Source organism: Agelaius tricolor, unplaced genomic scaffold, assembly GCF_023055355.1.
Source record: "Agelaius tricolor isolate 1412-34295 unplaced genomic scaffold, bAgeTri1.0.p SCAF_34, whole genome shotgun sequence".
Lineage (NCBI taxonomy): Eukaryota > Metazoa > Chordata > Aves > Passeriformes > Icteridae > Agelaius > Agelaius tricolor.
The window spans coordinates 4,516,270-4,804,627 of record NW_027269294.1 but is presented as its reverse complement, the minus strand read 5'-3'; the positions used below and the strand labels follow the sequence as shown (position 1 = coordinate 4,804,627).

Here is a 288,358-nt window from a genome sequence, read left to right as displayed (position 1 = left end):
CTTGCTGCTGAACTTGTGTCTCTCAAATTTCCTGTCCTAACAATATAGGACAGCCCCAGAGACTCAGTGTGCGTTGCAAGGGGTGCTGGCACAAACTGACTGAAACCAAAAGAAATTCAAATTCAAGGCTGAATCGCTTTCCTTACCTCATCCCATTGTACTTAGTTATTTCAGCACATAATTGCTAACATCCTTCATTGATCTGAAATTCCTGCGGATACAATAAGGCCAGCCACGGATGGATGCTAGCCTTCACTCTGAGTATACAGGCCTTTGTCACAGCCCCTGGGCTCAAAAAGCATAAAGCTTTCAGAGTGTCAGTGACCTAAATACATCTGTGACAGCCCCGAGTGCATCTGTGGGCGCCCCTCATGATGCATTCAGCCCATTTCCTGCCACCACGCCAAAAGCCTGAGGCTCCCTGCACACGGCAGCTCCTCTTCCCAGCCCTGTTGACTTGGCCTTTTTTCCACTTACAGTCATAAAATCATTTCCTCTTCCTCCTGGGCTCTGCATTAGCTACGATTAACTGCCACAGGGCATCCTACTTTTAAATTCCCTGTGCAGCCCCATCTGAGGAGTTTGGTGTTGGTGGTTTGGAGAGGAAAATTCATTGGTGCATAAAGGTTTTATTATTCTGAGAGTGGGGACAGATGTGCAGGTGATTGTTTTTCTCTCCCAATGTGAAAGGGAGAGATTAATGTAACGCACAAGAGCATAACATAAAAATATTGTAATGCAGGAGGAGCAAATTGGGAGATGTGTGTGAAATTTATATACATTGATAACAACATCAATTTCACATATAGCTATGAATACTTTCAATTACTAAAGGGAAACATCACATAATAGATATTTCTCACACCTAAAAAATTATGAGCATCATTCTTTTAAAAAACTATTGAAATTATTTGAAAATCATTTGAACCCATGTACAAAATACACTCCAAGAAAGCCTTTAAGATAATTTCTCATGGTTCAGTAGAAATAAATGCTCTGTTGAGCCCGTGCTTGAAAATATTCAGTCCCAATACATATATAAGATACATAGCACCCTTGAGGTGAGAAATCTATTTTAGGGTTTTCCTGTCACTTTCCAAAAACATCTTAGAAGACAGTGGTAAAATCAGCGCAAAAGTGACCATATGGGGTTTGTCTGAATGAGCAATAAGATGTAAAAGAGAAAGAGAACAAAATACGTGGAAACAAGAGGTCCACCTTCCTGTATACAGCAAACCTCCAGCAAATCTAAAACCAAGAAAAGGTAATGTTAAAACAGGGGAAACCTCTGATTTTCACAGACACTGCAAGAGGCTCATTTTAAACAGCTGTTCATCCCCTCATTCCAGTAGGATCAGTCTTGGATATTTTTTAAATGTCCCTCTAAAATTAGATTTACCTAAACTGTGATGGTCCCTACAGTGAGGAAAAAATACTGGGGAAGTACATGTTGATTCCGGAACCAGATTTTGATTTTACTGTAACTTTTTAACACCCATCTTAGCCTCCCTTTGGTTTTCAAATATTACTGACCAGGACACGAGATTCCCCTGCTAAAACTCTTATTTTCTCTTCACACATCACCACTTTTTTGGGGGCAGGGCCACAGCTCGAAGCCCCCCGGGGCTGCCTGAAGGCTGAGCGCGCTTGGCAGCAGCTGGAAAAGTGGGTCACTGGCTGGCAGCTGTGAGTGACCCCGTTCCAGGCGGGATTGCAGGATGTGTCCCAACCTTTGGGGAACGGCAGGGTTTGTTTGCTGTCGGGGAGGTGCGGGTTATCAGCTCGGCGGGGAGCGGAAACAACCCAGCGCGGCAACTTTTCTGAGGATAAGCAAAGCTCCAGCCGCCCTGGGGCGGCCTCTCCCCTTTCCAAGGGCGGCTGTCTCGGCGCAGGTATAAAACCTTATTATAAAACCTGCGGCAAAACAGTGACCAAGCCTTCTGGCCTATCTGGAAATAAATTAATGAAGTCTGGGGCGCCATCCTCCCCACAGGGACAACCGGGGGACGCTCCGTACATCACCTCAGCCCTGAGCACGGCTGGGCACCTTGACCCCGAAATGGCACGGCAGACAAAGCAGCAACAGGGCTTTTCACGCCTCACAGTGTGGTCCAGGAGAAGAAGGCTGCTGGAAAACACCCAATTCCAGCCATTTCAGCACCGCCAGGCCCTCCGCGGGTCGCCTCAGGCTGCTCGGGGCCGTGAGGGAGCCGTGTCGGGACCGCCGCCGCCTCCTCCTGCCGCCCCTCAGAGCCCCGGGGCGGGCGGGCGCCGTGAGGGCGCCCCTGAGGCAGCGCCCCTGAGGCAGCGCCCACCGTGATGGAGACGGCGCCAAGGCCCGGCACCATCGCCCTCCGCGCCCCTCAGCGCCTGCACGGAACACCTCCACTCCCGTGCCCTGAGAGGGGAGGCGTGAGGGAGAAAAGCGCTGTGTCACCTCTGTGTCCCCTCGTCACCTCTGCGGTGAGGTGGGCTCAGCCCTTCAGACAGAAAGCGGGCAAAGAATCCGCCGAGCGCGGCCGCTGACTTCGATTTCCATTATTTCAATACCCACTTTGTTCGCTATGGGCATCGCTTTCTAAAACCGGGACAAAAACATCTCTCCAAGAGGTTGGCGGGTGCTTTTGGCACATCTAGGCAGTGCCAGGGCTCCATTCCAGCCTCTGTACTTCACAGACTTCAGTGCACTTAAAATCGCCTCAGACCACTTAACTTCACACAGATAAAATCTCCTCGCCACAGTGGCACTATGTGCCGCATTAGACCTTACTGCCACGAAAGGGAACTTTAACATGAAAACAAGACCCTTCAAGTTATCCTTAAAAAAAAAAAACATTAAAATCTTAAAAGAGCTGAAAGCGCAATTCAAGCATCCAGAGATCACCGCTTAATGGTCGCACATGTGCCGCAGCCTGTGACGCTGGGTTGTGTCCTCAGTGACTCGCAGCATCATTTCAAACCCATCCGCATGCCAGGAGCTGCTTTAGGGGAGATGCCAACGATTTTCACCATCGTTCTTTCCTCTTTTCCCTTCCCCACCCTGCCCCAAAGAGCCAGCTTTCACACAAACCCCATTTTTCTTCAGGTCATTCTGAAGAAGACGCTGTTTTGACAGCATCGTGCATTTTCCCTCTTGTGAGTCCATGGAAGCCCTGCCAAAGAAAGTGATATACGGCCAGAAAGAGACCCTCAACCTCACCCTAATTAGAAGCCTTCACTATTCAGCAGGGTTTCAAGAGGACAGAAGCCTGAGGCAGCTGGATGGGAATACGAACCATACCATGCTCCAGCAGCTTTCTCATATTCATCCAGTGACCGAGATCCATCTGTTTATCATCAGCTGCAATACAGTCGGAGACAAAGTGCATTGTTAATAGGGTGTGTTTGAGAGAAAAGTCTCAAGGAAGTGCCCTAAACTAAGTGCTTTCTGAAAGTAATGGCTACGGAGCACATACCACACAGTAGCACTGTGCTAATGGATATTTTTCTTCAGTCACGGCCATTAACTGTGTGGTTTTTGCCAGAAAGATCCAAAAATAAAATAGAAGGTGTGAATATCTTATCTAGATAAGATATTTTAGTTTCTAGCTAGTTCTAACTTTGATTCCTTTTTCTTGTAAGGATTTGCCATACATTATCAGCACAACAGCTCCTTTTGGCCACAAGCTTGTCCCTGACAGTAACCCTGGACAATGCTTCAGAGCATGCTGAATGTTCTCCAAGTAACATGATTACATTAACCAACTCCAAAGCATTAATTAGCTCGCTTCATCACCCTCACTCAAGCTCCTGTCTCTAAAATAACAAGTCATATATTATCACATATGACTGTTATATGAGCAACTATTATCACACATTGCATGCTGTTGAGAAGCTGAAGATTTTACTTTTAAGGCCATAATCCTTAAAAGTTCTGTTCAGCACTGTATGGAAAGGAGAAGCAACCAGGAGACACCACCACATGTTCACAAAGGCAGTGTGAAAATGCAGCTGACCTGATGCCAGGGACTGAGGGACATCCCACTCAGGGTTGGATATTGGATCAGTGGAGAGCAACAGATTCTCTGCTGCTGAAAAAGCACTCAATGGCCACCAAAAGTAAGTAATTTATTTTTTTTTTTAATTAATGACAATGTAAGGGGATGCCAGAACTCTTCCTAGTCCAGGCCTTAATAGAGCTACTTGAACTTTAATTGCTTAAGTGTGGACACTATGGAGCAAACAAAACGCAATCAGATCAGCAGAAGCTTTGAAGCCTCTAAAATTCAGAAATAGAGACACCTTGCAAGCAACACACCCAGGGTTATTTTAAAATCAAAGGTTATAGGGTGGATCTCTTTCTTTTTTTCCTGTTGCCCTTGCTTCAGCCTTCAGAAATTTAACGACGTTCCACACTATCAAAGCATTCATTCATCATCTTGATTTCTTGCCCCTCCCATTGTAAACTTTATTCTACCACCTTTTGCTCGCTCCCATGCAGTCACTGCTCTTAGCAGGCTCACAGGGAAGATTGTCTGGAGGCACACAGGCACACTGGGGTAACTCGAGCAGATTAGTTCATCTGGTACCAGAGGTTTTTATAAGGATGCTTGTTTTATGAATGTTTGTGTGCTTATTTCATAAGAGGTAACTATAGTAAAAATCAGCAGTTTCCTAATAGAGAAAAAATAAAGATGGTTTTGTTTGCAAATAGAAGTTTGAGTGTCTGAGTTTGAAGTCAAGGTAGAAGTAAAAGCTTGAGCTGGACCTTTTCTAACAGGACCTAAAACTTCAAGAACTACAGGAGCCTCATGATCCAGCCAGGAGTTATGTAACACTTGCCAGTGCCATGTGGAGTTGTTTCTAAGGATGGTTTTTGCTCTTGGCCCTGCCCTGTGAGGTGATTTTCACAGCAGGTTCAGGCTGCCATCTACTACTGGAATGGACTGCACTCACAATCCTGTACAAGAGGTCATTTAATCATGGTTGTCTCTCTGCTCATCCCAGCAGCTCATGTTTGGTTTAAGCACCGCTTCCAAGCAGGGCTGCAGCCCTGACCTGAATAAATCAGGAGCTGGGGAATTTATCACTTTTCTCAGTGGTTTATTATAGTGGTTATTAAACATCCCTGCTAAAGATACATGCCTGTGCTCTGAGTTTTCTGGTTTCAAGTTCAGTCTTGTGACTTAGCCAGCTAAATTGCAGAGCCCTTTAGTACATATTTCCTCTCTACAAAGGTGTTTAAAAGTGCTGTAATCAACTTACTCCTCAGCCTTTCTTTGTGATAAGCTAAATACATGGAATTCTTGATCTCTTTCTCACCATGCAAAACACAAGCCTTTAAACCAGCTCACAAGCTTTCTGCAATCTCCCATCTTTCAGCATCCTCTTAAAAGCACAGGCAGCTAGAGGGAATGCTGTACTCCAGTGCAATAAGTGTACTTGGGTCCCCTCTGAGCTCCAAATCCATTCCCAGATGTTTTATGGGGTCCCCTTTAGGGGCATGAATCTGGCTCCAGACTATCCACCCCTTCAATTTGTGTCTTGCTTTCTAACAACCAAGGAGTCTCCTCCACATCCCTTCCAACAGTACAGCACTGCACATGTGTGGCATGGCCCAAAAAGGACCTTTGAGCTCTCTCCCATTGTGACAGTCTTGACACTTTTCCCTTCAGCTTCCACCGGAATTGCCACCAAAACCACCATGTAATGGCAACGCACTTGAGATTAAAGGAAATAATCTCCGATTTAGTTTGTGTTGCAGATGACTTGGGGAGGTAAAGCCCATTCTGACAGCTGCTTCCATTTCATTGTGCTTTTTTGTTTTTGAAAGAGAGAAGACCATTTGTTTTCAATTTGTCTATAAATAATAGAGGAAAACACAGCTGAGGGGCCCAGTGTGATTTTTATAGAACATTCATTTTTAGAAATCCGATAAGCTTAACCACATATGTTTGAAATCACAGTCATATAAAATAGGGAAATCTAAAAAAAACCATCGTACTTGTCATGCAATCTATTATTTATTTTATCTAGTACTTAGCAGCATTTGTGAAATATTTGTGTGTTGGGGGCAACTTTGGACCTAAATTCTGAACACATGGAGAAGTATCTAGCGGACGGAATTAACAGATTAGGACTTAAACCTTTATGAGGTCAAAACTGGGGAGTTTTTCTCTAGATTGAGAGTGACCTCACAAGCCAGCATGACAATTAATGAGCTCCTGTTTATCCAAGTGAGCCAGGAAGGCAATAGACTACACCTGAATTCCACTCACACTGTGTTGGTGCTGGTCAGATCTCAGAGATTCCATTGGTGATATCTGTTCCTCAGCCAGGGCACAACAACAAACTCCTTATTTCTAGTCCCCTTATTTCCTCAGAAAGACCATATTTAAAAATAAATAAATAAATAAAGGAGGTAAATTATGCCACTCGTGTACCAAGAGAAATGCTGATCTGTGGTACAGCAATCTCAGGAGACCGGAGTAAAGGGGAGGGGGACATATCCGTAGCTCAAATGTAATATTACGCCGTAGAATGTAAAATTCTCTCTTCCCACTCCCAGCACTATAAAAATTGTTTATGACCCTATTTGTCTTCTGCTTTCCTGAAGTACAATCACGTCATGTCACACCCATGCCATTTAACTGATATATCATGAAGTGTTTGTTACTAATGAGGCATTAAAGAATATTTCTGATCTGACTTGAATTTTTCATGGCAGTGGGTGAAGCCACTGGAAATGGGGTTGTTGGAGAAGGGCCGTTTTCTGCTGGATCGTAGCGTGTGAAAGCTGCAGGAAACCAATAATAAGCAGAAGGGTTTTATTACAGAGGCTCTGGCCACTACCTTGTAAGGTCTCCACAGCATCAGAATCCCAGCCTGTTTGTATCAGCACAGTGCCTGGAAGAGACACAGCAGCCTGGAGAGGCTCCTAAATCTTCACAGGAGGTTGCACTTCTAAGTGCAACTTCCTATTTAAGGAAGCAGGCTCTGTGTTAAAGGAAAAAGCGAGGCTTACAGGAAGATTTGAGGACATGAGAACACTTCCCATGAGACCAGTTGGCTGGGGCCATCTGTCCAACGTGGGGAATACTCATAAGAGCACATAGGAATGACCAGGCAGTAAACAGAAGGTTGCCAAGGGGCTCAGGGCACTACAGCAATCATCCCTGTCCTTTCATCCATGTCAGATCCCTCCTGAAGGAGCAGTGTGGGGTACCAGAGGTGGTTATGTGGGAGTCCGAGGGGAAGAGAAGGGGACTGCATCCATTCCCACTGCTGGCTGTGAAGGGTAAGCTCAGCTTTCCAGCCTTTAAGAATTCCTTTCTCCTCTTCCACAGAAAGGCCTAAAAAAACTAACAGTGATATACAAAGATTCCTGCTTTTAAAAAAATGTATTTCCTATAGTTTTAATGAGCTGGTGTTTGCCCAGTGCGCTCAGCTATGGTGTGTGCTGGCCTGTCTAGCTGATGGCACAAACTGCAGATATAGCACATCCAGACTTTCAGAGAGACAGAATGGGAATTGCTGTGTCCACAGCCTTCTCAGACTTCCCTCCAGGTGCTGTGCTGGCAGCAGGCCCTGCTGCTCCCTGGAGAGGCAAGCAGCGCTCTTGACTCAGAAACTGTTAGCAGACAATAACTAGTCATTTCAAGAATATGCTCTGTTTTCAGATAAACAGACACACAGAACATGATGAAACAAGACTTTTTTTGCAAAGGAAGCTGCCCTGCTCTCACTGGACTCAGTCCTGACTGTGCTTGCTTAGACATCCAGCCATTACTGGAACCTATGGGGAGTGTTTAGCCAAGTGCATTAGGGCTGGAGGTCGCTTAAAGACCTTGGCTTTAGCCCCCAGTGATTTCGGAGCACTGAGTTTAAAACCACCCACCATGATGTCCCTGTTTGTAATATATTGATTCACATTGCCCACGTACACACCCTGGGAGGACATGACAGATTTGTTCCTGTCATCTTTTACCACTCCTTAAGGAAAATATGTAACCAGCATCCCACCTGTCACATACTGAGTCACCTCCCGGTTAAATACATTTCTTACTTTGTATTTTTTTCTATTCAGCAGATAAACATGCTTCATGTGTCAGTACAGTCACTTCCTCAGGAAAAGCACTGAAGGTTATGCTGTATCAGAATGCAGATCACCCACCAAAACACTTGCTGTAAGACAAATGCTCAGACTTGGGGAACAATAAGGGTGCTGGGACCGATTTCAATCAGGTGCTGCAGGAAGGGGATCCTCTCAGGCTGGAAAAGGAATAGCTGAGTTGGCATGGTGGCCAGTTTGGTCACCCAGAGTGACCATCCTGCTGTCACACAGAGATTGAGGTGTGGTGGTTTTACAGTGCAGTGTAAATCGTGCATGGAAAGCTGTCCGTGAGTCATGGGAACAGGTAGGCTCCCTGTGGACCTCAGCAGCTCTCAGCATCCCACCCAGGTCCACACCCAGGCCAGGAGGTCCAAACCAGGAGCATGAGCGGGCTGCACGAGTTCCCAACAGCATCACACAAGCTACTGGTGAATTTTATTTGCAAAGTTAATTTTTTTTCCCCTAAGAATCTCTGTTCACCGAGCCTCTTTCATAAATTATGGGGAATTATTGTCAATTTATAGAGGGGCATAAAGTTTAGGGATTATAAATGGTTTGTTTGCTACAGCTCATGGGGCAGTCTGGCAGCAGAATTGGGAGCAAGTTTGGCATTCTCACTATCTTGGCTTTGTGCCTTAATCAAACTTTATATAAGATGCGGGAAGCCCAGGAACTCGCCATACTATCTCTAATGTCAGGAACTGATTACAAAGGCACCAGTGCTTCTTGTTTTGCCAGTACAGCTGCAGTCTGATAGAAAATTATTTGACTGAGGGCTGGTTCAGAAAGGAGCCATAAACAGATAATACCCACATGACTACAGGAACCAAGAACTTAATCTCTGATGGTTGTTTCCCAAAGTAAATATTTAAATAAACTAACATCTAAGAAATAATAAAATGTAATTGGAGATAAGCAAGGTTATAAAAGTTATTTTCCTGTAGGCTGCAGGAAATTTTACTTCCAATTCCCTCAGCATACAATGGGATTAAAAATTCACTGCGATAGAAATAGACATTATAACCCAAGAGCAGATTTCCTCTGAATATCAAAAAGCACTTCCTGTAATGGGAAATTGTCAACAGACCCACGTAGTGGCAAAGCAAGGGTTAGTTTATTACATGTGGATATCCTGCCAATATATTTGCACCTGCTTACAGCCTCTAGATTGATTTACAACCACAAGGGAAGGCTTCAACTCCCTCAGCATGAAAGGTGCATCTCTTATCTATTATGAACCTCCATACATCTTTAGTCTTGCCTTTTTTTCTCCTAATGTGAAAAAAAGTCTTATTTTTCTGCCCTAAAATTTCCAAATCACCGTTCCTGTATTTCAAAAGTCACCATTAATCTGTCTGCCGCGTCTTTCCTTTATGTTCTTTAAACCCTTCAAAAACAACATGCCGACAAAGGGAAAAAAAAAAAAAACCAGAAAAGAACAAAATAAAGAAATTCGTAGCAAGGGATTTTATCCCCATAAGTGGGAAGCAGAGATCGCCGTGAAGTGCAGCCAGGCCGAGCATCAGCCGGGCTCTGCGGGCTGCCAGCCCCGTCATCCGAGCTCGGGGAGGAAGAGGAGGAGCCGAGGCTGCGGCAGGTGCTGTGCTTGAATTCACAAGCGCAGTGACCCTCCCTAGGAGCATGGCAGGAATTTCAAATGGGATTAGCCACCCGGACAAGGGAAAGGTCATACTTGACATTTCCACTGGAAATTCTAATGCAAATAGACCTCTGATACTCATGACATTTTTTCACACACGGTCTAACAGCCATACATATGTAAAAGGAAAATGATAAAATGTGATGACTAATTTATGTAAATCTCATAAAGGCAATAAGACCGAGGGCCAGCACATAGAAACATTAGTCAGGCGAAGGAGCACATGATTGTATTCCCCTTTTATTTGCTACCATTTTAAATGGGTTTGTTTTGATAGGGTTATTATTTGTTTAGCCTTCAAAAAGCGTTCAGTGCCTGTGCAAGGAGTACAGGACATAGAGCCCTTGCTCATAGTAAGGAGCACAGTGATCCCTTGGCTTTATTTGGAATGGTTTTGGTTATTGCCGTGAGGATGGGAGCTGAGCAAGGCAGAGAGGCTCTCTAGGAAGCCAGGGATTTTTACAGCCTACCTCAGGCTTGAGTATTTACACACTGAGAAATCCTGGCTAAACACCCAAGGAAAACATGATTTTTTGGAATTAGATTGCAATGCAATTCAAGTAGGATACTTACAACAAAAAGATTACATGGAAAATAGTTCTACAGCGAAGCTTTTCTCACCTCAAGGAGCCTTAACAAGAGCATTGCAACATATTCTCACACTTACAGCTATTTCCACCGTACATCTTGATAAGCAAATTTCCTTATCTGTTGTGTTCTGAGGTCAGCAAATTAGACAAAAATAGAGTGCTTTGGTTAATCTACTCAAAGAAGAAAATTAAAGCTGTCAGGCTGAACGACAGCAGAGTGGCTGGAAATTTTGGTTGTCGAGCTTTTGTTGTTGCTTTACACAGCAGACTACAGGCTCAGCAGAGCTCTGAGGTACCTGCGGGTCTCCCAGTACGGGCAGGAAAATAAGTCAAAGCTAAGTATAAACTAAGTAGAGAAAAACCAATTCTCTCAGCATCTTATTCAAAGTTTTGCTTGCAACACAACCAGGAACAGTTTTACCCTACTTCCCATCGTCGCCCATTTTATTTCAGTGTGTCTATTTCTGCACTTCTGTATTATTCCAAAGGACAGTGCCTCATTTTCTTCAGTTGGGGGATTGAGGAAAACATTTATTAAACTCCTTAGAGCTTGTTTATTTTTCTTAAGCCTAATTACCTGCCCGCAATGACTTAATTTTGTTTATTACAGGTTTTAAAATGACAAGTTCATCTGCCACCGGAAAGCAGCGCTGCTTTAGCGACAATGAAAGGCCGCAGTCCTGCGAGCACTTATGCATATGCTTCACGTTTTGCATGTAAATAGTCCCATTGACTAAATCCCCGTTCTTTGAAAGGGAAGAAAAGGCTGAAAGGCAATCATTGTTTTCCCAGGCAAACAGTGCTGGAGAAGAAAGGAACAAGTTAGGAATATAGAAAATTAACTCATTTCCCATCGCCCACCACATGCATGCATATCCTGAAACTCCTGAATTTACTTCAAGTATCTAAAAGTCTCTTCTGTGTGCAGCCCGGTTTTTCAGTGTCTTAATGCTTTGTTAGTTTTCCAAGGCAATTTCTTTAGGCAAATCTAACACAAAAAAACTTTTAAAAAATAATTCAAGAGAAAACATTATGAGCAAGCAAAGACCAGCTCTGATATTCAACCTCCTCTCTAAGTATTTAAAAAAAAAAAAAAAAAAAAAAAAAGAGGGGGGAATTCAAACAACAGTCTAGGAAGGAAAAATGTATTCAGGCACTGTAGAAATTAAATAATTAAATGCACTCTTCCCCTGAGCTTCCCAGTTAGCTCCATCCCCCTTTCATCCTAGCTGGATAATAGCAGGTGTATTGCTTCAAGTTAAAGTCACCCTAGGCTAGGCATGGCAGGACTGATCATAGAATCACAGAATGGCTTGGTTTGGAAAGAATCGTGTAATTCCAACCCTCTGCCATGGGCAGGGACGCCTTCCACTATCTCAGGTTGCTCAGAGCCCCATCCAACCCTGCCTTGAACACTTCCAGGGCTGGGGCATCCACAGCTTCTCTGGGCACCCTGTTCCAGGGCCTCACCACCCTCACAGGGTAGAATTTCTTCCTTGTGTCCCATCTAAACCCATCCTTCCCAGCTTGGAACCATTCCCTCTTGTCCTATCATGTGCTGGGAGTGGTCTCAGACCTGGTAGCATCTTAGAGGGTAAGAAATCTCCTGGGTTCCCTCTCTGACCAAGCAGGACGAGCAGCTCACAACCCTGACCTGAAGCCCCCACAGACAAAAAAGAATGGAAAAGATCAAGCATTTGTTTTTTCCTGTCTCTGCCCTACAGCAGTGCTGAGGTGCATTGGAGACCCTGACGCTCGGGCCCAGCCTGAGAGCCCCGTGGTGCAGCCCAGCACAGCATCCCACCAGGGGCAGTCTGCGGGCAAAGAGGTGTGGGAATCTGAAATCAACATTTCTGAGGGCCGTGGGCGGCTCATTAACAGCAGCACTGACATCAGCAAGTGGAAATAGTCCCCTGTTACAAACACACACACAGACACACGTGGGTTCCTACGCCAAAAACCAGATCTGCTGCTTGGCCTCAGACTGGCTCATGTTTTTTCCACTTGATAAAGAATCAAGTTACTCATGAGTTACTCTGAAGTTTCTTCTATCACAGACTTCTTTCAAACCTGACTGAGTAGCTATCATACCACCATCACTGAACCCACATGAGAGATTGGGCAAGTGGAAAGAATTAAAATAAATTTGCTACTATGAATTTTCCTATAGCTGTTCTTCATCAATTCTCATTCAAAAGAAAAAAAAAAAGTATTCTTCACTTGCACAAATTAAAACCTATATAAAAACAAATTAGGCTGGAACTACTGCTTTGAGGTTCCTTCCAACCTAAAGTATTCTAAGATGTAAATTCCTTATCACAGCAATAACTTTGGCACAGGGAAGAAGACAGAGCAGCAGTTATTGCTGTGATTACAACCAACAGATATGGGGACAGATATGGGTTCAATTAACACAACCTGTGTTAATTGAAGAGTTCTTGTAGCCTGGAGAGCTACAGCTGATACAACCTGTGCCTCTCAGGTGCCCTCAAGTTACCACCTGACAAATGTTCCAAGCAGTGCAACTGAATCTGTACAAATATTTCAGTGTTTCTTACTGCCCAAAGATAACACTTCTTCACTGGCTAAAATAGGGGCATGAGGGAAAAAAAGCATGGAATTAATTAGGAATCATAAGCAAACTCTTCCTCACAGAGAAGTCCTGTGACATCTCACAGTGGTGAAACCAACAGGCTTGTGGAACAGATTACTCTGAGAGCCAGGAGAACCCAGGTGAAGGTACCTGCTGTGGTGGTGGCCACTTGGCTGGACACCATTCCTCACTGGGCCCAGGATTCCAGCAGCTGGAGCCCAGGCAGGCAGGGAACAGAGCTCCCCAGCTGCCTTCATGACACAGAACGTGTTCCATCCACACCACAGACATTCGTGCCATTCGCCAGATGAAGGGGTGGCCTTGACAGAACTAAAAGCTGCTGATGAATCCGTGAGGCCAAGAGAGCTGATACATTTTTTTTTTTAAAGGTTACTATTCAAAGAAGCAGTGTAGTGCACAACAGTAACAAAAGGATTATGGCAACCAGCAAATTATTCCCTGGAGAAAATTCCTCCAAAATTGGGTAGTGACAGAATCCAATCAGGGTAAAAAAAAAAAAAAACAGACAAAAAAACCCACCAGACCTAAACACAAAGAATAAAATCCATGCAGAACAAGGATCTTTCTCCTTTCCTGGACTGGAAACCAGATGTACTTAATTTTAAAAATTTATTAATTTTTTTTATTTTGCCAGACTGCCTAAGACTAAGGAGTCTTGAACACTGAAAACCTGACTCCAAAAAAAAGCCAAAAAACAGCTTTCTTGATTTTAGCTTACAGATTATTGAATAACCCACAGGCCACCAGCTTCTCTCCTGCTATTTCTAAGTCAGTCCAGATCAAGCTGGATGGGGAGGGGAAAGGCAGGTTTGGGCTTTGTTTGATTTGGTTTTAGGCTAAAGCTCAAGGTCCGTTTATTTAGGAAAGAGATTGCCACCCCCTAATGCAGTGTATTTTATGTTCAATAGAAAATAATAATAGAAAATAATATAAGAGCATATTGTCCCTATGCCAAGTATAATGCACACTCAGTTCTAGGTTTTGGTGTTAAAATTTCGCAAGAGAGAATTTTCTTTTCCTGTTTTACTACACTTTACAGAATTTCCTTTACTTTCCATAAATACCAACTTTTTTGTCTACAGGTAACTCTTTGTCTAAAGAAAGGGGAATCTTCCTTTCTAAAGAGGAATCTTAGTTACCTGTAGACAAAGCCTGAAACTTTTAGTTACCTGTAGAGCTGCTTTTTGGAGAAGGATCAGTTATTGTCCTTCAGGGCCTGAGAGCCTCTCCCTGAAATAACTTCTCCATCCACCCCATGAGTAAAACACTGAGTTCGACGCCAGCTGGAAGCTTTGGGGGCAGGTTTCAGCTCACCTGCCTGAGCAGCCAGGCACAAAAACCCCGCAGGAGAGGGACAAGGAGCAGTTTCGCCCCTTTGCCTCCGCTGGGGATCCAAGGGCTTGGAAAGGAGCGCACGGCGGTTCGCATCAGTGCGCGAGCTGAATATAAAACCCAAAGCAAAACACGATTTGTTTTTCAGTTTATTAAAGGAAATGTTTTCATATAATTAATCATGGTCCGCGAGGCCGCTTTATCCAACGCCGTCCCTCCCTACCCCCGCCATCCCACATGGAGCCTTAGCCGGACTAAAATTTTGCAAAGCCTTGCATTGTTCTCCCTGACACCGGATCAGCGGACACAAAAAAGCAACTGCCAGCTCAAAAGCAATCCGGCGATAGAGCCTGGTGCTATCTAATCAAGGGCAAAAGGTCACTTCCGAACAACTGGGCAATAAAAGATTATTTCCAGCCGCAGAACAGAAAGGCCCAGTGGTGGATGCTTGAAAGAGGGGGGTGGAAGGAGGGCAAAAGGGCTCCCGTCTGTGGGAGGAAGTGCATTGAATAAAGCCAGCAGACGGGAACCATCTGGCTTTGTGCGTGGTCTGTTCTTCAGAGGACAGAGAAAGCCCCCTCAGCGGGGCCAGTGACTCCATGCAATGATTCAAACTTTTCTTCTTCTTTTTTTCCCCCCCCCCCTCTTTCTCTCCCCCATCAATTTTAAAGCAGCTTTCCCAGGCACCAAAAAATTGGAAACGGAAACTTTCCTAACGGGCGGATGGATGCATCTTATCAAGGGCGAGCTGCAAGATGGAGCCCATGTTTTAATTTGGCCATGAGAGATGGCTCTTATCAGGGAGCAAGGTCTGTGGATGACCAGACAGGGCTTTTTTTGCTTGTTTTGTTTTTAAGGATGGCTTAAAGAAGAAGCCTGCCAGGGACCTAGTGGACTCAAATTCCCAACCCATCCAGTACGCTGGGTTTCGGTTGCATTTTTAAGCAGCAAATGGCATTTCCAGCAGCATCACCTTTATTATGTATACTTCATGCATTTCCCCCTTTCCTCTCTCTCCCCACTTGTTATATGGCCTCACTTGAATGAAAGCAAGAAAATAAAAGGGCCAGATTACATTCAGTCCAGTTGCCATGGCCTGTGGGAGGGCAGAATTGCAAACACTTCAGTACAAATGGTACAATCCCTCCTCCCTCCCCTCAGCCCTGCAGTTGTCCTCCATGTCCTCACTTTCCCTCGCTCCGCGGTTCGCACCGGAGGCCTTTGGCACTCGGCGGCGAGGAGCTGAATCTATTCAAGCGCCCAGACACCTCCGCCGTTCACCAGTGAATTAACTTTAAGCATGCAAATCACACTAATCCAGAATTCACAGGAGAGGAAGTCAGGAGGGTTCCCAGTGGTCTGGGAAATATTTTTCCTTTCGGGAAGGGAAGGGGAGGGGGGGGTCATTGCACTCTTCTTTAGAGCTCGCTGCAGGTCACTCTGGCTCATCTCAAAGAAAGTTTAGTTCAGAGGCTCAGCTTGACATTCATTGGTTTCTAAATCGGAACCTCTTGAGCGATTGTCCCAGCAATCCCAGGGATTGGGGCCTGAGCAAATAGCCCCCGACTAATTCTGCTGTAGTAGGGGGGAAACGAAGCAGTTAAATGTCCAGTTTATCAACAGAAAACAACAACTGAGCCTTTGTCCTGACAGGGTGCAGGAGAAACCGTTTTGCAGGGCTCATCTGCATGAGAAACCCGGGCAGCTGGGAAACACCGACATACGGCCTGGGGGCAGATCCACGCACACACTGGAGGAGAAAAATATTCCATACCTCGGCTTTCTGTACTGCTACCTTCGAAAAGGAAGCAAAATTCGGGAATTCTGAGTAAGTCAGACACAGCTTGACAATTGAGGGGCTTTGTTTTAAATGGGGGGGAAAAAAAAACAACAGCAAAAAACACCCCACAAAGCAAAAGTTCAAATTGAGAGCCTACACAGCAGGTCCTCTGCCACAGCCTATTTGTTAGAGAATGAAAAAAAAACCCACTACCAACAGCAAGGTGACCAAATGGCCAAGGCAACAGCTCTGGTATTTATTCTCTACAGCTCTGCAAGCTGGGGCAGTGCAAAGATACCAGTGTTTCTGCTATAGCCTCACCAAACAGACACAGAAATGCAGGATGCAGTTTGGGAATGCAAAGCCAAAAAGTAAAACCACAGAGTTGAAATGGACCTACTATAAAGTGTGTTAAAAAACCCCAATGTCACTCCTCCTGCTCCTCACTTTTTTTTTTTTTTTTTTTTTTTTGCCACTCAGTACTGATCTATTCTCTGTTTTTGTAGCTAAGGGTTTCTTGGCAGTCACAGGCATTTTTCTCTAAGGATTTTTAGACACCCAGAAGTGGTTGGAAAAGCACAAGCAAAGGACTTGCCCACCACATTCCCTGTCTCTCTGAGAGCTGAGCAAAAAGCCTTGCCCTATTACTGCCCAGGGTGAGGTCTAGAACCCAAAGAGCAAACATGGAAACTGCATTCCACTTGCTCATCAAACCCAGTGGGAAAACAGCTTGAAGGTGTAGGGGAAAAAATCCCAAATGTAAAGCAGGTGAGCCCCAGGTTAAGGCAGCTGCTGCTTTAACAGCCACTTTCAACACTTCAGAAAGTGAAACCACTTAGTGGAACAACAAAGCTGTGTGCAAGGAGGAGGGGATGGCTGAGAAAATGTGTCCCTGGAACAGACCCTTTAGGGACAGGCCAAGGCAAGATGATGAGGTTATCCCCTGGAAGATCACAGCCCCAAACTGCAAGGTCACAACCTGCAGGAACTTAGACAAACCTTTTAAAGAGAAGCAAATCCAGCCTTTCCTGGAGTGCCCCAAAAGAGAAACCCACCCAAAGGGACACTTGCATGGCCCAGCAGTACAATATTCACATTGCAGCCACAATGGAGCCAAATAGATTCACTGCAGTGGGGGCAGCTCCTACTGCCACGTAGCATGATTAAAAACCTGGAGACTCACAGTTGTTTCAGAGCTCCACTGGCATTCTTTGAGGCCAGAGCATGCCCTATGCTGAGCAGCCACTCTGCTTTCCACTCCACTTAGCATTAATTACAAGTCTCTTTCTTGGATAGCTTGGCAGCTTTGTGGTTCAAGGGGGAAAGGGGGAAAAAAAAAATAAATCTCATCCTATTAAATGTAGCCCAGCGACCAAAAGACTCTGAAAGATAGGAAACCCTTCTCAGCGTGAACAAGCAGCAGAACTGCACTTTAAAATACAGGTTTTAATTGCATGTGGCATTTCCAAGCTACCCTGCTCCTGGGGCCACCTCAATGAGGGCCAGGAGTGCTACCAGACAGTTAATACCCTCAAACAAACAGCTTCCCACTCCCAGCCACAAACAGGGCTTTAAACATACCCCATTTGTATCACAAAAGGCAGCCAAAGCTGCTGTCCTTGCAGGAGGCTTAGCTCTAGTTAGGCACCCAACAAAGACTAAGTTGGTAAGAACCTCCATTTGGTCTCCCTGGCTGACTCAAACCCAGCATTTTGCTGGGAGCAGATTCTGTAATTCTCATATCAAGCCCTTGTAGCTTGATCACAGGCCAATTTTAGCTGAAATCCTTAGCACAAACTCACCAAATCCACTGGAGCTCCAGAAGGGATGCAGGAGAACAGCACAGCTCTCCTGTCACAAACCCTTGGGTTTAAGGCTGCAGATCTTGAGGCAAGCCTGAAGGAGATCAAGACCAGACTGTGACCTGCCTCAAGAAGAGCAGGCTTGCTTAATACCCCTCTATATAACCAAAGGCTCTTGGCCTGGGTGTCCCTTCAGCTGTGGGGAGTTTGGGCTTTCCAAGTCTGTGGAGCATCCCAGGTGCTCTCAAGGGGCAGAAAGGAGTTTGCCACCAGCTGAGTAGCTCAGACCTTTCCAGGCAGTTTTTTCCATTTAACCCTGAATTTACAAACCCTGGAGCATTGGTCTGCCATGTTCTCAGCATCCTAACTGGCTTAGCCAACAACACACACTTCCAGTGTCTTGCTGACGGGATCCTTTAGGCTTGTAACCTAAGGGAAATAGATGCCAGCAATCTACTGTGCAGATGAGGCAAGCAATCACTATTCCTTACATCCAGTTGTAAATCAAAGGGTTTCCTGCCTAAATCTAGATAAGAATATAACCCCCAGGCTATGGACCACCTGAATCCTTTTGTTAGGAAAATAATTGCAGATGACTCAGTACTTTCTCCTGCTCTCCTTTGCCAGGTAGCATCTCCTCTGGATGGCTGGACTGAGCTGAGGCTTCAGCAGAAACTTGAAGCTGAGACTCCTTAGACAAGAAATTTCTTCTGGGGTCTGGCTTTACAGGCCATCCCTGCATTTCCAGCACAGGAGGGCAACAGAGACAGAGCCACCTCCACCACATCCTGCTGAGATCTGGTTCCTTCACTTGGAAAAATGCTTAACTCCAGGCTTTGCTGAGCCTGACAGCCTTTAGCCTCCAGCCCTTGCCATGACCCATCCTGTTGTGCTTGAACAACTTGACTACTTTGAACGCAAGCTGATGGCAAAAGAAGGATGTAGGGAATTTTAAAAAGCATTTTCCATTCTGACTCTGGTGCATTACTGTACAACCTTGTCCAACTCCTCCATTGCTTTGTGGCTGTTGTCACTCAGACTTTTCCTGTCTCACTGCTGCCCTTTCTGCCCAGCCAGTGGGCTCGCTCCGTGGGATGCTTCCCACCAGTGCTGCAGGCACAAAACCCAGAACTCTGATGTCACGTCTCGTAAGCCATCAAAAAGAGCCTTGTTTGAAACAGGGAGATGAGATGAGGTCATCAGGAGCTGTAACCATTCTCTTTCTTTGGCACACCACCTCCTTATCTGGGAGGCATTGCAGGGAGGGCATTGTAAAGGTTACATAAAATCAAAACAGAATTGTCAGGCGTTCCTCTCCCCGACATTTGTTTTGGCAAATTTACATCCTCTGAAAATCATGAGGGAGGCATCGTTTTCCCCAGCAGAACATCACGTAGGAGCAGGGCTGACACAAAGAACATTCTGCCCAAGGGTGCTGGGGAGGCCTTTGAGGCAGGAGGGGGAAACCTTTGGTGTACACTGAGTGTATGTGCAAATACCCCCACGTGTCCCTCTGCCCACAGAATGCAGGAGGAGGAAAAGATTATCCATCATACAGCTCCTGTCATGGGAGACATTTCCATTATTGTTTTACTAGCTTGTATAACTGCATTGTCCATAAGCACAGGAGAGCCAGAAAAACTTTGTGTTGGCATCTCATGGAAGCACTGCTGCAGACTCCCAGGTGGGAAGGATAATGGGCACATACCTTGTTCATTCAGATCTCCTCCATCTTCCTAAATTATCTGCAAGGAACTGGAGAAAGGGGGAAATAATCACAAGCTCCTAACAAACCTACCAGTGAGGCGGTTTTACAGCTTGGCTCCAAGCCTCTGCTCAGAATCTCTTCCTCCTCTTTTTCAAAGCTCAGTAAAGACGAGCAACAGAGGGCATGGGCATCCTTCCATCTGCTCCTGCTCTGGAGCAGAGATACATCCAGAATGTTGCAACTCTGCAATCTTTCTCTCCTTCTGGGATGGTTTCAATGGTAAGATTTACAGCCTAAAAGATATCACTGAAGTCATGGCAGTAAGAGGGGCAGCTACAACAGGAAGGAGGAGGAACAGAAGTATTTTACTGAGTCCAGGCCTTGCAGATGGTAAAAACAAGAAGCAAAAGCCATGCTCACAGTTAAAGCTAATGAAATTCTGGAATCCCCATGGGAAACTCAGAAACAGGTATGAAATGCAGAACTGCTTCTCGTGTTCATTTGTTTTTTAGTACTTTGGTTACATGTTCAAATGCAATACATGGATGGAGTGCAGGGACTGAACTCCTCAGTGCTGCTGAATACATCCCATTTTTGGTCCATAGCCCTGCACCCACATCCGCAGTTCCAGTAGCCACCTACAGCGATGTGTCTTCAGGCAGGGAGGTAAGGAAGGAGAGCACCTCCAACACAGAGAGGCACAAGCATCCCAATTCAGACAGTGTCCATCCACCCTAAACCATTTTTTGATAACTTTTAATAACATTGCAAGAGCATCTGTTTGTATCTTCTTGGTAGGCATCCACAGCCCTCCATTAGCAAGATAAGATTAAACAACAGCCACTTCTATCTTTATGTGGTAAAACAAGCTTCTGTATTTAAGATAAACTTTACAGGACAGGTGGTTTCCTAGAGTGGAATATCCCCAAGAAAACATTTAACTATCCTACATAAACGTCAACAAGGTATGAGTAGAGCGCACCTAATAAAGGAGATAGAGGCTACAATAAAAAGGGGCCCTAAATCAAAGGGCGGGTTCACACCAGCCAACACTCACACACACCGGGCCGACTGGCACGGGGCCCTCAGCACTGCTGGCAGCCCAGCAGCTCTTCTGGTGTGGCTTCCCCGCGTTTGCTTAGAGGTTTGACCCTCATCATCACCTTGATGGGTTTGTGGCCGGGACTACATCCACAAAACTGCCCCTGCGGGTTCTATATTGGGAGCTCTCTGCGGACTTCTACCTTTATCAGCTCTAAAAAAAAAAAAAAAAGGAAAAAAAAAGGGGGGGAACAGGGGGACGCAGAGCAAACATTATCTATTGTTAATTACCTGTAAAGTAGGGCTTTTGCCACTTCCCCAGTTTCTAAGAGCTCTGAAGTGAAACCTGAAAGAAGCCACCCATTGTTTCCAATTGTGCAAGAGCCAGGAGCAAATAGGGCTCAAATTGCAGCTCTGAAAGGCAGCAGGAAATTGGCAGCCCGGTAATCTGCTCCCCACCATTCAGGGGAACAAAAGCGACATTCCTCCTCAAGTAGTCACCATTAGAAACCCAAGGCTGATCTATTTAGTAAGGCCCACAGAATAAATCTGTGGAAATAAAGAGTTTTAATTAGAAGGCCATAGGATATGGCTCTAGTTTCCAGCCCCTCAAGTAACATGTATTATTTAGGCCCTTACCTCGTTTCCCACATAACCAAACGCTGACAACCAGACACCAGCACCGCTGCCACGAAAAAAACACCCCAAAAACTAATAAAGGTGGATACTGTTCATTACAGGTGGATCATACCATACAGTGTGCCGTCCCAAGCACATTTCAAATTGGTCCCTAGTTTGGGATTGCATTTTTTCCCCCCAGAGTATTAACAATCCTTCTAAGCCACCACACCCCCCCATCCATGGCATGTTTTAAATGTTCTCCAGAAAGTGCTACAGTTTCCAGCAGGATGGGTTTTTTCCCCCTCTCTCCCATCCATCCATCTGCACAGAATGACTCAGTAATTAAACACTGCTGGTCAAAGGCTCCTGGCTGTGCCAGCGCCTCACAGCGTGGCTCCACACAGCCCTCAAGCCCCAGTTTTCCCAGCAGCCAAAGAACAGTTTCCTTCAGAGCTGTTTTATCAGGCACAGTTAATTTGAAAGAATTTAAGTCCAAGTGCAAAATGCTCTGAGCTACTTTGCAATTTTTGCCACCTGAACAGATAGAGTTGTCCCAACCCCAGTGTGTGTGTTAGAAGTGTCAGGAGGGAGAGCAGATGAGGTTAAATTCTCTAGGGATGTTATCTGCACCTGGCAGCAGTGATGGATGACTCAGGAACTACCATGGCAAGTGCTCCTGCTCCAGTACAGGGCAAGGGATGGAAAGTGGGGATGCAAGAGCACAGGCCCTAGAACTCAGGTTTGAAAGCCCATACAAAAATCTCTGTGGAGACTCCAGAATGGTACTTTCTATCTCTACCACTTGCTCCAGAGAGACCTTTGGCTATTTAACACAGCAGAACTGGTGCATTTTCAACTCTAACAATATTTCTTCACATACTCTTGGCAGACCAGTAAATTCAAGCCCAGGTACAGCCAAAGTTCGGCAAAGTTCATACCTGGAGCTGAATTTCAGAACAAAAATTCATGACATCCAACTATCCTGTATTTCCCACCCTGACTAACCAGGTTTATCCTCACTTTGAATTGGATGAGATACAGGACGTGTAAAAATGTATGAAATCAAAAAGTGCCTCAGTGACAGCACAGGTGCTCCTGTAGTTATAGCACATTCCACGCAGAATAACTTTGCATGCCATGTAGAAAAATGAACAAGTGGGCAATTATTCCCTAAAAAGAAGGGGTCAGGCAAACGAGACTGGATTTAGATAAGACTTGGGTATAAAAAGAAGGTTCTGTGCAATCTCCCAATATCTGGGTTAGAGGAAAGCTCCAGCACTTCCCCCTTCCTTTCAGGCAACTAGTTTATTCATTTTCATCTGGAAGTGTGCTACTTATAAAGTGCACAAGTCCAAAAACATCTGATCAGACATCACAGAAGAAATTAAGCTTTGGAAAGAACCTTCATCAGGCCAGGTAAATTCATCCCTTCCTCCTGATGGGAGTGTGGAAGAGGCATCCTCCTCCAAGAACCCTCAGGTGGTTTGGAAATTGAAGCATGTGCCAGAAAACAGGAGGTTTCATTTAAAATAGCCATTAAGTAGTTAACCAGTTATGTAATTTCAGCCTATTTAGGGAGCTCCGGCTACTTCTCACAGTCACTTCATCCCACAAACGGAGAACATCCTAACATTTATGAGCACTGGGCATTCCTAAGGCAGTGCAGGCACTGTCGCCCGGCCAGCTCATTCACTGGTGTAAATCCATCAGCTCCATTGAGAAGAAATATTCCATGGAATAAACCCGCTCATACTCTGGCAGCGACCCTGCGGGGTCAGGCAGGATGTCCCATTGTGCTCCTTCTTGCACAAACACAATGGGGTTCAGCCCCTGGGGGCAGAGCCTCTGTCAGGCTGTTTGTGCCTCCTGACATCGTGTTCTGCAGGATGTTTGTTTTCAGGTCGGGGCACCCAACCAACGTGTAGACAAAGGTTCACAAAACAGGGCGTGCTTACAAGGCCAGAGCCATGGCTACGAGGCACACCTTTCTCCAAGGACTGACCAAATGGATGCTTCTCTGCTCCAAAATAAAGAGCTACCACACTTACAAACTAATTTTGGAATATGTACTTCTCCTGGAAGCACACTGTTTCTCTTATAATACTGCCCCATGCATATACCAAGAATATTGAAAAATCCAGGTGAATTTCTGGTTCTTGTTTGGTTATTCATTAAGACTAGTGTCTCACACATACACACTTGAACTAAAAAGCCAAGCCATGTGTGGCTTGCAGGAAAACTTTCCCAAATTTGTATTTATTGGTAAGTAAATGAGGCAGTATCTCAAGACAGCTTCACCAGGAGGAGCAGGACTGGCAGCTCCTGGGAAAACCAACTGCACTGCATCCATTTATCACAAATATGTAACTATCACTCTGCAGATATCACGCTGTAAATATCACTCTGGAGGTCACAAGGTTTTTGAGCAGATCCTTCCAGTGATCATTTTGAGCAGCTCCTTAGCAGAGGCTCCTCGTGGCTGGGGAAGTAATGCCAAGGGAAGAAGCCATGCCTTGGCTCCTCCCACCAACCAGAGCAAGGTGAAAGACAACCACAGGGAAGAACCACAAATGATAAGAGCTGCCCCAAAAGCAAACTGCCCTGCACATGAAGGGTCATCAGAAAAAGACCTGTGCAGCCCCATGTACTGTGTAAGGCTGCTCAATCCAGCTATGTGACAGCAGAACAGAATTTCATTCCAGGGTTTTTTTTTGAAGCACCACCATGACTGACACAAATGCTGAAGCTGGAAGAAGGCCAACAATTAATCAGGATTCCTTAGAATTTGGAGGTAATTTTAGCAGAACAAGAAATGCAGAAGTATCAGTGAGACCTGAACATTCCTCCAGGACAAAAATCTATTACTTCATATAAGTCCATTAAAACACTTCATCTAGCCCCTTTAATCCGTCTTAACAGATTTGCTTTATCACAGACAGAGGAGCTAATCCTCTCCCACCTGTCTTTATGATATGGAACCATAAATAAGAGCAAGTACTTCTCATTTGTTAGGCATTATCCCACCTTGGATAACACCCTCACCCACACCCCAGCATTGGTGTACTAGAGCAGAATTTATAGGAACACCCCAACTCTGAGGGCAAATTCCCACCCCAGCCATAGATTCCTCCAGCATGGAACATGGAAACTTTATCTATGCATTGTTTTTATTGCTAAATTGCTGTTTCCTAAATTCATCTCTCTTATGGTGAGTTTTGAGACACTAAGCAAAGCAAGAACTCCAGCTTGCTGGACTTCTCTTCTCCTTCAACCCAGACCTTACACGTCCGAGGCCTTCACTGTTGGAAGCAGATGGCAGCCTCAGCCAAATGCATCACCCATGCAACTGGGTCAGTAGGTCAGCTGAACTTACTGCCTAATTACACCATCATTTTACACAGAATTCTCTTGGCTTCTCAAAACAGGATCTCAGAAATATCAGGGAAAAAAAGTAATTGTTATGAGCTACACTGCAATAGGCTCTGACACTCTGCAAACATGGAGGAGTAACCTCAAACAGCCTGCTGATAAATTTGGAGTTGAAGGACTGAAATGTGCACTTCAGTGCCCTAATTGCTGGAAACCCCCTCAGCAACCCCCCCTTCCAACAGAACACAGCATCCTTGGATGGCCATTCCACTGTGGAAAGTAGAACAGACACAGTGGCTGACCACTTGGGGCATATCTAAAGTAACCTGTGCTGCTTCCGGCTGTGGAGGCTTCACAGCTTCACTTCCTCCAGCCATCAGCTTGCTCCCTTCTCTTTCAGCTGGAAAGACATTCACGTGCTCTTACCCAACCCTGCATGGTTCTACACCACAAAACCCAACGGCCTGAACGAATCCCCAGTCACTTCCATGGCACAGTGGCCATGACCTTACATTCCAGAGGAGCCAGGAGCAAGCTCAGATAGATTTGTGTCACAGCTGAGACAGCCACACACACAGGGTACCACCATACAATTCCAGAAGGCTTTAAGTATTCACCCATCCACAGTAACACCTTACCTCATCAGAAGGCTTCTGATGTCTGCCCATACACAGTAAGACCCTGTCTCTTCAGAAGACTGCAAGGATGTGCTCATTTTGCCCTTCAGCCCAGCCTTTTATCCCCTCCTGTTGATGCCCTGCACCTGTGTGCCCTCTGTTCCCGTTGGTGATTGGTCAGTGCCCCTGGGCACTCCTTACCTTCAATACCAGTCACCTGTCCTGCACAGCTGTAGCCAGTTAGGGGTGAGGCCTCAGCTGCAGCCCCACTCCCAATTACCACAAACTCTGTGCCCACATATTTATATGTTAAATGCAGAGCATACAGCATCTAACCAAGAGAAAAACACATTATTCTCATTTTTCTTACACTGTCTGCTCTACCTGGCAATGAGTAAACCATCCAAGATCTGCAAGGAACTGTTTTCTTCTCTTTGCTGTGTAGGTCCCAGTCAATTTTTTCTCCAGAGGTACTGCAACCTCAAGTTATTCCCAAAATCTGGTTAGTAAAGGCAGCATTAGCATGACTAACTAGAGCATAGCTGTTGTCTTAAAAAAGAGATCTGAAACAGTGTCACGACCTAGCTCCTGATGGAAGACATATTATTAAAGTAGGGAGAACACATGCATTCTTTGGGATTTCTTCTCTTCTGCTAGGAACCAACCCAAAACCCCCAGAGAAATCAGCCACCTGGCTGAAATAAAAGAGACAGAGGTACAGAGGGCCATGTTTTCCTTGAGGAGGCACGAGCAGCACCCTTGGAGCACCGGCCCAGGGCGGGGAGCTGGCAGTGGTGCGGCAGAGGAGGCAGCTGGCTCCGTGTTCCCGGGTGTCAGCGCACGGTTACCCGTGGCCATCTCCGGCCAGCGCCGCACAAGGCCCCCATTGTGTCCCTGGGGCCGTCTGCAGCTGTCGCTCTTGGAGAGGCGCGGGGACAGCGAAGGAGCGGAGTCCCTGCTCCTCAGGAACATGCCTGCCTTTGCTTCCTCCCGGGAAATCTTGGAAAGCAGCATCCGTGTGCAGCCAGTGCTGCCCCCCAGGCTGACACTTCTGTCACACAGAGGAGCAGCACCACGGGCACCTTGCAAAGCATTCCTAGATGTACTCAGGTGATGATTTCTCTTTGTACCTCTCAGGGGTCAGCTGTGCTGCTTAATAAAAAATCAGCTTCTCAGTCACCTCTGTGCCATCAGCTGGGATGGAAGTAACTACAAAAAGCCGAGCTTATTCAAATCATCACCGTGCTGGGAGTCAGAGCAGCTTGAATATGGTAATTCAAAGCAGCAGGACTTCAAAAAAGAGCAAGATATGACACATTTGTCAAGTCACTGCTCTGTTCTGAAGTGGAGTTTCTCTAGAACCACTTACTCTGAACGCCATGTGAAATTGCATCCATTTAAAACTTTTAAAGTTCAGGAGAATTGTGATGTAACCTTGACCCACATGAGGAAAAGAATGAGGTCTCCCCATTCACACTTAATGAAAAGCTTTTTCTGTTGAATGTGTGTTAAATGGCCACAAGTAGCTGTGACACTTAGGTCACCCTTAAGAGCCTTTAATTTAAAGACAGAAGACTCAGTTGACATTGGAAAATGTATGGGAAAAGAACCAAATAAGTCATAGACATAGGCCCAAACACACACACATTCCCAGATTTCAAAGCTACCAAACTACAGCAACACAATCACTATTTTTCATCCTGGCTCCAAGCTTTTTATTTAGAATCGAGATGGGGAAGATTAATTTCTTCAGCTGCTGCACAATTTAACCAGCCAGGAAGTTCTATATAGGAAAATTTTAAATGGCTTTGCATGTTGATGTGGTATTCCTTAAAAAAAAAACAACAAAACAAACCAAACACCAAAAAAGAAACCAACTTGGAAGTTGTGGTTTCCTCCTCCACAAATGTATTTCCAAATGCTTTGGTAAATAAATAGAGCCTCCATTTCTTGGCACTGTTAAGCACAACACAGATTCAATTGTATTAAACATCCCTTATTTGATATATAGTTGGCTTAAACTTAAAATTAGGTAAACTAAACTAGAGCAAAGACTAGTGGCTTTGAAGTATCAATAGGAGGTTATTTGCCACCTGACAGACCTGCAGGAGGAGGAAGAGCCCAGCAATACACACAGGTAGCTCACAACCTGTCATTGTAACAAAAGAACTCCAGAGGCATTTTCATTAATTAATATATTTTCTGCATTATAGTTAACATATGTACTTTCTTTGTGTCATCCTTATTTCGTTAAGTATTGATATTTTGTTATATTCAGACATGAGTACATTTTCGAAGTCTTTTGCAATAAATATCATAAAATAATAGAGATTCACATAATAAATATTCTTTACAATAAAAAAAGTTTTAACAGACTTTTGTCTTAAAAATAGTTGGGATTCAACTTTGTGTTTTATACATAAAATATACAAAAAAGGACCACAATTTGTGGCTAAGGCAATAAAACAGGGACAGAATAAAATTATAAAGTACAGAGCAGAGCTAAACTCACTAAGCCAAAGAATCACAAGAGACTTGAAGGATTCAAGAACATTTAGGTGACTCAATGACACCTGAAGGCTGTTTGGATATATGAACACCACCAACTTTAATATGAACTGATACTGACAGACTATAAAAACTGGATTAGGAGGGTGGAGTAGGCAATATCCTTCAAAGACTGGACAGCAGAAGAAACAAATGAGTATGTTGCAGCCACAATGTCTCCAATGTGAAGATCTACATAGTGTAGCAAAAACTGAAGTTACACTGAAAATGTAAAAAAAAAAAAAAAAAAAAAAAAAAAAGCTGGGCAATTCTCAGGTCTGAGAATGTTCCAAAAGTTAAGAGAAAAAGAGAGAGGGGAAAAAAAAAAGATGCAAAAAGAAGCAGGCTGCTTATAGAAGAGTCAGGCCTTTGATTTGGTGAAGCCTTTATTTTACATCCCTCTCCAGAAAGAACACACACAAAAAGTTATTTCACAATCCAGCTCACTCAGGAAAGTTATTCTTCCTTGGCACCCAGGAGGTTAAGGAGAAAAAAACCATAACTTGCTGAGAACAAAAAAAAAAAAACCATCTTTGGGAAGATATTCACAGAGCAAGAAGCTTCAAGAGCCCAGTGAGCCCTCACTGTCTCTTTCAGGAGTGGTTCAGTTACAAACTCAAAGACCCTGCCCGAAGGAGTGGCAGGTGCAGATCCCAGGTCCACACTTACCAAAGAGCAGCAGTGACTGCGTGAAATGCTCCACACTCAGCCAAGTCAGCAGGAGGAGGAGAGCAAAGATGCAAGGGGAAGAGCTCATGTGTCTGGAGTTGGGCAGACAGAAAGGAAAGGAAAGCAACAGTCCTCCCAAAATGGGAGAGCAGGGGGGAAGAAGAAAAGATGGGGAGAGGGGAAAAAAAAAATCAGCTACAACCTGAAAAACTGAAGTTGGAGGAAGTAAACCTCCCTCCCAAAATCATGAGGGCTTGCCCTGACCCCGGGAGGGGCAGCTCTCCAGTTTACAATAGACCGTGTTGGAGTTCTTGCACCGGCAGCCCGGACGATTGACGCGGTCATAGCACCCCCGGCAGAGTTTTAGGCATCCTTTGGCCGGAGGGTAGCAGAGCAAGCAAGGCAGGAACAAGGACATGGCTCCCATGCACAGGTACCTAGAACAGCAGTGTGCCTGGGAGCAGGAGCAGGGATTATCCGCGTACGAGTCCCCTTCATCGTCGTTGGAACAGTGGTAGAAGATGCCTTTGACCAGGCACATGCAGGTGCCGTACTCCACCATGCTCTCGGCCGAGCACAGGCACTGCCGGTTGCAGGCCAGGCAGGAGGGCAGGGCCCGCGGCGCCGTGCACTCCCCGCACTTGCACTTCCCGCACCGCTCGCAGATGAACTTGTGCTGCGTCAAGTCCTCTTTCAGAGGCCCCTTCAGATCGTCCACGATCAGCGCCGACTGCTTGGGCTGCGCCCGGATCGTCCGCTCGGATCTGTGGCCGGAGCCCGGCCGGGAGGGCGGCGAGCGCCCCAGCAGCCCTTGCTCCGAGGAGGCGCTGCTGTTGCTGCCGGAGCTGGCCGCGCTGCCCGTGCTGGTGGAGCGGCTCAGCACGGGAGCCCTGGCGCTCTGCTGATGGGCCGCGTGCCCCGCCTGGCCGGGCCTGTGCTCGTAGTTGTTATTCACATTAATCGGTATAATCTCGTGAGTCCTCTCATGCTTCTCCTGCCTCGGCGCCGTCCGTGGAGCCGGCTTCTTCACCACCGACGGCCCCTCGGTGTATTCGTTACTGCCCCTGATGGCCTTGATCTGGTCCAGTGACAAGATGGTGGCGGGCTGGCCGTCCCTGTCATAGTCCAAGCGCTGCCGGCTGTCCAGGGAGGGCTGCTGAATCACCACCAGGGAGCCGCCGCTGCCGTGCTGACTTTGGGGCTCCATCTGTAGTGATCTCTGCTGCTGGCATTCAGCGGGAACCTGGCATGCATCTGAGATCCTGAAATAAAGAAGGAGACAGAAGGTGTAAATAAACACTGCGTGTGTACATATACACACGTGAGATCAAGGGCAGCGGAGGGATAAAGCACCGGATACTTTCTGAAAACAGAAATGATCTGGCAAAGCCCAAACTGCCCCAGCCACCTGGTACTGATCACTTTCAGCAGGGAATTACAGCAGTGCTGAGGATCTGGCCAAAGTCCAGTAATGGGGAGAGTGGGTATGGCATCATGGATCAGGAATGCAAAGGAGACCCCATACCATTCAAAAAAAAATTTAAAAAATAAAAATCCAGTATTAACTTGTATGCTTTCTTGGCAAGCCATGGGAAGTGCCTCTCCCTTGCTACTGAACTCAACATCTGTCTCTAGCAACAGCCATTCCGAATGCCCCTGACACTGAGCTGGAAACAGCCAAGAACACCACTACGGTCATGTTCCCTATGGCAGAGTGAGGAACGAGCCCAGTTCTCACTCTTCTCCCTGAATGTGCAGCATCAGAAAGCTCCACAGATTTGCTTCCTAGTGCATTTGGAAAGTCTCCCTCTTAAAGTGACGTATGTGCATTACAGAGTCCTGAACTAAGTGCTGTCAAGTGGCCAAGACATTTTCTGTGAGAAAGTAACTCAGCCTACACATCTAATATGCTCCTTTATAAAATTAAAGCAAGGGTGCAAACAACCTGTTTTCAAATATTCCTGACCACAGGCCGGAGTGTGAAAGAAAAATGGGGTAGAAAAGGCTTAGATGAACTAGGTGTCAAACAAAAAGTACCTGAGCATTCATGGGAACGTTAAGAGCAGATAAAAACCCCTCAACAAGAACCTCAAAACACAAAGAACAAATCCATTTTCAAAAGAGAGATTGAAAGCTTCTCAAATAAACAGAACATCTGCTCGTCTATCTTTTAAATAGCAGGAGAATAGTAGAGATGTTACACGTTTCCATCCCTTTCCATCCTGCCTAGCGAGAGACATGAAGGTTGCAACACTGAGGAAACTGCAGTGACAGTTCTGCACCTACACAAAAATGTAGCTGAGTATTTAAGTGCCACATTTATGCAGGGAGCCAAGACAACAAACTGCTTTTCTTTACTGTCAGCCAGAGGAGAAGTCCCTTTTCACACTCCCCCCGGGATGTATTTACCTGAAAGCAGAGAAAGGTGAGTGCTATCACGCATTTCAAAACCTCATCCAATAATGCTATGAGAGTGTCTTGCGTACCCAGACCACAGCCAGCATGGAGCTGTTCCCCACTCCAGAGAGCAAAAGGCACCGTGGTGTGGAAGCACAGGAAGAACAAGAAGAGGAAATGTTTCTTCTAGCAGGCAGTCACCATGGGCAGAAAGTGACAGCGTCCGCCGTGACACAACATCTTTGTCCTCATGCAGTAGTCAAAGATTTCATTTTACATCTAACATCACCTGTGTGGGCTTTGTGGTCACCAGATTAAACAGAAAACCAAACACTCTCGCTTCTAATTCACAGAACAGAATCACAGGATGGCTTGGTTGGAAGGGACCTAAAAGACTCTGCAGAGTCCCAAAGCCCCTGGCCGCGGGCAGGGACACTTTCCACTAGACCAGGTGGCTCAGAGCTCCATCCGACCTGGCCTTGGGCACTTCCAGGGACGGGGCATTCACAGTTTTTTCCTGGGCCAGTGCCTCACCACCCTCCAGCAAAGAATTTCCTCCTACCCCACACAAGAAGCAGCCTTCCTCACGAGCACTGAATACAAATCCACAACAGACCAAGGGTGAATGAATGCGAAAAGGGAAAGATTTACAGCTGTACCAGCCAGGAGCTGGGCTCCCTAGGGGATGAAAAACAATATCCCAAGAAAATGCGAAAGACATCCAGTGCCATCTTTGGGGGGAAAGTGCAACATCAACGCGGCGCAGACTGACAAGCCCAGCTGCAGACCGGGGCGAGAGTTGAACCAGCCACCTCCACCCCCGCGCAGATCGCTCGTAAACTGCTTCCCCCCCGGACAATGAAATAAAAACGAGTAAAACAAAATAATAAAATAACGTACGGCGCAGGCGGCGAGAGCCCTCACGGTTCTGCACCCGGGGCTGCGCTCCCTCCCCGCACCTCGGGGGTGGGATCCCGCTTCCCTCCCCTTCTCCACACCCGCTCGGACACGCCGCCAGCCCCCCCCGTCCCGCCCTGCTCCGCCCCGCTCCCCGCAGCCCCGGGCGGGCGGCGGCGGCGCGGCGCCCTCTGCGCCCCGAGCGGAGCGGATCACGGCGCTGACGGAGAGGAAGGAAGAGGAGGGGAAAAGGGGAAGAAAAAAAAAGTTATGAATGAAAACACAGGCTTTTTTTTTTTTTTTCCCTTTCCTTTCCCTCCTTCTCTCTGTCTTCCTCAGGGGAAGGCAGATCTTAGCCCGTCCCTGCCTCGGGAGGGCAGATTACCTGGCGCTTAAAGCGGCAGCCGAGCGGCCGCTCAGCCCCGGGGTTTCCCCGCGCTGCGGCTCGGCACCCCCGCCTCAGCCCCTCCGGCCCCCACCTGCGAGGAGGGCTTGGGGGTGTTTTTGACGTTCTGCTCGTTCGCAGCCGGACACAGTCCCTAGCGAGCCTTCCCGCAGCAGCCCGGTGCCTCCATTCCGGGAGGGGGACGCTGCGAAGGTGGTCGGGGCCGCCCCTCACCGGGCGGGCGCCGCAGCGCCCCGCGGCACCTGCTGGCTGCGGCAGCGCCGGCCCCGCTGTGAGCGCACGGCGGGTCCCAACTTACTGATGTGCAGGGAGCCACCGGGAACGGCAAATCCAGCGGGCGGGGGGCGGCGGGGCCTCGGCTCCTCGCTCTCCCGGCCCCCGGGGCGGGGAACGCCGGCGGGCTGCGCTCCTCGTCCCCGCACAGCCCTCGCTCGCCGATCTCCAGGTCCTACTGGGCCAGCGGAGAAAAGCCCCGCTCTCCTGCCCACCGCAGCTCCCCTCTCCCGGGGGTCAGCATGCAGCGGCCCCGGCCGCCCGTGGAAGCGGCGCTCTCCTTCGGCCGCAGCTCTCTCGGTCCGGAGGAGACGGGGAGCAAATCCAGCCCTTCCTGCAAAGCGGAGTGTTTGGATCGAGCCTCAGGCGGCTGCAGGCTGCGGCAGGCAGCGGGGCTTGTTGCGATGCAGGTCTCCGGGAAGAGGCGGCGGGTGCGCGGCTCCTGCTCCGGCTGTTTGTTATTTCCCTTTGCGATCGCAGAGTGCAGCGCTGCGGTCCCGCTCCGGCGCTCGGCTTCACCGCATGGTCCTTGCCGCAAGTCCCGTCTGGCAAAGTGCAACCACAACCTCTGGTGCGAAAGACTAGGTTGGGTTTTTTCTTTTTTGTTTTGATTTTTAATTTGCTTTTTAAAGCGATCAAGAAGCGGCTCTGGCTCTCCAGGCAGAGCTCAGCGAACTGCGAACGAAGCCAAAGGCAGCGCAATGCAATGGCCCTGCGAGCTCCCCGCACAGAGCCATGTGCTGGCTGTCGCTGCCGGGGGCCGAATGACAGGCTCGGGGCAGGGGCAGGACGCGGCGGGGAGAGGCGACCCCGCACGCCGCAGTCTGGCACCGAGGTCTCCGCAGGCTCGAGAGGGTCGCGCAAAGCTCCGACGCGCCGGAGACCCCGCGCCGGGCGGGACGGGGAGCACCGAGCCGGAGCTTCTCTGCGAGCAGCGAATCGCGCCCGGCTCAGCGCTGCCGGCCCGGGGAGCCGAGCCCCGGCTCTCCCGCCCGGTGCCCCGCGGAGCAGCGAGCGCGGCTCGCCCGCACCTCCCGCACGCCTCGCAGCGCGGCCGCCCCCAGCGCGGCGCGGGGAGCCCCGGCCGCCCGCCCGCACCTGACCCGGCGGGAGGTGGGTGCGCGGCACGGCGAGCGCCGCCCGGGCTTACCTAGGGCCGGGGTGAGCGCCCGCCTCCCGCGGCACATTGGCGGCGCGGATCCAGCCCAGGCAGTGCCGGCAGCCGCTCCGCGCTGCCCCGCCGCCGTTCCGGAGTGACTCGGGCCGCGCCTCGCCGCCTTTCAGCGCGCAGCCCCCGCCCGCCGCCGGCCGCGCCCCCCTGATGTCAGTGTGCCTCCGAAATCCCGGCGTGGATTCCCCGCCCTCCCGCCGGGAGCCGCTCCCGCGCGGGCACCGCCGCTCCCGCGGGCCGCCGGGGAAGGAAGGAAGGAGGGAGGGAGGGAATGAAGGAGGGAAGGAGGGAGGACCTGCCCCTCTCCGGCCCCGGCCCCGGCCCCGCGCTGTCCTGCAGCCGCGGCTCCTCCCGGCCCCGAGGCCCCGCCGGCAGAGGGAGCGCCCCGGGGGCTCGGCCCGGCGCAGCTCGGAGCTGCCCGGTCCGCACACGCTGCCCCCGCCTGCGCTCATGGAGCTGCCGCGGCACCGCCGGGCACTGGGCTCTGCTGAAGGGCTGAAGTTCTGCTCCTCTGACAGCGTTACAGAGAGATTCCTGACTGTGTTTTACCGTCAGCGCCCTTCAAGCCAGGTGGAACAGCCCTTCGTTCATATTCACAAGCTATTTTCTGCTTCTTTCAGACTATTGCAGAGGTAGCTGAGGACCCGAGAAGATCATTCCCTCTTGTCATCCTGCCATAAGATAGGAAGCGGCTCTTCCCATCGTTTTACAGCTGACACTGCAGCACCAGAGACGATACGGGTTATCGACCCGGCTGTCTCTCTCCCGCCTTTCCAGCCCTGCCTCGGCAAGGTCCCATGCAAAGCTCCCCACTGCATCTCTGCCATGGTGCCAAAGAGATACAGGGATGCTTTTAAAGCCAGTAGTTTTATGGCCAGATATTACCTTTTACATATGATTTTTGGGGGTTTGGTTTGGTTTTTCTCATTGAGTGAAGTATTTAAACAGGCCACCAAAAGAACATGGGAAAGTGATGTAAAGCACATCCAAATTCTGAGAATTATTTCATAGCAACATGTAAAGTATTGGAATAGTTGAGACTTCCAGTACTTGGCTAAACACCACTCAGCCTTAAGTTTATCTGAAACACACTAGCAATCTCTTTCAGAAAAAATACCATTCTCCCATCTTTTGCCCCAAATAAAAGAAGTATGTGCTAAGGATATGTGGAGCTGCTTAGCAGGAACATACATCCAAAAGCAAACAATCCCTACAAACAGGATTGTACCACAAAGGGGGAACTCGGTGACAGTCTGTGCACCCAGCTCACACTCGTGGATATAGCACAGTTGTTTTCCATTAAACTTCCTTAAGTTTGGAAAGAAATCACCTGAACTGCATTTTTGAAATTTCCATTATTATGCACAACCTTTACCTGAATCACCTATCTTTCTATGAAATTAAATTTGCATGCATTAGAGGTTCTATACTGAATATAGTACTAGTGGTAGTATGACTCCTAATACTTCTGAGTTTGTAATTAACAGATTGCTGATACAGACAAACCATAAATACCATTCTCCAATGACAGAGGCTCAAAGGACAAACAATGGCATAAAAATCCTTGGTGTGGAATGAAAGTACACCAAATCAGTATTAATATTGCTGTGGGATTTAGAAAGCGTGGTTGTTCACCAAAAGCATTCTCAGGCACACGTTGAGCACAAAAGTACAAAATCATTTTCAGTGAAATCCACCTGAAAACTTTGGAACCTATAAAGAGTTACAAAAACCTATGAAGAGAAAAAAATATCCAACTGAAGAACCAAAGTGACTAAGAAAATTTAAAAAAACCCACTACTCCTGCAGAGTAGTCTTAGTGGTGTGAGTTCATCTTGGAGCCTTTGGAAGTGGCAGGGCTCTGTTCTCACAAAAGTTCATATACATTTTTCCTAGGATACAACCCTAAAAATACCTCAACACCTCTCCTTTCACATCTCTAAAGCCAGGACCACCTTAAAAAAAATCTATGCCAAGTGTAAGAGCTTGATTTTAGAAACATAATACCAGGCTTAAATGGGTCAGTCAAATAACTAAGAGTACTGGCAGGTGTTCACTATCACCTGGCACCTGAATTAATACTTCACTGAAAGAAGGAAAAACCCTCCAGCGATATCCAAAGGCTCTCCACAGGCTCAAGCAAACATTCCTGCGCCTCACAGAAGTCCATCTCACTAGATTATTCCTGGAAATTATAGCAGTGAGAAGTTCTGATTAGAAAAAGGAGAGCTACATTCTGGAGAATGAACTGGCACCTCTGGCTGCATCCTAGCACGGCCTTAATTTGAGGATTGATGCTCAGGCAGGAATCTGATGCAACCAAGTTATTTTCTATCCCCAAACCATCATCTAGAAGTGGCTCAGCTGACACCACGTCAATAGAGACCAGCCCTCTATGCCCAAAGGAAATCCTTCAGGAAAACCTGCCAGAATGGGGTTCAAGAGACTGAATGATGGCCAAGAGCAGTGATCCAACCCCTGTTTCCACCTTCACTTTGAGCATCAGGTACTGGAGATAATCCCCACCCTCTGCAGTCAGATGCTACTTCTCCCTCATGGCAGCCCAAGTGCCAGAAGATGCAATGGACAGAACAAAACCACAATCCATGCTTAGCTTTATGTTTGGTTTTCTTCCTAATCGACACCTAGAAGCAACTTTTATCTTTAGGCGACTTAAGTGACCTTTGTAAAGATGCACTGGATAAACTGTGATCCTCCCACCATCAGTAACAGCTATTTCCATGGATCCCACCTGGAAATATTATTCTATTTCTCCCTAAGCAGCATCTCTTAGCCTTGCTAAGGCACAAATCCCAGTCCAGAAGGAAGACACACACACTCAGCCCCAGTCACAAAGCCAACACGGCTTTGAGGAGACTCGGCAGGGGAAGTGCTTCCCTTTATGCACGTTACTTGTCACTTCATAACCAGTCTTCACAGCTGCAACAACATTTCTAAGGTTACAGAGAAATTCAAAGGCAACTAAACACCCCCCTCCATTAGCATTTATAACAAAATTATGAACCAAATTGTTGTGCCAGTCTTACCTGTAGCATGTGTAGCTCAGGTCCTTCCCTCACCAGTGATGATCTTGCAGAGGTGGCATCAGGAGAACCGACTGGAACCTGCAGCTCCCCAAAGCTTTGTGTGTCAGCAACTTTGAGTTTGTGTCAGGTGGAACTTTGTAGTTGTCAGTGCTTGAACAGTCTCAGAAACTCTGAATGCTTGTTGGGACAAGACCAGCATAACTAATTTTTTAACACACCACTAGGCCTATATATACAAGGCAAGAGGAAATGGCCTCAAGTTGCACCAGTGGAGATTTAGATTGGGGAGCAGGAAAAAATTCTTCACTGAAGGCACTGGAACAGGCTGCTCAGGGAGCTGGCTGAGTCACCAGCCCTGGAGGGATTTAAAAGTTGTGTAGATGTGGCACTTAGGGACTGGTCTACTGGTGACACTGAGTTGATGGCTGGACTCAATGACCTTAAAGATTTTTTTCCAACCTAAATGATTCCATGATTTAAAAACTCTCCAACAAACCAACAACAGGCTATGGAACACTGCTGTAATAACAAGTGCTGTGGGCAGTTTCTCAGCAGCTCTCATGAAATCTTGCTGGCCCTGGCTTAAGCTGGTGCATGAGATAAACAGAGCTGCTCCCAAGAGCCAAACAGCATGAGTGCTGTGGTGAAGGCATACCCTGACACGTACAGTGAATCACTTCAGCATAAGGAAGAGAAAGCGAAGGCTGATGTGGCAGCGTTTCCCATCACACTTTCTACCAGACAGGTTGACCTTTATCTGAGATCAAAGGCACGGGTGGCTGGGGATTTCTTCAGCTCCTGTGTAGGGGCTGTTCTCAAAGCTCTCTGAAGACGCGCAGCCCGTGCGCCGCTGCCTCTTGCTGTCACTGCTCGGGCTGGGGAAAGGCACACAGGAAATCCTCAGTTACAAATAGAACCTGTAGTTTTCACTTCAGGAGATAACATCAGTTTTTCTTAGAGGCAGAGGAGACAGTGAAAGGCAGCAGCCAGGCAAACCTCCAAGAACAAAGGGACGAACCTCGACGTGAACCTGCCTCACGAACATTTGAATGTGGAATCAAAGCACCGGGGAAATGCTGCAGAGAGAGGGGTTTAGTGTGTGCCCAAATTAAACAGGAGGAAAATGCCAAAGTCTGTAAAATAGGCTGAGAGTCTGAGAACACACTTGCCCTTCCCCATGTCCTGCACTGTATCAAAGAAACCAGTAATTTTCCTTGGGTAACCACAGGCAAAACTTCACTCTCCTAAGGGTAGGCCACAGCAAGTCTCTTCATTTTCCACCACTCCTTTGACATAAAGGCAACTTGGTACCTCTACACCTCTTCTTCAGGTACCCATGGTTACTGCTGTCTGATCAAGTTTAATCTTCCTTGGAGAACTGCCTCTCTAGCCTTCATGTGTAGCTGCTACATGGGTAGCATGTGCACAAGATATTCTAAGCTACTGACCATATCTTCCTTACTTTGTATTAATTGTTAACTATTTTAGCTACTATGACTTCATCTGTACAAACAGCTTTGTGAAAAAGTAAAATTGCCATTATTACTGAATACCAATAATAACTTACTCTCATCTACCATAAATTACCTGCAAATTCTTGCCTCCTGTCCTAGTGCTGAGCAAACTGCCTTTTCCATTGCACACAGACACCGACCTTTCCCATTTCTGCTGAAGTGGTGTCTTCCCAGGAGTGGGCTGCTTCACTGGGGGAAGAGGAGAAGCTCTCTGCTGATTTAAATACATGGCTCTGTGCATGTTTTTATTATCTAAGCACTTGTGGCGACTGGGGTGTTAGCACAGCTCCAGGAATGCCTCCTGTTTATCAGGTTGTGCAATCTGTCACTGTCAGCTGAAGGAGGTCTCGGGAGCAGCGTTTCTAATTTGATTTGAAAATATACATGGAAACCTGAGCCTGCTTTTAGCAAGAGTGATGGGGTTGGCCTAATGAACACAATCTCTCTTGTCGCTCTCGAGAACAGCGTGTCGACAACCAAAGTTTAGGTTCCCTCTGTGGCTGCAGCAGCTTCTGTGGGGAAGCAGTAGCCTCACGTCTGTGTCGTGTTCTTGGTTCTGCTTTACCACTGAAAAGCATTTCAGAGAGATTTTAACAGGCAAATGCAAGCAGGGAAGAAGTTCTTCCATAGATCTCTTGAAGGGAAGTTTGCAACAGGCAATTTTTTTTTCATGGCAACTTCTTCCTCTGAGCCTTCATACACTTGTGTGGTACCAAATGGTGCTAAAGTGTGTTTCTAGAGAGCCAGTTCTCAGATAGCTCAGAAGCTGTCACTGCTTTCCCACCAGAAACCAGCTACAAGAAAAGGAACATGTCACAGGAGCCACACAGGATTCTGGCCACAGCATCATTCACTTCAATATTTACAGATTTTAACTTCTCGGGGAAAAAACCAAATAAACAGACCCCCACCTTTCTTTTACTCTTCTATTCCTGAAATCTCTTGCCACAAATCTACAAGACTACAGTGATGTCACTTTCCCACATTCCAATGAGAGAGTGATAAAATATAATTTGCTATTCAACTCTGTCTTTTTATCATTTTCCCATTTTCTGGATCTTACTTCTCTGACACATTCTGCACTTGGCAATTCAAGTATAAAGTGCCAAGACACCCCCTGCATGTTTGATGGGGTTTGTTGCACTCTAGAAGAGCTTGCCAGGCACATCTTGGAATTTTGCTCCATAGTAACAACGACCTGCCAAGGAATATTCAGTGTCAAGGGCTGGATTCTGTTCCTGGGGAAATCAAAATTAACCTTGGTTCCCTTTGAGATTGAGGAAGTCAGGAGACTCTGGTATTTTGGAGACAGTGTAAAAAATAATATCCATCAAGAGCCTATGGGTTGAAAAGGTCAGATTTCTCCCACCAAAAAAGACTGGGAAAACCCTTGACAGTGAAGAACAGAAAACACACATGCCCCTGCACATACTGCCACGTTGCTCATGAAAACCCCCCTCATTTCCATCAGGGTGGGAGACAGGCTGCTCTAGTTTCACACAAGCCATGGAGAAAGCTTGCACTGTCTCTCCTGCTGGCTCCCACCCAGGAGGACATGTACAGGCACACAACACAGGGAGGTTGTGACACCAGAAACTCTGTGTTTGTATGTGCTGGGGGGTGGTCCCTCTTTTAGATTCCCTCCATAACTCTCTACTTTGAAGCCACTCCTGTGATTCTTGTTTCTTTCCCTGATCAATTAAATACGCTGTCTTTGAGAAGCCAGAGAATTTCCATGGACAAAGACACATCTATTACTGACACATACCCTGTTTAAACAATCTCAAAGCCTAGCCAGGATTTGTCTCTATTGTCTCCCAAGTTCAGTAGTTTTGAAATTTATGCAGAAAATAGCATTTCCTCCTAGATCAGCCTACCCAATAGCCTTCCAAAACACTGCAGTGATGCTGCTGCAAGGTGACATTTCTTGGAGCAGCACTGTAATACCACAGCATTCCCAAGGGAGGGATTGCACTGTTGCCCACAGCAATCTTGCCATACATTTTCAGCAGTATAATCTAACCTAAAAGAAGCATCTGAATAAAGATAAGAATGACAAGTGTGTCCAGTTGAAAAACAGAAAACACACATTTTATATTAGCTTAGAACTGTGGACATCATTGCCTGGCTGAACTCAGTGTTTGAAGCAATTCCCTGATTATTAAAACAAAAGAAAAAAAAATCCCTGACAATTCCCTAGTGGGTTCTAGTCCTTTCTACATGGAAGGCCAGACAGAGACCTCAGAGTATTCAAGAAAGGTCATCTTCAGCACCAGCAGATATTGAGGTCAACTGCTCAGCTATTATTTATGTCCATACCTCTCAGAGCAGTAAAATAGCTGTCACCACCTGGCTGGATTGCAGCTCTGCAGAGGGCAGTTATCAAAACCTAAACATCAATCTGTTAGAACTTACACACCACTCTGTTCTCATAGCAAACAAACATGACTTTTCTAATTCTCCTCCAAATGTCCCACTTCCGGAAAATTTAAACCTTTATGCACCTAGGATCAGCATTCAATATATTTTACCATATTCTTTGAGTCTTTGCTGCAGGTCTTGTACAGGGGAGAAAACAAACAAACCAACACCACACCTTTCTTTTACTCTTTTATGGTTGAAAAGACATGGAAAAGATCTCTCACCACAAGCCTACAAGAGCACAGCAGCTCAGCAGTAGCACTACTCGTATTTCATCACACACCAACAGTGTGAAACATGGGAAGCAAATGGAAAACAACATTTTTGGAGCTGGACTGATGTCAAGAATTACCTTTCAAAACCATCTGCTGGTTTTTTTAAAACTTGCCACATGAAAAAACAACAACTTTGAGTCAATTACAAACACTCCTGTAGGTTCATTAGCTCCTGCAGACTTAAATTTTCCAGGGTGCCAATTGCTATAAAGTAAAAGCGCTCAGCACTTCTTAGGAAGACACAGAAAGAATAATTTGCTCAAGAGTTCTTTGTAAAGCAGGAAGGGACAATTCCTACTGTCAGACCTCTCTGGGCAAAGAAAAGAGGTTGAAAGGAGGCATCATGTCAGGAAAACCAAGCTGAGATGCTGAGAGCTTCCACGGCATGCATTTTCTATATCACATCCCTCTTTCCACACGCTGTTAGGTATTAGGATACCCATATATATCCTAGTTTGTGTTTATAAAGACTCAAAGTTAATGTGAGAGAAGTAGTAAATGTGGAATTATTCCCTGTCTGCTTCTTGAGGAACAGCTAAACCAGCCCTACTGTTCCTGTTAAAGGTAGCTTAGACGGGAGACAGAGACAGTTGGTCCATCAGCTCTGTTTTAAACTTAAGATTTCAGACTAAAATTTGAAAAGCCTGAAAAAAATATTTTCTCAGTGTATTTCATGACAGGATAGCTCAGCCAAAGCCCATGAATGTAACTGCATTACTTGTTTGTTTGAGGAAGCTTGCCATGTTCCAAATCACCTCCACATCATCAATATTTTCAGTGCCAGCGGCTGCTCTGCTGAATTGTGTAGAGGAAAACAATCCTTCCTGGCAGGGAATGGGAATGAAACAGCACAACAACACCTCTGTTAAGAGAGATGACTTGCAAAAGTGTCCCAAGAAGAGCTGACTAGGACAGCAGTTCCAGGGAAGGAGGAAGGTGGAAAGGACAGAAGCTGACGAGAGCTCAGTAGATCGATACAGTCAGACTGATGTTTTGTCAGAAGAGTGTAAAAAGCTTCTTTCACATTTCACAAGGGGATTTATCACTGTAATTCCTCTGTTTTCAGCAGCTTTCCCCCTGTGTCCAAACACCCTGCCTGAATGCACTTTGTTCCAAGTTACTCTCTGCTGGGAGCTAAGTGAGCACCATCTATGCTGAGACAGGCAGTGCCCGAGCTCCTGGAAAACAAACAGCCCCGTGGCATAGCCCCTATGTTATTCTGTCCATTACTTATTAGCAGTGATTACATTAATTGCTGTATCTGTAAGCATCTAAGAGAGGCTGACAGCACCTGTGCTGAGGGGGTGGCTTGGTGGGAAAGGCCCAGGAAGGAGCAAACCCCCCTGTGTCCCTGCTCTGACTGCACCATTGCAGAAAGGCTTTGGCCAGGCTACATTCTGTTCTTACTTTGTGTTTCCCTGTTTCCCCACCCAACTTCACACAAATTCTTACAAAGGTTATGTACAGACTTGTACAAAATGGAGACTGACACTGGCTCTTGGAGGGTTTCCCAGAGCAAGTTTAACAGAGATTATATAATACATTACATCTGTGTTGGTTGGTTGGGGTTTTTTTATTTTTAATATAGATGTTATTACGCTACCAGTTTGTCCTTCCTAGCTTAACCCTCCAACCACCCTTTCAAAGCAGTTCATGATGATCTGCAGAGATTAAAACCCTGAGGTTATGATGTGAGTTTTGTTTCCAGCTCTCACTTAAGACAGGACAAGTGTATTACAACTGGAGGGGCTCAGCAAGTCACAACCACCATTATTTTCCTTCCACACCCACACTCTACTATCAAAGTCATGGAGGGGGGGGGGTTAATTGATGGAACAGTGGAATTTTAGAGCTAACACACAACTTTACTTCTATATCCTACTTTTAAATCAGAAGACTCAAGGTAGTCTGCACAGCTTGGCCTCAACTTCTGTGGCTGTGACCCTTCCTCCCAAGACAATCCAGCAGGATAAATCCAGCTTAAAATCATAGGGCACTTATTAAGGATATTGAGTATTCTCAAAAAATAGAGATTCAGGATAAGCCACATCCTAATAGAACTGACTGCAAGATATAAAGCCCACCTTTGTGCAAAGCTGTCTCCAAGATGCTCTTCCTGTTATTGCTGCTGTGGGTTTTCCTTTTTCTCCATCTCTTTGTTTTTCTTGTGGAGTTTAGAAATCCCCACTTCTCCTCAAATTTTTATTCCCCCAACTTTTCCTCTTCGCATTGAGAAAAGGGGCAGAATTCCCCTCCTTTCTCTTGATACCATTACTGGACCGTAAATTTCTGAAAAAATCACAAGAGGAAGATCTGTGTCTTACCTTTTTTGGTTCTGAAGCAACCTCTGCCCCTTTCTATGTACCTCAAGTGTCTGAAAGAGTCAAGCTCCAGAAACACACCTGCTACTCCAGTGCTGATGGGGTTAATGAGATCAAAGCCAGACTCCACTTTGTGCTTAGCAGTGAGACACTTCCTACCACAGGCTAGGGTGACTGCAGCCCTCCTTCAGCTCACCTAAATCAGCATCAAAATAACACAAATCAGCCCCTTCTCTGATTAGAATCAGTATTCCCACTTTCTGTCTCCTTCCAACTCCATCAACCCCCACACATTTCCACAAAAATCAGTCAGTGATGAATTCCAGGGTAACTTTTCTAATTCACATGTTTATTTTCAAGCATTTTCCCCATCTATCTCCTCTCCCACCCTCCCCTTGCTGTCCTTAATCAGTAAGGGCTTCATCTGCTCCAAAGCCAGCTCTTACCTCCTCACCCAGCAGACAAAATGATCCCAAAATTCAGCTCCCCAACAGCCCAGTAGGTAAAGAACAGCTCTCCCAACATCTTCTCTTAAAGTCTCCCAGCCAGCCAGTGCAGGAAGGGGCCTAACAAAGCTGTATGCAGCCAATTGTGTTATCAGGGCACTTGGCACTACCAGCTGATCCTTGATTACTATTCATCCCTCGGGAAAATAAAACACCCCTTTGTAGTAAAAGTGTAACCGGTTACTATGAGGCATTACACATTAACAAAAGCAGCTTTTTACCAAAATCACAGATGATGAAAGCCTGGAAGTGGAATCAGACCAAGGTAACTGGTTGTTTCTGAATGTTTCAGATAGAAAGCTGACAGTTTAACCAAGATTTTCACAGTGCTAAGAAGAAAGCGGTGGGCGAGTTGTGTCACGTATTTGTACATAGAGTCGTAGTGGGTTGTGTAAAACAAATTTTAAGGATAAAATTGTAGCAACCTCTGTGGTGCAGCATCCTACATATGCTACTGCCTGCACTGCAGCAACCTCAGTTTTCACAGGGTCTTGAATATTTTTAACAGCTCTTTTTATCGTTTTTGTGCTTTTCCTGAAATCCACACAGACACTTTTGATACGCTTTCAGATTTTCCTTTTTTTTTTTTTTAACTGAAGAGTACAAATCATTAAAGAGCACAGCTATCTGAAAGGCAGAAGGCTTGGTGGAATAATCCCTACTTAGGTGGTGAGGAAGCATTCCAGAATATTAAAGGATTTGTTTGTTTGCTAATCTACTTAAGCACCCACAGGCTTTAACACCCACAACTTGTGTGCTTTAGGGATCTCTCATGTCCATGGCCACTCTCACTGCCACAGCTCTGCATTAAAGCTGCAGATTCAGACTGCAAGCTGCTCATGGGACACCTGGAAACAGCTGCATGGCTTTGGTCCACCCACCCCCAAATCCTGCTCCACATTCCTGTATTTTAGGTGCAGTAGCCATGCACAGGTCACTCTGCTTCTCACGTCCTGTGCTCCTGCATCCCAGCCACCCAACTCTGGGACAGGACAGCAATCCAAGCACCAGGAGCCCCCTCACAGGCCCTGCAAAGGAGGCTGTGTGAGCAAGTTGCACACCCTCAGCTCGGGGAGAACTCGCTGACAGGGAGGCAGGGTAGCTTTAAAGGCATTAAGTAGAGCAGGCTTGGTGTAAGCAGCTGCCCCTGTGTGAAATCCGAAGCTCTTGCCAGCGGTGTGGAGGAAAGACATGACCTCATTATTCCACAGCCCAGATAATCCATTCCTGGATAAAGTGAGAGCTGACAAGTGTTTCACCTTGAATGTTATCAAAGCCCTTTCCACACTTGGCTGATGGCAGAGCCATTTTACCAAACAGGGCTGTGAAAACTCCTCAGTGTTAGCAAAAGAGATTAAAAAAATCCCTGGGGTGCATGGTTAATGCCACACACACACACAGGTGTGAGAGGAAGAGACCAGCAGCATTTCCATAACCATTTAGGCAAACAGGATATATTTGCACAAGTTGATAAAATATTTTTCTCAATATATCAAGGAATTGCTGCTCTCAATTTCTTCCATCTACCTCAAGGTAAGTGTTCTCTAGGTAAGTGTTGAGGGCCTCTTCTGACATCAGCTGCCTCATCAGCACCTCCAGAAAGGTAGTTCACTTCTCAGCTGGGATAAATCACTGTCTGGATTACCTTCTTGTATCTTCCCAGTGGTTGCCAAGTGTGATTCCACCCCCCTAATCTTTTAGTCAGAGGAACCCAAGCTTTAATGTCATGGATTTTACACAGGCACATGCAGACAACACTTTTGTTGGAAGGGTATCACAGAATCATTTAGGTTGGAAATGAACCATTGAGATCATCCAGTCCAACTGCTGGACCCACAATCAGTTTGAGCAATGGCTAGTCCAAGGGGAAGGAATGTCATCTGGTTGCCATTGCCTTCTCTCCCAACACCTGTGCTCTCGCTGGAGTCCTGCCACGCAAACACAGAGAGGGGCTCTCCCCCCTCATCCCTCCTGTCCTTGGCAGGCCAGTTAACAGAGAAAACACACATCTCCTTCTCTGTCAGAGCTCTGGAGCTGTTGGATTTAAGTCTGTGTGGAAGAATGACCCCATTTAAAATGTTTAACACAGAATGCATAAAGCCCTGGTGAAAATGCTCCATGAAGTTTCCAGCAGAGGAGGTTAATAAATGAACAGGTAGCACTTGCAGAAGGAGCAGACACAAACCCCAAGATCAGGAGGAGGTTTCAGCTGAAATATTTGTCTTCCTGATGCTGGCCTGCCAAATGGGCAAAACATGCCCAGCCACAGCAGCAATTCTGCCTCTTGCACCTACTACATTGGAAAAGCTCCCTATCGAACTGCACACATTAATGTCACCTTTGGTATTGTCTTCCACGTCAAGGGAAAAAAAAACATCAGCAAAAGATTTTGGGGTTCCTAGGAGATAAAAATTATTGCAATTCATTGCAACTGTAGCAACAATATTAAATACAAATACAAAGGGGTCCCAGTGTAAAACTGATTTTCCAAATGTAACTCTGCCCCCAGTGCAAACCACTTGCCATGCCCCAGACTGCATCAGCACAGGAGTAATCCCAAGGCTCAGGAGTGTGAATGGAAGCACAGCTGGTTTCATCCCAACTCTGGGATCACAGGAAGCAAGGCAAGTTCTTTGTGCCTGCTTTTTACTAATTATTTCAGGGCCTTTTACCAAGGTTATACCTTCTAGTGGGTGACGCTTCATCTTTGAGGTCCAATTCCTCCCAAATTCTAGCACTACATACTAGGATACCACAATCCCTGGACACCAGCATTTCTAGTGCTGGCAATTCTGTTTCACCCATACATCAGCTGCTTTCTCTGGCAGAGCCAGAAAGAACCAAAGCCCTTCAGGGTCAGGCTCCTCACAGCCCTGACTGCAATAAGCAGAGACAGTTCTCCTGCCCACCAACCTGTGTCCATCACTGAACTTCATCTTCCTGGGCACTACAGGACAAAACACCAGATCTGACTTCCACTCTTCCCCTCTCCACACTCTTATCAGCAGAATCAGACTACTGCTTCACTAGGAGACATCACTCCCAGCCTTCCATGGATACTCAGTTCCTGGAGCGTTGTTTGGCATGTGTCCAGCTTCCAGAGGGGAGTCACCACACTTTGACATTCAAAATGAGTAAAGCTGAAAGGAAAGAGCCAGGATACAGAATCCACAAAAATCTGCTTTAAGGACATAATATTTGAAAGGGCTGATTTCAAATCTAAAGTCTAAATTCAATGATCTTTTGGAATAACCACCTTTGAAATAAATGATCTTTATTTTGTCTCTGATGTTGGCCCTTGCACCTGAGCTTGCTAAAAGTTATATTCTACTCTCATCTAGAGGCTGCAGGAAAATTATCCACAATAAACCTAATTCCTTCTTCTAGGATTAAGAATTGTATATCATGCTTGCAGTGAAAATCTGTTTTATGCATTAGGTAGAACACAGGACTGAAGTTTTTTTCAAGTTAAGTGAAGACAATTTTGCATTTTGATCATAAATATTCTCCTGGTCATTTCTGGCAAAACTGTCAAAAGACATTTTATACCATTTTGCAAGAGATTGTTATTGGAAGAAAAAAGGTAATTTAGATTTTGTATTTAAACAAAGCGTGCCTGAAACGTTGAGAAGTTGATTTAATGTTAACAATTCTGCGACTCAAGCAGTATTTGGGCCAAAATCCAGCTCCAAAAGATAACAGCAGGCAGGAAAAAGACTGTGTTTTTCAAAAATTCAAAGAAGTAAGTAAGCCTAGGAATCTAAGCAGTTAACGAGAGGATGGGATAGACATATTCTTCTCAGATGCCTTCTCTGTTGAAATTCACTGAGCCTCAATCCTTTAATTAAAATTAAATCTCATGGAAACACAACAACAAAACCCAGCAGAAGAGAGAGTGCCTCTATCTTTGAGCTGCTCTGCAGCACAGAGGTGTTCAGGCTTTTATGGGCTCATACTGCAAGAGAACTGAGAGGGTGCCAAGGCACGAGGTGTTCAGCAAAACACATTGTGAGGAGTCAGCTCTGAATCAAAACTTGCTCCTGTAAATGACAGGAGATGCTCCTGGAGTGCTCTGTCCTACAGTGCCCTCATCAGTAAGTTCCAACGAGAGGCTCAGGGTGCAAGAGCTCTCAGCAAGCTGCATTATGAAAGGGCTACACTGCCCGTGTTTCCATCAAAACCAAATTTTCCAGAATTCTGATACCCATGTTTCAATTTGCTCATCCACAGTAGCAGTGATCTTTCTTTAGGAAAGAGACAGGGGGTCATCATACTGGCAAAGTTTTCCAAACAGAATTTTCTGGAAGCAACAGACACCTCATGGTGACTTCACAAATTTGTCATTGTTTATTTTTTTTAAGAATATCTTACTTTTTTAAAAAATCAAATGCCACAAACCCAAGGATAAAAAGGGGAGCTTCCTACACTTAAAATCACTTCTGGCATATGGGTGTGTACCCAGAGATTTGGTGCCCTGTGGATAAATGTGGCACCATACAGGTACAAGGATAAATGTTTGCAGGGATGGGATGCTTCCCAAGGCACAAATAGCAGACATAGGCCAGCATTCTCTCCTAGTGTCCTGAAATTCCATTTGCAAAATTTCCCTCTGATGGCAGCAGGGTTCCACAAAGGGACAGGGCAGCCAGCTCCCACCTGCCTCTCTTGTAGTTTCTCAGTTCACATTCACTCCTTGGTGCATGTTGCCAATAAACTGAGCACTTTTCAAGGAATGGCCATCTAGTTTTAACACTCATCTGGAGCAGCATGTAGTGTTATTTTTAGGCTACAAAATCACAAACAGAATTCATTACTGGCAGTGAAAACTGCAGTCTCTCTTTCCTCCCTTCAGGAGCACACACTGGGGTGAAGTGCCAGGGGATAAAGGTATGGCATTTAATTTCTGGAAACCTCAAAAATTTAATGGTTATGATGAATGGTTCACATCCTGAGCTCTGAGCTGGAGTATGTTGAATTTAGAAAAGAAGGATAAAGTAGTTTCAGATGCAGTCTTGATCCCCAAGGCAACTCTTCCAGTTTATAATTTTCTTAATTCCCTTTGTCCGCTGGAATACTAAAGAGTCAAACAATGAAAAAAAAGAAAAAACCTCATACACATCAGCTGAACTAAGTAAAGGACCCCCTTCTCCTCATCCTCTAAACCTTTACAGCAATAATAAAATTAAATGCAAATTACAGCAACAATAGGTTAGAATGAGAGTAATAAAAAAAGCTGTTGTTTTAAAATAGTAGATTTCTGTTTAAAAGCTACAAAATGTGTATAGTTTGGAACTAAGTAAAGAGAGAAAAACCATAATCAAGGTGAAGAAATTACCTTTCTGTTGATGTTTGTGTTGGTTTTGGTTTATCTTTCCCTCAACTGCTTATGTCTGGACTAGAAAAGCTCAGCCTTTCTGTTGTGGGGAAAAAAACTGAATATTAGTTTGCTTAAGTGCATTTCATCCTGAGTGCAAGAGCAGAGAGCCCACAAGGACCTGTCATCGTTTCAACAGACGATATAACAAAGAAACAACCTGAGGAGATTTTATCTGTCCCTGAAGTATTTTGTGGTCATTTATAACAGTTTTTGCAAGGAGGTTTTCTCATCCATTAATTAGGGTTCATTATGGATTTTAAGCAGCCAGCTTTAAATAATCTACTTTATCAACATTCCTATTTATTTTGATGGAAACAAACATGAACAACAAGAATCTTTTGCTGACACCTGGCAGTGAGTTCAGGTCAGTGAAGGGCTGGACAGTTTTTCAAGGTGCCTACCTGCCAGCATGTCTAAAAAGGAGCTAGTGAAGACTAAAGATAAATGTTTGGCTGTAATCAATCGGGATGCCTTTATCTCAGAAAGCCTCTTTGGCAGCTTTGCTGGAGATCATAAGTCAAAAAATTCACAATAATTTGTAATGAGGCTGCTCACTGGGATCAATCTGTGGTTGAGGCAGGAACAAATCAAGGCAATAATAGCATTTGTTGCTTCTCTCTTTAGGGCCACAAATCCACCAAATTTCAGAATTTTGGGGCTTTTTGATACATGGATAAACTGACTTAAACCAGAAATCTGACTACCCCTAAAAGGCAGGTTATATCACTAAAATGGTAAAATCTAAAGTTTAGGACAATGCCCATGACACGCAAAACTTCCACAGGAACTTTTATTACAGCAATTCCACATTCAGTTAACTCCAGACACTCCACTCGCTCACAGTACAAAACTCCTTGGCTTCTGACAGCTTCACAAAGGAAATGTGCCATTCACACAGTGAATGGGGAACGTATTAATTTGCCTTTCAGAGCGCGTGCAGTCCACTTTGCTGCTGGTAATCTGCATAAAACTGGATTAACGAGTCGGGAATCCTCGGGCTCACGACTGTCAGCGCGCTCCGGAAGTGCCGGCCCGCGATAGATTTGGCATGGATGTCTTCCTGAAGAGCTAGGAGGGCTGCTTCCCTGCACACTGCTGTTATCTGCAAAGAAACAACAAAAAAACAACCACACAGCATTATTATTATTGTTGTTGTTGTTATTATTATTGTTATTAACCCTACTTGAAGAAAGAGAACCCAAGAACATCAAATCACTCCAAATGCCAAATAATCACAAGTAGAGTTTTCCCAACTTTTTAATTTTTTTAAAATAAATGAGGTTGTGGGCAATTAGGACATTCAAAAAACAGGATGTAGCTTGAACTTTAAACCACAGTACATTAAATTTCACATTACAGCATGCTGCAAATTAACTTGCTAATCATATTACCTTGTGTTAAACTCCCCACAACACCTGATAAATTCAAATCCCAACCACTGGCGATACAATTTCCATCCCTAAAGTGCAAGAGCAGATATTCCCAGGCTCTGTGGGCACTTTTCTTTCCCAGCCTTGCACTGGGAAAGAAATAAAAACAATTAATTCCAAAAGGAGGCTCGGAGGAGAGGGGTGTGTGGAAGGGGAGGAAGGTTAAGGTCTCATACCCTGCAATGTGTTTTTAAGCTCTCTGGACTTCAGACAGCGGAAATAGACTGATGCCAGTGTCACTCTAAAGACACATTACTGTGGTGAAAGGAGCTTGTGGAATGAAAAGAGATATTGTGATTTCCAGTGCAACAGGGAAAACAGTGATTGATATTGACTGCTCCCTTATATCTGTAAATGAAAGAGCCAACTGAAACACATTTGTCCGGCTATTCAGCATATTTTCTCTGTTTGTTCACTTACTGAAAGGAGTTCCCTCGCTTATGCTCTGCTAATGGTTGCCAAAGCCGTTTAGTAGCTTTTTAGGGGATTTAGCAGCATGTTTAGGAAGCTTTCACAAGAAAACATGCATGGATTTAGATGGCTTTGTCAAGTTACAACAATATTACTATTAGTTCTGTGCTGCTCTAATGAGCACCAAAGCTAAACACTGCTGTTCCGCATTTTAATGCTTTTCAGGACTTCAGAGACAGCTGAACGTGGAAGTGCAGCTGAGATTTAGTGCACCAGCTTCTTGTGGAGATCAGTAATTCATCACCCAGAAAGTTAACAGAGAGGCCCTGGTCTTTTTCTGTGCAAGTTTTTCTCTAAGCAGACATTGTGACTGCGTCCCCATCTCGAACAGGAATATTAAGCTACTTAAAGAAAAAAACTTGCACCAGATCAAACACCCCCTTGCACTCCCTGCCTACCACTGACCCCAGAATTCTTCCACAAGGGAAAGACTGGTGATGGAAAAACAGATCCCAAGCATTCTGGACTCAGAGCCTGTGTTGGCCTTTGAAAGAGGGGTCCATTTCCCCTTGATAAATACTCCAGTAAGGCCACAAAATGAAGAGACTCTCTGGAAATTTTCACAGGCATTATTAAAAAATCCCCAAATGCAGCCCAGCAGGATTTGACTGCCCTATTCTTCTCACAGAGACCATCATCTATCCACAGCATGAAATGCTGAAGCAGGCTGTCACTGACAAGGTGTTCACTTGTCAGCAGCTGGTTAAGTGAAGGAGAAGCTGAAGGAGACACTGTCAAGCTGTCACATCCAAAACTGAAGGAACACCACTGCCAATCCTATTTCTTCCCGTTTCATTTGTACATGGATACACTCAGGAGGAATTCACCCATAGGCTGATAGCTCTGATGAGGCTTTCACCTGTTCTCTAAGCTCTGCCAACACTATCCTCCTTTGGAGGTGAGTGATGACAACTCACCTCCAAAGGATTTCTTTTGTTTTAATTTTATTCTTAAATACTGAACCATAAGTTCTGTGATAGCTGAAAATCACTAGACATAAGGAAGCACCAGAAAACTCATAATTTTTGGCTTCTTAAAAGCATTTCAGCTGCTTTTAAGGGACAAGGGAAGGCATACATTTAAGGCATAAATTATTGTTCTCCCTTTTCCTGGCTGCACTCAGAATTTTTGTGGATTAAATCTTTTCTATATTACTGAGTAATAAACAGCAGGCGTTACAGCACAGTGTTGAAAATGCAGGCCCTTGTGTCTGGTCACAGAGTCACAGGGACTTGTTTCCATTCCTTGGCTAACCCAGGGGATCAGGTTTCTGAGGTAAGAGATTCAACAAGGCAAGTTTGATTATTTTGCTTTGTTCAGTATGCAAACTTAAAAAAAAAAAAAAGCCCTCACAAGCATTCTCACTAGCTGATAAAGCTAAATCACTCATGGAAAGCAAACACAAGTAGTGGTGTAACCACAGTGAGAGGAGGGTGAATTCATCTGCTGAATTCAGACCTTATTGGCCTAAGGTCACTGGTCTGTCATGGAGACTGCTTGTCACAGCCACATTAGGACATTTCTTACCAGATGGAGCAACAGAAGGCATTTCTGTGGATTGAGGAAAAAAGGGAAGGCCACAGAAGAGGCTGTAACTGACAGCAGAGGAAGGAGACCCTTTGCAGCAAGACATGGATTTTTTCCAGGCTTAGCAGCACTCCAAACCTAGAAGCTGCATCCACACCACCAGCTTTGAAACCCTGCAACAGGTCTATTCCCAATGAACTTCTCCTGTGACTTTCTTAAAACACTTCTTCTTTTGGCCTCTACAAGATCACCCTGTATCAAGTGCCACAGTCCAATCATCCTTATATAATAAAGCACTTTTGTTTTTATTAAACCTGGCAATTTCAGCAAGTCCTCCTATTCCCTGTGTTATGAGAATGGTGATTCATCTGCTCTTCCCTGCACACCTTGCCTGTACCATCGATGATTTTACAGAGCTTCATCTCCTTCCCTCCCAGTCAATTCTTTGCAAGCCAAAGAGTCCTCAATGACTCAGACCTTGCTCCTGCCCAACCTGCCCATTCTTCCTCCCACCTGCCATTGCTGCCTTGGCCAGTTCTGCCCTGAGCTCTCACTGCTGAGTGCCTGAAGCTGTGCAGGGCACAGAGGGGGCTGTACCAGGCCACAGCTCTGTCCCTGGGCTGCTTGCAGTTCCTTTCTTATCACTGTATTTGTGCTGAGAGGATTTTTCTCAGAACATTACTCATGCTGCCTCCAGCATCTCTTCCCAAGTGACAGTACCTAATTTAGGCCAAATTATTTGTGAATTTGAAGCTTGGGTGATATTATTTTTTCTCCATTGCATTTAGTAGGATGAACAGCATCTGCCTACCTCGATAAATGAATGCTAAGAACCAGCATTACTTACGTGCAAGGCAATTCTTAATGAGTTTCAATAAAAATACTTAAGGGATCATAATTTTTACCTTTTCAGTACACAAAAGAAGGACAAATAAAAGTGCAGTCTTTTGGATCTCTGTGTGTTATGAGGAACAGGAATAACATCCTAGTCCTGTTCCAAAGGCAAAAATACATCTCACTGTGTGGAGGGACAAAATAGATATTTTGTGACTGCATCTGAATCCAGAGCGGCTTTCAGCACCCACTCTAGGGCAGTAATGAAGGCATGAAGTGATTGTCAGAGACAGCAGTGATTAAACAGCAACACACCAGGCAATCAAGCTGTACCTACTGTAACTACATGGGTTACTACTGCTACTGCAGCAGTAAAGAGGCAGCCAGGTGGGATAAAAAGCTGTTGAATCTAAGAGTACCAGCATATCCCCTAGTTTGGCTATTATTAGTATCATTATCAAAGGAAGTTTACCAAACAGAATTCTCATTTCAAATGGAGTCAGAGCAATTTACTGACCAATGCATTCATCTGCTGTCTACAGTCATCTCTTACCATGGGAATACTTTTGAATTCATGCATAAAAACCCAGTGCAGTGCTTTCCTGAAGGATGGATTTATTATCTCAATGATATTTAAAAATGATCTTTAAGATCAGAAAATAAACAATTAATTTAAAATTCTGCTTCAAAGTGCAAAAGGCACCAGAATCAAGCTTTCCTGGGAGGAAAGGAGAATTAAAATCTGCTGACTGAGCCACACACACAGAGGTCAGTAAGAAACAAAGCCACACACCAGCCCAGAGCTATGCTACAAACAACGAAGAGCCCCCCAGCAGGAAAGGATTTACACCTAGTCGTTCTCTCCTGCCCCATTCCACTCCCAGCAACAATAAAATGCCCGGTGCCAGTTACTGTTCCCTGCATGACCAGCACTGAGCCCGACCCATCTTTCCCCAGAAACCAACAGTTACACCACTGGCTGCTTCAGCTGGGCCAATTCTCCCCCATTCTGGCATTAAGCACCAACTCTGTCCAGCCGACTCGAAGTCCTTTTCAGCTTCTTTGTATTTAAAGTGCTCTAAATAGCTTTAAAGAACCTTAAAAAAAAAAAAAAAAAAGCTCTTCTGTGTTAAAGCCTTAGGTATTTTCAAGAAAGTGGTTTTGTTAGGGCCGAGTGTGCTGGGAACACCTGTGAATGTCGGGTTTAATTGGGCTGCAGCTGGTGTCGATTGTGTGCGCTGTAACTGGCAGCCACTGCCGGGCCCTACATTGTGTTTCATTTTCCTTTTTCCTTCCTTTTTAACTCGCTCCTCCACCCCGCCAGTTAAAGTTGTAAGGGATTGTGTGTGAGAGAGGGATTAGGAGCCTGGAAACAAGAATAGTGCCCTGCGGGTTGTGAATAGCACAAATTGGGGCTCTTCCTGGCGGAGCAGTACCTGCGAGGCTGAGCGCCCGCCGGGCACCTCAAAGGGAGCCGGGACCAGGTCTGGGGACTCGCCTTTCCCGCTCAGCCAGGGAGGGATAAAAGCTTCACACACAGCATTTGAAAAGGACATGAATAACCCCCGGGTCTCGACAGCTGTGTCTCACTCGGGCGAATTCCTGCCCTACCCCTGTGCCAGGAGCTGCCCTGTGAGAGCAAAAGACTTATCTCCACTAAACAGGGATAGCTGGAAAGCTCTCAGGACCCACCTGAGACTAAGGGAAAAGGTGGGCATGGATGCCTTTCCAAAGCGAGAATCTGCTCCGTAGACAGAGAGGAGATGGGAGAAGTTGCTGACTGTACTCTTAAAATCCACATAAATAATTCAACGTGGCTCCAGCAGCGCACAACTTCCCACAAGGGATTTGTAGGGGGCTCAAAGCAGTGCTGGGCAGAGATGTAAAAATACCTCGAGGTTTGTGCCACCCCCAGCAGGTCACTCCTGCTCAGTGTGGGACGCCACGGCCCCGCTTTCCCCCCTCTCCTTTGTGCAGGCACCACCCGCTGCCGGCTGCGGGCTCCCGCCCGGCTCTTGTGCTGGCTCCGGTGCTAAGATGGCCCTTTCATTCACCGATTCAATGCAGCAGACCATCAGAAAACTAATCCAGAAATAAAATAAAAAGAGCCTTAGCTTGCTGCTGAGGTATTGAGATGGGCTCAGGGGGGATTCGACAAGTCGGCATGGGAGGAGTGGGGAGCACAGCAAGTGGGATGAGTTATGCTCCAGGAGCTGCTGGGGAGACCTGCCCTAGATGAAAATGCTATTTTAAGATGTCACAAATACAATTTTTTCTTTAAAATGGGACAAACTGAGAGGGTCTTAGCTGCTTTTGATGTGTTTCAGAAAGGCTTAAATGTAGTACTTCTCTTGTGTTTCACCTTCCCCTGTTTTATGTATAAACCAAGGAAAGACAAGAAAACAGCTTTTTTCTCTTGTCTGCTCAGAGAAATTGTTACAGATTGCTAAAAATCTTGTTCTGTATAGAGGAAAAAGTTTCCAATACTATGGAACTATTGAACACCTTGTGGTAAATTTTGACCAGTGTTTGAAAGACAAAGAATCACCCTGTATGTGCATCTCCTCATTCTGCTCAGTTCTATGATCTGTGTAGATTTAAATGGGATGGATCACAGAATCCAAGGTTTGGGTTGGAAGGGACCTTTAAAGATTACCTAGTTCTAACCCCTCTGCCATGGGCAGGGAACTTTCCACTAACTCAGGCTGCTCAGAACTTGGCTTTGAGCACTTCCATGGATGGGGTATCCACAAAATGATACAATTATACATTTGGGCATTTTGCAAAGGGTGAATAATCTGTTTTAACCAGAAAATGATGATGTGTATTAGCATCATGCTTTTCAGACAGTATCCATTCACTCCTCAGACTCATGTACTGAACTATGGGACCTATGCAGTGGATGTGCTTAGGATATTACTGTTGCTCCCTAAAATTTTCCCAGCTCAAGTGTCCCAGCAAGGCCCTCACAGGCTGCACAAGGGCCTCAGTGAGACAGAGGCGTCCTTGATCTCTAAGCATCAATGTTGTAAACTGTCATTAGTTTTCCTCAAGTTAAAGCACTTACATCTCTACAGGTCTGTATTTAGGAACACTGCCTTGGAGCGGGTGAGTTCCTACCCTTGGCAATGACAGTCTACAATTAGATATTACTTTTCATAAAAATATAGACTTCTTTCTCCCTTGTTTATTAAAGAGACATTCATTATGAGCAGACATTGGACTGCCTACTTTAAAGCAGGTCTGTACTGATGAGGCAGCATCTTTGCAATTTTTAAATGTAAAGGACAGCTATTACTTTTTGAGCAACCTGGTCTAGTAGAAAGTGTCCCTGGCCATGGCAAGGGGGTGGAATGAGATTATCTTTAAAGTCCATTCCATCCCAAACCATAAACCCAGGATTATGTGTATCCTGTGTCTCTGAGAGCAAATGATCTCTGCTATTACCAATTCCTTTAATGAGAAATTGTTAAGCACATGTAATTGAATAAAACCAGCTGCTTTAATGATGTCTGTAAGTGAGCTTAGTTCAGAGCAGTCTGCACAACTTAATGTACCATTTGCTTATTTGTGTAATTTTGTGGCTTAATGTACAGGTGACCACGTGTGTGGGTGTCCACAGCTTACCTGAGGTTGCTGCACAGGGACACAAAGCTGTCCTGCTGCCTGAGTACATCTGATTTGACCAGGATGGGGGTTCCCCATGAAAGGTTCACCCTTTCCATGGTGGCCACAGCAAAGACCAAGTCCTCCTGCTCTCTCATCATCTCAGCCAAGCTTCAGAATCAGCTGAAGGTGAACCAAGAGCTGAGCCAGACAACTGGCCAGCTGCACATCTGGGACAATCATAGCAACAATTAATGAGGCAGAGTGACCCCAAAATGCTGCCTTTAATTGCTCTTCCAGTACCAGAAACTGCGCAGGGGCTGTTCCCGGGCAGCAGACAGCATCACATGTATCAGTAGCTCCTGCTATTCTATAAAGCTCACACACGCCCAGGGAAGGGAAAGATGAGGTATGTAGCCAAAATTAGGTGTATGTATCATAACTCCAGCACATGATGACAGCTAAGGGGAATAAAGCAGAGCTCTCAGTGGTACATGCTAAGTGTCATCACACATACCTCTGCTCATCCCGACATGTTCTAACAGAGCAAAGCCTCGGCTCCATCTGCAAGCTTTCTTTTTTTCTTCCTTCCACTCTCTTAAAAAATATTACTAGATGTGGTATCCTTCCAAGCAATGTATAAAACATGTAAATTCCGATTTCAATTTTGTAACTACAAGCCCAAAAGGCAGCTATTTTCCAAGAGGCGCTCCGCCGATATGGCTCCCATCACTTTGGCAGAGACATGGCATAGCTACACCTCTCACAAAGGAATTCCGTAACAAAACGAGTTTTTACATGCTGGGACTAAATATTTTTAAACAGCACTCTCTGCCAACTTCAAGTTTCAGCTATATTTGTGCAACTAAAAAAATAAAAAAAAAAAAAAAACCCACCACCCCCCCCCCCCCCCCCCCCCAAAAAAAAATCACATGCGTGTTTCTATACAAGATTAAGCTGCATTTCTGGTTAACCTCAGAATTATTTCATTTTTATATAAACATTTAATGGGAAAGTTTAACTTCTTCCCTTCAATGAGGAAAAGGAAGCCAAGCCACTAGAAAAACAGAGTCTTTCTATGTGTGTGTGTGTGCACGCACTCATTTTAATTAAAAGTAATTAAGAGAATCCTGTGTTCTCACTCACAGTCTGCTGGTGCTGCAGAGGGCCTGGACACAGAGCCAAGGGTATTCTGCCGAACGCCGCCAGCAAGAGAGATTGGATTATGCAACTAAAAATTTTAAACTAGAAGACTTCATCATTAGCTGTGGCTGTCATGAGTTTCTCCCTAGGAAAAAAAAAAAAACTGTATAAAACAGATTTGGCAGCTCCCACCTTATGAAACCTATCAGGGTGGAGGTGTTAAGCAGTTGCTGCATTTGCTTGCTTGCTTTTCAGATTTCGAGGCACTTACAAGGCTGGGTAATATATTCAGCATATTTCCTATTTCTTGCACTAGAAGGTAATTCTTGCCTTTCCTTTCTCAAGTTTAGACTGAGCAGAAGCCTCAGACTCCTATCAAAACAAAGCAAATAAAAGCAACTTTGCAAAAAGAACTGGGAGAAGTGCTCTCCCTTCCCTAAAAATATTATTTTTTGGTCAATAGAACACAGCCAGTCTAGAACTGTCTTTCATCTCTTTTCAGCTCCAGCCACATTTCTATGACATTATATCACCATTTAAAGGTAGCTACGACCCCAAACTTTTGAATCCAACTAGCAAAGAAGGAAAGCAAAAAAAAAAAACCCCTTTTTTTATGGGTTCATTTAAACTCTGCCTTTCATCCTGTCTTTGGAGCCATGGCAAATATTGTCCTGATTGGACCTTACACAGCAGGTTAAAAATAGCAACCGTAGCTACCTACATATGAGCTATCCTAATACAATACAGTAAAAGCAAACTCACTCAGTTAACAATAATGACAAATCTCCTAGAAACTTAGTTTTTCTGTCAATTTTGACAGAAAGCACACAAATGCTACAATAGTAAGAGTTACACTTTCTTGGTGACACGTGCATTCACATCCTAGGTTGAGGTGAGAAAAGACGTTTGGGGAGAACACACATAATTCCCCTAATGGAAGCTCTCTAGCCTTTATTTATTGGGTTCTCAGTTCCTGGAAGGTGTGAGATGTCTCCTGTGGAGTATCTATTTCCCCAGCAGAAAGCTAAAGGAATTTCAAGCTGTTTCTAAGTTTACCTCTTGGAGCTTCCCATGGCACCAGCTGCTCGTGTTTCCCAGGAAAATCAAGGAGGAGGACTACTGCATGCCTGTATTCCAGGGAGGCAGAGTGTGGCTGGGAGGACAGGCAGACCTAGAAAGCAATGCCATTAAGCCCCAGCAAAATGCCTTTGTGTATGGTTATTACTCCTAAAGGAGGAAGCAAAAAATGCTGGAAAAGAACTTATTCAAGTTTTATTGCAGGGTTTGCTTGTGCAAGAAAAGAAATGAAGTAATTGCAGCAAGAAAAGAAACCATGAATGATGCAAATATATGGAACAAGAAAAGTAGGGTACCAACAATTAGCTTGAGTTAAGGATTGATGAAGGGTTATATCTTAATGGAACAGAAAGTCAATTAAGGTGTCTGCTTTTGCATTGTTAACATTACAGCTTGAAATCTGGGTTCCCTCCTCCAGTTGAGGAAACTGAATCCATGTAATGTCTGAAAGTCATCCAGATCTGCTTACTCCATGGATAACAGATCTAATTTAACAAATTCTTCTCTTTCATAATTGTAAACTCCTTCTACACTTGTGCCATGTTATTGCAAAAACCTCCTTTGGTTTCTTGGGTTTTTTTCCCCCTCCTTCCTTATCTAGGTAAGACAACGTAATGCAAATTTCCAACACTATGAAGATTTAGAAAACAGGTCACTTGAGTTTCTCTTCACAAAGATGCTTCACATTCAAAATTTACCCTCAGCATCTCTGCAAATATGCACGGGGGAAGCAGAGGAGTGTCCCTTCCCCTTCCTCCATGTTGTATGCAGCTTTGCTTTTCAATATTAACAGCATTTTTACTTCTTAGAAGTTGCAGTCTAGCATGATACTCAAACAATTTAAGGCCAGAAAAGTAGGAAATTTATGCTTAGTAGTGTTCAAGGAAGGAGAGGATGAAGTCCAAAGGAGGATGCCGCAAGACTGAGCTCAGAAACTGTAACACAACTAAGGACTACAACTGAAAGATCATAAAAAGCCTCTAAGAAACATGCAACCCAGTGGCAGGACAGTCCTGAAATGTTCCTGAGGCACACTTTGAGGGACACTCACAAATTGAAGTCACCATCAGGTTTTCTGCCTCCTGCTGTAGGGCTGCTTTGCTTACCAGAGCCCGAGTGAATACACAGGAAAAGAGCATCTGCTCCTCTTACCTGCAGTGTTGTGGGTGCACTCCCCTTGCTAGCTAGAGCCTGCAGCACACACATGCCTTCTCCTGGACTTCCATAAATATTTTACAGTGCTGAATTGTGTGGCCAAGTGATACAATGACACAATAAAGCACAACTGCTCTCCCTGAAGCCATTCCAGCCTATCTAACAGGCTCAGGAATCACCCAGCAGCCCACTTTGCATGGCACAGAGGACTCTATGGATGACAGCATCCAACAGCTTGTGCCAAGTAGACATGAGTCTGTGAGGTGGAAAAAAAAGGACACCTTAATTGTATCATTGACTTTGTCCTTAGCAGATGCTGCTCTTTCTGCCTTGTGTGGGTATCTACAACTGGTATTGTTTCCAGATCCTTGTCAAGAGGTGAGTTCTGATTTGCTCAGGAATTGCCTGTGTGCATGAGAAAGTGTAAACTTTCCACTTCCCTGTGTATTGTATTTACTCATTTCACATTAGATGTACAGATAGTAGGACAGACAGAAAGTCTTAATGCCTCTGCAAAAACAATAAAAGGTGACCAAAAGAATGAGGACACCACATCCAGGATGCTGCCACAGAAGCACAGTTTTCCATACTGAACCAAAAACCAGATGCTATTTTCTCTCAGCTTTGTAATTATTCAGTACTGCAATGAGCAGATGTTAACATTTCCCACTTGGTATCATATTTAATACTTTTCATGCTATCTGGAAGATTCTTTGATATCAATCATTTGTTTTTTATGGGGTGAGCAAGTTTTAAATGCATGAAATGTCACGGGGAAACTGGACTTTATTCCTTCCATTTATTTTGCATGACACCACACAACTAGTACTTCTCAGCAGCCCAGAGTGGTGAAGGTGCTTGTTTTAGCTCAAAGGGCTGTGATTGAGAAAGCCTCTCTTGTGCTTCAATGTGCCCCTCCCATTTATCAAGTGACTTCCAGATCAAATGGATGACTCTGAGACTTGGAAGGGCACAGCACCACAGCAGCACTGAAGCCCTTTCTCCCCCTACATAACCATGTTGGGAACAGCAGCCGTAGCACCAGGGAGCCTGAAACAATGTGGGACTCTCACTCTGCTTCATTAAATGCTATTTTGCTAAATTAAAGGCCACAAGTAAGTCATATTGTATCCATAAGCACATGCATGCCACAGGCCTTTCCCCTTCCATATTTTCCTCAGCTGTGGATCATGCAAAATCCCATGGAAGACATATTTCAACTTTTCAGTTGTTTTTGGTTTTTTTTTTGGGTGAGAGCAGGACTTTCTACCCCTCAGTGGACACAGCACTCAAACCACACTGCCAAATATTATATGATGTCCTTTCCAGAGTTAATTTTTAATTTCCTGACTCCACTGCATGAGAAATTTTCAAATTGTCTTGGCGGTCACTTAGAGGCATGTGCAGACCTAATTGCAGGAGTGAATGCAGTGTCAGCCCAAATGCAAACCTCTGGACTCAGTGAGGAATTTCTGCAGAATTAGTTGCTTGGTTGAATTAAGTTCCAGAGAGACCCACACTCCAAGGATCGACTGCAAATGTATCGCAAAGGGTGAGAGCCTTTCTTGCCCCAGCCTGCAGCCAGGGGAGGCAGGTGTTTTCAATGTGTCACTCAAAAACCTGGTGATTTTCTGTTTTTATTTTTTAATACCCCAATTCATAACCCACAGATGTTGTGCATGGCTATAAATCTTGGCACCCTCTTCTCTGCGAAGGAGTTTCTCCTGGTATTCAATTTTCTTTGCTTTACCTTAAGTCACCCTAATCATGCTGACATCTACTATCGATGATTATATTAGCCCTAAAAGATCCTTAAACAAATGAAAAGGACTGACTTCCACTCCTAAAGTTCTGCTTCCAATTTTCTAAAGGAAATTAAATAATGTATAAATCAAATGCTGGGCGCAGGCCCAGGCAGCTGAACATCGCTTTGTCCTTTCAAAGTGAAGACGAAGTGTCTGCTATGGAAGGGACAAGCCAAGAGAAATAAAGCTTAACCTCAGCTCCATGTGAAAGTGATTTGGGATAATCGGGGGAATCTGCAAAGAGGTTAAAAAGGGGACCACATACTAACAGGGGAACTTCACACAACGATCAAAAATATATCAAGAGCTGACCTTCACCTGGAGGAGCTGCACAGCCCCGACAGCTTTGTTACACGGAGCAGAGTGCGAAGGGCAGGAGAAAGAAGAGATGAGCAGGAAGTCAAAAATCTATTTATGGCTGCCATTTGTCATGTTTTGGTAATCTTATCAGGGTGAGTTTTTTTCAGTTTTGCAAGATTTATAACTAAGTACTGCCTGACAACCTTGCAGTGAGTGTGCACACTACTTTCCAGTTCTCCTTTAGCTAGTACACACTACTTAGATTATTAAATCAACCACCAAGGGACTTCTGAATTTATGTACTATTGATGGACTGCTGATCCTTCTCTTTAACACAGTGTATGTATCTAGGAAGGGAAAAAACCAGTAAAATGTGCTAGATTTCTTGCTGGTATTATTTACTGAGCAAGCAATTGCTTTAATTGCCACAAGGCATTTCTTAGAACTATTGGGGAAGATGTACTTTGTAATATGATTTCTCGATTAAAAGGAGATCCTAATCAAGTCTATACTGCTTCAACATGAGTTCACACTGACATTTTTGCACACAGCAGGGTGTGTTTGAAATCTCTGATCAGCACTAGAGTTCATGGTTAGGGTCAGCTTAACCCTATTCACATAAATCAAACTTTGGTGGGGAGAAAAAGATGTGACATGCAGCTGTCAGTGCCCCAACTGTGTACACTCATAGTTCCAAAATATTCCTGTCCTCGTCTTTACAAAGTCTAGAATATTTCAGATGTGATGCACATGGCCCTTAAGCTCAGATGGTGGAGAAGTCTCATCTTTACACTTTCTTGAGAAACCTGCAAAATTGTTTTCAGCACTGTCACTTAGCAGTTGTTTGGTCTGTCACCACATGAAGTGAGCAGCTGGCAAAGCAGGGACAGCCACGTAACACTTACATGTGAATGTGAATTCAACACACATCTTGCTTAGCTGCTGCAAACCTGTCAGGGAATGCCTCACTGTTTAAAAAAACCCCAAAACATAAACCCACAAACAAAATCCCTATACATTTATTTCCCTTTTAAAAAGATGAGTTCATACACACATTCTTTTATTGTAGAGTTGAAGAACATGATGAGTGCAACTGCCATTTACTGGGATACAAATTCATCTGAACATCAAGCACCCTTGATTCAGAAGAACCAACAGGTTTACTGGGTTCACAGCCCTGTAATTCAGTGACAAGTATCCATGCCTTTCACAAAAGCTATAAAATATTAGAACAAGCTTCAGGAATGTTATTACCTTAAAAGAGGCAATTCAACCAACCTGTGAGCTGGGAGATTCTCCCATACATCTCCCTGTCTTCTGACAGACCCCCTGCAAATGAAGCCCAGCTCTGGCTGTGTTTGAAAAAGCAAAGCAAGCAGTGGAACTGAGGGGGATTTCATGGCACCACGGGGCTTCACACAAACACTGCCAGAATAAATTCCTCTGTCAGACCTCCAAGTTTCACATCACTTTGTCTCCACAGGTTCCCAAATATCAATAGCAAGAAGAAAAAAAACAAACCATAAAGAAGGATGGGAAGAAGTAGGAAGTTTTCACAGAGTGTGGTTGTTTGCCATCCTTGGATTTAAACAAAACCAGGCGCACAGTGTGTTACTCACACATGAAAAGAGGAGAGCCAAGAAGGGAAGGAGATGCTTCTCTCTTTTCCTCTCCCCTTGTTTCAAGAAAGCATCCCTGAAAGCACACAGGCATCTGGTTTGGGTTCCTCTGACGTCAGCAAACGCCACTGAAGTAAAGCACATGCTTAAATATGTTCCAAACCCCTTATCTGCTTTTAATAATTGGAAGCTAAATGGAAGCTATAAGTCATTGAGCAGGACAAGTACCAGGAACAAACAAGACCTTTTTTGCCTTTAAGGTGATGGTACTTAGTGGCTCTGCAAAACTTTGGACTCAGTAACATCCGCTATCAGAAGTGGAGACAGATTTTAATGCAGGATTCAATCAAATTACAAATGCTAAAATTGATGCTCTGGTCAGAGAAAGAAGTTGAGATTAATGACAGCGTGTCACATTCCTTTGGTGCTTTATATTTCTACCTATTTTTTCTATATATTGGTGTCTCCAGTAAAAGGAAAATAGGAAGAAACTCTGGTACAAGGCTACTCATCCCTGCCAGGTAATTTTGCTGTGGTCAGCTGCTCAGGCAGTGTGTGGCTGGTGCTCTTGGAGAGTTTGGGAAGGGATGAGAAATGTGGGAGAAGTCTTTTCCACCAGACTATATGAAACATGACCTGCTAAGGTAGAGTTAGGGAAAAGTCACTCCTAACAGGAGTCAGCCATCTGACAATCCCTGAGAGGGACTGAATGTAGGATCACAGTCTTGGCTCTGTCTTGAATTTCCTTTGTCACCACCTAGCAAGCTCTGCTGATAACCTGGGATAAGCTGCCTTCCTCAGGTCAGTGCTCATTTATGTCCCAAACCTCATGGACCATCAGCAGTGGAGGAGTTACAGCAGCCACTGAAGCCTGGCATGGCAGGGACTGATTCCAGGGACTGCCATGGGAGTTACTGCAATGGGATCTAATTCCTCAGTAACAGGCAGGATCAAGTCCTAAATTAGTGATTCCCAGATTTCATTAAGTTTATTCATCCTTAGGCCAATTTACCTGCTGGCACAACTCCCCTGGGGATTGTGCCAGCAAAGACTTTGGCCTAGTAATTTCAGATTAATTTCTGTATCATCATCTTCATGTGGCTTTGGGAAGACTATTTGTATATCCTGCTATAGACCTTGTGGAAGCAAACACTAATTATGAAGGAAAATGTTTAAAATTTTGACTACACAACTACTCTTCCAAAATTTAAAAAAAAAAAAAAAAGTAGTCTAGACCATGACAGGAATTCCAGATGGAAATATGTTTAACAAATATGGAAAGGTAATACTTTCCTGTATATTGCTTTGTGAGTTATTAGCACCTAAATGGTCTCCATGGTCAAAAGTCTATTAATGAGCTGGAAGACAAAGTGATGTAATCAGGAGAGATCAGCAGTAATTTCTCCTGCAGAAGATTTACATGCAGCAGCCATGTGTGTTTGTTTATGATCTCTACATCTGGTAACGAGCTCTCAACGCGATGGAAAGCTGCGGTGGAATAATGCACCCCGTTCCTCTCACGCACTAATTAATGCTCTATTTAGTCTGGGAAAAGGCACTTCAAAAATAAACACTCATTTCCAGCAGACCATAAAGGATAGGTAACAACTGAAACACACCACACAGGCCTAAAAACTGGTGTGTAGCAACCTCTGAAGCATTAAAAAAGCTGAGTTTTAACTCCCAGAGTACCACAGGAAGAGTGTGTGCACACACCAATCTCTCCAGCACTACAAACACACACTAAGAGACCCTAGATACCCACAGAGACAATCAAAGCCAGAGTGATCATCTGTAGGAATGACAAAAACCAGTAAGAGAAGGCAGAGATAAAATATTCCCCTTGACAGCAAGTGTTAAACTATGTTTTGTGCTCACAAGGCACCTATAGTAACACTGCTGGCCATCACCTCATCCACCTCATTCTGGCAGTTGATAACATGAGCAATAAATCTGATTTCCACAATGACAGGAAAAGCAGCCATTGCAAAGATGGTTAGATCTTGTATTCCTACTGGAAAAAAAAAGGCCTGGGAGATGGTGTCCAGCCCATCCTCTGCCTGCAGGGCTGGCTGCTGAAGGGGGAATGCAGTGGAGGCTCAGCATCCTCAGCTGCCACTGGAGTCACTCCACTGCTTTTAGTCACTTCACCAAGGCCTTGTCTGCACAGGATGTGAGGCTGGAACAGCTACTGCATTTACATTCACAGCCTATCTCATTCCAGGATAACTTCCTCACACTGACATGCCCTCAGAAGTACAAGAGCATTCGTCTGTGGCTGCATTTAGCCCTAGGCTGGAGTCTCACAAGGTAACAGAGAATAGAGATTTGGCTTTATCTTACAAACTGTGCTAATATATCTCACCACCCTTTGGATTGGAGCCAACTTCTTCTCTCTAATCTCCCAATCATTTCCCACTGAAAACTTGTACTTTCTTTAGTCTGTGAAAGAAGACAAAAATCAGGAAAATCACAGGGATTGCAGGGCATGGAAAGCCTGTGTGAGCTGTACCCAAGAGAAAATTTCCCAGCATGAGATACCAGAGCTATGAAACGGCCTCTTTCAGTGACAGAGGAATTGCCATGGTGGCTAAGAGAAAGCCTGCTTAGGCTACAAGAATGGAGGAATAACAATTCAGAGACTTGGGATGGTTTTAAAGGTAAATCAGATAAAAACAGAGCAAATATATGAGTAGAGGTTGAAACTTTTCATGTATATTGAAATGGCAGTGTGAAAACAGTTTTTCTCCTGCCAGGCACAACTCTTACCCTCCCACTCACACATCCAGGGTACAGAGTTTGCAACTCCGGACTTCTTGTGTGCTCTTCAGCTGCAATAAAAAAAAGGCATTTTTGCAGTGCTTACAGCTCAGACCCTCATCCACACTCACTGAGACCATCTGACACATCCCTGCCTCCCCTGTTTGGATTTCCCAAAGCAAGCAGAGAGGACCAAGGGGGAATGACATGTCTGACAGGGACAGTCTGACATGAATGGTGAGTTGTCAAAATGGAACCAGCAATCCCCTAAAACTAGTGTTTGGTTTCAGGCAAAGAATTTGCAGTCTGCAGATGCATGCCAGGCTCTGCCACAGCAGTAAGTGTAGGTGGGCAAATAGCAACTCATTTCTAGAGGTGGCCAGTCGACTTTGCACTTCCACCAAGGCTTTTCTGATAAAAAAATTATGGTTTTTTTATCAGTGCCTGAATCTCCATGGGTTCCTAGATCTGCAGAGCATCTTTGTTCTGTTTAGACTTGCCTTTTTTTTTTTTTTGTTCAGAGACAAAACAAGCTAGGGCTTCAAACCATGCAGGGTTTTAATGCTGCAGAATCCCCACGTACCCACTTCCTCTCTTTCCTCAGCTCTTCTCTATCTGATTTACTGTTTACTTACAGACCATATGGGAAACATGTCGGGAAAGCACGCATCCGGGTTCACATTCACAGTAAATACTTTTTATGACTATTCCCATGACCTGCAGCAACAGACTAGATTAGTCGCCCACAACTATGTATAATCACACAATCATTTAAATACATTTTCCAAACAGAATATGTTCTGAGATACAGATCAACTAAATATTCCTCTTTCTGAAACCTATTTCCTACAACTTTACCATTTCCACCTGAGACAGAAAGTCTTATCTTTCAACTGTGGAGTCAATATAAACAGAAGAACATGAACACCTGGGTCCATGTAAAAGTGCAGCCAGCAAATTATCAGTCCAGGCTGTTCAGTTTTCTTAGCAAAAGAACTATAAATTTGTTTTCAGCAAAAGAGCTGAAAATAGATGTTGATGCTGAAGTATATCTATCAAAATGTGAAAAAACACTCTTTTTTTATTCTCTGTTTCATAAAACCAACTCCCTCTAATTTTAAGTTCATCCAAAAGCAGCATTGCAGAAGCATTCTATTCTGCTGAATAGAGTGTAGAGTATTTCCCAAGCAGAATACATTATTTAATCCAAAGCCAAATAAACAAAGGGTCAAATTCAACCTCACCCATTCCATTTAGCAACAAAATTGAAAGGAAATCTTGAAAAAGTCATTTTGAATTGAAATTTTTAAAATCTTTCCAAGGTGAAACATTCCGAATTCTGTTTCTAATGTAAGAAGTTAAGTCAATGATACAGAACTAAAGAAATAATTGAATTTCGTGTTTCTGAATAATTTTTTATCAGAAGGAAGTCTGAAGCAAAATTTATAAAAGTAAAATTAACATCTACATTTTTCCCATGTAAGTAATGAGACCATTTAATCTTATTCAGGATTACCACTTAATCCACTTAATCTTATTCAGGATTTGAATTTTTTTTTCATTTCCAATCAACCTGTGGGTTGAAGAAAAATTTGCTGTGTCCCTGTTGCTTTGGGAAATGGTTCTGATAGTCTTTTAACTCGCAACTGGCAGGAGTGAAGAATGCTTGTAGCTCTCCCCCACCTCCTCTGCCTGCGGAAGCTGGCAAGCTCATCTGCTGCAGGATACTTGGAGAGCATCTCCTCAGCCAAACTGACTTACTGCGTCATGTTCCAACACTTAACTAGAACACATGGAAATATTCCTTTTGTTAAATGCATAAAGATTAAAAAAATAGAGATTTCACAAGGTAACTTGGCTTTTTAAAGCTCTATGATTTTACAAAATGGAGGTTGGGTGTTGTTTCTACAGGCAGATGTTGGGATACTGTTCTGAGCCTCTAAAAATGAAAAGGGGGTGTGTTTCCCTGCTTTTTAAGGAATGCTTTACAGGTTTTTGAGATGAAGTGCAGAGCACTGTAAAGTGTTGGCATTCAGCAAGGCACTGAGCAAGGGCTCAGCTGGAAGCACCTGAGTGAGCCTCTGCTGCCAGAGCAGGGTCCTGCAGGAGGAGGGCCCTGCTGAAGCACCTGGGGAGCAGCTTTCCCAGGAAAGCCGAGCGCTCCCTGTCAGGCGCACGCCAGCCCCGGGCCTGACCCTGCTCTGCAGTCAGGCTGCTCCTGGAACAGCCAGCGATCCATCTCTGCCGGCCTCCTCCGCCAGCTCCGCTCCAGTTCGGAAAACATCGGATCTGGAAAATGGTTTAAAACTGCACATTTCCGTTCAAAGGGCCCTCTTGTTGTTCTGCTTGTTTGGGGGCAGGAGCAGGAAGGGTCATTACATGGTGGAAAAGCAAAAAAACACATTTTCATGGGCAATTGCTATATTAATATGTATCACTTTACATACACAGTACATCTACATATGGAACCTATTATTACTGAGGAAATGTTTTTTTAATGAGGAAGACTTAACAATACTTAAGAGAGAAAATGTTCAAACCAATGTTAATTTGCAGCAGAAGTAACAAAATATTTTAATAAAAAACAGTAACAAGAACTGGCCTTCCTATCCAGGATCAGCCTGCTCCTATGTTCACACCTTGAGAATAGAATTCTACTTCCAGAGCTTTTCCAGCCATTGCAAACCTCCTAAAATTGAAGTCTAACCTCTGACTCAAGGACTTTCAAGAGCAAGACCTGTTCAGCTCTACACAGAGACAGAGATAGCTCATTATATTTCTCTTTTCTGGAACCCTGGAAGCATTTCTTCCCCCTCCACCTCTTTTACCAAGCCTGTGCCTGCCTTCCCTTCCTAGCCCCAAAACTCATCCAAAAATAAAGAAAAAGGGATTTTTAGGTAATACAATCACTTCTGTATAAACGTAGCTAAATATATTCTCAATTGCTGAGCACTGTTTCCTTTCCCTCTCCCTGCATGCTGGGATTAATTAAGCTTTCCTTAAATGTTGCATATGAATTAAGAAGAAACAAACAGCAAAAAGCCCCTCACTATTTTCAAAGGAAAAAAATCTGGTGCTAAAAAGTCCTGGCAGGCTAAATATTAGTACAATAAAACTGCTGGATTTCAATTGGTAAAAATAAAGTGACTAAAAGCTCTCTGTTTGAAAAATGAGAGACATACAAGAAAAGACTGTTCCTGTAGGAAACAGACACTTTCTTTCAAGAATGATCTCAAAGCCAAGGATGAATTATTAGTACCAACTATAAACCTCAAAATAGACTCTTCCTGTTATCACAATGCAAATATTAATGCGTATTTGCTATTCCTGCTAAATGTTATCAGCGTTGTTCCAACTCACAGGGAACAACCTGTTCTGTGCAGATCCTGACTGGGCTAGGACTGGACTTGGTTTATCATTTTAACACCAGGATCATTGTTTTGTTCACCTTGGGAAACCACAGCAGGAGCAATGATCACAAGGGAATCCTGCACGGGTCTCTGCACTGGCTCTGCTGGGAAAGGCTGGAGAGCTCTGGGGACGTCAGATGAGCAGAGCAGCTCCTGGGGTGCAGGGAGTGGTCACTGGTCATGGCTCCCACCACCACATCAATTTTATTTACTTTATTTACTTAGCTTTAAGCCTTTTTTTAATAGGCTGCATGACTTCTGCTGTACAGTACAGGTTTGGAATGGCACTGAAACCAGCACCAGCCATTCCAAGGGGCCTGATGCAAGCTCCTGGGAACAGCCCTCAGGAAACAGGTCCCAGAACAAATGGGAAACACACCGTCTGTAATAAAGCCCTACAGGTATTTTGAGTGGAGCTGCTCATTTTGAATCTGCGCAGGGCAAAAGCAGTCCTACTTTGTATATGGCAAGCAATAAGGTGAATTGTCATTTGTTCTGCCCCTCAGGTTGCACACAGACACCACTGAACACAACACTCAATGTCAAGTCTTATGTAACAACAGATTTCAAATCATCAATGTCACCCAGGCATCATTTCAGGCTTTGAAATACAGTTTACTTATTACCAAATATGATGTGTCAAGTGATTTATCAAATCCATAAGAAAGAAGAAACCAAGGAGACAATCCAACAATCCATCCTATCTCCCAGCAAGTCCAGGACTGTCTCCAATCAAATGTATACTGGAGGAAGAGAGATTTATTACCACGGTTTCTCAATGACATGTTTTATATTGAGCAAGTGTTGCTATCATGCTCCACATGGTACTTTCACCCTGCCCCACAAGCCCACCTGGATTTCCACACCTGCCCAATTCAGTGGGTCACTCATTGCCTGCACATATTTGATGCTGTGTGTCTGTGGCAAACTTCTAGAGATGAAGCTGCTATTGAAAAAATTTTGACAATAATCTCTTTTCCTGCTCCAAAGACACATAAGATTGGCAGAGTTGTTCTTAAAGGTGAGGCTGTTCTTTCACATGCTGACATTGGCATGGAAGATACACTGAGTTTTTCCAAGTGCTGATTAAAAGCAGAGGGATTCCTCTGGCCAGTGCTCCTCACACATGCCTCTCATCAGCAATCTGTAAAAAGCAACACTAAAAAGACCTGGAAATATTTGGAATGGCTTAGTTTGGGACTAAGTGACACTGAAAACACACCTTCACTTTGACACCATTAAAAGGCAAGGGGTTTTCATGGTCATGAAAAATCATTTATACTTTAAAAAAAAATAAATTCTGGAATGGTTTGAGTTGGAAGAGATCTTAAAGCTCAGAGCCCAGTCCATTCTTGCCTTGAACACTTCCAGGGATGGGGCATCCACAACTTCTCCGGGCAAGCTGTGCCAGGGCCTCACCACCCTCTTCTTCTATATGCCTATTCTAAACCCTACAAGTTATTTATGAAATCCTTTGCACATGCAGAACTGAAGGAAGCTGACTGCTTTAATTAATATCTAGTACCCAGGTAATGAAAATACTTTTGTTTGAAACGCCTACAAAAAGTGGTACATCTCCAGGATGAATTTCTGAAAATACTTAATATTTGAGAAATATTAAATGTATGATGATGTATGATAAAAGCTCCTCCCTGCCTGCATAAGTAAGAAAGGAGACACACACATTATATATATTACACACACATTTACACATTTGTAAAGAAAGGCTAAAACAAGTAGGACACAAATCTCAGATGAGCAGCACCTGAGTGATAATACTACCAATAATTTCTAAGAAGTCTCTAACAAAAGTTGAAATCTTTTTCCATCACATGAGAGAGATGTTTTGGCCGTATTTATACATCATCCTGAGTGAACTGGCTGAACTGCAAAACCAGAACACTATGTAAGAATAATGAAAGGAATGAAAAATACTTCTGCCCGGGCGCGACATTTATCAATATAAAATAGCCCCTTCTGCCATTGTTTGAAGTAAGGGAAGCAATTAAAGTGCACAAATGCATTTTGATACCAGCACCCTATTTCCTGCACATGCTGGTAACCCAGGGCCTCCCCCTCCCTCCTTTGGTGCTGTTCATTAACTCTCCACAATAAACACCATCCTCCCATACCACACGTTTGAGAGCACTCCGAAACTGGGAGATTGGGCAACAGCACTGCTCTATGCAAAACCAGCCAAGTCCAGTCAGGAAACAGATTAATTTGAAAGCCTTAATTAATGACTGAACGTTTATACAGCCAAGATTTATGAGTTACAAGGAAGTAAGTCCAAAACATAACACTCCCTCCCGCATGCAAGCTCTCTCTTTAATGGTAAACAACTAGCCTAGGGTAAGATACTGTCTCAGTGCTCCAGTTCCCTTTCTTATTCCAACTTCCAAGCACTGACAGAAGACAAATTAATTTCAAACTTCTTTTTTCCTGCTTCTCTATAAATATTGTTACTAATAAACATGGTTTAATGATGACAAACTATAGATTATTTTAATAAATAAACCATTTTTTTTTTAGCTCAGGAGTGCAAGGATAGTACATAACAAAGAAGAGAAAAAACCAGAATCCATTTTGTATGGGTAAATTCATGATATTTATGAACATTTTCTTGTCAAGAAAATCATAAACAAGAGAAAGGTCTTTATACAGATAACTATATGCATAAAAATCTCCTAAAATCCCCCAAAACCCCAGGTTTGTCAGCTTACTTCACAAATACTTTTGTAAATTTACAAGTGACAAATGTTAGAAATGAAGAGCAAGTTGTCAGTTTTTAACATTTTGACTCTATTCCATATTCCACTTCTGAGAGCTGACATCTCATTAGGATGAGCTCTTGCTATTTGAATATTAAAACAAGACTGCCAGCAACACTTCTTTGGAAGTCCTCAGGCCTTAAACTAGAAAAGGCAAAATCAAGAAAAGTGTTGTTCTCTCTTTTTTACAGAACACTACTGCGCTCATTTTCTTGCCTTGCAAATTCTGTTACGCTAACAAAGGAGCGCAGTTTGGTTCCGTGGTTTATACAATACAGAAATACCCAGAAATGACCACAGAAATGGCAAGATCCCGTGAAATGAGGAGCCTGTGATGAGCCCTCCAGCCATACTTTGCCCTCCCTGGCAAGAGGACCCCCCAAGCCCCTCTGCCCAGGTACACAGCCACGACCAGCACTTGGCACAGGTAACCAGAAATACAAGTGGCACATGGCTTTTGGGTTTGGGGTGGGTGTTTTCTGCTTGCCCGTGGCAGTGATGAACACTCAAGCCCCTGTCCTTGCCTGTCATGGGAAAAATGCCCAACAACCCATCCTGCTGGCTCCTGCTCTTTGGTCCCTCATCCCCAGCTGAACAACAAAACCCAGCTGCTGAAGAGACTGAGCAGAAAAAGTTCTCCTTATACAGACTCACAAATACAAACACACAGAGTCTGAGCTATGAGCTGGGTAAAATTTTTTTTACCCCCTCTTCATTGGTTTATCATTGAATGAGAGCTCACTGGGAGCAGTTCTGGAAAAAGACAAAGTTGGTTTATCCCAGTGAAAAGCGGGCGAGAGGACAAAACAGAGGACAAATTGCTGCTCTCCCCCTCCTTTGCCTCCAACAGTGTGTGTCACTATGCAATGTTAATGTAATAGTAATTTTCTAGTTTTATCACAAATTCACTTTGTTTGCTAGGAAATGAAGTAACAAACGCTATGTCTATAAGATGCCAATTACTTTGAGAAAATAACTCCCATCCCCAACTTCCCAAAATAAGAAAATAAACCATCAAACAAAACCCAAAGCAGCTCTTTGAAACTGGACAAAACGCTCTTGGTTCTCCTTTCCTGACAATGGGGATGTCAAGACCAATTAGCACTTGCAGTCATCTTGGGGTTTGCTCTGTTTTCTCCCACTGCAAGTGGTCAGGCCAGATCCGATGGCTCCCTTCTATACATGCAATGCCATGGACAAATTACAGAAGACTGGACCTGAAAGGCTTTTTTCCTACCCAGCTATCCTTGACATTTTCATTACTCAAAGACAGGAAACAAAAAGCCTAAGCTGAGAACTAGGTGATAGTCTGAAAAAAGTTTAATTAAAAAGTAAAACAGACCATGGAATTGCTTCTACCATAGCTAATAATTTGCTGCAGAGTTGTTACTGTGCTGCTTCCATCTGCCAATAACCTTTTAAACCTTTTGCCAAAGGCAATCCAAAGCTTTTCCATATGTATGTAAGGGTAACCATAAAAGATAACTTGGAAATAACAACTTTCAACTTCTGCTATGCAAAAATCTGAGCTACAGCAGTGCTTGTGCCCATCAGCTTCCAGCAGGGCTCTGGAAAACAGAAGTTAGATGGCAAGAATGAAAACTGCCCTGTTTGACAATGGAGGTTTGGCTGCAAGACTCCCTGTTCCCACATTCAGCATCAGTGACTATCTTAATTACCAACAACTTCTCAAATGGTTTCAGAGTTACCACTGAGAAGCTTAATCTCACCAAAAAGCCACCAGCTCCAACAATGCCATTGCTAAAGTTTGTGGATAAAAAAAGCAAGTGGAACAAAAGCAGACATTTCAACTATTCTACCCCCCAAAAATCTCACTTCTATAAAAAAAAATTACACATAATCAAAACCTCTTTGAAAGGAATATACCAGAGTGCATTTTTGAACTCAAATAACTTCATGGGATGACAACTGCATAAGCCTATGCCTTACACACATTGTTAGGGACAGGAAGTATCAAAGCGAATCACTTAAGTCAAAAACTTAAGGACGAAACCAAAAAACTCTCCCACTCCAAATGTTTTATCAATAATGATCACCCCTCAGAAAACAAACTCAAAACTCACTTCACACAAGTGAAATATCATTTCTATCATGGGAGGAAGCACTGGAAGCTGAATAGTTGGTGCATGTACTACACAATGGTAGTTTGACTAGTGAGAGCATTTAAGCTTGAAATTAGGTACATTTATTGTTCAAGAAATTCACAGCCTATTGTGATTTGATTTTATTAGTTATTATTATTCATTATTAGGTTCCAAATTTTTGCAACAGAAACAATGACTTTTTGCAGATGACTGCCAAAAGCAAACATCCTATTTTCCCTGCACACAAAGATACCAATATATGTTCAAACATTTTCATTCACACACACAGCCCCAGCTCGCCAATCTTTGCAGTTCAGTGAAGTGTAAACAGTCAGTGTTGCCATTAAAATAACATGTTCTTCATTCACAGCAACAATAGCCAGGTAGATTAACAGCCTTTTACACCTGGGCCCTATTATTTCTCTGCCATTCATTAACATTTCTTCTACCATGACAGCAATTGAACTGGCACAGTCCCAGAAACACAAGTAGGTCAGCACAAGGTGTTCCTCTGGATGCTTTCATCTGGTATAAACATCCTGAATTAGCCTTCAGGTACTACATCTAAATATCCTAGTGCTAATTAAGATCACAATCAGAACCATTTCAGATCTCACTGACCAAGTACAGTGGTTTTGGAGGGCTGATTCTATTAAGGATGGAAAGTAATTTCACTGCACAAGTGGGGAACTTTCTGCAGCTCTCCTGGCCAAGCAGATGCTGGACATCATGCCTTGAAATGTGCTACCTCCTTGAAATCACAGAATCACCTAACAGCCTGGGCTGGAAGAGATCCTAAAGATGACCTCTTTGCAACCCCCCTGCCATGGACAGGGACACCTTCCACTACCCCAGGCTGCTCAGAGCTCCACCAGGGATGGGGCAGCCACAGCTTCCCTGGGCAAAGCTGTGCCAGGGCCTCACCACCCTCAGAGGGAACAATTTCTTCATAATAATCTAACCCATTTTCTTTCAGTTTGAAGCCATTCCCCCTTGTCCTGTCACTACAAGCCCTGCAAACACTCCTCCTCCCTTCTTGCATGGTCCCTTCAAGTACTGGAAGGCCACAATTAAGTAACCCCAAAGCTTTCTCTCCTCCAGGCTGAACAATCCCAATTCCCTCAGCTTTTCCTCACAGGAGAGGTGCTCCATCCCTCTGATCAACTTGGCCCTCCTCTTAATGCAGCATATCCAGGGGAAAAATGAATATACATGTAAAGGAAGAGAAATTGAACAATGAGGATGGACAGTCAGACATTGAATACTACTAAAATTAATCATAACAGACACTTAAGCAAGTCAGACACTCGCTAATCTTGAGCATGAGAAATAGCAATGAATATTTACTTTCCCCACCCACCCTAGTTTAAGAAAAAAGTGGATACGAATCAATGAAACAAGGAAACTTCAGACATACCTTTTGCTACTATACTAAATACTCAGTATTTACAACAACTTGTGTATGTTGAGAGAATGTGGCCCTGAAGTTGTCATATAAGAGTAGAGGACCCAGGAATAAGTTTTCTCTGAACTGCAATAACTTTTTGGTGACTCTCCAATTTGTACACCTTGTCTTATGCTTTAGGACTAGAATTGAGACAAACTCCAAGCAGCAAGTTCACTTCTAACCACATACTCCGTGACACATCATAACTTATGAGATCAAGTGCCAGCACTACAGGTTTAAATCAGAAAAACAGGTCAGTGTGAGGAAAAACACACTTTTTATATTTTATTTTCCTTTTTTTTTTAACATAAAAGCCAATTCTTCAACTCTGAGCTGATATAAGCATTTGTATTACACCAATGAAAGTACTTCAAAAGGCAGGAATAAGCCAACACTTTCAATTCCTTCCTGATCACTGCAAATGCAATTTTCACTCTGAACTTTCCATACCCCCACTTGTGATCACTGCTATACTAAGAGCGTGTGCTTTAAGACATTGAAGAATAATCCCCACTGTCTGATTAAAAAAAAATTAAATTAAAAGTTGCTAGAAATAACTCACAGGCAAAAAATAAAACTCAAAGAAAACAATAGCAGTAGGCTAAAGAGACATATTTTTTCCTTCAGTAATGAATTCCCATCTGCTTTTAAAGAGCAACATGTTTTTCCATTGCTGGGAATTGCAGCCAAGCCCAGGACAATAAAGCAGCAAAGCCAGAGGCAAGAGCAGAGGGCAAGTAAAGCTGGCTGACAGAAGCTGGGCCTAGGTCCCTCTTTTATAAGCCTGTGTGACAGTGGCAGCTCAGCAGTGCCCTGCTGTGCTGGCAGCACGCAGCCCTCTGCCACCCTCAGCAACTGGGAGCTCCTGGTTACTCTGCCATGGGTGAGGTTGTGGGAAAATGGGAAGGAGAAGACAGGGAAAGGAGGCAAACAGCACAGTTGGTGCTGCTGGCAAAGCCAGGCATCTCCCCTGGTTTGGTGAAAGTACAGCTGGTTTGTGCAAGCTCAAGGGAAGGGAGCTTGCTCCTGACACAGGTGATGCTCCTACTCATGTTCTTTGTCCAGACACTGGACACAACACAAAACAACCCTGTAAAAGCAAACACAAGAGTGCTCACTTACAGAACCTGGGTGGACAATACCATTAAAGTAGTTAATGAAGAAAAACATGTTGAAATCAGCTGTAAAGTTCCTGCATCTGAACTGTTTTGGCATTTAAAGAATCAAATATCAGCTTTTTGGAGGAAAAAAAGAAGTCAGGTGTGAGGAGCAAGCAAAATTTCATACCTCAGCATTGGCTGGTGCTCATTCAAATTCCCCCCGGCTTTTTTCCCCAAGTTCCTCTGAGGATCACTGTTCTTTGAGTTCCTTAGGAAGCAGTTTTGACTGCGTCCTCCTGAGCTGTTAATGTGTCTGACCTTTTCGGAAACACTCATGTCCCTTCAGCCAGATGCATTAAATCTCCCCTGCTTGATTAAACTATTAGCAAATCATTATCTCACTGAAGGAGAAAATGTTCTTTCCCAGATGAGCTCGCCACGCATAAATTTCTGTGCCAATACTCCCCTCTACACCAAACCTTATGTTTGGGCATAAATGTGCTGATTGCCAGCCATGCTCTACACCCTCACTAAGTCAGAGCACACAGCACTTTATCAGGCCTCAGCTGAGACACAACATGATGAAAATCCACCCACTCTGGGCAACACCTCTGACAAAGGGGCAACAGGAAGCAGATCTTTCTGAGGCGACTGAAAAGAGCAGGGAGAGGCAGAGTAATGCCAAGTCCTGCTTTCAGCACTGCCACGCCAATGCCATTCCCAGGCATCCCCAGGTGCTCACAGTGCCCTCACTCCCAGTGTGCCCGAGCACATTCCGCACGTAGGAGCCTCCTGCGAGACCAGCAGCAGGCAAAATCCCATGGGAAGTCCTGGGTACTTAGTGATTTCCTTTCCGGTGATTCATCTCGTTTATCCCAAACACTAACATTTGGAAAACATTCTCAAAGCCAGGTATTTCCTCACCTTCCAGACACCTGTGCCAAACACATCCTTAGCACTGATAAATGTGTGTAGGAAAGAGGTGATCCCATGCTACCCATATTGGATAAAGGCTGAGACTTTTCCTCATCCACCCACACAAAAATGTTCACTTTTCAATGAGTGACATAAATTAACAGATCCTCTGCACCAGTCCAAGAGAAACATCAGAGGTTCATCTGAGGCCTTAATCTTGCTACATTTCAATTTGATGGCATTCCTCACCTTGAAAAATCACATTTCACTGTAATACTTCAGGCTAATACATAGGATTGAATCCATTGCCCTTTCATAGTGTTAAGCACAAGGCCTTTTCCTTAAGCCTGGAAGATCTTTTCCTTAATGTACAGCTAGATGTAAAGAAGGTAACACATCCTTATCTTTTGAATGTCCAGTTTTTCCCTATATCTAAACCCTCTCTCTCCCTTACTGTAGCTGTTCTTGACTAAACAGACAAATCTTCCCCAGTCTCTTACAAGGGTCTTTACCCTCCTGTGAACCTATGGTGGAACACATCCTCATTCCTTTTGTACTTACTATCTTCCTCTGCATGAAACAGAGGATTTTGGAGAGGTCTGGTTGTTTGGGGGTGTTTTTAATTAAAGTTACTAGTTTAAATATGTCAATAGCTGGTAAACAAGAACAAGCATGTTTTGGAATACATATTTTAAGAGTCAAAGACTTGAGTTGATTTCAGCTAGTTTGCTGCTGCACAAATCTTTTTGGCATCACATCTGCTCTTATTTGAACCAGAGCAAACCTTCATCAGCTTGCTTTTCTTCCCTTTCATTTTCTGGGCTCCCATTGAGAGTTATTGCAAAGTGAGAAAGATATTTTTTACATTAACTGCTCCACTTCGATTCAGAACCAGTGAAAGATTTACAGGTTCCAAGATTCCTGCTCTACTCTTGTGTCCTGTAAGCATGGAAACTGATAATACTATAGAAACCATGCCAGCCTTGGCTTTCACCATGACCTGCTTTCCACCAATTTAAAAGCAGTCAGTCCCCATTATCTTACTTTTATAAGCACACTCATCTGAGGAATATTGTTATCATACCCAGATTATTTAATTTTTTATTACTTCCAACCAACTTTAAACTCAAACAACTCAACACTCGATTTCAGTTTCTGCCTAAAACCTCCCTCTCTGCCTTTTAAATTGCAACAAAAACTTAATCTGACTGCAGCTTAGACAATAAAAGAACATCTCTCACTCTGCTGGGTTTATTTTCCTTTTTATCACCTACTTTCTGGAACAAAGTATTTCTCCAGTGGGGAAACACTCTCCTTATCCCTTGCTTGTCTAACCCCAAACTGAAAAATAGAGCACCTAAGTTGGTGGAAAGCCCATCTTTCCTAAGGATAGCTGGCTGTGGCAGCACCATAAAAACAAGCAAATGAAACCCAAAAAACTCACACTGCTCGTACTTTAAAACATTGCTTTTAAATACTTCTGCGGTCAGATCTCTAATTATCCCTACTTCAGTGGGAAATGAAACAGATAAAACTTCTCAGCATGAAGTACAACAGTGAAAATGCTCTAGGAAAACTGTGATCAAACTGTGAACAAGCTCAGAGCACAGACATTCTAATTATGTAAAACCATTAAAAAATTATCAGTTTTGTAAAAGTTGGACCTCCTGCAATTTGGCCCAAAATTATATGCAGTATCCCTGAAGAGCAGCCCAAGTACTGCTGCTAAGCACTACTTCACAAAGGTCTGGAAATGAAGATTGCACTCAAATTCAAATATTTCCAGAAAGCTGGGGATTTCTTCGACCTAAAAGTTAACTGTACAGACATTGCTCATCTAATGTCTTTAATAAGAAAAAACTTCACTGACACACAAGAGAAGGAAACTGTAATTCACCCTCATAAATTATCTTCCACCTTCCCTCACATGAAACAGTGGGAAGTAATCACCCCATTTTGCTATCTTGATGTATCTTTAAAGGTAGTCATTAAGAGGAACGTACATCCAGCAGGTGAACAGAGATAACTGGTCATAAGCGATGACAGGCAAAAACACACAAGTATCTGATCTGAAAAGGGGCCAAGTTGGAAGCCAGATGCACACTGAACTATCCACTTTCCTGGCTGTTTATTCAGCTCATGTCAGGATGATTCAACGCATCTTTACACGCAGCTCCCTATTCATACAGCATCTTCCAGTCACAAAACCAGGCATTTTCCATTTCTTTCTCTGAACAAAGGCTAGAACAGTGCAATGGGAACTTGCCATTCAGCAGCGGAAACTATTTGTAAAGCTGGGAAGCTGGAGACACTGGGAAGAAAAGGCTTTAATGAAACTGGCCACTGTGTGTGCCAACTATCAAGACTTTATATATTCTTCCAAGGAACCCTGACTGAGGCTTTTTCTGTATTTACTCTTTACATCCCAGTTATTATAATACTTTGCATGATGCAAAAGAACAAAATTCGTGAGAAATGCCATATTAGAAACAGGCAGCTTTTTTTTTTCCCTGAAACCAGTCTGTAGCTGCACTCAATGACCCATTAACTTATTTCTGATTCTGCACAAAGCCAGCACCAAGACATTTGTGACTCATTATCAACCAGGCACTGGAATTCACCACTAGCTTTCCAGTGGATCCAGATCCAAAGGAAATCCCCATATGCTTGGAATTCCTAAACTACAAGCACTGCAGTTGTTGACTGGTAAGGCGACAGTTGCCATATGCAACAGAGGAGATGTTTATATTTATGTTTATGGAGGTTGTACCGCAGCCAGAGGCAGATAAATTTCCCCAAGTTGTGTCACTGTCCCCCAAATATAAACATAACACTGTTACTTCCAAAATGTGGAAGCAGTAGAGCTGTGACAGTCTTCCAGACCAACATTTAAGCATGAAATCCTTTTCATTGTTGCCTTTTTTTTTTCATTATGAGAGCCCACATTCTGGGCAGAGAGAAGTGCTACACAAACCAGCTCTGCTCACTACACAGCTTCCAATCATTCATTCATCCCCAGAGCACAGTCTGCCCTGTGCTGTGGAGGAGGAAATCTCTCATGGGTTTGGCTTTGGTGTCTGCTGTGACACAGCTTCCCAAAATGACCCCACAGCACACACAGCAGTGCCCACACCAGCCAGAAGTTATGAGTAGGCAGCACAGCGATTTCCAGCCCACCAGTATGTAAGTGACAGTTAAATGAGGGGAAGCCTGGCCTGGGAGCACCACCAGTCCTCTGAGAAGGGCCTTCAAGCAATCACACAAATCCTCCACAATCACCCGAGACAAAAGTTTACCTAATTTCCCTGCCCTTGTAAACAGCACACAGAGACATGGGGAGCCAAGGCAAGCACAGCACATTTTCCACTCTGCTATGGAAAAAGCAGAAGGTGGCTATGTAATTAGATGGCGTGATAATGCAGACACTAGGGCTGGCTACAGCAAGGTGGAAATTCTGGTATTTCATACCTTTCAAGAGCTCAACTTGGCAACCTTATTAGCATTCTTTGAATTTTTGAATTAATATAATTACTCTCAATTAATTAAAATGAGGAAAGAACGAAATATCCTTTCATGAGACACTGACATGAATAACATTCAGGGAGCAGAATGATGACCACTAATATACTGATACTTACTATAACTGCCAGGCAGCAGCATCTGAAAAAGTTTCTCCTTCTGCCCAGGACAGGAAATAATTGTCTGACATTCACTGTCAGAAGCTAAATAATAGCAATGAGCTATAACAATAAGTGCTGCTGTGAAGTTTTTATTATATTGAATAGGAAAATACAAGTTTCAAAGCAACTCCTTTGCAATTCCCTTGCATTGTTTCTTACCTCCATCTCTCCTCTCTCCTCCTGAGGCTCTCAGTCACAATCCTGCACTCAAAAGATTCCTGGAGATGTGAGGGAACTGTTGGGGAAGTCTGGGAGAGCTTGCCTCCACCTCCCTGGCAGTACATCCTTAATGAGGCTGCCTGCAACTGTATGAAGGCTCACCCTGAAACAGACCCTTCCCCTGGCACCACTCTTCTGATAGGGACCTTGAAGTAAAAAAGGCCCAGATTGCAAAAACACAGCAATATCTGAAATATTCCCTTTCATAATTCCCACCAGCACTCTGAGAAAGCTCAAGGGACATTTGAGTTGAACTTTAAACACCCTTTGTGCACCCACTCCGTGAAGTTTTACCTCGGCTCCCGAGTATTTCTGCGTGCGCTCCACGAGCTCGGCCAAGCAGACGTCGTTGCTGACCGGCATGGACTGGAAACGGAGCCTGAAGATTTCCCTGCGAGTGGCTGCATCTGGCAGTGGCACGTGGATAATTCTGTCTATCCGCCCCGGCCTCAGCAGGGCCTGCAATCAAAGTGTCACAGCAAAAGTTACAGCACATCAAGGAAGCAAAAAGAAACCCCACAGCTCAAAAACAACACCACCACCAAATAATCAACAGTTTAAACAAAAGCATGAACCTGCACAAGAAAAGACAGTAAGGCTACTCAGCTTGTGAAATACCAGTTTATGGAAAAAAGGAATCATAGAGGAACCACAGTCATTTTCCTAAAACAATACTTCTAGACTTGTTGCAAGGTGTGCTGGAATGTTAGGACTTGGCAGAAGGACAGGTGGCAATGGACACATCCCAAGTTCAGATCTTCCAAGGAGACAACAATGAGAGAAAAGAAGGGTTTTTGTTGGAGTGAAATCTTACATTGTGGATCCACGTTGCTTTATCCCACGTTATTAGAGCTGTACATGCTTACAGACAAGCAGATCATTGTGGTGAGGTTTTTTATGCAAAATAAGGTAATAATTGAGAGAGGCCAGTGATGCACAGCTTCATGCACATGTGTTTGGCCCTGCACTTTGGGTGTTCAGTTTATACTGGGGGTGGGAGGGTGGCAGAGCAAACAGAGGCAGAAAATGTAAGATGGGACAATGCCCACAATGGGCAGCATGGAGGGTTCAGACTGGATGGGAGGAAAATATTTCTAGAAGAGAAGCACAGCCTCAGGGCAGGTTACTGGGGAGGCTGTGGAAATTCTGCCTTTGGGGGTTTTATGGCTCAGCAGAGGAAGTCAAGCTCTCTCTGATCTGGTCTGGTGAAAGTCCTGAGCAGGAGGGGGAACCACAGGGCCTCTGGAAGCTCCCTTCAAACATCTTTCTGGACAGGGTCAAAAAGTAAACTTTATCTATATATAAAGCAATTATATCCAATATAGAGGAGAAGCCAAACTTAAATTTATAGGAAGGGAGGAAGCTCATTTCCCTATGTTTATAAAAAAACCTCCAAGGTTTTTGAAAACCATGTACAGTAAAAAAAGTAAAAACCCTCCAGCCTTACTTAACATTTGGAAAAAAGAAAAGCAAAATACAATAATCCCATGCACAGCAAATACACATAAATAGTATTTAAACTATTTTTTAGAAACTGAACAATGTTTATAAGATTCAGTGTGTAACCTAAATTGTTTTTATGTTATGGTTCTCCCTTGGGTAGACTAGTTTGAGTTCCAGATGACTAGAGATATTGCATGGCTGTCCTGGGCTGTCAGCCAGTAAGTCTTTTCCCAGCCTGATCATGTCAGTGAAAGTCATGCTGAAAAAATAGTAGGAAAGAGCTTTCCTTCCTGCACAGCATTGATCAAGTTAACACCCTTCCTAGAGTTTCTTTAAAAAGACTGTTGTGGTGCTTCAGAGTGGAAAAATGTATCCTGAATGTTAAGAGACATCTTGTTATTTTTAAAACAACACATGAAAATGCTCAGCAGAAAGTGCACGGTCCTGTGGTGCTGCATGGAGCTGTGCAAGGACAGAGCAAGGCTGGGAAGCCCACAAGTCAATACCCAGCCCAGCACCCCGTGTCTGCAGTGGCCAATGCTGGATCCCTATAGAAGAGAGCAAGAAACAAGCTGTCCACTGATATCTGCTCAGCAGACCGTGCTGTTTTCCACTCCTGATGAACCCACCCAAGAGCTCAGCTCACTGACAATGTCCCGACCAGTGTACAATTCAGTGTCTAAATTGTGTGTGTTCGTCAGGATGTTGCCATTTTTTGCCAACACACTTGAAAGAGAAATTTGCATGTTTCAAGACTAGGCTTGGAAGGAGTGGTATTAAACTGCAATTGTGTTCTGCATGCTCTTAAGGAAATGCCCATAGCTAATTCTATTATTTAGAAGAAACAAGAAATGTTCACAAGAATACGGCGGTGCCTCTTTCAAACCAAGGCAGGTTTCATCAGGACACCCAGATAATTAGAATATCTTCTAAAGCCAGCTTAACTTCCCACTGATGAATGACCAGGGCTGTGGTGCAGGTGGGACAGGGAAAACACTCAGTGCCAATCAGCTGGGAGCAAGTGCTCCATTGCCTGGCTCCCAGTTCCAAGACACAAAAAGCACAACTGCAGATCTAACACAGTGAACACACTTTTTTCTGGTCAGTGACTAAAACCTGTGTTTCCTCCAGTTTGTCCCCAGTGCTTTGTGTTTTACATATGTTGGTAGTTGAAGGCCCAAGTTTTAAGCATGCTATCATCACTTTTTTGCTACAATCAGGCCCAGGGACCTTATCCAAGGTGACCAGATGTGCTGGGAACTGCACAAAAAAAAGCACAAGTCAGTTGCAGCAGTGCACGCTGGCTATATCAACACAGACAACAAGACACAGACTCTATAACCTCAGCGTGAGACAAGAGTCAGGCTCCCTCCAGCCCCTGCAGACAAAAGCAGATGGAACTGAGAGCTGGTCTCCACCAGCCCTCCTGATGTGGTGACCCTGGGAGACCCTGGGCACAGCCTGACTGCTCCCAGCTCTGCTGGCACCACCTTGGCAAGCCACCAGGCTCCCCCTCACCATGTTCCTGAGGAGCTAAAATCAGCAGGAGAAGGTGAGGAAGGGGCCTGCTTTGACCTATCTGGTGCTCCTGGAGGAAAAAGGCCTGCTGGGGGGCTTGGGGTGGGCTGCAGAGCTACTCTGCTGCTGGATGCTCAGAACACAACAGCAAGCCAAGGCCTCTCTCGTTTGCAGGACATCACGCTGCCCTCCCAGGCTTTTCAACTCTGCACACTTCTCACAGAGATGCTTTTCCTTTCTGGCCAAAATAACTCAGAATTCAGAACCAAGCTGCATGCAGAGGCTGGCAGTAAGGGAACAAGACAGCCCTCATGATGTCTCTGCTCGCTGGAGAGAAGTGAACTCTTCTGGGTTGCTTAGGGAAGCCTGCTGTGGCACATGATGTGGGCACCTGCAGCACTTCGAGCCCAAGGCCCAGGCCATGCTAACCAGCAGGGCTGATTTGGATGGGTGCTGGTACCACCTTTCTTCTCAACACCATTTTTTGCACAGACCTAGAAGCTTCTGCTTTTCTCAGTGGGATGTCGTGTGATCCAGCCTTCACCACAGGTAGGGATTTGGTGATGGCTGCTCCAAGCACGCCATGACTTTCACAGGCCATTCCAGAAGATGGAGCTTCAATCTTGCAACGTGCACTTTGAAAATGGGGAAGAGAGCGATAAGGACAGCCAGGTCACCTCTGGGCCAGCCCCACTGCCCTGGGCTGGGTGCAATGGGATTAGGTGGTGACCACCTGGCAGGCACGAGGACGGAGCAGGAGGAGGAGGGATTCAGCAGGAGCAGGCAGTGGCTCAGCTGAGCAGGAGCAGAGGCAGGACGGGGAGGGTGAAGAGTTGAAGCAGGGCTGCAGGCCCGGGCAGGTGCAGCTGCCGGGAGCGCGAGATGAACTGCTGGCGACTGGGAGATGCAAACCCGATTCGGGGCGAGCAGCACGCAGGAGGTGGGAAGCTGATGGGGCCAAAATTAATTGATGTGTGCACAAAGCTACATAACTCACTGATGTCGAGATGTGAGGGCTGCATAATTTACTTCAACCAGGAAGGGCACAAAATAACTAATTGGGGCTTTGTTAGAAACCAGAATAGCTCGAACCCAGAATATTTTGTACCACTGAGCAATTCTTCTGCAGGTTTATGTGATTTTTGCACAACAGTTATGCAAGTGGCCATGCATTGACAGGTTATGAGTGGTACACAGATACAATGCTCCTATGGGGAAGACTAGCAAAGTGACATAATGCTCTCGTAATATAGAGTATCATCGACAGCAAAACCACAGTTTTCTAAGAAGAAACTGCTGCCCTTTCAAAAAGAAACATTTCGTTTTCTTGTAATTAAAATAGAGTATTTCCTCAAAATATATCATTGGAAAAGATAGCTAGGTCAAAAACATGTATTTTGTGTGCAATTATGAAGATAATTATTTCAGGAAAGAAAACATTAATAGGTAAAGCCTGAAAAATATTTGTGGTTCCTGTTAAGAACAGACCAGATTTAACCTTAGGGCTTTGCTAATTTTCCTCCTCCTCTTTCCCCTTTTTTTTTTTTGAGCATCTACCTTTAGTTAGCTTTGTCAAAGGTTACTTGGCCATTTTAAAAATCACATTGTTACAGAATGCAGAACTACAACAATGGCAGAAGCATAACTAGCTGAGCTCTCTATGGGACAGGAAAAAAAATTATTTTCCTACTGATAGGAATCCAGCAGCCACGCTTCATTCATCAAAAGCATTCTTAATCCCATAACAAAAGCTCACACATGAACTGTGTGTGAAGGTAACCTAACTTTAGCAAAAACAGATACAACTTAAAAACTCCTGAGAAGTAAGTGGATATTGAGGTGAGGAAGAGAAAGCAAATCAGTTCAGGAGGTAGAGAAGCTCATCTGGAGAATCAGTGTTACTGCATATTCTCTGCTGCAATTAATCTCCACATGCAGGAACAAATTTTTATACTAAATTTGTTTCCTTTCAAACAAATACATTGCTTTTAATGTGAAACCTAAAAAATGCAACTAAAAGTTTAATTTTGCCTCTGGAGTCTGTTGGGATTAGATCACTGATGAAAATGAGAGGACTGGGAATAGTTCCTTTGTAACTCAATCCTTCCAATTTAGATTAACAATTGCTATTTATGAACTGTGGTCAGGGCTCCTACTTACAAGGACTCCTCAATACAAGAGATACTCTATATCTTGTAACCTCATTGGGAAATGCAATTTTTTTTTTTTAACTTGCACCATTAGAGTATTTGAACATTTCTAAGTCATTTTAAAGAAACAGAATCATAGAATCAGAGAACGGCCTGGTTGGAAGGAACCTTAAAGATCATCCAGTTCTGCCATAGGCAGCGACACCTTCCACTAGACCAGGTAGCTCCAAGTCCCATCCAGCCTGGCTTGGAACACATCCAGGCATGGGGAATCCAGAGCTTCTCTAGGAAGCCTGTGCCAGGGCCTCACCACCCTATCCCAGCCTTCTGCAGCCTGTGCAAGCAGTAGCTGTTTGTGAGATGTTTTCCATGGTTTTGCCCACATGTCAGGACAGATGCATTGCAAGTGTGGGAAGTGTTAAGGCCTTCTTGTGCCATCATTTACCTCTGGCAGGAGCGAAGGCAGCTGCCATCAAGGTGCTTCCCCTACGCTTTTGAGGCTCACCTCAGTGCCTGATGTTTTCGTTCCCACTCTGTGCCAGAGCAGGTCATGCTCCCAGCCCAACAGATCAGGAAGCGCCAGGCATTTTAGGATCTTTGAAAGTTTCAAGTACAGGAAGCTCATCCATCCTGTCTGAGAGATTACTGGAGGCTTTTTTGCAACCATGGCTTAATTGCCAAAATTAACAGGAGGTGCTGAGAGGAAAAGACACATGGAAGTATTACCATTAAAGACTTAAAAACCATAGTCCAGTGGAGACTAAATTTTATTCTCCCATAAGGCTTTTACTCCCGCTCCATCTGGCAGGAGCTGCTTCAGGAGGCAACCCCAAATTCCTCTGTTCCAGGTGACACACTTATTCACTGTGTCACAAGGCTGGAGTCTTGTAATTACAGGCTCCCGAGTCAAGCGAAACTGCTTTGTTCCTGCCAAGAGCCCCTTTCCTCACACTCTTCCACTTCCCCACCTTCTTCCTTCTGTGCCAATGTCTGTCACCGCCCTCAGCACATGCCAACATCTCTAACCAGTTCCCCTCTTTGATGACTTTTTTTGCTGGTCACCACCCTTGTACATCTCCCAAGATCTGTGCAGATTACTCGCTGCTGTCATTACACAACATCTACTACTCCTCTCAGGGTGGAGCACTTTGGTTCCCTAACCTACGGTGCATCCACCACTCCATAACATGCATTTGCTAACAGAATTTTATCAAACATTATAAAAAACCAGCTCCCAGAAAATGCTGTAGTTACCCATGTGAAGGCTTTGCTTTCCACACAGATTTATAAAAGCCAGGCTGCGCAGCCTTTCCGTGGTGTCAGTCTTGCTCAAGACCTGGAGCGTTGTGCAAGTTGACAAGAAAGGACATGATAGTTTGACAGCAGGTGTTCAGCAGGAACATGCTACCGAGTGGCAGCAACCCTCTGCTCAGGCATTCAGCAGGAGCACGAGTTAAAGGCAGGGAGCAAATGTGTGCTCTGATACCCCTGGCAAACAGCAAACCAACTCCAGCTGGGAGACAGCTGAGGTGATCCCAGTCCAAAGCAAGATGACGAGATACAGAGAGTGAACCATCTCCAAAATAAGAACATGGTCTGTCTCTCAGATGCCCTTGCCTGTGTAGCAGCTACTCCCCCTGCTTATCCTCCAGGTACACATGTCCAGTTCATCTTTTCCCTTCGACCACTAATTCATACCTGTTTCCAGTTTGTCACATCAACAGAGGGAAACTTCTCCGTGTAATTCCATGTGCTCTCTTTGCTGGCTACCCACACGAACTAACACTTTCAGCGAGCACTATAGATCAGTCTCTTAGCTATCCCAGCAAAAGTTTACATTACAGTGTGCAGGAAAACAGCAAAATCATCCTTCCTTACAAAATGAAACCTGGGGAAAGAACTGCCTTGAATCAATTGAAACCGCTGTCATCACCTGCTGGAACAACATGCATGTTTCACAGCACCCAGTCATTTCCACTAAGGGTGGTGATTTAAAACAGGTAAGAATGTGACTTCAATAACTACAAATAGGCAGTGCTTTAAGTAAGCAAAAATTTCCAGAGTTGATATGGAAGTATATCAAGCCTCAAAAACCTCTAAGGAAGGCCAGGTTTGGCTTTCCAAATCTGCACAAAGCTGGATGCCACAAAACACTCTCACCTTTTTAATCAGACTAACAGCAGTGCCCTGACCACTGCACATCACCATCCTGCCACTGGCAGAATTTGATTGATACAGCCAATTTACAGGGAGTCGTGGAGAAAGGAGACTTGAGGAGACTTGTTCTGCTGCAATGCGACCGTGCAAACACAACTGTGAGGAACAAAGTGCTCCTTGGCCCATGCAGACAATACCAGGGCACGTGTTTTTGTAGTTTTCTTCAGATAGGATTAAAATATCTCAAGAAACAGAGTTTCAACCATTTCTCTTGGCAGAAACATCTGCAGGCAGATACTCTGCAGCTGCAGAACCAGTATCTCCGAGCTTTTTTCCTCCATCTGATATTGCAAACAGTTAAATTGGCCAGTTGGCACAAATCACTGCAATGCTCATTGGGAGCCAAGCTTTGCCCAGGCCTCCATCCTTAAAAGTCTAAACCCGTCAGAAACACGGCCCGTTTTCAATGCAGTAAAAGCAGTGCAAACCCAAGCAACCATGCTGATACAAATCCAGTTTGGCACCACAGAAATTCAGCTCCAAATGACGTGTGTTCAAACCCACTGAGGCACTGCCAGGCAATCAGGCTCTCAATCCCCACTACTTTGTCAGTATGGCCTCAGAAAAGCAATTTATTCTTCATCATCTGCCCGTACCTTCAGCACACTCAACCACACGTTTTAAAGCCACAAACTTCCTTTGCAAAGCAGGTGTCAGACACAAGGTTTTGTCCTCTCCCCATGTCCAGTCTGAGCAGTTTTACCACAATGGCACAGAGGATGTCCCAGTTTCCAGCTGTTTTCCTGCAATTTTAGCAAGGAGCAGGAGTGATCAAGTCCTTTGCCATTTTCTGGGTCTCACAGTGAGGTGGAGAAGACACTGGAAGATGCCCATTCCATGCAGCCTTTTCTCCCCCATTTCTAATAAATGATTTTTAGTAAAGTTAAAATTAAGCGAAGGGGAAAAAAAAAAATCTATCATCAGCTAATAAACAACATAACACACCCTCTTCAGTGTATGTTTACATAAGAGAGTCCTCCATGCTCCTGTCTAAGAGGTGCAAAACCTCAGGAATGTCAGCTCTCTTCTTCCTTTCCCTTTTTTTTTTTTTTTTGGTGGGGGCGGGTGAGTGGGGGTTTAATGAAAGAACCCCTTTAGAAAAAGATAACAATTACATGTAATGGAACCTGGAACCAGACTCTTTTGGCAATTAATCACCCAGGAGCCGTTGCAATCCTGCAGGCTGTTTCTGACAGATTTTGAGAGCTTTACAGGAATCACTGGGCTAAGATGTGCCCGGGCTGGCTTCTGACAGGGACCAATCATGTACAAAGTGTATTGTTGGTTTTGAGTTTTGTGCTTTTTTTTCATTTGTATATTCATACACACACACAAATATATACATATATCTATCCAGACACATACACACACATGTGTGCACCCATATCTACATTTCCATAGGAATCTTTCTTTACATACATGGAACAACTGCAGAACTCATTTGTTGGCCCAGAGGCAAAAAAAGAAAGAAAAAAAAAAAAAAGAAAGAAAAAAAGCCTTTTCTTCCTCTCAGCAAAGTAGAGCTATCCATCACTTAACAGAGATACTTCCTGTTTTCAAGCAGTTGGGAAGGCATGACTTCCAACCCAAATACTTGGCTTGGCAAACCATTCCTGTGTTGACAGATGCTTTTATAACCACTTCATTCCACCTGAAGTTTCAGTATAAAAGGAGGTGGTTTTCATTGCTGGGTTTTTTTACCTTTTCTTTAATTTTTTTTTCTGATGGGGGGAAAAAGGGAAAGCAGAAAGGAGAGGAAAGAGAAGGAAAAGGAAGGAAAATACCACAATTATAACAGCTGGATGACAGAGGTTAGCATAGCTCTGACAGATGTTACCATGTAACCTCAAAATGACATGTTAGAGAAAAAACAAACCACCAAACCTGCTCCTTGTAGGAAAGAGAATTTTGAACTCCTGCCAAAATAGCACAATTCTCCTCAGAAGCTTTCAAACACTGCAACAATGATCTACCACATAATACATTAATTTCCATACATAAGCTTTACCTTTATATTGCCAGTCCTCTGATTAAATTACCAGCATGGGATGAGATGTTTTTCTGAGAGACAACTTAGCCTCAAATGACAAAAATCGACAGCAGGTCAGCTCCATCAGGACCAGCCTTGTAACAGCTTTTCATCTCTTACTTTTTCTTTTCCTAGGATTCATCCACAGGACATGCTCTGAACACTTCTTGAAGCAACATACTTCAGTGTATGACAAGGAGAAGTTAAACTGTGCTGCAGACAAGAAGATGTATTTCTAAAAGCTGCATGACCCATTTTATATAACCTTTTGTCATACCAGTTTCTGTATTCCTTACACCTGGTTCCTTCAGTGACTACCCTACCACAAAATTCTTCATGACTTTTCCTGGCTTGTGACCAAACTTTACAGACCTGTCTGACAAACTACAGATAGACACACTACAGATAAACAAAGTGCAAAAGAAATATTCCCAGAACAAACCAGATATGTGAAAGCAGCTGCTTCTAAAGAAAGAAATCAGCAGAGAGGTAGGCAACATCAAGGAAACAATTCAGAAACAGTTTCAAAAGGAAATCAATGACTTTCCGTCATTACTGCCAGCGCTGTGGCTGAAAAAAAATAAATTTCTGGTTTTCATTATTTGAAAGATCTTATTTTACTACTGTGGTTCTGGAAGACCATTTAAAGCAATAAAGTAGATACCAGTCACAATAACTGTAAGCTAAAGGAAAAGTCATTCAACTCAGAGAGAGAGAATAAAGCCACTATACAAAAAATATCACCCATCTGTACTTGAACAACAAGGTGATTATGCCTTGTACAAACCCATCTTGAGGCCCATATTCCAAACAAACAGGGAGTGAAAAAAAACACATCCTGGTTTAAACCCCTCTCTTTGGGAGACACAGACCTCCTGCTCTTTCACAGGTCACACATACTGGGTACAATGCAGGTGCCAAACCCATTTGAGACTAAGGCAAACTTGGGAACAGCTGGCAGCCCTGGGGAGAGATCCAAGAGTTCTTTGTCCCTGCCAAGGGCATAGCTGGTGGTGGCCAGGCAGGAGCCCGCTGAGCAGAACAAACAGCACAGGATGCCTCTGTCCATAGGATGTCAACAATGCTTTTGATAAAGGAACAACCAGAAGACACACTATGGGTTTTAACTCAGTACCTGGTAGTGGAAGAACTGCAGAATGGTTGGGTCAGAAAGGACCTTAAAGATCATCTGTTTCAACTCCTCTGCTATGGATACATGCCTGAACACCAATGAAGCCCTTTCCTTCTTTCAAAAGGTGCATTCTTAACCCATGTTTAAGTCATAAATTGAGGAGAAAAAGAGAAACAGGTGGCTAAGAAGCCTCTAACCAGCACCTGCAAAGTGATGCTCACACAGTGAAGCACTATTTGACACAGAACATCTAGCAGCAGACATGCGGTGTGAGTCTTCAAGCAGTTAAAGAACTTTCCCAGGTCCAGATGAGCAAAAAGACTTTGGGAACAGCCAGATGAGGTCACTGAGGTTGCTGTTGGTGGCACAGAGCAGGTGACATGGTTCCAGTGACACAGAAAGAGTGGGTAACACTGAAGAACTGCACGGCTGATTCTAGAATCACAGATAGCTGCATGCCAGGATATTAATGCAGTCAAGACACGGCTAATTAAGAACAGCAGTGCACTGGCTGGGTCAGAAGCCAAGACACTGCCTGGAGAAAAGGCCCCACAGACATGCCTCCTCTTATTAGTGCAAGCAGACAATCACTGACTTCCTCCACCCGGATGCAGGAAGACAACCTGGTGGTTTTCTCCCTCATACCGGCAGAAACCACTTTGTGTGTTGATCTTGGAGTCTTGTGGGTGGTGCAGGGTTTACATAAATTACAGAGCTCAATGCAGCTGCCAGTTGCAAGTAACAGAGAGAGCTGCAACTCTGGGGTTAAAATACATCCTTTCAGCTCATCAGGACTGCAGTGGTGCTGATAAAAGTCCTGAAATCATTCTGCAGGTCTGCCAAGTGTTTATAGCCCCTAGCAGACAAGAAATATTAGAGGAAAGCATTTGGTGCCACTGAACTCACATTTTTTCCCCTACGCTGCCAAGAGTTCCATCAAAAAAATGCAGGACCCTGCTGATTGTTGTCCATCTGGCTTTCTCCTTGACTTGTCCCCCACTTTGTGAAGCCACCTGTGATGTTTCTGGCTCTAAGCACTTTGCAATACAGGAATTATTTTGGTCAGTCCCTTTTACATGTTCTACAGTCAGCCTGAAGGCATTCCTGCCATGGCAGACAGTCTGGCATCAGATCTGGCTTCATTCTTACCACATATCCTAGATATTTCCATCTTCATTTCTGGATAATTTAGGAGATTAAGTCTTGTTCAACTCCCCGACGAATCTCAGTATTTGTTATAAATTCATTCCATTTAATACCTACTATTTATTTCCCCAAGGCATTTCATTTCAAAAGCTTTTAGACGTCTGTCTGTACCTTTGGTGGATTTCCAGCTTTCACATCCAACTGTTAAGGTGGAAACAGAATTTCGGTGCAAGACTCCTACATTGGTTTTAAATTGTGGATTATCAACACCTACATCTCCTTCATGCTGGTCAGATACAGCTGCTGCCTCATTGATGTACTGCACTATTTCCTTCTGGGCATCCTGTCCATCCCCATCTTACTGCCATGCAAAGTGAAGATGCCTGGTTTGTATCTTGCTTATTTTTGCACTGCATTATCAGGGCTGAAAATTACTGTGATTCTCATTAAGTCTATTTGATTTTTAACTCACTTTCTCTTTTTTGTTTTCTTTCTCTCCTTTTCTCTTGCCTGTGTCTGCTGGAAAACAACCCAGCTGTGGTTTTTGTTAAGTAACATAATGTACTACCTGAGTTACCTTTTTTATCTCCCACTTTTCCCACTTAAATCAACAGTGGCTCCAAACAGCAGGGGTGAAAGATTGCACCTCTACTTGTCTGCATGAATAAGTATTCATCCAGTCAAACTGTACCTCAATCAACAAAGCTGCACCTTGACCTAAAGCCTCAATGAACTTCTCTTAACAAACCCTGTCATTTCAAGATGCTACAGTACCAGTCCTGATGGACAGATTCAAATACCTCTAAAGCTGAGATGAGTACAATCTAGATTTTAAAACACCAGGGGAGGTGTTTCAAATAAAGGTTTAGTTGGGCTATGCTCATGCTTCAATTTGGTCAGCATATGACTTTCTGTTCTACTGAACTTCAACTCATTCCTTTATCCTGCCTGAAACACCACAGAAGACTTTTCCAGCAACAACAACAACAACAAAAAAAATGGACAGAATCATATTAATTACTACAGCAGTTCAGGCCATCTTCAATTTCTGCTCTTCTTTTTTGTTGTTTTTTTTTTTCTTTTTTTTCTCTCCTTAATTACACTTTTCTAACAACTAAAAATTCAGTTACCTTGACCTTCTTTTTTTTGTCATTTTCTGGGTCCATATTCATTTACAGCTCTCCCTTTGTGTTGCTTTTCCCACTCTGCTGTGAGCTTTATGATGGTCTACTTACAGCCTATTTCTTTGCCAAGATTTAGAGATCATTGCTCTACTCAGCTGTTTAATATTATCATTGCTTATTTCCTTCTCTTCTTGTCGAAAATATTTAGTTTATTTCCTGAGGAAGTCTCCTGAGGTGTAAGCTATGCTGGTAAAGTGCTTTCCTATCACCTTTTAAACACTTGTTCATGCTCCTTTGGTACAGTCAGCAACGTATCTCATTTCAGACTGCATTTACTTGTAGTATAACTCACAGAAATTGGGTTTTCCCCCTGAAAGGGTCTATTTGAGCAGTTAATTTGCATAATTTCAACAACTTTTACATATATATAAGCTGACTATGATTTATTAGTTCTTGGCTGTCTGGAAAGCTGCATTCATGTGCCAGCTATGAAATCGTCAGGCAGAAAGGCCCAAAAGAAGCCACGCTGGGCTCCTGAGGTGAATTTTTTCCTTCAGCTAAGCTTTCTTGTGAAGTGTTGAGGGAGGTTTAGTCCCCTTCAGTTCACAGGTGTCCAACTAGGTGTGAGCTTCTTAAGTGAACAAGACTCTTCTCCTTACAGAATGCAGATTTTGGAAACCATAAGCCATTTCAAAGCACAAAGAAGTGCTTGCCATAACCCGAGCTGTACATTTTGTCAGCTAATAGAGTAAACAGCTTGTTACATTCCCATTCTGTTGCCAGTGCCACAGAATCCCCCTCCTCAGCACCTGGGAACTGCAATGTATTAGATAAAAGACTCGATTGCCCCATTATTTGAAAGAAACGTTGTGTTTTTCCTACCGAATTCCAGTGGAAACAGGAAATATCTTCAGTGTTCCTGCTAAGGTCTTCCCGGAATTTAGCAGTGTTTGATCCTGAAAGCTTAAGTGACTTGCCAGGGAGTCACTTTGAACCACCAGCTTTATCTTGGGCTCTAATCACTGTTCAGAGGAAGATTCAAACGTAGTCAATTTAACATAACTATCTGATTACTCCTCCCGACGTACCATTTAAAACAGACAATAGCCCGGTTCAGGATGCAGCTCGGGAATGGCGTGCCCAGAGCCCGATGTTGCCCAAGGGCGATGTGGCTGGTAAAGGAGACACCTACCTCGATTTCCTATTGATCTGGAACTTCCCAAAGCATTTGCAAATTGCGGGAACCGCACTGAGACATTTAAAATTTAAATTACCCGAACTTACTTCACAGGGCCATCAGTATTCAAAGCCTCCCTCTAACCAAGAGGAAATACAAATTGCCCTTTGAATAGGGAGAACTCTTGGGCTCTAGGGTTAGGATTTATCAAAGGAATTTAAGGAAAAAAAATCCTACTTCACAAAGCTACATTTCTAACACAAGAGCTTCACAACTACCGACATTTCCTCCCACATATTATTTAGCTTTCAAAATTGTATTCATTCCTCATTCAGAAGTTTCTGAATTCATAAAGCCATGCTTTGGCTGAAGGCCAGAATATGCAGGAGGAAACGGAGAATCTCATTTTGCTCAAGATGCTCTGATAGAAAAATCAAGAGTTTTAGGTTCTTTCTGGGGATGCAAAGATATAATCTTTTTGTACCAATAGCACATGCATGAAAAATTATTCTATGGGAAATCTGTGCCAGGAAACTCAGCTTCTCTCACGAAGAGCACTATCAAAATGGTCACAAACGGTGCTGACAATGAATCAAACCCCATTTTAAACACAAAAATGAAGACAATTAAAATGTAAGGGGAAATAACTTGCTCCCTGGACAGAGCTGGGGATTATGACTGTCAGATTTTGACAAAACTACAGCTTTTCCTCTGCTTAAGGCAAGTTAAAATTCAGTTAATGCACAATTCAAATCCCCCCTTTGCAAACACACTTAACATCTCTTTTTCACAGGCAGCTATTTCAAAGCAGCACTTGTATAACAGAGAACACAGTTTAAAAGCTCAGAAACCTTCCATTCTTAAACTGTAACTTCAGAATTGCCAGCATTCCAAGCTAAGTGAATAAAAAAAAAAAAAAAGGCAGACCACAATAATCTACACAGATGGGTGATGGGATCTGTGCTGGAGACCCCCTCAGCAGCACTGACAGTCTCCAATAGCAGCACTCAGAATCTCTGCAGGTTTTCCCCTCACTTCTGGTATACCTGCATACAGCCCAACATGAGTGTTCCATAACTCACAGGGTTTCAAAACTCCTGGAAGATTTATTGGTTAATGTGACTGTTTTTAGCCCCTCTGAGAATGCAAATATCCACAGACAAAAACTTCAGGGGGGCTGGGAGGGTGGAAATGAACCTCCCACAGTTAACATTGCTTTTTCATCCCACTCTGCTCATAGGAAAAATCCTCCCAGTCCTTGCCTATAATGCAGAGTTGCACAGTCCTTGATATTTTACTTCCTTACACCAATGCAGTCCTGGGATGGACAAAAGCCTGCTTGGCCACAGCTGTGCAGAACTGCAGGGCTCTGCCAGGCAAGCATCCCTGGTCCTCTGCCTGCCAAAGATGCCAGCCATTGACAAGGAAACATTCTATCTGCAGAAACCCAGGGAGCTCTGAGAGTTCTCTCCACAAATTGCTGGGATTTCATCACATAATGTCCATTTCCCTCCTCTCAGTTCTGTATCCACAAACCAGCTCAGCCAGGCTGACAGAAACAAGCCACGTCCCTGCCTTCCCTGTCTGCAACTGGAGGAGAGAAAAGATAAAAGAAAAAAAATTCCCATCACCTTTACTGCAAAACTGTACTGAATTTATCAAAAGGAAGGATGATTTCTCCCTCATTTTTTAATTACAACTTGGCAAACCTGGAATAAAATAAAAATGCCTTCTAAATTTCAATTCATTACTGTATGCTAATGGATGCTAAATTATCATAATGCAGCTGATGTTACTATTCATATTGCTGAAACGAACATGGACACATCCAAGTTGTATCAGAGACAGTTCCTTTAACTTCCTACTTGTATTTTCTTTTAAATTAGGTCAGACTTTTTTCAATTGTGTATTTCCTGCTGGTTTTTTTTTCTCCAGGTTTTCTTTCTTATTAATTTCAGTGAAGCAGCTGTAAGAGGTAACAATTACTGCAAAAATGTTTAATTACCCAACTAGCTTTTAAACAGTACCTGTGGGCATATACACTCCTTACGAGAAGTTACTTAAAAGTAAACCCACAAGAATTATTGTTAAATAATGGCATGATTATCAAAGAAAATTATTCTCTGTGAGTCATTTTACATTAATTACAATGTATTATTTGCAGGGCAATGTACATGCAGTTCCTTCTGCAGTGTTCCCAGGGGAGTTTAATGAGGAGCTGGTCCTATCAGGAACCAGAGTGACAAGGCCCTTGCACAGAATCTCTGCCTGCAAATCACCAGCACCAGAGTCTGCAGCACACTCGGCAGGAATGGACTGGAGCAATAAAACTAATGAAAATCAGTTAGAAGAGGCTACAAGCAGCTGTAAAAGATTTAGAGAAAACCATGGAATTGAAGACCAGATCAGATTTCCAAACCCTGTTTTCTAACGCTCTTAAAATACCCACTCTGCTTTTGAAAAATCTCTGCAAACGAGTCTGAATTAACAGTGTGCTGTAAAAATCTGACAATTCATTCAGAAAAAAGCTATTCTAATATGACTTATAACTGATGAGAGAATATAATTCAGGTGGTATTTTAAACTGTATGTAGTAGAAAAGTAGCTGTTAATCGCTACAATTTTCATTCTTCTAACAGGAAACTGCATCATGTGTGGTTTTTTTTTTTTTCTTTTTTGGAAGACAAAATCTCTTCTACAGCAGCAGTCATTTTAATGAGATTTAATAAATGTGTTTTTATGCATCAAGCTCAGCTGGAGTGCTCACACTCAGCTCTATGATACACTAGAAATATGTTTTTTGAGACCTTGGATTATTATTCACAGTACCCTTCCATCACCTTTCCAAATTCTTCACTGATGAGTCCAGCAAAGGGAGAATCACTGTAACAATGCACACTTACAATTATTACATTTACAATCACAGTAACAATGCACAGTTATTTATTAAGACATTAGAGCCCCAGCCTGCTGCAGTAAACTACTGCAGCTCCTCTCTCCTGGCACTCTGTTAATATTTACAGCAGCAGAGGCTGATCCCAGAAATTAAACAGTGGCCAGTGGCTTTCTCATCATATGAATCAGCAAATTTATATAACCTCAAAATCCTAAAACTTGGGTGGTCAAATCTTACTCATTATCCCATCACTGAATCCTCCTGGCCAACAGGGAATTCCAGGCTTTGGAAATTATCTCTAACTCACTGTGATCAACACCCAAGGATTACAGACGGCTCCACCCTGCTCCAGGGAATTAAAGCCCAGGTTAAAGAGTTTCCTTACCAAGGAATTGTAGCTATAAACTAAACCAGCATTAATTGTTTCTAGCACAGAGGAAAGGCACCTGGAGCTGGAGCCAGACCACAGAGGAAGGGATGAGAGCAAAGTGGGAGAAACATAGGAGGAAGAAGATAATAGAAGAAGTCAGAAAGAAGAAAGAGAGAGTATTTTCCATTAAGGTAAGTCAAGAGAGTCCAAGATGTCAACAGGATTCACACACAGAAGCAGCTCTTGGAAGGATCTGCCCCAGTCAGCATTGCAGCCTGACAGTGAATTGGAATGACACCGGCAGCTAGAGCTGCACAGGTTTTGCAGTCCTTCATTTTCTGGGAAAAAATTTAGGCTAAAAACTTTTGGGTCAGAAAAGCAAGTTAAAGACTCAGAAAAGGTCATATAGTATCTCCCTGGGGCTCTGCCTGCATGCCATAAACTTTGGTGGAAACGTTCTGCAAGCACAAGAAGAGCATTTCCAAACCAAAGTATATCCTCCCATGACCAGATGTCTCTTGTAAAAACCCCAACTGGCTACCAAAGAAAACACTAATTTCTGTTAAAAGAAACCAATCTGAAACATTGATTATTCATAGAAAAAGCTGATTTTTTTAAACTACAGCAGCACCTTCAAAAAGGTATCTTTTTCTATCCAGGTTAGCCATGGTCAAACAATTTTGGAAATGATCCTTGCATAATTTTTTGGAGCATGAAAACTACTTGCTAATATTTTGCTGAAAATTAATCTGAAGGATTGAACACTCACTAAGAGTGCCTATTCTTTAAATTCCACTGATAAGCACATCCTAGAGCTCCTCCAAGGAATATGCCCAGCCTTCCCTACTGCCTGAACGTGTCACCCAGGAGTCTCTGCTATCATGCACACCCAGCATCCAGGGACGGCTTATCCTTGTATGGTTTGACAGAACAGTAGAAGCAGGACGTGGGAGGGCAGCCAAATACCTGAGGCTAAATTCCTGGCACATTAAAAGCCTATTTACTATTGCCCATAATGCTATTTCACATATAAAAATACAAAAGGAGATCCATGTGGAATTAACTATATTGTTCATTTCTGTGGTTTTCCCTTTGCTTTTTTTTTTCACATGAAAGAACTAGGTCAATATTTTCCAGAATTACCCAACTTATTTTATACTATGAGAAAGGAAAACCATTTGTAGTATGAATATTGTTTGGGGGAAAACAACATTATTTATGGCAATTTTTCCCATGTGACATTTTAGAAAAGGAAGCATAGTAGAAAACCCCTTTCACCATATGGAATATTACAGTTTTTTATGTGAAATATCAGTACAGACATCTACCACTGGAACTAATAAAGCAGTAGCAGTCTGTTAGGTGGGCCGCTCAGCAGAAGAAAATGAAGATTATACCCTGTCTTTGGGTTTCACAGCTCTGTTTTGATTTCATAAGAGTGCAGAGTAATCTAGATTCTCTGTGACATTTAAAGTGCCCCTTACAAGATCCATCTGCTTGATTTTCCCAGTTTTGACTTCTACATCAGTTGTCTCCAATTTGTTCAGCCACCTGATACCCAGGCTACAGGGATGCTGTCACTCTCCACGCTTCCCCTGCACCCCACTCTCAACTTTCAGCCCTCTGAGTGATGGGGGTGACAAAACCAAAGTGTCAGCCACGCCAGAATGGATCACACCCAATGACAACTGTTTAATTTAGCTGCCAGACTCTGTCATGTGTAGAAAAGAAAGTTTACTAGAAATAAAATCCACCCAAATCTGGATAGAACTTTCCAAAAAGGTAAGAAAAGCCACACACATAAGAAAAGTTTGAAGTCTCTCCTCTACTGTGCAAAGGATGAGAGACTTTCTAAACCAAACCACAGTAAAAAAAAAACAACAATATTGGTATGGGCAAAACCAACAACTGTGGTAAGAGAATCTCCTGTCAGTTTTTCTTGAGAAAAACAAAAGTGGTTTTTGTTGACTTGCAGAAAGGTGGAAGCAGACAATGGTCCCAATGATCCAAGAATCATCATTATAAAGATTCCTATGACCAATCCATTTGATGAAGAGTTGGACAACTTTAAGTACAGACAGCACTATTTAGATCACCTAGAATAATTCTAAAAAGCATCTAGGACTTGAGCTTCACTGAGGCAGGCTGCATGGTGTGCCATTCTACCTTGCCAGCAAAGACAATTCTTTCAGAATTTCAAAAATTTAAGGTATATTTTATTTCTTTTCCCAGAAAATTGACATTGCAGCTTATAGCTCCAGAAGCATGCTCACATTCTACTATCTCTACTTAAAATATTTAGGAGGGGAAAGGTACAGATACAGATAAGTGTGGTGAGTCACATCCTCATCCCAAGGAGAAGTGTTGCTCACCTTTGATGAGGGAGGTAAATAATTAGCTATACTTGGGGCACTTCTCTTCCAGTCTCAGAACAACATTACCCAGGCAAAAGCTTCTGAAAGCTTTAAAAAGGGCAACACTCAAAATTCATAATCTCCCAGTGAAGGCAAAGTGTTGTCCCTGCCAAACAGCTACATAGGCTTGATCTTGAAATATTAAACTGATTAATGATGGTAATGATTTACCTTCATAGATTGACTCAGAAATAAAATGAATAATTTTGCTACACCCAAAAAATACTTCTCAGGAATGTACTCACTTGGATGAAAGATTTCTACAAAACATTTAGGGTCTTTGTCTCTCTGTTGGTGAGAAGCAACGGCATAATCATGTGAGCCCAGGGCCTAAGGAAACTTCTCTTTAGAATATTCCAGTGTTTGCTTTTCTTTCTTGTTTAAGAGGAAAGTAAGTCAGGCTTGTGTCATGACCATGAATATTTTAAGTGTCTGACAGTGAACCTCACTGGACTGGGGTTCCACACAGATGGATGTCTTGAAGTCAATCACTGCACACACCACTGATAGTCAGGGCAGGTCAAGCTCCAATTCTTTTTTTCATTAAAAGAGATACCTAAATGAAATTACTTTTGCCTTTAAAGTTCCAATTGACTATAAAATCACAGAAGACTATAAAGGAAATCACAGAATTGCAGTTTGAGTTGGAAGGGACCTAAAAGACCATGTAGTTCCAACCCCCCTGCCACGGGCAGAGACATTTCCCTCGGACCAGGTTGCTCCAAGCCCCATCCAGCCTGGCCCTGAGCACTTCCAGGGATGGAACATCCACCAGTTTTCTGGCCAGCCTGTTCCAACCTCACAGTAAATAAAAAACCTCACAGTTTGGTTAGCTTAGATGAATCCTTTTTTATGTTCTTTACTGTTGGAATTTATTTCTACCCTCATCAACACCATTACAAACCCAAGGTAAATATGTAAGAAAACCCAGAAGCATTTAGCATGATGTGCTTTTACACCAATAAAATTATCATCTTATTTGTGTATCCCTTAACACTTAGCCTACAAAATTATTGTGGCCTCTGGATATTGAATTATAATATATAATCAACGGCATAACTAAGAACAAACACTATTTAAAAGATCTGACTAGTGGTAAAATGCTAATGTAACAACAGATATTAAACAGGTGCAATGTTTTAAATTATTTTGTATGTTCTATATGAAAATACAGATTACCATACTCCAGAAGTACAATTAATATAATTTTGTGTAGTCATAAGATAAATGTATATAATTAAGCTGTCATAGGGTTTTTTTCTAATTTTACTCAAGTTATGACTGTTCAATCCTCTGGAATGACCATTCTTCTCTGCTTAAAGGTCATTCTCTATAGTGGCTTATTTAGAGAAATTCTACTGAACACAAATACTCCATACAAGGCTACAGAAAGTCTAAAACTCTATGAAAACAAAGCATGCTCCAAGGATGGGGGGAAATTTGCATCAAGAAATACTGAAAGATTCAGAATAAACCCAAGTTACTCAACACAGATATTTGCTGGTAGGGCTTTACAAACCCTACCTGTGCCACCTGTTAACCTTTTGCCTTGGGTGGCTCCTGGCTCTCTAGGAGATACTGAAAGAACTTTTCAGCTCCTATCGACATTTGGTTGCAAGTGCAGACCCTAAAGCTGCTAAAGAATTTGTTCTATTCATACTTGCTCTGTCTGTTAGTGACTGAGTTTTTCTATAAAACCCTGGCTTTTACACAGCCTTCTAATCCTCAAGTAGCATCTCACCAGTCTGCAATATTTTGGTGCAGGCAAAGAAAACAATTTTATTTATACTCTAATACTCATCATTAAATGACTAAAAAAACCCAAACCCACCCCAGCAAACTAATTAACATCAGAGCCTGATTTAAGACCAAGGGAGAAACATCAAAAGACATTACAGCATTGTTTGATGCTCCTCTCTTGGCAATAATTTCACAAACAGCAGGAAAACAAATGTTTCCAGTTACACGTAGGCTCTCACACTCGTGCCTAAGTGAGGCCACAGCTCTCTCTGCTAACTATGTTGGGGTGCCTTAGGTGCCAACTGGCTCCAAATATTTCTCAGAAATCTCAGAAGTTCCTCCTGCAGCAGGGCCTGGATAATGAGGGACAATTATGAGATGAAAACACACTGACTTCCAAAGGAGAATAATTACCATACAATACAGTATGAAGGATTTTATTGCCAAGAAGGCAATCATATAGCATAAAATTAAGGTATTACATAAAATTAAGGGATAGTTGAAGATCCAAGCTTCATTCAGAGGAAGGAAAATTAAAAATTGCCTCCCATCATTCATATAAGGGAAAACTACCAATGCAAGACAGAATTGTCCCACTTGTTGCTGAGAGACAATAACAACTGAGAGAAGAGAAATGGCCTTAAAAGAGAAAAGAAATGGCCAAGGTGGGGAAGGGTGCAGCTGGCTACTCTTACCTGGAGGGGTTTTCTCTCTGGAAGAGCAAAGACACCACGAGGTTTTGGCCAGGTGGTGAGGGCTCAGCTCCTCTCCCTCTCTCATTATCCGATGGGAGATAGGCCGCGATCGCTGAGGGGAAAATGCGCCACCACCGTGGGGTTCTGTCTCCTGCTGTCCTCTCCTACCTTGAGGGGAGCTTTGCTCATTAGAGCAGCTGCTGAACCTTATTAACACCCAATCTGACTGGAAAGGCCCCTCACCATCCATTGGGGTGCCTCAGGGGAAAACCCAGGATGCCGACCCCTTTCCCGAGGAGCATGGCTCCCGGCTGGGGGCAGCAGCTGCTGCAGAGGAGCTGGCTGCCACTGCCTTGGGCTGTGTGTCTACCTGGCCTCCATGGCTCCTGCTAAGGCTGCAGACCTTTCTGTTACATTTTGTTTCTCACCACAGGGAGGTGCCTGCCTTTCCCATGCCAGCCCTGGCTCCGAGATTCCCACTGCAGCCGCTCCACGGCCACCATGACCGCATAAGGGAGACGCGGCTGCGCCACGGCGCCCCCTGGAGGCGCAGGGGAGTCCTGAGAGCTGCCCTGCCCGGCCGGGAGCCACCAGCACCCCCGCTGGCTGCGCCCGGAACTGCACCGCAACAACACCTCCTCACAAAACAAAATAAAACTAAACAAAACAAAAGATGAAGAAAAAGACATTTCAGAGAAGGCAAGGCTGCAGTAGGCAATGTCAGAAGAAAAAGGCTCTCCACTGCATCTGAACCAGAGGTGGAGCCATTTGTTTCAATGGGGATGTTTTGCCGCTAATCAAAGTACCGGTTAATTATTGATAACTTCAGAGCATTAATCAGTCGCTTGAAAAAAATGTTCTCCAATCCAAACCAAGTGCAATTGATTCTAGATCTTTCCGTGCCCTTGCACAGAGAAAGGAGAAAAAGTATCAGTAGCTTTTTAAGGACCCTGTAGATGCTGGTGCCTTCATTTGCTTTCTGATTTTAAAAAATTCTGTTGACATATTAAAATAACAACTTGTAAATCATTTAAATTAAAAGGAATATTGGATGTGACATGCAGGAAATGTTCTACATAGCCTTGTCAAAGAAAATCAACTTCTCACCTGAAAGGAGGCAAAGGCAGGGGGGAAAATATGACAACCAATAGTATTTTCTGCTATTTTATATCTGTTTTCTCTAAAACATTCCACCAAAAAGCCAGCAGGGATCTTTGGAATAATGACCATAGTTTGCTTAACTAGAATAAATCATAAAACACGAATACTTAAGTCAGCTAGGGAATGTGTATTTGAATTTCATATTGCATTGCAAGATTTTTCAAGGTGCTTTAGAAGTGTGAGTCCCAAATATGTGATTCTTTCGCATTTCCAGTGACAAGTCAGGCCCTCCACTCTGAAAAAAGACTCAGCAAAGTACTTTTGAGAGTTTCACATAGAGTGAGGTCACATCACACTGAATTAATGATATAGTATTATATAAAATATCTTTATTACCTAGAGAAATTACTACAGCTCAGGCAATTTTCTGAGACACCTTCACCACAGTTGCTAATAACATTTCTTCAGCTGGAGGGCAAGGGGGAAGAAACAAAAAGAAGAGTCCTTTCAGGAAAAGCAATTTTCAAAAAATTGTTTTGGGAATAACTCCCTCTTGAGTGCCTGCAATCCAGGATGTGCCACACATGATCTTGTGCTCAAACTGCAATTGAACACCAAAAAGGAGATGGACACAGGCTGGAGAGATTTATGTGGCTACAGACTTGCTGATTTTACTGTTGGGTGGTGTGCAACTCTGATTTAAGATGTGCTGAGCGGGCCTTTATAAAAAAATAATAAATTAGTGATACACATGTAGATTTGTGTGTCATGAGTCCAAAGTGCAGAATGCACTCTTAATGAGTTTTAGAAATCTGTATAAATAAATATAACGGAAATCACACCATGGATGTCCCTGTCTTGTGTCTCTCAATAGGATCTAAATTAGATACAGGCTGTTTTCAACATGTATATAAATATGCTCACAGAAACACACTAATTATCAGCCTGCAAAATCAGCTTGGGTTTTGAGAGCCAATTAAGATCCCTGTGGGTTCATTTTTTGTCAGGAAAGTCAGCAGAGACAACTCAAAACATACACAGGAAGTCTATCTGCTGCCTAAGATGAGATTTGTACAATTGCTTTTCTGATCGTAACTACGCTTACTTCATTTCTTTTTGCTAACTTTACATTTCCCATCTATGATTCATGGTGTTATGCCAAGGTCACCCAGGTCCCTGGTATTAAAAGGTTACACAAACACATCCCTGGAGGAACTAAAATGAATCAGATACGCAGCGGACAGACTGCAGGCCTGGACTTGGAGAGAGAGGGAGTGTGAAAGCCAGACCCCTGACAAAAAAAAAAACCAAAACAACTTCACCTTCATTTGCAACTTCACACAAAACACACAGAAATACATCATTACTGGGAAGGAAAATCAGCAGAAAATGTTTCCTCTGGGGGAGGAACAGGAAGGCAAAAAGGTAAAACCCCCAACATCTGCGCTTCTAGAAACCACCTGAGGACCTCTCAGTGCTCTGCTTTCTCATGCTGTCCCCAAACCCAGCACCCACACAGATCCATGCACTCAACTTAGCACTGACAAGGACTCAAAGCTACAGCCTTTCTCAACCTGCAGATTTGCAGCTGATATTCACAGAATCAGAGAAAGCCTCAGGTAAAAGATCACCTGGTTCCAACCCTGCCATTGGAAGGGATGACATTCACTAGACCAGGTTGCTCCAAGCTCTAGCCTGGCCTTGGACACTTCCAGGGATGGGGCATCCACAGCTTCTCTGATTTTCTGTCAGGCAAGCAGTATCACACATTAAGGCTAATAATTTATCACTCCCCATCTTCAAAATACTGTAATAGTAACAGCAACAGCTTATATTTGTTACATTTCTGTGAAACAAACATCAGAGTTTCACAGGTGTGGAAATTTGGGAGAACAGATTTGGAGTGGTTTGTCAGAAGCTTCATGGCAATTTTGTGTTCAAATTAGAACTAGCATATTGTTTTTTACTTCTAGTCTTACATTTGTGCAGCTTTTTAACCCTCATAGGTCTCAAGCAATTCCCGAGTTCTTAGAATCTCATATGTCCCTGCCACAGAGCAATCTATGATAAAGGCAGGAAGACTGGACTTCACCAGTAGACTGGGTCAAAGAAATCCCAACAACAATTCTCCTGATTTTGTTGGTTTATGCAATGGTAAGGTTCTGAGTACAACTCCTTGAACTCTATTAACCATCATTTCTTCTTGCCCCAGTACAGTCCTGCTGAAAATTCGAAAAATCTCTCTCCCTCAATCCTGCTTCACTTCGAATGCCTGTTCTTTCTATTACTCATCAAGTAAGATTTAAAACATAAATGGAACAAGGTGGCAGAAACTTGCTTCCAGCTCTAAATTCCTGACAGTACAACCCAGAGTCTGTAATTTATAGTTGAAAAAAGAAACAATAAGGCAATGACTTCTTGTTATTGTTACCTTTACTTGAGAGGTTACAGCCAAAAACTGTCCAAATTCCAGACAGTGCAGGAACAGTCACACCTTCTCCTGCCAACTCACAGCATGTTAGGACAGGAATAACTTTTGTAAGAGGACAACATGGTTGAGGCTTTTTCAGAGAAACAATTTTCTAAACAGTGACTTAAGAAACACTACCTATATTCACTGATACACTGATAACCAAACACCTGGCATGAGACCTGCAGGTTCCCAATAAACCAACACCCGTTTCCTCTGCTCCTGTTCTTGTGCCATGGATTATCTGGGCTGGAAGGCTCAAGGTCTGGCTGATGGCCTCCATTGCACTGTTAGTTTTGCCACAATCCTAGCTCAGTCAGCTCTGTTTCTCCCACTTCAGTAAAAGGAACTTACAAAATCCTAAGTCTGTTTTTCCAACTTTTCATCCGCTGCTTCTCCTTGCCTCTACTTCCTTCGCACCTATAACCTGGAAATTTTCTTCCCATAGAAAATATACAAATGTAATACTTTCAGCTTTCCATTTTCCATCAACATTTATATCGGCAAGTCTTTTCTCTTGTATTTCTGTCCCAGCTGCAGTTTCCCTTTGCTCATCCAGCCTCTTCCTTCTACTTTCAGTCTTCTTTTCATCCTTCTGAACTCATCCAACTCATCTACTCATGTCCTTCAAATCCTCATCCATCTTTCCTTCTATTCTGTTCTCTGACTTCTTATTCCATGAAACACATCCCTGGTTTCTACCATCCTAAAAATCTCACTCTTCACTCCCTCCAGCCCAATCCCAACCCTCTTCCCATATCTGCGTGACCCCTTGATCTCCCTGTCCTCATTGACATTTTCCACCAGTCTCTTTAACACAAATCATCTGAAATTATGTTCCTCACCAATACTCAAAGAAATTTTCCCCCATTTTCCAATGATGTTATCCAACATCCATATCAGTATGCATATTCGTCTTCCCAAAACATAGATGGAGATTCTTTACCAACTAATACTGGTAAAACAAATTTTATTCTAAAATTGAGTTATTGAGAATAAAATCCTTAGTACTGAGAATATTCTCAACAAAGTTAGAGAGAAATAAACTTTTGGTTTTAAGGGCAGGCTTATCACTAAGAATTCAACATCACAGGCATGCTTGTGCTTTTCCATCTCCCAGAAAAAAAATGGACCTTGAGGAAATAACTGTACAGGACCCAAAAAAAGTACAATGAAGTCTCAGGACTCCTAAAGCACAAGGTACTGCATCAGTGCATGCAGCACTAAATCCCAGTCACCTCCAGGGTGGAACCTATGTTGACACCATCTTTTGCACAGACAATATAAATTAATGCTTTCCAGTGAAAGAAGTCACCTCCAGTGACTCACCAGTCCAGGTGAGTCTGGGGTTCACATCACTGGACTTCACACACCTTTAGGCACAGACCTGTCTCTCAAACCATCTCAGGAGAGGAGATCAACTTCTGCCAGGGACCCACTGGGCACCTTCCAGTGCCCTCCCCTGATCTGTGCTGTGCCTTAAAGAAAAGCCTGGATGGAAGTCTGTCCCTTCCAAGGCACACAGAGCCTGGCGTGCACAAAGCCAGCCAGCCCCAGCCGCAGGCATTGCTGTGGAAGAGCCTCCAGCTGCCTCCTGACAGTGCCATCAGGTGAAGCCCTGAATAAACACAGCGGGATGAAGGAGGGAATTCCTGACATTTCCGGGTCTGAGGGGAGATCTCCGGAGCCTCGGCTCCTTTCCAGGTCAGACTGGCTGCCGCCACCAGCACTGATGGCGAGAGGCTGTGCTGCTGTCCTTAGGGTGAGTGAGGGCTCTGTGGAGACAGACAGGAAAAAGGGAAAAATCTTTCCAACACCTCACAGTCTTCTGGATTAGAGAAACCTGTCAGCCCAGCCTCCCCTTTCCTTTTCCTTTTTTTTTTGGTTGTTATTTTATTGACAGGATTAAGATTGTTATCTCAGTAAGTTATTTTCTTAAAGCTGAAAAATCAAGAAATGGACTGCAAAGCTCATAGTTGTTTGCATGCCCAGGATACCAGTCCAGGGATGCTCTGGTGAGGTGGGGAATCTCCTCTGCAGGCAATTATCAGCTTGGATCAAGTAATTCAGAAAAACTAATGAATGAATATAAGATCCTATTCTAGCCAAATCCAATTGCTATACCCAAAAAATGTAGGTTTTACAGGGCAGACAGACGGAAATGGAAGAAAATGAAACAGTTCGGGGTTGTCAGGAAACCCCCTCCAACTTATCACATAACTTATTTTAATAGGACTTGCAGATGAAGACCATGGTATCCAAAGGTTTTTCAGTGTTCCTGGGAACCTTGAAGCTGTACTGCCCCCACTTCTCTGCCTCCGAGCCTTAGCATGAAGTTGGAGAAGAATAATCCCTGGAAAATATTAGCACTTCTCATATGCAGAGATACATCCCCCTAGTCACTCCAGCTGGAGTCCTCGACTTCCAGTACAACTTACTCAGGAAATGCAAAGTTGCATCAAGCTATAGAGGATTAAAGGAGATAATTTCACCTTTCCAAAGTGCCCTTTTTCCTCCCTGATTCATCTGTGATGTCTCTCAGACTGCTCCTTACCCTGGGGACCTGAGCACAAACTGTGCTTGGGATGCTGGGCACATCATGCCTTGGGCTCTCTCCCTGCTCATAAAAAATCATTTAGCAGGAATTTTTGGCCAACTTAAGGTCCTTAAGAACCAATTATAACCTCTCATCTTCCAGAGAGAGGTTGCCAAACTCAAAATGCACAAAGCATCATGAAACACATTCAATATATGGAACTATTGAGGTGTTCAGATGTCATTAAAGACAGCCTGCTAATTAATAAACAAGTAAGAAAGAGGCAGCTGTCAGACTCTGCAGAGCTTGTCACAGGCAACAAGGCTGTCCCTGTGCTTAATTAACTCCTTGAACTGCAGTTTCAGCTGAGTACTTCCCTTACATTCAGATTCTGTTTACATCACCCTAATTGTTACAGCTTTAACTAATGGTCAGGATAGAAACTATGTGCACATCTTTTCATAATAATGACTCTTTTTTCTGGTCACATTACAGGGCTAGAACCAATTCTTTTGTCTGGTTTTGTGCTGTTTTTAACATACCATCACTCATCTATGGTTTTCCCCTCAGAGCTGTCTTGACTTGACAGCAAAAGTAACACTGCAACTTTTTTCAACAACAACAAAAAAATCCAATCTCCCATACTCTTTCTCTGACCCAGTGAACCTCTTCTGTAACTTTACACCAGAGAACAGCCCTGCTCTGTGTTTCCATCTTATTAAATGCTTTTAAGATTTTAATCATTCATTCATTGGCTGCTAAGTGAATATTATATCCCTTTCCTGTAGGCAATCAGATACCATAATGCTTTAATGTTAAAACTTGTTGCTGCTGCAAACAAAAAGGTAACAAATAGTTTCTTATTCAGTGCTGAATCAGTACCCAGAACGTCACCTCACTAGCTGCAAATACCCTGAGGGCACCTTTATTAATAGAGCTGATCCAACAATATTTGCAAACAAAATAGCCAAAGACAATGTTTATAATGAAAAATCAGTCAGAGTTGTAAAACAATAACTCAGGGTTGTGACTTAGCATTTTTATGGGCAAAGCTAAAACTGTATCACTGCTGTCCAATGATCTTTTTCAGCCTTAGTGGAAAGCTTCCTTTGGGTCTTATTTTGTTTGTTTTGCAGTTCTCTCAGTCAAGAAACCATTGGTTGTGTGTATTTTGTCAATTACTCTAATAGACAGGAGAGAAAAAGTAGCAGTATTCCTGATAAATGTTCTGGTGCTCTGTGCCTGGAGGAGCAGCAAATTGGGAATTTAGGTCATTCTGTGCTCTTTCTTAGGCATCTATTTTTTGGCAACTGCTAGAGACTGGAAATTGGACTAGATGAATCCTTAGTCTGGCTACTCTGCCACTCCTGAGATTACTTTAAAACAACCTGATAAATTGGTAGAGCATCTGTGCTTGACACAAAGTTTTTCACATCATGGCTATCAAGCAAGGCTTCCTTTTATGAAAAATGTCTAAATTATTTCTCTTTAGTCAGGACTAAAATGCTTGCCCTGATCTAACTTATAGTTTCACACAGCAATCAAATGACAAATTCTTTTTCAAGCCTCTGGTTTTTTTCTCCTTTCCTGGATTTTTTTTTTCCAAACTCCAAGGATCTGACCTCAAGCATAATAAAGGCAACAAAAATCCTTCCAATACCTTCATCAGATTCTGGGTCATGACCAAAGCTGATTTCCTCCCTTTCCCTGTTCCTTCCATAACAGTTACAGGCCAAACAGACAGAATAACAACCTGTTGACAGGTAACACTAATTTACAGTCATGTGAGAGGCAGAAGCATCACACACAGCTCTCCTGTAAACTGAGCTCAGTGCTGTTTGCAACTTATATAACTTCATGGCTCAGGTTTCTCCACAATCATAACAGCAACTTTTTTCTTTAAAGGCCAAGTATTCCTCCAAATTGATATGTCCTTTACATCACTGGATATCTCCTAGTCTGTCATCAAATAATAAAAACCACAACAGTTGTATGAGAAGTCAGAAATGGATCCTTTAATGGGTTTTTACCGAGATGTTCTGTCAGTTTACCAGCTCAGATTGCTCACTAAAAGTTATGAGGCAGGCGACAATTTTCTAATTACAATATCTTTAAAATAAATGTTTGAAAAACTGTCTTGCTACAAAGTCACCTGAATTTAGAAAACATGGAGGCTGGGGAACAGCGAACAATTCTTGCCCAACCAGCAATTCTAGTGAAGGTTTTTCTTTCAACACTTCCCCAAGCCTCTTAATTCCTGCACCATTCAATATTCCATGAAAACAATCAAAATAATGCAGTAGGTGATTGTAAAGTCTCATGTATTTCTTGGCTATACTGCATATCCCCAACTACCATTCCTAACCTTCAGCATGCACTACCAAATTACAAAGGAGCTACTGCTATTTACCATTCTATACTCAAAGATAATGCCTTCACATTAGATGTGCCTTTTTTTTTTCTTCTGGTAGTGGAGCCCCTTTACCCTTCAACAAGCTGTTAAATTATTACAACCAGAAAGGCAGCCATAACTTCTGGGGGGGATCACAGTTTCACTTACAAATACAAGCAGACACCATCAGGCTTCCCCCCTTACACCATTATATTGTTTGATTTTTTTTTGTGTGTGCTTATGATACAGAGTTCTGCTACTTGGGAGAGCTGTACATACATGGAAATCAGGCTTTATGGCCACCAAGATCAGTCTGCTTAACAGGAAAAATCAACAGGGAGGCTAAGGAAAAACCTGTAAATTCAAATGTAAACAACTTCCTATCACAGAGCCACAAGGCTTTTCTTTTAGATCAGAATATTGCATCAATGCATTCATTTGCATTAATGATCAGAGAACTTTGAACAGGTTCATGAGCAATATAATGAAATAAGCTATTGGAACTACATGCTGAAAAACCCAAAGTCAAAAAGCCAGCAACATGGAACTAAATCTCACCACTCAAGAAAAACAGGAAAAGAAGACACCTTTTCAAGGCCTCTAACCATAAAAAAAAATTTCTCATTTGCTCTCACTGAGAAAGTTTGAATAAACATTCTCAGCATAGTGTTTGCCTTTCTGACATCACTGACTGTAATATTTTGAACTTAAACATCCAAATATACAAAAATGTTTCAGTTAATTTGGAACCATATAAAATCAAAATGAAAATAAATTTGGTGAGATAATAAGATGGAAGCTCTCACCAACAATTACACCTAGCCCACAAGATATACCTGTGCAGAGTTCCAGACAGATTTATTATTTGTAACTGAAACTCACCCTGAAACAATGCAAGGGAAAGATGCAAACCTAACCTGAAAAACAGATTTTTACTGAAGCACACACTCCCCACCTCTTCTTTTAGGCAAGCTGCTTTTGCAGGATATCCTTCTGTAAAAACTACACCAAACAATTGCAGCAAAAGGAGGCTCAGGAGAACGTTGTGGCTTAATTTTTCTACCTGTAATTGTCATACTGCCAAAGCAATGGGAAAGGTATGAGCAATTCCCGAAACAGTTGTGTTTTAATTCTGATGCCAAGTCTTTGGGTTATGAAGAATTTTTTCTGAGTTGAAAGTCTATCACAAGTACACAGAAAGTCCTAGGGCAAGAACAAAGGTGCAGGGCAGAAGCTAGTTTATTCAGGCTTGTCAAGTTAAATCTTGTAAAATATGTACACATTTAATTGTTTTCATCATTTATATATGTTTCATGCATGGAGGGGGCCTCCTGAATCTTTTATGTAGAAGGCAAGCACCAATTCTGGAAATCCTGTTTGATCAGGGAAGAAGTCACTCATTTCTGAAGCTTTAAAAGATTGGGTTGGTTTGGGTTTTTTTGGTCACACTAAACACAGACAATTTGGAACCATTTCACTTATTTCAAGCAAAAACATCTCAAGAGCAGCCTGACCTTTGCAAGCAACCCTAGAGCAGTGGGTTAGACACATTATAAAGGATTAAACAAAGCAATAAAGTAATGAGGAAGAAAATGAGGGGCAATGAGTGTGTTGGAGACCCTGTAATTGAGAAAGCATTATAAAATGAGGTACCACTTGCAGTAAAACACTTAATGAAAGCACAGCACAAGCCTGGCTTCTCTCTCTTCTTGTCACTTAGTTCTCTGAATCACTGGATGTGCTGCCTCTTCTTAAAAAAAAAAAAAAGTGAAACATTACAAAAGAGACACCTGGAAAAACACGGATGTGGTCCTTTTAGCTCCAGCCTGCCTTCCTGACCCCCCCCAACACACACACACACACACACTCTCACCACTGGCCAGGCTCCTCCCCAGCTCCATTCTTTCCTCAAAAGCAGCTCTCCTCAGCTGCAGGAATGCCAAGCCATTCTTTCAGGTAGCTCAGCCCCACTACTTCTCCTTTCACGTGTCAGGATGTGCCATTCAACAGAGCTTTGTAGGTACGTGTTGGGAGGGGTTTTTTCAGGATCACTACCTGGAGTGCATACAAATGATTTCAGGACAAAACAGGGAGATCTCTTCACCAGTTTACCAGGTCCCCTCAGACCACCTTATCACTTTTACAAGTGTGGACTGATTTTAACCCTAAAAAGTAGGTGGAAAAAAATTGCACAACACATCCAATATGTCCCTTCTACCTGTCCTCCTACCAATCTTTTCCCATACTGACTGTTTGTTACATAAGCCAAAATTCTGCAGCACTCTCACTTACAAAAGTGCATTTTAGGAGTGACTTATTCTATTAGGGATAAAAACAGTGGCCTGACTGAGAATAATTCTGGGACAAGAGAAACTTCTGTACAACCTTCTGCTCTAACAAAAGAAAACCCAGATGTTTTGGGGAGGTCTGTTTTAGTGATGATTGTGAAACAGCAATTAGGAAAGCATCAAAACTTTTCAGACTATTCTCAGAGTACACTGGAAATCACAACAGCTCACTAAAGATGGTTCTGGGACAGGTGGCTGAAACAAATTGTTCAAAACAATTCTGGCTTTTTTAAAGAATTCCAAGGAGAACTGAAGGTCTTTGAGTCTTTTCCCAAAAACACACATAGGATTATTAGCATGCCATGTTACCCAATAATAAATACCACATGGCAAGCACCAACAGCAGCAGCACTCTCCTGTTAATTGCTCACCTTGCAAAGAAAAAGATGGCTCTGTTTTCTTTTCCAATTTTAACCAAAGAGTACTGAAAGAGGATCCTTTTATCATGTCCCTGTTACAAAATTCAAAACAATTGCCAAAAATAAAATCTGCATATTGTTAGTGGGGAAAAAGCTTCCTGGGGGAGAAAGGTAGTGGGGATGGAGTTCCCACTATCTACCACATGGAATATTTAGGAAACAAACATTCTTTTCCCTGTAATGGCAAAACAAGTTAGGTGAGCAAAAGATGAAATGATCCGCAAGCTTGGGCTTTATTCCAAACCCCCTGTATATGAAACCCAACCATCAGTTGGATCATCCTGCCTGCTTTCTGAAGAATATAATAGATGGAAATCTGCTCCTTAAACTGTTTTTCATACAACAGGAAACCGACAAAACAGCACTGCAACAGCAGCACTCGCAGATGCTGCAGAAATACCTGAGCCGGGGATCAGAGCCCTTTCTTGGTCAATCTTTTTCCCTTGAACAAACATTGGAAGTATCTATAAATTAAAGAGGAAAAACTTTTCATCACAACCTGCTACACAAGGCTTTTAAACTGGTCTAAAGACACAGAGACAATGTATACACAGGCACCTACGTGCAGGAGCCCAGACACACACAGAAGGCTTAAAGTTTTAGGACGTTCTAAAATATGTTTTTAAGAAAAGTAGTTGCTGCCATTTATGATGGAGAAATAGAAATCATTCCTCTATGTTCCCCCATTTTCTCCATTATTTAAAACTAATTTAAGAACAGTTAGCACTTTGATATGTAACATTAAAAGTAAAAATAGTTCTCCTCAGAATTTCATTATAATGCAATCAGGTGATGAAAATATGCCTGTCACTGAAAAACACAGATCCACTTGCCCTGAAATAAAAACTGTGCAGCGAACAAAGATCAATGAAGCTATCAAACACAATCTGCTAACTTCTTAGCCTCAACATTTAAGCTACCAACACTATTACCCTCTTGAACAAACACAGCTTTTGGAAAGGTTAAACCTGTGAGGTCCTCATCGGAAAGTCCCTGAGTAAATTATAACATGTGATGATGACATTCCTGTGTCTTTTGGAAGCAGCAAGGGGAAGTAAGGGTAGGTCATTATAAGCCACTTGCCTTTACAACCGGCTGTAAAAGACAATGAGGACAGGAAGCTTCCCACCGAGATCAAGGTGCACAATCCCCAGCTAAAAATAAACAAGCCCCGAGAGTCACATCTGCTGGAAAATATCATTGGAGCCTGAATTCCCAGGTGCCGAAGCAACGGGAAGAGAATGCCTTGGTACAGCAGGCTCCCAAAGGATCACAAAATAATAATTACAGGGATTGGCAACGATTACTGTTCGTGCTAAAGCTGTAGATAAAAATATCAGAGTGTGCTAACTTATTAAACCATGGGAAAAAAGGAAATTAAAATAAAAATCAGATTTAAATAATTTAAATTTACTTTAAATTTATCCTTGCCATCCTTTAGCTTCCAGACACAAGGTCTGCGGTTATTTTATCACCAAACTTTCCTATCAAAAACAAGTGAAGCAGTAGAAAAAAAAAATTTAAAAATCCACCCCTTCTCACCAGGCCTCACCCATTAGACATCACCACCTCCTGCACATGTTCCCCACTCCCAAAGACTCCTAGGCCAATCCCAATTGCTCTGGGGATCAACAGCCACGCCTGTGCCAAGGAACATGTACTCCCTGCAGAGGGAATTAGGTTGCTGGTGCTGCTGAGATCTCTTCCCAATAAACCAGCCACAGGCAAGTACCCAGGATGGGTGGGCAGTTCTAGCACAGCTGATCAGCAGTGGGGAAAAAAAATGTACAACCTCATTCCTTGGGGACAGAGAAGCTCTCTGTGCCGGCACAGCCATGTTTTGGTTGAGGGATGGAGGAGAGTTTTCTGCCTTGAATATTTATTTTTTTTCTCCCACAGGCAGGCTCCCGTGAACAATGCGACGACAACTTGAGGCATGTAATTCTTTCCTATTCTGATTTTTTGGCAGCTCCGTGTGCACAGAAATGCCTGATGAGAGACCACAGTCTGGAGACTGCAGTGGGAATTACAGAAACCCAGAAAGCTCCAAAACCTAATGCTGATACCATTAATGAGTAAATTTATTGGACCTGAGGCAGTTTCATTTAATTCATAAATAGCCTAGAAAACTTTTAAAAACCGTGGATTGGAACCTGTTTCTGGCTGTCAGTACTAGGAAAAACTATGCACAGGAACATACCCTGCAACCTGACATAAAGATTACCTACACAAAAACAGGGCCTGGGACTAAAGCACAAAATAAAAAAATATTCCAGTTGTGGGAAGGCAGGAGGAAAGTCTTGTTTTGGGCCTTTATAATGCTTCAACTCCTTATATTTCTTAATGTATGAAGCCTCCTGCTCTAAAGAACTTGTCACACTCCCAGTGCTTCTTCCCTGTATGCTTGGTGGCTTCACCATTTTTTTAGTTCTTGAAACAGCTTTTAAAACCACTCTGTTTTTCAATGCCACCCAAGGACAGGTACACCTGGTATGGAATAACTACATTAGTGACTGGTGGTAAGCACATAGTCACTACATAATAATTGAATTGCATAATTATACAGATAACCTCTTCTTTAAAACAGAGTACCCACATTCAAGAATCAGCAGGAAAGGCTGAAAAATAGAACTGGTGAAGAAAAATAATTGGTCTTTTTTTTTTTTTACTCTTTCCAGTCAGTAACTATTTCTGCAGGACTCATTTCTGTAAAGTGTTAATGGGTAATACATGTACCTCTCCTGCAGACTCTGCTGCACTCTGTAACCCGAGAGCTATCACACACTCATTCTCTTGGACACATTTTCCACATTATTTGAGTATATCCTTCCCTTAAAACTACTTTGGCATGACATTAAGGAAGTTGTGGCTCAGGTGGTAAATCCAGGACCATCTTGAAAGGCAAGCTGGTGAATTGAGCTATATTCAAATTAAACGGGAAACCACGGGTTGTTAAGATTTTATAAAAATACCCCTAAGAACAAAAGGCATTTAAAATTTTTGTTGACTGCCTAATAGAAGAAGTTAAATTCTGGCTCCAAAGCATTCCTATTACAATAGAAGCTGCCCTCACATACTCCCATCTGAGATACAGTTCAAGCTGGCGCAGCTCTAAAGCCCAAACCACCTCAATCCAGTTCACTAAAAAGGAAGCATTCCAGGTATTGACCCAAAATGAAGTTCACTAGCTGGATCCTTCCACGGGTTTGCTTTTCCCACTAGAAACTTAACTTTTGCAGGATTCAAATCTGCTGCATATAAAATGCACAGAGCTTCCAGCCCAGCACAGATCATCATAGCCTGAACCACAGGTGAGGGGAAAAAGAGGGGCAGCTTCATGGCCTCCACAAACCACGATTATCAACCAAAAAAGAAAAAGTCTGTTGTGTGAAAATGCAAATATGGAAAAATAGGTGAAGTTTTTTTTCTGACACTTTTGATTTTTGCAGCAAAAATCTCTGCTGAATAATTTTATGCATGAAAACTCCCATCCCAGAGGTTTTACAGAAAACCCATCAGAATTTATTACAACAGTAATTCATTCCAGTATTTTCATGCAAATCAGCTTGGTTGCCTTCACAGCCCAGTTATCTTCTCAGCTGCTCTCCCCCCTTCTTTTTTAACCCCTAATTTTAAAACAGATTAATATTAATACATATTAATTAATATTAATGCAGATTAACACAAAGCATGGACCAGATGCAGGAAGAAACTTTCCTAAACCAGAATGATTTGGGGACAGGCCCTTGAGTCACATTGCTGCAGTGATGGAGATCAGACATACAGCTTTGGGGGAAACATCTAATTTCACATTTTAAACACCTGCAAGAAAAAAAATCTCACGGTGATCAGAGTAATCAGGGGACTGGGATTTATGACTAAGACTGTCAAGATTGTAAGAAACAGAATACTGTGTTTCCAGCTCCCTTGCCAAATATGTATTATGAGTTCAGTTCATTTTACATAGATTCAAGCAAGCAACAAAAAAAGAAAAAAAAAAAGAGAGAAATTAAAAAAAAAAGCTCTTTCAGTCTACAGAAACATCAGGGATTAAATGTCAATAGCAAATCTCTCAGTACTTCCTGCCACCACGCCAAATAAAGCCTGCTTCCAAGCCAAACATCTGCTTTGTCTGTCCCAAACAGGAACTCATGAGAAGGAAATGTAGCACCCTGTACGCTGTGGTCAAAAGACAACATTTTAAAAATTCTACTCTATTCAAAGATTTACCTGTAAAACCTCTGAAAGAGTAAGTATTAAAAAAAAAAAAAAAAAAAAATCTGCTATTTGCACTCTGTTCCTCAAGGGCTTCATGACCAAGGCATCATTCATCAATCACACAAATGTGGCACTGGCAAGAAAATTCACCGTGCTAATGCCTTTTACAGAAGTTCCAGTCCCACAAACATTAATTCTGAAGGAATAAACCAGACTGACATTTATTATGTGCACATGTATAGAGCACCCTCTCTCTTCATTTGCTCTCCAAAATAGGAGATTATACAAAAATCAGGTGTTTCAATGATATTAACACTACTTTGGGAGTACAGTTTTCTCTGTATGCAATGCTACCAAACCTCCACAAAAGCTACAGAGGTTTTACAGAGCAGTCATATTTTCCTGGTCTTGGCTCCAGCTAACAAATAATATTATTGGAAACTGGAGTATCTATTGAAAATTGAGGTGGAAAACCCAAATATACAAATATTTTTCTAAGCCAGGATTTCCAGCTGACAGCATCTGAGCCTTTGGATGTCTCAGGTGGTGGAGGCCCCTTGGGAACTGCATTCAAAACTCCCTGCTGAAGGCTCATGACACATTTTGCTGATACAGGATAAGGCATCAATCTCTATTGTTACAATTCCAGGTAAAAAAATTCACTCCTACCTTTCAGAAACAAAATCCTACTTGGATTGGATGCCAAAACAGGCGCAGGCAGATTTTAAAGTCTGGTGTGTATTTTGAACAATGAGATACAAGAGAAATTGTTCCTCTGCATTTTACAGGGCTAAAAACGTTTCAGATCTATTTCCATCAGACAATTACATATTTCTTCAAGTTTCTGTTTAGCTCAGCTGAACTGTACCAGCTGAAACCCTTGGTGAAACATTCCCCGGCACCCATGCAACAATTTGTGTCTGCAGTTAATTAATCCTCACCCCAGCCCTGTGAGAGAGTCAGGTCAGCTCTCTCCTTTCACAGGCAGCCTGAACTAGAGAGCCAGGAAGGGGCAAAACCCAGATTAGCACTTCTTGTTCCTTAATCCTGGGATGGGTCTTACAGATCACAGTGCACTTAAGAGCCTCAGAGAGGAAGGACACAGGCTCTCTACCACTGCTCAGAAGATAATTAACATTCAGAACAGTTATTTGGCTAGGAGCTTTAAACAGAATTCCAAATGGCACTGAAAACACTGCCATGGCATGAACATTAATATAAGGGGGGGGGGGAACGACACAAAATTGAGATAATCCACAGGTGCACACAACCATACACATAAACCTCTCTACAATAAATAAATCCAGATAAACACTGGATAAATAATCCGGTATTATCAGCAAGTGAACAAAAAAGTTCAGTACATTTGGCATCTGTTATGACTGTGAGATCTCTTTTAAAAGCAGATAGTGAGTTCTCAACCATGGAGGCAAGGGAGCAGAAGCTGACACCACCTTATTAGATATGGATGTGTCTGCAATTCAGTTTCTTTCAGTATGGATAAATCAGCAATGAAAAAAGAAATGCTGAATTTTTAAAAGAGAGATAAAACTCAGATTTTTTTTTTTTTTTAAATCTCCTAGAAAATAGTACTGGCATTGTTATTCAGACCCTAGAGAAGTAAACAGCAAAATAGACTCTAATAGGGAAAGGGTTTCCAATAAACAATAATATTTACTTAGTGTGCATTACCTAAAGAGAGTATTTTGTTAGGACTTGCTAGAGTTTTCAGGGTTTTTATCTTGTAAATCTCTTGTATCAGTTTCAAGCCAAAGTCATGTTTCCACATGAAATCCTGATACTCTCATTTTACACTAGTGGGCATAGTGCATTTCAACAAGCTACAACTTGCTGTCACATGGAGCTCACATTGTGGGGAAATGTTACATTTTTAGGTCAGCATTTGAAAGAAAAACAGCTGCTGAGCATCTCTGTGCAAAGCAGGACCAGCAGATGGTCACCCTCCCTTAAAACATAGCCCCATACTTATTCATCTTTACACAGATGGAGAATTCAAGGAATACTGGGGGATACTCCTTCTTACTAAAGAACAACTCTCTGTCAATCTGTAGGCTGTTGGTGGAAGTTCTTTGCTCTTTAAGTAGATAATAAAGAAACAGGTAGGAAATAGAAGCTGAGATTTGTACAGGAGCTGTTAAACCATGAAACACAAAGAAAAAAAAATTAAATCCTTCAAGCTGTCAGTCCTGTTTCCTCAAATTTGCTGCTGCCATGGACATTGGGGGACTTAGCTCCAAGTCAGACCACCTGGAAGGCTGCTGAAAAGCCAGGAAAGCCTGGGAACTTTTGTATCTCAGTGAAATGAAAGCCCTTTTCCCATCCAGCCACCCTTAATTGCTCCGTGTATTTCCTGGTGATCGCAAAGGAAATGAGTTGTTGCTCAATTCACTAGAGCCCTGTTCTATAGCTGACTTGAAAAAAAAATATCAACAGGGAGGGGGAAAAAACCATAAAAGAGTAGTTAAGCAAAATTGGTTACTGGACTTGAAGAAACTTGGATGCAATTCTTAGCTCACTCTGAGTTTCCTATACAGTGTAACCTGCGCTGCCAGAGCTGCTCACTGTTTCACCTGTTCCTTAGATGTACAAACACCAGCCATGACTGTATGAATGTGAGCTCCTGAGCTACTTTTAGCTATCACTCACAGGCTTTCCACTAATAGTTTGTATCTTTTCAAATAAAATTTATTTTTTCACAAAGGTGTGTTCCAGAATACAGCCCCACAGTTAAGACTGCACGTATAACAAAAACCACCTGCAGTCTTTTTAAAACCTGCAGGAGAAGTGCACAACACCTACTTGGCATGTACTGGAATTAAATCGGGGTGTATTTTGTTTTAGAACCCCAATAAAGTTTCCAAGGCTCAAGGGAACAGAAGACCTCAAGAAAAATCAAGCAGTTAATAACTGACTTTCTGATGTGAGACCAATTTTTATCAACTCACCTTGCCACCAACCAGTTCCCATCTTTTATGGGACCTGTTTTATCACAGCTCATTTTTAACCTGGTCTTTGGAATATTTCCCAAGAGTGGTCCCTTGTAATTGAAAGAAAAAAAAAAGGATTTAAAAAAAAAGCACCATAAACAAACTTTGACCAAATTGGAAATTAATGAGACACATTTATCAGTTCATTGCAAATGAGAACTAAATTTGCAAATGTGAATAATTAGGAAATTTGTCCATCTAAAATGAAATTAATTTCTGTGCACCTTTTCACATGGCATCTATTTAAAGACTTCTTTTTAGATACGCTCAAGTCATGGAGAACTCCACTACTGCAAACCAAATGAAGAATTTTAAATGATACTTGGCTATTCCTCTGGACTACCTTCACACGATGGCAGGTAGGAAGAGTCTACTATGTTCTAATAAATGTAATTATAAGCTAATTTACTGAAACTTCCAAGGAGCAAATCTTTCAATAGGCCCATGGCACCATTCACTTGATAATTTTCAAGTATTTGAGTAAAGTATCAACCACAAAACTGTTAAATCAAAATCTGGCCTGTTGGTCAGGGGAGTAATGAGAGGAAGAGGGAGACAATGGAAGAACATTAGGGAATGAGGAGGAGACATACTGGTAACTTAGAAAACATATTAGATTAAAATATTTATAAAAGGAGAAAAAAAAAAAAGAAAATGTGGATGTGTTTAGTTAAAGCTAACATGAACTTAAACCATGTCACCAATCACATCCCATCCTTTTCAGGAACAACAGTGATTCTGATGTTCACTTTTGAAGGAAAGGCTTTCCCCAACTGAACACATGATCCTTTTGCAGCTGGAATATCAAGAATGCCATCCACAAGGAATCTGCCATGGCAGAGCATGGGTGACACTGAAGTGCCATAAATAGTTAAACATTAGGGTTAGATTCCTCCCTCCCCTGGTGAGTGGACTATTTCACACTCTCAGTTAACCACCCAGGGCTGAGGGAAAGGGCAGCTTCACATCCTGCACTGTTGTTTAATGACAAGTAATATACGTGCAACCCAAGATCCTGCAGAGAAGAACAGACACCCTTGTGTGGCTGTCTAGAAGTTCTGGATCTGTCTCATTGTCTAAAGGAGAAAGGAAATCGTTTTCCTTTATTTGCATCTGTTATTTTTCAGTTAACTGATCGATGAAATCTAAATTAGACACTTGAACAATGTCTTCTAATTGGTTGGAAAGATTTCCAGCAGAAAACTGATCTCTTTTGGGCTGCCTCTACGGTCTGTGTAATACTGTCAGGACCAAAAAAAGAGATTTTCAAGCCTCTATACAGCTAAGAACAGACCTGTCCTGTGTGATCCTCTAGCTATAGTAATTTCTGAAATACGAAAGACCTAATTCCAGCAAAACATTAACAGCAGCTTCCCTGCATCCTCTTCTCACACAGAGCTAGGATTACATCAATTAGTTCAAGTATTTTTAGCACCCACAGAATATTTCATATTTATTTTAGTCATCCAATACTGTCTATCATCTAAAGATAGCACTAAAGATTCAACCCCTGAGCCAGTTTGCCTATATCATAAATTAAAAGTCCCAACAGAAGGGATGGGCACATGAAGTTATCCACTCTCTCCAACTCCCCTGCTCATATACAGGAATTCACAGGACAACCAGGAAAAAAGTCAACCCAACTGTGACTAAGGCATGTGGAGTAGAGAAGGAGGAATAGTTATCATACACTTCAACAACCTTCTAGTCTTCAGTTTTTACAGATAAGCCCACCATGGCTGTGGGCTTCCCTCCCTTAGAACCCCAGCAAAGCTTCCCTCCCTTAGAACCACCAAGTGTATGCTTCTACACTTGGCTACCTGCAATATTACCATAAGGGTAGTCCAAGCTTATCCCACCCATTTATCAGTATTAATTTTGTCATGCCAAAACAGGGATAGCTGTTTTCTTGGGGCGAGAAGCTTGCCTAAGCTTGTGCTGATAAGAATCTAGCTTAGTTCTAGGCTTTAACAAAACAGAGAAAAAATACAGTGACAACACAAAAATACATATTGAAAACTTCAATTCCATTAGTTTACGAGGGCTGAAGAGTGTTTCATATTTTTTTTTCTTATGGTACCAGACAGACAATAACAAGAAAAAGACATATTTGTAAAGATTTCGTTAGTATTTCAGAATAATTAAGATTAATGGAAAACTTCCAACGTAGCTCACTAATGTATCATGCACAGCCTATTAAGCTTGACACAGCAAGCTTTTTCTCATGGCCCCAACTGCAGTGACTATTTAATGTGTACTGTCCCCTAGGACCACAAAATGGACTTTATAAACTGTTAGGACAAACACTGACGTGCATCCAAACTTTGTTTATCGCTGAAGCCAGGCCAAACACTGCTAATTGGAGTTCTTCTGCTAAACAATGTTTACGTGCTAATTAGTCCACTTCCTAAACTGAATGTTCCAAGAAAAACTAAGAGGATATTGGCCAGCCGCCACTGGGCTGCAGTCTCATCAAAAAGTTACTTCACAAACAAGGACAGGTAATGGTAAATTGGAAAGGTAAATTCAAAGGGATGAACCAACACCTGTGGCTAAACATCATAAAAAAAGGACTCCACTGTCTGAGAGGGAGAGCTGTTCTATGGCTTTTTAATTCAGATGGAAGCAAAACATTCAAATGTGAAGGAAAATACAATGTTGTACACAACGAGACAGAATGACAGCAGTGAGAGTGGCTCCAAGAAAATAACATGCTGGACTTTTGACTGTAAACACATCTTACTAGTATTACTTATAATTTGGCCTGCTAGCAAAAACCTGAAGAGGATATGTCAGCCACATGATTCAGAAAGCTGTGTCACTCAGACCTTTGAAGCCAGTAAACTGAATCATTCAAGAGACAGCCAAAATCTCGTGGGGTTTTACACACCAACAGCAAGTCCATTTTGCAGGGGAATGGGGAAAAGAGCCTAAAAAAAAGGCTTGAAACTCCAATAAGGACAAATGCTCATGTCCCTGAGGTAGCTCCTGGGCATGGAGAGGACAGGAGGTGAAGAAGAGAGGCCACTGAGAGGGAGACAAGTCTAGAAAAGCACAGTCAAGAGGGAGAAGGAGAACGGTCTCAAAAGGGAACATCCCCCTTTCCTTTCCAGGATGGCTTTGGTTATGAGACAGGGGGCCCTGGAACATCCAGGATTTTGTTCACCCTGCATATGATCATGGATATTTTTATTAGGTATAATACAGTAATTTTAAAAGAGTAAAACCATGGAGATAACATAGTTTTCAATACTTTTTTGCTTTAAAATATGCCAGTTTTCTTGCACAAAACACCAGGGAATATTGTTTTCATGCACCAGTCTCAACCTCAAGAAAGATCTTCAGAGCACAGGCAGCAGTGCAAGGCCAAGTACAAAAGGATCTGGATCTTTAGAATACTCCATTATCAGTATCCCTGGTAATCAGAAATGCCTTTTGCTGTGTTTAATAAAAGGAGGAAAAACTTTTGACCTGGAATTCCAAGCTAACTTAGCAATTTTTGTCTTGTGACCCCATAGTCTCTGACCCGCGTTTCATTTGACTCCGATGCCGGAGGACTTCCGCGCGCGGCTGCAGCCCAGTGCCAGACATCCAGTCTGATTTGGGCCGGATCTTTGGAAGCCTTATCTCCAGCCAGCAACTTCCCCTGCAACTACAAAGGGACCTGGGCCATGGCTGACTCCCTGCTGGACCTCCAGAAGGGGCTGCAAGGAGCAAAACCCATGAGCATGCCTAACCTGTGCCAGATGGCTCAGGAGCGCTGCAGCTTCCTCCACCTGCGGGGTGGCCTCTTGCCCACATACCTGGGGCTAAAAGGAGCTCCATTCTGCCACCTGTGACTTCAGAGCCTGAGGCCATGCCCAGGAAACACACACCAGATTCCCAAGATGGTCCTTGCTCCTTCCAACTCACAACTTCAAAGGGTTTCCCCTTCTACTGCCAGGTAACTGCGTGAATTTCTGGTAAGAGCAGCTGGCTCTGAACTGTGCCTCTCCAGAAAGAGGGAGATACAGGGAAGAGGAAAAGGAAAAGGCACATCTCCCCAAGGAGCCATGAGAGAGAAGCACCCATGTAACACCACCACGCAATGAGATAAAACTCCCGTCAGGCTGTGAAAATATTTTGATATGAAAAAACACAGGGTGGCAAAGGATAAAGCACAGTAGACAGGAGTGAGACAGAAATAAGGTCCATGAGCCAACACCTGATTGTTTCTAAGATGCATCTGGGAGCCATGTTTGGTTTCCCTATTTTAATTTTCATGTGGCTGTATGCCTAACTTGGAAGGAGAATTGGGGTGGCATCACTGCTTTTTTACTGAAGAAAGACCTCTTCGCTAAGGAGGCTCACAGACATGGCTGCAAAATATCCCTCCTGTGGTGAATCTTTTTTTGCCACTCTAGAAATTGGGTGGTTTCTCCTCCTACAGCTTGATCTTTTCTAAACCACAGGATCTTCACATGATCTTTCCTAAATCACACATTCCCACTCCTGGAGCTGCCTACTTTTTTACTTCAGTGGTTTCTCAGTTATGAAAAAGTAAGGGCACAGTATTCTTTAGAGGTTATAACCATAAAAAAAAAAAAACAAAACCCAATCACTCCCAACAACTCAGCACTGTCAAAAGAAAGCCAACACCTCATCAGCTATTAAAACTGAAAAGACCAGTAATTTAACTTATTTATTAACTGGTTTTTGTATCAACCCACACTTTCCCTTTAATTCAATCCTTAATCTCCGGTCTCATTAAAGGAATAAATTGCCTTTCCAACAATGGGGAAACCCAAGTAGAACCCAAGGCTACTTGGTTAATTCACAAACACATCATGCTGCTGGGAGAGGAAAACACAGTGTCTGCAGCTTTGTTTATGCTCCTGGGTGCCAGAGGATAGGCTCAAAAGGTACATGCAATCAACAACCTGCAGAGTGTAATAAAGAATAAAGGACAGTGCTCCACACATGGAGTATGGATTACAAACGGAATCAGCTTCAGAAGACTCCTTAAAACAGGAAAACCTGGGAAAAAAATTCACGCCCTCAATATTACTGAATTTGTCACACAGGTTTTCAGAATGCTCCCATGAGTGGCAATTGAGGTCTACTCTGCCAATTCTTTATAAAGCAGGGATATTGTCTTGCCTGTGAGTTTGGAAAAATGATTTACATTCAAGCTGTTCCTGTTAAAAATCCAGTATTCCCAAAAAACTAGTACTTGTGCACAAATTAGAATGTCAACTATGAAGCTGAGTGGGGACTACTCCAGAATAATAAATGCTCAAAAAGCGAACAGTAAATTCTCCATTAGCATAATTTTAGGAGGGGAAAAAAAATAAGTAAGGAAGATTACCCAATAAAATACAGCACCTTGTTAACACTCAGGGTATGATTTTCAGAACTCCACTGAATTCCACAGAACTGCTTCTGGAAAAGCCACACTGCTTGCAGAGAATAACAGCAATTAAAAACCAGCAGAAAAGCTGTCAGCAGCTTCCTTCTGATTCAGGCCCCTGTGATTTTTGTCCTTAAGAACACGTCTGCACTGATGAGCAAAACAAAAAATGCAAGTTGGGAATGACTGTACATGCTAAATAACCCCAAGCTCTGGAAGTGAGGCAGCACACATCTCGTCTTACCCCACCTGAAGCAAACACTCCCTTCTAAGCAGGGTCTGTGACTGGGACAGGTGAACAGCCTGCTGCAGATTTGGGGTGTGAAACCTCTTGGTGATACCCAAGGGGCAACGGCAGGTACAGAAAAACACTCACAATGAAGCATCCCTCAACTCTGAACTTAGCCTCAGGCATGGCAGGCAGTGTTTTGAACTTTAAAAAGAAAATTAAGAGAATACAGACTGTTTTAACTCTCTATATCCTCTCAGGCTTGTCTACAGGGACATTAATGGCTAAGCTAATCCTGCTGGGACACTTGTATTTCAGGATTAATGCTCCCTACCCTCTTCTGCTTGTATTTTGTACACAGAAAAAAGGGGAATTTTCATCCTGGAATACAAGTGTCCTCGTAAAGAGTTACACTGGGATAGCCACCACAGGATCAAAGAACTTCCTTGGAGGATAAAGCTTTTATCTCCACACATTTGTTCTTTTCCTGTTAACTTGAAATGAAAAGGAAAGCCAAGACCAGCAGTTCTCCTGTCTGCTACTTTGGGAACCACTGGAGAGCTCAGGGACTATTCCATCTATCATGAAAATTTTCTTTCTCATAAGATAATACAACTTTTTATGATCAAGTCATGTAGTTTTTGGGCCAAATTCACCCAGTTTTCAGTGTAGACCCAGTAAATCCAAAACATCTGGGTGCATAAAACAAAGGCTTGGAATGAACCTTCTGAGTCTGAGAAATATGTTTATCTCCTCATGCTTATGGACCCAAACACTTTATATAAAATTTTGCAACAACCACAACTCATTTTACAAATGCAGATTGTTGTGGGAAATAGTTGATTTTTTCCCATTAAATTAAAAAAAAAAATTACAAAAAACCCCTATCCAATAAAACCAACCAAAAATGCATCTCTAATTTGCAGTGGGAAACAGCTACTGTTTTATTCCACTAAAAGAGATGTTTGATTCTACCATAAACTGACAAGATAGAGATTATTTCTCACCATTGCAGCTTTAATGCTGTAAATGTCATACCCATCAGATTCCTGCAGCAGCATCTGTCAGGAACCAAGACATTTACTAACAGAGAACACGATTTGCTTAGCTGGGCCTTAAGCTAATAGAAGTACTGAATTGTAAACAGGCAGTGCTTTAGGACAAAACATGTCAAAAGAGCAGATTTTAAACAATGACATGTAAGGAAAAATGAAAAACCAATCACTTGCAATTAGACTCAAAACGTGTTTAGTCCCCACTGCCCCCCACCATCAGCTACAATAAACATGAAGCCTAAAACCAATTGTAAAAAGCCACATTTAATAGAAGGGGAAGCCTCACTTGATGCAATGGGTACAAGCAAAGTAAAGGACAAAAATGTTCCATGACCTAAATAACAGGTTATTTTCTCAACTGCCAATGGAATTTAAAAGGGTTTAACCATAAATTATTTCCATAGGAAACGTGCTCATGGTTTCAAGCTGCCTGTGATTTCAAAGGAGCTCAGAGACTTGTTTATGTAGTTGTGGTTGCAGGTTTACATGAAAACACTTATGTTGGTGTTCCCTGATACTCAGTGGTGCAGGCTAAGTAACAATTAATAAGCTTTGTTTAAACTCACATTTTCTTCAAGCATTCAGCTCAAGTTTTAATTTTTTTATTTCTATGAGCAGCAGTAGCAGTCAGCTGGGATCCAACTTGCTTTGTTGGTTTTTTTTTTTAATTAAGTACAGCAAATGCTGCACAACCAAGCAGAAAAATATCAGGGCTTTAAATAAAGTAATATTTAAATATTTAATACTTAAATAAATATTTAACACTCTGACTTGCAAGCACCGAAGTAAAAACAAAGAAGTATTCACAAACTGAAAATGCCCCTTCCATTCACATTACTTTCTGAGTAGATTAGATTAGAAAAATCAATGCTTCCTTTAATGTTATTATGCTATGACAATATCCAGAAATGCTTCCTCTGCTAGCAAAAATAAGGAGTGTAAATAAAAGCAATACAGCTCAATATCTGTAGAAGAAATAATTGCCATGAAGAAAAGAAAAATTGCATTCTGAGAGGATGCACCTTCAAGTACATCTGCAAACAGCATCAAATGTCCACATCAACAAAAAAACATATTTCAGAAGTCACCCTAACAAATTAATAGCCATCATCTCTGCCATGGAATACATCCATAATATTCCTACCAGGTTTTTAAATAGCTGAATATCTCAAGTATGAGAAATTCTGCAAAAGTTACTGTAGCAGGAAATAAGAAGTAATGCAGTAGGCAAGAAATGGGATGCTTTATGAAGTGATTTTTATGCAGTAGTTTATTTTTGAAGCAAGGAATTAGCTGTCATTTTATTCTTCTCTAAGTATACATATCCTACAAACCAGGAGAGAATCCATATAACTACTAATATAGTTTTCCTGATATTTACTTTTTCTTCTATCTTTCTTCTCCTTGCAGTGAGAGTTTGAGCTTACCCTCTGGAGAGGGGTAGCTGTATTTTCCTCTCCTGACAAATACATTAGTTCCATTAACACTGGCAGAGCAAGCACAACAGTCTTCTGTGTACCTTTATAATAGGCATTGTCCCTAAGCACTTGTGGAATTAAACAGTGAACTTTACCCTCGGGGCTGTCTCCGATTGGAAGGCAGCCACTGGATACAGAATGTTTTTGCAAACAGGTCAATCAGGAAGGTTAAGAGAGCGGACAAAAAAGCCCCAGATAGCTGAGAATAACCCTGCAGCCCTGCTGCCAACTTGCAGGAAACCCACCCCATATTTTAATGGATGTCATTACTTAAATCTCTTGATGCTCTCATGCCAAAACGGGCAACTTCATTGCTATGGCAACCAAAGCAACACTGCTGCCCACTTGTGCCATCACAAGTCCTTTTGCTTGTCTCCCTTTGTTGCAACTTTAATTCACTGGCTATTGCAGGGAGGGGGAAGGAGAGTTGGGGTGGCATCGCTGCTTTTGTTACTGAAGAAACCACTTGTCCATTTCAGAAAAGGATCTGAATGGTCAAAAGACAGTGATAATGTGAATTCAAACCACGATGGCTTTGTTTTAGTTAGCACTAGGGAGAAACAAGAAGAGTAGAAATTATAATATAAGGAAAAAAACTCACCAGAAGAGTTTCAGAAAAAACCAGAAAGGTTTGCTATATGTAACATAGCAACCATCAGCTCAAAGCAAGAAATACCAGGAAAGGGAAGTCTGGGAAAGGAGGTGAGGTCTGCAGAGGTGAGGAATGGACAAGAGTCAGTAAAGAAAGAAATGCAACTGAAGAAAATGCTGGAAGTGTGTAAAAGGAATCAGGGGAAAATAAAGCTTAGAAAAATACCTGAAAGCTTTTACACTTGGAACAAGATATTAAAAAACAAAACCAAACCAAACAACTACAACAACAAACAAATGCAAACCCAACATATATCAGTCCTCAAATTTCTGAATTTTGTTTTGCCAGATCTGAGACCAGACACATTTTGGTCTGTTTTCACCAGAAAATCAGGTCTGTGCCAGCACACTGTGTCCAAGGCTAACAGAGCCAATACCATCCCCATGTGGATTATCCAGTGTCCACACTGGCAGTAACTCCAGTTAAGGTTTTAGCTCTTGCTTGCTGGGCATACAATGTCTTTCCTGCAGTAGGTTCTTTGGTATTTAATACACCAGAAATTCAGCTGCAGCCCTCCTAAAATTCAGCAGAAGGCAGTCACCAAGCAGAAGTACAAATTTATCAGAAGTTTCATTAGTTTTGCAGCTTTGTGGAAGCTCCTGTTTTAGCTCTGGGAGGAAGGGATGTCAATGTGAAAAAGCTGATTCTCTTCTGACTCAGTACATCTCTTTTCACTAATCAATTTGTAAAACCTGAGGTAGTAAATGACTACTGGAAATGGGACAGAATCAGGAAAACCATTTCCAAAGCAAAGAATTGAAAAGGAAAATACAATATAATTGGGGATTTCCTTACCAAGGTGATTGATTTTGCCACAAGTGACAAAATGAGAGGTAGCTGACATGAACAGGAAGGGTGGGACACACTAAGATGGAGAAATACAGTGCCAGGGAAAAGACAAGAGAAGAAGAACAAAAAGAGAGGGAGGAAAAGCAGGCAAAATTTGAAAGCATGAAGTCAACAAAATGAGGAAAGGTCAAGCTGGGAGCAATGAGAAATTCAGCCTTGAATAGGCCAGTGTTCACAAAAGGAGCAAGTCAGAAAAAAAAGCATCATTAGTGGTGGAAAAGGGCAAGTTGTGGTTCAGAGAAAAACAATTGAGAAAGATTTGGAGGCGGAGGGGGGCAAACCCACACAGAGTTTGGTAAAGACTGACTCAAGTGAATGAACTGAATGAGTGAACAGCAGACGCCATCCAGGGAATAGCAAGATGGCTCCAAAAGGAAAAAAAAGGCACTTTCCAGAGTCACTGGAATCTAGCTGGTTTTGACCTTGGAAATGGAGAATTTGTTTGGCATATTTGAGAAGAGTCTCAGATAACTTTAGGCATTAGAGTACAACTTGACCTCATTTAATGGGACGTAATGACATAGTCCAATTTCTTTTTTTTTTTTTCAAACTTACAAAAAGACAAAGTGTGGAGAGAGACTGTGAAATTCGTTTTGAAATAAATAAAAATACTTATGACCTTTGTATCATCACCATTATTGTTGGCACCTCTCAGGTTTCTAAAAGAATTCTGCCACGTCACTACTTTTAGCTTTGCAAGCAAACATAATGATACAGACCATAAACAGAAAAACAAACAAACTTTTAGTAGGTGGGGAAAAGGTGAGCACAAGACAATTATACAATGTAACAACATTTATACATACAAAAAAATGTAGTCTCTGAATTTCAGCATTCTGAGAAATGAAAGAACATGCCCTTCCACCAGTGCACTGAGCGTCTGATGGTTCTGAAAGGAAAACGCAATACCAACACCAATTCTTCACTACCTCACACTGCTACAGTCATCCAAAATGCAGTTTGTAACTCTCTCTCCAACAGGACACAGGAAAAGCACTATCTTTTATGAATCAGCTGACAAAGGAAAAAAAAAAAAGGCAGGTTCCTGGCAAACACACCACTCTCCAGATCATGGTAACCCGTGCCTGAAACTTCTTCCATTTCTTTAATGTATTTCTCTACAAGCCTGGCCTCTCTTACAGAGCCAGACCACAATGACCATAACAACATGATTACAGCACAGGACACAACAGTAATTAATCTGCTCCCATAAATTGCCCCAGTCTTCTATTCTGCATTTGGTACTAGAATAATTCTGTGGATTATCACTGGAAACTGCTATCTTCTGGAAGAAAACAAAATAATAAGACTAGTTCATAGCAGTCCCTAAACCATGAGCAATATTTTAGGAAGTGAAACTGCTCTTAAGCACTACTAAGTCTTGTGAGTGTGTCACCTTACCCCTATTTCACAGAAACCTGATGAACTACCTAAACAGGCTCTGGAGACAGACAGGAAGACTGAGAAAACGTGTTATTTCCCAGAACAAAATGCTTAGTTAGCTGTAAAAGAGGCAATTGTAAAATTCTAACCCAATTGGTTCAAATATGTCTTTTACTCTGCTTCTGAAGCAAAAGCAATAAATATTGATGTCCATTGAATACACATATTTAAGATAACCAAACAGAAAAACAGCAGATAGCAAAATAACAGATGAGTAAAAGGTGGAGTAGTTGAGGAGATTCTTAAGAGCTGCAGCAAGAAGTTTGCAGCTAAGATCTAATTAATAATTCTACCTTTCTTTTCGCTTGTGAATTCAACATGGCACCAAAGTGTGTTTGAATTACAACCTGCTGCCATTGAGGTGGGCTTTCATCCCAGTGAGCTGCACTGCAGACACAAAGCCCCTGTGAGGATTTCACTTCACTATGAATTAGTGTCTAACACTGAGAAGGCCTTTCATCATCGGCTTGTATTGCCTTCAGGTGCCTATAAATTCCTCTCAGTCTTTATGTAGCACTTGTCTATCAGACCATGTCATCAATTTTACTGCAGGCAAGAGGCAGACACACCTCTTCCTGAGACACAGACAACACAACAATTACCACAGCCACTCTTGCATTATCATTTCATATCAGCTCATTGCCAGCTGCTAATCACCCACACTTGCTATGGAATACACGTCCCACTTTCCAGGCTCCCTTCACCTCACTGCTGCTGAGAGCTGCAAGGTTAAGATGGTCTCATCGTTGACTATGCCAAGCCTCCATGAAAAAAAACACCAGGCATTGCATGCTGTCTGAATAGAAATGAATAGCTAACAAATACTTATAAAAAACAATAGGGACTTCCAACTTTTTTAACCAAGTCTGCTCTGCACTTGTGTATAACTTATTTTGTTAAAGAAGAGGTGATGTGAAATCATGTCTTCTCTTCTGAACAAACAAAAAAAAAATACATTAGTATACCTATTCCTCCAGGAACCAGGCAGCTGAATAAGTGGGGTAGGGAGTGCATAATGGTGAGGGTCAGCAACTTATTGTTACCTGTGGTTAAGAGAAATCTAAAGTTGCAACCTCCCCTCACAGCTGTTTGGTTAAACATGATGGTGCTGAGCTAACATGAGTGGCTGCTCATTCACACCACCCCTGCCACCAACCCACTGTGACATTCCTCACTGAGACACAACAGTCAAAGGAGAGGAACCAACCAAAGCACTGGCTACCTGAAGGTTAAAATCCCTCACCTAAATTCACATTTCAGGCCTTAGTTCTGACCCCAGGTAAAGTATGCATGTTGAAACAATGAATAAAATGAGTTCCTACCCCTGTCTCAGAGGTAGGAAAGTCACACAACCTGGGAACACTGCAGCTTGTGATTGCTGACCCACGCTTTCACCACACTGCTGTGGCCACAAGATGCAGCTAATTTGTGCTGCCAAACTATTTTTTTAATGGTATCATGAAGTATTTCAAGGAAGGGAGTTCAATGCAATCTCTCACATCTTAGTAGTGACTGTGTCCCCTGCAGAGATGGAGCATCCTGCTGCTTTCCCATTTCCTGAAGAGCACACCCCAGCAGATATTCCCCTCTGGGTTCCCACTGCAAGAGGGAACAAATGCACACCATTGAATCATTCTTACGAAACACTTCAAACTGCAAAATCTCACCCAAATGTGTATTTTGCTTGTCACTCCTTTTATTCTGTTTTCATAGGAAGGAAGTAATAATAAACAAATTACTGCACAAAAGCATGCGAGCTCTGGCAGGCAGTTTCAAAGCTATTGACAAAAAGCAGTCTATTCACTGCAAGCGTCCCACTTTTACAATCTCTCTGATCAGGATGCAGAGGACTAATTCAATGGTTCCTGATGGAAAAATACCTAGTGGGCGTGTTCCATTTCCGGAGACAATGGTTTGCCATGCAGAGCTTTTCTCTTCCTCCATCCCTCTAGTCCCCTGCCTTTAGTTTTTTTTTGGTTTTTTTTTTTTTTTTTGAAGATCTGAGGATTGTGTTCTGAAATACCACAAAATCTACTTAAAAAAAAGAAAAAAGGTGTGGGAGGGGAAGAAGCTTTTCAGGAAGGCTAAGTTTTATTTAGTCAGGGCAGGCTGCTTCCCACAGACAAATCCACATTATGTGGACCACATATGGTAGTGAATGTCAGAAAGAATCATGTTAATCAGTTCAAAGAGAATCAGGTCTAACATGAGACTCTAAGAATTTCAGATTTTCCTCTGGACTAACAGGCTAAACACAGCAGACAGCGGTAAATGCTGCTGAGTCCACAGCCCTCGATATGCCAGCTGAGGGCTGACTCCCTGGCATTAGCAAGTCCATTTGCTCCCTGCTCTTCCAACTATGGCAAGGCTTTTATACAGGAGCCACCAGGCACATAATAGGAACATGTGAAAACTCATAGCAGAGACCACATCTTCCAGTGTTTGCATCTCACAATACCACTGACCACAATTACAGTTTCAGTACCATTCACAGGCCTCTGACAAAGCAAAATTTCCATGTTTTATGCAAAGCTATTCCAGTCACGGATTAGAATCTCATTAAAACAACACCCTCATTGTCCTCTCTAACAGCATTGTTTGTAAGGAATGGAAGAACTATCCATTGCAGTTTATTTATCAATATTTCTCTTTGGCTCCCAAAGGCATGTGCCTGCTCTCCCTTTGCAATTGAACTTAACTGACAAAGCAGTCTGAGATTTAAGACATATTCCAGGTCTGAGCCCAAATTAGAAGCCCTGTCTCATATTTCTGAAAGCTGTTTAGTCAATTTGTTTGTTTTGGGGTTTTTTTGTTTTGTTTTTTTTTCTCTCTTCTTCCTCTTCTATGGAACTTTAATGCTCTCCCAAATAAAGTATGTTTCCAGCCATAGTCTGTCCTTTCTTTGGCTCTCCAGGACACATTGTCTGAAAAGTGTTCCCAAGCCCTTTAGCAGTGGCAGGTGTTCTGCACCTGGTGAGCCTCACCTTTCTGGAGAAATGTTTGCAACCACAGCATCTACATATTCAACCATGGGGATGGGCAGGCAGAAAAGGCAATAGTAGCAACAACAGAAAATAAAGAATTCTACCAGTAGAATGGCCATGGCAGTCCCATCATCCTGGCAATCTTCCTAGCATGTCAGAGGTAGAAACACTGAAGACATGAAAAGGCATTTTCTAAACTGTTGTGCATAATTTTGATATTGTATTCTTTCTCAATATTCTCACAGATCACCAGTGAGAATCTAACACAGAGGAGTGGTGGTCATGCAGGTATTTCCATAGCATTAATTGTGGGATTTAGACAATTTTATGTGGGTGGAAACCCATTTTGGCTGTTTGGCCATTTCAGGCAACGGGCATGAAAAACAGCCCTTATTCAACCACATATGTAGTGATTCTAAAGAGGGGAAAACCTGTCTTTCTATTTAAGATTATAGTAATTGGAGCTGGCAAAATTTAACTTATGTTTCTAATGACCTGTGACACAGAAGGAAAAATGTCACATGGCCAAATAATATCTACCAGTGGAGATACCAGCATTAGGTGGGATACAGAATAACCTATTTGCCATTTGCAACTTCGTCATTCCCCCAGTTTTGAAACCTGTAGGGACACCCCAACATATCACATCACCATCAACTCTTCACATTAGCTAAACCAGGCCTGTGACTTCATTAGCAGACAAAAAAACCTCATTTGCTTCATGCCACACTATTTTCAGATTGATTTTTACATCCACTTTGCTGGGAAATCAAAAGTTCAGAGCTCTCACAATCACATCACTGACCTCCCAACATGCACATGTACACGCACCATGAGGACTTTTCCCACTTTTGCAGCTTTTCTTTGTTTCAACATCAATCTGGATGGAGAAATAACAAAGCTCACTCCTCCCTTCCAAAATGATCTGCTTTTAATCACAAGTAACATTTAAAACAGACATTAGAAAGGAGATGCTGTCCCTTTATAATTAGGGAGCTTGATAATTACCTGGTGACTTGTAACAGACCCATTCTCAATGCATCTTCCTTCCTCTCTCCCTTGATAATGTAATCTAATCTCTTGGCTATGCTTTCATCTGGCATCCAATGCTGCACATTGTTTATCAAACAACAATCTTTTCTTAGGTAATGACAGAACAAAGGCAAGAAGAGCAACTGTGGTAATACTACAGCACTTACCACTTCAAAAGTAACTGAATCAGTATAATTTACACTGTCTCCCTGCTTCTTCTCTTCTTTTCCATCCAGTATTATCTCCTCTGTCAATACCATGACCTGCCTCCACCCATTGCTGGACACTCTCTATATCTACACCTCACAAAAGCTATTGTGCAGAATGTCAACAGTGGAAGTCAAAACTAAAAACTCACACAGAAAGCTGAGATATTCCATGTCTGTCTTCATACTGAAAAGCACAGACATTTTCTATGACAAGAAAATCACTTGCCTCAAGTTCCTTTCCTGTCAGTAAGTCTTAGCAATAACATGCAATGACTATTTAAACATAAATTTTAGTCTCTCAAGAGCACATTCAGAAATCCTGATAGGACTCTAAACACAAATTTCTCAGATTTCTTTTATACCTCAACATTGATGAGAGGCCAGGCTGCAAAAGCTTTTGCTTTGGATTTTCTGTGGCTAGTGATCCTGTTTTCTAAAGATGCTAGTACTTCATATTCCCTGTGTGCCCTACCTTCAGTAATTCCTCACATCCACAAACCAAGTGATCCCTGCAACAACCCACCTGTGCAAGGTTCAATACAACAACTGTGATGTGGTGAAGAATGAGGACCCCAAAAACCTCAATATTTTGACAGTTCACAACTACAAGGACAATCAAGGGCAGCACAGCAGTAAAAAAAAAAAAACCCTGCCAACAGCAATTAGCAGCTTGGAATCAAAATCAGGCAGAAATAGCTGGGTCCAGCTGTATGAATGGTATCTGCATATCTAAAACAGCACTAATCACTGAATCCCAAGCCTGATCACTCTCATCAGGGATCTTTACCCAAAGCAAAATATAAAATAAGTACAAAACAGATCCGAGAAAAGGAAGAGGTGGATGACTATAAGGTATGCAGATATTTAGTATAATGTTAAACTAAGCTTTAAGATTCCTATACCAAAAGACAGTGACTACATGCATTATTATAAAAGAAAGTCCTCAAGTACCACTCTCAGAGTCACACTCTTGTATTTACAACTCATTATCAAAGCATAATCGCTTTATGGTGGGTGACACTGACCCAAACTAATTCTAAGATCATGATAATGCACTTCCCCTGCAACTTGAACAGGCTCAGGGAGAAATTCCACCTCTCCTAAGCATAATTTGAAGCACCCAGCTCTGGTGATGCTTTCTGAAGACACAGCACAACCACCTACTTAAATAGGTATGAACCAATGAAAGACTGAGGTTAGCAAGTCAAAAACCACAGAAAAATGTGGTTGTGTGGGTGTGAGGATGCTGCCAAGGTGTGATGCTGTTACAGTCCCTGATTGAAAACACTAATCTGTAACAGGCAAATTTGGTCAAGGCCAGAGCTAAAGGAAGGCTAAATGAGGTAACAGCATGCCAAATCAATTGTGGGGTTGGTATGTTCTTCCATAATACATTAGAAAATTCTCACAACTTTGTTCACGTTTACTTAGTGAAGTGACAAAACAAAGTTGTGAAAAAAGTAATTATTATCCTTCATCACAGTATGATTTCAGAGGCCTTTGCAGACATGTACATGACCACATGCAAGTTTAGGAGGACAAGCCAAAAAGACTGAGGTGAAAGCTTTGCTGATAGAACAGGATGTAAGGAAATGAACACCCAAACAAATAACTCACAGAACTCCCCTTGTGTGCAGGGGACGTTGCTGTGACACAGAACAGGTGCGGAGCTTCAGCTCAACAGCCACGCACGACTTCCCATGAGAGACCCATCACCTCTGGGAGCACTTCCCCTGTCCTCTGCCTCGAGGGTCAGCCTGGAGGTGAGGGCAGCTGTGCTACATCCCATCAATCCAGCACACAAAACCTGTCTCTTGACATTTGCTACAAGAAGAGACCCTACATGTGCTGTCCTTCCCATGCTTTCCTGCTCTGGCCTCTTCTGCTTAAGGCAGAGAGGAAAAAAGGGATAACATGGGTCACTCTGAGAAGCTTTTAAATAAACAGGATAGATCCTAGCATCCAAGGATGCTAATCATATGATTTCTTCCCAATCACTTGCACAACAGCAGTGAATAGTTAGATGGATTAGGCTGTTCCTAATGGTATTTGTTTTTAAGCAGCTACACTACCCAGTCAGGATAGCAACAGGGCTGTAATTTGGCCTTAACATCCTTGCACCTGAACCTTGCAGTACCATAGCAATTCCACATAGATCCCCCCTGGCAAAACAGTGGAGTCCAGGATGATTCAAACCCAATTAATTTGTGTACCAGTTTGATTAATGCAGCCCTCAGACTAAACACATTTCTCCACCCCCCATGGGGAGCAGCTCTGCTGGCTTTGCCACTGTACTGTTTATCAAAGAGAAAAATAAAAATTGCTCATAGCAGTCACTGCCATACAGTGTCACTGCCTGGTGTGCCTCACTCATGGATTGCCCTGCTTTGAAGTCAGCTGGCTCTCCAATTGAACTCCAGCTTCTCACACTACTGCAGATGAAGAAATAGTTTCTACAAGAAGCATTGCCAAACCATCAGTCAATCAAAAATGCCACAGTTCTTACTAAGTACCCATCCCTTGTCCAGTGCACTGGCTGGATCAATAGTAAGCTCAATTTTGGAGCAGTTGCAAGCATTAAAGTAACTCTGCATCTGTTTTTTCATCTAAATCCATGGCATTTTAGCAGCTCCAGCTTCAGGTCAGTCTTGGGCAGAGCTAAGGGGGTGGGAAGGCAGCAGATACTCTACAAGGGCTCTGCGGCTGCAGAGGCAAAGGGGAGGGAGGAGAGGTACCCAGAGCACATCTTCAACTCCCTTCCAAATTCCATAGTTTAAAAAGTCTCTGAGTGATGAAACAATTTCCACAAACACCTCCCATCCAGCAAATCACTGCTACTCCTTGCAGCCCATGCAGCTGCCAATAATTCCTGGGAAGTACAAAGGTTAACAAATCTGCAATATTATTGGATAGCTCTTGTAAAAAAGACAAACCAGGAGTGAATCAAAACTTTATCAGCCACTGATTACTCTAGTCTAAAAGAAAACTGCATTAATTAACATTCTCATTGCTGTTTCACAACTTCCTTACCTTCTGTAATGAAATCTTAGCACAATCACTACCTCTATTTTATTATAAAAGTCATACTATGATTTGAGAACAATAATAAATGAGAATAAATGAGAACATTTATCAGTTAAAGCATGTGGTTTTAAAAAATTCTAATTGTAGTTATTTTCTCAATCGTTTTCTAAGAAAGTACTGTAACAGCTGAAAAAGCAAAGGTTATTTTAACCTCCAAAGGCTATTGTTCCCTTTTTTCTCCCAAAAATTGTCTGGAGCCAGACAACACAAGGCTGCTGTGCCCTGGGCTAGAATGGAAGGGGGAGGTATGATAGGAGGGGGGTGCCTGTTTACAATTACTCCATTCCTGTTTTTAATGAATCTTTCTGAATGACCACTAAGTGCTGGTTTTGTTCTTTGGAACAAGGGAGCTATTACTGGAGGACTAAAAAAAGGAAGGGAAAGGGAAAGCAAACGGAAAGCTGCCAAACTCCAGGGTGTTTCAAACACTTCAGCTGCATGTCCCGGAGGTAATCTGCTCCACAGGCACAAGGCTGTCCCCACACATTTGCAGCCTCTTTTCTTCCTCTCCCTTGACACGCTAAAATGAAACAGCTGAGATAAGGGGGGGGCAGGAGATGGAGCTCAAGTAAGAATCAAGAGCTAGCTACTAAAATATGAAGAATTGCATTATTCAAGTTCGAATAATTAGAATTTAATCACTGTCTACATGTGGCTACTACTGGCACTTGGAAGCCCGAATTCCAGAACCAGATAAGGGGTGGGTCACTCTTGCACTATCATCTACCTGCCCTGCACACCATCTGATAGCTACCCTCTCAAAGAACCTGCCAGTCCAGACAGCCACCACTAAGCCAAAAAAAGCAGTTCACCATGAATTGGATTGCTGGATTGCTGGGTTTTTTTTTTCCTTGGCTGGTAAGGTTGCAATGCATCAGGCCTTGTCCTTGAAGAGCAGGCTGGATGGGACTCTGAGCAACCCAGTCCATTGGATGGCATCCCCACCTTGGAACTAGATGATCTTTAAGGTCCCTTCCAACCCAACCAGGTCACAATTCTATGATTACTTTAGATATTATTAACTATGTATTTTAGATTCACTTCTTACCATATCTTAATTAAGCACTGTGATTTCTTACAAGCACAAGGAACAGTCAATCTCAAGATTAACCAAAAAGTATCATAAGAACAGTCAACACATATTCAACAAAGCTTTTTCAAAAAATTATATGCACAAACATATAAAAATGGCACTACATGGGGGTTTTTTGTGTGGTGTGGTTTAAATACTGTATTGACACAGACTTAAAGAAAGCTCCTTACACCCACGGTTTGAGTAATGCAACTACATCAAAATTACACAAGTGAAACCATCACATACCTCAGTAAATTACCAAGTTTTTCTACATGCATTACTGAGCCTGACATCCAATCCACTTTATTGAAAATATTTCTTACAAGAAAATAGTTTTCATCTAATAATCAGAAAAAAAAAAAAAGAAGAGCAGCCCTCTCTGACTTGCTAAATGGCAGTCCATTTATAAAGCTGGCTGGGGGTGGACAGTTTCAATTAGTTAACTGTTCATCACCTATGACATTTGTTTATTTATAAAAGGCACTGGTCTGCTACTGTGTGTGAAACTATCCAAGTTGCACAGGGATGTTTGAAATCATGGCTGGGACTCACCTGTCTGTAGTACTGTTCCTTACCACACCATTTTTAGATCTTCAAAAGCTGTCAAATAGATCTGGGCATGTAAAAACGTAACTTGTACATGCCTGTACTCTGCAGAGGTATTTGCACCTACAAGTACATGTTAATATTCACCTGCTGTATACAGGGCAAAGACAGCAACACTTCTGCATTGCTTTCCTGCTTGCCTATTCACACTGTACAGAAAGATTTTATTTTTGTTCCAGTTAATTGACAGCATGGTGACAAATCAACCAAAAAAATTTCCTATTTATCTTCAGAGTAAAGGGTTGGATTTCTAAAAATGCAACTATAGTACTCTTTCTACTTCTGTGATAAGTAGCAGTGCAAGAGGAAGTTTTCCTTGAACAAAATTAACTGGCACGCACACATGGGATTCCTACCCTATAAAAGTGAAATAATATATATTATTTTGCATTTTGATTAATCCCATGTGTTTTTGCTACAGCTCACCATGAAGGATTTGGCAATATTTCCACAGCCAACACAATAAAACCAATAATAAAAATAAAATAATAATAAAAGAGCTTGCAACAACATACTTCCTCATAAAGAACTGTATAAAGCAGAAAACTGCTCCAAATCAGAAAATGAGCAACCATTATTATACAAAGATTACCTATTTTAACATGTCATTTCACACACACCTTTGTCAGAGAAGAAATATTACTTGTGTACTCTCCATCCTACAAGCTGAGCATGTACTTGCAGACTTAGAACCACCATGACTTATCTGATAACAAGAGGCTGCATTATTTACACTTTTATATATGGCAACCACATTTGATCTTTCAGGTTCCCTGCCATGGTGGCTGGAACACACATTTTCCTTGAGAGGCAGCATATGACTCCAATCCAGATGGGCAAATTACCACACATTTGCTGCAGCAAATGAAGAATGTGCTGTGCAAAGGAAGAGTTACAACTTTGCTGCTGTTTGTGTGTCAAAACCTTCAGCCTCCTCTTGGTGAGGACCCTCCAAACTCCAGGAAGCACAGTGTGAGTAATATAATCAACTTTAAGGACTTGGATTCGTTTTAAAGCACAGACACAACAAAACACATTTATATAATATTTCTTCTTCAAATCTGGTTCATTTCAGTAGCTGAACAAACAGAAAATCCCTTGTGTAATCTGGCTAAGATGCTTACCTCAGTGACACTGCATGGCAGTGATTGCTGTGAGCCATTTTTCTCTTTGATAGCTTTTTGAAGTCAGTTCTTTCATTAGCCACTTGCCCCCATTAGTCACCAGGTAGCTGCTTATCCACTCAGCATCATTATCTCCTTCAACTTCCAAAGAATACAAATAGGTATTTTTATTCCATCTTTGTTCCCCATTCACTTTTGCCTTCTTTCCAATTAGCCAAGTTGAAAATTGTAATGATAGAAGCCATGTTCCCTTATCTGAGAGTGGCTGAACTCCCTGAAGGACTGATGCTGATCTCTGAGCCTCCTCCACAGCTCTGCATGGGCACTGGCCACGTTGTTCCAGCCCAGAGCAAAACACCAAACTATTTTTATATCGTGCCCATACTGCTCAGCATATATCTTAAAATGCTTTGTTTGGGTTTTGATTGCTGCTGTACTCAGAGCAGATATTTTCACTGGCGCTGGGCCATCCATAAGTAATCCCTCAAACAAATACTTGGTGCTTGGGGAATCTCTGGCAGGACCCTGTAACACACACACACACACACACACGAGAACAAAATCAAGCTGCAGCTGCCCATGTAGGTCTGGTGAAATCCCAGCATCTGCCTTTACAACCTTCAAGTGTCTTCTATGAGATTCTGTGCAGGTTTTATTTCAGAAGCTTAAAGGAAGCTATCTGGAAGGAGAAGCAGAAAGTCTATCTTATGGCACACTCCTGACAGAAGGGCACCTTGGGGCTGGCAGGGACAGGTTTTTTCCTGGACAGTGCCCAACATGGTGTTGGTGCATCACCATGGCCTTCCTGAATTTACCAACATAAATAGGCAATCCCCAGCCCAGACACTTGCCATCTGGATGATGAGAACAATTTGTGGTAGCAGGAGGATGTTATTCTGTGCAGAGCCCAGCCACCCAAACCCCCCACCACAGATCCATAGCCTGTGGATTGCACTACTATTTGCAAGGCAGCAGAGAAATTATTTCTTTATAAGACTTGGCTTCTTTTTCTGCCCCTAAGGAGGAATGTGGTGCAGTGGTTACCAGCATCACAACCAAACACAGACTTCTCTCAAAGTCTGGGTGACTAAATGGATGCTATTTAAGAGCTCTGGTGCAGCTGCAATTAGACCTCTGCTTCTCCACAAGCATCTAATATGACCACAAGCAACATCTCAATCATGTCATTTTGCAAACAGGGTGAGCGCTCCCTGCTTGCCTTCTGTCTGCAGTACTGTGCCATGACAACCATAAAATCCAGACAGCTAACATCCATTCAAGAAACTAGGATTTTTCTGGATTCTTTTGCCCTTTTCTTTGCCACAAAGCACAGTAGGGGGACCTCAGAATTCCCAGCTCTTTCCTCTTCCCAAGCACAAAGTCCAGCTTCGTGCTTTGCAGACAAGACATCATGGAGGATGGGGCTGCAGCTACTCAGAAGCAGTATGTTGTCCAGACTACCCAAAACACAGAGAACATGCCTGCAGAACTTTGTGATAAGCTTATTAAATTTGCTGAGCAAATATATTTTCCATGGCCAAATCTAGGTGAATCCTTCCAGGGAAAGCAATCCTCCTGTTTGGATCATCACCAATGCTCCAAAGATAAAGAGCCTGGAGTTTTTCAGAGACTTGATTTAATCTAGACAAATTATGCCCTTATTTTTCTTTTTTTTTTAATTCTCAGAATCATCTGCAACAGTGTCATGAAACCTTAAAGAGACAAGTCAGCCCAGAACTAAGAGCAAGCCCAGAATGTTTCAGAGTGGTTAATGTTGGACATTATTTCTTTAGGGGTATATAGGTTCAGTACCACAGCAGTCAAGAAATTGGAAAGAATTGAGGCTTTTTTTTTTGTTTGGCCTTGCTTGGCTCACATCATTCAGGGAAAAGGTGCAGCTACATCAGCAGAAAGTCTCCACCAGAGCCTTCTGCCAACTCAGCCAGAGAAATGCAGCTCTTGGACATTCAGCTACAGCAGCACTGTCACAAATGTGCAAACCTTGTCAGCAGAGCAGACACGAGCAGAGCTTCAGAAAGGCAAATCAAAACTCATGCACAGGGGAGACGTATTGCCAAGTTACTTAAATTTCTGGGAATTCAGGTTTATGTGTCATTTGATTGAATTTCTTCTCAGCTGAGGGCCTGCACATGCAGCATTGCTACTGCTAGCAATTGCCAGCTGACACTTCTCTGGGAAGCATATCTTGTGTGGAGATTAAAGAGAAGGCAGGAAACGAGGGTATCTTAAAAGGAAATTCCCCACATTTTTTTCCCCCTCTCAGACTATAAAACAGGACAAAGATGATTTCAGGATTAAACACACATTAGCTGTGCAGTGTCACTTACAGACCAGGTGAAAACTGAAGTGAAACTGTGAGCAGAAAAACACAAGACTGGGTTTTGTTCTACAGTATTTTCATCAAATGTGTAAATGTGGAAAATATGTAAAGCTACACCTAGCAGCTTTCATTTGAAGGAGAAAAAAATATCCTCCCATTTCTTACTTTTTCTACCCATTTTGGAATGTAAGAAACGACTTCACATATCCTAAGAGCCTACATCACATGGTAAAAACTAATTAAGAGGTAAAGAAAACAGAACCAGTGACTCAGCTCAGTGTCAATTTTGTGCACCTTTAAAAAAATAAACATTAAATATAAACATTATCAGAGAGCTAACAACCCTTGAACAGAGGCTAAATATCTTCTATTAATTTCAACATTCATGTAAAAAAAGTCACTATTACTGTTATCTCTAATCTTTTTGTCTTTCTCTAGAGACTCAGTATAAATTTCAGACCTAACCAGATGGTCAGTAAGCATTAGCAAATGACTTTTGCTAATAAAACCTAATTAGTTCTGACCTGATCTCCATCATGCATTATCAGCTTTGGCCATCATAAGAACTTTGCAGTCCCACAACCACTACAGACAAAACTTGGACATGAAGTCTGGTGGAAACCTTCACTCCCTGGGCTCCCCATGGCCCCCTGATTTTTTGCAAGTGACTTTAAATGGGACTAAGAGACATATAAGGAAATTTGTACTTGCATTAATAGCTCGTTTATTATGAAGTTTTCACTTCCTTTTAAACATTAACACATTCTGCAGATTTGCTACTCCATGTGACAATATTTCAGCCTTCCTGGCAGAGCACTCCAGGTGCAGAGAAGATTCCTTGCTGAAGCCACAATTTTCCCTTTATGCTTTACTACAGCCAATTCCAGCCAGAATAACATAAAGCAAAGAAACAAAACCATTGCAGAGCTGTCATTGAAAAACACAGATTTTTCAAAGGCTTTAGGGGTATCATTTATGAAACACAAAGAGATTTCCTTCTTTAGCAGTGTTCCAACACATTACTCTTTCGTGCTTACTCCAAGACATGAATACACTTGCCTGAAATGTCAGTGAGGTATTTCTACAAAGGCAACTCTTCAGAAACCTATTATTGTGAATACAAAACAGGAAGTACAGTAATTCCACCAGTATATGTTAAATAATGCTCAGTATAAACTGTGCTCTTCAATTAATAGGCAGTGTTAATCCCTCCAGGGAAAAGGGAGATGTGAAGTGTGAACTGAAAATACTGACTCATGATAAAACCTGTGAGTATTTCTCCCACAAAGTGTTTTGTTTTGTTGGCTTGTTTTCCATTAGGGGGATCTTCTCCCTCTCCCCTCCTAATAGCAGACAGGAGAAAATAGAAAATAGAATTTGCAATATAAATGAAACAACAAAAAAAAAAGGCACAGGTTGAAGTTCAATGACATTGTAAAGTGAAAAACATGAAAATATAATAAAATTATAGTACAATAAATGCATAGTGACCTCAAACCCTACAACTCCTTTCAGTTCTCATGTTTTCAGTAACTAATCTTTGGAATAACTGTGTTACATGGAAGGTGCAGCTCTAGGAAACTACTCCATTGACAACTTAAATACAGCTGTACTGGTTTGCAAGTGTCAAACTACTTAGAATAGGATCTAAATCAAAAGACCATAAAATACTCAACAACCTTGAGCCACTTAGCTGATCTTCCAGCAAAAAAACAATTAAACTACAAGTAGCAAGTGTAAAAAAAAAATTCCTTTTAAGCATTAACCACGATGAATTAAAGAAACTTAAGGTTTTTATTAAAAAAAAAAAAACTAATTAATAAGAAACACATACTCCAAAGTGAGACAGACACTCCAGGTGTAAAAACTAAGCTCTTTCCTTACACATGTAGAATAAGAAAATATTTTAAAATAGACCCATCTCTAGAAGACTAGTGAGACAACCTAATCAGCAGTTTGCTCTTTTTCAAAACATCCACAGAGGCTTTAAAAAAAAAAAAATTCAAGAGCTTCCCAAGTCCAATGACCTGAAACAAACAACCTCTGCAAATCTCAGAGAGAAACCAAAGCTTCTCTTTTGTAAGGTCTGACAAACCTCTATCTGTTTACAGATGTGTAAGAACATCTCTTCTGACACAACTCTGCCACAGAGTCTCTCTTCCCACTTTCTCCTACAGGCACGGGATTTGGAAAAGTCTGTGCAAGCTAAGAGATGGAACTTGGGTTTGACTGCCATCTGCTGATCCCAAGTTTTGGGAACCTGAAGAGTAATTTAAAAACATGTGCACAAAACTTTCAAAATGCTCAATGTTTCTTCTTCCAGTTCTTGGTAACAAATAAATTAGATAACTAGAGATAACAGGTGTCATTGTTCAAAGAAATTCAATTAGACCAAGTGTCCAGATATTTAGCATCCTTTAGTTAACTTTCAGATTAGCAGACACAAAATTCAATAATTTCATGTGCATGAATAAAATGACTGTTGAAACAAAAGCATGTTTGCTCAGGACCATTGTGATAGTAAGAAACAGAATCAGGTGCAACAGCTGCTCCTTACAGAATAGGGAATCACAGTTGAAGCAACTATTAAAAAAGCCAAGGAAAATACAGAATGATAAGAGACTACCTTTATATTCTTCCACAAGGAAGAACACCACAACAACCCATTTTACCACAAAAACACTCGAAATTAGAAAAAGTCTTTGTTCCATCGTACCCCAATAAAACACATGCACAAAAGAAAGCAAATTCACCTTCAGGACCCTGACATTTGTTGTTTTATTTCCTCCAAGGTAACATATACTTGGTGAAGGGCTGAATGATGTGGACACACCAACCACCTCTTTGGAAGAGAACACATTGTGGATGAGGACAGGACTTGAAGTGTGGTTTTTTTTAACCCAGAATGTTTTTTATCAGTACAAGCCAACATTTAGACACATCATTCCTGCTCAAAGCTGAAATTGAAGCAGCAAGATTTACTCTCATGTTCCATACAAAAACATTTCTCCTGGCAAACCCAGCTTTATGTGATGCACCTACAAAAGATGGCTGTGCAGCCTGCCCATGTGCAGGAAGTTATCAGCCCAGGGCATCAGGACCATCTGGCTGAGAAAGCACTGGGTTCATTTTCACTCTCTCCCTCATCTCTGGTGAGGTGGGAGAACTATATCCCACTGCAAGCTTTTTCTTAGTACTTTTCCTTCAGCAAAGCTTTGTTCTTTCACTCCATTATTATATGAGGAAAAGTAGAAAAACAAGTGATTCTATTAATAATTTGGGTATAATATATAAATATGTTATATAAACAGACAATGTTAAAGCTCAAGGGGTTCAGAATTGCCAAAACAAGCCTTGTTTCAGCCCTGTTTGTACGCATGGTGTATTTCTGCCTAATCAGATATTGACTTTAGTCACCCTTTCCTAGTTTCTATAATTCCAATTCTGCAGACAGTCAAATCCACACTGAGCTTTACAGTAAAGCATATACATAAATTATTCCAGTGTCAGAAAGAAATGCAATCCTCAGCTTACAGGAAAAGAAAATTGTTTGAGCATGAAGGAGTTCCAGGTTAAGATCTTTTGCATCAGTATTTTTATGAGAATAAGATCCACATAAATAAAATGTAAACCCATGGAAATCCTACCACAGAAGAACAGCAAAAAACCAAAACAAAACAGAGTGCCATTAGAATAATGAGTTTGCATTTCTCTGTGAGCCCAAAACTTCAGGTGGCAAGCCAGGTACACAAATCCTGGAGATTCTGAATCAAACCACAACTTTTCTTCTCTTAGAACAGTACTAATTAAAATCATTTCTTTCCAAATGTCTTCACTGTCTCAGAAGGTTAATGGTTCCAATTAATGTTTTTCCTTTTCTAAGAGCCCACATTATTTATGTTCTGTCACAGCATTGCTGGCAGATGACGTCAAAATATGCCTTTGTTGTGGAAATGTGTCTGCTTAAACAGTTTCTTTATTTGTGATGTGGCATCTCCTGTAAAACACACTCTGTTTTCACATGAAAAACAAAGGCAGGACAGAGTCCTATTATCTACAAAGCCAGTAAATGGTCTTGTACAAATCTTGCACATGACCTAGAGCCTTCAGTGGTGGCTCCTCTCCTTTCCCTGCTCTCTTTGCTGGAAAATAACTAAAAAAAAAAAAAAAGTAACCCAAAAAGGAGAAAACACAAGACTTCCCCTTCAGCCATAACTCTGAAATCCTTTCACACACAGTGGGGTCACACAGAGGGAAGACTTTTGAGCTCTGTGAATGTTAATCAGCAATTTCTGGAGAAACAGTGACAGAATTGCACCTAATGCCTCAATTACAGTGCCTACAGCAATTACAGCTCTTCCACTTTGTTTCCATCACTCTTGCTCACGATGTACAGAGGAGACAGAGGCCTTCAATAAGAAGGTGTCAGTCTTCTATAGGCAGCACACTGCCAGAAGTCCAGCAAGGAGCTGCAGCCTATTTCCATGTCACTGATTCAAGCACAGCCTACTTCAATGTCACTGATTTTTCATACTCTTCCACCCCTTGACAACACTTTTATCTGGAGAGCAGGCAGACAGTTGAAGCAACATGATAAAATCCTTCCCTGCTGATACACAGAATCAAACCATCACCAAGAGTGATATCCTCTGAAGCCAATCCTTCTGGGTGAAGAATAAGGTTTGTACTGCAGCTCCCCAGGGAAATGTATTGTTTCTAAGTACAGGTGGGGAAGCTCAGAGGAGCACAAGGAATAGGAATCAACAGGGAAATCTAGGATGAAGTCAAGTTACATTTCCTCACACCCACTCAAATGGAATTGTTTAGTGCATGGAGACAACAGAGAAGCTCAGATATCAGATCAAAGTAATACTTAAGCACTAAAACAGGTATTTAAAGACTTTAACACACTTCAGCATTAAATGCATGAAAGAACAGTGTTTCAATTTTATATATGTAAAAAAGAGAATTTTGTAAGCTAGCAGAGGGTATTTACATTCCTTAATAAAACTAAAATAAATGGCCATTTTATAGGTGCAGGAACATGTTCCAAGGTGTGTGTTTGCCAATTACACACACCCCACATGCTGACTGATGAACACACACACCCTGGCGTGTGTTCTTGCTTACATAGCTCACGTGCCTCCCTGTTAAGTAATGAAATAAGACTTGCCCTGCAAACTGGCTAACACTGCCTCTCCTCGCTCAGTGACTTCTGCAGAAAGCATTCACCACTAAGAAAAACAACTTCTGAAGCACAGCTAAGATCTCTGCAGTCTGAAGAGGACTCACTCTTGTCTGCAAGAACCAATGCTGCGCTCCCTCCATTTTCTGTGCCACTCTCAGGAGTGCATTCCCCCAGAATGGGGGGGCTGGCACTCAGCACTTTCCTTCTGCATTGCTGCCTACTGTAAAGACCCAGCCCTCCTTACAGATTGTTTTTTTTCCTACCACCAAGTAAACCTTAAGGACTGCCTGTTTCACTGCTTTCCTCTTTATAAACAGATAGGCAGGTTTAGGCTCTCCACACATGTACATGTTTAGGCTCTCTCCATGTACACTGTTATACAGAGTTATACAGAGACAATCTTCTTTTAGAATGATCATTCTCTTTAAGTTTTTTTTTTTTTTAATTTTTGCTTTGCTTCTGCTTGCTCGTTTTGTACCCAAATGTGCACCAAAACCCGTGCCAGGCATCTCGTTCTTCTCCCTTTCCTCTTCAGAACCAATAAACAACAGTGCAAAGAAATACAAATTCCCCCCAGTTCGTTATATTGTGTGATGCTTTATCTCTCATTCCTCTGCTTCTCTGTTTTCAGTAAGAGTCCAACTGTGCTTGTCAGGATCTGTCTGTAGATAACAGCATGCACTGGCAGGGGAGAGGCCTTTCCTGTTACCTCTCTATTGCGACACAGTACAGACCCCTTCATCTCCATCTATTTTTCCTGTATAAAATTTACACCTCCTTTATGAGGTTTAATACCAGAGAAATTACATCATATAGGAGCCATAATTTCTAATGACAGAGTCATTCAAATAAACAGGGATGAAGACTGATGGTAAAGAACTGTCCAAGATTCTCAGGAGACAGCAATTGGATAATGTTCAATGTAAGTAAAGGCAAAACACCAAACATGGGAAATTCAATATTCTCTTCATAAATAAACACATGTGCCATGAGATGAATCATTACCACTTGTCGTCTTAATAGAGAGTGATGAAAACTCTAGTTTGGCTCTTGGCAGCAGTCAAAAAAGCAATTCTGGCATTAAAAATTCAGGACTGCTAATAAAAGGGTAAAGATCAGACCAGAAAACATCGTTGTGCACCACACAAACCCATGTTGCACCTCGGTCCCCTTCTCTCCAAAAGGATGTAATAGATCTGGAAGAGGTTCAGAGCAGGACAGCAAGGATGATCAAAGGCATAAACCAGTTTCTGTTTAGGAATAGCTGACTCTCCTCTCATTCTGCATGCAACAACATCACATAATCAAAACCCCTCCTAAAAAGGGCAGTTCCCAAAATTATCCTTTCCAGTGCCTGACTGGGAAGAGTACTTCAAGAAGATGCTGTAGACAGCAATCATAGTATTGCTTTAAAGTGTGTTCAAAGCACATATACTTGGTTTATGCTTCTCTGTAGCACAAAACTTCACTTGCCATGGAGGGAATACACATACATTTAAAAGAAAAGAAGTAGTGACTACACCTTCTTTAATTAAATTCCTCAGCTAGGTAACAATATGTCATATATAACCCCCAAAAGAAGCAGTCACTTCAGATTTCCAGAACTGCTGAGTCCCACCTGGCACTGCTCAATCAAAATACCCATTAAACTTTCAGACCCTTTGCTCTCAATCACCTTGTCATTTACATGTTTTTCTAGGTTATCCCAAAAAAAAAAATCACAAATAGTCCTGAGTCTGAGCTAACTCTTACAGTTGCCCATACATCGAACCACACACAGCCTAAAACACACAACACACACAAGATCTTGTTATTATGCATATCCAGTCCAACCCTGAGGTACCCAGGGTTCTAGCAGTCATTCACCAAGTTAGCACTGTTTACAGCAGATGTTAACACCTCACATGGACAGGGAGAGCCCTAGCTCTGCCCTTCAGTGCACATGCATCCTTCCACACACCTTATGAAATGATACATTATTAATCAGTCACCTCCAGATTGCTCCCTTTCCTCCTGTGCTACATTATTACACTACCACATTCACCTTTATGTTAAGAATTAAACTAAGTTCTTAGAGAAAGAGCCTGTCTTTCCTGAACAAACTTATTGTCTTTCAGTGTTATATATACTGCACAGGAATGGTATTTCCATTCATCCCTAAAACTATGTGCAGCACATGTGCAAGACATCCAGCTTTCATCACGGATGGAGCAAATAGAATTTAAAGCTGGATCTTCTCCTCTAACACAATAAAAGTTTTGTAAAAATCAGCTCTTGGAAATTCTGATTGTGACCTCCTGTTTTTCCTTCTCCCCACAGAAATTTCACAAAGAAATGGTTCTAACCAACTGAAAGGATTAATGATGGCATCTAATATCTATGAAGAACATTAAATAAAAGATTACTAAAATCCTTACTGAGAAACAAGTGCATAGCACCTAATCCCTAAATTCAGCTGTTCTTTAGAGTCTTTTACTGATGTAAAGAGATTGACTGTATTTCAGCTTGCTCATTATAAAGATCTGAGGTTCAGAGGTTTCCTAAAGCTAAAATGAGAAGTGAAAAGTTCACAATCTTTAAGTGTGCAACCAAATAGTGGCACTGTGTGCTGGCCACCTCATCCTCCCAAGCTGCCCTTGGTTCTGACTGACACCAAACCAGTGACCTGTACAAAGCCAGGCCTCTTGTTTCACCCTTTTTACTGGAACAGCTCCCTAACCTATTAGGGGAAAGATAACTATCAACAGTTAATATAGAAGTCACTCAACATTTTATATTATAAAATAATCTATTTAGTAGCTTATGCTATTCCAAGCTTTGACCTTCTTGTCCTTTCCAAGCTGGCTGGCTGCCTTAGACTGATTTGTTTTGTAATGCTCCAGTCAAAACATTTCAGCTGTTGCATGAGAAGGAGACCAGGAAAAATGTAGTTTTATTTACAGTTCTTAAAAATTTAATAAAAATAAAACTCTTTCACCCTAACCTTTAGAGAGAGGTCTTGAGACCTGACCACATTACAGAGGACTTGAAACATCTCAATTTGAAAAGGCTTTGTGAGGCTTCTTGACATTTTGTAGATACCTCTTCCAACTTTTGCCCACTCAAACACTGATCCTACCAAGGCTCAAGGAGTCTGCAGCCCATACTGGATTTAGGCTCCCAAAATGACTGCAGGGAGTCGTTTGAATACAGTCAAGCAAAAGGAGAAAGAAGACACCAGAACAAAAAGCCTGACATTAAGAGAAAACACATTGAAAACCAAGAGTCTGGAGAGTGGGGTGAAAGCATTCTTTTGTTGTCAGAAAATACCCTGGATAACAGGCAAGGGTCCCATTCTTGTACAGCAGACCCCACCAAAAAAATACCAGCAAAGCATTAAGCAAAGGAGCTAAATGTTGTCAATTTATCACATATTTCAAACAAACAAGTTTTTTTGTGGCAGACCCAGAGGGTCCTGTACTGCTGATAGCCACAAAGATCTCAGTATGACACAAAACAATGAAACCTGATAATTCTCCCCCAGAAACTAGTGATGGTTCATCTGATTTTAAACAGTGTTAATCAGAACCCTCAAAACCAAGGAAATGTGAGTATTAAGGTAATTAAAGTAGAGGCAATCGTAATGACTTGCAAAAATAATTTTCTAAATGAATGCAATTTAATTAATCATGCACAATGCACACATCTTTAATTAATGTAAACAGAGCCTGCACTATGATGCACACACTGAAAGAATGAAGATTGTAGTTAACAACCTTAACTCATGAGTGCTTGACAAACACAACATCCTCTATTATGCTATTTTAATATAGCATACACAAAAAGCTGGACAAACACTGTGCATTTTACATCCACAAAGAGGAAAGCTGGGCAGAAGACCAAGTGCAAAGCAAACTCCAAATGTGTCTGTGGCTACAGCCCAAACACCCTAACTGCAGCCCTTCCTCGAGCTTCTGCAGCTCTCAGTATTACACTTACATCCCTCCCAACGTCACTCCTGTAAATATTTAAAACCCAAGGCTGTTTGGAACGTCTCTCCTTGAACTGCTATCACCACCCTAATGGAGCTAATTCAATATAACCAAGACTCATTCCATCCAGCACACTGACTATGGAATATAGTGCCATAGTGCCTTGCTGCACTTGGTTTCTCTGCCTTCTCTGTACTTTGCTGTACAGGTACACTACACTTAGTCATAAAATCAGTGTTACTTCTCCAGATAAAGTTTTTTGCTTTGTCAACAAACCTACATGAAGAATAGACTTGACCTAACCCAACACTGAGGAATTTACACCCACTCTATGTGTACTGCTTCCATGCCCTTCATTTTTAGAGGTGTTATTCATTTTAACCCCAGATGTTCCCATGTTATCTTAGAAATACAGCATAATTTTTCCATGTCACTGTTAAAAAAAACCCCAAACAAACATAAACAAAAGTAACCAAACAAAAACCCACAAACCTCCAAAACCACACCTGCTATCACAGTTACAGACTCATTGAACCAGGACAGCCTTTACACAACAGACATGAATCCAAGAGCCTTTCCAAGTTCCCGCTGTGTCCAGAGGCTGGCTAGCACCCTGCGTACCTTAGCTGGACTCTGTGACCTCCAGGCAGGAGGTCTGAGTAAGAACAAACCTTGGCTCATAGCCTTTACCTTTCCATCTCTGGAATGGAATAAATACACATTGATACCTTGAAATAAATGTTCTGGCATATGCTGCAGGAAAGTTGATAAAAGTATAAGTGATGCTAAAACACACAGCTGAGCTGATGCAAGGAATGCTCTCCACTATAAACAACAAGAGAAGGGTGAATTGACTCTTCTGTTCTATTTGAAGTAAAACTATTATATTTTTACATATAGTGTCTAAATGTATGTTTTCACAGACAAAATAAAGCCAACTTGTCCTGGCCCTAGAGTGTATCAGCTAAAGGAGAAAATATGCAGACCAACAAGTTTTCCCTCCAACCTTTCTTTTCAGGCAAGTAATAAATCTTGAGTGAAAAAGTCACTGTGCTCTTCAGCTGTCACCACTAAGATTTTGTTTTTAAAACCATAGCAGCCTTAAGGCTGATTTACTACTCAGCCCTCCACACTCTGACAATCGAATAGTTGGAAACAAAAATCACTTTTGCACACCTGGAAATATTTTATTTCCTGTGCTCATGAGAAAACAAAGTTTTCATCTGTGAGGAAGGAGGCGGGGGGGAAGGGAAACAGGGATATTCAGGTGAATCTTAAAACCTAGCTCTTGACTTAAAGAAATACAAATATATATATATGAACTCTAAAACTACCTCTGCATGCTAAGAGTGGTCAGGATCTTTAAAAACCATGGATTCTCTATGTAAACCAGCCTCAAAATCTGGAGGTCTCAACCCCTTGAAAGTCTCAGCCAGTAAACAACACTGCTCATCAACTGTATCCATTCAGCCATTTCAGTTTAGCAGGTGAAAGAAAACATGTGAAAACTTCTCAATAATTTCACTTCACTCTTCTGCTCCTTTTTTTTTTTTTAAGTAAAGGTAATAAACTTCTAATCACCTTACAGTGTAACGATCTGATATTAATAAAGGGAAAGTTGAACCTCTAAAAAACTTTCCAGAGCACCTCTTCATCCCAGTCAGAGTTGCAAGTTTATGAAAATTAAGAGGAAAAACTCCAACACATACCAGAGAAAACTAATTGATGGAAAATGTGATGGTGCCAAAATTGTGAAAGTATTTTAGACTATCTGATCCTCTTTTCAATGTCATGTAGTTTGATATCATTTTTCCCTAAAGCTTCATTTTCTGAAAATTTATTATATGCTCCAGAACAATCTTGTCTTCAAAAGAAATCCCACATCTTCTGTTATTTCAAAGAGTCACACTTGCACCTGGACAAGATGATGTAAACGCTCTAGGTGCTGGCTGACTGAAAAGGAGACCCACAAAATCTCACTCACTGTTTTTAATCCCAGGGTTTTACAAGAATACAAGGAGTGTCCTTTGACAAGCAGAGAGGCATTTCAGCATAAAAAATAACAATTAAAGGTTCAGCAGTGCGGAGAGATGAGGTGATTGCATTCCCATACTTCAATTCCTATTCCAAAATACTGCATCGCAAGAACACAAGAGGCGGCAAAGTTAAATGTTCCTGCACCATTTCCTTCTAAAAATCACCCAATCTTGGGTCCCCTGTCCTCCAAACCTGGATGAAATCTGCACTGCTGAGAAATGGCAGCAAGAGACTTATCCCCCTTTCCTTACTGTGCTCATTCCCTACCCCTGCAAGACACATGATGGATCATATGCCTTCTAACTCTACAGTCCTATAGAACACTTGGGAAAACTGAAATCCTACCAAGTCAGAGTTGTAACACAGGGATCACCTTTAGTGAGATGTATCTGGGCAAAACAGAAATGACAAACAGGCAAACATGTAAACAGAAGAATGTGTGACGTGGTACTGAAGTAAGATTGTGCCACTGCATCACCTGCTTTGTAACGGCACATGCACATTCCCAGACAATAAGGAATAAATGTGCAAGATACTTTCCTATTCCTTTTAACCTGTAAAACTGCAAACTTACATATTTGAATTCCTTCCATGAGCCTTCAGAATGAGTGAACTTTGATGTTTTTAAAGAGGAAAGATTATTCACTTTTGCTGCAGGCAAGAAATTATCATTTCTTTACTGATTCTGCCAAATGGTTTTATCATGCATTTTTTATTATCATCAAAACAAACCATTTAAAATTAAGATTGTCCCATAACTACATAGTAATCAACATTTTGAGGGGCAGATCAATTTGATAAATCTCTGCTTGATTTCTCTGCCCAGAAGACTCCTTCAAATCCAACAGAAGCATGAGGGAAGGGAGTTTTATTCCCTTTCCTCATGCTTGGCAGTTGCTAGGAAGAATATCAGCTGCAGTTCTGTTTTATTTTGTTAATGCAACCAGAACAGAAAACTCAGTGTTATTCACATGACTCTTAAACAAAATAAACTAATTTCAAAGACACTGGTTAATAGAATCAAGTCAACAAAGCTTATATAAGGAGCAGCAAAACTTGCAGGTGAAGGAAGAGGAAAAAAGTAAAGAGGAAGGCTAGGGAGCAGGAAGTTTTTAAAAAGCAAAATAAATATGCAAAAGGAGGCAGGAAAAATCCCCTGCACCGGCACAATATTCAAAATAAATGTTTTTATAGCAAGAAGCAGGATGGCTGGAAATGGGGAGCCAAGCACTGCCCTCCTGTGCTAACAATGCGTTTGCAAAGCTTCAGCTCTTCAGTATTCTGGTACCAGGACAGCTTCCAGTTTCAACTACACTGAAGCCCATGAATGCAGACAAAATCCAGACCATCATCAATCTGGAGACAATGGGCAATGCTGACAGCACAGCCTCCCATTAATCTTCATTTGTCCCATCACATCCTGTCATTCTTATGCAAATAGCATATTTGAGGATACTCTTTTCTGCACCCCAAGATAAGGAGAAGTGAAGCTGTCAGGAGCACCAGGATGTCACCCTGTACCACGGGCCATCCCTTCACTCAGTGCCTCACCTCGTGTTTTACATCACAGCTAAAGTGTTTGACATTCAAATGTGACCCAGCAGGAGGGAAAACCAACGTGCATATTGCTTCCTGTGCTAAAAGATCCACCGAGGTCCCTGGGGATCTGACAGTCTCCCTTTTTTCCCTATGTAGCCTTGCTAATGGAGTTTGAAATGCTGTTTAAGAAGGGGGGAAAAAAGATATCTGCATGGGTAGGTAATGATACTAATTCACCCTTTTTACCCCAGAAGTAAGCCCAGCACTAAAAAAAAAAGTTCTACAGGTTCCACTGAGAAAAGGAGAAACAGGGCACACAAATCCTGATGAGTTGGTACGGGTTTTCTGCCATGGAAATCTGTCACACCACACCTGAAAACTTGTCCACATGTACATCTGGACAGAACATTTCACTTCAAGCTGAGCAATTTACACACAGGGTTCAAAAAATTTTATGTGGGGATGAGTGATCTCTCATTAGGACAACTGATGCATAGGAAAATACAAACAGGCTTTGAATCATAAGCAGCTCCATAAAGTTACTGCTACATATTTTAGGCATGAAAAATCACTCCTGAGTGGGTAAGTCACCAAAACCAAAAGGCAGTTTTTCCAGTTATTGCTCATCAATTCTGCTTATAGAATGAAGAAGAAAAGGAAAGATTTTCCTATTATTACTGACTCAGAGTGTTTTGTTTCTGTATCACTTTCAAAGAATGTTCAGAACATCTTGTTCCAGAATATTTGCCTTTCAAGAGAAATCACTTTCTGTACCATACATGGCTGAAAACAGTACGTGCTGGGTTTGTATTCTTACAGAAAATAGAAACTATTCCAAATTCTCCCCAGCATCACATGAATGAGACGTAAAGTAGCTGAGACACAAACACGAGACACAACTTTAGGATGCAGTATTATTTCAATACAATCATGACACCTTGGAGAAATAAGTTATTAATAGGCATCCATGACAAGCCCAAACAAGTTTCCCATTACACAGAACTTTGTATAAAGTCTGACTGAAATCTATTCACTCTCCAAAAGCAATGCACTGTAGTGTTTGCAGGGATAATGAAGTCTGCACTAGACTCTGGGGAATACCCTTACATTTGATATCCCCACGTGCTGTTTGCAAATTACAAGAGATTAATCATCACATCATTGTCAGTTAAGCAGGAGGCACATAAATTAAAATGCTGGATGGATTGTTACCAATTTTGCAGGCATAGAAACCTTAGAAACACACATTCCTCAAGCATTTCTTGATTTGAAAACTGAAGAAAAGTCACAAAAAAGCATTGCAGACATTTTCCCAGCCCTTGGAAATAGAGAACAGAAACTGCATTGCACTTTAATACCATATGTAAAAGTCATACCCCTCAAAAATTACTATATAATCACTATACCTACCTATACAAACAGGACATTCACTTTTTGACACACATAACTATTTCCATATAAAATATTAATTTAACAAATTCTTACCTTCTCAAAGGGATCACCAATTACAGAGTAAACTAAAACCCCTACTGAAAGATTTCCCATTAGTGAAGCACAAATGCTTTCTGGTATCATCTTCTTTCTCCCAGGGAAGGGAAAAAGTACAACTCATGCACTGCAAATATTGCATGGACCCAGGAGAAGACAGTGGGATGGTATAGCCTGTCTGGTCTGCATAACAGAACTGTGTTGTTCATTCTTAAAAGTTCACTACTCCCATAAAATTCATATGTACAGAATACATTACATTTTTATGCATCATATGAAAATGAAAAGTTTCATTCCCAGGCTAAGAGGTCTGGATTTACATCTGGACTGATGTAGGTACAATACACAGTAACTTAGGTTCTATCCAAAGGTCCTCTGTGTTGCAGGGTGGTACCCTTAACTCATGATAGTTTTGTTCCAATATTGCCAGTATTTCAAATAAAACCTAATATATGTGAAACCAGTGTTCACCATGTGCCCAGGAGAAATCCAGCGAAAGGGAGGAGGACACAGAACTCAACTTCCACGTGGTGATGGAGACAACACAGTAGAATGTTGAACTGACACCAAAAGAAATTTCCCTGCTGTTCAACAACCAGAATGTTTTCAAATTCAGCTTAGTCTTACCCCAAAAAACACCAAAAAAACCTCCAAACCTGTCACAGCACACATCAGAGCTGAGATGGCCACAATACACAGAGTGTCACCATAGAGTATCAGAAGGCTTCAGCCCACATAGAGTAACACCACACCACTCCAGAAGGCTGCAAGTATCTGCTCATCTCGTTCTTCAGCCCAGCCTTTTATCCCCTCCTGTTGATGCCCTGCACCTGTGTGCCCTCTGCTCCCTTTGGTGCTTGGTCAGTGCCCCTGGGCACTCCTTACCTTCAATGCTGCTCACCTGCTGCTCACACCTGTAGCCAATTAGGGATGAAGCTCAGCTGCAGCCCCACCCCCAATTACCATAAACTCTGTGCCTGCACAAATCAATTTGACAAAAGTGAAATCTTGAAAGTTTCAATCTTGCACAAGCACACTTTTCACTGATGAGTTTTATTATCATTTACTGAAAACTCTTTGCTAGCTCTGCTTTGCCATGGCAGGTTCACAGCTAAATGTACAAGTAAGCTCTGAGGAAGCATTTGTCAGGTCTTCATCAGCTGTGTTGCTTCCTTCAGTTCAGAAGGGAAGAGGCTGTGTTCTGCAGCCAAAATGCAAGTTGTTTCTCAAGACTTCAGGTGCATACAAACCATATCTTAAACACATACATTTCACATGTATTTTATGTCTGAATGCTCCAAGGAAAACAGAAAAGACTATTCCAAAAACAGCTTAGAATGTGAGATTGAAGAATCTTATAAGAAACTCTAAAAAAGATAAACTTAATTCATTAATGTGTCATCAAATTCAATAATGTTGTGAAGGCAAAAAGCTGTGGAATAAAGAATCTTACCAATACTACAAATCATATCTTAAAGGAAATCACTTCAGACTGATCCATCTACTGCACTTAGCTGTGAGAAGACACCACAGTGGTAAACTGTTTTAAAGTGAATTTTCTAGAGGGCTGCTGGGTTGGGTTTGTGCTTGGATGCTTTCTGCAGTAAGTGTTACAACCCTCCAGATTTTACAAACTTGAAATGTTCTTGTCACACCAGCAGAGCTGCCGTGGGATTTGAGGAGAAATTTCCCTGTTTACAGTTGGTAACTGAATTGCTGAGACACTTAATCCTTGAAAGGAAGTAACTAATGAAACCAACAAACTCCAGCAAACTCCTGCATAAACAAACACAACAGAAGCAAAAACCACAGCAGCAGTTTGACAGAAATGTTGCTGCACTAGTTCAATGAGCTTGGCTTAAGGAAAGCTTCTTCTAGGAAATAGATATTTAAGGCTACCATAAAACTTTTTTTCTGTTAAAAATTCTGTAGAGAGGGGAAAAAAAGTGAGAAACATGAACCATTGCTCTGCCTTGTCTTCATTTCCAAACTTCTACCCTTCATCATTAAGTAGATCAGACAGCAGTTTGGAGAGGAAGAGGATGGAACTATACCAAAACCTGGTATTTTCAGGAGGAACAGGATATAAACAGTGCATCTATTTGTACCTTGTCTATCATGTCTGGTCTGTTTGTAGCTGCCAGGATTGTCACGTCCTTCAGCTGTTCTATCCCATCCATTTCCGTCAGCAACTGAGCCAAGACACGGTCTGCTACATTCCCAGCACCTGAAGAGCTGATTTACAGAAAAAATAAAATGTCAAAGCATTATCCTTGCCTTCCTAGAAATAGGAGAAAGGAAAAGATAGAGTATTTATTTTCGCCTTCACCCTCTGAAATGGAAACAGTGATAAGAAGTGAGTAAAACCAAATCAGAGAATTTGAGTTCCATAGGTTATCTTGGTATTCAGCAAAGCAATTTGCTGAATTGGGGTGAGATTTGGGGTGGTTTTTTTTTACTTATTGCCCTGCTATGGAGGTTGTAAAGAACTTAGCACAATGTGGGTATCTGGAATAAACATTTTTAAGAAAATTGAATTCAAGCCGCTTCTTTACTAGTCAGACAAACCCATTTTTTTAGCACCATCCAAGTGAGAGCTTACACCACCCTATGCAGCACAAAAAATGAGGCAGTTATGTGTTTTGCAGAGTTGCTCTACATTTTTCTATTCTCTCCATCATGTGAGAATAAATTGAGTGTTGACCAACTGCCTCATAATTGCATTGTCAGTCCTTTAACTCAGTTTGTTTTCCAGATACCAGGGAAAAAACCCAACACTAAAAAAACTGAAAACTCCAATTATAAAATCACCAATATATGAAAAACCTAAGCAGACAAGCATAAAGTATTCCCTCTGCTGAGAAGGGGCAGGGAAACTGAAGCAGGCTAGGGACAGCAGCAGGAGATTGTACCAAAAATGTGAGTTTTATCCTCCTTTGCCAGAAACTGGGAATCCTTCTCTTGGCACACACCAAAACCTCACTGTTTTCCACACAGCCTTCCCCTGTGGACGGCAGGCACACACCTCCATCATCCTTCACCAATGGGACTGCTCTTCCAGGGCTATTCCCTCTTCTGCTGCACAGGTGAAGGTTTTACTTCTCTACCTTTAAATAGGCTCTTTTCAATACAATTTTAAAAAAATTAATCTCTCCAGTTCTTCTGGATCCCTATAAACTAAGAAGCAAAAAGAAGTCTGATACTTAAAACAAGACCAGGATCAAGATAATTTTTTCATCTCAAATTTTTGAAAGTCCTTTTCCAAAAGTTCTATTTAAGGCTTATACAGATAAACAGGCACCTACACACACAGGAGTGCCATATGATCATCCTGTTTTAATTTTCCAAAAAATAAAAATATTAAATATACTAAAATATAAGTGCTCCAATTATTTCCAGACAGAGAGTGCACAAATACAGTTTTACAGTTATTTTACACATATATTGCTGCAGCACTGCCACCACAGTGACGTCCCAGAGCCAAAGCAACAGTAATGGCTCCATCACTGTTGTACAGCTCCAAATAAATCCCCTAACTTTCCTATCCTACAACCAGTTCTGCAATTTTCCAGAGCACAACAGTGAACTTATCACACCCAGTCTGGAAAACATCTTAAAGGAGCTATAATAAATGTTGGCTAAGAGAGTAAAATATTTAGGTTGCTAAGAGATATTAGAGAAGGGACTTGGGTTACCTGGTTGTCAGATTCTGGAGTTTCTGCAGCCACACTGGAAATTCCCCAGCCATATTTGAGTATTTCTAATGTACCCATGGGTCAGAGTCCCACTGACTTATAGAGGGGCTGAGTGTGATAAAACACTTCAGGTGTTGGACATGGATAGCAAATGCTTTTGGAAAGACACACAGCTTAAAGGAAATTAAAATCAACTTTGTAACATTAGCTAGTCTCAGTAGGGATCCAGGCCTCCCATCTTGCATGAGTTTCAATTTTACTCCACTTTATACCCAACAGACTGAGCAAAAGAAAATGCTGAGCAAAAGTAAAAATAATTGTAAAACTGGGACAAAAATGTTAATGTTATTTGAGATGATCTGAAGCTAGAAGACTTTGGAGGAGATGCTAAACTTTGTTTCCTTAAAAAAAAAAAAAGAAAAAAAAATTTAGTTTTAGAGAGAGGTGGCTAGAACGGATATTACATCTTCCCCCAATATAAACATTTCCCTTACAAGCTTCTGACTTAAAAAAAAAAATAATAAAACCCACAACACATTAAAGAAGTGTTTATTCTAAGGAAAATCCCCACAGGGAAATGCACTTCGCAAAGACTTCCATGCAATTAGGGCATCATCAGAAAAACTGCAGTTAGGCAATCACTCATGGTATAACACAGCTCAAACAATAGCAGGGCTTCTAGGACATTATTAGGGGTTTATTATTACCACTTAAAAGTGAATTAAACAATTTTAAAGTCCATGCATGCGAAAAATACCAATAATGAAGTGAAGAAGTGCCCGGTTCCTATGACACCACGGATTTCTGATGTCAGTCCTTTTATTTACATAGTTGATTAAGCTATCCCACCATTTCAGCACGGCCTACCATAAATTAGCATTTGGCTGAACAGGACACCCTATAAAAATCCCAGGCAGGCACAGGGAGAGATCTCTTCCCCAGCTGCTGGCAGCTGCCTCAGAGCCACGGTGAGCTCCGAGAGCTCCGGGGCTGTCCAGGGGTGACAGGCAAGGATGCGATTTTCCATTCTGCCATGCTTTCCCAGCAGGCTTCCAAATGAACACGGGCAACATTCATTAAGGCTGCCAACAAACCATGATTAACCCTCCAGTCCCACGGAGGCACTGCCAAAACCAACCTGCAGCCAAGGGGCTGCCATGGCCCCCCTCCCCTGCCTCCAGCTGACCTCCACATGTTGATGTCATCCTCACAACTGCCTGGAAATGGTCCTCCAAAGGCACGTCCTGGTACAAACTCATTTCCTGTCAACACGCTGCCTGCAAATCCAGGCAGCCAGAGCTAAGCCCCTCACATAATCCATGCAGGGCCATGTGTGTGCACGGCTGTGTGCACCAGGAGCTGTGCCCCAACCAGAAATACCTCTGAAATAAAAAATGTGTGAGCAAAGAGGAGCCTGCCTGAGAGTTGTTGGTGCTGCTGTAATGAAATACATTAGGCTGTGTGTTGTTTTAATTTTTTGCCAACCACACTTTATTTCCAGTCCTCGATGAAGTTTTTAAAGGTAGAGAAGGTCATTACAGCAGTTAGAGACAGAAATCCTCCTCTATGTGGTCTTCCAGCTAATCCTGCAAGTGTCCCACCAGTCTCAGACACAGAACGTGTGCACTCCTGCACAGGCACTCAGCTTGACCACCAGAGAAGATTCCTAAGTCTGTCAGGTAAGACTATCCACACTGAATATGAAAGACAAACCTGTTCTTGGTATTTTACTTTGGCTAAAGGCATTCCAAATACATATTTTGGCAGAATAAACCATGTATTCTACAGTTTACCAAAGACTCACAATTAATCTGAATTAATTCTGCCTTTGTCCTGATGGATCAGGAGCACCAGCTCCAAAATCAATATAGCAGGAGAGGGCCCTCCACGGCTTTTATTTCTATCTCCTCTGGCTATATCCAATGACCATTCAAGCCAGCTGGATTCATGTATCAGTGGGCACTGAAATTTCCCCCTGGACACCTTAAACTACTTTCATACTTCTTCCAGGGGATATAAAAGCAACCACAGCCCGATCCTATCACTGCACCAAGGAGTACATACAGTTCACTAGCTTATACAGATCTTCAAGCCAAGAAGATTTTGTTTCCAGACATAACCAGATGTATGAAATCACATTTAAATGTTACCCTTCCTGCTCTAGGCATTTTTTTGACAGCAACTTCTTGTTTTGTACATTTTACTTATTTAATTTCCTTTCCCCCTCCCCACCCTTTTTCTAACAGATTTTTTAATATTTGAAAACTAAAAGCAGTCTGAGAATGCAGTCACTGCGGTTTCACCCCAAGATGAAATTTGGTAAGCATCACCACTGTGAACTAAAGCAAACATACATTTGCATCATCTGACCATCTAGAGCACTTCTGAAAAAATACTCATTTCACTGCCTTCCCAACACCAGATGTCATTTTCACTGAAAAATGTATTTAAGTCTCCACCACCACTTAAATCTCATAAAGGAGAACAAGTGACTCTCCATCCCACCATTGACTTCAACGGCACTGAAGCCTGTCAAAACACCTTGGCTTTAGAATCAGGACCTTAATTTAATTACTCTGCTAAACTGTAGGTGTGGAAATGCAGGAAATCTTGACACAGTAACATTTTGAGAGCTGTTAATATCACAGCAACTGTGAAGGTGCAAAAGCAGGAGGAAGTCTGGGAGGACCCCTCTCCTGCACAGCTGACCCTACCTCAGGCAGAGCTGTGAGGTCAGAGACTGACCTCAGGAGAAGTATCCAGGATAAATTACTGCAGATGGATTAATCCCCACAAAGCTGAAATCTACAATGCAGGTTTTGTGACAAGGGAGTCCAGCCCACCTTCCCCTCCAAAGCATCCCATCAGGCAAGATTTACACATGGATAAAACCTGGCTTTATTATTTTTCCCCCTCAAACAAAAGAATCGCAATCACAATCAAAATTTATAGGTTTTAAAAATACTTGTGGACGCGGTATCATCTCAAATAACCCTTTCACTGAAACCTCTGGAAATAATTTCCTATCAAAACAAATGTAAAACTCATTGACATGACAAAACGCTCGGGATCAAAAAAATGTGAACAGGTTGAAATAGACCCTGCTGGCAGGACTCTCCACCTCTCTGTGAACTACAGAGGTAAAAGGTTCCTGAAATACGGAAAAGGTTCCTGAAATACAGAAGCACCCTGCCAGAAGACTCCCACTCGCACAGCCCGAAGGATTTTTATTGAGTCTGACATTTGTGTGGGGGCTGCTCAGGGGGAACCTGTCAGCAAGGAGCACCTGCCAAGCCCGGCTTTTCCATCCGGCTGCCGCCATCCTAATTAACTGTCACACGCTTCTACCGTTCTCCCTCACCAACCTGGCTGAAACACGCCTCTGGCAGGTTAAGGTTTTCCTCAGCACTTGAAAAATAAAAAAATTCTCTACTCCAATAGCATTACCAGAAAGACAATAACTGCAGGATGGTCCCTGATATTAGATTTTGTGCAAAAATTCCATCATTGGGGCATTTTGTCCAGCAGAATGGACACTGGCATGCCAGTCAGGAAAAGCAGGCTTGTTCAATATTAAAACACTGGGCCAAACTTATTTTTGTGAATGGTACAACTTCAAGAATCATTATTAAGACCACTACAGATACTACAGGCTTGGATGTTGTTAAAAAGCCTAAGAAGAATATGCAGCATGGAAATCTTAAATATTGTCACTTAAGGCTTCAGTATTCATTGGAAAAAAAAACAACAAACCCCAAAACACATGAGTACACAAGCCCCTTCAGTCCTCAGACAAGAAAAATTCCCTATGGGAGGGAACTTTCCTCCCTGTGTGATCAGGAGATCAGGAAAACCCTGCAAGAAGATGATCCTAAACCCTTCCCTCCATCAGCACCTTACAATTAGATGCTGTTGGATCCTGTACGCACCAACTGTATCAACTACTACCCACCATATTGTTTCCTATCTTCCCTGTCTTCTCAAGCACAAAATTCAAGTACCACAGAAGAAAAATACCCAGAAGAAACCTAAGCAAAGTCTGGGAAATTCAGTCTGGGTAGAATATTTCTCTTCATTGTCACCTCCGTACCAAAATGATGTTTTGCCAACTGTCGATTCACCAATTAAATGCAGTTCATGTAATTTGGTTTGCAAGGCATTAGAAGAGCACAGAAAAAAAAAAGAATTCCAAGTACTCCTTGAGTGGTCTCCAGCTTGCAAGTAAGCTTTCCTAAAAAGATGATGAGCTTTGTGAAAACAGGAAACAGTGCTCAGCTGTCAGCAGGTGACTATGAAACAAATGGCCTGCAGGCAGCTGCAGACACAGCCTAATTGTCCTTCACGGTTGTGTAAGCAGCCTCTTCCACTCACCTAAAAGTCTCATTATTGCAGCTTCCAAAAGTTAATGAAGTAGGCCCAGAAAAATGAAACACAGCAAAAAGAGAGAAAAGGAGGAAAGCAGCCAGCTTGAGACAGGTCTGGAATCAACAGGCTTTCTTCCAGAGGGCTTTCCCCAAGCACATCTCCAAATGCCTGAGTGCCTAGGTGGTGATCCATCACCATTTCCATCTGCTTGGAGGTAATTCCAGATGCACATCCATGGAAGACTGGCATTAGACCACACCTGCAGCTTGCCCAGGCACTGCCTGCCTGACAGGAAGGATGCTAACATCATGAGTTCTCCTATTCTGCTAACATTGATGTTGCCTTAAAAAAAAAGCAATGAAACAAAATAAAAAAACAACCCCAAACCAAGCACACACCTGATGCACAGTATATTTCCCACTTCCTTTCATTCTGTTTTTCTCAGCATTTCCCCTCTGTGCATTCCTGGAAGTTAATCAAGTTTAAATCTGTAATCAATCACGTCTGCCAGGCAAGCAAGCACAGTTTAGGCTGTAAGTATTTGAGACCTAGAAGTAACTAACTAGACTGGATTTAATTTCATTACAACAATATTTATGTATAATAGGTTCACTGTTCATAAATTTTAGTTACAATTATGTTCCTCCTGCCTATCATTAAAATGATGACTTCAAGAAAAGGGGATATGGATCCAGTCCTGCTTTCACTGATGTTAATGAAAGTCTCTATTGACTTCAAATACCCAAGTTATAACGTAGGTTGGGAAGTTACAAATTATTGGGGTCTGTAAACAAAAAGGAAGAAACACAGATTCAAAATCACATTATGATAAACGATTCTTGATAGCCAAAAGCACTAACAAGATTACTTTAAAATTAAAGGGACTGCAGACATTTGCTGTATGCACACATGAGCTATGAGTAATTTGTTAGAACTGCTCTTCCAAAACCAATTACAAGCTTTACTGTAAAATAAAATTGTTTCGAAACTTTCTTCTTTCACTAGTGCTTGCTAGGCCTAAAGAAAAAAGCTGGCACTAGGCATGCAGCTTTTTTCCCCAGACAATATTTGTTTGGAGACCAAATTGCAAAACTTTAAAGAATTCATACAGCAGTCACGAAAATTTTGAATGCTTCAATTCTCCATCATGTGCAAACATGGCTCAGATGTTGCAGGGAATCAGCTGATGTCCCCCAGTTCTGGGACACCAGTGCCAACAGAGGCCAGAAACACAAAGTTCTTTGTCTGAGCTGAACAAGAACTGGGTCCCTCATAACAACCATGGCGGGGGCAAACTCCGTATCTTCCAGGTATGCTTTGCTCATGTTCTTCTGGCTTTGCATGAGAAATATCAGGAGGACAATACTTCCTCCAGCTTCAGTACTGCTATTTAGCCTGTACAAGGTGGATTTCTGCCAAAAACTTCTCCCTTTTGCTGCATCCCCACAGAATTCAGCCTGTGGTTTCATTACTGGATGCAACACACTGAGCTCCTTCAGTGACATACCCTGCCCATTGCATCAGGGAATCTGCACAGGCACTAAAATACAATGACAAGTTCAAGGGCAGAGGATAAATAAATATGAGCTAAAATATCCCAGAAAGATATCTTGGTTTAAAAAGAGAAGATTTATCACTATCCCTGTTTAAAGGCAGAGGTGGTACATTACAGAAGAGAAGCTGCTGTTCCTCACAGGTTCTTCTAAAAGCCCAAGAGCCTCAGAACTTGAGACTGCAAAGATTTTAATACCTGAAGTGAAAACAGTGTGTCTTTCAGTGGTTCTGACTATTTTAAATTGTGGCTTAGGAATCTATCTATCTATCCTTCCCTCACCATACAGGATAACATATTTTCCCAAAAAAAGCATCATCATACTGTGGTTTCAGGGGATTGGTACCAAAGTCCCTTCACTTTGTCACTTCTATCCTCTAAAAAGGTTAGCAATATTCATCTACCAACTTTTGGCCTCCACACATCAAATGCAAAGTACTGATTTTGTCCCTTGTCTGCCTTTTTTTTCCTTCCCCTTGGAAAATAGCATTTATCAGTGCCTTTCACAGCAGTCTGCAGCATTTCCCATCCTACATTGTAGAGACTTGCAGTTAAAGGGGAAATGCTTTGCTTCTGAAAAACAAGAAAAGGATGTCTCTTGCTGAAAAATCCTAAAAATCCTACTTATATAAACAATGTCCCATTTCCAAAGCACGGAGATTTCTGAAGTTCAGCAAACAGACTGTCTGCACTGCATTTACACAGACCCAAGTTCATTCATCACTTTCAAGTCTAATTACCAAGCCATTTCCCTCTTGGCAACCCCTAATGGCCAGAAAAATTAGGTTTTACATGGTCAGGATACTGAGGGTAACAAATACCCATAACTCTCAGCAGCTGTATAATTTGTAAAGTGTCCCAAGTTTTGTGCAGGCACGGGATTACTTCAAGGCAAACTCTGTGTATCTGGACCAGTCCTGCTTCAGTGCAATCTGTCCTAGAAAAAGTCATAACAGCATCTTTCAAAAGTATGGGGAAAGAAAAGAAAAAGTCATCACCTGCTTGTGCAAGCAGCTGCTAATTAGAACCACAAAGCAGAGGAAAAGGCTCATCACCATGCATCTCATGGTTCACATCTCCTGGTGTACGACTGAAGAAGTTTTTTCTTTCTCTATCATTTCTCCTCTTCAAACCTTAAACCTCTAACTTTCTACCATCTTTTCTGCTGCAGGTTTATAACTTTTTCTTTAGAAACAGTCATGGTGAATGCCTCCCTTTTTCTCTACAGTCAGGCCACTGAGCCACTAATTTTTCATTTTCAGTTCTCTCTAAACTTACTCTAACATCTCAACATAAATCAGCAAGAGATGGAAAAATCCTCCACGAGCATTAGAAGCTCAGAGTAACAGAACAAAATGCAGAAGTGAACACAGCTCAAAGTATCTTTACATCTTCACTACCACACTGGAAACTCAAGACCATTCAGAATCACTCTCTCTTCTTGCATCAAGGATAATCAGATTTTTACCTCAAGCAGTTGCTCCTTATATTGAACAATTTTTCTTCAGGGCTACAGGACTATATTTTCATACACTGTCCTTAAAACTGGTATGTATCCAGTTGCCCACATTCTTAATTCCTTGATCAATATGTATTAGTGCGTCCACTACAAGCAAACCAGGGAGGGTGTGGGCAGACAATGAAAAAATCCAGGAGCTTTGTTCACATCAATAAACCATATGGAACTTCTAAGCAGGCTGGATAAGAAATAATCTTTCCCAAACAAAACATTTTGACAATGAACAATGGCAATTACTATAATTTTTGCTGACTTCAAAGTATTTTTAGCTCTAACTAATAAACACACACAAATAGATTTTGTATAACAACACTGCTACACGAGACAGTTGCATAGGTAGCACGTTAAATGTATTACAATTATGGAATGAATTATGGCTTGGGAATGTGTCATAAATAAAACACTGTGCCATAACTGAGTGCAGCCACAGTGTTTGCATAATGGCTTGTGCAGTGACAGAACCCACTACCTGATGCAAAGGAGTTATCATGAATAACTCCTTTGCCCAAACAAGAAAATTTCTTAGCTTTCTTTGTCTGCCTCTACACTCATTTAATTACAAAATCTATTCGTTCAAATGCCCCTGCTGCTGAGAAGGGATTGTTTAGTGATCTCTGCAGAAGGCTGGGAGCAAAACAACCACAAGTTGTAGTCAAATCTAAATAATGGGTTAATGAATACTTGGCAGGGTGCTTTGAAGATCAGAAGCATTAAGTTATTTACCTAATGTTATTTCACATCTACATTTCTGATCAGAATTATACATAAAATTACTCCCACAGCTTAACAGTTTCAGATTCTCTGGACTTCTGGACATACCCTGGTGGGATCAGGAGAGGCTGCCTACCCAGGAGATATGGAATGTAGCACATTCTGCACAAAGCCCACAGCATCCTATCAAGGATTTAAACTCTCACAAAGCTGTATGGCAGAGTGTTCCTCACTGCCAAGGCAAAGAAAACTAATTCAGCCAACAGAGGGAATGGGGAGACAATATAAACAGGTGTTTCCTTGAAAACTTCAGCACAGTCAGTAATAGTACAGGAAATGGATCTCCAGAGGCCACAAATCGTTAGCATCTCCAGTGCATTTGCAAATTCCTACTGTGCAAAGTCAGCCTGTAAAAAAGGGCCATTTCTAATAAGTGCCTTGTCTGGTTTCCTACACCATTTAATTTCAGATGAATTTTATGAGAACTCTGCTACATATTTTACCTCCCATCTGGTTCAGATTTGACAAAGAAATATTTGTGTGTCCCGCCCTGTTCTTTTTAAAGCTCCAAAACCAGATGTCTCCAGAACAACACCACTGCAGCAGGTCACACCACATTCTTCAGCAAGCTGTGCCAGGCCTACTACCCCCCACAGACAGTCCCAGGTAAGGTAAAATCAGGTTGTTTATCCCTAAAAAAGCAAACAAACAAACAAACAAACAAACAAACTCGCCACCTCCAGGGCACTGTGTGAAAAAACTGTTTAAAATGTATTATGGCTTAACCTTCCAAGAGGTTTGGAGGTTTGATCTTGATGAAGTGTTGGTTCTGGAAGCTAAACACATTAACAATTGCAGCAGGGAATGTTATTTTTTTCCCCTCCACTGGCTTGATTCAAGCAAACAATTTTGCAATTTCTCTGTTGCTTCAGTGCATAGCACTTCTAGGAAGATCACAAATTTCACAGCTGCACACCTTGCACATGAGAAGGACTCGGAGGAAAACATCTTCAATCAGATTTTGCATTTTCAACAGTAAGAATGTTTATTTCTTAGCAGCTTCACAGGGCAGCTCTATGCTACATGTGATGCCACCTCCTGTGACACAAATAATTTATTTGTGTCACCAAAACATCAAAATGCCACCTGTTATCCTTTCCTGTTTTCCTTCTTGCAATACAAAAGAACCTGTAGGGATGTTAAGGGAGCTTTTCTCTCAGAAAAACATTGCAGTTTTGTTGTGCCTTCAAACAGGACAAATACTTTATAATGCACCTATTTGGCAGCTTTTCATGCATAATAAAACAGGATAAAAGTATTTATTGCAACAGCAAGTAGCAGTTACATTTATAATGAGATATCCCCCAAGAAAGTCCACCTAAAGAGCCTGTCAAATCTTAAATGTTGTAGTGGCAAGTAAAAACTACAATAATTCTACTTCAGACATGAGGTAAACATCTCTTGGAACGATCACAAAGCAGGATATTAACAAAAATACTATTAGCTGTTTGCACAATAATCCCTTCTTAATGTCACACATGAAAGGACACAAGTGTTCCCAAATCTTTTAATGAAGTTTTTCCCAGTCTGGCAAAACATTTAAACATAGGTGTAAATTTAGTTTTATGAGTATTCTCCTTGGAAATTTGTGTTATGTAGCTTACGATCCTACTGTTTGCTTGATGGAGACACGAAATTAGGCCAGGGCAACAACCCTGGGAAAAAAAAAAAGTTCCTGGAAATAAAAGGCAAAACCACAGAAAAGAGCCAAAGAGCATGAGAACCAGTAGATTCATTCCTGCTAATGAGATGAGAAAGGAGGAACTCCATCAGCTTACCTGTTTATGCCAAGTTAAATAGGCTTGAGTAAAAGTCACACATTACCCTTCTGCACAAAGAATGAAGATATTAATAATATAATCCAAGAAAGGTAAATAAATCTGTGACTGTACAGTGTAAGAATCATTTATCAGGAAATAATGTCTGTTGTTTTTGTAACAGGATTACTTACTTTCCCCTTTCAACTGCCAAGGCATCTATTTCATCAAAGAAGAGAATTGAAGGAGACACTGCTCTGGCTTTCCTGAAGATCTACAAAAAAACAACAATGAAATACTGAGTTTTAAGGGAAGGAAGCATTTATAGTACACTATCACCCCCTGCACACCTCAAGAGTTTACATAACAGACATCAGCCTGTCTTGTCCTGGGTTGTTTCTATTTTAAAACAGATTTTTTTTTAAAGAGTAGTAAAAGCTGCAACAGGATCCCAAATTCAACATGTATCAATGCAGGAAAAAGCTAAATATCCCTGCTGCTTCATTTTCTTCTTTTTTTTTTTAAGCTTACACCAGAAGGAGTTTTTCAGAAAGTTTAATGGTAACCTCATAAGCAGAGAAGAATTTGAAAGCCGAGGAAGCTTTGTATCTAATGTTATCCACAGCCTGCCCTTTCTCACCTCTCTCACTGCTCGTTCAGACTCACCAACGTATTTGTTCATCAACTCAGGCCCCTGAAAAATACAAAATTCAAAAGCATGATACATTTGTATACAAAATGACTACAGTCTGCCAGTGCTACACTGGTCACGCTCTGTAATAAAAAATTCTGAGATTTTGTCATTTTAAAGTCCTATGGGTGCATTTTTACATGGCTTGGTAGAGTTAGAGGGTTTCTCCATTTATTTTAGTACCTGTGCATGTTGGTTAGTCCTCTCATCCTGATACTTTGCCAGTACCTTAATGAGAAATGGAATTAACCACAAAAACAAATACTGTGAGGGTCTTAAAAGTGCTCAACGACAGCACACCAAGGGGCTGCAAAGGAGCCAGAAGGACAAATCACAGCAAAGCATTTACTTGCACTCTCAACCTGCATCCTGCCCAACCAAGCATCACAGCAGTGACTTAAACCAACGTTTAACAGCACTTGTTTGAGCCTGACACTCTGCAGGTGAAGCAAGAAGCTCCACAGCAGCACACCTGAAACCCATCCCTAGCAAGGGAGCTGTTCAGTGTCTGAGCTCATGCACATTCCTGCTGCTCTGCTGAGGCTGCCAAGCAGGATTATGAGTGCCAGCTGCTCTGGTGCCTGTTTATCCTCACAGCCCTGTCCAGCAGGAACAGACTGGAGACCACAGGGTCAGCATTCCAGTCTTGAACAAGTACTTACAATTCTAAAAAGTAAAACAATGGCAGATTCTCAGAGTATTTTCTGTTCTGTTGTATCCTGTAGGATAGGCTGCTTAAATAATGCTTCCTAACGGGCCTCAGCTTCTCCTGGGATTGGTAATGACTCATTGACTTCAGTCTGGTTTGCATCAGCATTGACCTGCAGCCACAAACAAGGATCATTATCTGCTGCCCTGAACGAAAAGAGCCAGTGGCTCCAATCTATTTTCCAGGCAACAACAGGTGTCCTTGTAATTCCCCCAGAAGAAACAACATCCCTCACAGTCAGAAAGCTGAACCACCTCCTCCCAGCTGTGGGTGCCTTCAGGTAACACTCAGCCCAGAGCACAGGGCAGCTTTAACAGCAGGTATGCCACAATTAAGAATGTGTGGCAGACACACATATATGCACTGGCAATGACAGAGCCTCTGTTACAAGCCCTCTTTGAATGGGACCATCTGGACTTTGTTCCCAGGTTGGTGGAATAGAGATTCATCACTCTAAAAATGCAGCACACTGGTTTTTGCAGGCTTCCCTCTCCATGCTCATTTTCATTCCTGCAGTAACAGTTAATGCACTGACTTTACCTTGACACTGAAAACACCTGTGCTCATGTAGGGGTAAAAAATAATATCCTCTGAAAAGCAAAGCACAAGTTATCTGATATCAGCAAAGCATCCAGGCACAGACACCATTTTTATTTCTTTCAGTTCAAAGAGTTGTCCTTTATCCAAAGGACCAGGTGAGTGCAGCAGCCAGACCTAGAGCACCACCCAGGCCAAAGCCACACTGTAAGAGTTGATAGGGCCAGCAGTGTGTGCCTTGCCTGTAGGAAAGGTCAATTATACAATTAGCATTGTTTTCTTTCTTAAAGCAACTGCTGTGGCAGCTAAAGTGGCACCTGGAGTCCTCCAATGACTGCAAAATTGGAGTCTGGTGGGTACCTGTGTGGAAACAGAATTATTCACACACAAAACTGAGGAACGCAGGAAAGACAGAAGGGAAAAACAGGGTGAGAAGAGAAGCACAGAAAACAAGGTGAGAGAGAGAAGCACAAAGCCTTTTGCTGCTACTGACATCACCCATGAGGAGCGTGGAGCAGTCAGTGAGGGCCAGACTGCAGCTCAGAGACAGCCCAGCTGCTCTGGGCCCTTGTCCTTCATCACGTCCAGGGCAGATGAGGAATCCGATAGCACAGCCCTGACAAATCCTTAAGGAATGAGAGCAGAGTCCTCTCTTTCCATCCAGCTCTCTGTCACAATGAGAAACCACTGCAGACTCTACCCACAATTATAGATTTCTCTCACTAACTTTTCCTTGGAGCCTGTGGAGCTTCCCTTTCATGCCCTTATTCCCATAAGTAATCTTCATTCACATCAGTATTCCCATGGAAACCAACATCACACAAATCTGTGCCAATGGTGTGCTCCTCTCCTGTGACCCAACATCAAACAGCCTGACATTTTCTTTTGTCTCAGCAAAAAAAACAACCCCAAAACTACCCTATTTGAGCTTTAAGGTACAATGTAATTTCAGATGCTTGTAGTTTTATTTTTAATTAAGCATTAAAATATGATGAAGGCAACATCAAAGCAATAAATACCATTTACAATGTTTCAAAGAGAATTATTTTGAATGTAACTTTTTGCTGTAAGCTTCGACATGAAGTTTTTCTCCATTTTTCTCTTCATTAAACAGCAACTCCAGGTGAAAGACCACTACATGTTAATGAGCTGTGCCTCTTTGTGGAGAATTTTCATGAAAATTTATTTGAAAGTCTCCTAGTTCACCCTTCGTGAGGGATAGCAGAACTCCATTTGAGTGTCACGTTTTTTCCTGCGAGCAGCTCAGAATCCTTATTGTCCATGGCAAGAAAAGAAAAGGCTCCAAAGTAAGACAAAGCACACACAGAAGAGGAGGAATTGCTGTACAATTCAATCATGCAAACACTGAAAAGCACAACACAAAAACTAGAAATGTTCAAAGCAGCTGGAGGTAGCAAATGAGCTGGGTGAGCTCTGGTCCCACCTGAGCTGAGCCTTTGCCTTACCCTGTCTGCACCTGTGCTGTCCTTTAGCTCAGACTGATGGCAGCTCTTATTTGAAAAACAAATCTGCAGGACAGGCAGTCTTGCAGGCCAACACAAAGTCACCTGCTGGCAGGTGATACAGCTTCTCATTTTCACAAAGCTCACCTTTAGCAGACTTTGGAGGCCACTAAAAAAATACCAGGAGGGTTTTTTTTATTTTATTTTTCAGTGCTTTTCTAAATGCTTTAAAAATCAAATGACAAGAGCTTGACTTAGCTGACATTTGTTAAAAGATAATTTCTGGCCAAGGGGTGAGCATATGGATTCTTTTTAAAAGCTTTTTAGAGCTGTTGATAGACTGACCAAGAGGTACTAGTAAAAAATGGGCCAGTTTAATGCTGCACAGCTCTGCTCTGATCTGCAACAAGTCATCTTCCATACAAGCAGACATGAAGAAATAAAGCCTGTTTCTTGTGGACATTTGCACAGGGACTCCAAAACCAGCAAAAGATTTGGAGCAGAAAATTGGCAGAAGTAGTTGTAGCTTAGCCATGCATATAAGCATTTGTGAGCTGGAGTCCAGACTGACAGTAAAAAATCTGCCAATTCAGGCCCACTGGATACTGCTGAGGTTTCTTTATTCAGCCTCAAAGCAGAGAGAGTTTCCAGGCATGCTCTGCCTAAAGACTATTCCATCCCCACTTACAAGATATATCCCCGTGCATCATGAAACCTTCTACTTGCTTATGGTCTGGATTGGATGAATTTTAATTTCTATTTTATTTTAATAAAAAAACAAAATTTCTTGCATTTAAAATATTATCAGAATTAACTCTCAAAGGTTAACTGCACAGAAGATAAAACCCTTGTATACATGCAGCAACATGAGATAAGCTTGTGCACACATGGTTTTGACAGAAGTTCTCAAAGCATTTTTAAACTGCAAGAGGGACATCTTCTACCCCTCAAGTTAAAGAGTATCAGCCATTTTTCTGAGCAGGGCTTAAGACGACTTGCAGATTTTCTCCACCATTTGGGTAGGAAATTGAGTCAGTGATTTCTCTTACATGTTTTCTTTTTCCCTCTTTTGACAATCAGGCAAGTAATGCACTTAAGCTTTCTGAGTCACAAGGGCACAGCTCCAGATGTCTCCAGCACACAGCTCAGTCTAGACTCTTCAGAAATACCCAGATAATCTCACATACAGGTTCTGGGCTCTTACACAGACACATTAAACTGTGCTAGCCACAGCGTACAATTCCTATGTCCTAAAGAGCCAACTAGAAAGTTTATATCACATCCAATAGATTACTGCTCTAGATTATTACTACAAGATAATGCACAATTCCTTCTTTGGCATATTCAAAGCAGAAATGATCAGACATTAAAGTATCAGTCATATTTAATATCTAATTTCAAATGATGTCTCTAGAAACTGAGCTCTGTATTGTGAATCTCAGAAAAGAACAAAAAAAAAGGACAGAGGTGCCAAAATTCTTTTTCAAACATTCACACTGTGTTCCTAGGGCAATGTTCAGTGCCCACAGTCACACACTGCCATCTGAATTAGACATTCACATGAACTGATTTGGGCAGACAGATGTTCACCTCTCAGGTGCCACGTGCTAATTTCTTTTAAGACTGCAGGGAAGCTTAGACATCCAGCTCAGAGGAGCAAAGTTTGATCCCACCCCAGCAATATACCCCTCATAGAATTAAAACCAGCATATTTTTTTAATTCTTTCCAGTTTGGACACTGAAGGTGAGATAGAGTCATGGAAGCACAGAATGGCCCAGGTTGGAAGAGTCCTTAAAGATCATTTAGCTCCCTGCCATGGGCCAGGCCACGTTGCTCAGAGCCTCATCCAGGGATGGGTAATCCACATCCATTACCCAGGGATGGGTAATCCACAATTTCTTTGTGTGCCACTGCCTCACCACCCTCACAGTAAAGAATTTTTCCTAATCCATCTAATCTAAATCTACTCTAAAACCATTCTCCCTTATCCTGCTCTTGGAATCATGGTCTTGGAAAAAGTCTCTCTCCATCTTTCTTGTAGGCCCTGTTTAGGTTCTGGAAGGCCACAATTAGGTCACTCCTAAGCCTTCTCTTCTCCAGATTGAACAATCTCAATTCTCTCAGCCTTATGCTCTACCCTAACAACACTGAAGAGACTCAGAAATCAGTTATTGAGTCCTTTGGCACTGTAATCTTCATGGCAAAAGGCTATTCCATCCCTCCCACAGTCCAACCAAAGCAGCAATGACTCAGGGTGGCTGCAGGGAAGCGAGTTAACAAGATCAACTCTGAAACTTCCCTTATTTTAACAGTAAGGTTCTTTCTAAGGCAGAGGCTGTACATGTGTGATTTGGTAATTGGTTACACAGAAAAATATTTGCTCAGAAAAGGCATTCTATTTGCTTGTTAAGAATAAAGCCTGCTTCTTCTCTTCCAGGGCTCCTTCAAGATTTCACCTGCATCACTCCCAGCTTCTCAGCACATGGAAACCCCAGGTTGAGCACCATGCACCATTTTAATCACTTCCTTTCCCTCTGCCCTGCATTCCAGAGGACATTAAAAACTTGTTGACACCTGTCTGGGGTTTGAAAAACTTCAATTTCAGCAGGTGTTTGTGGGCTCCAAAGTATGTAAGGGAGCAAACTGGCAAAACCTTGTTATCCCCAATCCCTGCAGTGAAGTTGCTATAAGCACCATGGTAAGACTGCAAAGGCAACTATAATATCCAGTTTTCTTTATTGCCATGCCTCAGAGTCCACTCGTTTGCCATTTGTCTTGACCAGCAAACTCCAGTGACAATCTTCTGAGGCTTCTTTACATAAAACAGAAGCCAGGATTTGCACTGCAGAATGAGCTGACTGGAAACATTGAATTACACTCACTGCATGCACCAGTGCCTTTGGAGTGCCTCTGGCATCATCAGGGCAGGATGCATGCAGGATCAAAAATCACACAGCAAAACCACACAAAATGAGCCACCCCTGCTGCAAAACCTATTTGCTGAGACTTCACACCTCCAGCAATACTCCATTCCTCCACTGGTAACTTGAAGAGAGAGAAAGAAACAAAGTCCTAATAAAAAATAAATTTGCAAGGTAATTGAGAAGGGACAAAGAGATAGGGATCATATTTAACCATTTTCTGCCTGTATCTTCACTTTTGGTAAGCTTATGGTAAGAATGGATGAATGCTTTTTAGTAGAGTACAATATGCAGAAAGCTTGAGGATTAAAAGAGCTCATCAAAGTATCTCAACTTGTTATCCCTAGTAAAAAACGTCCAATTTTACAAACAGAGTTATTTTTACTATTAATTTTACTAATCTGCTAATTAACTAACAAGTTGTCATAAATGTGTTACTGTGGATCCTTTTAGAAATTTTATCAAATGTTTGCCAAAATTTCTCATAAAGCCACAAGGCCTCTGCATTTTTCATCTTAAATGCCTTGCTTTTAAACTACTTACAGGCTTCTGCTCACTGAAATCCCCATCAAAAGACTAAGCTATCTCCCCAAAACTCAGTGACAGCTCTTCACAAAGCAAAGCAGTCGACCTTTCCAAGCCTCATTAATCTGTGGGAGCTGCCACAGCCAAGAGCTGAAGGGAAAAGCAGAGGAAACTTGAATTGGAAAATATTTTGACATAATTGACCCAGATGACAAACTAAGCTTAAGCACATGTCAAGCACGGGGAGTGGTACAAAAGCATCGCCTGGGTGATACAGGAAGCCAAACCAAGCCAAGGTGAAGTCACAGCCCTGGGAACTCTGTATATTTTTGTAATTACTGCTCATTTCAAAAAGAAAAGATTGCTTCAGCCCAAGCTCTTAAGTAACAGCAAATAAAAGGTCAGGAATATTTTCTCTTTTTTAAAAAAAAAAAATCACACTGTAGTTGGATCTCCTAACGAATGTTTTAAATTCAAGTTTAAGAACAGTATAGCTCACATCATCTGTACCAGTAGTTTGCTCAGTGCTGACATCCTTAAACACTCCTTACTGTCACAGGTGGATTTGGTTTTCTTTGTGTTGTGTGGTGGGGATTTTTCAAGTATTGCTTCATCCTATTTACAAAAATTACAAAAATTACTGTGCCTCGCTTAGCTGAACTGCAAGGCATTTAATTTTTTAAAATTTAAACTGGTTTTTGTCACTACCCCTAAGTGAGGCTTGGCCTTACTTTTGATTTTAAACAGACAAACATTAAAAAGCACTAAGCATCAAGAGGAAAAACGATGTATCTAAAACCTGCACAAGCATAGAGAAGTTACATAATTTTTCTTGCTATATATCTTATAAACTCAGGTAATCTGCTTGTTGGACAGAAAACAGAACTCCAATTCCCCATGGATCAGACCATCACAGCTGGGTGATAGAATTTATCTGGATGTGTATCCTGATGGTACCTCCCAGCCTGACATCTTAAGAGCAGACTCCAGTGTTCATTCTGAAATAAGTTAAAACCAAAAAAAGCTCAATGGTTTTTTTATTTGGTAGTAAAGTTAATGACCTAAATAGCACAATAATAGGAGGGGGAAAAGGATTCCACACAGACTCTCTGCAAATCGCTTCCCAGAAAAACCACAGAAAATACATAAGGAAAAGTAATACTCATTTGATTCTTAGCACAACACAATGACACAGGATTTCCTAAAAATAAAATTTAAAAAATTTTAAAATCCAAGAGGGCAGTCGTAACATGTCTAAATAAACTAAGATGCAAGACAAATGCATAGAAATTATCTATGCCATATAGCAAGCCAGGCAAGTTTCTTCCAAAAATATAATATCACCACAAAAATCCTAGTGGTCTCACAAAAATATAGCTCAAAAAAACCAGCTAGTCAAAACTGATCCTAAGTGTAGGAACTGTCAAAACAGTCCACAGAAATACCTACGACATAAATAGTCAAACAGTCAAATAGGGAATACAGTGACAAAGGATTTAATTTCCTTCATGCTCAGTTTCAGAAAGCTAGATGACATATAAAGCAAAAATGTCAGGGAGACAGGTTGTATATAACAGCAAGGTATCATCAGCCTGGCAGAAGCTGAAAATTATATCCCCATCATATTCGTATAGGATAGGTCCAATACCTGAATATAAGGGGTTTTTCTTACTAGCACAAAAAATGCTTAAAACACATTTCAGAAGAAAATTAAAAACTTTGGTACAAGCACAAGAAGATTGTGAAAGACAAAGTGCAGAGAAGGCTGACTGAAACAAGCAGTCAGTCAGATCAACAGCTGCTGATAAGTCAAGACTGATGTTCAATCCTGCAGAATGAAAAAATGATCCTAATCCATTCCTTCGCGCAGTCTTACACTCACTTGTATCCATGAGTGCAAAACATTGAAAAATCTCCAAGCAGCTGAGAACAATTCAGTTGCTTTTTGTGTAATAGAAATTTGGAGGGGGGAATAATCCAGATGACCACTAAAACCCTGAAAAGCCCCAATGCTACAAGAGATTTAGAAAAAGGGGTTGGCGGGAAGGAGCAGGAAGAGCCATCCCCTGGAAAGTAGCTGACAACCTCCCCCACCAGTAAATTTAGCAGATACATTGTATTAGAGACAAAGAAAGTCTAGAGAAGGAACAAAAATAAACTATTCCCCCTAGGAATTATATGCAAGATTGCTTTGTAAAACAAACCAACCAACAAGCTGCTTTGCTCTGGAAAAGCAAAAGGTCACCAATCTTGGTGCAAATACAGCTATAAAAAGTTTTTGGCAAAGTATCAAAGAGCCTGTTTACAAAAAGGCAACATTCATTGTAACACTAACCATTCAAACCTCACAATAGATTTCAGGAGAGAACAGGATGCAAGGTCAAACATCTGTTATCACGTTATTTTCTTCAGCTCCTCTGCCCAGAAATGACATGGAGACTCAGCCCATCTCCCAAACCCCACGAGAGGCCAGTCAGACATGGGCCAGAGGCTGCCTTGTGACAGCTCCCCATGCCCAAGACAGACGGAAAGGTCGCATTCGAACAGTTTGCTCACAACCCAGCTGAAACGTCTCACTGAACAGTCAGCTGTCCAAACTGCACAGGCACATCTGGCAAACAAAGCCTGCCTGGAGGCAGGCTGGGGCAATACCTGCTGCACTGAAGCAGGACAGACAGCCAGCTCAGACAAGGACAGCACATCCAGCACTGATGGGAGGGAGCTGGGACTTACTGTGCTCGTGGCTCTTAAATGCACTGTGCAGACACAATAGGTCCAGCCTTCCAAAAATCACCGAACCAAGCAAGCACTGCATGCAACAGAACCCATCTCCTCTCAGGCTCCACAGCCAAAGGGAGAGGCAGCATCCAGAGCTGTGCCTCCTGCCTGCAGCCCCTGCTCCAGAAGGGCCCAAGAACCTCTGCCCTCTGCACTATCCCAAAAGAGTATCCTACAAGCTGTACAGCAGACACTTCTCATCAGAATTACTTACTCCAGAGAGAATGGAAGGAAAATGCAAGTCTGAAAAGTAAATCATCAAGAATTGCACTTTTGTTTCAAAATGCCTGATGTCGGTTCCAGGGATGGATATCCAAGACATAATGTAGAGGAAGGGGAAAATTAATAGGGCTATAAGCAAGAAAAGAAAAATCCCCTCTCAAAAACACCCCAACAAAACAAACCAAAACCCCACATACTCATCTTCGGATTTATTGCAGGAACACTTGCAGTGGAAATTAATTCATGCCTGTTGCGCTTGAAAAAGTGCTACAGACGATGTTTAACACATTTAGTACATGATGGATGTTGCCTTTTTCTGTCCAGGAAACAAATGTGAAGTTAGAGAAAGTGGTCTATGTTCCCTTCCTGGAGTCAACATGTCCAAGGTTGGACCTGCTCCAGAGATGTGCTTCTTGAAACATCTGTACATTGAATATTTGACCAATTCCAGGCCAGGGGATTTAAACCAACTGGGAATCAGAGGCAATTTCCTAGAGCCAGACACTTCTGCAGCTTGTCAATGATGGGGAATGTTGCACGTGCAGAACTGCACCATGGAAAAACGCTGCATTACTGTACACTGCAGCTTTGGATACCTCCTGGTCAGCATGAGCCACCCTTCACTCTCAGACAATTAACTGCATCAGTAAAACTATCTGATGGTGCCATGATTGAGGGATACAAGACAGCAACAACACCCATTTTCAACTGATTTTCTTTTTTCCAGACTGCTACCTTCTTTCCCCACCCTCCCAGGCACCAGTGCTTAGGGTGAGACAAAGAGGAATGTTTTCTTTTAAGCAGAGGCGGAGGAAAAGGTTACCTTGTTTACCAGTAACTCTGGAGCACAAAGAACTACTTTGTGTTTATGGAAGAGGCAGTAAAGGTAGTGTTTCTTAAGGGCTGAGGTTTCCAAGGCTGCCCTTGTTGATGTGACTGTGACCCTGCCTGTAATCCCAGGGAGCCCGGGCAGTGAAGGGCTGCTGGCTTCAGGGTCAACACAACTGCCTCTGCTCCCAGAGAGGATCCACAGCGTGCCTGAAAGGATGGGAGGAGGAGGAAGCTGTGTGCAAACTAACACAGGAGGCTTTGTGAGTCAAGAGATGGTCAACAGAGAAGGGGACGTGATCTTACTGCTGAGGAGGAGATACTTTCAAAATACTTAAACAAATGTTTTTTCTTGCACTTCATTAACATTCTGACACAGCTGCAAGACTACCCCATGTGGAATCACTCTGCTATCTTTTTTTTTTCTTTCCTATGCAGTGAAGCTCAGTATTATTATTAAATAACTTCCATTCATGTGTTTTCCATACAACCCACAGTGATCAATTACACTGATTCATAGGCAACGAAATCCAAAATTTTTCTATACTAAGTGTTCCTTAACGCTGAGAGAATATCCTATTTATACAAGAGTATTCAAGATATAACTGATTTTTCAAGCTTTCTGAAAACTGATGGAAGTAGAACTACTTCCCCAGGAAAAAAGGCAAAGAGGACAAGAAAAAATCTGTAATGAAACACGAACAGTGAGATAAAGAAAGTGACCTTCCTGAGGAATGAAAAGGAATGTAAGAGATTAGATGACATTTCCATGCATGCAAGTAATTACTACAGTAACAGCAGCTATCCACTATCCAGAGTCACCTTTCATTTACATTGCTTTAATTGCAGTATAAATACTGTTGCCACTTCTGGAAAGACTTTAGACAATGCCAATATTTAAGACCCCACTCCACAGCTTACCCATCCATCCCATATCTGTGCTATGAGAAAATAAATAACAATTCTTTTAACAGCATACAAGAAAACACAAACTTACTTAATATTCACAAGGCATTAGCAGGAGCATATACAGGGAACAGAAACATTATGAGCCACTGGATTTTAACACTGGTAAGTGGTAAACCATCAGTTGTTATGGAGGAGTTAAGAAAATGTGAGTGTGAATGGCCTACCTTCACTGCCAAGAAGTTGAGGCCACTCTCATGAGCCAAAGCTTTTGCTATCATGGTTTTTGAGCACCCAGGAGGTCCATAAAGCAGGACACCCTTGGGAGGCTGGATCCCCATTCGGATGAAGGACTCTGGATGTTTGAGAGGCCATTCCACTGCTTGCTTCAACTTCAGCTTGACATCTTCTAGTCCTCCTATGTCTGACCAAGATACCTGCAGAACAGAGCATTTGTGCTGAATTCAGACCATGGAGCAGAACTATTAAAAAAGTAAACAAAACAAAAATGCTCTGTAGAATGTGTACTGGTTCTTTAATGAAGTTGTTTTCAATGAGTCACTTCTTCAAAAAGCCTTTATTAAACAAGAAGCACAAGACAGGCTTGTCAGGAATACATAAAGGCATGTGTTATGTCCTACCAAAAAAGCAGACAGACCTAAAACCTGCCACACCTCTTCCTACATGGCAGTCAACAAGCCTGAGACTTTTCTCCACATCCTCCCAGCCTGCTCTTCCTCTGGTCACCATCCACTCCCATTCACTTCAAATATTAAACATGTCAAGGCACACCTAAATCAAATGATCTTCTGCCTTAAAACACTCTTCCAGAAATTTGTTCAACGTAAATCATCCTTCAGCTCTGGAAAGTGAGTTACATGTGAAAAGCAAGCAGAGTGCTGCTGAGAGGTGAGGTATTGCCTTTCCCCCAAGCTGAAACCTGGAGTCACCCTTGGTTTGTCCTTATTTTCCCCTGATGCCAGGACAAGGAGTGGAAACCGGAAGTAGACAGTCCTTGAGAAAGTTAATTCAGTCTGCTATTGAAGTGGATAAAAAAAGCATTTGGATGTGGTGCAAACACTTTTATTTAAGACCAAGCAAACTTCAAATCAAATAAAATTTCTCTTAGATTGTCAGATTTCAACGTAAAAGAAAATTACAAAGAGAGCAGAGAGCAAACAGCAAACATAACAAAAGTTTGTGTTAATGAGTCAGATATGAAATAGTGTGGCTATTCATAGTCACATAGTGACTTTAATGTCATTTAAAAAGATGTATTACCTACCCCTACAGCTCTTGATTCTATGTAGAAGCTTTGTAACTGCACAGAACTAAATCTGACACTCTTGGACAACTTTTTCTGAGGGCAGAAGACAACATAAGGTTGTTCTCCTTTTTTCAGTATCAATCCTTACTCATACCTGGCAAAGTATGGACTAGTCATCATGTCTTTCTATCTAGACCAAGATTTTGACAAACATGAACAAGAGCATCTTGAAATTAATTAGGCCATCATGAATTCCCTCTAAGTTTCAGCAACAGAAGGCAAGATCTATTAGCAGTACTTTATATGCACATAAAAAGTCAGGGAGAAAACACTTAAATGTTACTTGTACTCTCTTAAATATTCAGTCATTTACCCTCTGCAAATATTCAGTCTTCTGAATATCAGTCTGACATCATTCAAGTGATTTTTCAGACCCACTACAAGTGACAGAATTGTACAGAAAAGTGCAGTGAGGTCACCTTACATGAAGGTTGTTTTCAGCAATCTGGAGACTTATTCTGACTTTGCCTACAATTTAAATTCTGACAGTATAAGGTGAGGAACTGGTGCAGCAATAGTATTAAAAGCAAAAATAGCTAATAAACCACTACCTTCACAATCTGGTGAATTCTAAACAGAACAAACTTGTCTTCATTTCAAAAGGAGAGAGACAAGTGTAGGGGGGGAAAAGGGAGGGGAGAGAGGTTGGGGAACAGTCCAGCAGCAATAGTTACACTGCTCTCACCTGCACAGGAACTCAAAGGAAAGGTCTTGCAACACCAGCAATGAGGTGTGATGTTCTGTCACTGTGGAAATGGCTTTAGAGATTAGCCTTGGGGCTGGGCTCACACATACAAAAGCAGCTCTCTGCTACACCAACATTTCATTACTGCTGCAATCTTGAACTCTCCCCAGGTCAACAGAGCTCAGAGTGTGATGCAGAGCAGCAGCTCCCCAGAGGTTATTAAGCACCAGTAATAAAGAAATAAAGCAGACAGGCAAAGGATGTCTTATCCAGAATCTTTTGCCTGCAAAGACACAAATCTGAGTGTTGAATTACACTAAAGGGAGTAAAAAAAAAGGCAAGCAAAACCCACAGCACTCTCTGAAAAAAATTTCATAAAGATCCACAGGAGAGGGAAGAACAGCAACTGCAGTGCAACTCTCCAAAGAACTGCAGTATTAACTTCCTGATTTATAATGTGCATCCTCTTTCTCCTAAATTCTTGCTCTACAAAAGGCAGCCTTCTAAAAAGGTTGTAACACACAGCAAAGTTCAAGAATGGCTCTTTAAAATGGAAGGCAAGATGCTACACAGAACTAGGCAGCAAGGATTTTACATTTGCCTTGGTCACAGCCAACACAATTCAGACACAAGAGAAAGGAACTGTGGCTTTATTCAGAAGTTACTTTGAACTCTTGTAATTTGATTGGCACATGGCTACTGCAAAGCAATGAAATATGAAAGAGCCCCACCATCTAAAAAACGAAGCTGAAAATCAAAAAAATCTCATGTATGTCAATGGTTTTACTTGTAAGGAACTACATGGGCCAAAGGCCCATCCACACCAAGGGGGATGCCAAGTGAGTACTGTATCTGCAACAAATACCTAAAAACCTGATTATTATTAATGTAGTTCAAATTCCTGTCTTCTCTTTGGGAAAAAAAAAATCTCACATCTTATAATTTATTTAGTGTTTGAAGTTATTTTTAGCAAGGATTTTTTAAATTACAGAATTCACAGAATATTTTGAGATGGAATGGACTCCAAAGATCATCTAGTTCCAAACTCCCTCCCTTTGGTAATTGATATGAGAGGACACAAAATCTGTTGCACCCAAATTACTTTAGAATCTACTTTAAACTCAGCCCAGGCAGCAAGCAGATGGCTTGAAATTTACCCTACATCTTCAGAGAATATGCATTGCTTTGTGGAAATGCAGGTCCTGTCAGCACAAAAATAATCTCCACTATGCTGTTAATAAAGTAATGAATCCCAGTAATACTCCAATAACTCAGTGGATGTTTTAACAAATAAAACCAAGTGACAATCAAGGAAAACAATCACTAGGAGGATGGTTTAGTGGACAAGAGGAGCCTGAGGAGTAGGTTGACCAGGATTGAGAGCAGATTTCCTGCAGTACCTCAACTCCTTGCTTCTACCTGCCTGTGCTGTGCTGTTGGGCAGCATTCCACCTGGCTCCAAAGGGACTGGAGTGCCTGAGAGGCACAGCAAAGGAATAACAACCAACCTGAGCCCACAACCCAGCAGCACAACAAGCAAGGCAAGAATCAGTAACTCTGGCTCTCAGCAGAGCCACTTAGCCTTGAGGATATTGGTGCCATGACACCATTTCCAGGAAAAGCTATTTGGGGCCAGCCCAGGCAATTCCACCCTGCACAGCATGGGCTCTTAGCAAGCCAAGTGTGACATCCGAGCTGGCTGCGTGCAGCATCCGGTTCATGGATTTTATTTCCCATTCCTATAAGTTTGGGAATAAGGGTCTACAGTTGTGCAATCTAATTCCCAAATGACTCATTTTCATGCAATGAAACATAAATGTTTTCTTCCAGGGCTTGGGAAGCTGCTGAGGAACATCAACACAACTGCTCACAGAATTGGGATTTAGTCAGATTAAACAGAAAATTCTTTTGCTCAATCTTCTTATCACAGATCAGACCTGCCTTAAACCAGGTCACTTCCCCAGCCCAATTTATGCTGGGTCTGCTCCTGAACTACTATAATATGTAATTAAGAGGGCAGTGACCATGGTAAAGATGAACCTGGCACCACCAAATGAACTGCTCATATAATGAGAGTCACCTGACAGGTGACTGTTTGGCAGTCATAGTCAGCCTACAGCATCGAATTCTGCCTTCATTTAAAACCATATAATACCACCCAAGACATTCAGGTCACATTTACATAAAAATCAGAGCAATCAAACTGTTCACAGCTTTGTTTCAACGCACTTCGGTTGCAGATGCTAACAGCTGGTTTCTGCTTTAGTTTGTGTCTGCTTCCCAAAAGGCTCCAGCTTCCATGGCTGTTTCAGACCTTCCTTGAGCATGCATCTGAAGATTTGTACCCCATTAATCCACTCAGCATAAAAAACTAGAGATCAGGAGATACGATCCTGCACTCCCAAACTCTTCCTGGAGCATTAGGAACCATTCTGCAAATGGTTCTTCACAATTATAAATAAATAAACAAACACCCAAACAGAAAGATGATGCATAACATTCACCAGTAACCTGAGGCTTCCACTCCATGAAATTCCTCTCTTTATTCCCTGACAATGCTGCCACAGCAGTGCACAAAACAACTTACTTTTGGCACATCAATTGCCACCTCCCTCATGGCGCTGGGCCTGACATCCTTCATCCCCTGCAGGAAGTCATTGAAGGCAATCATCACTGACCCAGCCACGGCGGCGTCCCACAGGCCGGGCCTCTTCCCCAGCGCTCTCCGCAGCGCGCGCAAACCTAGAGGAACAAGGAAACATGGAAAGAGGTAGGCTTCCTCCTGCTTCTCAGGAGCACAGTGTCCCACACACAAACACACTGCAGCACTGGGAAGGAAGTGATGCTCCAAAGTGTCTCAGTGCTGGGCCTGAACTACGTCAAAAAACACGCAAGACATTTCTGAAAAGAGAGCACAAAAAAGGGGATTTAACAACCACAGACAGAATATAAATTCTATCTGTTCCAAAAGACAGAATGAAACAGCCTTGTTCCCCTTTTCCCAGGGGTGAAACTCTCCAAATGTCCATACATTGATGTGAACACATTTCTAAACCACAGAGGAAGCAGGACAATGAACATTCAAGGACATGCTAAATCAGCTCACAAGAAATCCACAACCTCACCCACCTCTCTATTATCAGGACAGTATCTTCAAAACTTTTTAAAAAAACCTGATGAGATTGCTTTAACTTCCATTGGAACCATATTTTCCCATATAATAAGATGCCAGACACCTGCATTTTTCTTGATATGGAACAAACATTCCCTGTGACACTCAATAGCTCTTTGTTCCCTTCAGCAATTACACTTTTCAAAAGCAGGCAGAGCTTTTACCCACTCTTTTGTTTGGACAAATCACTCACATACAGCATCTATAAATCTTGATACTAATTCCTAGTTCCCTCCTATAAATCAATCCCTCAGAAACCACACAAGTCCCACCTACTCACACATCAATACATCAATATTCCTCAGGCAGGGCCGAGAGCTACCACTGGCAGCTCCCAGGCATTCCCAAGACAGCAACTGAAGCTCCTGTTGTGTAAGATGCCCAAAAGCAGGATTGTTTCCTCTCTATAATTATCCCTTTTAAGGCCTAATATAATTTAGAGTTTTATTGCTTCTGCTTCCAAACCTGTCCAGTGACTGAAAATGTTAAACTTTTTTTTTTTGGTATATTATTCCGTGATGAGTATAATTTTATGTGCAGGTACACACACATCCAGATATGCAGTATCTGTTGCCATGTGTTCCAAAACAAATGCAGCACTTCATACCACACCAGCTCACCTTGCATGACCATAAAAAGACAAACATTTGTTAAGTCTCTTCTATATTTAACCAAACAAAACATCAATTAGTGCTACATGAAAGGACAATAAAAGGGATAAGCCGTTTCTGAAAATAGACGTGGTTTTAACTTTCAGCAGATTGTTGTCTTTTTTTTTCTCTGCAGAGGCACTGGTAGATGCAGACATGCAAAGTTTCTGACAATGACAGGAATTCTGCATTTCCTACAATATATACAATGTGTGAAGAGATATAATACGTCCCCTGTGAAGCAGTACAGCTGGTGTCTCTCCATAAAGTGCCAATTATGGCAGAGTCGGAGCACCTGCATCCAATACGCAGGCTCTTAATACAATAACAGAAAGGAAAAAAGTTTGTATTTCAGGTTTCCCCTTACACAGAACATCCAAAACTAATAAGATATATAAATAAAAACATTCCATGAGGCCAAGGAGAAAAATGAAAATCTGGTCACCAGAGGACAAGTATAAAATGTAACTGACTCATTTTAACAACTCAGGCAAATTTCTCACCCACTTCTTCCTTCCTCCAAAGAAGTTCATTTTAAGCAAAGAAAAACCAAAACAAACAACTGAAATGACACAGCATAGATTCACCCCCCCCAGATTTAAAATTTTTATCCAAACAAATAACAAACTCAACATACTATTCCAGTGTCATTGCAGCTAAGACTTAGTGGGGTGGGAGTGGGCATTGGGGTCCAGTCTTCTAATTTCTTCCAGGGCAGTCAATTCACATGGGAATCTCAGTTTAAAAAAATGCAAGTAAATAACATCACACAAAATTAAGGCATAGAGAAAGCAAGTAAATGATGAAGACATCCACTTATTTCTATAACTACTCCACCAAGTACTCATTTGAGGCATTTTAAATGTCATGGTTATTTTTTTTTTCCCTGACATGAGTAAGTCTTAAAACCAAGCACGTTTATTTTAAAAATTGAGAGAGAACACCAAATAAAAATGCCCAAGGAGACCACTGCTCTTAAGATTTGTTACAGCCAGTGCTTACGAGGAGTACGAGTGAAATTTCAGTCCTCAGCAGCGGGTTTGAAAGGCAACAGCCTTGATCCAGAACAGGAATAAAGAGGTCACAGCTTTCCAAACAAAGCCGGAATTCATTTCAGCATGTGCACGCACACGCCACTGCACAGGTCAGCATTTAATTGAAACAATGTTTTACATTAAAACAATAATAAAAAACAGATTGAAAAAGAAAGCATGATTCTTCCTGTTTCCTCCTGTTATCATAATCATTCTTTCCTGCACTTCAGATTGACCTCTAACAAGAGGGGTGGGGGAGGGAGCCTCAGTAACAGGAGAAGGATACAGCCAGGGGCTTGCCAGAGGCAGGAAAACACATCCTTGTCTCGAGATGCTGAAAGATGGACTTAATGTAAGGAAATGCAGGGTAGGATGCAAACCCTGCTGCCAGAAGCACTGCAGAGGCAAAAGAGATGGAATCTTAGAGCAAAGCCACGCTCACCACTACACAAGTTATAATGCAGATACAGATAGGAACACCTCGGAAAACATCAGGCACCTGGGTGTCTTCCACATGGGAATGCTCTGGGTTGACCACAATGTCATTGCTGTGAACTGGCTCTGAGCACAGCACTTGTTTCAGCTCTGCTTGCTGTTTTTTCAGATGTTACTCCATTCTTCAGGGTTAATGATTTCCAATAACCCCTTTGGCAGTGCCTGGGTGGGCTCAGAAGTGGGAGAGTGGGTTTTCCCTGTTTTATTCCAGACCTTCATGAGGGGAGGAAGGACTCAAGTGCTGAAGGGTCAGTGGCACTTTACACAGGCACAAGATATCTATTTTGAGCAAAGGGACAGTGAACAACACCGATCCTCAGTGAAGTGGCAATGGAAAACCCCGGTTTAAACAAAAAAAATTAAATAAAATAAAAAGGAAAAGGGAAAAAAAAAAAAGAGCAGCATAATAAGGCATGCATGATTACAAACAATGGAAAATAAACAGTTTGTTCCAGCCCAGCAACTGTGTGCTCTACCTCACCAACTCATCCTGTCTGTCTAGAACAGAGGAAACCAAGTGGACAAAGGGGAAAAACCCAGCAGAACGCCCTGTCCTGGTACAGATGATCCTTCTTTGGTACCAGGCTATGCACAAGGTCAACAGCATTGTCTGCCTGTAAGATTTTCTTGCTCATAGCTTGGCTAAGTTTTGGCACATTAGGTCATAATAACAAATAGCTGAGCCTAAAAATAGATCCCACGACACTGCTATTATTTGTCAGAGTCTGTGTATAATTACACAGCACTGTAAATAATAGGAAGCAGCCACTCAGAATGACCAACATATATACTTTAGGTTTCCAAAACAGAATATATACACAGCACTTGAGGAAATAAACTGAGCCCAACAAAATGGTTAATCATGCATCTTTTGCTGCCCATCAGCTATTCCTTTTGCAAATCCATCCTGTCTGGACTTACTCCACCAGAATCCCAACACCAGGATTTTTAAGTAGCTTCAAAGAAATTGTTATCTTCTTGTAAGATTGTTTACAAGAGTAGATGTTTCTTCTTTCTCTGCTGATCTGGCATTTCCCTCCCAAATTCTTCTGGCCAAACCCAGAAGACACACACCATTTCTCCCAGTCAGATCCAACGTGATCCTCTGCCCCGTGGCTGGCAGTGGAATGCTCAAGAGAGGGGCACGGATGGGTAAGACCCCAGCTTTCTTATGGCACTGGAGGGGGCATCTTCCTCTACTTCCAGATCTTTACATACTACACTTCAAAATTTAACAGGTTTATGCATAGAAAAAGCACTTCATATAAGTTAAAGTCAGTTTAAATATGTATTTTAAACTTTTTTTTAATTTAACCCATACATAAAACTGCATTAGGGAAAAAAAGTCAGGAAGCAAAAACCTTGACTTTTTGCTCTCAAAACCATATTCTGCAATCTGTCTTTAGCTGCCAGAGCTATATGGGGAAAATCCCTGAAGAACTTCCATGCACTGTTTGCACAGGAAAGATAATGCCCTTAAATCCCTTGTAACCATAACATTGCAAGTTCACTGGGCTAACCTGAGCACTAACCTACTGCAGGGATTATATCCACGATTTATAGTCCTTCCTGAAGAGCCCTGACATTTGCTGGAACATGTCTGTGGAGCTGCTGAGAGGTGTGACAGGGGAGGGCAAGGAAGGAAGGAAGGAGGAACTGCATTTTCAGAACTTCTTTCGTAGAGGAAACGGTTTATTCACAGATCAGGCACACACACACGTCATTTATCCCGGCTCTGTGACAACAGAGGGAAACAAGGAATACCAGACTGCCTGTTCCTAGCCTGCTCCCAGACATAAATGTACCTAAGGGTGGGCACACGTGTGTGAGGAGAAAAATAAGCACTGCCAGGCTACCAGAACAGCAAGGGCAGAGAGACAATAAGCAACAGCTAATGGCTAACTGCCCAGTCTAATTGTAATTAGGAATGTTGGCAAGGGATACAGCTAAAAATTAAAGGCAGGAGACTTATGAAAACTTTGCCTGAAAATGTTTAAGCTGTATCCCCCAATAGTAACCAGTCATTCCACATACAAATGCCTACTAACTGCATTGCCACACATGAATAACATAATTTCTTTCATACCACTCAAGCTGCAGAAGCAAGAACATGGTGACATCTGCCAAGAAGGTTCATTTAAAATTAGTTACAGCTATTGATCAACTCTTCTGAAAAAATAATCCCTATTTCCTATTTATATAAATATCAGAAGGCAGAATGGGATGAGCTTTAAACAGATTATTAAGCACTCAACCCACAACTGTGTGCATGAAGTCAGCAATCCCATCATCCAATCAGCTGCAGGTTTCAGATAAACACACACTTAAAATTAGTTATGATGAAAACCAAAAGTTCACATGCCCTGACTGCAGTGAGTGCAATGTTCCTCGTGCAAAACCAAAAATCAAGTAGTGTTACAAAACAAACAAAAAAAATGAGCAAAGATTTTCTTTAAGAAAAAAATAACTCCAAAAACCAACACAGCGTGCACCGGCATTGCTGTAGATGTAGCCAGTTCTGCAGAAAAGCCATCATTCCAAGCTTCTGCTGGAAGAAACAATCCTAAAATCCATGTTACAGAGGCCAAAAAAGCCACACTGCTCTGCCATGTGTTTGTGCAAGCAAGGGCCCACTTGCTCCTAACTTGCTCAGGCAAGTGCATCGGTTTAGAAACACCCTGTGCTTCAGGGACCCGACTTAAACCCCACAGAACACAGCACCAACTTCACACTCTTAACACTGAACATGGGCATTAGATTTTCTTGCTCTCCTTACACCATAAATTAGAGTGATGGAGCACAGTGCCAGAAAACTCAAGTTGTCCCAGTACAAAAATTCATTTGTATCTTGACTTTTATATCATGTCTGTGCTTTTCGGTGCATTTCAAAATCCAATATTCTGCCCTTTCTGCAAAAATTTCATAACACTTTTTTTTCATATTGACCATCTGACTAGATATGTTATTAATATTCCCCAAACTCCCACATTTTCTACATGACCTTTTCACAAAAAGGCAAGCAGCCTTTCCCACCTCATTTTTAATGTCACATGGGAACCAGTACTCAGTTAGATAATGCAATAGCAGATTGTTTGCAACAGCATAGCTTCAATATTTGTCCCTGCTACTAATAAATAAATAACAACAGAGACTTGGTATTTTCAGTCTCTATTCCATAAGGGAATAAAATAATTATAGCATGTCAAACAGATTGGAAAAGGGAAGCACTGCAACTGCAGTCAGTTAATTAGAAAGCAAACCAAAAACCACCCTGCAAAACAAACAATCCCATTGCCTTGGTCATCAACTGCCTGTGTCAAAATCTGCATTTTCAACAGCACCTCAAGCCCACATTCCTACATTGAGCAGTACAATCCAAGAAAAACATCTACATTTGCTGCACACCCCCAGCAGAACCCGGGTCCAGACAGTGCTGGGAAAGGTTCAGAATCTTTATGGCTTCAAGAAAGGCCGGATCTTCTTGATGCCCTAACACTGGGCTGTTTGATCAGGGCAGTGGCTGAGCTGAAAGGAAGAGCTCGATGGGAGATAGGAGGCTGGGAAGGCAGGGACTGAAGGCAGCGTTTGTCTGGCTGAAAGAGCAGTCAGGGGCTGCTCCTCGGGGTGCACAGAGCCGCACTGTTAATCACATTAGCCCACACGGCTCATGTTTCCTGCAGGTGGCCAGGCTACCACAACTGCAGGAGCTGGGGGGGAAAAGCCACACAGGTCTAACAAAGAGACATTCCTGGGCTTCAGGGGAGTTCTCTTCCCCACCAATGACAGGGAAAACCAGAAAAATCCTAGCAGACAGACCTTCAGTTGATGATTGATTATTAATTCTTACTTTTAATGCAAGTGGACTGCAGAAAATCTTTTTTTTGGGGGGGGTAGAAGAAACAGCAGGAAATTTCTCAGCTCCAACAAAAAGCTAAGTACAGTACGCTCCTAAATAAATAATAAATCACGCCTTTACAGATCTAATATCCACATAAAATCATTATGGATTAAACAGCACAAAGCCTCACCACCCTGGATTATTCACCAGAATGCAGGGATAATTAAATGGGCAAATGAACAGCACAGCCAAGATCTCCAAACAACAGGACTCAAAGTTATGAGCACGAGACTCACAACTGTTGACCAACAATTGACTCTGTTGACCATTATCACATGCCTAGGAAAGTGGCTTCACAGATTCAGCAGAGTAATGCTGATTCATACTGGTCAAAAATCCATCTCAACCTCTTATTTCTCAAAGATTCTTTTGTAACAGAGAGCTCAAGCCAGTAAACCATTCTAATCCTAAAGGCTAAGCAGGGTGATACCTTTTTTAGGCAATTAAAGAATTTATGATGCAAAACAAAGTCACCAGTGCCTCTTTCACAGAAGTCTCAAAGTCTCAGTGGTTGCAGCATCCTTACTGGAAGCAAATCAATGTTCTTGCCAGAGTGACCACTATTTAAACAAAGCCATTTGTTCTTCCTCTCCTCATGATGCTATCTTATCACAGCCCAAGTGTTTTATATCAGCACACTGAAATGATGTGTAATGAACAAGGATGTTCAAGATAAATTCTGAGAGTCACAAAGCAAATACTTCCTTTCTCTGTAAACAATATGACCGAACCCACTCGTTGAAGAAATCAAGCTATATTTATATTCACCCTCTTGAAATGCTACAGGCAGCCATAGAAGGATAAGTTTATAATAAATTGCTATATTTGGAAGCCTTTGTTGCTAAGCATCTTCTAACATTCAGTACAGTTTATACCATTCATGTCCCTGCTACATAATTAACATTTCATATGTTTTGGTTCTTTTAAAAAAGAAGTACAGTGCTTATCTTCACCAATAAATTAAAACCATTATAGTTTTTTAGGTAATTAATAAAAAACCACACGGCAAATTAAATAAAGGAGAAGCATCAAGATCTCAAGGTCATACAAACACTGATATTATATGCCAGGATATGGCAGTCTATCTTCTATATACTCCTCTGCTTGAGATAAAACAATTCAGAAGGCAGCTGTTCACACTAAAAACCAGTCTACTAAATAATTGAGGATACAGTAGACCTCTCCCAACCTAAAGAACATGACTTTCTCAGCTACACACATAAATCAGCCCTTTCCTTGTCAGGAATTCTGTGTGTGAATCCCTTGGATGGTACTCAGGTCCTCAGGAGTCTAGCAAGAGGAGCCCAGTGCAAGCTGATGTCCCCAGGATGTGGCCCAGTGCCCAGCATGGAATCTGCAGGTTCATCACATTTGGCTGTTACCTTCTGAGGAAATCTCAAGTATCTTGCTAGGCAGCAGAGAATCACAGCAAATCCTAATTTCTCCAGTGTAGCCACCACAAATATTGTAACCTTGAACATGCAGATATCCTATAAAAATCAGTTTTGGGGTTTCATTTTGGTGAGAGGCTAGAACTGTATCTTCAGTGTATCTTCTTTATAAAAATAAAACCACTCTTAGCTGATTATTATAAGCATCTCCATATAAAGGTGTCATGAGTTTTGGTCACAATACCCTGTTTGGGAAAGTCCAGATCACACTGCACAGATTCTCCAAATTTCTTGTCCCTTCTTCCTCTTCCTGCTCATCCCAGCATACATTCCATCACAATTCTGCACACACCATAGTCAGAGGGGCCTAGAAACATCCAACACAAAATGGACATTACAGGCCCCCAAAAGTTCTTCAAAATTCTCATGAAATGCAGAGTTGCTGAACAGAACATGAAACTTGACTGTCTGACCCCAGCAGTACCACTAAGCAAATCTTGCACTGGAGAACAAACAACTTCTGCCAAAAAAACAGTTGGAATATGTTTAATTCTACAATGGTTATTTACTTTCCATTAACAAATGGTCTTCAGAATTATATAGAAGGCAAACATCAAAGCTTTTGTAATGAAGTATCTTAGGAAACCTGACTAGAGATGCAAAAGCCCTACAAATACTACATTTACCATGCCACTAATTACTACTCTCTTGGTTTATATAAGCAGTATATACACAATACATGTGTTAAAAAAACAGAGTTGAAGTAGAAAGATAAGGAAAGATGAGTCCTCTGGAAAATGATCTAAACTTTGTATTAAGAATATAAACATATTTAGCTTGCAAACTTGCAGTATTTCCAGCCCCAAACCTAAGGATATAATCGGGGTATGCAGGACTCGAGAGTCTCCCACAGACCACAAGAGAAATAGAATCAGCAAGCAAGAGTAATCCTGTGCCAAAAACTGAACATGTATTCCTGAGTTCTGAAATCCTTTTTCTAAGCTGGTTTCCACATTTCCCCTGTACTTAGTCATACATCAAGTCTGAATGTAGCACAAATAACCTTAACATTTGTGAAAGAATTCTTAACTCAGATGCTGTCTTAGTACCAAGCATTTTGGACATTTAGAAATGTGCATTAGATGTCCTACCTACATGTTTATACCATGTTTTATGATGTAATATACATATATATGAAATGTTATGTTCAATTCTAAGGCCTACATCACCAAAAATGTTATTGACAAACTGGAGGCAGTTCAGAGAAAAATCAACACAATTTCTCGGAAGGCAGGAAGGACTTATTTATGAGGAAAGATTAAAAGAGCTAAATATTTATAGTTTGGCTCAGTAATGAATGAGGAGGTAGGGGACATGAGAACAGCCTAGAGATATCTGAAGGGTGTAAACACTAAGGAGGGAGAGCAAACGTGTTATACAAGGATGTAAATAGAAATAATGGGATAAAACTAAACAAGGGAAGCTTAGGCTGAATATCAGAGAGCATTCCTGGACAGCAAGCTAGCTTGGCCCACAGCAGAGTTTCTCAAGTGAAGCAATAGGAGCCCATGCATCTTGGAACACCACAAGAAACAAGACAAAACACTGGAAAATTTGCCATATGAAGGAATCATGCTCTGCTGAGGAGAAACAGTATATTATAAAACTATTTGCTAAGTTTAACTCCAGTGAAAGCAGTAATGTTTTACAAGGTGTTGAAAATGTAATATAAAAAACAGATAAAGAGCTTACCTGGAAAAAAAAGAAAAAAAAAAAGAAAAAAATTCTCCAACTAAGAACGTTCCTTAATGATGAGCAACCTAAATTCAGTTTATGCAACAGCTCGACTGACTCATGCTTGTGCAACTTCTTGAGGAGGAAAGCTTCACGTGGGCTGCAAGGAGTTAACGGCGCTGGACTGTATTTTGCCCAGCAGAGGTCACCCCACCGTAACAAACGCCAGGGAAATCCGACAGCACGGATTCAAACTCGAAGAAAGAAGTGCAGCAGGAAGGAGACATCCTCGTCCCCTCATTCCCACCACTGCCTTTGGATGCAAAGCTCCTGGATAACACCATGTCCTGCAAGCAGTCACAGGTAAGATGCCTGAAGGTTTTTGTCTATGCAATGCTCAACCTGCACAACATTCCAGATTTATTTTCTAAGAGGTCCTCAAGAAGTGGGTAAATATCATCTATTTGCAGCTGGATTATGAATCCCTCTGCACATGCATAAGTAAAAGCCTCAGCTGGGTCATGTTTGGAATTGAAACCACAACACTTCTCACTGAGAACTTGAGATTACATTAGTTAAGTGTTTACTAGTTGAGGACTGAGACACAGGCAGACTGACAGGCTTCCAAAAACACAGGGGAAGGAAAATAAAAAGGGACTTAATCTTTTTTATTAACAAGTATATACAAGCAGGAAAAAAATTATGTTTTCTAACTAAAAACAGCGCTTAAAACACAACTGAAGCCAAGAGGAAAGCACTAGAAAACAAATAATCTCATATATTTTTTTCTTCTTGATCCATAAAAACTCCACAAATTTCTCTTTGAGAACTATCCCTTAAAAATCCTGCAGGCTGGCAAGCAAAGACTTGGCTGTTCCAGGTGCCATCACCCCTAATAAAACATCTGTCATCTTCACAGTCAGTTCCGATGCACGAATTATCCGTGCTCTGTGCCACTGCCAGAGGAAGCTGTCCCGGTGCCAAAGGAAATAAAAGTAACCAGCACATGCAGCAAACTTATTTGTGAGCTACAAGGGAGCAAATGTGTGTAAGCAGGGCCGGACAGTTGGATTTTGACTCAGCTGTTTTCAAGGGCTGCTCATGGGCAGATTGCAGTTCCAAGGCTCAAACTGTGCAGATGCACTCTGGCAAAGCCCAGGAACTGATAGAGCATACTTGCAATATTTCATCCAATGAAAACAGAAGTGAAGCATTCCCTGGAACATACTGAACCTTGGCATGGATAATTCTCCAAGGGCCACATTCCAGCCCCCAGCTCACAGTGTGCTCTGCAGCTCTCTCAGCTCTGCTGCACAGCCTGAGCCAGGTGCACCCAGCGCCCTCGCCCCTGCCAGGAGCTCCTCATCTGCAGGGAAATGGAATACAGGCACAAAATATGGAAGGGAGACACAGGAAACACCCCTGAGGCCCACTGCCTCCACATCCTGGGAACAAGGACCTGCAGGACAAGCTGTGCAGCAAGAGTGACTTAGGATTTTTGTGTGCAAGGGGTTGTCTAGAGAGTATAAAAACTCTTAGTTAGCTCCCAAAACCATCAGTTTACTGAGAGCAAGCTAAGATCCTAGAAATGGCACAGGGGATTCCCCAGGGTTATTGATCTTAACACCACATGTTAAAAGTTATTCATATTCAAAGAATTTTTCCCATCTGCCTGGGAAGAGCTTTGGCACAAAAACTAACAAATCTTCAGTGTTTCAAAAGCTATTAGCACAGACTGTGGATTGTTTTTGCTTTAATAAGGAGACTAACAGTAAAATAATACCCTAAATAAGATAAACAAAGCCTTACCTGCTTCCTTGCACAAGGCTGCCAGGTCTGCACCCACATAACCATGTGCACTGTCAGCCAGATGTGCCAGCTGCTCTGCTGTGAGCGAATGGGGAACCTTCTTGAGAAGCTTCTGGAGTATGTCCAGACGGTCCTGGGCATTGGGAATTCCAATTTCTATCTCCTTATCGAAACGCCCCGGCCGGCGCAGCGCTGCGTCCAGGGCGTGGGGGCGGTTGGTGGCCCCAAGGACCAACAGCTGCCCTTCACTGCCTTCCTGAAGGCATCAAACAACACAAAATATTACTCCTAAAACACAATGGAATGTCAAACAGATAATACAAGAGGCACTCCCACTTTAATCCCCAAGAATCTGCTTTCCTAAATCAGGAAATTAAGAACCAAGGAGAGAAAAAGAAGTGCTTGAGCTAAAATGCAGCGTTGGCATGAGGACAAAACAGGATCAGCAGACCTTGAATAAACACTGTTGGGAAACAAATCAGTTCAGGTATCAAACCCAAGAGAGACAGGAGGTTATAAAGCTTCCTGTAAGTCCAGCAGGAAAAGCAAGGTCAAAAATCCTAACCAATTTCCTCAAGCTCTGCTTCTTCACTTTTACAGTGAGGCTCCATCAGTTAGGAGGTCTCCTGTAATGTCATTCTCTTCTTGTGAATGAAGCACTCTTTCCAGGAAGAATATCCATCAGCCTTTGCCACCAGAAAATATGTTCTGCCTGTGAACAATTCCAGGCTGGGCAACTCAAACTGCCATGCAGGAAAATAATGAGAAACTTGCAGATTACATAAACAGAAGTAATTCATTTTTATACTCTGGACAGAGTTCTTTCATCTTTCCTGCTAATAATCATAAAACAATAGATGAGAGATTGCCAGACTTTATGGGCTTAATCCATAATTTACTCAAGTCAATTAAATTTACTGTTTCTTTATTAGGCTTTTGTTTATGTCCTACATACTGCTCTGGCACTCTTGAAATAGCTGCTGTTGCCTTTAATCATGTAGCCTACACATCACCAGAAGTATTCTGATGACTTTGATTTCAGAGCAATTAAAAATACGTAGTTTAGTTCAATGATGGGCTATCACTGAAATTTCAGTTTGATCTCCAAAACTACAAGAGGGGTAGAAGGCAAAGGAAAGGCAGTGAATGGAAGAAACCTACTTTCTTTTAAAGGAACAGTCTTCAGGAGACATTCCTCTCCTACATCCTCTGCTTAGCACCCAAAAAAACATTAGATTATTCTACGAAGTCTCACCTAAGTCTGTTTCATTTCCCCACAAGTGATACATCTCAAATTGGCTCCACTGTAGAAGCAATATTATTTTGTTGAGTGAGTCCCCATGTACATAAATTGTCCCATTAGAGTCAACTTACTGAGCCAATGCCATCCATTAATGTCAGCAGTGAAGCCACAACTCTCTTTTCCACTTCATTCTGAGCCCCTTCTCTCTTGGGACAGAGTGCATCCAACTCATCTATAAATATAATTGAGGGGCGACTGAGGGGGAAAAAATAAAGGGAAAAAAGGTTAAGGTGCTCAGGAAGATTTAAAACACTACGGCAGAGGAAAGCTGTTGATGGAAAACATGTTCTACCAAGTTCTACAAAAACTAACAAGCATCCCACTCAGAGAGAAAACTAAAATTAATACTATATTAAACAATTAATACCTTCAGTATGCAATAATTTTTTGCTAATGTACAATGAGCACCAGTCACATGAAGTCTAAAGTCTGCCTTAGCCAGGTCTTACGAATTTGGGCAAGATGCCACCTTACTCCAGAGGAATGCAATATCCAGTACCAACACCAACTCATTTAGAGCTGGCCTCCAAAGATAAAAAACTAGAGGAAAATCTGGATCCTGGTGAAACTCTGGCTCATGCTTCCATCTGTTGAAATAAGCACATGATGCACTAACGACACAGGCTGAGCAATTTGCCACCATCCCTAACATCCCCTAAAAAGGGCAGTGTCCAAAAAGATTTTAGAGGCATCCTAAAATGTGACTGCTTTCCTCCTAGCTAAGCTCAACATAAACAAATTTCTTTTCTTTTAAAAAGCACTGGATGAAAAAAGTCACAACTGAAAGCTTCTTGGAAACATTTTTCTTTTAAGAACACTAAGGCTGGAACCGATACCACGAACAAATTTCTCCAAAGGAACATACCAGAGAGAAGCCTCAGCGAATATCTGACGTAACCTCGACTCAGACTCCCCATAAAACCTGTGAGAATTAAAATATTTCAATAAAAATCTTGCAGTTTTTGTCTTTTCCAGGCAACCTGGAAAATTACTGCTTGTGAGTTACAAAAAGCTGTAGCTCACACTTTCAAAGTCCTGAAGTCCGGGCAAATCTACAATTATCTTTATTTCCTCAAGGACCAGAAATTAAGGTGAAATAGGGCAAAGGCAAAGTTAGAATTATTACAGATAAAGGGAACTGCTTCTTTTCTGTGTTGGAAACAATTTTACCTATATTTTTCTACCTACAACCTACAAAAAATGACTACAAAAAATTTACCTACAAAAAATTACTTATCTGGAGACATAAGTCTGTGGAGTGTCACCTTGATTGAAAATACATTTTAACAAGTTCATCTTCTAATTGCAGAAGTGACCTACTGGCAACTGCAGATGCAGTTTTAATCCCATCTTTTAATTCAGTCCACGCCTTACACAAATTTCCTGGCCAAGTCCAATAAACATCTTTTAATACAAGAAATGTAAGCCCTACTTGAAAGAACCCTTTCCCACTTGTTTCTGACTCTTTTGGGCAGGTAACCCACAGCAAATACTACATCTCTCCAGAATGGATGGAGTGATGCCAGGGTACATTTTGGGCTACTGTATTTACAGAATCAATGCAAATAAAGTGGGTGCACTTACTTGCTTATGATTTCAGGGCCGTTAATGACAGTAACGTGAGCGCCAACCTCGTTAGCGATGGCCTTGGCAATCATGGTCTTCCCAGTTCCTGGAGGGCCATAGAGCAGCACTCCCCGAGGAGGAGGGATCCCTTGGGACAAGCACATGCAGGCAAACAGAGTAAAGAAGTTACTGGTGATAAATGCCAGGCCCAGCCTGCACTTGCACACTTCACTGTCCCTGTTGCTACCAATAATAACCTGACCCCAGCATTAGTTCGTTTAACAGACATGTCATCATGATGAATTAGGCTTTCAGAGAAAAGATTGCTCTTAAATAGGACATACATACACATTTTGTATTTTTAAAGTCCAAAAGATTCTGTTTAAAAAGCACCTACTTAAATCATTATATTTTTCAGCAGTTCATTATAACCTTCCCTGTGTTTTCTCAAGAAAATTACTCAGCTGAGTACCTAACATCCATGAATCCCCTTTAAGTTATCCACGATTCTTACAGTGTCACTATATCAAATTTCCCTCATCAGAAAATCACTTCTCTTTAACACTCCAAGAAAGTTCTAGAGATACTGTAAGGCTTGATTTAGGAATGTTTGCAAGATGATGGAAAACACACATTAAAAGGATGAATCTGCCTATTTAATGGCACATGCCAAGAGCCAAAGAGACAGAAACATAAGGGACTTTGGAAGAACAAGGTACTGCTGTGTACAATTGAAGCTGGACAGAAAATACAGGTAAACTGCATGAAACACAACTGTGATCCCACGTAAAGAGCACACCAAAGAAAGCTTAAGACCAGCAAAGCCAAATTAAATGGCCACAAAAGCCAAAACCAAAAGTTGAAGAATTAGAAAGCAAAAAGACAAGCATTTGACAAAGGCTGAGCCCAGCACAAAAGACACTGGTGAAACACAACCAAAGAAACATCAGGTGGGACTGGGAATCAGACAGGGAAGGATGCCTCAAGGGCAGGCCACATGCCCAAATCTTAGAAACTAATACACTGGAAAAGGGAAAAAATTATCTGCCTTCTGACAAAGGATAAAAAATAAAAGCATCCCCCTACAGACAGGCTCCTTCACACCAGCCCATTAAAGCACGTGCTGCTCCCTCCTGTGGTGTTTCTGGCACTGGCAATACACGGGGCTGTGGAACCACAGGCTCACCTCAGCTCCAGCCTCACTGCCCAGGAGCAGACAGGGACTCCCAACGTTTGGATGGGGGCTAAAGGATTGTAACTGCTGAGAAAACATCCTCATCCATCATGTGATTAGTAGAGAATCTGCTCAAGCCTCAGGGATTAGGTATGAAGAACACTCATGCTGAAGCAAACCCTGTGGTGATGCTGGGGTTGGACCAAGTTGAGCTGGACCACTCATGATGGAGATGCCTCACAGCACCCCACTGTGGATCATGGCCAGGAAACAGCCACCTGTGTGCTATGGAAACTGTCCCCACTGAAATCACCTCCCCTGTGTGTGGGGAAAGAGGTCATAGAGAGAAATAAAGGACCTCCAAGACAAGAGAGTAAATAAGTATTTATGGGTAAAAGAGCCCTGTCTCACACAGCCATTTGTGATAAATACACAGCACGGTCACAAAAATCCTCCAAGTTTTTATATATATTACCTATTACCTACAACTTCATATATGGCAACAGTAAATGTATCTGGTATTCCACCCTGCAATTCCATGCTGAACACATGAGCAGTTTGAGTAAACAGCCTCCAAAGACCTCCTTGAAATTTTGCAGGAACACAGGGATAAAAAAAGCAGAAGAATTAATCTGAGTTCTCCTCCATTTAAAAGATATGATTAACTGAGTCTACCAACACAAAATCTTACGACAACACAAACAACTGCCCCTTTCAAGTGTCCAAGTACAGAAATCTTTCCTATTTGCTATAAATTCTGCTCATGCACGCCTGAATTTTGGTGCAGACACACATTTCTTCCCTGCTCAATTGTTTTTCACACAGGCTAACCAGAAGATCTCCACAGTATCCACACAATGTAATTATAAAGCAGTTTGACATCATTTGGACACACGAGTTTACCAGATCAGTTACATAAAATTCGGTGCATAATCCTGGAGTAATTAGTGTTTAAAAATAAATAAAAGTCATGTTAAAGAAGGAAGTTAATGAAGAAAGCCAACTCTCAGGCATCATACCATAGCTCTTGAACAGTTCAGGTTGCTTCAAGGGCAGTTCAACAGTTTCTCTAATAGTTCTGAGCTGGCTGCCTAAGCCTCCTATCATGTCATAGGTGACCCGGGACTGACACTCGCCGTCCTCTGCTGCACTGGTCCTTGGCTCAATAAAATTGATTTTAGTTCTTGAAGAAATGAAGTAAAAACAATCTGTATTGCTCACTGCTCCGATTCTGCCAGTGAGTGGGAGTCCCTCAGTGCTGCCTTCCCCAGGCAGCTCCAGATCCTGGGTGAGGCCTGCACCATCTCCCCTGCTGGTTCCGTCTCCGTGCCCGGAGTCTGGAGCGCTGGGTGTGACTGGAGAGCCTGGATCCACGGCTTTGCTCGGGGTGCTCATGGAGGCAACCCCTGGACTGTCACCAATGTCCATCCTGCCCAGCTGCAAGGACAAGTCTAAGGCACTGCTCTCCATATCAGACCTCTCAAGGTCAGGCTCATGGCAATCGCTGGGAATGGCGCTGCCCTGGGCAATCAGCTCTGCGCCGTCAGTCCCCTTCACTTTCATCACCACGATGTTGCAAAGTTTGCCATAGTAAGTGAAAGCCAAGAGGTTTCCTGGCAGGACTATTTTCCCATCTGTGAGAAGATTAAAGAAGAGAAAAAGACAAAGATGATGCCATTTCAATCTACTTTGGCAGCAACTAACACTCAAGATATTCTTGCATCAGAATAATTCTTTATGAGGAAGCTTATAAAGTGCTATAAATTAACAAAACAAAAGGCAATTACGAGGTAATTTCAGGTTCTTTGAATGATCCCTTGGTGCACAAGCAGACTCTACATATGATACTGACAAATGTTTATCCAGTAATCTCCCCACACTTAAACTCATGATGAATTTCACCTTTTTAAATTTCATACAAAGAGAGGATTTTGGAATTAGTATTGTAATAAGTAAAAACTTTGTACTCACTACCTTCAATAACTTACCTTGCTTTTTTGCCTTCCTTATGTACACCTACCACCCAATGAAGAGCAACTTTACTTATTTACTACCAACACAAAAAAAAAGGGATTCAGAGATTGGAATTTCAAGTTAATGTTGTTATTAATGTGCAGCAGTGCACTCTTTCCCTCACAGTACAAGTAAACTCTGGAGTGCACCACAGCAGTATCAGCCTGGAGGCTGTCAATGGGTGCTGAACACTGCTAACTTGAGCCAGCAATACCAGTAATGGACAGGGGAAATGGAACCACAACTAATGCAAATTAGGTATCTGCAGCATGACATAATCAGCTAGCCCAAGACAGATCCCTGAACAAAGTAACTTTCCCCTATTTTGCCACAAGCCCTTGATTAAGAACATAAAAGGAAAATCCCTGCTCTTGTATCCAGAACTACAAAAATTGAACAGTCAAAAGAGAAGCAGTAAAACTCATACCAAGGTTTCTCAGCAGACAAACAGACATTTCCTCAGCATTAACAGTGGCATCTTTGTCCCTATGGTAGGAAGGGAAAAAACTGATTTTCCAAGCACTTAAAACCAAAACCACAGTCCACAGCACCTCACAGTCTTCATATCATATGGACTTAACCCTGAAGGTATTAGACACACAGTAACAAAAGAACCTATTTAAGCTAGTTTTGCCAAACAAAATGTTGTAACTAACAAAATCCTATGTTATATTTATCATTTCTTAGGATCACCAATAGGCAATGGAAGCATCTTAATCACTGCTACAGGTACTGAATTGAGAAGAATTTAGATCAGGCAGGTCTCTTTCAGCCTTGCAAACACACATACACAACTTTTATTGACTAAAGCAATGCCTCGAGCACTTGCACACCCACTACCAAAACACTCCGATTAATTAGCTGACTCAGAGCTAAGACTCACTTCATGCCCATTTTGCAGACGGAACTCCCAAACTTCCGCGAGCACTCGCACACCTGCAGGCTGAAAAGCTGCAGCACCGAGGGCATTGACAGCAGACGCTGCTGCTGCTGCAACTCCAAGCGTGAACAACGGGGGGAGCCCCAAGCCCGCCAGTGAAAGCCGCTGCTCGATTTTAGCCGTCAAAAAAGCAGCTTGATGGAAAACCGGTGTATTAAGCTAATTTAGAGGACATCTCTTGATAGATCAGAGCCTTTCCTGATGAGTAAACACGTAGTTAACTATACGTTGTTGGGGTCTGATTTTTTTAAGTGGAGGAAAAGCTAAATTATGCATGTGAGCACTACCCAGAGGTGTTTAATTTGCAGAGAATGAACTACACCTGTAAAGCATCTAGAAACCTAGGAATTACTTGAGCAATGGGACTTCAATGTATTCTTTTAGTAATTTATGTTCTTGCTTCTTACATGAAACTATGGCTCTCTGGACATCGGGAGGAATTTCTTCGTGGAAAAAAAACTGCAAATGACTGCCTGGGAACGGGGATGTTTATTCACATCACAGTTACACTTTCAAAAGTAACTGTAAAATAATTTTATTTAGGAAATAACTATAATCAGACTCTACAACAATCCAAATGCCCACTCTGTGAAATGATAAGAGAATGGCAACATTTTCAAGGGATCTGGTTGAATAAAAACCTCAGTAAGGTTATAACAGGTTCCATACCTCAACTTGACATCGACTTCCTCTGCCTGGATGACTGCACCAGTCACAGGCTGCACAGTGAGGGCATCACCTGGATTTACTTTCAGGTTCTTCTGAGTGGTTTCAGCCAGCCCAATTTTCCCCCCTGGGAAGCCTGGGGTGGGCCAAGCAGTACAGACCTGGGAAGAGTTTTCAAAGCAAACACCTGTTAGTTGAGGTCTTGCCCCTCTCATTTCCAGTCAAGGTAAGCAATGCTTTAATATGAAGGATTAGGTTAAAACCTGGTTCCACTGAGCAAGACACAATGGGGACTGAGCTCTTAAGATTTGACCTAAGACAATTTCAAAATTAATGGGGTTATATTTTGCCTACAAATGTGATAAAAAGTTCCACAAAGCCCCTCTACACATTCTGGAGATGACTCAAAAGCACACACTATGCTGATTAGAAAAAGTTATGCATTAGTGAAAAGAAGATGAGCAAATAACTATACACTTTATTTGCAAGTAAAATAGATGTGTGTGCTTATGCAAGATATAATATATAACTCATTTACTCACACATGACTTATAAATTTATAGGAAAAAAAATCAGCTGCATGGATTTTTTCCAACACGGAGAATAAAGATGCAACTACAGTGCAGAAAACATGCAAGAGCAAATTCACCATCTTTCACAATACATGATCCATGCTTGTTCCATGGAATACAACAGGAACAGGCTAACAGCATGGGAAAAGCACTTATAGGGTCAAGAAAGGGTCTCACCTCCTGCCGCCCATCCGCGGAAGTGAGTAGGGCCGGCCTCCCTATGCAAAGATCCGCAGACTTCATGCTGCTCAGCGACAGCTGCGCCAGCGCTCTGCGCAGCATCTTCGGCACTCTGTCATCTCCTGAAGTTTTCGGGAGGAAGAAAACCCAGTTTTTTTCTGCCCTTCCCCTCAGTAACTCCGGCGTTTCCCGCGCTCCCCGGGCAGCACAGCCTTGCCAGCCCTCAGGGCGCCCGCGCTGAGGGGAGAGCGCGGCCCCCCGTGAGGGAACACGGGCAGCCCCAGGCTGCCGCCCTTTCCACCGGGATTTCGCTACCGCCGGCACCCTTCCACGGGGATAAGGGCAGGTTTAATGGGGGCCTGGAGTGGGAGACCCCCTGGTTCCGCGTTCCTGAGCCGCCGGGAGAGTGGCTGGGCAGGGACTCGGATTCAAACCAGGCGCCCTCAGCGCGCAGGGCTGAGGCAGCAGGGCCGGGGCTGCCCGTGCCCGCCTCCCTCACGACGTACCTGCCTCCCTCACACCGTACCTGCCTCCACCGCGTCGGCGACACGCAGCACCAGCGGCCCGCCCGCGGCAGCTCCGAGGTGGGCATCCCGTGGGGAGCCGCCGCCCGCGGCTGGGCGCCCCTTGCTCTTCCTTCTGGAAGAGGAGGCGGACATGCTGCCGGCGGCCGGCGCGGAGCGGTTCCGGAGCAGAGGCCGGCACCGCCCCCGGGGCGGCCGCTCCCCGCCCCGCTCAGCGCCATGGCGGGCCCGTGGCGGGGGCTGCGGAGGGCGCGGGGCTGGGCGGCCCTGGCGGGGCTGCGGGCGAGGACGGACAAGTTCGGGGGTGTGAGCGTGGACCTGGGCGAGCTGCGCGGCTCCCCGCGGCTGGAGCGGGCCGCCTTCGGGCGGTGGCTGCGGGGCAAGTGCCGGGCGGGGGTCCCGAGTGCCGGGGCGGGCGGGGGCCGGTGTGTGAGGGGCGGTGGGCGGCCCGCCAGGGGGCGCCCTCAGCCGCCGCCTTCCCCTCACGGAGCCTGAGCCGCGGCCGGGGGGTGAAGGGCGCTGGCAGGAGGAAAACAGATCGTTCACAGAACCGTAAAATAGTTAGGGTTGGAAGGGACCCCTGGAAATCATCCAGTCCGATCGCCCGGAGCAGGTGACACAGGAGTGACAAACCGCAGCAGGTGGGTTTGGAATGTCTCCAGAGAAGGAGACTGCGCGCCCCCGCTGGGCAGCCCGAGCCAGTGCTCTGTCACTCTCAGTGTGAAGTTGTTCTTCCTCGTGTGGAGGTGAAACTTCAGGTGTTTCAGTTTGTGGTCATTGCTCCTTGTCCCGTCATCACTGGGTACCGCTGAAAAGAGTCTGGCATCCTTCTCTTGGCACCCCCCTTTGAGGTATTTGGATGGATTGATGAAATCCCAACTGAGACTCATCTTCTCCAGACTGAACAGGTCCAGCTCCCACAGTTTCCCCTCACAGAGAGATGATCCAGACCCCTCATCCTTTTTGTGGCCTCCACTGGACCCACTCCAGTAGTTCCTTATCTTCCTTGTACTGAGGAGCCCAGAACGGGGCAGAGCACCCCAGAAGAGTAGTTCCCCTGTTTCTCATGACAGACCCTAAATGTAAAAGCTGTCATTTTGCACGTGAACACCCAGTTGTACCACATAAAATGTTGACTTGGCAGCCTCTCGGACTGCTGGTGAGTTTCTCACACCAACAATAGTTTTACCCTGTGGTAAATTACATGAAAATACAGATTTTTGCACATTACCAACGGCTATAGTGTGTGGTAAAGTTTAAAGCAACACAGGCCAAGGGCAAAGGGGTCACTGACCCTCCTCACTTCCCTCTCTTGCAGAGTCCGTGTCTCAGTGGCGGGATGAAGGCCGGATTGCTGTCTGGCTCCGTGTCCCCATCCTCCAGAGCGGCCTTGCGGCAGTGGCTGCTTCCCAAGGCTTTGCTTTCCACCACGCTGAGCAGGGCTCGTCCACCCTGACGCTGTGGCTGGGAGAGGGGCCCAGCAGGCTGCCAGGGTTCGCCACACACCAGCTGGGGGTTGCAGGTGAGTTACAGGAGTGGTTGCACCCACAGAAAGTCTTGGAGGAGCCCTTAGGAGCCTGTTCAGTAGGAATTGTTCCTCTGTGCAACCAGCACATGGAAACCAGCTGGCTGCTGCATTTTGGAATGAAAAAGCAAGCACCAATATAAAGAAAAAAGCACTTCTCTGCTCTGTGTGCTTAATATGTATATTTGTTTAAACTGTGTTGAAGTTAATGTTTGTAAATGGGGAAGACTTGACCCAACATGGATTGTTCAGAAGCTAAAGCAGCTATTAGTCTGAATGGCAATGGTCTGAAAGCTGATCTAAGCTGTGCCTAGGAATCTTTAATCCAAACATATATTTTAAAAAAGAAAAACACAAACACCATACTCTTATCCATATAGACCTCCCACAACCACAGCTAGAAAGTTGTTCCATAACAGAAAATTTCCAAGGAGCTCGACAAGACGGTTTCCCCTCTTTTCTTTTTTATTTTTTCATTCAGCACAGCACAAGGGACTGATGATGAGCCAAAAATACAATCATCTTGAAGTTAGCTTCACCAAATTCCAGTGGTTTTGTTCTCTCACTCAGCAGAGTTCCCCAGATAAGCCGTTACCTATCCCATCACTCAGTTACCTGTAACTGGAGATTGGTTTGGAGCCCTGATGTACTGGATGAGGGTTGCATTAACACACAGAAATTACAAGGCTGGGGAGAGCACATCTCTCCAGTTGCAGCCCTCACTTGTTTGTCCTTGGCTGGCAGGGACTCTGTGGGGTGTTATTTCTCTACCAAGTGGTGTTAAGGCCCATAAACAGCAATTTGAAAAATCTAATTAGGAAGAACTGACAAAAGATGGTTTGTTCTGTGTGGCAGCAGGTCAGGTGAAAGGAAGCTTGGGCTAAAAAACCCTTGAATTACAAAGCAGTGCTGCTGCCATCAGCAGTGCGAGTCTTCGGTTCCCAGGCCAGCAGAGGGCAGGGTGGATGCTGAAGGCGGCCTTGGAGTTTGTCAATGGACATGTTGGAGCATGTTTTCCTGAGGTATGGAGACCTCACCATTAAAATATGTGGCATTAAACTGGAGCAGGACAGTGCATTCTCCTCACGAAAGCACCGGGTTGCTCCTTGTGAGGAAACCTAAGTGAAAGAGAGGTTTTCTGCATAGAACTTGCACAGCTGGAAGTGCTGCTTGAAAGGAAATCACATAAAAGATGAGTTGTGACCCTGGAGGGCATCAGAAAGAGCTGTAAGAAAAATCATAACTTTGAAAGACTCACAAATATTGAAAAATACATTTTCAGAGCATAATTTGCAGCTGTGCTTCAAAACACTGCACTTTGCAAGTAGAAAGAAAACATTAAAGAAAACTTTGGTAAGTGCAGGTATACAGATTTTGGAATTTCTTGTATGGATTTTAAAACTGCACAACATACAATGTATGTGTTCTTTGCTACCATTTTTCAAACATGTATGCTTTTAGTCATTATTGGGGTTTTCTTTAAAGGACATAAATACTTCAGGAAAGCATTCTAGGCAGGTAAACAAGTGTGAAATAATGACTGCCATGTGGGGGTTTTTGTCCTTGTTCTGCTTACTGTCTGTGGACCTGCAACACATCCCAAAAATACACTAAGCAGCATGGATACCACCTGGTAGGTTTATTCCATTATCTTTCTACTTTAGGAGGGAGACCCTGAGTAGTGGAAAGGATCCATTCTATTTTTAATTAATTTTCTTGAAATATTAAAGTATTTAAATATGGATATTGGGGAGGGGGTCAAACACAAGGCTTTCTTTATTCCCTAATCAAAAAGTATTTTAGAACATGTCTGCAGTAAATAAAAGCAATTTTCAGGTGAGAGTCTCCATCCCAAAGCTGTGGGCAGCCAGTGAAGCGCAGGAGTCAGTCCTGTGAGCATCCTGCAATGGAAAGCAGAGATGTGGAGAGTGGTTGGCTGGCCAGCAGGGAGCCAGCACAGGAACAGGGAGCAGGTAGTGAGTCTCACTGCCAAGTAGACCAGCAGCTGCTTTTCCTCCTGTCTGGAGTTTCCCACGCAGCAAAGGCAGCACAGCCAGGGCTTGTGCCTCTGGACCATGCAGCCAAGTGATGACAAAGGTGTGAATAAGCGGGGTCAGGTCATGTTTTACCAGACTGGATCAGAGTGGCCAAGCAGAGAGGAGCAAATGTTACTCATTGGGCTTGGCCATTATTGTTCAGAAATAGTGGAATGTGTGATGTGTCTTCCAGCTAAGTTACTACATCCGTTTGTAGGCGGCAGGATTTTCCACATGTGTAAAGATACAGAGGAGTCTCTGGTGTATGAAGTGATTAATGTCTTTTTAAAAAGCATTTCCAAAATGCTCCGCCTCCGAGGAGGATGTGGCCTGCCATCCACAAAGTGACATGTTCATAAATATGCAACATATCCACAAAGTGACATAATTGTAAATATCCAATATATCCAGAAAGTGACATGTTCGTAAATATGCAACATATCCAGAAAGTGACACGTTCGTAAATATGACATGTTTGCAAGTGTGCAACAATGGCATGAGAGACAAGCTGAGGAAGGAAAGTAAAAGGAGAGGAAGAAGTGTGAAAGGCATTTTCTTCCCCCTCACAAAGTCTACAAACCTTACAACACAGCTGTTATTTGCATTGCTACCACCTTAATGCACTTGTTAAAACAAAGTACTTGGAGTTGAAGGACTCCAGGAAGGAGAGCCTACACACACCTAGGATGATCACCCTTGGCCAGTCCTGGTACTTAAGGAAATCTAACCTGAGCAGCTGCATTACTGTGAAACTGCACAGGAAGATGGAGGTGGATAGGTTTGATAAGCCACTTCTGAAAAGTGACTTAAAAGTAGTTCCCAAGTTGTTTTACAAATACCTGCTCCTGCCTGCTGATGCTTACAGTGCAAGCAGTGGTGTCTGCACTCATTCTGTGGTTGACAGGTGCATCTCAACACTGAGCATCTCTGCATGCATTTTTACATCAGTCATAAATAAAACAGGTAGGATAAGGATATTTTTCTCCTCCATTACTCATTATTTGGAGCTATCTAAGGGATTCTTTTTGTTTTTTAAATGCTTTTCTTGCCTGTTCCCCAAAAGAGAACCTTCAAAACCAAGTGGTATTGTAATAGTGATTACTTGGTTGGGTTTCAAGTATAAACCTTTCCAGAAAGTCATCCTGGCACTGGATGAACTAAAGCTCCAGATACCACATTTGCAGCAGGAGGGAGAGTTTTAAGAACCACAATCCAGGGCAGTCACTCTTAATCTCACTGATGCCAACCACGTGTGGCCCAGCAAGAGAACATGAGACCAGGCAGCAAATCCTGTTACTGTGTTTTCCTCCTTCTTGCTCTGGATTTAGGTATCCCCTAGCAGAGATTCTGATCACCTCACTGGGAATTTCACTGCCAAAAATGACATTCACAGGCTTCAATTTCAGGGGAACAGAGGAGAGCAAACACACTTTCTGTTTGATTCAAACAGCAGTTTCCTGCCTTCACCAGCCCTCCCTGGTCACAGCAAACCCTTTGGCTGAGGAATGGCTTTTCTAGAAAACAAATCCTCTAATCACAAACTTCCTCCTGCTTTCCTTTTGTTGCCTCTTTTAATCATTACAGTAGTTGAACTTGGACACTGCTAAATATTTACAGGAGGAATGAAATCATGAAGTCACAAGCCACGGGGAGGCAGATATGTGACTACCCTCCTAAAGCATGTCCTTTGACATATCTTGAAAGAAGACTGGTACTTCATCTTTGAAATATCCTCCTACACATAACTCTGCCATGTATTATTAAAAAACAGGATGTTTTTAGCTGGACACTCACTCCTTAATAACTCCTTCCTGTGGGTATAGTTCCCCATAGCATTTTAAATGCACATCATCACAGATGTGCCTGTATCCTCCTCCTCCTGCTGCTGTAAAATGACGTGAGCGTTTTGTTACCGTTAACCTCTAATTTGAAAGCCCTGCATGACTGATGTGGAAAAGATCCTGGTAAGCTGCACCACAGCACTCATCCTGCTCACCACAGCGCTCTTTAAAATCTGAGAAAAATACCTGTTGTAAGGAAAGGACATTTTTAAAGTATGACCAGTGAGTATGACATAATTAAACATGAAAGCACTTGGGTTCCAGAAAGTAGAAAAACTTGTAATCTGCGGGAGAAAGTCATGGGCTGAGCATGAGGACATAGGGAAAAGCTGCACTCCTCAGTCAGACAGGTTTTTTCATCAAGTGGAAGTGTCACTTTTCTGCTTGGAAGCAAGACTTTTTGATGAAGAAGTTGACTCAGATTATGGTGCAGTTTCTGCCATGAGTTGTTAGCTGGGTAGTGTCATTTCAGAGACAGTCACACAGCTGAACATTATCTGCACAGTCAGCCCAGAGTGTGTTATTAACCCAAAAACACTTAAATCTCCACTACAGCAGATGGGGGCTTTGTCATGCATTTCACTGAAGAAACATTCATCCCCCCTTAAGGGTAGCTTCTCAGCCACAGTCACTGGAAAATTCTCTGTTATTTGAGGAAGATTACAGGCCTGTCTCTGCTGAAATGAGCAGCTTTGCCAGATTGTTTGGGTAACCTCTTGATCTTGCATTCTTTAGTTCTGATATTAACACAAGCAAGTTTTTCTTTTCATTTCTTGTCTAATCTGGAACTTAAAAGCTGCAATTATTTATCTTGGTACTGCCAACTTTGAATTTTTATATGGGATACTTAAGCTCTTTGTGATACTTTATTGTGCATCCATTTTCCACTGACAAACCACTTTGTGATTCATCCATATAAACCTTGCTATCTGTACATTAGCAAAACATGTTAAAACATGTTATATTTATCAAAACATGTTACATTTTGGTTGTTAGGATTGAATGACTTTGTCCAACACTTCCTCTTTTTCAATATTTTTTCTATACCAGGTGCTGTTCTAGATGAAAGCACTGGAAAGGTGTTGGTTGTACAAGACAAAAATAAGGTAAGTTTGTTACAGGATTATAATATAGAGAAGTTAATTTAGATAAGCCTATTCTGTAATATAAAACAAAATATATTTTTATTCCAGTCCAAAATTGTGATAGTAAAAAGTTACTTCCTTTTAGAAGTGTCTTAAACACATCTAGCAATCTAGCAGATGGCTGAATTCCATATTAAAGGGGAAAAAACCAACTCTAAAAATCAACAGCTTTGTTATAACTGCAGATTGATTCAGCAGAACTAAATATCCTTCCTGTTTTGAGTTTTCTGTTTTCCCCTGTAACTGACCGAGGAGTTCCTGATCTTTGTTTGGATCCATGCAGACCTCTGGAAAATCCCCATGGCTTGAAACAGATTTTGAGAGAAGGATTCTGATTTGGTTTGGTTTCCAAAATGCCAGGCATATCTGTGGCTTTAAGCGAGCAGTAGCATGGCTGGCCATGACCTGGAGACCACCTTGGCCCAGCAGGTGTACAGGTCTTGAACTCCTCACACACGGGAGCGCCCGCCCTCACTGCGGAGGATGCCAGAGCAGAGCAGTGCTGTGGTGAGGGTGGCTCGTGTGATGTGGTTTGAGGTCACCGAGCAGCCATCTCTCACTTATCTGCCAGCCCCTGTCAGACTGACCCAGGTTCTAACTCAGCTGCTGCAGAAAGCTCTCAGGCTTCAAGGGACATGTAGCCTCCATTATGCTTCCATTTGCAAGTTAAAGTGTTTCATGATAAAACTGCATTAATTAACTCTCTGAGAGAGTGAGATTATTGCCATTTTAATATGAAACAATCAAAGCTTATCTAGGTGCACTGAAATACACTTGGATGCATATTTTTCATTTTATACCGTTAAAACTCTGCTGGAATCTCACATCTCACTGGCTGCATTCTCCTGTCTTTCCTGAAATAGCTACCAAGACTTTTCTCCTCAGGACCCAAGCGATCAGTTCATTAGGACCTACAACACAGTTAATGAACTTCAGTGAAAGAGTGCTTTCATAGGCAGGTTCAATCATACCACATGTTGAGTTTCTAACACAAAAGACAAGGGTATTTCTCTTCCTCTGAACTTGTTTCCTGTAACTAAAGAGGTCTATTTCTCATTTTTGTATTTTGTATTTTTACTTGCAATAAATTAAAATGCTGACGACTTGGTCTTAGGAGGACTTTCAGGCAATTCAACAATTACCAATTAAAGCATAAACCTGCCTCTCATGCTGTAGACTCCAAAAGTGGTTCCAGCTCCAGAGAGTCTTCAGGGACAGAATAGCACACTGTAAACATTAGAAACATGACATGTATTTACCCTTTTATACAGAGAAATATAAATGTGCATACTTACCTCTTAGTAAATATCTTGAACAGATATGAGAGTAAAAAAACAAATAGTAACAGCTGTTGGAATTTTAAGAGTTGTTTTGGTTTAATTGTGACAGGACAATTCCACAGCACACAAAGATTTCCAGGAACTAAAAGTTAATCTGAAAGCCAATAGGCAAATATATGTGTTTTCCATCTGCACTATTTTTAATCTATTACTTGAAATTCCTATCCAAGCCCTTTAAGAATGCCCAGGAAAAAAAAATAGTTTTCCAATGTAGTCATTAGGGTTTCAAATCACTGGAAAGCACACAGTTTCCCTGCTATGCTGCATAGACAAAAAAAGCTTTTTTTGGGCCAGTGTGCCTTTTTACTGCATTTATTTCTAGGAGAAGGGTAACTTCTTCCTACATCAACTTTTAACAAGGAAAGAAATAGAAAGTACATAGAAGTAAAGGTAAAGCCTACAAATCTTTGTGCTCTTGCCAGAGGTGCAGGGACTGGGACTCCTTTAGCAGTGTGAGTAACAACACCAAGCCTGCACTTCACGTTTTAATATTGAACTTTATTGTCAATAAATGTTTCTATACATAAATCACACACAAGCCCTCATTTCTTGTATTCCATGAAAATGACAAGTTACACTAAATGATCATTACAGACACATCTTAAAGCCAGTGCAGTATAGAACAGTACAATCATAATACCTGTTTACAAGATTAAATATATATACATTTTTTAAAAGCCAAAACAATGGAAGTAGAATACATTAGTGATTAAATATAAGATTATATAGTCTATAGCAGCTTTAAAAAAATATTCAACTACTCTATCTAGCAGCAACATTGTCTAATGACTGTTAGACAGTTTGTATTTTCAATCAGTAGGTGTTTTGTTCCCATAGTTCTTACAGACTGTAGCTGTCTCTAATCATCCTGTCAGCAGGAACAAACAAGTTCTACTTACTGATATTTATAAAATAACAATACTGCAACTTCAACAAAAAAAAAAGTTTGTGTTAATTGTCTCCTTCTTATTAAAGAGTGCAACATAGGCTGACTACTTCATTAATGGATTTTTCCTCCAATACAGACTATAAATGCATGGAAATTTCCAGGAGGTCTGGCTAATCCAGGAGAAGACATTGGTAAGTCCTATGAGAACAAGTCAGCCATCAACAGAACTATAAAGACATGAACACCACTGAAATACAGCATGACCCACATTGCTCCTGTGATGGATTGTTTCCTTGAATTAATGGGGAATAGATAGAGTGACACAATCCTGGGACCCTAATGCTAACAGGGTAGCATGTTCAGGACAAATTTGTGTTTGTAACATTTACTTTTTTCCACACTTTCTTTAAGTGAGTGCGTGAGGCCAGCTGTTTTTGTAGGCTGGTCAGATATGCTGCAATAGGAGCCAGAGGTGCAGAGGATTAAGGTAATCCATATATAGCCCAAATAAAACTGAAACAGGGAGCGCTCAGCTCACACTGGAATCCAGGGCAGTGACCTCAGGGATGGACTGAGCAAAAATTTCCATTCCAATAAATGCACTTGCTTCCTTCCATCCCCTTCACTTGATTAGTTTGGACCAAGAGCTCCTCGGCACAGGGCCCGGGTGAAGTGCAGGGCCTCAGTCTTGTGGGCACCTACTCCCAACAGGGACGTGAAGCACTCCTGTGGTAGGAAACAGTGCTGGACTGAGGAAACTTCTCATTTCTCTCCAACACAGCACAGCTGATGAGCACTGCTGCAGTTTATGCTCACAGGTGAATGAACTGGGGTGTTTATGAAGAGAAAAAATCTGGGTTTTTTCTCCTTGTATCTCAGCCCTTAAAATCGTGATCCATAGGCTGGTTACTTAAGCTGGGTGTTGAGCCCAGGCTTCCTGACTGTTCGTACCTTAGAAACAGCTCCTGGTTTAGCAGCCTCCCTACAACGTGTGGTGGGGTTGTATTCCAGTTATTATTTCAATACATGGAGAAAGTTGCTGGTTGTCAGGATATGGCTGAGTTTGGCTTTTGTAACTCATGAGTCATGTTTTAAGTCTTTCTGTCAAACCTGGTGATGGAAATCCAAAATATTTGCTGGACAATGTAATGTAACAGGGTGAAATGGATCCACGTTTTCAAAAGAATCCCAAATGCCATGGCTGTTGTCTAGCCAGGCTCCCTCTCACTTCTAGTGCCAGCAGCAGCAGGATTTTTGTACCCAAGGGAACAACAAATGACCAGCACTGGCATTTCAGTGGGACTCCCCAGAGTGATACTGCTGCAGAGTACAACAGCAGCCATCCCTCACTTCACACGTGAGATTATGGCTGGAGCCTGGACTGAAAACCACCCAGGGGAAAAGTGCCTTACAGCTTCCCTCCTGCCACTTCTAAACTACAGAATAATAAAAGTTACGATTCTCTGCATCACATCTTATATTACAAAAAGATATAAATTAGTCAAGCATAAAATATAATAGAGCCTCATTTTCCTTTTTTCATTCTTACATCAAACCTTAAAAACACAAGTCACTCATGGGACTAAATTTTAAATTACAATTAAAAATTGCAATTACATTGCTTAAAATCCTTTGGTTACATGAAGTGACAACATGCTTGGCTGCCTACTTAAATGAGTGCAAACTGACTCATGCAAGTGACACCAATTTTATAATGCAGATTAAGCAAAGTGCACACATTTTTGTATCTGACTATCTCCGAAACTCCAGCCCTAGTATTCCTTCTAGTTTAATTGTCATTAGATATTTTTATATATACACACTCACATTTAAATAAAAGGGAAACAGAAAATGGCACTTCATCTAAAAGCAAAGCTCAAAGCTTAAATGAAATCCATCATTACTGCAAGTTTCTTAACCACAGCCTGCCTCAGCATTCCTCACGATCTCAGTTCACTTCTGTAGCCCCCTGCCCACTAACAAAACCACCTGCCACAGGGAGTTTCTATTTCCAATATCTGAAACTACCCCTGGAACATCTGCTTTGTTCCCCTCGGACTTGGCAAGATGCAAGCCTCCACAGGATGGTGAATCTCTATGAGTCTTTTAAAATGCATTTGCTTTTGGAAGCAAGCCAGCACACATTCCTTACTGAAAATGAACTAACAGGAGCAGGTAACATTGCACAACAGTTCTGGACATTGACCTCTCAAACCAGAAATGACCAGGAGGTTACATTATTTTGGGAAAAGCCAGTATTTAACCTACCAGTACTAACCCCAGGTAAGAGTAGGATTTGACTACAATGAAACTGCAGACTTTGGAGAAATCAGTGGAATATTAAAAAACTTCTTAGGGGCTCTTCAATTTGTTATTGAAGAGAAAAATATCTCTGGAGGAGTCCTGGATGGGTGGGTGGTTCTCTGGCTGTAATTGCAGCACACAGATCCTGTAGACCCTTAAAGTTCCTGCTGCGTTTGTGGTGAGGAATGTTAGCACTGACCTCACTCTGGCTGGGGCACACAGAATGCACACATGCAGCACAGATGCAGCATGTTTACAGCACATTTCCTGCAAGAACAGGCTCTGGGCTGCACTGGTGCTGTGGCGTATTTGAAATGCCACCTGACTCCTACGGTACATCTTGAAAAGGATCTGGCACCAACTTTCACTTTCTGAAAAGAATTCTACCCATTTTGTTACCCCTTGGGGTCAAGTGCAGTGAAACGGATCTGATCAAGAGGTCTGACATCAGTACAGGTGCAGCTGCATGGGATCTGAACCCGAGACTGGGCAGGGGCAAGGAGAGGGATGGGGATCCAAAGGACTACAAAGACAGTGCAGTGCTGTCTTGGATTAACAGATCAGTGGAGCCATCAGCCATCAGTGTCCATTACAAACCACACCCTGCACAGCATTACCAAAGTAATTCTGTAGGATATACACAGGAAAGGCACACAGCAATTACTGTTGTTTGGGAATCAAAATATTAGCTTATCCTTGTGTTGCAAAAACATACCTACATTCTGAAAACCTTATGAAGCAGAGTAGAGAACACGCTGCCTAAGAGGCTTTCCACCTTTCCAAAAGGTTTAAGGAGTGCTAAGTTACTCTCAGATGTACTGCAAGGATTGCTCTTTCCACCCAGGAGACACAGCAGTTCGAGAGGTTTTTGAAGAGACTGGCATCAAGTCAGAGTTCAAGTCCATCTTAAGCATCAGGCAGCAGCACAAGCACCCCGGAGCCTTCGGGAAGTCGGACATGTACATCATCTGCCGCATGGAGCCCTCCTCCTTCCGCATCAGCTTCTGCCAGCACGAGTGCCTCCGCTGCGAGTGGATGGACCTGGAGGAGCTGGCCAGGACGGAAAACACCACGCCCATCACCAGCAACGTGGCCAAGCTCTTACTGTTCGGGTACCGGGAAGGGTTTGATAGGATTGACATAACCATGAGGGAGTTCCCAGCTGTCTACACAGGCCTGTTCTACAAGCTCTACCACAGGGAGCTGCCCGAGCCCTACAGAAACATGACATGATAGCAATACATTTCACATTTCCTTAGAGTAATAATTTAGAATTACTGCAGTGTTGAATATTATAGTTATCTGTGGACTTATTTTTAGGTAATTATTAGAACATAATTATTCTCTAATAAGCTAAGATATAAATTATTTTTAAAGGTAATTATTGCTATGAGTGTGCATCAGGTTTGTTCTCCTCTACTCCGTAAAGCAAGCATAAGGTAAATAAAATACATAAGTACCTAGAAGAAAACAAAAGTGTTACTGATCCTGAAAATATATTCTGCGAGTCATTTTACCTCCACGCACACAGGCACAATAGGTTTAAAGAGCAATATAAAGACAGGATGAAACATTCATGGTTTAATCTGCTATCTGCAAAAGTAGTTATAATATCAGCAAATAATTGCTTATATTTGGCTACTTCAGAGAGGAGTAGGAAAGGTGACATCTTTAGTGCTGTGTGGCACTGGTGCTCAGAATCTGCCATGGAAGTCAGCTTTTAGCAGACATGGGAAGGAAAAGGATAGCTTTCTGTCCAGGTCCAGTTTTTGGTCCAGGTTTGTACTGTCCAGTTCTTTTCAGTGCCACGTACCAATCCGAGTATTTCCGTGAGCGGTAAGTGTTATAGTTATTGGATTCCAAACGTTCAAAAAAGAAACATTCTTCTGTTGCGTATTTCTAAAAGGGAAAAGAGAAAGCATTACTGGTGTAGCACCACAAATCAATTCTTCACATTCTGGGGACTAAGTTAGCAAGAATGTGAGCCGTAACTTTGGTTTTAAGAAATAGAGATTAACTGTTTCACAACTGAACAAAGATACTTACTGTGAAAATGTTGTTAAAAACTTAAAATAAGAGGTTCTTACCTATGGTTCATTTATTGTCTCTAACACAAATTAAGCAGATTTAATTTCCTTTTAATTACTGAAAATGTATAAAAGATGCCTTTAAGAACAAAAACATTAAGCAGAATATAGACAATTCAGTACAATTGCCCAAGCTGGAAATTCAGGCAGAGGCACATCAAAAAAGGGTGAAAAAAGAAAAGTCCTTATTTCTCCCCAAAGTATATGTGACACCATTGCTTTCCTACAGTCTGCTGTCAATGTAAGCATTTTGACATTAAACCCATCATTAGGGTGACAAATGACAGCTCAGGCTTCATGAACTGTGTATTCCTTAACATCCCCCAGAGGTGACATTTCAGGAGCTGCACTGCTGTCTAGCAAGAGTGTGATGCCAGCCACTGCACTGTCAATCTCAGCACCTGGAAAAACTCTGGATATCTGTGGCTTTTCCTTTCAAATACACTTCAGTCCAGGCTGCATCCAGAGTGCAGATCTGACAGTAGAAGCTTTCTCAGCACCTCATGAAACACCTGAACTCTCCTCAAACTAAATGCAGGTTATTTTCACATTCTTTGAGCACAATTTGAATCCCTAACATCAAAAGACAAGAATTTCCCTTCGAGTCAAGTCCTTCAAGTCTGGCAAAACCTGGCTGATCACAGCAAAGCCACATAAGCATGACAGAATGAACAGGTCATATTCTCAAATAACAAATTATTTATCATAAAATACAAGTCAGTCAAAATTCTTCCTTTGATGGGAACTTTGGGAAATTTCTTCATTAAATTAAATGATCATATTTCACTCCATAAAGTGAAATTAAATAATCACATTCACTCCATAAAGTATTTCATTCTTACAATTAATCTGGAAAGTCAAAATAAGCCATATCAGATGGGAAATGTTTCCATTTTTTCATCAAAACTCTGCTGGAACAGATGGATTTCTGCACAAATATTTTCAGTTAAAAGAGCATTTTCCAAGGGGAGGTTTTGACTATCTGCATTCACATCCAGCCATTTCCTCCAGCAGTAGAGATCACCTCTCCCCCATGACTGACTCTGTTAGTAAGGAACATGAAAATGCTCAGTTAGAAGCTGCATCATCCAGATTTCCACACAAGAACACGACCCATTGCACCCCCACGCAGGTCACCAGGGTGAGCAGTGGTCCACGGGCTGTGCAATAAATCATCCTGCAAAGGCCAGCTCAGAACAAACCCTGCAGCATGTCTCAACAAGTAATTACAAAAACATCCAACAAGATGAGAAACAGGCCTGAATTCGAATGTGCTAACATATTTTCAAAAACGTTAATTTATTTGTAAAACAAGGACACTACACAAATTGATCCTGGACATTGAAAAGTAATTAAAAAACCCCAGACATTAAAAAGGACAGAATAGTACTTGAGTGACTGATTAAAGGACTAAATTATGTGTTTAGAAATCAAAGTTCCATAATGTTTTGAAAGAAATTTCAGCAGTGTTTCACCATGTGCAATTCACCACAGACATTTCCAGTGTACACTCTGCGAGCTCTCGTGAAACACAGCCCTGCTCTAACGAACAAGAGACGCTGGCAATTAGAAACAGTTTCATGAATGTGTTTAGAGGCAGAAAATGGTAAAGGCACAGCCAGCCACAGACTGTTGGAAGTTACAGCGCAGAAATCCTCATGGAAAAACACTGCCAGTGCTACAGAAAACAGCCATGAAATTGCAGCAGCATTTGTTAGGCTGGTTGGAGAAGAAAAGTCTTAAAAGAGTAAAGTTTCCACCTTTGAATAACAACAATGTTGCGTGCAGCAAACATGATTCAAGTAATACCCATTTCCAGAAACAACACCAAAGAAAGTTTTACAAGCTCAAGCGAGAAGCACAAAGTGACCCAACTTTACATACTCTGAGAAAGTAATTCCGAGTGACTGGGCGATACTTTACAAGCGTTTCGCCATGCAGGAACTAAGCAAACAAAAACTGCTGCAAGGGAAGCGTATTCTACAACCAAACCCACCATGCAGCAGCAGGTCAGAGATCCCAAAAATAAACACACCTCTGTGTTTGTGTTTATAATTTTACAAATGGTGCTAAAGCCTATTTTGACCATTCCCCGTCACTCAGGGTACAGAGTGCTATTAGAATGGGAAGCCGAATGCCACCGCACCAGCACCACAGGAAATTCCCAATTATCCTTAACTCAAGAATAGCACAGTGGACAACTCCTCACATTTTCTTCAACTGAGCTGTCACACAACATCAGAGTAACTTGAAGCAGGTTCTTTAACTGCATTCCTGAGCCCACACAAAACTCCCTGGAGCCAGAACTGAGGAGCGCCCTGGGGAGCCCTGCTCCTGTAAAACTACTTTCAGTCTCATTTCTTGGAGGCAGAGGGGAATCAGAAATAATTTCTGCATCCCCAGCACGGGTCTTTCATTAGCTGCAGTTCAGCCAGGGTTAGGAATGCACGTTGTTAGCCCCAGCCACGGAGCGGACTTACACAGAGGCTGAATGGTGCCGTGCGAATACACAAAGCACCAAGGGCTATTGCAAACCAAAATTCTGTCAGGCTGGATGCCCTGGTGCTTCACCAGGCACTGAAGGATATAAATGTGGGTGAGGGATTTACAGTGTCTAGGTCTCATAAGCAAAATTAATGTAACTTCAGCTCTTAAAGCAAAATTTATCATTTGGCTCAGAGAGACATTAACTGTCCGAGTCTGCTGCACACACTGGCTTTAAAACACAGTTAAAAATTCAACTGATACCAATAAAACACACAAGAGTTTAAACTAAACTAGTCTCACTGGAGAGCAGCTTAATTTATCCGCACTTAGATAACTTTTAAAATTTTATCATCACATTTTCAAATACATTTTTCTTGCCAGTTTTCTAGTTGGGAAGTACAAGTGTCCAAAAAAACCTTGATTCTCTACAAAGGGAAAATGAGAAAATAATTTATACAGATTAGTACCATGAAAGTCATTTTTAAAAAGAAATTGGTTTTACTTTCCCCTTCAAAGAGGTCTTTTAAAATTGCTTTATGTGCAAGTAAGTGAAAGAGGAAAAATTACTCCCGAGGGTAAAAAGGCAGACACTTTACTCTTCATTTGTTTTTATAATTTCCTGATCACTGTGATTTTTTCCCTCTCAGACAAGCCTTTCCTGTTAAATTTTGCAGCTCCTAGGTAGGGCAGAAATACCCAACTCCTCCTAACTGCTGTTTCAAGTAACTGACAGGAGCTGTGCAGCGCTCATGTCTCCTGATAAATCCCACCCCGAGCAGCTGAGTAAGTCCTGCAGGAAGAGAGGCCACCCCACACAGAGCAAGGGCAGGACACAGCAACAGAGAGACAGCAGGCAAGTGCTGCTTACCAAGGCCAGCAATCTGCCATCCTCCTTCATGGCCAGGAAGCGATTGGCACTGACACCTTTGATGGACACCACTCCTCGCTCCTCCGCCTGAAGCTGCAGCTTGACTGCGAACGAAACAAAAAAACAAAAAACAAAAGGCTTCACTTTTGTTCACCTTTTTCAGCCGTCGTGGGATCAGGCAGTGCTTCAAAGCCTCCACCATAGAAAGCTTCAGCTTGCAATGAAAATGGTAAATTTTCAACATTTGGCTTTCTGATCCCATTTTTAGAAAGCACATAGCTACTTTCGAATTTGCAACGGCGAGACTGAGTTATTCCATCTTCATTTCGCATAAAGGCAGCTTAAAACCCATGAAATTCCTTGAAAGGCCACTTAGGGCACAGGCAACTGCTCCCAGAAAATGGAAATTTTTCATGGCAATTTTTCCAGAGGTATCTCTCAATGTTTGCAGAACAGCATCGGACACTGAACGCACACAGCTCTGTACAGGCAGACTGTCAGCGAGCCTGACTGAGACTGTCCAGGTCCATATCACTCCCTAAGGGTTCTGGCAGTTCCCACAGAAAACATCCATTAGTTTACCTCATCCATCCAACAAGTGGGTGGAACAAACAAACAGAACTGCAGCAGTAGGTGAAGGCAGAAAAGGCACAAGAAACAGTGCTATACAAAGCAGGAACATGTCTTGCATCAATTAAAAGAAATTAAAGATTTTATAGAAATGAAAACCTGTAAGGTCCTATCACACAGCTTTGAGCTACTACCAGTGAATTATTAACACAACACAATTGATTGCTGTAGCCATAAATCAAACCCAGCAGTTTGGATGAAAGCTTCCCCTTTTGCCTGCCTTTGCCTGTTGTATACAACGTCTCAGATGAGAGCTTCCTTCACCCACCTGCTTTGGTTCAGCAGGTCCTTTATTCCATTTGGAGATGCAGTTTTAAATAGCTTGAGCTTTTCAGCCATCAGAATAAATGCCTGAAGTGACTGTAAATTTTGGAGAAGGAGCATCTCTTGAGATTCAGAGAGAGGTTCTTGCTTATTTGGCTTTTTGTTGAAGGGAAAAAAAGACAGCACTGAAGAAACCAACTGAAACTCCAACACCAGGAATACAGGGAACATAAAACTGTTGGGATAATTGCTGCAAACCCTTTTTCAGGGTAAAAGTTAAAAGTCGGGCACAATTTCATCTCAGAATCAAGTATCCAAAATATAGTGCTCATAAGTTAAGAGGCCAAAATCAGACTTGTGAACAGCTCCAAACACTTTGGTGTAACTCCTTAGCCTCTGGGGAAGCAAGAACGTGGAAAAGTGCTCTGGGCAGGGACTGTGGGAAATGGACTTCTGAGATGTGCCAAGCACACAGCTTTCACCACACGCTTAACAAGAAACAGCTGTGGAACAGCTGAAAATTAATATTAATTACTACAGTACTGACTTATTATGCTTCATGACTTTCTCTGGACAAAAATGCACATCCTACAGCATCCCACCAGGCCAGAAGTTCAAATTCTGTGAAAATAAACTTCTGGTAAAGGTTTCTAAGTCCTGTAAAAATTTGTATAGCTTGTGAAAAGAAAAAAAACAAACACCCAAGGTATTCCTGCAGAGCTTGAAAAGAGCTGCAATACGGAAAGCTCCAAAAGGAAAATCAGCTTCACTGGGTTTTCCTCTCTAACCCAAAAACACGTGAACAAACAGAGCCAGAACAGTACTGTGAGTTTTTCAGGTTTCAGTGTTATTTTACAGCTTTATTAATGCAGTGAGTATTTGCCACAGGGTTACACTGAACTGGAGATACCAAGATACAACACAGCCTTACTGATCAAACACATTTTGACTATATGATCATCAGCACAAGTGACAATTTTAGGTTTAGCTCACTGCCACTAAATTGGTTGTAAGAGAAATGTATCACTTGACACCGATGATCTGCTTTTTTTACAGTCTTTGGTCACCAACAGCAACAGTGCAGACTCCATTCATCATTTCACATCTACTTGTTTTCAGCACAACTGAACCTCATGACCCCATCCATGGAAGTCAAATAATTAAGACATTTGTAGCCCAAAAATATGTAGCAGATTGTTGTGAAAGAGCTCATTAACCAAGGGCTAAAAAGGCCTGTTTTCCCAGATATTCTGGCCCCTCTAGCACGGCAGTGAGTTGTTTCCCTGTTCCCATTCCTGCCCTGCAATCCACAAGGAACACCAAACACAAGGCTCTGCTCAGTGCCTGCTGGTGTTGTGAGAACACAGAGCTCACCCGCTGAGCAAACATCCTCAGGACTGGGGCTAAGTCATCATCAAGTTATTAAATTAAACAATAAAACCATCTCAAAGGACCCAGGAAATTTACAGCTCCTATTAAAGACTTGCTTTTCTATCATAATAAGATTAATAGAATCATTCTGCTGAGTAAGAAGGAATGAATTGCAGGACGTGCATTTGCACTTTCACACCAGCGAAGAAACTCTGAGTGATGTAGCTCGAGTGAACCTACAGTGCCTTCCAGTCATACAAAAATGGATAGAGAGGGAATGTTTTTCCCAACAGTACACAGAGGCCTGTTAGAGATTCATATTCACTGATGTTCTGGCTGAAAAACACCACAAGCTATACAGTCCAACCCACAGAAACCAGTACAATCTGTGGCTCTAAAGGAAGCTGGAGCACACTGCAACAGGCACCAAGATGTTCTTTCAGAGGGTATGTGGCCAGGACAGATGTACAAGCTGCAGGTTAAACTAAACAGTGTATTTCAGAGAGTTACAAATGGGCATTTATTTCACAACTTGGAGAGACTTTTCTAAGAATATGGAAGTTGAAAAATGGTATTTAATAGCATTGTGGTTGGCAAAGTTTCAGATTTCTCTTAAAAATGGATCTTCCTCGTTTTCTTAGATACCTCAAAAAAAAATTATTTCCGAGGCACTTTTGCACAGTCCAGTGGAGAAAATAATTTTGAGGACAAGTAGCTAGACAGGAAAGCTGTTAGCTGTGCAAAAAATAAAGAAAACATGAACATTTTCCAAAAGTACTTTTATTGTCCTGAGCACTAGAACTGGAAAATCACACGTACAATGCAAACTCTCAGGTCCTTTTACAGGTCTAATAAAACAAGGTTTTAGAGTGGCCCAGACCCAGGAACTGCACAACTTAAATGGTCCCAAAAGGTTTCCCTGCTATGCATCATAAACGGTTCGGCCAAAATCTTCTTCAAAATGGGTTCACTTCAAAGACCTGGGCAAAACCTACCAACTTAATACTTGAGGAAAACAGAGCTGCACATTCTGGAAGTTGCTCACTGCTGAGCTGGTCCTACCTTTTGACTCCCAGTGGGAATCTGCTGGCAAGCCCTTCGCCCGGGGCAATCCCTGTGACCAAAGCCACGTGCTGGTATTTCAGTCACAGCAGCTGCACTGGCTAAGATGTTCTGGGGCAGGAGAATGCCACAGGATTAGTAAGGAAAAGGGAAAATAAAGGTCACGGGGAGGAGAGAAAGGGACAGAAACACGTCTGGAATAAAATAAAAGGCAAACAAAAAGAGCAAAGAGCAGTGAAGACAGGGCAGGGTTAGGGCAGTACAGGAGGGTGCTGTACTGGAGCATGAAGCAAACACACATCTGAAGGAGGTGGAATTTGAGGATGTATTAGCCAAAGGGATTAATAAAACCCCCATTTTCCTACTCCACAAGGAAATGGGAATTCTAACCACTATATCAGAGAAACCATGAAGTAAAAACCAACTATGAGCTTCTGGCTTTGGATGCATTTACACACCAAATAAAGGTTTGATTACAGCTTCAGCTGTATTTTCACTGTAACCCTTCTAGCTAACACCCTACAGACAGCCTTCAGTGCAGTCTAGAGCTACAAGTATCATCCCCAGTGTCAGCATCACACAAAACTCAGGTCAGAAGGACTCCCTCTAGTCCAGCCTCCTGCTGAAGAGACTCCATCACTTCACAGTGAGAACCCTGCCTGCCACACTGCAGCAAAGGAAGCAGCTCACAGCCTGGGAAGAGAGGAAAAATTGGATACTATTTCAACCTCCATTTTCACTAACATACAGCTGCTTTATTGGAACAAAAAGCAAAACACCTCTCAGTTTACGAGAAGGGAGAGTTTCTGTACCCCCAAAAATCCCAGGCTGCACGTCTCTGGATCAATGACTAGTGTTACTACAGTCTGCTGTGGAAAAGCTCAGCCCCAGCCAAAGGCTCAGGGCCCATCTCCAACATATTTGCAGAGGCCCTGTAAGGAAAATCCTTCCACGAGGCCCCCGAGTGACAGCGCGGTGAAGCTGCTGCGCCAGCTCCCACTGCCCATCCTCCCGCACCTCCGTGCCCACAGGAAAGCACAAAGCAGCTGTTCTGCAGCCTCACTGCAGAGGTGGGTCAGCTCCAGGGGGAATAAGCATCAGAAATGCAAGCAAGTTCACAAAAAAGGGGGGGAAAGTAAAACTCAACAACATGTTGCTAAATGCAACACCCTACAGCCGAATTCCCACTCCTGCATCCTCTGTGGCTGAAGTTGGCCATTCCTTCACGCTCAGGGGTAACATTATTCCCAGCCAGGTGTCCAAGCAAAACACAAGGAATCAGACATGCTTGCTCCACACCTAACAGGACAAACCCTCCCAAACCCAGGGGCTGGTTCAAAGCTACACATGCCTTTACAAACACACATATATTAACACCCCCTTCTGGCTTTTCCTGTCTGCTGGATCAGACCCAAACCCCAGCCTGGTGATGCCTACTGTAACCTTCTCTAAGAATTACAAATACCTTTGTGTCCCTCTGCTCACATCAGTCTCTGACAGTTTCTGATATCTCTTTCTCAAAGGCACAATCAGCAATTTAACATCTTCTGCTATTTGATAAGCACTGACATACAAGGCATCCCCCGGTCTTCAGACTGTGAACAAGAGAACAACTCCTTGCTCACTTTCATACGCTCGTGGTAAAAGTGAGCCATTGCCAGAGTCACTGATGCAGACACTGCCTAAAACCTGGAACACATATGGGGCACCAAAAGGAGAAATAGAGAGGAGAAACAACCAGCAAACCTTAGCAGGAGAGGTGGGCTGCTAATAAACCAAACCATCAGAATTGCAACAAAAACAATCAAGCCAATGGAGTGTCAGGACGAGAAACAGTGAGTCACGCTCCCATACAAAGGCACATTTCTTTGCTTTTGCATGACAACATTCTCAGTGTATCTTTTTCCTTTTTGCCAGCCAGAGGCATAAAACCACTCGCAGACAGACCCAAGGTGTCCAAAATGTAAACATCTACAACAAAAATACACACTCGTGAAATGCAAACACTTCAGGAAGTTCCGATTACACTTAAGAGTAAACCAAGGCTTAAAGCAGAACAGTAACTTGTGTAATTGTTTAAGCATCCACCCACTATGGTAATCAACCACATTAACATGGACATTCTCAATTTTTAAAAGTTGTCACCTTTTTAAGTAGTACAGATACTGAATACAATGGAAATTATTTCCCTATTCAGGTTCTCCACCTAATTCTGATTTTTACCTTGACCTCAATTGCTGCAAGTACCCAGTTCTCCCTAACATGCACCTATGACACTGGGAATCCTCCCCATGAAACATTGATTACCAAACACACAGCATTCTCTGGTGCTCCCTATAAATTTCATAAAAAAGACAGTAAAGTCATCATGCAGAACAATCAATAATTTCAGGATAGTGTGAGATCCAACACTTCAGGCACCGGTGTGACACTGCTCCTTGCCTGTGTGCCCACATGTAAAACACGCACAGCCACACTTTTCCACTTCTCACAGCTTGCATAATCTGGTTGATCAAACCTAGTCGAGCCCTTTAAAAGTAAAAATGTCATGCAAAAGCAAATCCAAAGTTTGGGAATTCTGCTTACAAAGCACAATTTGGGCATTTTCTGCTGCCGAGTAAAGTAAACAGGGATTGCTTTGCATTACGAAAGGATTTCCTACGCCAGAAACTCTCAAGTCACTGTCATGTAAAACCCTTCTAAATGCTTTCTGCCACACTGTTTGCTGACTCCTTGGCATTGCAGATGAACTGATGCATCTTTGGAAGTCAAGAGGGCAAAAGCAAACTGAGAAAATTCCTAACTTTACCAGAGAAGAACTTCATTCCTTACTGGGTACAGGTAATAAAGCTTAGTCTCCAAATTACCATTATTTTCACCCCATATTCTTGATTTCGAAAAATGTTTCAGGGTTGCCTTATCAAAAGAATAATGCATGCCTGTTCACATGTAGTTTTTTTAGGACTGTTCCCAAAGGGCTTTTCTTAGCAAGGGTAAGGTATGCCCCAGGTTGTTTTCATCTGCTTTCACTTTGTTCAGCATTGACTGAAGTAAATCACAGAATAACTAAGCCCTTTTGGGTGCTGAACTTCAGAACAAAGCTGGTGCAACTGTTCAGCCAACACAGCCATGTCAGAAGACACGTACAGAACTTGCAGAAGTTCTGCTTTATGTTTACTCTGTGTTCACTCATCTCCTTGTAACTATGACCTGTTTTTCACTTGCAGCAAAACAAACACATAAAACTAGGGACAACCCAAGGCAAGCACGGGAACAGCATTTCAGAAGACAGAGAAGGTAAAATGTGTAACTTTTAGAAGGTATTTTGTAGTGTTCCTCCTCCAGGTACAACTCACACAACTACTCAGCAGTACACGGTACTTCAGGGTTGTAACTGATGTCGGAGCAGCAACACATGAGGTGAAAGGCAAAGGCTGCCAGAGCAGTGGTGAGACATTGCTGCCCCATAGGCTCAATAAGCCTCAGTGTCACAGCTGGAAAGGAAAAGCTGGATTTTAGAAATGCCAAGAAGAATAAGTAAATGGGATTTCAGAGTTTGGAGCACAGTGGTGAAAAAGGAACTCTGTCAGGCACCCAGGATCCAGAGAGATGGCACAGCTGAAGGGGAGGAAGAAGGAACAACCCTTATACAGAGGAGCTCCTGTGAATTGAGCTGCCTTTTACAGCGGATTGCCCTTAACCTGGCCAAAAGGTTGAGATTGTGATTATGCTAGGTTTTTACTTCCCCCATCTCCAGTACCAATGAAACTGAACTGATCATTGAGACTTCAATAAATATTTTTGCAAAAAGTAAACAAATTTTTAAAAATTTAAAGCCATACACGTGCACACACAGCTTAGCACTGGTGCCAGCACAGTTCCTTTACTGCAAGGACAGTGCAAATGCCACAATAAGCAAAAAATCTTACTTCATAGTCCTATTTCATCCCCTTCCATCAAGCTGTGTAACCACCCTGTGCTGACCTTTAAATAAAGCATGCACAGGGGAACGGCAGGAGCTGCAGTGAAGAACAAGGGCTGTCAATCACTGCTGACCCAGCACAGTAATGAATCCCAGTCTTCACAAAAGGGCTCTAATTTGCTTTTGAATGCAGCCCTGCTTGAGCAAAGAATTTTCTTTGTAAGAAACCAAATTCCTTAACTGAAAATAAATCACACAGTGCATATTACGGTAACACTCCTCAATTTTATTCTGAGTACATTTGAACTATGCTAAGAAGGGATTCCTGACAACAAAAGAGAGACCCTTGGACCTCCTGCAGCTTGAAAGAACCTACCTGGCTCCCTGCTGCTTCAGCCTGACCACTGCTAGTGCCCATACCCTGGTTTAGATCTATGGGGTGGTTTCAGTGCCCACACTGCTCCAGACAGCTCCTGCAGTACAGCAGCTACAAGCACTGGCCATCAAAGTGTCTCACCTGCCCAACAGGTCTGTGCAGCAGGATTCCCTAAGGGACTTTTCCACAGAGGTGACAGCCCCTACATGGCCATTGGTAGCTGCTTCTCCACACTTACACCTGCTCCTGGTTTTGTATCCACCTCTGTTCCCACATGTACCAGCAGGTCCCACAGAGTAACTGCACACCAGGAATGTCAGTCTCTCCATTGGTTTTCCCAGAGTTTTGGGACTGTATGAACTTTCTTTGTAATACAGTCCCAAAATTACTATTCTAACCTGAAATAACAGGGGTGACAACTGCATAGACTCTGGTAATGCTTTTCAAGACATCCATCTGGGAAGAACTTGTCTCCTGTCCTGCATTTTAACAGATGAGGGAGGGCATTGCATCACAGGACAGACAGTAACAATCAGCTGCCTCTGGAGAGGGACACTCCATTGCACCTACCTGACACCAGCTCTGGCACTTTTTTGGCATCTCAGTGATGGATATGTGGGGTGAAAAATAAAGACTGCAAGATTTTTTCCCCAATACCCAGAAACACCGAGAAAAGATACCAAAAAATTGATGCTAGTTGCCAGAGGTGCTGCAGACCTTCCCCCAAGCACAGATCCAGATGCTGTGATAACTGCACACTTGAGTATGCTAAGGACATCCTTTAACAGGAAAATAACCCCAAAGCTACACCCCCAGAGAATGGCACAGAGTGTCTGGGGATATGGGTTAAGTCTGCATCGGGCATCATGGGCCAGCCTGAGAGCAGAAAGGAAAGAATCAACAAACAGACTACAATATTTTCAAGCTGTATCACAGCTGATGTCTCTCCTTGCTCTTACAAAACACCACCATACAGGATTCCACAGTCATGGCTACAAGGACTCTGTGACTTGCATATTCCTGGAATCCTAATGATTCTGGCTTTATGGGTTCTGCTACAGCCCTGTCAGAAGGTAACAGACAAACGCCCGAGCTCTGCAGCACATGAGCAGAATTTCACCACACTGGCATTGCACATGGCCATGGAATCTGGGCTCTACTTTGCCCTTTCCCAGTACCCTCAGTCTCCTTCTCCTTTGAATCACTCGGTCAATGTGGTTTCAAGCTCTGCAAGTCAGAGACAAGCGCCAGGCTCAGGCAGGGTCACTCCAGCAGCAGTGCCCCATGACAGCTCCTGCAGGACAACCTCCACCCAGCCGGGCAGACATCATCTCATTTGTATTCTCGGCTGATCCTATCGAGCTCCAGTCAAAATCTGGCCCTACCCTGAACAAACAAAAAACGACGTAAGATAATAACCCTAAAATGCCACCAGCACTCCAGAGAGTCGCCCTTTGAATATTTTTATTGACAAGTCTGGAGACAGCAGAAGAGGCACAGGAAAAACAGTTGACCTGCATATTGTTACCAAACATTACTGAAAATGATAAAGGGTGAGAGAGCTGCTTTATTTTGAAACACGTAAGTCTTAAACAGGTGCTAACAACAAAAGCAAAGGCTATTAATTCTCCTTCAGGATTGAAACAGTATCTCATCACCAACGTTAAGGCTTCAAAAATCATGCTGTAAAGATTTCAGGTACCACCTGGTATATATATTCAATTTACAGATGCCGTACACGTATGTATGTTCTTCAGCAACAGTAACTTGAGCATTCTCTGGGCTGCACTGGGTCTGGTTTGGTTATATTAGATAATTGCACTAAACAAGCTGTCACCAACAGTCAAAAGCACCATTAATTCCAGGGCTGTGAACCAGTTCAGCACAATCCATCACCTCTCAAGTATGCTGGAACAGATGGCTACTGATCCCAGGGCAACGCTCCCAAGAGTGCTAAAAACCATAATGATCAAATAATTATTTATTAGAATTGCCTGCCTTATCTGTAATCCAGGGGAGCCGGGGAAAGCTTACAAAGTGTAGCTGAAAAGACTATGATTTAAAATTCAGGTTGAGTTAGTAAAATAATTTACTTTCTGTAAAACGCTTTTAAATATGACCCCATACAGATAAACTTTTTCTTAGAATCAGCTGCACAAATTTCAAGCATTTATGAAACAAATGAAAACCAACAGCAGCCACCTGATCTCACATGTTATCTGTATTTCTTTTCCAGCTCTGAGAGTGCAGTGGCTAACAGGAGTTGGATTATCATTTTCCTGCAAACCAGACTCTGTAAGTACCTAAAAGTGCTCCTGATTTCATGTGTGAGACAATCTAAGGGCTAAATCCTGCCCTCTAGTGTACCTGTGGGTGGTGGTGCCCTTAGAACCTTCCCCACTTCCAAACTGGGCAGAAAACAGCTGGGAGGGACAGGACAGTTCACTGCCCACTGGAAACATCTCGTGTTGCCTTGGTTCACCTTGGGAGTGCACCTGCCACTGGATCACACAGCTCTGGGGTGGGCAAGACCCACCAGGAACTGGGATAGAGGAGTAGCAGACACAGTGAGAGATGAGAAGGCATCCTCCCCTAAGCAGGAACATACAGGAACATGATGGTATTTCTATGATAAAAGAAGCCAAGGAAGCATATTCCCAACTTTTTCACACGGGATCTCTGCTACTTCATCCCCTAAAGGCAGCTACATCCAGGAGCCAGGAGGAATTTCCATGCTATGCCACAAACTACTTGGCAAAGCAGTTCAGATCTGTGCAACAGATCAAAAGTAATGCAAAAAGAGTCTGTTTCCAGAAGGACTGAGGTAGAAGCAACGTATCTGAGCATTTAGGAGCAGGGTTTTTTTAAACAAGTCACCTCTCACTTAGTGCTAAGATTTGGAAAAGATCTTGCCCTGTCAACAGCTCTGGCCATGTCTGTGGGACACCAAAATGGGAAAGAAGATAATCCAAGTCCCACACAACTTACCTATGAAAGCTAAACAGCAGGTCCTGAACCTTCATGAGGAAACACTTGCTGACATTTGCTCAGCTTGAGGGTCGCCATGAGTTTTCTCCCATTGCGTGGTCAGTGATCAGATTTCCATCATCTGCACTGAGCTGCTCTAAAAGTCTGTCTATGCTTCAGCACAGCCTTTCCAAAACATCTACCGCATACCCATTTAAATGTTGTGAGAGAGACAAGTCAAAATCTGAATATTAACAACTATTTATGAAAGGAACCTTCTTAGGAAATTTTCCTGGACCAGTATTACCCTATTTTACATTTTCTTCAGATATTTATTGAAGAGGAGAGAGGTACTGAGCAGGAAGGAGGTGTTTCATACATCTGCAGGGTTGACTGAGCTCACACAGCTGAATCCTTTCCAAGTGAGAGGCTGGAGCCTTGTCACCTCATTAAGGAATGGACAAGAATGGCTCAGGATGCCTTGGATACTGTCTTGGGTTATGCTCATCATGAAACAAAGCTGCTTAAGAAATTATGGAAATACATAAATGCCAACCATTCCTTATTTAGGGAAACTCTGAAAGGAACCAGCTGTGCTACTAGACATGTTCTAAATGTATGGATAAGTGCTCCCTTTCCATTCTCCAGGTTTTTCCCCCTCACCAGCACTGTAGCCTCTTTGAGGGAAACACCTCTGGAGAGTTTCTAAGAGCCTTTCCAGAAACACTGCGTCCTTTGTACAATTTCCAGGGCATAAATCAACAGTTGTTGATCAACAATAACAAACCAGACATGTTTTTTGTTTTGCTTTAGACAACAAAACTCTCAGAAAGCGCCTTCTGTTTCTTGTTTGTCTCAAAGTACCTCTTCAAGGGAAAACACTCTGGATAGAGTCCCCAGAGTGTGTCCAAAGGGGCACTTCACTGGAGTCACGGCAGCACACGCGTCAGATGTGGCAATAATGGCCATGGAAGGCGCCCCGTCCTGGGTTTCAGCTGGGTGAATCATATGATCCCCAGTCCTCCAGCATTCTTAATTTCATTAATGACACAATTATGAATAAATGAAGGTGAGTGGGGCAAGTGTAAAACCATGCCATGACCTAAAGCAGATGTGTATTGTATATTTCAAATAGAGGCAGGAGAGGGGAGCTAAAAAGGATATGGATCATGGAAATTGTTTATAGTATTAAAACTTAGGAACAGTAACTTGCCTTCTAAAATAAGAACTTCCTTTAAAAGTAAGAAGGATGATGTGCTACTGAAATGTTATTTTGTATAATTAATTCCTAAGAATAGCAGCAACCACAAGCATCTCTGCTAAGGGGCCTTTAATTATTTCTAAACCAAATTGTGCAGACATTGTATTTCTTTTCTCAAAACCACCTTACAAAACCTTTTGCTTAACTAAGAAAATCACCCTGAACTACTCGAGGTGTGTATTTTCATTGCTAATTTCTTTTTTTAAAGTCCTCTCACATTGTCCAATATTTATTGCCCTCTGCCATGCCTGGAATACCACGAGATTTCACAGGGACTTCCACAGAGCAGCACTCAGCAGGTCAGAGTTGAGCAGAGTGGTGTGGAATGACGTATTTACAGCAAGGATGCTAAGGATGTGAACCACGCAATGCCCCAGCAATGAGCCTTGCTGATGCTTCAAGCACTGATTATTCTCTGCTTCTCAGAACTTGGGTTCTTCCAGGAAAAGAAAAAAAAAAAGGAAAGGAAGAAAAAGCAACAAGCCAAGAGCTGTCTGATAATGAAAAAAGGAGAGAATTCACTACTAGGAAAGCACAAGATGTCAGTTGAAAATTTTGGTATTGATAAGGTTCAATAGGAAGAGAAAACACACATTCAGTGGACTCAAGAATATAAAACTAGCACTAGTTTTCCTGAGAGAATAATAAAAAAAGGCAGGAGGGAGGAAATTATTATGGGGGAGCTCTATGATGAAAAAGGCAGCAGTGATAAATACCACCTCCACTCAGGGCAGCCTGGCCCAGCCAGGTGAGCACACAACAACACACACCATTACCTGCACTTTTCGAAAGCAAAGATAGGGAATGAGGCAAGATCCCAACAGCCATGGCAATGTCTTGGATTCAGCTTCAACCTTGAACATCCTCCACTCAACATCACCTCCCTTTGCAGCACATTTCCATAGCTGCTTCTAGGGTGAGGTGACATGTCTGATGATCTAATGAGATTTAGTTCCTTTAAGAATTCCTGTTACAAGATTTCTTTGGAATTATTGGGTAAAACTAATTGTTTTGCAAAAGATGAATGTCTGAAGTGGAAAGTAATATTAAGAATCTTTGGTCTGTCTCCTCACTTCCTTTTCCTCCAGTCCCTGAGTTTAGCCCGCTGCCTGCATCCATCAGTCAGAGCACAGGTGCAAAGCAGATGAAGAATGCCAGTAAGGCATTTCACCTGCTCCTCATGCCAAGTGCCTGCAGGCAGGCCCTGCACACCGAGCACAGTAACAAACTCCCTCCCACCAGGAATCACACCGGGACAATCTGACCCAGCAAGCGCCTGTACCTGCGCTGAAGGAAACGCCTCACAGGCGCATCAAAATCTCACCGCTACATCCACAAAGCCTCCATGCTGAATACTTCCAAAATATTCTGAGCTCTGCAAAAGGCAATTTGTTTGTGGGACAAAAAGCAGTGTTGGTAACAGCAACCTGCCACACACTCCCTGAAAGCCTGTGATCATTCAGTCCATAGACTGTGTTCCCAGCCCAGGAGCCCTTCCCTCCCTTCAAAAGATCGGGTACTGGAGGGACAACCTCCTGCTGCTGCTGGTATCCATACATTTTATCAGTATCATCATTAATTAAGTTAAAAAAAAAAAAAAACAACAAAACAATGCAACATGTAACAGTTTAAACCAAAAAGGTGTTCTGACAGCAGTTTGTTATAAACCCTGCTTCCTTGGCCAGATTTACCCCTCAGTTCCTAAGAGTACCTGTGTGCCAAAAGTACTCCTACTCATGAGCACCTACCCGCACCGGGAAAAAGAACAGCCTCCTCCCTACCTTGCTGCATCCAACGCGTTCACCGCCGCCGCGTAGAGCCGCCAAGTGCCATCAGACCCGTCTAAGGGCCACGCAAACAAACCAGAGACCCCTTCAAGCCCCTAACAAAAACTCTGCACCTGACAAGCTCTGCGCCCAGCAGGTTGAGCGCGGAGCCGCCAGCGAGGCTTTGCCCCGGGACATCCCGCGGGTGCCGGTGCGGGACCACCGGCTACGGGCTGTGGGTACGAATTAACTCGGTATGAATTAACTCGGTATGAATTAACTCCGTCTGCGTACTCGCGGTATTCGCGCAGGAACATTCGGCACATTGACGGGCGCTTTCCAAGCACGGCTCGCTGCCGAAGCTTCGGCAGGGCGGGACGGCCGAGGCGCGGCCCCTCTCGCAGCCCCGCTACCCGGGCGAGGAATCGCCCGCCCGCCCCGGTGCTCCCGGGATAACTCACTGTGCGGGTCGCTCTTCTCGCGGACGCCGTCCACCTTCCCGTCGGGGTTGATGCGCAGGAAGAAGCCGCCGTTCTTGCAGTACAGGCGCTTGGGGTCCTTGAAGTGCCCCGGGGGAAAGGCGCCGCTTCCGCCGTCGTCGGGCAGCGTGGCGATGCCCCCCGCCGCCGCCGCCGCCGCCATGCGCCGGGCCCCGGCGGCTCCGCGCCGCGCCGGGCCCCCGCCGCCCCCCGCCGCCAGCGCCGGGCGGCCTCGGCCCCTGCCCCGGCCGTCCAGCCTCGCCTCGCCTCGCAAGCCCCGAGCCCCGCGGAGCGCCTGACACGTCCCGTCCCGACCGGTCCGCGGGAGCTGCGCAACGGTGCCGCCGGCTCGGGAGAGCGAGAAGCAGGACAGGCGACAGAGCCCAGCACGCCGGGACGGGCTCCCCGCCGGCACCGGGCTGCCCCCGCCGCGCCCCGCCCCCGACCGCCCCCGCGCCGCGCCGGGGGCCGCTCCCTGCGCCGGCACAGCCGGGTCGGACATCCCGGGGGACCGGGCAGGGGCGGCAGCGGGTCCCTGCGCCGAGGGACCCCGGCCTGGAGCGCGGGGCTCTGTCCGGCTGAGCATCGCTGCCGGCAGCGCTGGAAACGGGATGCAGGGAACATCGGTCGGACATCTTTTCCTCTGGCCTTATAAAAAAAGTAACTGAGAGTTATTTTAGATCAGAAGAAGTTGTGTGGCCTCTGCACCACAATAAATTGTTTAAATCACAATATGATGACACATGTGTTTAAAATAAATCCGTGGTAACCGTTTTGTTCCATTGCATTCACCAGAGACCAGTTCTCCCATCCAACAGGAGCAAAGTGATAGCAAAAGGCAACAGGTGAAAATTCTGGTACAGGCCTTCCCCCTCTAATCAAACAAATGTGCAGAGTTTATAAAGTATAGTGACCCATCAAATGCACTTCGTGCCTGAGGCGGATAACAAAGCAGGATGAAAAGGTTTGTTTCCCAAAACATGCTTTGTGCCCCTTATCTCCTGTGTAACAGCAGGCTGGCCACTCATGCCTGGAGCTTGGGAAGCTCTCTGGCTTCAAAGGCAGCACAAGCAGCCCTGGACAGCCCTAGGTGGGACTGCAAACACGGGGCTTTTCACAGAGCCAATATGCAGCAACCCACAGGAACAAACCAACGCCAAGGCAGACACAGCGTCCAGCTCACGCAGTTTGCAGCATTCACTTTGCTAGCAAGTACGTCAAGGATATTTTGTTGCCGCTTAACTTCCCTCTCCAGCTCTGACCTCTGGCAAGCCATACATTTTAGTTCTTTACCAGAATCAGAGACAATTATGCTGCTTCCCACACCCTCCTGATGAAGGGAGCAGGCAGAGCACGGCCCAGCCCAGGCATAGGTTCACCCCGTGTCAGCTGCTCCCCCTCAGTGCCACAGGCACAGCCCAGGGCAGGCATCTGCTGCCAAATGGGCATTGCAGGCCTGCTGCTCCGTGAGCATCCCCCCTTCCCTAGGTCCCCCAGCCACCCATCCACTTCAAACACTCTCTGCTCCTTCTCATGGAAATCCCACATTATCACCACCCATCCACTTCAAACACTCTCTGGTCCTTCTCATGGAAATCCCACATTATCACCGTACCTGAGAGCTCTGGATGGTCACAGCCAAGAATGGAGACCCTTCTTGTTTCCTCTTGCTCCTCCCTTGCAACAGAAGCTCCATTCAGGGCATTTTGTGTCCTTGCACTATGGAGCCTTCTGAAGTCCTTGTGTCTTTCTTGGAAGGCAGATGAAGAGAAGATGAAGCTGAATTCAAGTAGATGAAGGGAAGGGGTGAAAATGTCATTTAAAAAACTCTAATAAGTTCTTTGAAAAACAATCTCAAAACGCTTAAAACCAAAGACTTTCCTAAGACTAAGCATCCATGGTCCCACTCAGCCACTCCTGGAACTTTACGTTTCCTGCACACACGGCAGCTCTCACAGCTCTCAGCTGGATGCCCTGTCACAGCTGCAGAGTAGACACCACGCTTTACAGGACACAGTCCTGGTATTTCTCACTCTTTGGAGCCCTGATCTCCATGAGGGGGCCAAACCCAGTGGTGGCAGGGTAGGTATGGCAAACAGCTAAAATTCCTTATCAAATGATCCTTTTGAAAATCAGTTAAAATCCAGTGCACCAATAAAATTGTGAGGCTTGAGAACTCTTTAGAAGCTTGTCACTGGGAATTGTGTACGTGGGGCCTACAACTAAAAGATAACAGAGCTAAAATGAAAGTCCTATTCCCTAAGCAAACTACACTCACCTCAAGATCTGCCAACCTTCTATATTTTTTAATATATTTTCCTTTCTCTTCTTCAAATGGAAAACACGCCTGTTTTCTTTTCTCCACTCTACTTTCTTCTGCAGTCCAGCCTCTTAATATGGTCATTAATATTGCTCTTGAACATTGACTAAAGCGATTCTGGCAGTAGCTTTTTCCTTTCTTGTGGCCTCTTCCACCACCCTTCCTCAACTCAGTTCTTCCACACAATCACACCCATATGGCTGCTTCCCCTCCACCCAGACCATCAATTATCCAACCCCTTCAAGTCTTCTCTTGGCCTGTGTAAGACACTCCATGTTACAGTGCCTTAGAGCCCACCTTCCTGCTACTTCAAAAGTACCTCCTAGAGACCTTTTCTCTAACCTGTTCCATTTATCTGAACTGCTGCCGTTCTCTGTTTGTCCTGCACTGCTTTGTAACCAGCTACAATTTTAATGGAATCAGAGAACATCTCAAGCTGGAAGAGACCCTTAAGAATCATCTGAGTCCAATTTCCTGTACCTCACAGGAATGCCTTACCTCTTAACAGAGAAAAAGCTGTTTTATTCAGTGCTGCTCTCTCACACAGAGGTCATGCTAAACACAAGGCACTCATCTGCTCATCCAATCATCTCATTTATTCAATATATAATTCTTCAGTTTCTAGAGACTCTCAGCAAGAACATCTGGGAAAAAACTCCAGAGTAAATACAATTCAAACCTGAATTATATTGTTAGTGTGGTTACAGGAAAATCCTGAAAAATCCAAGAGTAATTTTTGAGATAATTTTAAATTAAGAGTAAGAAACTCCATCAGGTCCATCCATGAGATTTTGGTTTTTAGTCCAAGGGACAACAACTTTCCTGGCTTTCCAGCAGTTACTACTACAAATCCTGCCATATGACGAGCCCAGGAAATGTCAATCCCCTCTCACAAAAACTGCTTTTCAAAGGGTTTCAAGCCATATGTCCTTGTATATCAGGATAACATCTCCAGTTTGCTCACACTGGGATAATGAAAGTAGTATTTGAAGATTTGAAACTTACAATATAATTAAAATCAATCAAACAAACAAACAAACAGCCCCTCACTTTTGAAAAGCAAGTAGAACTACAGGAAAGCAGACACCCAGGAATACTCAGGCTCATCCATCTTCCACCACAAGGACACCTCAGCAGGTGGTTTGTGTCTCTGTGGCAGCAGGGAGCGCTTCCAGCTGCTGGAAATGGAACATCAGCCCAGGCCTCTGCTCCACCACAGAGCTTCTCCACTCCCTGGGGCTCTTGGCTTCCCAATCCCTCTCTTTGGTGCATATCCAAGAAGCAATTAGCCAAAAAGAGATGGATGGGCTGTGTCCCTTCTGAAGCTGTTCCTGTGTTGTCTAGCACTCAGCTAACAGTGGAAAAATCATCCATCTCCTTTCTCCAGCACTGAACATTGACACCAAAGGTCTCCCACAAATTCTCACACTCACTTGTCACAGGAAATATAAAAACTTAAAGTACATTAACTGCTTGAGTTTAAATTTGGGAGGAAGATTCCTGCCTTGTATGATGGAAGCAAACAGCCACAGATCTGGCTATAACTGAATTTTCCTTCTACAAATTAGTTACTATAGAAAGAAGCTTCAGTTTTTGGCCACCTGCTTTTGTAGGTGCACTTTTGAGGCAAAGTTTCTCTGCTTGAAGTATATATGGATATTAAGAGCCTTGGAAAATCTACTTGCATGGTCACTCTTTTAGAAACACCTGTAACAGAAGTTCAGCTTTTCATTTACCTTTCTGAAGACTTTAAGACCCTTCATCAATATTTCTTGTAAACAAAAGCTTATTTCTTCCCTCCTCAATTTTTTTTTGTTTTTTCTGGTGCAAATAGTAGAAAGACATTACATCAACAATAGAAAAAAAAATCTCCTCCCCAGTACAAACCTCTTACAGTCTCCATTCCAGTTCAAAGGAGTACTTTATTCCTCTAAAACACCAGTGGACACTTGTTTATGTCTTTCTAAATAAAATTTTCTCAGTATATGCTTAATCTGATCGTGCCACAGATGGCCAAAACTTTGTTTTGGGTTGTCCTTATGAATGTTGGAAACACAGCAGCCCAGCATGGCTGAAGATAAGAGAACAAACAATCCAGTGAGGTCTAAATTGGAAGTAAATCAAATTTTCTGTAGTCCAGAATAATTGCACTTGGAAAAAGATCTGAACTGTCTAGAAGCACTGGCAGCTGTTGCGGGTCTAAGAGATGGAGTAGTGACCTCAGCTTATGAGAAATGAGAAATAATGTCTTAAGTACAAGTATTTGTGGGGGTTAGAGTTCAGAATTAACAAAATCACCCCTCTCCTTCTCTCTAAGGTACACACAAACACATATACACACCCTCCCTCTCTGTATCCACATCACATAGAGCAATTCATCTATATTAGCAAAATTACTCCAGGCTAAGAAAAGAAACCATGTCAGTATAAAGATTGATGATATACATTAAAAATAAAAAAAATTCAAAAATACTCTGCAATCAAACATCATGAACTCAAACAATTTCAGTTAATATTGGATTTCAAAGAAATCCAGACTTGTTGAGAGATTCCTTAATGGAAAGAAGCATAAAATCACATCTCTTTCTCATAGCATTGCATTGTAACCATAAGATCATGGTTTAATTATTTATCTCTCCTGATCCCATGTCACTGGAAGGGTGGCAGAAAATGTCCCAAAGTAACTTGGCCCCTGCTCAGGACTCAAGACACATTTTGTTGTATTGCTACAGGGTAAAGCAACTGCTTTTGTACTGGAAGTGCTTGAACACATGCTCAGAGATCTTTTGGATTAGAGGGAGATCTTTTCCCCTGTGTTTGGGGAGAAATCAGTGTTTGTGGGGCAGATACAGCCTGTGTGGTTGTTGTAATTTCAGAAACCCATTATCCCATTTGATCAGAGCACAAACAAATTGTTAGGAAGCAGATCTTCACATAAACACAGACTAGTTAAGGTTGGAAAGCTCAAGCACAGCTGCTTGCAACAAGTCTGCCTGCAATAATTTTAGCTCTAAATATTTCCACATCAACTTCAAACCCCTTGCAAGTCAAAAATGTCTCTTTCACTGTCTCTCCTAGCAAGTGATCATGAAATAGTGGAAGTTTTGTTATAGATTTGTCTTTATCCTCTTTTAAATTAGATTCTTATACAGGTCATAGAATTACTTCCACATAGAATAACTTCCACATGGGCTAATTCTGGAGAATGTTACATTATTCACAGGACTGCAGCTGGAAATAGAAATATAGGTGGAAGTGAGGAAAATACTCTTTCCATTCCCTAGTATGTTATAGCACAAAGCCAAAGTAACCTCACGGAGGAATACAGCAAAGACAGACTATTCCCCAGGAACAGCAGTTACCACATCATGCAGCTTTCATCATGTCACACTGAAGGGCAAGGAGAGATGAGATCAGCGGGACATTACAAAGAAAAAAAAAAATTATTTTACTACATCATGAATTTAATTTCTACCACTTGCACAACCAAAGTCTTGCTGTGCGTCATTTCTGTAGGATGTATTAGCTGGCAGGTAGAAAACAGCAAGAATAAAGAAACAACCCCAAACCTCACTCTCTTGGTAACAAACTGTGCTGATAATATTCCAGAAGGAATGTCACAACTCTCCCATTTGTTTTCTCTTTGTTTCAGGACTGTTTCCATGGATCCCCAAACCTAGGCCCCACTGAAGGGTTCCCCAGAGCATAACACCCTGCAGCAGCAGGTCACAGACCAAGCATCTCATGCAGAACACAAAGAGAGTTCCAGTGGCACAGTGAACACATTAAGCCCTTGCAAAGACAGCTCCTTGTACAGGGTATCGGCACAGCAGCATCTGAGAAAGGAGAGACAAGCCCTGGATTGCCTTTGGAAGTGCAAAGAAATGATGTGGTCCCTTGTGCTGTGTTAGCTTTTATTTCTAGGGAGGGAGAACTCTCCCAAATGAGCCTGAGGCAGTGTTCAGTGCTGGGGTGGATGCAGTTATTGCTCCACCACACCCCAATGCATCCATCCATGCAGTGACCAGCTTGGGACAAACACGTTCTGCAATCCCCCCTTTCTCAGCTAGGAAACCATCCCTCTATGTCTTTAAGTTCACCATGACTGCATCTCCCACGATATCTGAAGTTACAAGTACTGTAAGTGCAACTGAAGCCAGCTGGCTCTTGTGAAATCTTGTTTGTTTCTTGGAGAGACCAGAGCTTAGCACAGCTCTTCGTGGTGGTAAAAGGACTGTAATCCACTGTCCACATGCCAAAATGGAATCTGTTATCTGCCAGAAAATTACTTTCCCAACACTGCCCAGGCTATTATCTCAAAGCTGACCTGCAATCATTAACTTCCAAGCATCTGGGAGGTTAAATTGTTCAGTGTTTTGTCTCCTTTTATGCAAAAGCAATACTCATTACATAAGAATCACTATTTAATTTATACCCTTTTCCTCCTCAGGAAAAATCAGAGAATGAATGCCTGCATAAGCCACGTTGTTATAGCCTCAGACTCGTTACTTTTACCAAGTGCAGCCTTGATTGATTTTTTCTGTAAAAGCAGCATTACCTGCTCCAAGCGCCCCCAGCTAATGCTAAAGAGGAAGTTCACTCTGACATGAATGTGGCCAGCTACTGACCTCTGCCTTGTTTAACTGCTGAACTCATACTGCCATGAACTCCAGCCATCACATACTTCACATGGCATTTGGGAAGACTTTTCTAGGGAAAAACCAGCTGTACCTTAAAAAGAATGCTGAAGGTGAAAACTCCAAGCAACGGGGACTTGAAAATGAAAGGCAAGAGTTACAGGTGTCATTACAAGTCTGAATGTTTGCTCTGAAACCTTTGTGGGCTGTTCATGTTGTTGATCAAACACTCACAAATTCCCTGTGGGGGCTGTCAGCTGACACCGGAGATAAAGCTGGGCCCACTGGCTTTGCCACAGGCCACAGTGACTCGGTGTCCCAAACAGTGAAGGGCTGTCCCCTGTGGCAGGTTGTCTGCTGTGTAGGAGTCCATGTGTGCACGTTATCAGGGGATGACAGCGTCTCCTGACAGCAGATGAAGGGAAAGGCTGTGTAATGCCAGACCCAACAGTGAGAACCAGGAGGACACTGAAATAGGCACAGACTCATCTTCCTTTCTCATGGCTGCCCCACCCTCCACCCCCAGCCTGTCTCGTCTCCTCTCCTTTGTCCCCACCCTGTTCTTTTCCCTTCCCCTGCTGTCAGGCACAGGTTTCTGGCCTGTTTCTAAATCTTTCCCCAGCTCCTCATGCCAAGCTCTGTCCTCTGGACTACTTTTCCTTTGTATCTCACTATGGCTCCTAGCCATGTGCTCCAGGGCTGTGTTTCCTTTCCCCAATGCTTCTTAATCCCTGCCTCCTTTCTTGAAATTCAAAGCCCATGTTCTCCTTCCTCAGCCAATCCTCATAACACTATAGCTTATTTTTTCCATAGGTTCCTTCATTTTCCTTTCCCCTAGGATTTCCCCATCTCACAGTAGTTCCCAGCTCCCCATTTCACTCCCTGGCAGGGTGGCATCAGACTGAGTCCCATCAGACTGCCCAACACCTGCTGTCCACAAAACTCAAGTTACAAACCTCTTCAGTCTTCTTCAAAGAAGGTACCATGGCATCCATTACCTCAGCAAGTGCAACCAATCCCAAACCCATACCTTGCCTAAGAGTGCTTCACTGCAGGGAAAAATAACAAAAATATATGTGCCAAACTTTATTGCCATAAGTATTGAGGGCTCATTCTGAGTAATCCCACGCCTTGAGTCACTGCACCACAGCCAACAACTACCTTGGAAAAACAACAAAAAACTCAGCAAGCAAACAGTGATAGAAGCCTTCCCCTCAAACACCAGAAAGCCAAAGTCCTTGCAATTAATGATATAAATGAATTAACTGAAATGCAGGTGGCCAGACAGCATACACATATTATACACGCAAGGATGGACAGAACTCTGAAGTGTACTCTGAAGTTTATTTTGTAAAATTCATCCTGGCCAAGATGAATGCTGGATTTTAGATGTTATTTCCATTTACAATTGAACTGCAATTTTTCAGACAGATTAATCTCAGAGTTTTCATATTCAGATGACAGCTGTTTATGAATCAATTTATGGGCTTTGTCATCTAATGATTCATTTGTTTTAAAATGAGCGAGCTAATATTGATGATTCCTTTCACTGGAAATAGGAGTTACACATCCCATTTTACATCAGTTGCTCCTAGTCTGAAGTTGGCTTTTCCTTTGAGTGCTTCCTTGCCCATTGTTGGGTTTGCCACTGTTGTGGCTGACGTGCACACAGAGACAAGGAGAGTCACTCTGAGCTATTGGCTGCTCTCCTGACATCAGTGTGTGGGTGCACAGCCAGGGTTAGTCACTCAGCCCAGCTGTGCAGGGAGCACCGTGCCTGCTGTCACATCTGGGAGCGCACAGCGTGTGGGGCTGTGCCGGGGGCTGGGATCCCGGGGCAGCTGCAGCCTGCCAGGGCTGCCAGAGCTCCTGCAGCAGCTCCCTGGGTGTCCACACACAGCCAGGAGGGTGCTGCCAACGCAGGCCATGGAGCAGGCGCTGCTGGCCAAGCTGTGCTTGTATTAAGTAGTGCTTGTACAGTTCAGAGCCAACATCCTTCCTTGTTTTTACTGATGGAAAAAAAAATTGCTCTGGGATGATTTGAAGACAGGCAAGAAGAGAGTGATTTTAAGGTTAACATTCCTTTAAGGTTTTTACTTCCCAATGTCTTCCCTGGCCTCCCTCAAGTTACCATGATGCTGTAGCTGCTGTACCTGAAGCAGCTGTCCCTCAGAGCAGGAGAGGTGGGGACACCATGCCAAAGGAAAGGCTGGATGCACAGTTAGCAGGGATATCAATCCCCGTGCAGAGTATGGAAGGAAGAACAGTATGTGCACAGGATATATCCCCAGGCTACCTCACCTACTTGGTTGGAAGTTACAGTAACATTACTTTTTACTCACACCCTTCAAATAGCAGCTCTCACTGACTTCTTTGGCAGCCACCTCCAGATGGTATTTTTGTGCACACAGATATCATATGAAGGTATTGAAAGGTATCTACAGCACTTGTGTGTTCTCAAGAAAAGTGTACAAGAGTCTTTACGGCCCTGCATCAAATGACTTCAACTCGTGCTGAACAATTCCTGTAGTTTTCACTAACAGGCCTCTTGTCACAACCCCACCACCACAATGGTAAGTGACAATGTAATGTGACACCAGTGCCATGCCTACTATTTCATTTTTATCAAGGGTATTCGTAGAGGTGACTTTTCAAGGACAATTATTTGTTCCAACTTCCTTCTTACAATGGTACCAAGCAGCCCATAAGGCATCATTAGTTCATTAGTTGCTGAAGTTCTCTTCCTTATAAACTGCTTGCTGCCTTTTTTTTTTTTTTGGACCTTTTTTTTAACTATTTAGCTATTTATTTTCAGATTATGACCTCATGCACAAATTTATTATTGAGCAAAGTTATTTTTATGGAACACTGGGTTTTTTTCCTAGTGGGCAGTTTCATCACAGAGACATGGATGAGAATAAATACCTTTCCCAGCTGTGGCTGTGGAATGGAGAACAGAATGGAGCAGCAGAGAACTGTGATCTTTAGAAAACCAAAGTTTCAGAAATTCAGAAGGGGAAGAGGCTGAGTACAACCTGACTACAGCCCAAGGAATGTACTTAGGGAAGTCAAAAGAAAGCCATTCCTTATGTTTGTTTGGGGTTTTTTTTCTGTACGCACTAGAGCCAATCCCTTTCCTGCTTTTGTCCATCTATATTGTGTGCTCTTCACTGGTTTCTAGAAGATTCCATGCTCTATAAAGGCAAATAGATGAGACAGTTATAAATATCATAGCAAAACTCAGGAGCTCAGGGCAGGAGAGCAGGAAAAAGTGGCAAGTGCAATATAAGGAATGAGTTACTGCCAATGCATGTTTTCTCCAGAACCTATAACAAATAAAAAGTTAGGTTAATCATCTAATAAACCTGTGATTTTATTAAGTAATTAGTTCAGAATCAACTATTCTGAACCAACCTGATTCCACATTTAGTGCAGCCTGGCCAGTGCCACTTGACTGCCAGACACACACAATTAGTGTCTCTGGAGTCAACTGGACCTATTTGACAGCTCTGTTTGAAACTTTTTTCAAGCTTAGGGGATGACTACAATTAAATTCCTGTCACTGGAGTTGTTAGCTTGATGACAAACCTTTTCTGTCATTCTTCATTACTCTCTCACCTTCAATACCCCGAGCATAAGCTTCTAGAGAAATGAATGCTTTAGGCTATCCCTATGTTGCCTGCCATTTCCAACAGTCGATTCCCAGAAATCTCCCATGCTCTCCAAATTAAGCACCAATAAAGCATCTCAGCACTCTGGAGTCAGTTCAGGCCTCGATCCAAATCCCTTAAAAGTCCATTGGACTCTTTGAAGTGATGATGGCAGCCATTGTTTCTAAGAGATTTGAGTTTCCAGCCAGCTCTCACTAGAAATCCTGGCTCCATGCACCACATGTGTGAAACTGCCTGGGTCTAGGACGTGCAGTGAGGACAGCAGAGTAAAGATGTGACAGAAATAATGATTAAGTGATTTGTGTAAAAAAAAGTAAAAAGCATAATTTTTAACTTTATCCAACTTTTTTTTTTTTTAACTACTGTACTTAGCAGATGGAAGTGATTTTTCTGAAAAGAGGAAGGAAAAGAGGCCCCTGAAAATTATGAGGGGGTAAACAAATGCTTTTTGGCTGCCACATGCCCAAGACACAACACCAAATTCCTAGGGAAAAAGCTGCAGCTTGTGTGTTGCTATATCCTGTGTTAGGAGCCAACAGAGGTGAGTAGGTTTGGTTGCTAGGAGGAGTGAAGAGGGGTACCTTTGTTCTTCTACTCACATACAAAATAGACCAGCAGCCAATATCCTTTATTCTTATTTCAGTTTCTTTACAGGAGCTCTGTGTACCATCGTCAAAAAAAGAATTTCGTTTATATGATGATGTTTGGATTACCCCCACAGAGGATAATTGAAAACACAATTACATTACCTCTCAGACACGAGTCTTTTTTCCAGGATGGTTACATGCAAGAAAGGCAAATTGTAAGCATTGTAAGCAATGGGATGAAGGGACAGGAACAAACTGTATGCAATTATCACAGGAGACTGGATGGCACTGGCCAGAATCCAGATGTGGTACAGGTGAGTGTGAACAAAGGAGTTGCATTTGCTTACCTCCTGTCTGAATCCAATCTATTGTTTTTAGCATATGAAAAGCAGTGGTACTGGGAGGAATTCAGCTGTAATTCCTGCTCTGTTGTATGGAGCTGAACTCTCATTCATTTCAACCTGCAAAAGATCAAGAACAGAATGTTTAAGAAATTCAAAGCAGAACATTACAAAGAAGAGACAGGGCCTAGAGGTCTGATCCCAACCACTTTTAAAAGAAAACACAAATAATACTTTGCTTACACAAATTTATCTTTGCTATGAAACTTGAGTGGAATCAGGATTAAGGTTCTAGGCCACAAGAGAAAAATCCCATGTAATAAAGTAACACTGCACTGTTCCAAAGGGGTATAAGAAAAATGTACTGGAGTGTGCTTCTGGTGTTAAAAGACAGGCCAACCAAAACTTGTTGGATAAAACTCCTCACAAATTTGCAGGAATATGAAGCTGCATTCAGAATGAGCACAGCTCAGAGGAGGGTTACACATGGTAAGCAAGTGATGTTCCTGGTGAAATACACTTTCACTGGAATGTGTTTTATGATTTTCATATCAATTTATTCAAACTACGCATGACCCCAGCTTCTCTGACCATAAAGTGTAACATTACTTTTTGTTACTTTTCAAGGGAAATTATTTGTCAGAAATGTCTGTAGACACAGCACCTGCTGCTAGCCCTTTCCCAGGAAGCAGCTGCCAGTAGGGTGAAGGTACATCCCTAACAGCTCATTTTTATCTCCCTTTGCTGCATGATTGCCCTAGTTGATCTTCAAATCCCAGCTGTTAGAGAAAGGAGAGATTCTTGACTCCAGGGACTGCAGCCACAGCCCATGGAAAGCAGAAGTGAGCAAAAGTCAATTTTGGTACACCCAACTCCCTCCCCACGACAGACAGACCTCATCTTTTCAGATGAGACACATCTCTGTCACACCACTAAATAAAAAATATTTTTTTTAAGTGCATGACACAATGGAGGAAAGAGGTTAGTGCTGAGGGTAAATTCCAAATGGTTGGGATGTTTTCCTAGACTGTCTCTTATGTAACCCCCAAAATTCAGCCTCCCAGCAGCCTGCTGGGAGCAGAGGGGAGTGGGCAGGGAGCTCATTGACAATACCAGGCACATGTGCACATACACACAGCCACCACACACGAGGCAATGAGAATTAGCTAGTCCACTCCAAATGTCAGCCAATTTATGTAATATCCTTTTACTCAGCATTTCTTATTCACTGGAGGGGAAAAGAATCTCAATAATTTTGTCAGCAGTCTCTGGAGATTTGAAAATGGGGGAAGTCAGCTGGATTTATAGCATCTCTCCAGTCAGTGCTGTTGTTGTCTGCTTGACAGTCTGTACATCAGTTAAATAGCCAGTGAGCAAGCAGGTATTCACTTCATACAGACCACCAGTGGACTTAGTTTTGATGAGTTCTAATTGTTATTAACAGCAGCTGTCATTTTGAGTTGACTGAGCACAAGAGCTCTGGGCTGCTGCTGCTCATCTTTATCCCACAAGGCACAAAAGGCTAATTGCAGAAGGCACTCTGTCCAGGGAATGGTTTCTCAGAGGGTGGAAAGCCAGGAAGAACAGCTCAGGTGACAGCAGGGCTGAGACTTCCTGATTTAACACACCTAGGACATGAGAGGAGAGCTGAGAAGTGGAAGTATGGAGATGAACAGACTGGATAAAAAGAATGGCAATTATTTCCCCAGATAACTTCTGTTAAAGAAATACACTGGTCGTAATTGCAATCAGAAACAGGAGCTTTTGTGACCAAAGTAAAGCTTACAATGCACATCAAACAGAATTCTGAAATTAAATCATCTCACTTCAGAGGTATTGAAAAATCTAAAAAAAAATTCTAAGATTGAAGTTCCAGAACTAAGTAAAGAAATTCACAATTAAATACATGGCTTCTATTTCTACAACAGTGTCACAAAGGCAAAACAAAACATTGGATCAGCCAGCAAAGAAGCATGAATTTTTACATTTATTGCAGTACTCTTGTTGACCAAGGACATCTTCATTGGTTTCAGATGTCCAAAGGAAACTCTGATGGGCCTTCCCTTAAAAGCCATTGCTTTATGCTCCTCTTCAAAGCAGAAAATTCAGTTTTTCCTATTCCAAACATGTTAATAACTGATTATTTATTTAGAATTATATATATGAGGTAGAGGATTTTTCTTTTGGTTTAAATTAGGAAGGTTCCAAAAACTGTGTTGTGTTTGGTGTACTATTTTGTGCCTTTGCAGGTCAAACCATTTTCTTGCAGCTACTTTCAACTTTCCTGAGAAACACATTTGTTTATTCAGTCTCGGGATTAATCTGATCTTCATGGGGAAATTTTATTCTGGAGATTTTTGTTTCATTACAGTCATCTTCAGTTCTTAGGAATACTTCTGGTTTCGATGGAGAGGACAGATCTATTTAACAGACAGAACTAACGTCTAAAACTGAGGGTAACACTTTTCTGTGAAAGGCAAGCCATGCCTAGAAAAAAGAGTCTAAGTCTTGTTTAAATGACAAAATTGTTCAGCAATAATTTTAAATATTGTGTCATCATCAATTTCATTTATTTACAGAATTTGTCTCCTGGCTTTTCTTTTTCTTTTTCAAGGACTAAAGTTTCCATTTGTTCCTCTTGCAAACACAGCAGCAAATGGTAACATAAGCTGTCATTACAAATACTTAAGATTATTTAGCTGAAAGAACTTTTACCTCAAGCATGCCCCAAGAGCCATCAGATCCAGTCTGGCTTAAACCAGAAAAATGTTCTTTTAGAAAAAGCAAGAAATGAGAACATATTGAAGATTGCATTTGAGTTAAGTGTAAAATGATTATGTCTTAACATAATTGACAATAGCCCTTTATTTCAATGAACCCTGTAGATAGGAGCTGAATAAGCCATCTCCTGGAACAAGAGGCACGTTTCTAAATGCCATGAATACAGAATGTCATTACCTGCCATTTTGCCAGAGCTCTAAAAAACACAGCAAGCTCCACACTTGCTCTAAATCCTCCTGAACTCAGTCTCTTGAGTGAAACACAGATTTGAGCAATGCCCCATGAGGTGCCCCCTCGAAAAACCCCACCTGTGGAGGGCATGCAGACCCCCCAGACCCTGCAGTCTGCAGGAGGATAGGTGGTAATTTCTAGAACTGAGATTAATATGATCCTCTACCACAAAGAAAGAAGCAGAACTCATTTTTATTTTGAATGTGGAATTTGTTTTAGAGATGTTTAATTTGAAATTATATCATGCTGGCTGAATGCTTTATTGTGTTGTGGCACTCTTCCCAGAGATCCTCGTGGATGCAGCTTTTAACAATTTCTTTCTATTTCACAGATGGTCTGCATTTGCCTTTTGCTTTATTTATTATTTTTTTTAAGAACACTAATTGCAAGATTTAAAAATGAAAACAAAGAGCAATAATGACAATGGAACAGTTTTAGGCTTCAAGTGGTTACTTGTCTCCAAAATTTCTTGTGGAACAGAGCTGCTTCAGATTACTGCAAACGCTGCAACATAACACTGATCTCCAATTTTGGTTTGAAATTTCAGCAATATGTAATTAATGCCCTCAGAATTACATCTGAGCAGGTCACACAGTTCTCACAGGTATCCCTGTTATGAACTGCAGCCAACCTCTGCTAATCAACTCACTAAAAAAATCAAACAAAACAACAGCAACAAAAATGGATTCATTACATTCTCCCGCCTGGCTTTTCCACACTGCAGATAACAGCGGGAAGGGGGTCCCAGCCCCAGCTGGTGCTGCTCCCCAGGCAAGCCCCCAGGGTGGCTCTCCCTTCATGCACTTCCTTCCCAGGGACATTTCTTTGATGGGACTGCAAAGTCCTGATTGATTGCAGCAAATCACAAGCAGCCCTAGTTCTCCTCAGAAGCAAACACTGGGCTCTTGATCCCAAATATTCTGTATTTGAGAATGTTGTGGAGCTTGGCTTTAAGCCCCTCACTTTCCTGCCAATTTCAAATGTGATTCAAATCTCAGTTAATTTTCTCATCTGTTGCAGTCATTCTCACAGGACTTTGTTAGAAGCAGAATACAGAAGGGATTGTAAGAAAATTAATTGCGGGAATTTCTAGACCTGGCACTTCCAGAAAGATTTAAGAGGCCAAATCAGATGATGAGGCCATCATCCTAATATTAATCCCTTCCTTCCATGCACATTTTTTACCCCTATGAAGAATTCTCTCTTGCCCAGACTTAAAATACAAAAAAGCTACTCATGCAGGGACAACCTCCACTGCAGAGGATGTGCTGTTTGACTGCTTTGTAACTGATGAAGAGGAAATTACCAGCTAATAAAAGATGGTGACACAGCAAAACAATCCAAGAATAAATCCTAGACCACTTGTGGCTCCTTCCCAGCAAGTTAAATTTCAGTGGAATTTTCACTGCTGTTCTCATCTGACCACAAAGAGAAAGTCAGACCGTAATCAGCAGTGATTTTAAGGCAAATAAAAAGAAGTAAATAAATGCCACAGGGAATCCTTCTCAGACTGCTGGCAACAGCACAGCTACAAAATTAGCCTCTGCTTGGGACACTCAAACAGATGGGTGTCACCCAGGTGGAACAGATGACACATTAAACAACAGACAGTCTCTCACTCCATCATATTTGACCCCAAAATGACAAAGCTCATATTTAAGGAACAAATTACCCTGATCTGTTAGGCATATTATTCTAAGTCATCCCATGTGCATTTAGAGGCCCAGGTACAGAACAGATGGTGTGATGTAAGGGCTTTATCTTCACTGATTTAGCCTAGAGGCATTACAGAAAGGTAAGTCTGTAGCTGAGCTTCCTACACAAAACAAAACCTTTTTGCCCTGTCTGCAAAGCAGATATTTTGTTGTAAAAATACCAAGAGGAGGGAAGATCACAGTTAGTTCCATTCCAAACCAAAACACAAATCTGTACACTGCACTTTATTTCTCCATTGTAAATTTCCTGTAGAGCACAGACAGGCCCCAGAGGATAAGGGACATTTTAAACAGAGCTGGATCAGGTCAGGTAGAAGTGAATGTGAGCCCTGTGGAATTCCTGAGATGTGGAGCCAGGTAACCCTCAAGAGCTACAGATGATTGGTGGTTTTAAAGGTTGAATATTTCAAAGAGAATGTTTTCCATCAGTATCACAAGAGGGAAACAACCAAGACCAAAATAATGTCTCACATCTCTTATTTTGTGTATGAATCAACTGGTCTAAAGGAAATACTACCTTCTTTGACTGGGAGCATGGAAGAGTTCAGGGATACAGTATGTATTTTTAAAGGAAAACCTAATAGACATGTTTGGAAAGGAAAAGGACAAGACTTAAGCTGCTGGCAGTATTTGCAGACATCCCCAGACTTTTTGAATGGAGGTATTCTTCTGGGGGCTTTCACCTTGTCTGAAGGTTTTGTACTTGTTCCAGGTCTTGCACTGTTTATTACATTTTAGAAAGTCAAGTTATTCTTTCCTACTGCACTGCAAACTAGAACATTACTCTTCCTAATTTTGGGGACTCAAGAGCAAACAGAGCAGGGGAAGAGGCAGACAGATGAAAGCACAATTCTAAAAAGCATTTTAAGTTTCCACTTAAAAAAATAAACCACAACCAAAACAACCCCAACTAAACCAAAGAGGAGAAGGAAGGATTTTCCTCTAACCTGCAGCAATAAAATCTGTTCATTTTTTGCTTGCAATATTAAAAGAATTGCTACACATCTGCCTGACCCAGCACTGCATCAGCAATACAGGAAATGTGACAAGGGGCAACTTCCAACACTTTTGTCAGACCAAGACAAACAGAGACTCAGCCCTGGAGATTAGTATTAAAGCCATAAATAAAGAGATGGCTTGCAAAGGAAACGATGGCAGATTATGGGGAATTATTTCAAAGAGATGTTAAAAAGAATTAGTGAAACTCCAACCCCTCACACATATACTGTGGTCTCACTTCATTTCCCAGGCATTTGAAAAGACAACATTCCTTCCATCCTGCCAGCTTGGATGTGGAGGATCTGTTCTGCTCCTCTGAGTTTGCACTGTGTGTTGTAGGACTGCTCAGAGCTCTGCTTGGCACATTGTAACTGCTGTGGTTTAACCTACATTCCATTCTTCACCCTACATTCCAAAAAAGAGCTGCTGTGTTCATTGTCAAAGTTTACTATTACTCTCCAAGAGCTACTCTGATATTATCCCTGTGGAGTTCAGACTTGTGGGAATGGTGTGTGGCCAAGTGAGAAGGCTTTTAGAGAAATTCTATCAGCTTCATCAGCTTTGCAAATCAAGGAAATTTCCTTTGAGGTGAAGAAACAGTATCTTTGATAACATCAAATATTCATTCATTCCTGCAACAGTTCTGACTCCTGATCCAAGGCCTCCTTTTGTTACATACTACATGAACAGAGTAAAGAGTTTTTTTTCTACAGAGTTTGTCATTTCAAGATAATAAACAGATGGACAGACCTGGATGTGCCTGTTTCCAAAGCTGACTGCCCTTCCCATGTGACATTCTCTGCAGGAGGCATCCCTTAAGCCAGAGACGGGCTGGGCTTCTAAACCTCATCAAATTCTACAGTGGATAGATAACATGGCTCAACCTATTGCATCTCTGAAGGAAATGTTCTCCATGTCATCCCTAAGCAATGGTTATTGCTACCAGAGCTTCATCTGAGACAGAGTGGCTTTGAATGAAGGCTGCACTCCTCATCATTTGCAGTCTTCGGTTTTGCATTTCTTGCCACTAAGAAATATCCAAAGGCCACCTTTTGCCAGTATTTAGAAGAAGGACAATCATGGTTTTGCAAAATTCAGTTTCTCAGGGACCAATCCCCAAAACCATGGAAAGTTCACTGATGTTTTTAATGAGAAAGGGATCAGTCCCTGTATTAATTCAGGACCCAAGTGTGATTTCCCCTTCCCCTCCAGTCTCCTGAGAATAACATATCTGGGAAATTACATCTTGTCACACACACACATCAGCAAAAGCATCTGGGAATTCCCATTCAAGGTGAGCAAACACAGTTAATTCAAACACAGTTAATTCAAGCAGGACCTCTTGGCACAGACAAAATTCTTTTAAATTAGCTCCTGTATTTTTGGAAGGCCTTTCTTTAGCACTTCAGTAATAATAATAAGAAGTCTGTTTTATAATGAGATGTGAACAAACAAGAGACACTGGATTTCCTCCAGCTTCTCCTGGCCTTGAAACTTCTCTCTTCTTCCACAGTTTCACTGGCCTTATGAATGGCTGGGAGAGGAATCTGGGAAGCTGGAGGCCCTCCTCAAGCTCTGCTGGGAAACTGTCCCAAGTATCCAGCACTGGAGCTGAGATGTGAGAGCAGTTCCCAAATTAGCCACAGTGACTCCGTGTACAGCAATTACTGCTCCGACATTTGGCAATTCTCAGTGCTTTTTTACAGCACTGCTCTTGTGTTTGAGATGTCAATTACAAGCCTCAATAGTTGCACAGCAAGGGTCACAATAAATGGCCATTTTTCAAGTTAACTGCCTGGTACTTCAGATAAACAAAGAGACATTTGGGCTTCAGCTCCAGTAAAGCTCTCTTACCGCCAATGACATCCAAGTTTCCTGGCATCTGGCAGCCATCAGCAACACTGTCCCAGCTGAAGAGCTCCAGAAAGCACCAGAATTTGGGTGGGATGGTTGAGGTGGTTATTTAAACAGTGCTCACATAAACCAAGGGATGAAGACAGTGAGAGGTACTGAGCAATGACTGCCCTTTACCTTGAGCAAGGAATACTCAGGGAGCTGGGATAATGTTACATTAGCAGGGCTTTGCCAGTTAATTAATCTAATCAGCATATCTGTATTGCTGCAAGTGAACCAGTTAATTTTCATCAGTGTAGGGAATCAAAGACATTATACTGATATGGAATTACACATGTGGAATTGTGCTCACTTCCCTTAAAACTGGTACAGGCTTATTTAGGAGCTGTGACTCACAAGTAGAAGTGTAAATGCAGGGAGCAGCAGATGGGATACAGGAATTAATACCCCAAACAATTCCTTTCAGTTTACTAGAGGGGTCCTTTTCCTACAAGGCTCTTTCGAAAAAAAACCCCAAAAGCCAACTGATAATAGGTAGCTATTCTATAAAAGGAGGTATTTGGATGGTTTTCTTTGAAATAAACAGGGGGTGGATCAGTTTAGAGTTGTATGACTACACTGTAAATTAATGTTGCTGATTCAGAAACTGTTCTGCTCCAGAATGTGTGAATATATGTACAAATACAATATATATGAACAAAATTTATTTTATACAATTCCTGTGGGGTGATTCTGGCTCTCCAGTCCTAACAAATAAAAAGTTTTTGTTGTTTGTTTTTGTTTTGTTTTTAAGTGTAGTCAGTGAAAGCAGTGACTCAAATTAGACCTTGGAAATAAGTAAGTTCACCAACTGTGTTATTTTCAGTCATCTCTCCAAATCTGCAATGCTGGTTAAATATTTGGTCTCACAACACAGTGGACAACAGTTGTAAATAGCACTAAACCCCGTTCTACTGATTTCAGCTGGAATAAAAGACAGTTGAGGCGAATCTTCCCATTACTTCTAAATCAAAGCATCCTATCTTTGCTACTTGAAAAAAAATCCTATTGTTTGGAATAGCACTTGGTCCCCAAGGAAAGAATTCCTTTTGAACTAAACAGTTTTTTGTTTTGAATCTCTGCTAGGCAGGGAAACCAAATACAGCCCTTGGTTTCTCTCCTTTCTCATGAGCTCTTTCACCATCTGTGCATGATCATGGCCCAGCCTTTCTTTCCACTCTCTGAGAAAGACTCCTCCCAAACACTTCTCACCATGGGAACACATGGCTGCTGGGAACTCGGGGTTTGATTAAATGTGACATGAAGCCACTCCCCAGGGGTCATCCAGGGCCTGATGTGGAAGGAGAAATTGGGGAACTGCTCTCTCCTTCCATTCTGCATCTCTGCCCCAAAGTGCCCTTGTCCCTACAGAGTTTTCAGGGACACAATGCAAGAAGCTGACTCCCAGTACTCACAGCAAACCAGCATCGAAATCAGCAGAAGCAAGACTGTGGCTGCTCTTCAAAAATCTACAGAAATGGGTATTATGAGCAGAATAAACAGGTAGGAAGCCAGAACAGAGGGGTGTGTTCTTTTTTCCCTCCCACTATTCACTATCAACCCCAGTCTCTGGTTTGTACATGCACCTGAGCTGCTCTCCCTCTTCTCTCACCTGGGCTGGAATCATCCCTGTGGACATTAGTTCTTGGAGCAACGTTATCTGTAAAGAAAAAGCCCTTTAAGACTGCAGATCCATTCATGCTTGGTTAGAAAAAAAACAGTCTTGGTCCTGCAGCTTTGCAATAAATAGTTAATTAATACAATGATGCTGGTGGCAGGTGGAGGAATTAAATTTGTAATTTTTAGATTTTTCCAAATTATGTCATACAAACTATGCTCTGTGCTGGTGTGGAATTACCTCGGAAGGATTGCTGATCTACAGAGAGAGAGAGAGAGATAAAACTGGGTAAAACAAATTGTCAGGCTTGTAATGGGTCTCTGTTACTCCCAGAAGTGCCTGTTGTTCACAGCAGTCCTGGCAATCCAGCTGGTTCCAGAACAGCAAGTCCATTCTTGAAGCAGCAGCTCAGCCCCATTTGAGTTTGGCACTTTCATGTAACAGGGAGTTTACACTGGAGTTTTATAGAGATTACACAGAAACAAAAAGATACAAAAAACCCCAAACAGTTACAAGACATTTCATTCACTTGATATCTGGGGATGTTGGTTCATCTCCTGTAGATGTTGGTTATGGGAAGCCAAGCTGCTTTGCATGGAAGAAGGTCAGTTCTTCCCATTCTTCAGAATGATTTCTTGCTGGCAGTGTGACTGACAGGATGACTCAGGCCTGCAGTCACCTCATCCTTGTGAGCAGAGCTGAAAATCTCTTGTCACTCTATAACTTTTCTCCTAGATTCAATTGCCCTCTCCAACTCCTTCCTCTAAAGAAAAAGGAAAATGTTCTCCCAGCCTCTCCATCAGCCCTGGCCTAGGGTATCTAAGGGAGTTCAGTGCAAACAAACAGTCTTAACAGTTTTCTCTTCACCCTCCCAGAGTCACTCCTTTCCTACCTGGGGAGCACTGTAGGCACACACAGTCTCCTACACTTCCCTGCTCACATTTTCAGCACACCTGGCAGCAGGCAAACTCTCAGGTGCCTCCTGACAGCCACTGATCACTGGTCCATGTCCCTTACATGGACAGAATTGGCAGGGGGCTGTGCCCTCCAGGCTGCCTCAGCTTGGGACAAGGGTCTGGTTGCTATGAATTAGGAGACCTCTACTACATTTCAGGAAATCCTCAAGGTACAGAGGCCTAAAATTCTGTTTTATAAAGAGAAATATGAAATACAATGCCATCAGCCCCAAACAGAAGGTGGAGTGAGATGGGAATGATGATACTGGGATGCAAGGGAGAAACAAGGCACCTGACTGGGACTTGGTCCCAGCAGGGGAGCAAGATGTGCCAACTCCTGAAATCTCAGCCATTTCCCAATTTCCCAAGCACATCACATGTGAAAGCTTAGCTCTGCCATCACACCATGCTCTACACAAACAGCCTTTGTGTCCAGAGGAGGAGCCTCTGCCTGGCAGGGGCTGAAATTGCCTGTGGCAGATGTTGAAATCATTTCTGTGCCGAGCGCCATGGCACACAGGCCCGGGATCTCCACTCCACGGTGCAGAGAGCTTTAGGAGACCTGAGGCCAAGGGAGCCACAGGAGAATGTTGTATTCCAAATTACAGCAGAGGATGCCTTGAGGAGAGCTTGCATGGCAATCTTCTGTGCAGATCAGACAGAACTTTAAGTAACCCAGGATACAGGATGTACCTAGTTTATAAATGGTTCCGTTTCGTTGGCCTGTACAAAAACAGGCGTTAATTAATCCAAATGTAACATCTGACAGCTTTTTTGAAAACCTCTTGTCCTGGTTTGGCATCACAACATTTAAATATATCATGATGTGCTTTTCAAAAGACTGATTGGAAAAATTACATCAGTTTGGGCTTTCTCAACATTTGGTGCGTCAGCTCCCAGTGTCTAAGAGTCCCATAAATAGATGTTGGACCACCTCAATACAATTCCTGTCTGCAGATTTTCCATAACACACTTCACTCTATTATTCAAATAAAGTCCAAGTGGATCTTTCCCCAGGAACAGGGCTTATGCAATGCCCAGCACAGGAGGCTCCAGAAAAACAGTGCAAAGCCCAACATGAGCTGCAAACACTTGCAGAGCAGCAGAGTCTGTTTATATTTATTTATATGCTGTGTTTCCGTTTCACTCTCACTCAACAGCCCCCAGCTCCTTTTGTCTCTTTTGATCTACCAGACTCTTTCTCACAGCTCGGTACATCAAGAGTGTGGCCCAGCAGCTACACATTAAATGGCCAACCTTCTAATAATGAAAATAATAACTGCAGGATGATCAAAACTGTACTCTAATGAGATCCTTATGCTGCTAGGAACTACTGTTCCAAATTAAAATTGTAAGCCCCTACAGTATTTTGCCAAAATCCGCCAAATTCTGGGATCTGACAGAAAACCAGATATTTAGTTTCAGGTCAGAGACGTAACATGACTTTAATACAGATACCCCCAATAAGTATCTAAACCTTATTTGTGGATGAATTTTATTATCTGTGCTGCCAGCCATGAGCATTTTCATGAGCAAGTTCTTGAATGCAAGGATCCTCTTTAGCATCACCATTTCCATTCGTTTTCCATTCTATTTTCACCAGACTGGTGAGACATTTCACTTTCAGTGTGACTCAGAATGCCAAGTTCAGAAAAAAAAAAATCTCCATAGTTACACACCTCTCTGTTGCAATGAAGTGCCAGCTCTCCATGCCCAGCTTTCAAACTGTCAGTGCTGTAACACAGCAAAAATGCTGTGCCTCAGTCACCAGGAGAGATTTAGTTCTTAGGCAGCACCTAAACTCACAGCAACATTTTCCTCTCTGCAAGGATAGCTGAAAGACCCCATGGAAATGATCTAAAAATCCAGTTGGGAATGTAAAGGAAAATTTTGTGTAGAGATGCATCCAGTCTGCAATACCAAAAGGAAGGATTCAGCCTGAATTGGTCAAAAACCAGAGAAATTCCAGAGGGTCTACATTGGGAAATCAGAGATGTATGGACCATATAAATATGCAAAAATAGAATCTATTAATACAATCTCTCAGTATAAAATGTAACACATTATTTCAAGTTTAACTCTTATGTTTGCAATGTACAGAAATTAAGAACAAGGTATTAATTACAACAATTACAAATATTCTTTCATTTAACACAATTACAGCAATATAATGTAAAAGATCTCCACCTTTCTTCAGAAGACATTAGAGGACATCCATACAGGCAATACCATTAGCTAGAAATGCATGGCCTGGGTTAGAGATAAACCCACAAGTGTTTTTTTGTTTGTTATTTAGTTCTCATTTCTAGAAAAAAGAAATCACCTTGTGACTGTCTCTCACTCTGACTTGTGCTGTTACATTCTAAAGTCACAATCACATCTCACTGTTTGCTTGATAAGGACATGTAGGTTGCACCCAGCCTTCTCCCATGGACTTACAAATTTGACTCATAGACTTACAAATCCTCAAAATCCTATAAAAACATAAATTCACTTGACACAGTTGAGTTCAGGATCTGATTCCTTCTGGGGCCTGTGATAATTTCGGCATCAGTTTGAAGCACCAGCAGCACCAGGTCCAGAGCTCTCCTCCACGCCTCTGTCTTGGCTGCAACGTTATCACAAACCCTTAAATCTGTGACCTGCTCAGGGAAGGGTTCAGAGCCACTCCTGAGCACTCCACCTCTCCTAAACTCTTCCAAAATGTAAGCTGAGGGAGAGCCACAGGCCGCTGCTTTCTGGAGGTGATGATCCACGGAGGCAGCTGCTTCCAGCTCGGAGCTGGCCCTCGCAGTGTTCCACAGGAGCACGGAGAGGTACCGCCTCCAGCCACTCGCCAGTGCCTGCAGCACAATGGATTTATACTCTGCCAGCCAGGGACTGGGGAGTTCTCTCACAACTCTGTCGTTTCCCGGCCGCCCGGGCTGCTCTGCGAGCGCCTGGATGTGACTGAGGCACAAGAGCTCCACCGCACCGCCGCCAGGGAAAACCTTGCCGTCCTTTAGAGCGTGATGGAGGCGGTACAGCAAAGTCCAGAACTGGTCCTCGAGGAGCCGCGCCTTGGAAGGCAGGGCAGTGGTGAGCACGGCCGTGAGCAGGGCGATGCCTCCCGCGCTGATCCGCGCCGGCAGCAGCTCGCCCAGATCCACCGCACGCCCATCGCTGCTCTTCCACAGCTCCGCCCTGGCCCCATTCCCGACGGAGGAAGCGTTCAGCTGGCTCAGGTACGTCACTGCCCGGGCACCAGTGGCTGCCCCGAAGGCACACAGCACTTCCCGAGCCACACAGCCAATTACCAATACCCTGCTGGCCATGCACCTCTCCATGAAGTTTTTGCACACGTTTCCTTTGACCAAAACCAGGTTTACTTCAAAGCTCATCAGAATATCCAACATTCTGCTGAGCCACACATCTCCTGCCCATCCCTGTGGATTGGGATGCTCCAAGATGGTCCTTACATTAGGTGGTCTGTTAAAACCTAAGTGTCGGTACCCCTCCGTGAGGTCACCATCCATCAGCAGAACCCGGAGGGGTTTGTCTGCAAAGTGTTTGATGACTGAGGCTTGCTCTGGTGACACTAATGTGACAAAGCCTGGGGACACACAGGAATAGCTCTCAGGCAGGCCCAGCACACAGCACGTCACAATCTCTGCGATATTAATCTGGGAATTGCCACTGCACTCTGCTCTCTCTTGCTGATAAGCAGCAATGCTTTGTAGCAGCTTCACGCTGGTCTGGTTTCCATGGCTCAGAGCCACTGCCAGGTGTCCTAAACCACAACATCCACACACATCTGCTGATGGTCCTGAAAGGTGTCCCTGAAAATTTCCCAGCTGACTTGCAGAACGGCCTTTCCCTAGAGTGCTGAAGTGTCTGCTGTGGGTTAACTTCCGTGTGATACAGCTGGAAGCAGCACCGACACCTCCAGCCAGCACAGATGAACTTTTGTCACCTGCTGCCCTGACAACAGAAGCCACTGAACCAAAGCCAGCCAAGGGTGAAACCAGGAGCTTGTTAAAATTACAATCATCTCCTTGATGGCAATAAGAATTTATTTGAATTACTTCTTCTGTTGCAGAAATATCTCTCTGAAAACACAGAAAATCCCAAGGATTTGTAAGAGCATCATGTCCAGCTTGGCCAGTTTTGCTTTCAAAAGCCTTTGGCCTAGCTCTGCCAGAACACAGCTCTTTCTTTACATCGTGTATTGGTATCTGAAGACACTGGACCCTCTCAGAGCAGGAGTTCAACCCCTCAGACATCACAGACACTATTGCTGGAACAGGAACGTTCTGCTGGAGGCACTCCACCACAGCACTGCTCCACGCTCCAACCAGGAACAACAGGGTACTCATCCCTGTCTTAAACTCCTTGTTCTGGGCCTGAATGGTCTCGTTAAGAAGCTGTCCAACAGCACTTGTCAAATCCAAACTTTCCAGCAGCCTAACAGCAGAACAAATCAATGTGCTCTGGTTGGTGATTTCATCCACAATGAATTTATGTGATTTCATTGGCCCCAGGAATGTTCTCCCAGTGGATGCTAAGGCTGAGAGTTGCTGGAGTCCAATGTGTCTCCTGGCATTCACATCCCTGAAAGCCATGGGCAGTGGGCAGCATCTGTGAACAGAGGACAGATTACTGCCCCATCCTCACAGCACACCAGAGCACAAATCACCAAAAAAGTAATTTAACAGTCTACCCCTGAGCACGGCTTTCTTCCATATAAAGCTTTCTTCCTGTGGGCTTATTTTGAGAAACCAACCGGCAGAGTTGCTGAAATGGGGCACTGTTAAAATACCATGGAATTGTTTCTGGCTGGCTGATAGTAAAGAGTTGTTAAATCCCACGATTTCTTACACTCCTGGCAGTGCAGGCTGTGTGGAACTACCACCTCCTCTGGCCCTAATGTCCGGAATTTCAGTTATTTGCCTTACTTAGAGCAATAGTTCATTAGAGCAGAATGGACAAATTACATGCCAAACTCAAGAGCTCTGTGTGGATCCTTCTTGGTAACAACAGTCATGCCACTGACTTTAACCTTCAAGTCTGCAGAAACATATTTTATTCCAAATTCTGTTTAGTCCAACTAACATGCATGAATACTTCACTAAGCGAAATAAAAGCAATGCCACTTCTTCGTAACTTACAAACTGCTGAGACTTTAAAGTTTTGACCAACTATTCATTCTTAGCACATCAAAAAGAAATCTTTCATTCAAAATCTCTTCCACAGCATGGTCCCATGGCAGATGTGGATTAAAATAAAGCTCCCTTTTTGAGTAAAAAAGTATACACACCAAGAATTGAGAACCCTGGGTCCTGTACCTCTTATGCTCAGATTCAAATCACAGAATCACAGAATGGTCTGGGTGGGAAGCGACCTTAAAGATCACCCAGTTTCAACCCCCTGCCATGGGCAGGATCATCTTCCACCAGACCAGGTTGCTCAGAGCCACATCTGACCTGGCATTTGCCACTTCCAGGGATGGGGCATTCACAACTTCTCTGGGCAACCTGTTCCCATCCGTCACCCCCCTCACAATAACGATTTTCTTCCTAATATCCAATCTAAATCGACTGTCTGTCAGTTTGAACCCATCCTCCCTTGTCCCATCACTATATGCCCCTGTAAATAGTCCTGCCCCATCTTTCCTGTAAGTTCCCTTCAGGTACTGGAATTTATTGACATAATTTATTCCAGCTCCCTAAAGGCCCCTTTGCGTAGCTATTCCCAATCCAAAAAGCTCTTTCTTTTCTTTTCTTTTTTTTTTTTTTTTCCTCCCATCCCACACAGTGAAAGTCCACTTGCATATTATGTCGTACTATCGCTAGGGAGAGGAAGCGCGTCCCGGCCCGCTCCACACGGCCAGGGGAAGCCGCCCGGAGCGGACCCACCGGAACTGCATTGGCGGCGGCCTGGCCGCTTCCTGCGGCCCGGAGGGTGCCCGGCGGGCCGGTGCGGGTGTCTCACCGGAGGGGCCGCGCTCCCGCCGCTTCCCTGGACACGGAGTTGCCTGGACACGGCCGCCGCTCCCTCAGGCTCCCCGCGGGCGGGCCCGCCCTCGCGCTCCCTCAGCTGTCCCTCACGGGCACGCCGCGCTCTCATTGGCCGGCGCCGTGAGGGGGGGCGGCTTCCCGCTCTCGTTCCGCCCGCTCATTGGCCGGCTGGGCGGCGCGTGCCGGCTGCGCGCGGCGGTGCGGAGCTCCCGTCCCGTCCCGTTGCGTCGCGCCCGGTGCCAGCCCGGAGCGGCGTTCCCGGCCGGATGGTGAGCGCGCCCTCCCCGCCGCGGGCTCCCTTCCCACCGCCGCCTCCCCCGAGCCCCTCCGCCCCCTCCCGCCGGCACCGTGCGTTGTGCAAACCCCCTTCAGGTTCCACCCCTGCCCAGGCCGTCGCTGCTGCCCGGTTACCTTGCACAGCGCACCCCGGAAAGGCCCCCTACTCCAACGGGAAAAACGCGCCCGGAAAAACACCGGGATTCGCAAAATACGTCACGGGCTCTCGGCGTGCCTGGTTGTTCTTGGCACAGCTCACAGACCGCAGCTCAGCGTTCGGGCCCCGGCAGCGTTGTCGGAATGGCACCGGCCAGGCCCGGAGGTGGAACCTGAAAGGGATTTGCACAACTCAACTCAGATGTGAAATAAATGGAACAGGAAAAGGTCTCGTGTTGCTTCTTCCCAGTGCAGCATATAAGGAGTAAAAGTCTGATACGTGTGTTAATAGCAGCAGAGGCAAGTCAGGGGTGAGCCAGACAAATGGTTTTGCAGTCCAACCTGGGAGGGACAAATCACGTTGGAAAACGAAATTTCATTAACAAATAGAAGAAAATGGACTCTTCTTAGTTAAAAAAGAGATCCCAGCCCTAAACACGTTAACAATTCAGCAGAGGCAAGACACTGGTCAGCAGTAACTAGGTAACAAATCCCTTGCTTTGTGCTTGTTTTATTTACTTCTATAAAGCCTAGCCACTTGGAGCTGGGGGTGGAAGCGACTGCCTTTCCTTCCACAGTCCTGTGCACATTCAAGACTGCAGGACGAAAATCTGTCTGCTGCTGATGTAAAACCAAAACTATACTTGAGGAAGGGGTTTTTCCCTGCTTTATAGACGGGGAGGGACACTGTCCTGCCCTGGCTTGCACTAGAGACAGAAAAAGTCTTGGAAGTGCCCTGGATAATGATGCACCACATGAGCACAAGCAGATTAGTTCTCCTTATGGGACAGATCGTGTGTTATCTCACTGCTCCCACTGGATGTTGCTGCCTGGCTCCACATCCACTCGATGGACAGGCAGCCTGCAGCCACACAGCTCCCTTTAAACTTGTTTCCCACAGGAGTGGCTGATTTTGAGTCTTATTTACAGCCAAGACCCTAAGCAACCACCCTTTTTATCTGTGAGGATGCTGTACTCATATTTTTCACGGAAACCTGCAGGAAAGGCAACTGGCAGGAGGTGCAGAGGGTCATGGTCACCTCAGTGAGTCTCCATTTTCAGGCTGTCCACCTGTTTTTTTAGCATTATTCCTTGAATTGATAATACTTCAGTTTAAAACAGAAAACAGGAAGGCCAAATCCGCATTCCCCAGAAACAAAATCTCTTTTTTTCTTTCTACAGTAACCCAAGGAAATTGACCTAGAGACTCAGTGTCTATCATTGGCAGCAAGGAATGTCTCTCACCTCTACTGTATTACTGTTCTCATTTATAATTAAGTGTATTTGAAATTCTCCCAGGAAGGTGCTGTTTCTTATCTGTTCTCTCCCTTCACTTTCTGAAGGCATCCAACTATAGAAAACCTGGCTTAGGTACAGCCCAGAGGAAGAAAAGTGGCTTGAAACCTGAACTTACAGAAGAGCAAAAGCAGGAGATCAGAGAAGCTTTTGATTTGTTTGACACTGATGGATCTGGAAGCATCGACATTAAAGAACTAAAGGTTTTCAAGCTTTTTTTTCTTTTTCCTCTGAGGTGAAAATATCTTTGATCTCAAAATTGCAGCTGCTTTTTCTGTTTGTCCAACCCTATTTTAAAGCAGTTTTTGGAGCACAAGGAAGAGTAATGGCTTGCTGTCATGACTGAATTTGGGGTGCACTCTGCATGTAATGCATGAAGCAGACAGGCTTCTCTATGTGGCTATTTAAATCTGACAGCTTTGAATAGCTGAGCTTTAGAGAAACTAAACAGTTTCAGGTTTCATGACTAAGGTGCTTGTTCCTGGGAAGTAGACTTTTGTTGTTCTGGGATGAGTATCAGAGTATCAAATATTTACTTCACCTGAGAACTAAACACAGATTTTGCACGCATTCAGGAAAGTTACAACCACATTTGCATACATATAATCCAAAAAATACCTGGTTTTTAATTTAAAAAAGAACAAAAAAGAGATCTGAGTTGTGTTTCAGTTATAAGTCAGGCAGTGTGTGTGCACTTGCACACATACAGTAGTACAAGGGGGAAGATGAATATCAGTTGTCTCCCTGTGATTTTATGTGTTTGATTTTTTTGTAAGCATGAACACTTTAAATTTACTTACCTCCTTTACCTTGATTTCTTACATACACTCTGTTTAATTTCTGCATGTGAAACCTCAATTTCTGTAAACTTCAATTTCTGAAATCTCAATTTCTGTAACCTGCAAATTACCTCTGCCTGATATAACCTATGGATTTCCACTACTATATAGGAAAAACAACTCCATAAAAAAAATCAAACCAATACTATTATTGTTCAGCAAGATGAAAGATGATAGAGGACACCAAGGTGTTTCCATGGCAGTGAGCTGTGACTAGAGGTCTGGACAAGGAAATGAAACAGGCTTTAGCTCAGCTCTTACACCAAAATTCTGGTGGCCTCCTAACAGAATTGGTTTTGCTGCTTTGGCACAGGTTGCAATGCGTGCCTTAGGCTTTGAGCCAAAGAAGGAAGAGATTAAGAAGATGATAGCAGACATTGACAAGGAAGGAAGTGGCACCATCAACTTTGAAGACTTTTTGGCTATGATGACACAAAAAATGGTAGGAACTCTTAGCAGAAGTTCTTGTGGCAGCATAAGAGAAAGGAACATCTCAGTGTCAGGGGTTTTCTGATTAACATATGCTTTACTCTTGGTTTAGAGCGAAAAGGATTCAAAAGAAGAAATCCTGAAAGCTTTCAGATTATTTGATGATGATGGCACAGGAAAAATTTCATTCAAAAACTTGAAAAGGGTTGCCAAGGAGCTGGGAGAAAATTTAACAGATGAAGAACTTCAGGTAAATTCTGATTTGCCAGAGCTTTTCTAAACAGGCACAGACCATTCCTGTAGCTCCCAGGGACTGGGTGGGAATTTACTCCTATATCAGAAGGGCTGAGAGATCAGAAATACGAAAAGCAAATACATTGTTGTTTTCACATGATGTGAAAACATTTATTGTCGTTTTAATGAGTGGATTGTGTTGTGTTTAGAGTCCAGTGCCTGATGAAATGTACACTGTGTTTTGTAGGAAATGATTGATGAAGCTGATCGAGATGGAGATGGGGAAGTAAGCGAGCAAGAATTTTTGAGAATCATGAAGAAAACTAGCTTATACTAATATTTGTTGCCTTGCTATACAGCTGGTCCAAAAGATAACCCAGAAAAGGTTTAAAAACTGGGCTTGTGCCTTCTGCATGTTTTCTGCCATGTGAACAAAGTCTGAAAGGGCAGATTTTTTGGTTTATTTCTTTTTTTCAACAAAGATAATTGGGGAAGGAGGGCTGCAGTAGCCAAGACTGCCAAATGAGATACTGCAGAAGTCAAGGAAGATACTGCAAGGCAGGGTCCCTTCCCCTCTACCATAACAACTTCCCTGATTGCTATTTTGGATAAAAACTGCTGTGTTTTACTATTTAACTAAAATATACTTCACTTCAGATGTGAAGATGCCCACTGCTGCTGGGAAAGGCTACTTTGCCTTTCTAAGGTTACTGATTGAAGGGACAAGCGCAGTATTTTTTATTCCTTTGAAGGTTTTTTAGGTTATCTTTTGGTATTTGTCTCCTGTTGTTTATTTCCATGAAAGACTCTAAAATTAATTGTATATTTGTCTGTATTTCTGTATGAAACACTGTTTTCCTATGGCAAGTTGTTTTTGGATTTAATGGAAAGCAAATGTAGATTTGGCTCTTCCTTTGGAGCTTTGTGCTATCCATAGATGTTCTTGTGTTTAGCTGATCACCTGAAACCAGAATGAAACTTGAATGTAACCTGCTTGGGTGACCAAAGTTTATTGTTTATAACCAGGCAACACCTCGTGCCATTGTTCTTACTCCCCAGACATCCCCAGAGCTGCTGTTATTCCAGGATTTCAGGTACCTAAAAAGCTCAGTTCCAGGGTGCAGGAGAGTAAATTTTGTCTTGCTGAGTTACACTGCAGAGAGGATTTGCATCTGAAGTGAAAAAGTAGCTCACCATGGACATCTGTGGAGCACTGAATATATTTAAATCCATGCAGTCCAAATCCATTTTGCACATCACAGGTTTTGGGGTGGTTTTTTTTAGTAGTACCTTCATTTTCTTCAGTATTTCTTTCATATACTGTCAACCCAGGACTAATTGGAGAGTCACATTTCCTTCTGAATTATAGAGCAGTGACACACAGCCTGCTATGTGATTATGTTGCTCTGCAGGAGGGTTTATCCTGTATAGACAATCAGCTTCAAAACTTTGTAATCCTGTCAAGCTCCAGAGGCCTGAGAAGTCCCCTGTTAACACGGTGGCTGTAGATGTAATCTGTAGTACTGCAAGTGTTTTAAAATGTCTTACCTTTGTATAAGTGTGAAATAAAACTGTTTTGCAAGTTAAGAAGATTTGTGCTTATTCTCTTTTTTCCTTAATTATTTTAAAGTCTTAAATGGTTCAACAAGTCCATTTTCACTTTCATTTATCTCTTGTTTCTAAGAGAGGAATTCTTAGGTGCAGTAGTCTGTCACGTAATTCCTCTTCCACTCTGCTGATTAAAAGTTTCTAGCACTAACCACATTGTTCAGAAAGGGAAATTTGAAGTTCTAGTTGATTATGGGGAATCCCAGAGCCTATTAAGAGTGACTGTACTTTTTTTTATGCTGCCACAGGAAGAGATTGATGACTGTGGTTTACCTATGATGCATGTCACTTCTCTCTTCCTGTTCTAATCCCATTATCTGCCCTGAAGGTAGGAAAAAGCCACACAATCATCCCTGCCATGTGTACTACAATGGTGAAATGTTATTTCTGGCTTGCCCATTAATCTCTGAAGTCTGGAATGTCAAGCAGTGTCTGAATGAGCACAAAACTTGCAAGTGTTAACAAGCATCTCATGGTGCTCTATTTTGCAGGATAGTAAGGGAAATCATGCCCTCTTCAGCCTGGCAGCTGGCTGTAAACCCATTCTTTGCATCCCTTTTCTCCTTATGCTGACACCAGAGTGGGTCCTTACCTGGCACATGCAGATTCCCCTCAGGTGGCTGCAATTCAGACATTCATTGTGTGCACCCAGCTGAGATCCTCCCTCTGCACCATCAGCAAAGCTTGGTTTTCACTCTGAGTGTTCATTCTAGGCAGACACTGCACAGAAAGGAAAGTGGAACTGCAGTTTGTGTCTGGCAAACATCTAAATTTCAAAGCACTGGTAAGGGCAACAAACAGCTGTTTGGGAGATAATATTGCAAATGTCTTCTAATGAGATATGTTTTGAACTGCAAAATTACCAGGCTTTTAATAAAATACAAAATAGTTCAAGAGGAAAAAAATTGCTTCCAAGTTATATTCCAAAATATGACAATTGCATGGCAAAATTTTAATCTCCCACATGCAGCTTCTAACTTCTGCATCATCTCTCAGGCCCACAGTACAGTCCCACACTAAGGCAAATCTTCAGCTGGCGTTAGGGAAAAAAGACCCAAGGAACTGCCAAGGAGTGCTGTGCTCTCACTTCATTAGGTGTGAGTTTGCTTTCAGAGCAATGAGCACAGGATGAGCTGCTAACACTGCAGAAGAAAAAAGGTTCCTTTTCAGGTACACTTAATCTTGGCATTTAAAAGAGGATGGGGGGAAGCAACACAGGAAACATTTGTGTACATTCATATGCCAGGAGTCTTAATAACAGAGCCCAAATAGTTCCATAAACTGATGAGGCATTTAATATTAAAATATTTAAATTGGTCATTTACAGTTTTGAAGACTCTCACATCCTGAAGTCACACCAAGCATTTGAAATGTTCAATATTAACTCCTTGGAAACCTCCTCGCTGAGTTCAATAAACCAAACATTGCCACACTCCAGCTGCTTTTAAATGCCCCTGGATGGCATAAGTGGATTTTGAGCAGGGCACAGGGCAGCAAACTGCTCCGTCTAGAGGCTGAGATGAGCCTTGGCCACTCGAGGAAAGGCAGCCTCAGGGGATAACGCTGCAAAGCCAGCTTCCTTTGTGTCACACCTCTCAATATAGCGAGGGCCGATGGATCTGAGAGCGTGGCAGCCTCGCTAGAGGGCATCCAGTTACTGACGTGTGAGGTGCGTGAGGCTTTGATGCTGCCTTGCCTCCGCTGTGGCTTTCAATAAGGAGGGAAAGTAGGCACACAAATATCACGCAGACTGGCCTTGAAATACGTGGTTGGATACAGAATTATTTTCTGTGAAAGGAAGAACGCAAGGCTTCTCTCACAACCCATGTGCAAAATGCTGTAATTATTAGTCAGTTGTTCAAAGCTAAATCCCCAAACCACACTTTCTGAAACTCCCACTCTGTATCAATAATTGCAGGCACTCTCTCAGGAAAGCAGAGAACTCAACTTGCCTTTTGCACAGTCCCCCCGAGTGTGCTCTGACCACTCTGTCGAGTTCTTTTGTCCCTTTGGGAATACTGCTATCAAATGGAAGCACTTCCAGCTGAGAGCCAGAGCCAGGCTTGCTGCAGGATGCTTGTGGCCCTCCCTTGGGATGTGGGAAAGCTGGAATCGTGGCCTTGCTTCAACAGGAACGAGGATTTGACAACTAGACCCTTGTCCCCAAGGTGAGTGTGTTGACCTTTAGGGATGTGGCATAACTCCAATGGCCTTGTGGGAACCTAAACCTACAGCTCTTGAACTCTTTGCAGTCCTGGCTGCCACTAATTGCTGAACTTGAAATTGCTCAAGGCTTTTTTTTTTTTTTTTTTTTTTTTTTTTTTTTTTTTTTTTTTTTTTGCTTGTCTGAATTAGATTAAACACAAAGAATATTAACAAAGCAAACTGTAAAGCCTGGGCTGCAAAGGTGTAAAATTCCCTTGCTCTCAAGGCCACTTTATTTCCTCTGAAAGCTTCTGACTGGTTCTAGCAGTGAGATAAGTTTCACTATGAAATGAACCTCCCCCCCACATTAAATAAAGCCATAAAAACAGGTTTCCATAGGAAATGGAACAGCTAACCTAGCCTGTCTCCAACATTATTTTGGACCCAAAAACGTAGCTTGGAGCAATGAGACAAAACCAACATAATTCACACATCCATGCTATTGTCTGAAATTGCTTCCTAGTATGGTTCCTTCTCCACCTCAATATAGAGAAAACAGATAAACATACTTTCCTCTACATTTTTTTCAGACATTCAAATAAGAAGTACTATGAAAGCTATAAACATCAAGGAAAAAGTGACTACAAACATTGTAGATTAAAGGTATTGCAGTTTAAAAAAGCAACATTTAAGCAGCTTCTAAAAACATGGTATTAGATCATCTCAGTGTAAGTTTTAAGTCTGTGCTCCCCATGTTTCCTCTTTAAAGAGCTTAGGGCATGATTGGCCAAGAAATCAATAGAAGCGTGGTTTCCACAAATCTTTTGAATGTTTTGTTTAAATCAGTCCATAATGTACTCATGAGGTTGAACAGAATTGCTGCAGAATAGCTTCTTTTGGGAAGGACATAATTTTAACAAAGTTTTTAGGGTTTGTTTTGGTTTTTTTCCCTATCAGATTAACTAAATTATTAATGAAGTGATTGATGTTAGTTGTGGAATTACAGGTACCTTTTGCAGAAGTAAAAAGAGATTTTTGCCTAGATGAAAAAAATCCATGTTAGTGAAGGTACAGTCCATCTAGAGCAGATATCAGGCAAAACAGGTGCTAAAACTACTACTAATTATTTTCTCCAAGCAGACTATTGCCACAGTTGAGACTAGTGTTCAGTAAACATCTCCCTTTATATGGCTCTTTCTCATCCTCCTCCTTAACATTAGGAACCAATAAAGTACTCATCAAAATGGCCAAGGGGTTTGAATATTATTTCTGCTTGTGCTGTGAAATATATATAAATATGTTTTGTTGAACCCTGATAAACTGGGTCACTGTCTGGCTGGGCTAAATGCTTCGGCTCATTCTGCAGAAAACAACTCTTATTATTGCCAATGGCATTAAAAATAGCAATATTACAAATCCAAGAGAAAATGTTGAAAATGCTTATGTATCACAATTAAAAGAGTTTTTCCAGGAAATGAAAGAGCTTTTTGAAGGTGGGAGGGAAGAAACAGGTACTTTTATTCTTCCTACTATCAACCCAAGATGCAATAGATGAATTAACACGATATTATTTATTGTGTGGGGATTTTTGCACCGAGATTCAGAATTCTCCCGACTCTCAAACGCCTGCAATGCTGTGACTCACTGAGTCAAGGTCTAGGATGGTGCAATCCTGACCCCCTCCTGCCAAGGCCTCAGCACCATCTATTCCCATTGCCTGCAGCAGGACTAAGCGGTGCTTAGGCACTTCTGCAAAACTGCGCCTTAGACAATGGAGGCTTTAGGTATGGGCTTCCTATTTCCTGCAGTGGATTTGTGTAGGTGGCCTCGTTACCAGAAATCCATACTCCTACACAGCAACTTCTGACTGTGTTTCTGCAGAAATGAGTATGATGAAAGGAATGAAATATTTTGAAAATAAAAATCATCTGTTTGTTTCTCCAGACCAGTTGGGGTATCTCCTTCTGCGAGATCAATTTCTTCTCTTGTGTGGCAAAATTAGGAGTGGGGTGGAAAACAAAAGGATTAAGGTTTGCAAGGGCACCGTGGCTTGGGCTGCTGCACACATGGAGAGGGGAGAGCCTGTCTGAACTGTCCTCTGCCCATCGCTGGCAGCTGAGTCACTGGCCCAGCCTGCAGAGCTTCTTGCTGCTGCATTTTGCAGCCAGGAAAATCCCACATCCTCCCAGTGGGTGTAGGAAACGCAGCTACAGCCTCTGGATGCATCGGCACCAGAAACAAAGGGGAGACTGTGGCGCGGGCGGTGGCTGCGGGCTCAGGGCCGGCGTGCCAGGACCTCGCCGGCAGCATCCCGGGGAGCTGCAGGCACAGCCCGGCCAGCACTGCCTGCCCACAGCCCCGCTGCTTTGCCAAGCCCAACACTGCAAGGTGTGTAACCCATGGCGACGTGCCAGGGCCACCAGCAAGCGGCCTCTGCTGTCCCACCTTATCCTGTCTCCCTGCTTTTTGGCAAGGAGCACGTCACACCCTGCCCTTCCTGGTCTTGCCCAGCCAAGGCTGTTTGCCTTCAAGCACAGGGGCTTATGAAGTCTTGGCTCTTGCCGTGCTGTTGTGGCCAGCACAGCCCTTGTGGCTCCAGTGAGAGTCACCAGAGGTGCTGCTCTCACCTCCCACCTATCTCCATCCCAGCCTTATTCCATGATCGCAGAGCTGGGTGGATTCAGCCAGGGAAGCTTCAAACTCTGAATTTTCCAGTACTGTCTGGATACTGCCAATGCTGCTTCAGATGATGGCTCTGCAAGCATCCTGCTGGGAGAGCATCCCAAGACATTGCTCACAGATCCATCTTGTTTCCTGCCCTGTGTTCCCTGTGGCACTTGCCAAGCTCATGCTGAGGGTGGTGTTATTCTGAGAAGACCACAAACATCCTGGGTCAGGCAGCCAATGCCTGGCTCTCCAACCTAGGGTTGGGTATTGCTCTTGGGAAAGGAAACACAGGAGCAGACCAGCATGGGTTTGCCCAGCTGTCTGGGCAGTTGCTCCAGACAAAAGCTCTTTTGAGAAGCTGCTCCTGTAAAGGGGACAAGAAGAGACCTGACATCCCTAAGTGTGCGCTTCCACGCTGAGGTGGCAACTGGAGAGCTCTGCTGGCATTGGGAAAGGTTGCCTTAGGAAAGCAATCAAACAGCCTCAGTCAGCCCTGGGCAGTACAATCCCTCCCACCCCAAATCTCCAATGGCTTATAGGCCACTTGGCTCAGAACTAGCATCAGAACCCCAGCCAATCCCACAACCCTAGCACAATCCTTTTAGGCCAGTGCCATGCTTCCTTGGAGGCTTCTTGTCCTCCTCCTTGTGCCTCCTTAGCAAAGCTGCTGCTCCTGTGCTTTCTGTTTAGCCACCTGAAACTTCTCCTAGGAAGGCGAAGCAGCAAGGCCATGCAGAAAATAAAGGAGAGGAAACTTCTTCTGACATCCATTCCCTGTCAAATTTGTTCCATACCCATACTGACAAAAACACAGAAAAGGACAGACAGGAGAAAATAGCTACGTGTCAAGGGAAAAACAAACCAGCCTTTCCTAACTCTGTCTAGGCATGCATCCATTTACCAAGTGCTTTTGGCCCAGCCTGATGGGCAGGCCAGAGCCTGCCTCTGTAATCTATGCCAACAAGGGAAGAACAAGACCCCACAATTCCTTTACCATGACTGGGTCACCACTTGGATGTTTTAACAGTGGTGGTCAACACCAACATTTCCTTCTGAGGAGGTGTCACAGGCTGGCTCCACCATGGGCCTGGTTACACCACAGGTGCTCCCTTTACTGGGTTCAGCATTTCCCTTTTCACCCAAATACTTCATAGTGATAACTCACAGATCTATCATGGCCATCTGGGACATTCCTAAATATCTCCAGCTGCATTCTTGGACTGAATTTCCTTCTACATGTTGGAGTCAGAATGAATTTACATCAATGAATTGCATGTGAGATGCTGGCTCATTGTCCTGGAGTTCAAAAGTTTAAGATGGATTTTGAATAGCACCTGCAAATGTCAAGGTGGCAGATTAATTACTTTTAAGACACAAAATGATTTGTTTTTAAGAGTGAAGCACTGATTCAAACTGAATCTAGGTATTTAATGGAAAATGGAGTCTAGAACAGTAATTATTTGTGGCATTGTTGCCATCCTGAAACTTTCACAGTTCAAAAGGTGGCATAAGCGTTAGACAAAAAGAAATAATTTCACACTTATTTCAGCAGTTTCCATTGAGAGACTGGCTTCTTCAAGGCCCCATCTCTTTAAAAACATTACATCAACCTCAGTAGATGTTACTTGATAATGCTCACTGGGTTCCTAGCAATTACCACTCTTTTTTATTTGCATATGAGTTGTTTTAGGGACTATCCAGGCAAAACTGTAATAGCCCCATGCCCTAGAAAGCTTTCAGCTTCAGCAGAAAACCGATAACCTAAAACCAGAAAACCTAAGACAGTATTGGCCAGAAATCCAGGGAATGTTAACATCTTTCCAATAATCATTTCTTAGAAAAGCAGCCTGAAGATGACTAAAATTGGGATGCTTTGGAACCAACCAAAAATGTGCACTCTTAAATATGTAGCAGGAGGGTGGCAGAGCCTTGGAGCACAGGACAGTGGGAGGTGGAAGGGAATGTACCAACAGCAAGTGAGAGACGATCATGAGGCTGAGAGTACATCAGAGCTGGCCTTGGAGGAACAGGCATTTTATTTGCACCTAATCTGGCACAGACATCACAGAAATTATTTAAGCAGAGAGGTAGGCTTGGAAAATTAGCTTTGCAGTAGCAGGCAAGGATTACATGAAAGCCAATGGGAATCCTGCAGTTACAGAGATACAAGAGGAACGTTTAACCTTGTCAATAAAATCTTCACGTTACTGAGTACACACATCCAGATTTAAGCATCACCTGGATACAGAACAGTCCTAGACTGATGATGCTGTCCTCAGTCTAACTCCTAATAGTAAACATCAGTGCCATTTTTCCAGATTTCCTTTTTAAAGATTAAAAACTGAATTCTAAAGGAGATTTGGATGCATTTTCACCTTTTACTGAAGAATGACACAAGAGGACCATTTCAAGACACAGACGAGAGAGCAATGGAGGAAGCTCTCCAAGGCTTACAATGAAAGTGCAAGTTCTGTATCCCAGTCCCTCCTAATGGGCGGATGGGCACAAAAGTATGAACATCTTTAAACACAAGGATGTGTTGCACAGTGTGATCACAGGTGGCTGCTTGTTTTACATGGCTATGGGAGAGAATAGCTAGGAGAGAGATTTTTGGCAGATACAATGTACTGTAACCAGCTTGAGTATCATCTTTCCTCCTCCTGCTTTGTGTAAAGATGATCCCCTCCAGCAGGGCCTCCCAGGTGGGCCAATACATTCCCTGCCCACCTGTGCCCAGGGAGCTGTGATTCATTCAGGTATGCACAATCCAGAGCCCAGGGAAACATGGTGCTGTTCTGAAGCTAACAGCAGCCATGCAACTTCAGGGACTGGCTTTTGATCTGACAGTAAGCAAAGGGGTGGTACAGTTCAGCTCACCCCTTGAACATCTCCAATGACACGTTCCCTTCCATCTTTATTCATTTATAACAAGCTGACAGCTTCTTCTACGTGCAGTAAAGAGTTTGCCTTCAGTTTTTAAAGGAAAGGGGCAGGGAGCGGGCTTTAACACAGTGTTAAAGACTAAGCACAAAAATGCACACTTGTGCGATAAATTTAACAGTTGTCAAACTTTCCGTTTGAGTTTTTAAACACCAGAACTCAGCTGGGTCCAAAGTCTGTGCAGAGTCTGATGTTAATAACTCAGCAGCTCATGTGGCTTTCAAGGTCATTTTCCATCAATGCTCTTTGCTTCCTTTCTAATTCAAGTCTCTCAGCGTTATTGATCAAAAGATAGAAACCCTTAATAATTTCTTCTTCAGCAAACCAGACAAGGTTTGATTTATTTACATTACCTCACAGCACTTGCTATCAAATACAACTTCCATGCTTTAAATGAGGATGCAAAAGATGAGGAAAACCAGGATCCTGTTGGTACTGCACAACTCAGTCACAGGTGGCTGCTTGTTTCATGTGGCTGTGGAAATGCACCTGAGGGCTTCTTTTTGGCAGATACTGATCTACTTTAACCAAAGGATTTAAAGTGTTTCAGAAATGCTTTTAGCAACCCTGTGAAACAGTTCCAAGCACCTCCTCTTAGTCCCTGTCTTGAAATGCTTGAGATTTGCTCTGGTAGAAAAGCATGGGCAGGTGGAGGGAAACACGAGTCAATAGTGAGAGACTAATGCAGAAAATAAGTTTATAAGAGCAGACTGTGCAGGCAAGGACCACACCTCTGCCTGTGGCTCTGCTGTGAATGAGGTTAGACAGCTGGGAAAGAAAAGCCAGAGATAGAACTGGTTCAACATCAGCCAAATCTGGTTCATTACAGAGGCATTTCTACAGCAATACTGGGCAATGTATCTGGAAGTTTTGGAAGTCTTGTTTTTGCAATGGATGGAAGAACACACAGGTTTTTTCTACCTTCAAAGAGGAGACAGACCTAAGAGGACTCTGATATGTCTCATTGTCTCAAGCATAATGTCTCAAGTTTTGCTTTGGGTAGTTCAAAGAACCAAAATGAAGGTTCTCACAGGAATGGCAAAATTTGAACAATATAACTGAAAATGAGGGAGAGCTGGGAGAAGTTTTTGAGATTTTGGAACTGACCTTGAGAAGAGCAAGAGTGAAAACCCACAGTATTTCAAAATTATACTTGCCACTTTGTTAGATCTCATTATGCCCTGATTTAATACCACAAGGTTTATGTAAGAGAATTTGGACTAGAACTGGAATCTCAAACAAACCTCTCTGTGAATCCAGGAGAGACATTAATTAATCTCAATTCACTGTCCTCAAACAGTGTCCATAGGTCTCTGGAGGAACAGAAAATTGCTATGGAAAGGCAGCACACTTGAAAAGCCCAACTCTCATAATTAAAAGAGCAGCAGCTATATTCACTTGTTCATTCACCTGTTGCTGAGTTCCAGTATAGCCTTTAATTGCATTACTTTGGAGATTTTCCCATTGGATTCTTGCTATTGACAGAGAAAGTATTAAATTTATTCATCTTTCTGACTGTTTGCATTATTCTGTACAACAGATAAATCCAGCATGAGGTCTTGTAAAAAAATCCACAGTCCTTTATGTGCTGTACTCATTCAAATGCCCTCATTCCTTACAAATACAAACACATTTGGTTTCAGACAGCTGTTAGGCAATATTGTGCTGTTTCCCCATGTTACTTGTAAAGTACAGGAAAATTATTGGAAGTGAAGATTAACAGTAGTGATAATCACTCTGCTGCCTGATATAAAAAGCTTTGGCCAGTGTGATCCGCAAAGTGCTTGCATCTCAGCTTGTGCTGGCTGCAATCCACACCCTGAAAAAACCTCTTCGATCCCCCAAAAGCAAACCCCTTCAATTTTTTGTTTAGAATAAATCACTCCAAAATAGGCTTAAGGATTTTAGGAAGAAATATTCTCTGAGGATGATGCCAGGTTTTCTCAGCAGGGTCTTTGACTATTAACTCCTTTTTGTTTGACATGATATATGCCCTCAGCTGCACATCTTCCATTTAATGCAAATTTGGGGAATTTCGAAGTTCAACAGCCAAATTTGAATCCAGAGGAGTCAAGCATGGTCTATTTAAGCAGTAAAGTCTCTCACCTGTAGCTGGAGACTTCTGAATTATATCTTGTTGTACTGATATTCTCTATTTTATATATCTAATAATTTTCAGTATCTCATCCCACCTTTTAGCAATCTTTGCCCTGAAAAAGTGGGTGTCTCCTGCTTCCTGCAAAAGTTCATTCCAGTAACAGGTGCTTATGACCTCTGTATGTTTTTCATCATGAACAGACCTTAAAAACTACATTGCAAATGCCAGTACTATCCTAATGCATTGCTCTTTTCTGTCTAATTTAGTTGCTGTGGTAAAGGTTCAACGTGGTTGATCGGATACACAGTAAACAAATGTTCCTGTGAATCTCACTTCAATTCTGAGTAATAGAAGCCCCCACAAGCCAACAGATGTATTTAATACACAGGCAGAACCAGTTAGGCTGAATTTCTTTTATTTTAAGAAGCCTCTTTGCAGACCTGTTTCTTCTCATACCAAAGAAATGCAGAACTGCAGATATAGGCTTTTGTCTTGAAGCCGTTGATGGAAGCAAATTGTTTTTTTTTTTTCCTTTGGAAAGTATTAGCATTTGCCATTTTATAGATCAGTAATTTGGAAGGAGAAGCACACTAGAAAAAAGGTAAGACTACAGACTAGTGTCTCTAGTTTTGGGAAGACTTTAGCTCTTGTTTAAGGGGATGTTCCTGCTCTGCACTTCTAAGGGTGGAATCTGGATCTGCGAAAGAGCAGCTCTTTCTGAAGAACTTCATGTGCAGACAGGTATATTCTGGATTAAGTCTGATGGGTCCCCATATAGTTTATCCATTTTTATTCTTTCTTGTGGAAGTTACCAAAAGAGAGAAAAAGATCTTGCAGTGGTGAATACTTCTACTAAATATTAAATTTCTAGGATGTGTAGACAGACTTGCCTAGCACAGCAATTCTTTTTGCATCTTTCTGACAGAAAAAGTGGTTAATAATCTCCTGCAAGTCTTTTTTTCCCCCCTAATTTAACTTTGTCTAGATTAAAGATTAGACAGTGCTCCGCCTCTCACAAGCCCTTTCAGGAAACCATTTTCTCCTTCATTATTCAGTCAAAAAGATGATGTTTGAGAAACTGTAAGGTTGTAGCTAGAGACAGAAATCAAAATTAAGGATCCCTTCCTTAGTCCACTTAGACCAACACTTCAGCATATGTACTGAGTTCTACAATCTCCATCTAAATCCAGTGATTTAAAGGAAACTACTCTTTCTGGCAAGAGCTTATCTCTGGAAAAATAAGTATTCTTAATTGGAGCTAACTTGAAGTGAAATCCTAGTGGAGATTAGGCAGGCTTTAGTTATTCCTATAAGATAGAATTAGGGTCTTTGGGGTGTTGTCTTCGTAATAACGATGACAAAATCAAATGTGGTATGGTATATTCACGTTCCCTGATTCCCAGTTGATATCAATCTGCAGCCAGATCCTGTGCAATTTCTAACAGTAGAAATACACAGCCCAAACCCCTCTGATGCCCTTAGCTGCCCACACAAGTTCCCTTCTGTGCTTGGCACCCAGGAACTGTGTGCTACTCGCTGACATTGAGAACAGACCCTGTCCCAAGCCTTTGCACCCTGCTGCAGCTGACAGCAGAAGTCTGCTTTGGCTCTGCTAAAGTGAAGCTGAAAGAAAGCCAGACCTGATTTTTTTGGCTGCAGATATGCTGAAAGAAATCAGTGAAAAATCCGAGGGCAACCTCAATCCACACTGCGGCTGTGGCCGGCAGCAGTCACTACAGCTGCTGTGGTGTGCCATGGATTCCCCCTGCTCTGCTTTCCTCTGCTCACTCGCGCTGCGGTGGATTTTCTGCCCCAACCCTGCTCACCCTGGCAAAGCAGCACGGCCAACAAAACCATCCTGCATCATCTCCAGCTGCTTCTGATCGCTGATTGCCACTGGGCAATTCCACACTGCTTAGAAAGAACATCCCATGCAATCACAGACAAAGCAAAGGCCAGCAGACAGCCTGAATATTTCTGCGTCATGGAGACTCCGTAAAGGGCAAATTCTTCCATTTCTAAAAACAAGAATTCTTCTCTTCTTATTCTAGGTCACTTGTGGAACCACATAGATAACAGATCTCAACAATATGTCACTAATGATAAGGTCCGGGGCTTTCAAAAGCCTTTCTGAAGGCAGGCATTTTATTTAGGTGTCTAAATGGAGGAAGCAATTTTCACCCACTATTTCCAAGACTCACGTCTGAAAGCACTGGCCCTGCTATCACTTTTATACTTGGCTATTGAAAAATCAAGCAGGCTGCTCTAGGTGTTGCACCAGGGAAAGGAAAAGTGCAGTGGTCGTTGTAAACACTGATTTGCTCAATAGGTTGGGACCAGCCACAGCACGCTGCGTGCCACAAACATTGCTATTTTCTGACAGACTGTGACCACACAGGACTGAGTCACCTAATTCATAGCTGCCAGTGCAATGTAGGCAGCTCACAGGCTGGAAACAGCAGCCTGGATTTTATCCCAAAACACACTTCCCTGCTCTCTACTCCACGGAAATTTTTGTTGCAAGCTGTTGAACAACTTGCAAATAACAAAGCCTAAGCACGCACAGGCAAAGGATGATTTTGCAAAATGTAGAATTGGCTGTGCTGTGGATTCTGGAGCTTGGCACCTGGATGGTGCTTCCCCACAATCTCCTCTGTGGTTCAGCCATCCCCAGAGGAAAATTCAACAGTCACTATTCCAGATGGTAAAATAATTACTATTGGTTGCAGAAATTATATGCCACTGAGCCATAATCAAAATATTGTTTTGTTTTCAAAGAACACTTCAGCTCGAAGACCACTGAGTCCATCTCTGACTGTGCTGTGTCTCGACACACAGGAGGAAAAATACATAGCCTTGTTTCCACTTTTCTCTGTCTCACCTGAATGACTGGATCAAGGTTGCACAACCGCAGACAGAAGGAAAAAGATCACTGAACAGGAATGGAAATGTGAAATACGTCAAATGGCATTCTTTTTTTTTTTTTTTCTTGTTGTCTGAAGTGCTCAGGGGTTGTGGCCAAGCAGGCAAGAACAGGCAGGCTGTCTGCAGAACGGGACATTCGTGACGGTGAAGTCCTATTGGGGTTTTTCTGGGACAGTTACATATAAGACGGCAAAGGAATGGCTCAGAACTGCGATCCCCACCTACAATGTTTCTTTTCCTTTACACTTACGGTAACGATGTTTGGGCAACAGTTTGCTTTTTTCAGTTCCCACCTACGATTCATTGTGAAACTTGGTAAGATTGGCCAAGTTATAATGTACTCCATGAGTATGTGGATAAAGACATTTTTCTTCAACACCTTTTTGCTGTATTCATGGACCTGTCCATGGTTTGGGTCATTCCTTAGGGGATAGAACATAGGTGGCATTGCTCTGGCAGAAACCTTCTGCTATCCCTCTCATGTTTATTACTGTGTGTATGAAATGGACCATTTCTGAAATAATTAGTCTGAAATCAAAGTTTCTACACTAACCCTCAACATGGGTGTAAAGGACAGAAATTCATTTGGCTATACTAAAGGACTGCTTTCCAAACTGTACAGTGAGTGCTTCTATTTTTTTTTTTAATTTTTTTTTTACTTCATAAGCATAAAATTCTTATTTTAGGTTGCCTAGGCCTCTGATTCATATAAATGTAAATTTAAGTTACCTTCCCATTCACTGATGTTAAGTCACTTTATTTTATGCAATTCAGAACTTCATGGAATATCTGAGTCCTAGTCTGCTTAGTGAACCTCGACTTTCTACAGCGGCAACCAAGTAAAAACCTCTCTTATGCCATTCCCAGCTGCAGAAATAATACCTAAGGAAACACCCTCTGACAAAGTCTTCAGAAATAAACATTTCCAGTAGACAGACCATATAATTTTAAAGGCAGCCTTGAAAGAGAACCTTTGACATCTGGCAGTCTTTTTAGTACCTGTGGATTACCTGCTGCTAGAAAACTCTCACGTGGCTGAAGACTGCTTTGGCAGATGAGTTTGTCTTTAATTGTCTGTAATTAAGACCAAATCTACAAAACACCTGTCTATACTACCCTCAGAAATACAAATCTGCAAGCAAATTAGTGTTAGAATAAAAATTTACTATTTGCTGTTCATGTATGGGATTGCAAAATGTAAGGCAAAATAGCAGAAGTGACAAAAGATTAGCCTACATGTTTATATTTCACTTCATTAAAACAAAGGTAC

At 42.7% G+C, this 288,358-nt stretch overlaps 6 protein-coding genes and 2 long non-coding RNA genes across 15 annotated transcripts; 4 read left to right on the top strand and 4 right to left on the bottom strand.

Moving 5' to 3' along the window:
• The first annotated feature begins 15,753 nt into the window (after positions 1–15,753).
• On the top strand, positions 15,754–20,591 carry LOC139602535 (uncharacterized). Its single transcript, XR_011683290.1, has 2 exons — positions 15,754–16,116; positions 18,498–20,591. It is a non-coding gene; the product is annotated as an uncharacterized lncRNA (long non-coding RNA).
• Positions 20,592–27,403: 6,812 nt separating this feature from the next.
• SPRY1 (sprouty RTK signaling antagonist 1) lies at positions 27,404–37,566 on the bottom strand. Of its 6 annotated transcripts, none has more exons than XM_071452452.1 (2): positions 36,634–37,566; positions 27,404–29,704 (listed from the first exon to the last, which is right to left on the bottom strand). In XM_071452452.1, exon 2 carries the CDS (start codon positions 29,647–29,649, stop codon positions 28,687–28,689), a length of 963 nt encoding a protein of 320 aa, XP_071308553.1. In that variant the 5' UTR covers positions 29,650–29,704; positions 36,634–37,566; the 3' UTR covers positions 27,404–28,686. The 6 variants fall into 6 exon arrangements, with proteins under 6 accessions (XP_071308553.1, XP_071308556.1, XP_071308552.1 ...); XM_071452455.1 differs by lacking the exon at positions 36,634–37,566 and adding an exon at positions 33,566–33,722; XM_071452451.1 differs by lacking the exon at positions 36,634–37,566 and adding an exon at positions 32,441–32,568.
• Positions 37,567–49,823: 12,257 nt separating this feature from the next.
• On the bottom strand, positions 49,824–211,331 carry AFG2A (AFG2 AAA ATPase homolog A). Its single transcript, XM_071452447.1, is given in 17 exon segments — positions 49,824–50,149; positions 82,716–82,880; positions 162,846–162,972; positions 174,591–174,670; positions 175,037–175,090; positions 186,205–186,414; positions 190,577–190,731; positions 202,173–202,428; positions 203,547–203,670; positions 204,341–204,397; positions 205,060–205,189; positions 207,235–207,849; positions 208,656–208,714; positions 209,838–209,995; positions 210,584–210,708; positions 211,113–211,253; positions 211,256–211,331. Coding segments are annotated over 17 exon segments (2,709 nt in total). The 3' UTR covers positions 49,824–49,972.
• On the top strand, positions 200,592–209,392 carry LOC139602547 (uncharacterized). Its single transcript, XR_011683295.1, has 2 exons — positions 200,592–200,726; positions 209,130–209,392. It is a non-coding gene; the product is annotated as an uncharacterized lncRNA (long non-coding RNA).
• On the top strand, positions 211,187–223,571 carry NUDT6 (nudix hydrolase 6). The gene is made up of 5 exons (XM_071452456.1): positions 211,187–211,489; positions 212,429–212,632; positions 217,563–217,618; positions 220,023–220,077; positions 223,035–223,571. Exons 1-5 carry the CDS (start codon positions 211,330–211,332, stop codon positions 223,421–223,423), a joined length of 864 nt encoding a protein of 287 aa, XP_071308557.1. The 5' UTR covers positions 211,187–211,329; the 3' UTR covers positions 223,424–223,571.
• Positions 219,475–270,126, bottom strand: FGF2 (fibroblast growth factor 2). 3 transcript variants are annotated; one of them, XM_071452458.1, is made up of 5 exons: positions 269,887–270,126; positions 253,293–253,406; positions 243,346–243,509; positions 227,633–227,736; positions 219,475–224,089 (listed from the first exon to the last, which is right to left on the bottom strand). In XM_071452458.1, the coding sequence occupies exons 2-5, from the start codon at positions 253,394–253,396 to the stop codon at positions 223,904–223,906; spliced, it is 558 nt and encodes a 185-aa protein (XP_071308559.1). In that variant the 5' UTR covers positions 253,397–253,406; positions 269,887–270,126; the 3' UTR covers positions 219,475–223,903. The 3 variants fall into 3 exon arrangements, with proteins under 3 accessions (XP_071308559.1, XP_071308558.1, XP_071308560.1); XM_071452457.1 differs by lacking the exon at positions 269,887–270,126 and adding an exon at positions 262,518–262,602; XM_071452459.1 differs by lacking the exons at positions 243,346–243,509; positions 253,293–253,406; positions 269,887–270,126 and adding an exon at positions 241,713–242,154.
• Positions 262,691–269,539, bottom strand: BBS12 (Bardet-Biedl syndrome 12). The gene is made up of 2 exons (XM_071452448.1): positions 269,450–269,539; positions 262,691–268,096 (listed from the first exon to the last, which is right to left on the bottom strand). The coding sequence occupies exon 2, from the start codon at positions 268,078–268,080 to the stop codon at positions 265,954–265,956; it is 2,127 nt and encodes a 708-aa protein (XP_071308549.1). The 5' UTR covers positions 268,081–268,096; positions 269,450–269,539; the 3' UTR covers positions 262,691–265,953.
• Positions 269,619–274,295, top strand: LOC139602546 (uncharacterized). The gene is made up of 5 exons (XM_071452460.1): positions 269,619–269,744; positions 271,251–271,406; positions 272,356–272,484; positions 272,584–272,721; positions 272,953–274,295. The coding sequence occupies exons 1-5, from the start codon at positions 269,742–269,744 to the stop codon at positions 273,040–273,042; spliced, it is 516 nt and encodes a 171-aa protein (XP_071308561.1). The 5' UTR covers positions 269,619–269,741; the 3' UTR covers positions 273,043–274,295.
• Positions 274,296–288,358: the final 14,063 nt, after the last annotated feature.

Bases quoted from the DNA above. Each gene is read 5' to 3' on its own strand.
- SPRY1 (XM_071452450.1), bottom strand. From the start codon at position 30,067: ATGTTGAGTTCAGTAGCAAGGGAGAGGCACTTCCCATGGCTTGCCAAG. The intron at 29,705-30,008 runs GTTAATACTGGA...TCTTTATTTCAG, and splicing joins CTTGCCAAGAAAGCATACAA to GATCTCAGATGCATGCCAGG.
- NUDT6 (XM_071452456.1), top strand. From the start codon at position 211,330: ATGGCGGGCCCGTGGCGGGGGCTGCGGAGGGCGCGGGGCTGGGCGGCC. The intron at 211,490-212,428 runs GCAAGTGCCGGG...CCTCTCTTGCAG, and splicing joins CTTCGGGCGGTGGCTGCGGG to AGTCCGTGTCTCAGTGGCGG. The intron at 220,078-223,034 runs GTAAGTCCTATG...CTTTCCACCCAG, and splicing joins TAATCCAGGAGAAGACATTG to GAGACACAGCAGTTCGAGAG.
- FGF2 (XM_071452458.1), bottom strand. From the start codon at position 253,396: ATGAGAGTTCAGCTCCATACAACAGAGCAGGAATTACAGCTGAATTCC. The intron at 243,510-253,292 runs GTAAGCAAATGC...ACTTGAATTCAG, and splicing joins AGATTGGATTCAGACAGGAG to CTTCATCTTCTCTTCATCTG. The intron at 224,090-227,632 runs GTAAGCAGCACT...TTTCCCTTTTAG, and splicing joins ATGGCAGATTGCTGGCCTTG to AAATACGCAACAGAAGAATG.
- BBS12 (XM_071452448.1), bottom strand. From the start codon at position 268,080: ATGGCTTTCAGGGATGTGAATGCCAGGAGACACATTGGACTCCAGCAA.
- LOC139602546 (XM_071452460.1), top strand. The intron at 272,485-272,583 runs GTAGGAACTCTT...CTCTTGGTTTAG, and splicing joins CTATGATGACACAAAAAATG to AGCGAAAAGGATTCAAAAGA. The intron at 272,722-272,952 runs GTAAATTCTGAT...TGTGTTTTGTAG, and splicing joins TAACAGATGAAGAACTTCAG to GAAATGATTGATGAAGCTGA.